We start from the raw sequence: 257,261 nt of genomic DNA, 5'->3' as shown, positions 1-257,261 counted from the left end.
AGGCAATAACAACTGGTGTGTTGAGAATAAATAAATACTTAATGTCTCTTATGTTGTACATTTTTCTCTTGACAGGAATGCTGTGAAATGCATGTTGCACAGGAAAATATATAGATTTATGTTTTTAAAAAAAACGTTACATATGTGTGTTTTCAACAGCTATTTTTGAAGAACTAAATTTGGTTGGTTGAATTATTTAAAAAAAAAAAAAAACAAGTGAATTGAGATTTAATGACCATGGCAAAATGTGGGTCCCAGGGAGAGACCAATTGACCAGATTTGGCCCCCCAAGCCTTGAGTTTTTCACTTATGCATTAACAGGACATTATTTCTGTCACTATTAATTTCTATACTGAACTGCATGATGACAAAACACTAGAGTTTGTGGTTTGGAATTCCGAGCACGAGCCCAAGAGTCTCTGATCTGTGGTGAATTATTTGATTAATGAAGTGTAATTAAGTGTAATTAATTAAAGTTTTTTACACCTTTTAATTTTTCTCAACAATAACCCAGTGATGACAAGCTTGTAATTAGTGAAAGAAATCAAATCAAATGGAGCAAAATGAATGAAATGATAATTACTGTAACAATAATCAGTGATGGATCGATAACTTCACTGCCACACAAACATGTATGATGTGTTTATGGTCACAAAAGTGGATTTTTCTAGATGTTTAAAATTGTCACCTGTCCAGGGTGATGGATGGACGGATGCTTTTATGTCTCCACATTTGTCCACATCTTGGAGCCTTGCTTACTTTTTTTGGGTCACCTGTAAAGATTAGACCCATTTTCAAAAAAAACCCATTGAGAATTTCTCCCATTCCTTTACAGAAAAAAACATCCAAATGAGTTTCGACGGTATACGCCACACTCTTTGTATACACAATAGATAGATGAGGCAATCATGGTAAAAAAAAAACTTTCATTACACCCCCCAACCCACGTTCCCCTCAATGGTGGCCTTCTTCTGTGGCAGCGAAGTTAACAGCTGCTATTTTTACACTCTTTCCTGCCTGCTGGAGGCTTATTTGTATTCAGCTCATCGTTATTGCAGTCGCTTACATCCACTTTACCATATATAGAGTTCAAGGTCACCAGCTTAATAACATTTGTCACAATGAAGAATTGTCTGGCGTTTCACTTCATTAGAATCCCATTCCCTATATTCTAAACAGGAACTGTTTCAGATTAACCTAAACAGCAGCTAGTTAATAAGATATTCCCCTTAATAATTCTTATTTATAGTGGGATTCCCATTCATGCAACAAAACTATTTTAGTTTTAATATTATAACACATAAAACTGTTCAGATTCACTTTTTTTTCATTTTTAATTCCAAAACCTTGACATTTACTTTTCAATATCTGCTACTTTGCCTTTATTTTTTTCTACTTGTGTGGAGGTCACTGCTTGCATTAGTTTTCACATCCTGTCAAATTTCCACCTTTTTGTCTTTCTGAACCCAGCTTTGAAGTGTGTGCACCTACTGAGGAATGCAAATCTTCCTTAGCATTTATTCTATTCCGGATGTGGTTACCTTCATCATTAGAATAAATTAAATCCCATTGCTGCTCCATAAACCTGTCATGTTCTCCTCCCTCCTGGTCCATCCCATGTCCACCCCCCACAGCACAGTCTGACAGTGTATTACACCCCCTCACCTTCAAAATGCCTTCCTCCATCACTGCATGGAGGCAGCAGAGACCCATCCGTACCTGATCTTTATTCTCTCAGCAGCTTGAATGCTGGGGCTGTCAGCTCTAAACTCCACTTATCCTGAGGAATGGGAATTACGGGACTTTAACGCACAATTCTAACTGTTGTTAGTCAGTGAGGCTGACAGTTGTAATATCTGCAAGTATTGCCGTATTTTATTGCTCTTAAATAAAACCTGTTATGATGTCAGAGACGGTACTGCTGTGTATTTGTGTCATGATTACTTCTTTATTTCTTCTATTATTATATACAGTATGTCATCACTTTTTAAAAGACTTTGTGGAGAAATTGGCTTTTTCAACACCATTTGACATGGAACAATAACAAAACTAACCAAGCCTTTTAACCTTGTATTGATGTATTGTGGTGATTAACTCCCTTGTTAAACACGCAATGTCAAATCCTGATGGGAGGAACTGGTTTAGGTAGTAGAGTGGTTAGTCGTTCTTGTCTAATCAGAAGGTCGGGGGATCAATCTTTGGCTGTGTATCCATGTGTTCTCAAAGTTCCTCGAGATGGAAACTTGCCTGTAAACACTGCTAATGTAAACTACACCAGTGATAGTCTCTTTACCATTATAAATGATGGAATGTAACAAACATCAAGCTGAGAGACAGTATTGGTAAACTGCTTTCCACTGCCAAATTCAGATAATTAAAAAAAAAAGATGAGAACAGATGGACTGATTTTTATCATCAGTTCAAGTAAAATCTCAATTTTGTTTTCCTGAATGAAAAAACAAAAGTGCATGGTTCTTTGCAAAACCATATTAGTAATTTAATCCACTGGTGTTTGACTCAGCTAAACCGTTATCTCTTTTCTCACAGTGTTAAATATATTCATTTATTTGATGTTCGTTCTTCTGTTTAATTAGTGACATGTAGATGACAAAACTTAACTTATCACAGCAATCAAAATTCATGTCCTGTTCAAACGTCATTTCAAGTGTATTTTGTTATTTACTGTGGGCTTTATTTTAACCCTGAATAAAAGTTTTGTTTTATTTTCAGACAGTATCATAATGTATTTTCTATGTCCGGGTGAGTCTGTTTTGTGAGGAAATGTCATTTCTAAAGACACTGAAGAACGTTTGTTGGTGGACTTTCTTTACTCCCCAGTTGCGTAGATTCCTTCCACAGTTCAAACACGTGTGTGTGTGTGTGTGTGTGTTAGGTAACAGGAGGCTTTAATTAGGTCATTGGGGGTTGGAACTGTGCCCTGTTCAAGGTGAACTCTGCACTTTTCCCAATATTAAGTGGGTTGGACTCCACGTCTACACCCTAGATTGGATTAAGTGGGCATTGTGTGTTGTGATGGAGAGACTGTAAAAGAACCCAATAATCACATTCGAAAGAAGAAAAATGAAGCCATGGTCTTCTTTGGATACATTTATTTTCCATTTTAAACAACAAAGGGATACAAAAAAATGAGTTTTCAAAAATATCCTCTTTTTTCCATTTAAGACGCATCAGTCATCCCCATAAACAGGTGTCAGATTTCTTGCCTCATGATTATTCATCCTGTACTCTAGTCCATATCCTATCGCTGTGTTGACTTATCTGCGAGGATCGAGAAAACAGCTTCTGACGGCAGTATTTCCTCATCTAATCAAATCACAGACAAGTCTTTATTTGCTCGTTGTTCATCCTCAGAGCTCAGCAGAGAGAGATAGAGATACTCCTCACAGCTCCCCTCCCATTGGTCCCTCTTTGGTTGATCAGTCCGACTCCCGTCCTCCAGCCTCCATCACCCGCCTCTTCAGCAGCTCCAGCTGATCAGAGGCCAAAGCTGCTCTCAGGGCCTTGAAGAAGCCCAGGTAGTGAGATGTGTTATGGATCATCAGTAGGACTCCGGCTAGCAGCTCATTGGTCACTAGCAGGTGGTGTAGATACGCCCTCTGGTGGTTTTGACAGCTGTAGCAGCCACACCCCTTCACCAGGGGCCCAAAGTCATCCTCGTACCTGGAGGCCAGTCCCAACACAGCTTATAAAACACACGTTTCATGAACACTGATGGAGAAACGTCTTAGTGAGTCCACTGAGACACAAACCTTTTGTCTTTGAGGTTGATCTCGAAGGGTGTCATCTGTGTTTGATCGTCACGATTAACATTTCCATTTCGCACAACCTCCTCCTCTTTGTTCAGCTCCAGCACTGCCAAATCATACACGAATCTCATTAATCCGACATTAAACTGCATCCCAATCCCCCACACATAAACACAAACAAAAGACAAACAACGACACACGAGGCTTGTGGAGCATGACCTCTGATAAACACAGCAGCGGTCTGCAATTCTTCCTGCTGTTATAATATAATTACTGAGTTGCAATATCTGTGATTACCCAGGCCGGTCTTACACAGATGGCTGCACGTTGTAAAGGTGACATTATGAGTACAGAATATTAATCCAAAGGCAGAGCCGCTGTTTGAGGAGCAGAAGCTGTTTGATGAGCAACAAATACAACAAATGTGAAGAAAATCTCAAGAGGGATGAGGGAATATGTGCATGTGTTCAACAGCAGTGGGTGAGATGACAGACAATGATTAAAAGGCTTAGTGGCTGCTTAAAAGGACCAACAACATGCAGAAATAATGAAAGGGACTGTGTGACGCGTAAACGTAGGGGAGAGTGGCTGATGAGCTTGAGGCTTGACCAAGCTAATAAATGTAAAGCAGGAAGACGTGACTGAAACGCCGAGGACACACTTTGCATCACAAAAGTCGAGCAGCAATGACCCAAAGTAAAGCCCGGACACACTGGGTCCTAAAGGCTGTAGAGATTTAAATAAATTTAAAAACAGATTTATGCATACACAAGAAGAGCATCTCAAAAAACCATTTACAAGTTCTTCCCTCTTTAAAATCCAAGGATCCTAATTAATTTTCTCAACATGCTTCACAATGACTGAGCAAAATATCAACATTATCAGGCAATAATTGCATGCTCGGTTATCAGCATTAATGATGGAGCATGTGGTATCGTATAATTTATCACTATTAGCCACAATATATGTATTTGGATTCAGTTCTTGCTTGCAGTGCCACAGCAAACACACGTTCATCTCTGGTATGGGAAAAAAAAAGAACCGGATCCATTGGGTAGATTAATTATGATTTATTTTACCTATTTATCTACAAAACAGTTGGTTTCTTGGCATTGAATAAAAATAAAAAATAAAAAAAAACTCCTGCCCCTGTGATTCGCACACATCTGTATATTCCTCCACTATTCACAGCTCACTGTTGCACATTCCCACTTCAAGGAATAAAGGTTCTATGAGCTAATATGTTGTGTTCACATTTCACTTTCCATTTGCTAAAATGGAAGTTACATTTTTCTCTAGAAATTGTGTTATTGCCGGTATGCTGTGACTGGTGCTCATGCACTAGATTAGTGTAAAATGAGTAAAATATTTCCTAAAGTCATGCTGTAACAAAGTACTTCTCAACCTTTTTAGCCCGTGACCACCAAAATAAAGGTGTCAGAGAGCGGGGACCCCCACTGTACCTGAAGGTGGTTGAACACAGACATGAACATTGAAGAACAGTCATGTGGAGACGGGGTCATCTATAAGGGGGAATAAAGGGGAGAGCTTTTTTTGGGCCCGTCCATAAAATCAGCAAAATGATGGTCCATTGTTCTATGAATCTGTGATAACCACATTTATTTATTGATCTGAAAAATTTCCACTGTCATCCAGGAAGTTTATTATTATATAGTATATAGTCATCTTAAATATGTAAATCCTTGTTTTAATCATGAATAAAATGAGTTAAAAATGACCAAAAATTGGTGGAAAAGGTGGTGAAATGGGATTTTAAAAACCACAAAAATTAGTTAAAAGTTGTCAAAAACGAACAGAAAAAGTGGCAAAAAAAGATTCAAAGTGTCAATTTTGGCGTAAAAGTGGCAGAAATGGGGGGGGGGTAATGTAATTTAAAAAGTAGAAACAATTATTGGGCATGACAAATCATTAATGAGGTTAAATTGGCAAAAATAAGCATGAAATATGGTGAAAAGAAATTAAAAGAGACAATAATGGGTCAACATATGAGGAAAGGGTACCGAAAATGTCTTGAAGGTGGAAAAAATGTTCAGCAAAGGCATTGAAATTTGATAGCGAAGTGGCATAGATGGGAGTAATGTAGCAAAAATGCATGAAAAGGAGCAAAAATATGGCAAGAAAAAGTGATGGAAATAGGTTAAAATATGCCAAGTTTGGTGTAGTTGCAGAAAAAGGGTAAAAATAAGCAAAAATGAGCTGAAATTGTTCAAAAATTAGAAGAAATGAAGGCATCAGGTGACCCCTTTCCAGTGTCTCGCGACCCCAAATGGGGTCCTAATCCCAAAGTTGAGAACCTCTGTTGTAACAGACAATAAATAAAAGATTTTAGTTCAGAGCTGAACACATATCAAAAGGGAAAAATGGGAAAAATGGAGAAAATTGAGAAAAGGGAGAATGTGCAACAGAGGAAAACTTGAAGAGTGTGAGAAACAAAGATGAAAGAGCGTTATTTAGCCATTCTGCCGAGCCAGAGGAAACCCTAAGTGGGTTTCCTCTTAGGGTGGAGCGCTGAACATCATGTGCTCTGTAATTAGATGAGAAAAGGGAGTTTGAAAACCTGAGTCTTCTCACCTGCATTGAAGTCAATCACCTTTTTCTGTCACTGGGTTCCTACCAAACTTCACTTCATCTGAGGAGTTAAAGCAACTTTTTTAACAAGGAGTAAAGTCCAGCGAGCTCAGTTTTTAAACTTCTTTAGTTTTACAAAGGGGACATCAGTCAGGATGATGGGCTCTGCTGTAATTGTGAAATACACCATTGATTTTCTATCACTGGCTGGGTTTTGGTTCTTAGTTACCTGGATTCAGCAACAGAAAATACACACACACACGTTACTAGACGCATGCACAACCTCATGCATAAATTCATCACATTTATTGCTGAATACAAACTCCTCCTCCTCAATTACAACGTAGATGCACTGTTTGTTTGCTGACACTCTGCACAGTTCAATTACCCAACCATTAAAGTCTGTTTAGACACAGCTGCTGTTACTATAATATAAATCTCCCTTCACACAGGATAAAAAAAGACTAATTATGTCTGTATGCATTTCAAATTCAATCTCATTGGCTCCTTGTATAGAAATCTATACATACAGCTTGGGTCATATGTAGGTAATTCATAGAATCAGCACAATTCAATCAGTCCCCGCTGAATTTAAATCAATAACACCATGAATAGAGTTTATGTTCATGCTCCTGAAACCTTATCATTTTTTTTAAAATGCACTTTTCACTTTACTTTGACATCAGATTATTGCTTAACCCTGTTTCATACTCAGATTTCCCATCAAAAGCTCTTTAATATCTGAGAAATCCAATCCCATTTCTTTTAAGGTTCTTTCTACTAGTGAGAAAAGCTCCCCTGACATCGATTTCTACCTCTAAATCACACACTGATGTCCGTTTTCTTCAGGCACATACTCAATAGCCCTTTAAGTGATATCTGATTGCTTCCAATTATTATGGCCTCAAATGTTATTTTGTGGCTTTAAGCTGACTAAAAGAATAAGTGAAAGGATCAATTGGCTTTACAAAAGAAAAACAGGGAGAATACATTTAGAAATGTCACGCCTTCTTTGATTTTTTTTTTTTTTTTCCAGCTTTCAGTTTTTAACTTTAATCTCGACCATAAAATACGATCACAGCTACAGGGAAAATCAACTTAAGTATTCAGAAAAAAAAAGTTTGCTGTTAATTAAATAAGAACGTCAATGTGGCTGAGAATGAATTATTTAGTTTCAGTGGTCAACTTTTTTGACTCAAATACCCCCTTTGTCCAACTATAACATTTTGCTTAGAAAACTATTTAAAAACAACTATAGAGCATAATGATGGAATGAACGAGTGACGATACATTTTAAAGAATCTCATTTTGTAAATAAGTGGAATGAAACAGTATCTAGTGCAGTGGTTCCCAACCTTTTTTGGATCATGATCCCATTTTGATATCAAGAATTTCTGGCGACCCCAAATACATTTTTTTGATCATGTTTGAGATCAGATTTTTTTTTTTTCAACTGCATTTTAGTTGAACTAGAAATTATAGAAATACTTTTAAAAAAAAAAAAAAAAAAAAAAAAAAAAAAGGAACAATAATTAAACAAATTCAAAAATCTTTTTGAATTTTTCAGAAATTGCAGGCAACCCCACATAGGGTCTCGACCTCAAGGTTGAAAAAAAAAACTGATTTAATGGTTTCTGAATAGATTTATTTCTATAGTTTATATAATTTCCGGTCATCTCATGCCTGGGGTGGGACCAAGACTGACACTTGGATTGTTAATTTTCCACTCTCTCATTCTCAAGTACCCCCTGTAATGCCATCGTGTACCTCTAGGGGTACACGTACCCTCATTGGAGAAAAACTGCTTTAGATAATAATTAAAGTTAAGGTGACTCTTGTCTACCACACCTGCGGGGGGCGCTCTACCTGCACTCTCTGGATCAGGGGTGACGTCGAACCTGAAGCAGAGAGCACATCCTCTCTCTGTCACCTGGAATGGGAAGAAGCCTTCAAACACGTCCACGCCTGCTTCCACACACGCTAGAACCTCGTCAGGTCGTCCCACCCCCGGCAGCAACCTGAGGAGTCACACACACACACACACACACCATGGAATTATGAAAAAAACTCTGAAATCATCAACAACGAAAAGAGATTGTTAAAAACGTCAATCAGAAAAGCAGCAGTAACCCAGTCAGACAAGCATGGTGCACTAACACCAACAGCTTTCATTTCCCCTCTAACATGTGCCTCCTCCAGTATTTACTCTGCTCCCAGTCAAACTCAACCCCTTTGACTCCGCCAGCAGGCACCAAGGTCATGCCCAATTTAGCATCAGATAATGACTCCTCTCCACATCCCCGTAGCAAGCAGCTTCCTCCAACTGCCACAACAACTGGAGGCCAGGGACAGCGCTGGCCCGCAGTGCTCACAGGCAAACCCAGGGTCCGGTTAATGACTGAGTGCTCATCACTTTTAGAGATGCATGGCTAATGCTAGTCCTAGAAAGACGAGTTGGTTAAAAAAACAAAGCAAAAAAAAATAAATAAACATGGTTGTGTGTAATTTTCTGAATGCTAAATAAAACAATACAAGTAATGGTTCGTTTTCTGATAATGTGAAAAAGGACCACGTTAGAATTAGAAACAAAGTAACATCAGAATTTATTCACTGCATCTAATATTTGTTATACTTTTAATAAATGAAATGAAAAATACACATACATGTACGACTGAATGAAAAAGTATTTTCCTCTGCAGGTGTGTTTCTAGTAGCTTTTGTTCTGCCAATGGTGATTTTTGTGTTTTCATTAAAGGTGCAGTCTGCAACAATTATAAAAGTGACTTTCTGTCATATTTGCTAAAGCTGTCACTATGTAAGGGCAGTTTTACATGAAACTAGTAGTTTGTGTAAAATAACAGGCTCATTGAGTCCCGCCCCCTGCTGCTCATGCAGCCTTTGGCAGATTGCCAGAGTGAACCGCGACCAAACAAAAAGAACCAATCTGAGCCAGGATTGTGTTTGATGGGCTGTCTGACAGCTGTTGCTCACAGGCCCCGCCCCTTTCCCGGAGTGCCATCTTTTTTACAGTGTATGGTCTGGAGGAGTAGAAGATGGATTTAGCAACTTTTCTGCTTGAAAAGTAATTAATGCTGCTTGATTTACATTATGCTTGATTTGTAATTGTTACACTAGAACTCTGTAGTGCATGTGTTGTTTGTGTGCCCGCAGCAGCCTCTGTGTGGGCTGCTGTAAGTGACACTGTGTTATTGCTGCTGCTGCTGAGGTGTGTGCACATAAAGAGAGAGAAGCGCTACAGTAACATACTTTTAACAGTGCTAGTTATATTACTGTGATGTTGCTGTCAGACTAACGTTAGCTTGTTAGCTCCTCTGTGGGAGGGACTTTGAAATGTTTGGAGGCAGGGCAAGAGAGCAGCAGGGAGGGAGGGGGAGAGAGGGATCTGAGAGTTGAGTACTGCACCTTTAATGAATCCTGCAATTCATTTGCAAAAGCAATAAAAAAAAAAAAATGCTTTAGATTAAATGTGTCCAACTCTAGGCCTGTGGATCAAATCTGGACCATAAGAACTTGTGATTCGACCTGCATTATGAAAAACATAATGCAGCTTAGTTTCAGACATGTGATAAATGCTTTACACCTTAGGAAGTGTAAGAAATCTTTATTGAAGTAAGTTCAAGTGAATTTTTGCACAATTCTGTCCTGCTAAGTTATTCATTCCATTAGGTTTTAGACTTATTGAACAATTCCAATGAAAAGGTATTCATTTTTCCATCCATCTTCAATTATATTTCTATATCTAGTTTTAAACATTGGTTTATCTTCCTCTTGAGTTCACTGTTGATTGTTTCTTTTTATTTCACTTGTTTAGGGCTCCTCTGCTAAAGCACTGAGTCTCCAATAAAGTCATTATTATTTATTGTTCCCTCATTTCCTGCAGGCAAACCTTGGTTTGTCCTCGGGCAGCTCCTCGGTTACTGCAGCGATAAGCTGAGCCCTCACAGACGGCTCCATGAAGCCCGTCTGGAAACCGTCCAGACAGAAACCCACCACGGGCCGCTTGGCCGTCTCTCTGGCAGAGCGGAGCCTCTCATCCACGATATCTCCTCCTTCCACCACGCCAAAAACCGAGACTTCTTCCAGCTCCTGCAAATCACACAAAGTTATTTACTGACAAAGTTCTTTTATTTTTTGTTTATTGGAGAAAGAAAACCTTTTTGGACAATCAGCTTTCTCATTCACAGCTTTAACAGGCTAGAGAAAGCTCATCACTGAACTGAAGGCCGTATCCTTTTTCTTTTGTGCTGTTCCCCTTTGTAATTCTTCTTTGTCTGCTAAATCAACTTCAGATGGAAATCTGCAAAACTACCATAATGTTTTGTTTAATGGTTTCTGTTAATGTCCCACAGCCAAACAAACTAAACTAATAATTAAGAGTTTAAAAAATGTATCAGAAATAGGACAATAGGAGTCAGAAGAAAACAGAAGAAAACAATATTTTTTTCAATTGCCAAATGAAACGTGACAGGCTTTGGGTTTTATTTGGTACATTTGGACAGGCTTTGCATAGCATTATGTGCAATTGTTTGTGGAATTTATGAGTCAATTAAACATAGCATATGTGTGAGCATGCATTTTTGTTTACATAGCTGCCCTGTAAGTAGAGCACATGCAGAGCAGTTTAGTTTGGTGAAAATAAAGAGGAAATAAATTATTCGCATAAAAATTACGACACTGGGTTATATTTTTCTGCAAGAATAAAAAACAAAAAAACTTAACCATGCAGGAGAGTTTTGATGGAACTGAAACTGTGTGATAGCATTTACTGCCATAAATCATATTTGTTATATCCAGTGTGACAGTTTCTTCTTGATAAACTAGTTTGGATAAAATCAATACACATTTGCATAATTAGGAGGAGGAGGAGGAAGAGGAAGAGGAAGAATCCATGCAGCTTTGAACTAGAGCTAGATGTTAAATGTAACAAGCACCATTTGTCGCTTTACATAAACTGTGAAAAAAGAACATTTGATTTGAGGCGAGACAATAAAACAGCACTTACTCGCTGCTCTCAGTGACAACACGCAAACAGGAAACACATTTAGTTTCACAAATTAAGGAAATAAGTGGACAAAAAAATGCATATATGTCAGATGAAACACAAAGAGCATCTCATAACTCAAACTGCCGTCATTCTAAGGTTCGCAACAAACAGAATGTGCAAACATAAGGACTTTGTAGTATAGCGCGACGTAGACGTCAAAGCCATCATTCAAGACAGCTCTGTCACAAGCCTGCACATGAATCATTTATTGGGTTTTCATTATCACATTCCATGGAGAATAAAAAGACAAAAAGACTTCTTTCTTTTCCCCAGAGCAGGGGATAATTGTACAATCCTTGTGTTTGCAACAAATCAGTGAGAGAGAGAGAGTGTGTGTGTGTGTGTGCGCGCGCTTACAGGCAGTTTGTGGTGCAGCAGCAGACACTCGTCCAGGTGAGCCAGTGTTCGATCCACAGACTTTCGAACTCTTTTGCGAGTGGTGTTGACCTGCCACGTCTCCCCATCGGCCATGCTCGTGTACCAGTCGGGCTGCGTGCACTTCTGGAGAGACATGAACTTGGTCACCGTCAGCTCCATCCGACCGCCGCTGCCCCAAACCGACACCGTCTTAGGAGAGGAGAGGTGAACTTTTTTCATTTTAGGGTAAAAACTTAATATTAGACACAAAATCTGGACAGAGCTAAAATAAAGATGCTCAAACGATGATCAAAATGGTCTAAAAAAAAAAAAAAGGTGCTACTTCTCGCTACTACCCGATGCTAATAGTTATCATTTCTCTAATCTTGAATAACAAGGCCATCTCTCTGTATCTCCATCTGGTTAACAGACGGACAATCAGCAATAAGTACAGTAATTAATTAGCTATAGATTTTCAAACTGGGGTCTAGTAAACTCTGTTTTTAAAACTATGAAAGGACTGGCAGCTCAGTACCTCACAGACCTCAACCAAATGTACACTCGACAGGTCTGAGGGCCGGTTCGTGGTTCCTAAAACAAACTGTAAGACCAGGGGGGACACAGCTTAGGGCCGACAACGGAGAACGATCTGTCCCTCCACGGTGGACTGTTTTAAGTCTCGTCTTAAGAACCACTTTTATTCTCTGTGTCTTTTATTTTGTTTTATTGTTTTTAGAATTATATGCATATATATTTTAACGTCTAAATGTTTTTATTGTCTCTTATTTAATACTGTCAGAATCAGAATCAGTAATGTTTTTAATGGCCATGTACAGTTTTAAGGACAGTACAAGGAATTTGTCTTGGTAGTTGGTGCACAAAACAAACAACAAAAAAAATAAAAAAAAACAAAGAACAAACCAGCAACAATAATAATAATAATAATAATAATGATCAATATAAAGGATGAGGGATAAATAAAGGATAGATAGAGAATAAAGGATATATATATATATATATACAGTGCAGCAGATAATGTCATCATGGAGGTGGTGATCGGGTGGGGGGGGGGGGGGGGGGGGTTCAGTGGGTGACTTGGGGTGTGTTCATGTGGATGGTGGCAGAGGGAAAGAAGCTATTTTTGTGTCTGGAGGTTCTGGTTCTGATGGACCGAAACCTCCTTCCAGAAGGGAGAGATTGACAATTACTGTATCTTATGTGTAGCACTTTGGAAATGCTTGTTAATAAAATGTGCTGTATAAATGAAGTGGAGTGGACTGAAACTCACGGGATCCCTGAGTGATTAAAAACAATCCCTAATTAATTAAAAATACTCAAACAAACTGGAGCTCGGGGCTGATAGAAACTCCTTAGAAAATTCTGACACACTATCATTTAATCCTGTCCGTCACTACCAAACTGTGCAGCTCCTGCTGATAATCCAGCTATCATAAGGAATGCATAATTACCTTCTTGTAGTCACTGAAAGTTGAGACTTACTTCTGGAAGAAAGGTGCAGCTGATCTAAGCTTTTATTTAGGCAATTTTATTTATGCAAATTGTAAAAATACTTGTACATTAAGTTTTTATTTGTTTAGCATGAATAAATGTGACCTTTTGTCTTAAGTTTGCCTTTGTATGTTACATCATTGGAAACAGTTTATTTCAAATTATCTTATACAAACTACATTGTTTTGATGCCATAATTTCCCTTATCACACAATGCATTGTATCAGTTTTTGAATTGAGAATCATTTGAATCGAGAATCGATATTGAACCGTGACTCTAAGACTTGGAATCGAAACGAATCGGGAGACACCCAAAGATTCACATCCCTAATCGTCAGGATTATGAAAGGATTCTTGGGTCAGAAGTCATGGTTTAAACTTTAGAGGTTTGAGAAAACATCACTAACATCATTAGATTACAATAAATTTCATCAGTCATTGCAACCCTGGCTAAATGACTTAACGCCCCCCCCCCCTCCAAAACAGAAAATAAAATTTCGGAAAATCAACAAAAATACGACCAAATATCAAGTGATTGTAAAGAGAGCCAGACTTTAATTATGAAATGTCAACTTTAGTAAAGGGAACTAATAATGTCATGTTTTCAAATTTATTTTAAACTCTTGTTTGTTAATATTCTTAACACCAACTAACAAAATATACAGTCTGACTGCAGGAAGAAAAAAAAAGCCACAGGAGAGGAGAGAAAAATACATGTTTATCTGTTGTTGTTTTCCTGTCTTAATGTGGGAGCACAGCCTCACCTTGTTGGTGGTGTAACCTGCAGGGCAGAGGGCTGCAGGGTCGTGTAGCGAGCAGTACAACACGGTGTCGTGAAGACCTGACAAACACAAGTCATGGCATCACTCCGGGAAACCAAAAGCAGCAAAAGCACAAACATAATAGTAAAGTAAGGCACTTTTCTGCATGTAAATGTAATGACGGCATCTAAAGAGAGAGAAACGTGGCCTCATCAGCTACTCCAGTGTGCGCTAAAGACCAAAAGGTGAGAAAAACAAAAAGGTTCATTAATTCAAATTTTTCAATCGCTGGTTCGGCCTTCTGGGCTTTTGCAGACCGCCCAGCAGTAATCAACTAAACATTTACAACAGGCAACACAACTGTGATTACAATCCTCATTTCAAATCTAGTGGCTTAAGGGGACATCGTACTAAAGCAACGCAACATGAGGTCACTCTTCTGGGGTTACGGTAACTTATGGAAATATACAGGTTCGCTGGGCAAATCCGTTTTTATTAATAAGGAACTCAGCTTACAGCAAATTTATAAGCACCACAGTTTGTCTGTGTGACTTTCAATTTAGCCGGAAGGATTAATAACGCAGCGATAAAGTCATCTCTGGGTAAAAGATGTTGGCGTATGAGCAGCAACCTTTGCGAGAGCCAAATCCAGCGTGAATTCTTCTGCAGGGGTTCTAACAGACTTTCAACAGTGAAAGTGAATATTACAAAAAGTGTGTTGAAGGTGACTGTGAGGGAATATTGTGTTTTAAGATGTTTTTTTTTTTTTTTACTAAGAAGCATCAACTCAACCGTTATTGATTGCAAACTTCCAAAAAAAAAAAAAATTAACAATTAACCATATAAGCCATGAGAATGAGACCTAAAATATCTTTCTCTAATGTTGCCAGCTAAGCTATGTATCTCATTCCTGTTCAAAAACAACAACTTAAACAGACCAGTTTCCTGAAGCAACATTTTTAAAGAAACACATTGCATAAAAACTTCCTATTTTTTCTAATCACCAAACCTGAAAAATATTAAAATACAATCAATATTTAAGAAAATAAAAAGTTGTATTGTATTTTTACTTTAAAACAAAGCAAACATCCTTTTTCCATATTTTAGTTAGATTAAAAAAAAAATAAATTTTTTTTAACCCTTTTCAATAAAAATAAATAAATAATAAAGTAAAATTTGGTCAGATCTGCACCAGGCTGCACCTAGGTGTGTTAATTTTAAAGGTTTTTGTAAAAAGACAACATTTCATATTTTTCGGATAAACAAATTTGGAGAAAACAAAAAAACTTCCATTCTGGTTAAATAACAATTTTCCTGGTAAGTTTTTTAGAGTTTAAAATTAGGTTGATTTTAGGTCTGTCTAATTATTAGTAAAAAAAAAAAAAGTTTATTTTTTTAAACCACTATTTAAAGTATTTTATCCTCACCTTTCACAAGGCCACTTTGGAATAACCCTGTCCTGAAGGCGTCTTTAATCCTGAACTGATCCAGAAATATTATACGATATGAATCACTTATTTTTAATTCAAATAGTCAGACCAGCAACAACAATAATAATTCAAAGTTACATTTTCTGATTCAAAATGGCACACAGGTATATTTATGAACAAACAGCTGCACAATATGTGCCACTTTTGGCTTTTTGTCCTACTAGGGACATCATGTGTGAGTGAGTTTTGTAGTGTGGCTTGTTTAGATGAAGGTCTGTGTTAGGATGAACTTGACAATCAACTTAACTGTGCTTTTCATGCTGTTCTGGGAAGTAGCAAAAGCTGCGACTCGTAAAATGAGCATTTTAATACAAAATAAACTAAGATGTGGACGATATTGGAATTTTCTATATCGGCAAATTAGAAAACTCGATATATCTTGGAATATCGATATATTGCCCAGCTCTAGTACCAACTATATATGGTCCCTGATTGAGAAACAGAGAAGTGCGTGATATGCTTTACAAATGTACCTGCAAACTTCCTGAAACCTTCCTTGAAACTCTCCAACACCTCCTGATGCTCTGCTCTAGATGGAGGAGATACAGAGATGAAACACAGCTCAGTGTGTGTGTGTGTGTGTGTGTGTGTGGCCTACATGTCGGACAGGGTGACCTGGGTGACTGAGGGCAGGTCCTTCAGGGTGTGCAGTGTGTCCTGAGTGAGGTGGGGCACTGATCCGAGGTGGGTGTAGAGCAGACATCCAGGGGTCTCCAGGGAGTGATGGGGTCTAGTCCGGCTGAGTCCTCTGAGGACCCCTAGTCGACCACTGCCCTGGACCACCCGGGTCAACTCCAGATGCATCCTACCGCCAACCAGAGGACTGAGAAGCTCTGATCCAGAACAAGAGGACTCCGAACACCGAAAATAAATAATCTAATCCTGTCAAACTCTCCCTGCGAGAGAATACTTTCTAACAACGTGGAAATTAGCTGCGATGCTAAACACTACTCACATGTGTTAAATGTTATGTCTATTTTACGATTATCATCATATTCTTCACATTCATCAACCGCGTTTAAATAAGCCACATTAATGGCCTTTTCTAAGTTTTCATTACATACTGTATACGGTAGTTTATATGCAGTTTCCTCCTGCCTTTACAGATAGCGACTGACAGGAACTACAGGTCGCGCCAGAGAGTCGTCATCAACTGCGACGTTTTCCTTTTCAAAATAAAAGCACAGTAGCTCGCCAAAGCACAAACCCAACACAGGTTGGATGGAAAATAAAAAGCATGACAATGATCAGAAACAGTCAAAACGCTAATATTCTCTTTTTTTTTTTTTTTTTTTTTTTTTTTGCACAATAATTATTGCTATTTAGTTCTGTTTAGGAATTGCTAACCTAAAGCATGACTAATGCTTCAAATGAATAACTCAGTACCACATCAAATATATCTAATAAATATGACAGACTCGTTTGGATAACATTCAAATGCCAACATTTCATAAAAAGTAAAAAGAGTAAATTGAATCAAAAAGTTTCTCATAATATAACTCAATCACAAACGTTACAAAATTGATTAAATTATATGTATATATATATATATATATATATATATATATATATATATATATATATATATACTGTACTAAATCAATCATTAAAATTTCATTAAAAAGATGCCATTTCACACATCATAGGTCTGAGCTAATGAAGCTAATATAGCTATCTGATTGTAAACAAATTTTAAGAAAATTGAATCTATCTGTCTCTCTGTGTCTGTTTTTAATACTTTTTTCAACTTAATTGATCCTTTTTTTCCCAGTTTTTTTTATAAACAAAATTTTTTTTGTGAAACTACGTCAGATCGGTTTATGGAATCTAGGTTGTCACGGTAACCACGCTCTGGGTAACCATAGGAACGCAATAAAAACAGGTGGTGTTTTTCTGGGACATGTAGTCCTATTTGTTTTAGTTTTTGGTTAATTTAACTGATTATTACAAGTTAACAACCTACATTACCCATAATGCTTCACGACCCAAGTCACTGGCGGTGTTCTCTACCCTCGTGAAGTTTATCGGTTTTTAATGGCGACTTTAAAATATATTTGCCTTGCCTTGCTTTGATATTCAAACAAATAGCAGTACCCTGTTGTAGTTCAATGATGTGTTAGTGCGCTCTGGTAAACATGGTGGCGACATTGTAGTGGTTAGTGGTCGTTTGGGAAGTAAAAATGTCGTTTTCAGGTCACAACCCTCACCTGTTTCAGTGGAAGAAGCAGCGGCACAAAGACAAGGTCGGTAATGGTCTCTGTCCTGTTTATTTCTATAGTCTGAGTGTAAAGCTGGTTTTCATTGGGCACTTTTAAACAAGTCCAGGTGAACCTTTCCAAAACAAGTCAGATATATTATATGTCCCATAAAAACGGTTAAAGTACATTGTAATAAATGTATTATATAAAGTATTGATAAGGATTGACCAAAATATGTAAATCAATAGTCATTACTGAAATCTGTCCATGACACAATTTTTTATCCATTTATTTAATCCTGTATAATATCAGGTTTGCATTATTAATGACAAAATATCCTGCAGTTTTTTCTGTACTAGTGATATTTATTGTGAATAGTACTAAAACATTCATATATTGTTTATTGAAAACTTTTTTGTGCGGCTCATTACCGTTACTTGTGTTTCATCATAAATTGGTAAAATCGATGAAATCACCCATGAGAAAATATGTCTGGTCCAGGTAGTAACCTTAACACTGTATCTTCATTAATTTTACCCAGAAACCATAACTACAAACCAGTGTGAAGTGACTTGCATTTATACAATTTATGAACAAAAACTCTGTGGTGGGACTGGAGCTGGACATCCTGAAGATGGTGGTGGCTTAATGCTTAACAGTCCTCAGCAACATCTACGCCTTGTATATTTAGGTGTGTGTATGTACATGTGTATAATATATATATAAGTGTGGCAGGATGGTAGCCAAGAGAGGCAAGATTTGAGAGAGTGGAACATTGCAGACTTCTACGACAATTACAAGAACCTTGAGATTTCACAGGCTAATGTAAATGAAGAGGTTACTTAGGGATGTCAACATGTGCACACTGCCGGTCATCAAATACCCAGCTGGGAGGGATGATAAGATGGACAAAGAATGAGATTATCGAACTACTGAGATCAAGAAGCGAAAGCTCCTCACCATGCAGGGAGGGAGGGTTCCACCCCAAGTCCAGCACTCTGAGGCTATAGACTAAGTTTAAAGAGGGAGGCCGAGGACTAGTGAGTATCAGAGCCACTATCCAGGAGTACATCAAGAAGATGCTCCAAAGGTTAGTTGCTTAGTGAATGTCTCAGACAAGGGAAACGTGGTAGTGGAGCAAGCAACATGGAGGTACAAGCCCCCACATGGAGCATAATACCACCATTAGATAAAGTAAGTGACTAGAGCTGGGTATCATGGCTTATTTCCTGAATCAATTTGATTTTGTTTAATAAGCTTTTGAATCGATTAATTTTGATTCAGTATTGATCTGTCAAATATATCTGGATATTTATAAGATAGTTCCAACCTTCTGACTTAATTTTGGGCCGGTTACCCAATGGAGTTTCGTCTGCTCATGTTTGCACTGAGTTGAATGCACTCTCACATGGAGCAGGCGCAGTACTCGACTAAAGCGTGAGACTACTGGGGTTAGAGTAAAATTAAAAAAAATGGATTTCAGCACCTATGAATCGATTTTAGAAAATTTAAATGAAATCAATTCAAGATAGATTAAATTGATTTTTTTTTACTCAACTCTATAAGTGACTGATATCAAGAGGTGTCTGGAAATGTCTGCACTACCTGGCAGAAGCACCCATCATGGCAGCACAAGAACAAGCACTGAGCACAATAGACCAGAGTCCACCACAGCAGATCAGACCCAATGAGCCTCTGATCCAGCACATAGTGGCAGGGTGGAAGATGTAGCCAGGATCAGCCTACATGCAGAGGTACAACCAAGTGGTCGGGATAGTGTACAAGGACATCTGTACCCAGCATGGACTGGAAGCTCCAAAGTCTTGATGGGACACACCACTAAAGGTGGTTGAGAACAACAGGTCCTCAGCCTTGGTAACCAACCGAACATAGTTGTTGTTGATACCAAGGGCTTAAAGAACAACTGGAGCTGATGTGGAAGATCAATGCCCACGTGGGAGCAGAAGCACTCAGGTCAGTGACCCCCAAATTGGGAGAGTGGCTCCATCATCCAGGAACAACATCTGAAGCCTCGGTCCAGCAGTGTGCAGTGCTAGGAAAAGCTCAGATACTGAAGAACCCTCAAACTTCCAGGCCTCTGGTAGAGGAGCTGAGGCTGAGGATGACACACATTCATACTACCACCCACCAAGGGATGAACATACTGTAAGATCTTTTGTAATGCCTGAATTCTCCCTCGGGGATCAATAAAGTATTTCTTATCTTAAATGGAAAGAAATCTCTTGTTAATACTATGTATGAACATACTGAGGCACATGTAGAAATGAGATTTTGTGCTTGCAGCTGTGCATGCCTATGCCTAGAACTTGACAGGTAAAGCTTATACTTGCTGCAAGTCAAGCAGACCATCTAACGTTTGAGAATTGATTAAATATCAAATCTGCTGATTTAAAGCATAGTCAAGCCTTCCTATTAAATATTCTGCAGGCATCAGCCTCCCAGCACACATCGCAATTGGCACAGTCTAGCTGCAGATGTTTTTAAGCTTGTCTTAGCATTTGTTTACACAGAGAAAGGTGACCATGGTATATGAACTACACAACAACCACTACTTTCTGTCCTCAACAGACATTTGTGAAAAATGACGATATTGACCATTGGAGGAAGGTGAGAAAAGCTTGTTGTGATGATGTATTTATTTGTGTATCATCATTTTTGTCCTTGTCCTTGTAAACACCTGTGTCGGTTTATTCACAGCGAGTGGAAATGGCCTCTGAGTTTGCAGTGTCTGAAGTTTTCTCCCATAAAAAACCTGGTTCAGGACTCCATAGCAGAGCCATATCACAGCATAGCTCTGACCAGTTAAGAGATCATGATGATGCATACAGTGAAGGTAGGTGAGTCTTTGAATAAAACATAACCGTTCCCACAGATAATGCTACTTTACAGTACAGACACATTGAGCCCGTCCAAAAGCAGGCATGATGATGACGTATCAGTGATTACTTGTTCCAGCTCAGGCTCTTTTAGGGGATTGGTTGGGCAGTAAGTTACGGCTGGAGATGGAGATGGAAGACGATAATGACCTGATGTGTGCTGCAGAGAGGACAAGCTCTGCTGCTGTAGCTCGTGCTCATTCTCCTCAACTGAACGACAGGAATTTTAATGGTAATTATATAGCCACTTAACTAACCTCAATATTAACTTTTCTACACACCAGGAGTAGTTGAAATTGGGTTTGAATTTGGCATTGAGCCTGTCATTATTCAGCTTTATAACTGTACCACATTAGCTTTCATAGAGATCATAAAGAACATCTTAAGAAACAACTAAACTGGAAGGGAGATTTTTTCAGAATATGTTGTAATTATTAAATTATGGTACTATATCAAACTAACATGGTTAAACTGTGTCAAACTTTAACATTTACTTAAAAGCAGTGGATTAACGTTAGACGAGATCTAGATTACTTTAACTAAAAATACATTATTTCTAACTCAATAGTAAACCCAACTGAACCAGAAGTGAATTCATCTAATTAATGAGGATTTATAACATTAATCTTTCTTTGTGCTTTATTATTATTATTATTATTATTATTATTATTATTATTATTATTCTGTAGATTTTTCAGAGGTTACTCTACCTAAAAACTTAGTTCGATTGTACCTACAAGATTACCCCGGGGTCCTGAATACTCTGGACAATTGAGCTATTATTTGGTGTTTTCATAAGTTTAATGATTAGTGATTGGCAAAAATAAATCAAAGCAGTGACATCATACTGATTTTGAGAGATATACTGGGGATAATACTGACTTCAAGGGGTTATAATTACTCTGAGGGGCTCATCTTATGCATCCTCAGTTGTGTTTTTTTTTGGAAAATGCAGTTTAGCCCCTTCAAAATAACAGCTGAGCACATCATAAGTTGTGCTCAGAAACCAAGAAGTTAATCTTTTCAAAATAAAAGCGGATTCTGAGAAGTTTAAAGACAGTCCCTTCAAAATAAAAGCCGATGCTGAGATGGTTGAAGATGACCACTTCAAAATAACAGCTGATCACATGATAGGTTGTGCTCAGAAGTCAAATAGATAAACCTTTCAGAATAAAAGATGATTATGTGAAGGTTGTAGATGGCCCCCTCAAAATAAAAACTGATTTTGTGAAGGTTTCCTGTGTCATCTGCATCCTCACTTATTTTAGTTAGTTAATCATATGATTTTATATCTATGACACACGGGTAACAGTGACATAATACAGGTGTATAGAATTGCTGCTTTTTCCCTGTCCCCTTCACCTCCATGTTCTATATGTAGAACTCTATAACCACCTGGCTGCAGAAGAAGAGCACTCTGCTGTTAATGGTGTGTTACAAGACTTAATGGAGCACCAGGTGTTGGACTCTGTGATGGTCAAAGAATTGGCACTCGACGCTCAGCAGACAAGAAAAAAGTACAGAAACCCGATGGTCACCATGGAAGCACGACACCAGCAGGTGCGTGTTCCTTAGGTTGCATTTCAAGATATGAAATCTATTGGCTGAGAAGTTGCTGTAATGAGCATCACTGAGCGGAGCAGCTGAAATCACGGCCACTTAGCTCTCGTTTTCAATCCTGCTAATTTCTTGAAAGGTTCGGGTCAATAAGGCCCAGCGGGAGGCCGTGAGACTGAGGCAGCAGAGGGAGAAGGAGGCTCAGCAGGAAGCTAGAGAGGAGGCAAGAAGACAGGAGAGAGAGGAGGTGATGAAGAAGAATCAAGAGGAACGCAGGCAGGAGGAGCTGCTGCAGCAGGAAATGGTGAGGCTGAGACGCCAAATGAAGGAGAAGAGAGGGCTGGAACAGCTGGCTCGTCAAAGGTAGGCTATGCAAAGCCACTAATGGCTCAATTAGCTACATCAGTCCCCAGTATAGAAACCATCCAGCAAACCCAGTTCTATTAACAATGTTTGCATTGTGGCCTGCTTCACCTTGCCTTAGTGGATTAACTGCATAAATTACCAACAATCGGCAGGAAAGATGTATATTCTCTAACATAAACAATCATTAGCTGCTTTTCCATTACCCTTAGAAATGTGCAAAATCTTAAAAGCACAATAAAAACTGGAAATGGAAACACCTGAATTTTGAAAAATACTCAAATATCGGTAAAAAGTTTTTATGCTTTAATCACGAGGTATTTCAGATGTTTCGATATTGAAATGCGTCATTAAAGAGCCATAGAAACACTTTTTCTGCATATACATGTCACAGGACGTGACGTACCTGGTTTTATGACGTGACGTAAGGGTCAAACGCAATAAAAACCCTCTAAAGACAGGAAAAGAAGAGATGGCGCAATATACGTAGCCAGAAGATGAGACCGAGTCTTTACTCAATATTATAATTACCACTATATTACCACTATATTAGACAGTAAACAACGGAGGACCTCTGAGGGAAATGAGGGAGAAAGGATTCGACAAGCTGTGGCAAACTCTCCGCAGCAAGTAAAAAACTCAAATGTTAAACAACCTAGGGAAGGAAATAATTGTCCAGCACAAAGAGAGTGAGAGACATCATTATAAAGACATGTGTCTGTTACAATCCAAGTCTCCATTTCAGGCATTATTCCAACCATCCTACTTTTTTTACCTGCTTAGTCTGGATCACCCTGTTCCGGGTGACGGATCATATCCCAGCACATCAACATGTTTACGCCGACTCAAAGAGAACACCAAACTCTAAACTCTGATGAAAATAAAATGCACATTCTCCAACTATCTTCCCTATTCCTGGAGATATTTTTATAGGCACAACTTTGTGTGTGATTTAAAGAACAGCCTGAGGTTTGATGGTCTATGAATGAATAATGGTTTCTGTAAAGTGCTTGAGTGTCAAGAAAAGAAGGAAAATCTAACCATTATTATTATTATCATCAAAATACTTTAAACTAATGATAGTGATAAAGTGTCTGCTGAAAAAAACAATGTATGTTTTCTCATTTGTTGTTTGGAAGTATGTGCCTCAGAATTGAGCAGTTTCACTGTAAACTTTGACTAAATAGCATTTTGGGTAGATTTAGTTGATGAAGTATTGTTTTTCATTATTGTGCAGAGAAAAAGAACAGGCAGCCTCACAGAGAGCAGCCAAAACAATCCACTCAGCCCTCACACCTCTCAAACAGGAACAGCCAAACCAGCAGCTCCTTCTGGAACAAAAGGTCCAATCAATGATTCACATGAACAACCTCAGGGTTCGTACTTGGCACACACGTCACACACTGTGTGGATTTCTGTTTGATGCAACGTTAAATATGTCTGTGTATTTGATGGTGGACAGTGTCTGCAGAGACATTTCTCTAGCTGGTACTTGAGTGTGTTGGACCTGAGGCTACGCATGGGTAAGGCCAAGGCTCTTTATGACTGGAGAAGAATGCTGAGAGCGTGGCGAACTTGGCGAGCTTCGGTGTGGATGGGACAAACGCAGCGAGAGTTAGCCAGGACAGAAGAGGAGCTGCGTAGTGAAAACAGGCAAGAAATTAGCCGCGTTTGTAGCGTTGTATTATTTGTGCAGCATGTCCTCTTAGTAAATGTAATTCTTTTTTTAGACAATGCCAGCTTGCCGTGGAGAGCGATCGGAGGCGATTGCTACGGCGATGCCTGAGCCAGTGGCATCTGTGGTGCCGCACAGAAAAGGAACAACGGGAGCTTCTAGCTCAGCAACAGGAAACCAAACGCAAGATGGCTGCCTTAATCAGTGCCGCGTCATCAGGAAAACTTGCTGCCACAGAAAGTCCCGCCAATCAACTAATAATGGTTCAATCAGAGGCGATAAGGAAACCTGATAGCACCGAGAAGGTGAGAACTACAGCCACTGATTCTCACTTCATCAGTGGTAACACTATTAAATAATGGGCACCCTTCATACACTATGTAACAAATCACACATTTTTTATGGTAAAAAAAGAAAGCAAACTTATGTCAGAATAAAGGAGAGGCCACAGTTTACAGAAGAAACTAATTGCATTGCAGTATATTATTATTGTTATAGATATTTATTATTTATTTATTAAATTTATATTTGAGAAAGTGAAAATATAGAATACAGTTGTTTAAAATTTAGTTTTCATCTTAATTTTTACTTTTTTTAAATCAATTACTAGGCACTTCAGGTGCCCACATTTAAATGCTAGGTGACCCCACATTGAGTCACGACTCCAAGGGTGCGTAACAATGAACCACAGGTTTAAGGAACTTAATGAAATCCAAAAAGTCTTCTTCTTTCTATCTGTTCTACTTCCAACGCTCCTGAATTCAAGGACCGCGCTACACAAAGCCTGGTAACAAGTTCCCCTTGACAACTAGAGCAGAGTAGTATCTAAAACATGCAGGATAGGGCCTCTCCAGGACTGGCCTTTGGCACCTTTCCTCATAGAAGTGTATTTATATATTCTGCCTGAATGACAGTGGTGAACCATGGAGAAGTAGAAGAGAGCATTATGAAGGGGGTGGAAGTCTTGGGCTGAGCTCAAGGGAGAAGAAACCTGAACCAGTGCTGAAGATGAAGAAGGTCGTGGTATATAGTAGAGGGGTCACTGCGAAGAAAACTTTTTATTGCTTACATCATAGATGTGCATATCCAGGGAATAAAATAGCCTAGTGATAATCAGACTTTAGTTGCCCTTTAAGCACTTTTCATATTGAAGACTTATAATCCAATTTTCTCTTTATCCTGTAGAAAGACCTTCACTTGCAAATAGATTCAGCCCCCACTACCTCTACAGTACATCCTAATAGACCCAGACCCCTCCAACCGTGGCAGGTGACCCGACGTGACGTAGCCCCCACTGCTGCCGAGCTCCACTCGGCGTGGCACAAAGTGAAGGCGGAGGGCCTGCCCTATCCAAAGATCTCAGACCTGTCAGGCGAGGGGTTTAAAAACAGACACGCCATTCAGCAGCAGATCATCACGCAGCAGAGGAAGCTGCTGAAGGACCAGCAGGAGCAGATCGCTCGTCTGAAGGAAGAGCGCAGCGTGGCGGGTTGGGAGGTGGAGATGAAGAAAACTGCTCCAAGTGTTAAACAGGTGCTGAAACAACGAAGCTGCAGTTTGGACTCAATGAAGCGGCAAAGGTAGACACACTGCACACATAGCAACTACCATTAGCAAATAGAATAATAGAACATAATTGTATTGTCATTACACAGTTTGGGTGCTCAGGTCCAAAATGTGCAAAAAATACATTTATAGAAAAATAAAGAGGTGCATATTAATTTTTATCCAAGGTATGCATCAGCTTTAGGCTTGACTCAGGGAAGACGACACGCCCCCTGCTTTGCATAGTCCTGTGGGCTGCGCCAATAAAACAACCAAGCTTCTCATGATTGGGCATGGGACAGGTATGCACCAGTGGCTGGAAGAAATAACATCACTTAAAGGGCTGAAAATCCACCAAGGAAAAGAAGGATGTTTGAGAAAGCAGAGGCAAGGGAATCACATTGACCAGCACTTGTTATCAAGCAACCAGTCAAATCAATATTGAAGCAAAGCGATGGGTAGAAAACCACAGTTCGCAGTGCATTAGCACCCATGTCAAGAGGTTGGTACAACTGCAGAAATGCCTGGTTCAGACTTGATCACCCTGTAGCTGGCCACCTTTGATGAGGGTGTCTAGTGTTTAAAAGGCCAAAACACCCCATGATTGAAAGGAATACTACTGATGATGCCTCTCAAATTACCATCCTTCCCATATTTGTGCATAGCTCCCACACCACTCTCAAATGGTAAACCTCATGTGACGACCATCTTTTGGCACAACGGACGGTTAAACATCACGTCCCGTGTTTAATGATTATTCAAATAGATGCATGTTTATTTTTTAACTTTTTAGGAATTAAAACCAGCTGGTATCAATATTAATTTCTCATTAATAAAGAGAACAACTATCAATTATCAATAGTTTTACATCTAAAGGTTGCATATAAAGTATTGATATCAAATATTATCGAGCTGCTGAAATGAAGTCATTTGCATTCATGAATTTTAATGTGTCATTATTAAAGGTCGGTGTGATAAATGAGAGCCCTGCCACAATGCAATACTTTGCCCTCAAGATCAGAGGTTAAATGCTTCATTAGGCAGAGCCAACAAGATGGGGAAAGATAAACCTCAGGCTGAGAGATCTGTCACATTAGGTCAGATAGATGTTTAGGGGTGAAGAGCTTTTTAATAGGATTTATTAAGGAGCACCATAATCACTAACAACATGTCATTAAATATCCAACTGAAATAAAATGACTACCCAAGTATCTAGCTCCAATCTAACAAAGTGACTACTGGTTAATGTTGAGGTATACACTTACTAATATATATTTTCAATTAAAATAATTACATATAAATAATGTTTTCAGTAGAAAAAAAAAAAAAAAAGTGGTTTGATCCTTTTTCACAAAGTCATCCATGTCAAGGTTTTTCAAACTTTGGTCTGCAAACCCCCCGGGGGTCCAAAAGCCATAAGTTTGTGGTCAGCAAATAATGCTCAAACTTAAAGTTTTTCATGATTATTAGTCTTACTTATTAATGAAAACCTATCACTCAAAATTATGAGCAATTTGCTAAACATTTGATTTCCCGCTTTGTCACTGCTTTTGAGTCGCCAGTGAGTTCCAGTCATCTCAGGGATACGTGGTCAAAAGAATTGGGTGTTCCACTTTCAGAGGAACTATGGGAGGAGAGTCTGTCCAACATACAGAAGTGTTCTATAAATTCAAGATATCGGTTAATTCAATTTAAAGTCGTACATAGACTGCATTACTCCAAAATTAAACTTAACAGAATATTTGAATCCGTGTCTCCCATGTGTGATAGATGTAACACAGCCGAAGGTTCACTCTCACATTTATTTTGGTATTGCCCAGTACTGGACAGCTTTAGGAGCGACATATTCAGTTGGTTCTCTAAGCAATATAAAATAAATATTCAACCAGACTGTAAACTGGCGATTTTTGGTTCCTCTGAAAGGACATTGACCCTCCCTTCCCACTGTAAGCAGGCCCTTAAAACAGGCATGGTAGCAGCCAAAAAATTAATCTTACTGAACTGGAAATCTCCATCATCCCCTTGCTTTAAGAGGTGGCTTAATGAAATGGTTTTTGTTTCGAGGATGGAACAGATTCGCCTAAGTAGAGGGAATGCACCTAAGTTCTATGAGAAAACATGGAAACCATTTTTAGATTTGCTGGATGAGACTTGAACGACAAATAATAAGAATCAGACTGCTATGTGGTATTAGCAATTCAATTATTTTTCCTGTACTGTTGATGTACTGATCAAGGCTCTGATCTTCCTCTCAGGGTTTTTTTTTTTTTTTTTTTTGTGTTTGTGTTTTGTTTTGTTTTGTACTCATACCCCTGATGGTATTTTAAGACGGAAGGCACTGGACGACTTTGCTTATAGTATATATCCTCATAGCCTTTGTCTTTACTTCTCTTATTTCATTTAACACTGTCAGGTGGTGTATGCCTATTTTGTATGTAGGTCTTTGTGTTGTTCTTTCTTCCTTTTATTTTGTTAAAGAAATGTAAAAAAGTGAAAATAAAATATTCAAAAAAAAAAAAAAAATTATGAGCAATTTGGTTACCAACCATTGATCCTGCTGCAGGTAAATTAATTACTAAATAAATACATCCTTTTATCTCTTATCAAGTAGTGCATTGATTAGATCAGGGTTTAGGAATGTGGGTGTCTTAATTATTTTTCATACACTTTAGGAGCTTGTTTTCTTATCTTTTTAATTAATTTTAAAACAATAAACCAACCCTTTGTTGGTTACTATCTAGTTTGGTTTTGGTCCATTTATACCCCTCACGAGAAATTACTTACTTTTTACTTTTTAATAATAGTTAATCCCAAAGTCATAGACGAGTACAGATCCAAGTAAACATTTTGTGATTGGCATGAGGATTATGAGGCTATGCTCTGCCAATGTTTGCAAAGAGTCCTTGGCCCCAAATTGAGTTTCAAGAGTTCAGTGCATCACTTAATAGCACCCAAGGAAAAATTAGTTACTGAAGCCAAGTCACAGCACAAGTAGAAATGTGCGCCATCAAAAGTGGTTTTTAGATCCTCAAGGACAGTTTGATGCATTTCAGTTGACTTTGGCACTAGTTGATAGCTTTTCTAAATGAAATTCTGGGCTTCAATGTCAGAATAAAGTGTTGCATCATGACTTCTGACAGACCTCTATATTTCTACTTGTTTAAGGGCATCGGGAGTTACAGGAGAGTTTGACAGTCAGCGCGCACATTCAAGCAAAGCTGCCACACAGCATCCAATCATCACAGGTCTGTACAAACTCTCCTCAATCTCTGAAGTTAATTTTGTAGATTGTTTAAATATACATGTTCCAAGCAGACATCCAAAAGTGTAAAAATGGTGACAAAGTGCAGCAGTGCTTTTTTCTTAAATAACTTGAGTCCCTTAAACAGAGAGATTAGTTTGGTGGACATAAATGGCTTTAATAAGATTATTTTTGTCTTCTTTTTGAATAATATGTTAATGTTTAATATATTCAGACAACTGTTCATTAGCCTACGTTCACACTGCAAGCCTTAATGCTCAATTCCGATTTTTGCTCAGATACGATTTTTTTGTTTGTCCGCTCACATTAAAATGTGACCTGTATCAGACTCTAGTGTGAATGGTTTGCGGCTCCAATCTGACCCGCATTCGCATTGACGCATTTGTCTCAAGTTTTTGTGCAGTGGAGCCGATGAATGAATGAGCAGGTGCAGAAGAGGATGAGGAGAAAGAAAAAGAGACAAATATTTAGTTTTGGGTTTTTGTGGTGCCGATTTGCTCTTAAACACAGACCATTTATGATATGAACCTTCAAGCTCTGACCCCAATCCAACAGAGCAAAAATGAAACAGACATTAGGTCTTTATATCGACCTGAAACTGACAGTTAAAACCTATTATTTTCCTCTTATAAATGACATTTACGCTTGTTTTAGAGGTAAGCCTTGCTTTTATTAATAAACAACTGTTGTCACAAAACAGATCAGCGCACATTAAACACACAGGTGTGCAGTGCGTGCAGGTGAGACAGTGGATCTATTTACATAATCCATGTATCAAATAAAAGGATAATCCATGTTCTTGTGCAGAAAAAAGTTTTATTCAACAGTGGATGCTTCAAGCCTGTCCCAATTCTGTCCCTGTCCCTCTCTGGTTTATGGTGAACAGGGGACAGTGCAGAGGACAGCACTTTTTTTTGCAGCGCAGCTCTAAGCTGTTAATGACGCTAACGTATCAAATGACTATTCACACTGTGGTCGGATTGAAAAAGATCACATCTGTACCTGATTCAGAACCACATATGAAAGTGGCCTAAATCAGACTTGGGCCAGATTTGAGTGTTCACACTGCTTTTAAAAAATCAAATCTGGTCAGTTGACTCCCAAAAAATCTGATTTAGGATACATTTGCCTGCAGTGTGAACGCAGCCCTAGAATACTCACTTTGATTGAAACTTCAAAGTGGATTTCCTAAGGAACAGTTGTCTCAATAAATGAAACGTTAATGTAGACTTACGACATGGAAGTCAAGAAAACATCAAAGCAATCGGCAGACACCTCTGACGAAGACTGGCAGTTGTCAGTTGACATGTCTGGAGATCAAAGAAGATTTCCTAAGGAACAGTTGTCTGAATAAATGAAACCTTACCATACTATTAAAAAGAATACAAAAAAAATCTTGGTGGAATTACTACACGGAAGTCAAAAAACTTCAAAGGAAACATCAAAGCGATCAGCAGACACCTCTGACGAAGACTAGCAGTTGTCAGTCGAAACATGTCAGGAGATCAAAGATTTCTTAAGGAACAATTGTCTGAATAAATGAAACCTTAAAGCATAACTAAGTAACTTGCGCTTAGCGTAACATGCTTAGCGCTCCCCCTAAAGGTCCCTTTTGGTTATGTCACTGTCGTAAAAACTCCGCACACCCCGCCCCACCCCACAGCTACACGCGCACCTTTGCTCTCCCAAGACAGTAGCAACCGATCACTAAAAAATCCTAATACAACAGTGACACTAAGGGTGCTTTCACACATATAGTCCCATGTGACCATGTGAACATTATGAGGAAGAGAGACAAGTAAAATAAATGAATAATGTTAGAGTAATACGGGAGTGTGGATATGTGTGTAGTGTTTGTGTGCTGACAAAGCGGCTCTGAAAATGGATGATGGATAGACAGACGGATGGATATTTGTGTGTGTACTGCCTGATGGAGTGCTGGGTTGCGATTGTGTGTGTGCATGCCTGTTGCCGCAACGACATTACGTGTGTTGCTGCTGAGCTGTCACTGCATGGAGTTGCTCCATAACTCGGACAAAGGTCTTCTCTGGCTTTTTTTTTTTTTGCTGGCTCCGCCATGATTTAAGTTTGAGAAAAGTGAATTTGAAGACAAAACTGTGTGCTGCCACAGGGCTGGTCATAATCTAGCATTAGTTTGTATTGGGCTGCCGTAAAGCAGTACGTCTTGTTACCGGTTCGGAGGCAGGAAAGTTGCAAGTGATGCTTTCTGGCCGGAGACAGCAGAGAGAGATGAAAGACCCCCCAATCACCCCATAAACACTTGTATTACCATCACAGGGACTATGAGAAGGATTTATAAAGGTGAAAATGTTACATAGTTCTGCTTTAACATTATAAATGGCTTTAGGCGCAAAGACTTCTTGGAGAAGTATCTTTTCATTCAATTCAATTTGATACTCGTATTCTAGATAAAAAGTTTCAAACCTATATAAGAATTTATATATGTACTTTGGAGACTAAAGGGAATGCTGACTCGCCCCTCCTCTCTTTGAAGCCATGGAGGCCCGTGCACGCCAGCGTGCAGAGCGGAGAAAAGAAATTGAAGAACTCAAGAGAAAGAAAGAGGAGGAAAGGCTGGTGAGTTTTTGAAGCCATTTTACTTGAATATCAATGCTCTGAGTGATCTATTAAAAACTATTTCAATGATAAATGCATGTTCCAGGTGGAGATGAAAGCTGCCGAGGAGCGACGGCTGAAGCAGGAGGAGGAGGAGAAGCTCAGAGCAGCTGAAAAGCGACGGGAGGAGAAGCGGCTGGAGCGGGAGGTAAGACGAGACGCTCATCGTGTTTAATGGATGCTGATGACGCGCGTCAGAGCAGCAGAAACTATCCTTCACCTGTGATGCTATCCAGAGCATTAACAAAAGGTCGCCGTGTGTGTCTGAGCAGCGCGAGGAGCGGATGCAGAGGCGACTGAATAGGCAGCGGGAACTCACGAAAGTTGCCCATCAACACTATCATAAAACCCTGTTGCAACAGCGAGGCCTGGTGCCATGGAAACGACTCCTTCAATTGAAATGTGCCAGTTTTGAGGTAAATCACCTGCCCTCAGTCCACCAACATATTAAAAACTCAGGAGGCTCTCAGCTCTGCTGAATTGTTGAGGGTACAATACATGAGGATAAGAGCAGATGAAAAATGTATCATCCCTGCTCTAGTGATGGATTAGAGTGATAAAAGACCTGTGACTGTGTAAATGCCGGCTCTCTCTGCTACAAGGGCGACTTAACTTAACTTTGGAACACTATTTTATGACTCAAGACTTAAAGCAGAAGTTTCTTAGCTGACTTTGTGTATAGGTGCAGTAAATCCTGGACACGATGCAAGACTATTGCAAAGCTATTCACTACAACAATCAATTCAGAATCCAAACAACATAACTTACATCTATTAGAACAGACATGGGCGGCTGGAGGCTTAATGCAGTCCTCGGGCTAATTTTGTGCTTCCCCCGATGTAAACCTATAAAATGACAGAGAAATACACAAAACAACTACAATATGCAAAATTACTCAAAAGAAAATTGAAAATAAATGCACAAAAGGACAGTAAAAATAAAGAAAATTACTCCCAAACACAGACTATCACAAATATTTGCAAAAACAGAAAAAGATGCAAAAAAAACTGAAATGACCACAAAAATATATGAAATCACCCATGACTCACAAAAACACAAAATGAAAAGGAAAAATAACAAAAACGTAGAAACCCTTTGTTTTGTGTTAATGCTCAGATTGGTTATTATTCTAAAATGCTGTCATGATTGTGTGATCCGAGGGCCACATTAACATATTTTTGTGGCCCCTGTCATGATCACAGTTTGCCATTCTTGTTTTAGAACATTAAAGAAATCCCATCCAAATAGAGAGAACATACAAACCTAACACAAGGTTTGTATGTTAGGTATGTATGTAAAATACTCAGGAGGAGCTTTATGGTTTAAAATAAATCAACTGCTATGACTGAAGAAGAAATGGGGGTGGGGGGAATATTATATTTTCACTTTGTACACCTTATTTTAAGGTACTAGATTCAGCATTAACATCTTTTTTTCCCACTTATCTTTAAAACTGAGTGTGTTTTAAAGGTATTCCAATAACTACTTATTCACGTATACGAAGCAAAGGAATATTTGTCATGACTGTGAGAGGCACAAACCATGGGATGCGAATTCAATATTTAGCAAACTGTTCCTGTGAAAATAACTCACCCAGAGGCTAAATCAAACACTTCAGGCACAGTTATAAATGACTCGCATTGGGATGCTTTAGTGGATAAATGTGGAAACACACAGAGGTAAACAAACTACAGCACAAAGGCTTTGTAGACACACTGATTTCATCTTCCTGCTTCCGTGTTCATCTTCTACTCAGACATGACATCGCCAACATGTGAGAGGCAGACATAAAAAGAATCTGAGCTCCATGCAGTCATTTGATAAATTGATCAACACGCATTGATGCTTTTCTTGTTTTTGTTTTTTTCCATGCCTGGCAGCTGGCAGAGAATCACCACCGTCTTTCACTTCTGAGACGATGCACACGAGGCTGGCAAGAATCTGTACAAGAGTCTGTGTCTGAGAAAGAAGCCAGTGCTGACCAACTGTACCAACACTTTTTACTGCAGAGGAGTCTAAAGTGCTGGAAAAGAGTGCGTACACAAGCATTTTATAGCCTCAGTATTCATCAGCTATCAAGATGTCTCCTCTAACTGTGGAATAATTAAGCAGCCTTATCTCTGAAGGACTTCTGTGTGTTTTAGCTGAAGGACCTACGGCTGATCCAGGAGGAGAGAGCCAAGCGCTTCAGCCGCACACACACCCTGAGGAGGTTTATGCTGGCGCTGCTGGATCACGTGACCCAGGAGAGGCTGCTGGAGTGGGACCGTCAGGAGAGGGCTAATGGGCACAATAACAGGTCTGCTGCACCACACTGGTGCCAAATGCTCTCCACATGCTGCAATGATATTCCCCATGAGCATTGGTATAAGGAGTACTGATATATCCTACTCAAGTACTGTTACTTGATTGAAATTGTACTCAAGTACAAGTAAGTCATACAAATGGGCTGCTTTAGCTCAGTGTGATCAGAACAAGCTTCTACTTTCCTTTGAACAAATAATTCATACATAAAATACTCACATACAAGTGAAAAGTAGCTGAATAAATGGTACTCAGAGTAAAAGTTACATGTTACTTTCACCCCACCACGGTTCCCTTGCATACAGTAAACATATGTATAAACATAAAAGGGAAGAGACCAAATATTTCACAATAGGAACTTAATTTATTTTCCACCAAGGCATCTGTATAAAATACAAGGTTTGTCAAGAAGTTGTACAATCTTTTTTTAAATAAAATAGCACCAATAAATTCAAAGGTTTTAAGTATTGCTAAAGTTATTAACATTTAGTAACCTCTATTCAATGCTGTTTCAGCACAGTGTATAATGTATGATCTGGTTGGTCGGCTATGATGTGATGCATTTGATTGTTGTCTGGTTAATTCATTTGATATAGTTTCACAATTTTAAAATGAAAAATAATAATTTACTCAGTAACGGTTGGGTGTAGAAATGTAACGGATGACTTTACTTCTTTTAAAACGTACTTAAGTACAAGTAAAATGACTGATTTAGAAATATACTCAAAAAAGTACAAGTACCCATAAAAGCAACTCAGTTACAGTAATGAGTACTTGTAATCTGTTACTTTCACCTCTGCCAATGAGTTCCATGATGAACTAAAGAGACTAGACTGTGTAGCTTTTAATTACAATTGTAAAATGCAGATTTTTATGTAGAAATCTGTAGAAAAACGTGTAGATTGTACCAAATGGATGTTTTTTTTTCTGGGTTTCAGAGCTGTCAGAACATTAGTTTTTAAAGCAGTCTGATGAATTAGACTGTTGATCTCTCAAAAACACTAATGAACTAAATAAAAATTACTCTTTCTTTTCTTTTTTGTATGAACTTCAATAACTTTAGTTGACAGTCCTAAATGACTGGCACACTCTAAAATCAATTTATTTAACTCAAATGAACAAAGTTTTTGATTTGCATTAAAAGAGACAAACAGGTTTATCAATGTTGTAATTTATCAGTCTGATAAACTTCAGTCTGGAGCGTTAAAAGTAATAATTGGAGTGACTCCTTTATACTTTAGCTCGACATTGCTTTGGTGAATAATGATCAGCTGAGCAACGTCCTTTTAAAATTAATTACCAGAAAAAACAGAAAATAGTCTCAGGATTCTTTTGAATTTAATCTGGTTTAAATGTTCCATATTTTGCTTTGTCATCCCTGAATACACAAAAGTCAATATCTAAACACCATCAGCTGCCCACCAGCCACCAACCAACCTCATTTAATGTGAAATCCTCTACTTCAGTGGTATCAACCATGCTATCCTTACAAATCCACTCGAGTTTTCTCCACACGCTTCATGTTCCTCATCTGCCTTTATTTCAGACGAGTGCTGCAGCGCTGTTTCCTGGCTTGGAGGCAACTTCCCTCCCAGCTGCGCATCGAAAGACAGAGGAACAAGCGGCGTGAGAAACTGAGCCGGAAAGTGGCTGAAGTTCTTCCTGATTTCTGCTCAAACAACCCATCATAAAAAAGGTGCAAAATAATGTATGCAAACATCTCAGCAAAGGAGGCGGGGACTAATTAAGATTAGTAACTCTGAGAAATGGAACATAGAAACAGTTAAAAGCTGTAAATTTGGTCATTTATTTGTCCATCTTTTGACCAAGTATTGTAATGTGGCAGTTACTCATTTATTATTTTATATTTTAATGATTATATTAGATTTATGACCATGCCAGTGATTTATATTGAACTTAATTGTCAAAATGTATTTTATGGTGAAATTAATTAAGTTGTGATTAATGGCATTAAGCTGCATCTTTAAACAAGTGCATTAAGTGGCGTTTTATTTTTGCCGTGCTAAAAGTAAATCTTCCTACTTGTGTATTACACCAGGCACTAGAATTGATGTCGTCTAGATGTAAGGTTGGTGTTCCAAGTGTGAAGAGTGGATCCAATGTGAAGTCTGCTGTCCGCTGATTAGAAGCAAAGCTGGTGCAGCTGCACAGTGAGCAGCAGCCAGCTGTCAGTCACAGTAATAGCTGTAATCGTAGCTCAGTGGAATCTATGGCAGTTATCGCTAAGTGTTGGAACATGTGCAGCTCGTGTTTAAGATGAACACACGAGTTATCAGCAGGGGAAGTTTCACCTCATCATTATAGAGTCACGCTGCCCTCCAGTGGACAAAACCAGAACAATCTGTAAATAGTTCATCCTGATGATGGAGTCTTTACACAAGGTGTGAGGTAGAGTGTTTACTTTCCTTCCCTGCCATGGTCATAAACTCGGACCAGTTACCACGGAAACCTTGGTTGTAGACTCCGGTGTCCACGATGAGTCCCCAGCAGGATCTCCGGGCTGTGTTTTCTCGTAGGGCGACGCGTACCTCACGTTCAGTCACATTGGAGCTGATGTTGACGAGCTGAACGAGCAGCAGGTGCAGCAGACCCCCAGTAATTATACTGCTGTACCACGCACAGGTGAAACACAGCGCAGAGCTAGAAACACAGATCACAGGAAGTGGAAGTGATGTCATTGTCACACCTTAACACTTACTCTAGAACATCCTTACCCTGCAGGCTGAATGAAACACTTCTGAATTGGTTGTTTTACAAAAATGAATAAAACAATAAATGTTTAAATGAAATAAAAGATTTAGTAAGAGGTTTGAGTTTTTAATATTTGTGAAATAATCAAAGCTCTGAAAAGTAATGTGTGAGGTTAGGACAGAATAGAGGGCTGCTGTGGTAAAGAACACGTCAGAGCAGGGTCAACTTCCTCCCTTACTTCCTCCCTCTCTGTGTCTGCCAAAGGCGTTAAACACATTTTAAAACTATTAGGAGGAAAAAACACCACATCAATGACATAGGGTGAGGGTACATATTTTCTAGTGTATAGTGCAGACGTGCAAAGTGGTGCCCCCCAAAGTAAACACAAAAATAAACAAAATGACAGTAAAATACACAAAAAACCAGACAAAAATAATCAAAATCACTCCGAAAACACACATGATGACAACAATAACGAGATATCTATAAAACAGAAATACAAAAAATTTAAATGATTAAGAAAAATCTTTTCCCCACGTTATTGAAAGTTGCTAAAAGCATGACGATGTTTTGTAGCTGGTTCCGCTGTCGTGATTGCGTAATGTTACAGTAAACGTTACATTATCATTTATTTTGAAATGTGAGACTAATTACAATCGTAAAATTGGAACATTTTTAAGACATTTTAATGACAATTAGGGCCTTTATTTAAAGTCATGAATTGAACACCTTTTAAGAATTTTTAAGGATCTGCGAGAACCCTGGGTAAAAATTTGAGATGTGTGCAACAAGCCGGTTGGTTTCTTATCTGGTGTCAATTCATCAATACACACTTACTTTAGTCAGTGTCACTGGGCAGTGAAGTTTACCCCCATTATATTTACCAGTCTGTTTCTGTGCTGAAGGACATAAAACTGCTCAACGTAGAGACTCTGTTAACTCATCTTAAATAGCTGCATCATGTAGCTTTGTTAAAAATCTTAAAATAAATGAAAGTTAGATTTGTATCATGTGCTCAAGCTGTTTTACTTTCTGTATTTGTTATCCATTTAGCACACAGGAAGTTGCACTCAAACAGGAAGTTATGGCACATAGGCCGTGTTCGAAATGGAATCATTTTTTTCTTCTTTTTTTGCGATATCGCATACTAACATACTACTCGTACTAAGCTCGACGTCAAAATGAGTATGGAGTATGTTCACATTAGATAATATGAAAAAATTGAGTATGCAAGAAATGCTCAGATGTATACTATATCGGGACATTTATGCAGAATGCACAGTGACGGTGGACACACTAGTCATACTCAACCACCCCATGATGCATTGCGAGCTGAACGTGAAATCATCCTGGCACTGGCTTCAAGCTAAAAATCAAACATCCCCTTTTCAAAACAAAAGCATCTCTTTTTGCCTTCCGTCATTTTAACGCTTTTGTAAATCGGGCTCTTGTTTTGAAGTTCAAGGGCGGCGAATCAACAGAGATATTTAGCCTCAGTGTGCTAACGGTTTTTGTCGTTGGTTCAAAATGGATCTTGGGAAGCTTGGAAGTATACTTCAGTATGATACATTTACTAGTGGCTTCAAGAATACGTAAAAAAAAAAAAAAGATGTTTTACAATACATGGTAAACACTGCTTTCAGCTCATTAAAGAAAAGAGCAATACATTTGGAGTGTTACAAATACACAAAAAACCAGACAAAAATAATCAAAATCACTCCGAAAACACACATGATGACAACAATAACGAGATATCTATAAAACAGAAATACAAAAAATTTAAATGATTAAGAAAAATCTTTTCCCCACGTTATTGAAAGTTGCTAAAAGCATGACGATGTTTTGTAGCTGGTTCCGCTGTCGTGATTGCGTAATGTTACAGTAAACGTTACATTATCATTTATTTTGAAATGTGAGACTAATTACAATCGTAAAATTGGAACATTTTTAAGACATTTTAATGACAATTAGGGCCTTTATTTAAAGTCATGAATTGAACACCTTTTAAGAATTTTTAAGGATCTGCGAGAACCCTGGGTAAAAATTTGAGATGTGTGCAACAAGCCGGTTGGTTTCTTATCTGGTGTCAATTCATCAATACACACTTACTTTAGTCAGTGTCACTGGGCAGTGAAGTTTACCCCCATTATATTTACCAGTCTGTTTCTGTGCTGAAGGACATAAAACTGCTCAACGTAGAGACTCTGTTAACTCATCTTAAATAGCTGCATCATGTAGCTTTGTTAAAAATCTTAAAATAAATGAAAGTTAGATTTGTATCATGTGCTCAAGCTGTTTTACTTTCTGTATTTGTTATCCATTTAGCACACAGGAAGTTGCACTCAAACAGGAAGTTATGGCACATAGGCCGTGTTCGAAATGGAATCATTTTTTTCTTCTTTTTTTGCGATATCGCATACTAACATACTACTCGTACTAAGCTCGACGTCAAAATGAGTATGGAGTATGTTCACATTAGATAATATGAAAAAATTGAGTATGCAAGAAATGCTCAGATGTATACTATATCGGGACATTTATGCAGAATGCACAGTGACGGTGGACACACTAGTCATACTCAACCACCCCATGATGCATTGCGAGCTGAACGTGAAATCATCCTGGCACTGGCTTCAAGCTAAAAATCAAACATCCCCTTTTCAAAACAAAAGCATCTCTTTTTGCCTTCCGTCATTTTAACGCTTTTGTAAATCGGGCTCTTGTTTTGAAGTTCAAGGGCGGCGAATCAACAGAGATATTTAGCCTCAGTGTGCTAACGGTTTTTGTCGTTGGTTCAAAATGGATCTTGGGAAGCTTGGAAGTATACTTCAGTATGATACATTTACTAGTGGCTTCAAGAATACGTAAAAAAAAAAAAAGATGTTTTACAATACATGGTAAACACTGCTTTCAGCTCATTAAAGAAAAGAGCAATACATTTGGAGTGTTACAAATACACAAAAAACCAGACAAAAATAATCAAAATCACTCCGAAAACACACATGATGACAACAATAACGAGATATCTATAAAACAGAAATACAAAAAATTTAAATGATTAAGAAAAATCTTTTCCCCACGTTATATAAAGTTGCTAAAAGCATGACGATGTTTTGTAGCTGGTTCCGCTGTCGTGATTGCGTAATGTTACAGTAAACGTTACATTATCATTTATTTTGAAATGTGAGACTAATTACAATCGTAAAATTGGAAAATTTTTAAGACATTTTAATGACAATTAGGGCCTTTATTTAAAGTCATGAATTTAACGCCTTTTAAGAATTTTTAAGGATCCGCGAGAACCCTGGGTAAAAATTTGAGATGTGTGCAACAGGCCGGTTGGTTTCTTATCTGGTGTCAATTCATCAATACACACTTACTTTAGTCAGTGTCACTGGGCAGTGAAGTTTACCCCCATTATATTTACCAGTCTGTTTCTGTGCTGAAGGACATAAAACTGCTCTGTTAACTCATCTTAAATAGCTGCATCATGTAGAAAAACAATCTAAAAATATAGTTTTGTGCAGCACAGTGGTGTAGTGATTAGATACCATGTGGTTCCTTGTTAAGTAGGTCACAATGTGTAGCTCCAGTGACAGACTGAGGCCCCTGTACGGAAGATCTGTTAGAGTTTCTAAAAAGCCATTTTATTTCATGTTGTGACATGACTGCGTCCTCGGGGTGCGCTGCAGGCTTAATGTGAGTGTAAAGGATCGAGCTCAGGCAGCAGAACCTGTAACTACCTTCCATCTGTTCTCGCTAACCTCAGGCCATCAAGCAGCGCTGCAAATTACACCTTTTAGCAAACGACATGTATCAGGCAGTAACAGGAACATTTCTAGTTCAAAGGTGGGGATGAATTAGTGATAGCCCGATCGAGGTGGAAGCATTTGTAAAATTTACAGAGAATATGGTACATTATTATATTAAAAAAAAACACTTCATCTCCTACAGTTTGTGACAGAATGCTTTGCAGATAGATTATCAGCGTACATTACAAATAATAAATTCAACACAAATATGGCTCAGAAGATGTTTGAGAAGTTTTAGGATCTCCCATTTTTTACTCCTTTTCTGCACATTTTTTTCCACTTTCAAGACATTTTTGGCACTTATAGACCCTTTCCACCTAATGTTGCATATGTTGACCCATTATTGTCACTTTTAACCTCTTTTCACCATATTTCATGCTTAGTTTTGCCAATTTAACCACATCAATGATTTGCCATGCCCATTGTTTGCCAGTTTAAACTATTTGTTACTAAATGTTCCAATATTGACACTTAGAATCCTTTCTTCTGTCCGTTTTTGACCACTATAGTTTGCAACTTTTAACCATTTTCTTTGTTTTTTAAAATCCCATTTCACCACATTTTCCACCATATTTTGTCACTTTTAACTCATTTCATTTCTGATTAAAACAAGGATTTACATCTTTAAGATGACATATGCTAGGGCACAAATAATAATAAACTTCCTGGATAACAGTGGATATTATTCAGATAAATAAATAAATGTGGTTATCACAGATTCATAGAACAATGGACCATCATTTTGCTAACGTTGAACATCAAAAAGCTCTGCCCTTTAATCCCCTTATAGATGGCCCTGTCTCCACATGACTGTTCATATCTGTGTTCAACCACTTTCAGCTACAGTGAAGGTCCCTGGTCTCTGGGGTCTTTATTTTAGGGGTTGTGGTCTGAAAAGGTTGAGAACCACTGTGTTAGTGTACCTGTACTGGTTGTAGACCCCTGGGCAGTAGAACAAGGCTGTGAGCAGCATTTGTTGTGGACACACACTGTGCAGCACCAGGCTAATGCCGTACAGCGACGTCACCACGAAGATGAGCAGCGTTAGCAGGAAGCTGCGATGGTTGTCCCGCCCCACGCAGCTGTTGATCCTTCAAGTAAACACAGTCACACGGAACATTGGACTGAGACCCCAGGGTTGCATAAAATGAACAGTCATGCAGGAACTCACAACAGTGTATGTAACAATGGAACATGACTTAGAAAACAGAGATATAACATTCTTGTAAATGTCATTACCTGAGAAGACAGACAGCAACTATTGTGTAGAAAAGACAACAAACAAAACCACCTCCGTGTTTGAGACGAACCACAATCAGCGAGTGACGTGATGCATCTTTAACTAAACTCACCAGACACAGTGGTGGTCCAGACGCAGGACGCAGGCACTGCAGATCCGACAGTGTCCGGCCCTCAGCGGCTGCTCCAGCCTGCACACCGAGCACCAGTTCTTCCTGCTCGTCTCCTTCAGCTCTGACTCGCTCTGCTCAAACGACACCTTCCTGGGAGCCAAAGTCATCGTCACACCCTGCTTCCCTTCATTTAAGGAGGGGTCTCTGTCTGCTGGTGGACTGTGATACGTCACTGTGCTGTGGACGGCATCACTGTCCGGCCGTACAAACCCAGGTCCTCTCTTTGTGTGAGCGAGAAAAAGCAGCGTTAGCAGAACTCCTACGCTTACTACGCAGAGCTGGAACTGGTCCACATCCCCACGTGGAAACACCTGAGTGAAGAACAGGTAGTACATGTAGCCCAGGGAGAAGAGTCCCAAGCTGAGGAAGAAGAGCGTCCGTCCCTTCTTACGGTGAGTGATGTAGTAGTACCACAGCACCAGGACTGGCAGAGCAGTCAGAACCACTAGGCCCATCAACACATGGAGAGCAGCCATGTGCAGCAGGGCAGGAAGGAGAACCAGTGGAGGGATGATGGACAGATCCAATTTTCGAGCTCCACCCCAGAGCCAGGGAACCCGAACCCGATCTGCAATAACGTCAGCCACCTTGGACAGAGACTCTGGTTTCTGAGGCTCTCGCTTTAGAAACCTGAGAACAAGAATGTTGAATATTTAAAGTCACCAAAGAGCAATATAAGCATCTCCTAATGTCAACTTCACTGTTCCTCCTAAAACGCTTCAAGTCTCCGACATGGCCAAGAACAGAAACCAAAAATATATTTTGGACTTCAGTTACAACATATGTTGGAAACCAGCAAAGTGTTTAAGTACACAGAATGTGTAACCGTACTCTCACTTCAGAACATAACTTTAATTTAACATACAGTCCAAAAGAATTTTCAATTAAATAAAAATTGAAAATAGATATTTGGCGCCAGTGAATCAATAAAGTATCGTTGGCACAACTCTAATAGCTTGGAAAAATGTGTTTGATTTTCATAATATTTAGTTTTCACATAAAGGTGGTACTTTTCATCACGAGGTTGGATAATCCAAAGAGAAAAACATAATAAAACTTGATGTAAACCCTCACCGGTCACAGGCTTCATCCAGGTCATTGCAGTCACAGCAGCAGGCCCCCATGTGGCTGCGTTCTCCACGACTGTTCACATATTCACAGCAGCACAGCGTCGCCTCCTCAGGCTGACTCGTCTTAGCTCGTTTCTTCATGGCAGGAAGCCCTGCAGCGTATTGGAATCATCATTAGCCTCATTAGCATGTGTGTGTGCTCGTGTAAAGGATAACGGACATTTTTCATCAATAAGAAAGAGAAAGAAATGCGTGGAGGGAAGGAATTTTCTCAGCAGTCCTTGTTTAGGTTCCTACTGTTTCCAGCAAGAGTAAAGTTCAAGCACTACAATCAGAGTCTACTCATTTAATAAATGTTGAATTTAAAACAGAAGGACAGAGGCTTCCAATACATTTACCAGATTTGCTCTTTACATCCACTTTCCTTATAGATGTGATATATGACTGTCTTGAGTAAATAAAGTTATTTCTAAATACATTTATGCTTGCTTTTTATTGAAACCAAGCTATTTAGCTTTGTTAAAAATCTTAAAATAAATGAAAGTTAGATTTGTATCATGTGCTCAAGCTGTTTTACTTTCTGTATTTGTTATCCATTTAGCACACAGGAAGTTGCACTCATAAACAGGAAGTTATGGCACATAGGCCGTGTTCGAAATGGAATCGTTTTTTTTTCTTCTTTTTTTGCGATATCGCATACTAACATACTACTCGTACTAAGCTCGACGTCAAAATGAGTATGGAGTATGTTCACATTAGATAATATGAAAAAATTGAGTATGCAAGAAATGCTCAGATGTATACTATATCGGGACATTTATGAAGAATGCACAGTGACGGTGGACACACTAGTCATACTCAACCACCCCATGATGCATTGCGAGCTGAACGTGAAATCATCCTGGCACTGGCTTCAAGCTAAAAATCAAACATCCCCTTTTCAAAACAAAAGCATCTCTTTTTGCCTTCCGTCATTTTAACGCTTTTGTAAATCGGGCTCTTGTTTTGAAGTTCAAGGGCGGCGAGTCAACAGAGATATTTAGCCTCAGTGTGCTAACGGTTTTTGTTGTTGGTTCAAAATGGATCTTGGGAAGCTTGGAAGTATACTTCAGTATGATACATTTACTAGTGGCTTCAAGAATACGTAAAAAAAAAAAAAAGATGTTTTACAATACATGGTAAACACTGCTTTCAGCTCATTAAAGATAAGAGCAATACATTTGGAGTGTTACAAGACAAACTAAGAAATACTGCACAAAAGTAAGTCTATGACGAGCGCAAGGAAAAACTTATAAGAAACAAACCTCAGTGCGCGTGCGCAATCGGAGCACGACATATATTTGTCCCGAAAACCCAGTCGGCGTGACGTCACTACCGGGTGGTGTCGGTGAAAACAAACTTTCAGAAAATTGATACATTGTTGCTGATTTACGATGACGTAAGGTCAACAGTAAAGTCCTGTAGGTTTGAGAAACTCGCTGACTGAAAGCATCAGACGACTTTTGACGAATGACAGACGCACGTGTGTTTGTTTTCACCGAGCTGCGCCTTAAACTGCGTGTAGCCTCACTTCCGGTTTACATCTCGAACAGACCCATGCTTGAAAACGGCAGTCTACTAAATAGCAACACACTGTATACGCGTTTCCGGGAGATTTCTGCCTTTTTTAAGCCAATAAATACACTTTCCCCATCGCTGCCGACATAAACAAACCATGTTGTAGCTCACGTGCATTGTACGTACCTGAGCTGGTTTCCGGTAACATCCACTTCAGAAGGTGCCCTCCACTGTAGCAGACTATCCGCCGTTTCCCCTGGCTGCATGTCGCTCAGTGAGCCGTAACAAACTGTGTTTAAGAAGGTGTTTTTCTTCCAAGCCCAGGTTTGGTGCTGTGTGTACGGTGTCTGCTGATGACGTCACAGTAAGATGCAGCTTCCGCCCAGGCGCGTGAACACTCGCAGCGCGTCCATGCAGTAGAGTGACCCATAGATGTCTATGGACGGACTACTTTTACACACAGCTGAGTTTGTCCCTTCCCTCACAACTGTCTTTTCAAGCCACGCCCCGAGACAGAAGCAATTTTACAGAGTAAAGTGTAAGTTTTTACTAAACTTGGGTCGTATTTTGTGAATAATCATTAATTATGAATTGTAGCTGATAAAACCCTGGGATATATATATATATTTGCCAATAGTGACTTTCATAATTCAATCAAATATTTGAACCTTTTAGAAATGGATGGTTTACATATTAGTGTATAAATCTATCTCATCTGATACTCTGGGATCACTGATTGTAATAAAAGCTTTGTATAAATTAAGTCCATTTACCATTAAAGTAATTATTCTGACTTGACATGGTCATTCATACATTATTCATTGTAAATAGAAGATAAATGTATAAATATGGGTTTTTTTTTTTTTTTTTTAAACCAATAAAGTCAAATAATCTACTGTAAATATTTCAAAAGAATGCCCCGTTAAGGATTTATTCAGTTTTGGCTTGTTTGTACAATCGTAAAAATGTCATTTAAAATATTTTAATTACTTAAGTCCATAATTAATAAAATTGTGGGGACGCTTCCAAATTTGGCTTACCCACAGGAAGCTTTAAGAGCAGGTGAACTGTTTACAAATCTTTGCCTAAGAATTTAAATGTATTCAAATAAAAGGTAAATATAGTTGTGTTTTATATATTTATATAGTTTCCAATTCATTGACTTGCTATATTTTGGTATAAAAGTAATTGTGAGTTTTTGTAATAGTTAAGGTTTTCTGTGGTTAAAATAATTTTATTCAGCCATTAAGTTACAAGTCATTTATTAAAATTTTATCCAATGTACAAAAACTGAAACAATGCCTGACTAGCAGAACTGGTTTAGTATTTACATAAATTAAGGAAAAACAAACATGTGCATTTGGTCTTCACAAGTCAAACACATAGTAAACATCAAGTCACCAAGAACAGATGAATTTGAAAGTTTGTATCAAGTGTTGAGTGCACAGCACCGGTCATAGGGCTACACTGAAATAACTACCGTCATCCTCAAAATGTCAATTTCACTTGATCACATTTGTTAACTTGGCTCAGTGCAAACAGAGGATACAGACAAAGTGATTATATACTCATCATGAAGATGCATTCCATTACTTGAAACACTTCAATTATAGCCCAGAGAACAAAAAGATCAACCCTGAGTCATAGTGTAAAGAGGCCTTCATAAGGCGTGTGCTGCTCACAACAATTCATCCAAACACCACTACACGAGCCAAAGGTAGTGAAGCATCAACATTTCAAAGTTAAAAAAACTAAAAGTATTAACAATTCCTTGTGCCATTGGGATTATTAAAATGCAGAGAAACATCAGGAAGGGTTTTTAGGCACAATCCGTCATTAGAAGAGGGAGGTAGCAGCAGGAAGAGCCGACCACAGAAACCTAAACCTGTGTGTGTCTGATGCAACTCTTTCCTCACAGCAGCAGCAGCAGCGACAACATCCGACACCTCGCTGAAGGCTTTGGGACTGTAACCCGTGGCGACAATGCTTCAGTAATCTGGGACGACTACAGGGCCCCATGAGTGGATACTAAAATTCCTCTGAGAACGTTTGTTGCCGTTGGTCCTCAATGATGGAGTGAGGTGCTCTGTGCCTGTGTCACTGTGGGGCTGACGTCTGATTGGCTACAGCAAAATGGTGCTGTAGCACCATCAGAGAGGCCCGAAGCTGTGAAAAGAGAGACTCGGTCAGCAGCTCCAACACTTGTTTAAGAGTGATTTAAAAACTATTTCAAAAAGTAATTGAGAGAAAACCAACTGCTTTTTACAAGGTTCAGTGTAAACTCAATGGTCTCCATGTTTCTGTAACCACAGGTGTGGAGAGTACTCATTGGGAACCTGAGGGTCGCCGGTTCAAGTCCCAGTGTGGACCAAATATAAAAAAAAAAAAAATGGATGTTGTACCAGTAGCTGGGGAGGTGCCAGGGCACTTCTCGAGCACTGCTGAGGTGCCCTTAAGCAAGGCACTGAACTGAAACAATGCTCCCTCATTGTAAAGCGACTTTGAGTACCCAGAAAAGCGTTATATAAAATTATTGTTTAGTAATATTCTACTGAAGTAGAAGTACGTCATACATAAAATACTCAAGTAAAAACTAGTTCAATAGTTATTTTTGCTAATAAATCTAGCTACGGTTCCCTTGCATACAGTAAACATGTCATGTATAAACGTAGAGGAAGATACCATATCTGGCACAATTAACTGTTCATTTATTTACCACAAAGGCATCTGTATGAAATAAGAGGTTTGTCAAAATGTACAATTCTTTCTTAAAACACCATAAAAAATAATCAGGTTTTAAGTATAGCTATATTTATGAACTCTAAAACAGAGAAAATGCTGTTTTGTTGCCATGCATTACAATTAATCTGGTCGGTCGGCGACGATGTGGTGCATTTGATTGTCGTCTGGTCATTTCATTTTTTATAGTTTCACAATGTCTATTGATCATTTATAACAAAATAATTATTTACTCAGTAGCGTTTGGTTGAGAAATGTAATGAATTAGTTTCTTTCTTTTAAATTTAAGTAAAATTACTGATAAAAGCAAATCAATTACAATAACGCAAGTACTTGTAATTCTGTTACTTTCACCTCTAAATATAGCATAGTAATGGTATGCTGACAAAACAATTGTATTTAGAGAATGTGTCCAAAACTTCTCTGCAACTCTCACAAATGATCAACACATTCATAATTTATGTACCGTAATCAATGACTTTAAAATCCAAAAACAAGCTAAACTGGTGAGAAAGCCGCTACAAGACAAGTCAAATTTATTTTAGTTTGAATGAAGCTCACTATACTGCTGCTCAGCAAAAAACATATGCGAAACTACTCAAATGGCAGAATATTTGCACCGATGACCATAATTTCCCTTATTTGACCGACCTGTTCTAGGAGGTTAATGGAGTCCTGCAGCACTGTTCGTAGCAGGTGAATCTCTTCTCCTGTTTTAAGCCCATGTAGTTGTTTTGGAATAAATTCGGGCTGCAAGCTGTAAAAAAAATGAGTATGCCACTAAAATGTATGTTTCTACAAACCAATACCAAATGTAACATTGATTTCTGTTAAACTTTACACAACACAGGTTACAGACTGTCTCACAGTGAGTCAATAAAACTGAAGAAAGCAGACAAACACCTGAATAATACACCAGCTCAATTGTTCAAAAACCAACCTGGACTCAGTCCTCTCTCTCAGTCGATGCTTGCTGTTCATGTACATGCGGTGGGCGATGTCCTCCATGGCCCACAGTTTCATAAACAAGCCCAGATTGAGAATTGCCAGAATAAGTAGGCTGCAGGTGAAACAGTTGAGAACCATGTTCAAATCAAAAGACAATACACAGAGCCTTATTTTGCACTTCAGGAAAAAAAAAAATTAGAGAAAAAGAATGTACATTTATTGCTTCTTTACAATCTGAATAAATACTTACATGACACTCATCACAGCCACAATGGTACTGATGTTCCACCTGTGAGGGCCTCCCATTTCCATGTCACCTTAGGAGAAGCATGGTTGAATTTGTATTTTAGAATGCAAAACGTATGCGAACAAAAGCAGGGTTGTACTCTACCATAAATGTTTAGCAACAGTTTGATGGCAGGGTGCCACTGGTTTTCAAGGACATTTGGGCATTATGTGTTAAATTGAACATTTCAAACCGTCATTACCCATGTCGCCATCGGCCATTTGTTCTGCATCTTGGCCGTACTGCTTGTTGGGCTTTATGTGCTCTGGTAGGCTCCGGCTGAAGGTCCGTCTCCTCCTCCTGAGCACAGCCATCTTCCCCGAATCTGCTCCTCTCTCGTTCATCTCAGCTTCCTCCTCCATCAGTTCTGCCTCTGTAATACCACCCCCCAAATAATAATACATTAAATTGGATGCATAGAAGAATCAGAAAAAGTCTTACAAACACATCAAACCTCTAAAACTAATCATTTACGATGGGGTCTGACTACTCACCAAGCTGTTTAAAATTATCTTCTATGCCACTCCAGGAGTTTTTGGTGATGAAGGACTTGACCAGACCCCATGGCTGTTTTTTGTACTTGACATCAGTGTACACTCTGTTGGTACATTGAGAGCTTTAAATGCCACTCAATGATCAAAACAAAAATATACCCATTGACCTTACTTCAGTCTACACTTCCGCTTTGAGTTACTGATGATGTAGTAGCGGTTCTGAGTGTAGAAGTAATCATGATAAGGAACGTCATGAGTGTATACCTCCGATTCAACCACATAATACTGATTCTCCTTTGATTCTTTGTACAAAGTCTGAAAGAGGGAAAGAAAAAAAGAAAAAAAAAAACAGGTTCATGGGTCCATGTGCTCATGCGTGAACATCCCATTCACACGGCTGTAAACACACCTGGTACTCTGTGGCAGTTGAGAACTTCCCGACCAGTGGGTTGCTGATGGTTATTGTGTAGCTGAGGCTGCGCTTCATGTTTCCGGAGGCGTCCTTCTGCCACGCGTCAAACCCGACATCTGAACGAAAGCAAATATTATCACCCAAACGCTTTTAGAGACTGAAATGATGAATACTGTTGTTTCGGGGTTGACAGGGCTTACTAGTCATCTTACGGACGTTCATAAACCTGCGAATGAAGCTCGAGTCTGTGAAAAGCAGTTCAAACATTTTGCTTGCGCTCATGCGGAAAACCTTGTTCAGATACAGCCGACCGGACGTTTCCTGGGACTGACCGACTTTTTCCTCTGTCAAGAAAGAAAAAAAATGCACTTCTGATAAGAAAAGTCATACAAGACCATGTGTGCTAGTGTTAGAGTTAAGCACCTTCATCATCACTTTCTGAGCCACTGTGGTCAGAAGCATCGTTCTCATTGGCGTTGAAGTCTAGGGAGTTTGAGGATTGCTTTGAAGTTCTCTCTGTGGAGAACCGCTCCATTAAAGGAACTGGACTACTTCGCCGCTGGAATGCAATGTTGCGAGAATCATCCTGAAGAAATTGAAATTATAAGTACATGTCCAACAAGTTTGAATAATTTAGAAAAATCCTACCAAGATAGGTGAGCCACGCAGGTAAGGCAAGTCCTCCCCTTGAGGTGTGGAAGTTTCCATGGGAGCATTCTCCATCCCAGGGAGGCGAAGGGTTGGGGGGCGCTCCAGTCTCACAAGATTATCATCGCTACCAGTCCTCGCCGTTTGACTGCAAACACAAACACAAGTCAGTGTTAAAAAATGAAAAAGGTAAACACGTTTCATGACACGACAAAAATAACTGCATGCATGTCTCACCTGGTCTGCATGTTTGCCTCTAATATCTGTAAACTCTCCATCTCCTCATGGCTCAGACCCAGATCATACCCATAATGCTGTCTAACCATATGGCACACTTCAAGGCTGGTCAAAGGCTGGAAGGGCAAACAATGTAAGAGCAGATGTCAGAACAAGGGTTATAATCAAACCTGTATCTCATTCAAATTCAGCCCCGGGACGAGGACGCAATTCATGTTGCACAAGAGTTTCAACAGGAACTGCAGCATTCACACAGTCAACATCAGCATGCAACCTGGAGACATGCGGCATACACGGTACAATGACAGCTTTATCTCCACTGGTGACAAACCCACTACAAACGTGCACAGGCAGGTTACTAGGCAATCGTTTGGAGTTTAGCAAAAGTTTATTTTGTTTCATACTGCTCTATGAAAACATTACAGACATGATTAAAACAAAAACAGTTTCTACAATATCATGAGGTAATGTTTTTCAATAAAGTATTTGTGTGTAAACTTGTTGGAATAAACCACAAATATTGCAGACATATTCACCTTAAAGCGGACAGAATTTTAATGCACTTCAGCCTCGGCTCTACTTACATGTCCCAACAGCTGTCAGCTCACTGCGACCTGCTTTCATAATCCGCACACGTTCAGGAAGTCGTGAATTGAACAACAAGTGGCGTAAAAGTGACGCGTCGAAGCAGGTGGATACCGATTAAAGAGGGTGTATAGTGTCCGTTAAAGGCCGGAGCTCGGAGGGTTCGGTCGGAGGGAAAAGGCTTCAGCCACGGCTCTGTTGACAGTGAAGCAGCAGCGGAGCGTCAAGCGCGTTCAGGGGCGGCTCCTCCATGCAAATCAGACTGATTGGCCACACCTGTAGAGGTCAATGAACCCTAGTGACGTCACACAGGTGTTTGTGTGCCCGATCCCCGCGGGCACGAGCCTCTGCGCTTTGCCTGACTATAAAAATAGCGCAGTGCATGCAGACTGTGATCAGGTCCAAACTACAGTGTGGTCACAATCCGGTAAAGAAACACACCCAGTGATGTCGTTTTAACCCTTAACTGGAAACTTTAGTCATTTATTTATTTACAAAATAAAAAAGCCTACTCTGCCCACTAGATCAGAGGTTCTCAAAATGTGGGTCGGGGCCCAAAAATATGTCATCAGTGGATTGCAAGATTCAGTGCCTACATCGCTCCCTTTACGACAGAGCTCCTGGGACGTGATATATGGATGTACCACGACCATACAACATTTGTTGAACATTTCATTAGTAAGCATGTAAAAATGTGACTGTTTTTGTTGTTTTTAATTGTTAATTTAAAAAAAAAAAAAAAAAAAAGGCAAAGGAAAAACCCCCACAAGATATACAATATATATAAAAAACTAAACTAAATACATCAGAATATACATTTCCAGTCATTTTGAAATTTTGGTTTAGAATGCACAAACTGTTTTTAAATATTACACAAAGTACCGTAAAATAGTCCGACCAGATGTAGATGCGTTTCGCGCATGCATTGAAAGGATCTGGCCCGTGAAAGGATCGGGTACCGACAGCAAGCATGTGCTTATACAGGAAAATAAATACAATATATTGTGCTTTTATTTTGAAGAGAAGTTATTTATGAGGGCTGGGACATATTGTGTACAGAATCGATTTTTACCCGATACTTGGTTGCCGGTTCGATACATATTGACATTCTGTTACATTAGGATTTAATATGATTACTGTGATTTTGAAACAAAAGTTGAATCATATACTTCTTGAAACAAAATATGTCATAGTTCACAAAAAAAAGTGTACATCACAAGTCACTCAGTCGCTTTGACATTTATTTGTACATGAAAGTGCACTACACTACATTTACTATTAACCTATGACAACATATGGACAAAAAAAAAAAAACATATATTTTTGGATTCTAGGAGAAATACCTGTATTGATAGCTACATTTTGTCACCAAAAAAATTGCGATATATCGTAAGTGAATATTCTTTTCCCATCAGTATTATTTATGATGCAGAGCGCTGACTATGCACACGTCAAAATAAGTATTTAATTGTGCCAAAGCACATTTTTTTTGCATCATATTCCATTTGATTGAGTAGTCTTTAAATGGAAAAATAATTAACTAGTCTTTTACTATGGTCTACTGCCGGTGGTCATTTATATACATTAATGTAGATAAGTCCCTCCTTCGTCCTATAGACCCCTATACAAATGGGAATGACTGCCGACTGTTCCCAGCCAATAGGCTTCGACTTCGTGTTTTTAAGACTGTCAATCAAAGTGAATGCGGTGCCGTGCAACAAGGCCGAGCGTTACAACAGCAAATGGGTAAAAATGGTTTTAGCTCTTACCTGATCCATAGACTTATATCAATGCGACCTGATGCAACCTTGTTTGGTTCCGCAATGCGCGTGCAGAAAAATAGAGGCGTGGCTTCTGTTAGATTGCAGAGGCGGCGAGAGGGAGGGGGGCGTTGTGTGGCTGTTGAGGGCGGGACATCGAGACATCCTCTCAGAAACTCTGGATATCAGCTTTAATAAACATGATCAAAAACGAATTCTAGAAAAAAAAAAAAAAAAAGTCCCTGGGGTCGCCAGAAATTTGCGATATCAAAATGAAGTCATGACCCGAAAAAGGTTTGGAACTACTGTTCTCAGGAGAAAAAAATGTAGTACATCAACTGCCCAGTATAGGGTTCATATTTAACAGTGCACTAATATGCCATTTATTGTATATAAGTATTTTTAGAATGTATAGTACAACAAATCTGCATCAATTTTAACAGCAAACACTGAAAATGTCCAGCATCTGACACAAACACAAATCAACAGGTATAGTAGATTGTTGTTGTTGACACCGATCACCTTTAGAAAAGTGTTAGAATAAACAAGCAGACCAGTGATAGTGAAAGACTTGTAACACCTGAACCATCGCCTCCTTAATAACACTGTGATTCCAGACCCTAAAATCATTAAAAAAAAACGCATTCATGTTTTACCAACAACCCTTTTTCAACTCATCATTATTATATTATGGTACCATAATCATATTTCATTATTTGCCTTCATGCACCAGATTGCATGCATGTACAGCTTTGTGTGTTTATATGTAGGTGAAAGGTTCCCAGCATGGTGCCTCAGTGTGTAGATCAGCAAACAGTAGCTTGTGTCTGTCGGACTCGTGAGCAAACCTGGAGCCGTGCACGGCGCACAGATGTTTGCCTCATGCAACAGCAGGTCAGTGCGGGTAACATGAACGCAGTGTGTGTCTGTGTCTGGTTAGAGCGGTTCATTGTGTACTCTGAACCTGTTCTGTATGTGCTCCGACAGTGTAAAGTCACAGACCTGTGGGTGGTCTGACAGGATTTAGAGATAATATTTGGTACAAAACAGTCACTGATATGAAACAGGAAGTATTGTTGAACCATGAGAAGGAATTCCTCACGCATATTATGACTGTTGTACAATGATTATCTTATTAAACAGTGTTGGGCGTACCTTGTTTAACAGAGTGTTCTGCCACAAGCGGAAAACTCCCTGGTAACTTTTCTCTCTTGCTGAGAATGATGTGAAAAAGTACTGTGGGAGAAAATAGAAAAATTAACATCACATACAGGTTTGAGTATTTATCAGGGGTAAATTAAACTGCACAGTTACCCTCTCTGTACTTGTACAGATCTGGATTGCGTTAGGAATGAGTCGAGCCGTTTTCTCTCTGGTCATTGATCTGATGTCCTTAAGAATCAGCATGATCTACACAAGTAAAGGTTTGATCATCATTAGTAAACAATGTTCCTTAACTCTATATAGTTCATTTTTATTTTATAGTAGTTTAAACAATTTTTAATGAAGACGACAAATTGTAAAAAAACGCTATAAAGTTAAAATTATGTCGGATAATGTTTTGTAAAAAATGCTTTTTTTAGACAATGTATTTTAAGGGCTGCAAAAAAATAACTTGAAATTGATAACACGTCAATCAACACATGCTAATTGCTATTTTCTTACAACACATCACGCATTGCATATTTAGCCAGCATGTTGGCAGTTAAATTAATCTGTCCCCACACATTTGAAATGTATATTTACTTCCAGAATAGCGTTTAGTTGATTTAGTTATCTTACCAGGGATTTAAAACGTAAGGTTAACCACAGGTGCAGGAGAAGTTAATGCTCTGTAGATGTTTCAGGAGGTGAAGTAGGAAGGTGGCAGAGTTACTGCACAATGTGATTTAATTTTAGGTTGACAAATCGTTATATCATGATTTTATTTAGTGTCAAAATCATTCATCATTTTCATCATTTTGCAAATACATAATTATTTTCTTACAAAGAGCCACATGAGGCTCCAGAGCCACAGGTTGCAGACCCCTGACTAACCAAAAAAATGCCAACATAGCTGCAAAGGTGTCATAATTTAGCCAACGACACTTTATGATAACCTTAATCATGCTAATGACAGATAATGACTGCGTAATGTCAGCCTTAAGTATAAAATTTCATGTAAAGGGTTACAGCATGTTCTTCTTAAATATAGAAACAAATAACTTCACTTTGAATAATAAGGTGAATAATTTATCCCACATTGTTGTATTAAATATATTTAAATAATTGAACTTATTCAAATAACTTACAATGAAATGAACAAAAATGTGCAGTATCAAATTTATAGAAATCTCTTTTTAATAGGTTTACTAAAATTTGCACCTTTACTAAACAGAGCAGGCTTTATTTTTTGACTTTGCCTGCTAGTGTTTCGTGTTCCCATAGATCAGTAATGACCTACAAACTGAAGAATGTGAGCAGGCATGGAGCACATAACCTTCAGCCACACTGTTTCATTACCTTTGTACCCCGAAACACATTGCTGTAGAAGCAGATCCAGTTCTCTGAGAGGTAGAGGCGACCCTGCAGGAGTATGTCTCGCTGGAGGGCACACGGATAGTCTGAGTACAAACACACACACACACAGAGCAGGAGACGCAGGTAAACCTTCCAAACAAATAACACATGATCTAAGATCCGATCACATGATATAACAGGAGAGAATGACAGGTCCATTTCACATGTACAATCATATAAAGATGCTGCCTAGCTGGTTTAATAGGATAGGTTTCCTGCTTTTGCAAGTTCAAATAATTATTTAAAAAAAACTGTTGAATTACGGATTTTCCTAAACACTCATTTCATTTTGGACTACATCCACATAACCTGGAGAACTTTCTCTAATTTTACATCAAGCAATAAAGCTGTTAAGTGAGAAGTATATTTAAATAATGAGCCCATTCAATAAATAAGCCATTAAACATATACATATATATATAATACTGAATGTCTGTTTAAGGTTACAGTTTTGGCACAATGGCTAGAAAGAGATTATCAATTAACAGGAAAATCCCATTGAGATTCAAAACCTTTTTTTTGAGGGAGAACAAGCCAATTATCACTAATTATTACTCACCCACTAATAGCCTTTCAGATACAGAAACCTCTTTGAACAACTTCCTAAACTCCTCCAGCCTCATTTTGTAGCTCGGCAGAGGAGCCTGAGGCGATGCCATACATTGTGCCTGGAAATCTGAGTTCTGGCAGAGAAAAAGACACATTAATGAGGCAGTATGGATAAATAAAATGTGCTAAATAGGACAACGGAACAATGTGTTTTCTGTAAAAAATTATATGAAGTGATTTAAAGCACACCTTTGCTTGGACCCTTCCGTGCAACACCATTTGTCACACTTGTGCAGAGCTGCACATGGTGACATGAACTAAAATGTACGATTAACTTTGTTCATTTCTGCATTCAAACAGTCTTAATTCATAGTTTCACTAGTGGTGGCCCATGAGGGCCCGCAAACACTTTTCTGCTGACCTAAACACACCAATAAACACAGACCTGTTTTTTAATTTAATTATCTAGTATTAAATCCTGCAAAATAGTGCACTAATCTCCACTTTATATGGTAACATACTGTATATTGTAAACGTTTTCCTCCAATCAGCTTCTGGCGTCATCGCTCATCAAATATCTACCCTAGGCCTGCAGAAGAAGAAGTTCTGGCCTTTATAGCTGAAATCAACAGCAATGAACCTGTCGAATCAGCAACTAGAGATGGACGATATAACCAGCCCATTGATACCATTAGCCGATTCTAGCCATAAAACGTGACATCTGTTGACATTGGCGTTGATTTTTCCACTAATATTGAAAAACCTATATGTGATGTCTGAGACATGTTTAAAAAGTTGAATAAGTGTTCTTATTTCACACCCATAGTTTTTAGTTGAGGAATACGTCCTGTGAGGCATTACAAACAAGTAAAAATGTAGCCTTAACCTGGTATTTCTATGGAAATGTATATATATATACACACACACACAGTATATATATGTAGGTAAATATCTGAAATAGAAAGGTTAGTGTTGGACAATATATTGTTAATGAATCAAAAATTTTTGAAGCCACAAAGTTGTTGAGTATATTCCTCTTAATGTTGTACATTATTTAATAAAGTTGGCCAATAGATAGATTATATGGATTTCATTGCTGGTTTTGCAATCAAAAGCAAGACGGTAAACACTGAGAACTTACTTAAATAAGAGGCTTTCAAAATGTGCATATTTTCCAAATTATTGATGTTGTTGCCAAATTACACTGTGTTTGTATTATATTTTAGTCATTGTATAGTATTTCATTGTTAAAGCTTTTAGAAGGTTTTTGAATTTCTTCATTTTTTATTGTTTAAAGAAACCAGCTTTATGTTTCTGTTTTTCTACCAAGGTAAAAATGTTGTTGTTGTTGGTGTTTACACATATGCAATTGCTGTCTCCCTAGCAAAAACAATACATGACTTAACTAAATGAAATGTTGATTATATTTATTTATCATTTTAAACTCTTTCTAAAAGTTGAACATAAGGTGTGTTGCAAATAACACATTCATCTTAATACAGTGGATGATGAGTGCAACATTTAGTCCATTGAGGTGGTTTTATGTGTCATACTGATGTTCTAAAGAACATTTACACAAGCATGTTGACCACTAAATAGGCTGTTTCTGTTACACCCCAGTGTAAGCAATAGCTCAAGTGTGGCCACACCCAAAACATTGGCAGGTTTCTGCTCATCACTTGAGATGTAAACAAATCATGCACCTCTAATGGAAGGTAAAAAAGACAAATCTCATTCTAATGTGTTAGAAAATAAATCTAATATTGTAGACTGATACAAATGTAGGCTATTTATGTGTTAAACGTTCCACTGTAATTGGAGTCAATGGTGAATCTAAAAAATGTTTGCAGTCAATTGATCTCAGGCCATTTTGTGATCTGACTTTTCCCTCAGAAAACTCAATTTAATCTTAAATAACGTTCATTTGAGTGGTTCTAATCTATCCCTGTATTTTACTCTCATTGACAAATGTTTTCTTATATGGTCGCTAGCAAACGCGCACCACATTTTTTTTGGTTTCTGGTTGGCATGGGGTCTTTTAGTAGAAACCTAAAAAGCGGTTTGGCACTGACACTGGTTAAGGAACTGAAATCAGCTCAGTTTCAGAGTTCATCTTTAAAAAAAAGGTCAATTTAGGGGTTCATTTCAGGACCATGCATATGCAGGGTTTAACTAACGAACAGTAAGCAATGGCAACAGCCAGCAACAGATATTAGGGTATAAAAATGTGAAAAATGAAAAAGAAAAGTTTACATTTTAATCACAACTGTCCCCTGGAAGGAACCGAGTGTTGTGTCTTTGTAGCCAAATTGTCAACGCACTCATTAAAGCTGCAGTATGTAGAATTGAGAGACTTATTCTATTATGCTTGGACATAAACTACCTCTTTCTCAAAGTAACAGAAACTCTGAAAACTATCAACAACAATAAGAATAAATGAATGTTTGAGGCTTTAATTTAGTTTTAAACTTGTGCCAAACGAGCTTGGAAGCTCTCACTGACATTCTCTTCTTATATCAAAGGTCATAATGTTATGGGAGATCTGTTATTCGGTTAGATGGTTCAGTTGCAAATATTTCTATTCTTCTAAATTCACAAATTAAATGATTTTATCTGACTTATATGGAAGCCTGCAAGATTTATATGCTTATTTAAGGATTTAATCAGAAATTGTTTAGTACAAGTACATTTTTTGTCAAAACTAGGGATGTCCTGATACAACTTTTTCATTTCCAATATGATACCGATATTGCAGCCTTGCGTATCGGCCGATACCGATCCGATAGCAGCACGAATCATCCATAGTCTTTTTTTCCCTCTTATAAAATTATAATAATTACTTATTTTGTAGCGTGGAATAGTCAGCAACAGTTGGTATGAGAAAAACTGACCAATAGGTTACATACATTTTAACATAATATCTACAGTATTCTACAATTGAATGAAAAAAAATGAATTGAGGAGGTGAAAAATAAATTAAAAAAAAAAAAAAAAAAAAAATCGGACAATCCAGAAATTTGAATCCGATATTCGTTTTCAGGCTAATATCGGATCGGGACACCACTACTCAAAACTACATTTTTCCTCAAAATTTAAGGAATTTTCAGAAATCACTACAATTATTATTATTATTATTTTAAATGATGCAAATTCAACAACCGTTAAAGGCACTTTTTTTCTCTACTGCATATGATTGAGAGAGAGACTTTTTGTCATGTTGTTGATGTAATGATGATTTTACTGATGATTTTAATTGATTTTACTGATGATTTTAAATGTTCTTATTGATTTTAAACAATTGAATGTTTTATCATGTAAAGCACATTGGGTTGCCTTGAGTATGAAATGCGCTATACAAATGAATTTGCCTTGCCTTGCCTTTAGGTCAAATACTAGACATTAATAGTATTGCATTATGCTTAAGGATGTTATAAGAAGTTAATCACATATATTGCTCAAAGAGACTTAGGGCACAATAATGATCTGATTGCACTTTTTTCCTCAAAAAAAAAAATCTGTACTTTTCTGGTTTGACCCACTTAGAACCAAACTGGTCTGTAAATGGCTCCTGATTGGAAGTGACTTTCACACCCCTGGTTGTAATGTTTGTTTGATAACAAGGAATTTTTCCTTACATCATCTTCATCAGTGCTTGACCTTAAATCCAGGGATGCAGTCTCATCTGTGACGTCCTCACTGCCCACTCCTGACCAGTAAGAAACCTGGTCCATCTCCTCAGAGGGGCTGTGGATCATGATCAGCAGGTTGGGTCACTTCACAACACATGGACACGTTTTATTATACTAAATGAATAATGGGAGATCTTTGTCTTCTGAGAGCTGATCTTTAGGAGCTGTTACATGTTGCAAATGTCACCAGACTTAGATATTCAGCAGCAAACACCACAGGGAAGTCATTATCACTGCAACAGAACTGGTTTGACTGGAGAACACATACGGTAGACGTGTAACCATTCAAGTGAAAAGGGAACCTTTTACCTTAAACACACTTTAAGTAAGTAAATGAAACAAGTTCAATACAATCCCATTAAATAAGTTCTTTTTTTTTTTTTTTTTTAATTCAAATGTAGCCATAAATAACTTTTAATGAGGTTTCTGTGCAGACTTTGTCAGGTTATAGATAGTTATTAAATGTACTTTAACTGTGTTTAGCATCAGGGGGTGTTTGTTTTATATCAAACAGACGCTAAAAGCATGTTTTTGGCACAGAGCGCAAATGAAAAAAGACGAAGGCGAAAATAAAAAGAAGCGCACTTACTTGACTCGATAGGGACCCAGGGTGTCTGTTGGTTCCGAGCTGCCCAGTTTGAAAAAAAAAAAAAAAAACCAAAGAAAAGAATAAAAGTAAACTAAAAAATAAATACTAAAAACAGTGAGAGGGCTGTGAAGTGTCCCGCACTGCTGTGAAGCTCCGCTGCTGAGGCTGCAACAGCTTTGCGTCCTGAGCCGCTGAGCTTCAGGTGCATCTCATTAGGCCATCAGATCAGCTGTAGGGAGTTAACATCTCTATCTGTGACACTCATAACTACTGCTCTATGGAGGCTGTCAGTGACCTCTCCCCACGTGGCTCATCCCACACTGCCAAACACACCACTTTTACCACTTATGGAGCTATAATTTGCATTTTAAAACACTGAGCTCTGAACTCAGCTACTTTTTAAGAGTGCACAATTAACATTTAATTAAAAATAATAATAATAAAAATCGGATTCTAAACCCAGGTAAGACAGACATTGTAACAAGTGGCCAAAAAAAAAAAATGGTCCAAAAGTGACAAAAACATTGACTAAAATGGGCAAATAAAGAGGAACCAGGTGGTATGTAATGGCAAAGGGTAGCTTAAATAGGCAAAATGTGGCGAACAATAGTGAAAAAGGGGCAAAAATGTAGAGAAAAGGGAAAACAAGTGGTATTTATTAAGCAAAAGTTTGCTTATTTGGATGAAAAGTGGGCAAATTATTTTTAAGAAAGGACAAAAATTGGACAAGTGTCAAAAAGAACTCGCAAAAATATGAAAAAAGGATATTTATTAGAGAAAGGTAGCTAAAATTTGAAGGGAAAAAAAGTGTCAAAAGGGGCAAAAATAGGACTAATGAAGTTGCAAAATGGCCAAAGGAAATAGGGAAAAAGTTTTCTCCTTTTAAGGTTTTCTGAGAGAATTATAATTCAAATTGAGACAAAGAGCCACATGTTGAGCATCACTGAGTTAATAATGGCTTTTACATGGTGTCATATAGTGGTTGGTCTGGACAGAAAATGCCAGGACTGATTTTTTGTCCCAGTCCACCCCTGACAAACATTATTTGAATAAATACATTGAATTGGTGTAATAAAATCTATATAGATAGATAAAAAGGTCTAACAGTCCATTTTTAAAAGGCATATGCTGAAGAGCCTTTATTTTTGTACTCATTTTGTTAAAAAAAGGAGCATGTTTACCTGCACATCCACCAACCTGTCGTGCCCCAAGTCCTCACCAAAAAGTCTTATGACAAACCTATAGCAACAAGATGTACATTAACTGATAGAAAACCCAGGATCCTACCAAGTATGTGGATGCTACTTATAGTAAAACCACATGTGGTTGATCTTACACACTATAATGTCCTCTGTGCTTCAAAATTTATAGAAATGAATCTAAACATGCAATAATTAATTTCATTATTCCAAATACTACAGCACACCTTCACAGGTCCATGCCTGAATGGCTCTACAGGTCTTTGCAGTTTTGTTCTAAAATCTAATTCCTAGACAAATGTAAACAGAACACAAGACATTTACCATTAGTCATGTTTGAGTCACGCAATAATACACCATTAATGTTCTTTTCCAACTTGAAATCTTGTCCCTGTTTTAAGCTATGTTTAGCTCTGTGTGCTATGAGTAATGTGTGAAATGCAGTGGGACCAGTTCAACAACACAAGGAGCATCTGACACAAAGAAAGGAAGCTGACAGACAAACAATAACACAGATTATGTTTTCACCCATAATTTAATTCTTTAGGAGTGATATGATGAATGACGTGGACAGCACAGCGTCAACAACCATACTGTCAAGTACACAACACGGACAGCGTTTCAAACACAATTCTTCATAACAAAAAACAACAAAGCTTTTACAACAAAACGCTTGCAATAAATAGATTAATACTCTTCTGTACAGATGGTGCCAGAAAACAATGCATAATCCAGCAATCCTCTTCAGAGGAGCAACACGTATTCACACTGAAATCATGTAAACAGAGCAAAGGAAGAATTTTTTTTCCTGAACAAACTAGGAGCTCACGCACAACCAGCGACCATGGCGACGATCCAGAGAGATCTGATATGAGGCCACGAATAACTAGGAATACAGGTCTGTTGAATCTCCACATGGAACTTCACACTCACTCATGCAGGAGCACAGGGGAACACACACAGGTTCAGGGCGTAGAGGGAGAGTGAATGACGAGGTTGGAGAGGAAAAACTGGAAATGTGAGAGAAGGAGAGTCTATTCCTCCAATGTGCGGAAGCCGTTCTGCATGTCCTCCAACAGCTGAGCGTAGTCGGCCTTTATCTTGGCCTCACCGTCCTTCACCGGGTCCTGAAACGCAGCATTATCAGAACAGATATTTGTTTATGAAAGGAGTAAAAGTAAAAAGTCACCAAAAAAATACATTCTCAAGTAAAGTACGGATACCAGAAAAAACTACTTAAGTACAGTAACAAAGTATTTGTCATCTCTGGGTGAAAGTAACAGATTACAAGTTACTGTAATTGAGTACCTTTTATGGGTACTTGTACTTTTTTGAGTATATTTCTAAATCAATAATTTTACTGGTATTGAAGTACGTTTTAAAAGAAGTAAAGTAATTTGTCACATTTCTACACCCAACCGTTACTGAGTAAATTATTATTTTTTGTTTTAAAATGATCAACGGACATTGTGAAACTACAAAAAATGAAATGACCAGACAACAAAATAAAATAAAACAAAATAAAATAATAATTTAACATGTTTTGCATTCTATTTACTTTTAAAACGCTTTATCTAAATAGTTTTAAATGACTTATTTGATGGGTAAAAAAATTATAAAACCTCTGAGAAATATTCCAATAAGTTTTGTCTTTAATAAAAAGCGCAGATTGAACTTTTGACCCAAACATACTTTGAATTTCATGGAGCTGATCTTGTAGAGGATCTCTCCCATGTTCTCCCTGATTATGGCCCAGGTGATCTTGTTGTCGCTCTGAGCCGTGGTCTCCACTGCGTGTCGTGCCATGTCGTAGAAAGAGATCATGTTGGACAGTATTCCCACTGTCTTGTAGAAAGGACAGAATCTGATGAAGAAGAAAAGGTAGTGAGAGCTAAGAAAACTACGTAGTATAGGACACGTGTCAAACTCCAGGCCCGGGGGCCAAATACGGCCCGCAGGAGACAGAAAAAATGACAGAAAAACATGACTTATTGTGTAAATTACCAAATAATCCAGTTGTAGATATCTCAAAATCCAGCAGGGAGTGATATTAAAAACTAGGGTACAATTCATTTTAAATTAGCTCTTTTTCCTTCTTGCAATCTGTGGCCCACTTGAGATCAAACTGGTCCATATTTGGCCCCTGAACTCAAATGAGTTTGACATCTCTGCAGTAAAGGATCACTTGTTCATCATAAGTCCAAAGATTAGTTAAATAATATAAAAAACCAAACATGTTACCTGTCATAGGGGGTGTATCCATTCTGCTGTAGGAAGTCATCTTTGATCAGTTTGGCCACTTCCAGGGTGATCTTATCCGTTTCCGCAAGTGATGCCTTCACAGGTTACATCATATTTTTTAAAACAATGCAGGACTTCCAATGAGCAGTATGAGATAATTAGAGAGCGAGAGGACAAATTCACCTTTCCAACCAGCTGTACGATCTCTGCCAGGTCCTCCTCCTCCTGCAGGATCTCCTTCGCTTTGGTGCGCAGCGGCACAAACTCAGGGAAGTGCTTGTCATAGTATTCGTCCAGAGCGCGAGTGTATTTGCTGTAGCTGATGAGCCAGTTGACAGAGGGGAAGTGCTTCCTCTGAGCCAGCTTCTTGTCCAGACCCCAGAACACCTGTGAGACCAGGAACCAGTTACACTGTAGCACACGAAGCTGATCTCCTTCATTAAACAACAACATCCTGAAGTGATCTTTTACCTGTACGATTCCAAGAGTGGCTGAAGTCACAGGGTCGGAGAAGTCACCACCAGGAGGCGACACACTAGTGAAGCAGAGTTTTTTCTTTTTCATTTTCACTAAAATAATAATATTCTGCTTTTGAACCATAAAGAGTAATGTCTCCCTCTAGTGACGTAAAGCTGTACTCACGCTCCTACAATACTGACGCTGCCTTCCCTCTCTGGGTTTCCCAAACACTTCACTCTTCCAGCGCGCTCGTAGAAGGAGGCGAGTCTGGCTCCCAGATAGGCAGGATAACCACTGTCTGTGAGCACACGCACAACACACCATTACCATCTTATTCCATTATTTCATTAACGTGACAGAGCCAATCACTGCCCTCCATATTGCATGCTCATTAGCTTCATATAATTACTGGTATATATTATAGTATTGTATATATTGTTTATTAATTCAATTGGTTAATAATAATGTACTGTGTATATATATAATATGTAGTGAACTGTCATAATATATTTATAGTGCTAATATACACTTCAATAGCAATTGGCATTATATTTATTCTATAAAAGTTGATGATGTATATGGTATAAGAATTGTATAATGTTTATTGGTGCAGTTGATTGATTTTTATATCAATGCATATTGCATTTTAAATCAAGTAATTATGTATTAATGGTAATATTGTAATGGATCATAGGTTTCTTTTTGGTTTGAAATAAAATGCCAAATGAAAATAATAAATTGGGATTTTAGAACAAGCTTGGTGGTGAAACAACCTGCATGTCCAGATAAGCATTGAATCATAACAATAGAAAAGCCCAATATTTCTATGAAAAGAAAAAGAAGGCTAAAGGGCTGTGGTAAGGTTTGATGACAGGAAGTAATAAAGTTTGCATTAATAATTCATCTCAAATAAGTAATAAATAAGAATGAATTAAAATAAATGTAAACAAAAGTAGAGTTATTACCAATATGTATGGTGTTTATTAAAACTCATGCAGCGGCAACAACAATAAATGTAGTTCACATTGCTTGACATTCACAGATTTTATATGATAAAGTGAGGACAACGTTCTGGAACTAAAAGAATGTGTAAAGGTACATTTTATAAATGTACTGAAACACAACTTACCAGCAGGCATCTCAGCGAGACGACCAGAAATCTCCCTGAGAGCCTCAGCCCAACGGGAGGTGGAGTCAGCCATCATGCTTACGTTGTATCCCATGTCCCTGAAGTACTCAGACAGAGTGATCCCTGTCAGAGGAGGGCGTTAAAAAGGCGTGATCATCAGTGGATGCAGGTACACAGGTGGATAGTTGTGGTCAGTAACCTACCAGTGTAGATGGAGGCTTCTCTGGCAGCCACAGGCATGTTGGAGGTGTTCGCCACCAAAGCTGTTCTCTTCATGATGCTCTCCGTCTTTCCATCCACCTCCATGGTGAGCTGTGGGCCGTGTTCTACCATTAGTTCATGTGACTTCTACTTTTAGTCATTTAACACATAGGGGCAGTGCTTCAATCATAAAGAAAAAGATTTATATTTTTTTATGCCATCTTCATCACATTTGGACATTTAAACCATGATGTTCTCAGTTGATTGCACGTTTGGTTCCTCTTAAACTGCTGCGAGTTTGAGCTGGTTCACCAAAAAGCACGAATGTTTGTTCTAGAATGTTGGCGTTACAAACTGCTATAGAGCCACTAGCTTTTCTTCTTTGACCCCTTTCAGAGAAATATGAACCATTTTGTTCTAGATGTGGTCTTATATGGTCAGTGGTTTATTTACTGGTTTCTGGTTGGCAGTGGTGTCTTGTGGTAGATACAGCGGTTTCGCACTGAAACTGAAACTAATCTGATGACAAACATTAAGGAACCACTAGTTGGTTACACTTTTGGTTCCTCTTAAACTGGTGTGAGTTTGAGCTGGTTCAACAAAAAGCATGAATGTTTGTTATAAAATCTTGTCGTTCAGAAAGCACCATTGGACTGCTATATAGTAAAGACCTTTTCTTCTTTGACCCCTTTCAGAGAAACATGAACTATTTTCTTCTAAATGTGCAAAAACCACAGCTTCAGATACCTCAGGAAAGTCTCGCAGTACTTCAGACATCTCGTTTCCACGCTCCCCACAGCCTACGTAGATGATGACGTCACTGTTGGAGTATTTGGACAGGGACTGAGAGATGACAGTCTTTCCACAACCAAAGGCTCCAGGGATGGCAGTAGTCCCTCCCTGCACACATCTAAACACACACACCAGACACACAAATTTTAGAAAGGCTTTTTTTGATAAATGTCTCTGGGAGAAGGTGAAACGGTTGGTTTCACTGACGGGAAAAGGGCGTCCAGCACTCTCTGTCCAGTGAGCAGTGGGTGATTGGCAGGCAGCTTCTCTGTAACTGGTCGCACTTGTCTGACGGGCCACTCCTGCACCATGGTGAACTTCTCCTTCACGCCTTCAAACTCCAGCTCCATTACTACATCCTGACACAGACACAGCATCAGCAGGGTTGGGGTCAATTATAATTGTAATTACGTAATTAATAATACATTACAATTATATATATATAAATATAATTTTATTTGAAAAAATCTGTTGTAATCATAATCAAGTTAAAATAATTGACGTAATTATAATTGGCATGAAAATTCTAGAAAAACTGTCAGTGCCAAGACATATATAAGGAAAAATTTGAGAACTTAAATTTTCTGAGATAAGGCTATCATAAGACTAAAAAAGCTAGCTCAAATATGATGAGCACACTTTTAAACTGAGGTTAAAATGCAGTAAGGCATGAAAAATAACAAAAATGTGGAAAAACACCCACATTTCAGAGTTATTGCTACAGTAAAACATAAAAAAATTAAACATTTTGGAATTTTTTTTCTGAGAAAAAAAGCCTAACAAGGTAACCAAGAGATGAGAAACAAATTAGATAGATTATATGTTTTAGTGTATTTTACAGCTGATTTAAGACACCCCTTAATCAAAACGGATAAGAGGAAGGTTACTGTATGTTTTATTAGGTTATTTATTACAGGCTCAGTAATTATGATTAATTGAATTTGAAGTTTATTATTATATTGACTTTCAAGGAAAAAATAATCATTGTTGTATAATTAATTGTAGTTGGAAAAACTGATGGTTATCGTAATCGAGTTGTAATTGAACATGGAAGTCAGAATTATAATTGAAAAATGTACCAGTAATTGAATCCAACCCTGAGCATAAGCACAAACTGACAGCTAAGAATCAAAGCTCAGGTGTGAGGGCGTGGGATCAAACTCACAGAGACGTCGTAGTTTCCTGGAGGGGCCACGTAGGTGACGGTGCCTCTGTTTTTAGGAGGGAGCATGATCTTGTGCTTAATAAGTGAGTTCTCAAACACTAAACCATAAATGTCTCCACCTGTGATGTGACTGCCAACCTGAGAGAAACAATAAAAACCAACATTAGTTCCTCTTTTTCATCCTGGTAAAGGTGCAGTATTAATATTATTATTAGGCTCAGCACCCGTAGGCTCTTGCTGGGAGAAAACTCCCACTTCAAGTCTCGGTTTAGGGCTCCGATGTTGACTCCTCTGGGGATGTAGATGCTTTGTGTGAGGTCATTGATGTCCTTGAGTGGTCGCTGGATGCCGTCAAAGATGGACCCCATGATTCCTGGGCCCAGCTCAACAGAAAGAGGTTTTCCTGTCCGGAGCACTGGATCTCCCACTGACACACCAGCTGAATGAAAACTCAGGAAAACCTACCAAAATGGGAGAGCATCTACAGCAGGTATGGTGCAAATGGCGGGCCGGGGGCCCACGTGGAGCCTTGATATAACTTTGTTCGGCCTACAAATTTAAAGCACTACAAAAAACACCCCAAATGATAGAAAAACACATAAAAGACAACAAAATACACAGAATTATCGAAGAAATGCAGAAAACAAATATACAATATACAAAACAACAATAAAAAAATACACAGAATGACAAAAAAAAACTACTGAAACAATAACAAAAATATACAAAATTGCTCCAAAGACATACAACACAACAAAATTGACAGGAAAATATACAAAATGACCATAAAAAATACACAGAATGACAGAAAAACAATCGAAACAACAAAAATGACAGCAAAACATACATGTCAACAAAATCACACAAAACCCTTTGTTTATTCCTATATTAATGCTCAAATTGGTCTTTATTTTAAATGCTGACATGAATATTGATAATGTTGAACTCAGATCAGACAATCTAATTTTTTTGGTGACCCACACTGTAATAGAAGGTGCCCATCTGTAGTCTACAGCATGTGATGAGAAGGTTAAATATTAGGAAAGTATTCTACAATAATTAAAAAGAGGATTTTCTGCCTCTTTACAGTAAAACTGCTTCTCTTCAGATGAATAATCTTACAAGCAGCAGATTTTTGTTTAGTCACGGACTTGAAAAACAGGAAATAGTTCCTAAATTGAGCATCTTTCAGCGTGAGTGTGATTCAAACATCAGGATACACGTCTCCTCATAGACCTGAATGGTGGCCATGTCTCCCTCCAGCCTGATGATCTCCCCCACCAGCTCACTGTGGCCGACTCGAACCAGCTCGTACATGGCCGCGCCTGCCATGGATGTAGCCGTCACCACTAGAAACACAAGGAGGACATGATCGTAGATGCATCAGAGGGAAGGGGGGTTTGTTTAGTTTTAGTTCTGCTTCTACTGTGTTTACAGAAAAATTCAGCTCTCTAAATACATAACTCATGAGGTTCTGTATCATTCTGGATAAAACAAGTAAACACACAAGTCTGAGGATAACAGGAAGAGAACCATTGCTCGTCATGTTTAGAGGAAAGAAACCAAAACTACCTCCAAACGAACTGAAACCTTGATTCATGTGAAAAAGAATGGCTTAAAAGTGGTTTTTTAACATGTAAAAAGGTCTATAAACTATAGCTGAAGATGCACATATTATTAGTATTAACCTATGCTTTAAAGGCCATCTGAAATCTGCAGCGTTTCAGCATTGGAGGAAAGAAGCAGAGATGCATTAAAGGTTATTTGTGTGAGCAAAAATTTCCAACCTGGACCAGAGACTCCATGGACGAATCCAAACTGGCTCTCCCTCTCAGCATCCCTGATCTTGGGCAGCTTGGACAGGTCCATCTTCACTGAGTTATTTTACCCACTGAGAATAAGAAGCAGAGCATCACCTCAGATCAATGACAACAACATGCTATCACATGGTAGCAGGTATCAATGCTACCCTGGTCAGTTGATTTTCTCAGCTCTCTGTTTCATGGCGATCTGTGAGCATCTCAGAGATTGCGCCTCCTGTGGTAACCATGGCAACATCTCTGCTCACGACTCACCGCTTTTTATTTCTTTTATTTTTCAAAGCCAAACTCGGCACTGTTACAGACCTCAGGACCAGTGGTACAATGTCTGGCTCTCACGAGAGGAGAATCCTTTTCATGTCGTCACACAGATAAGAAACTGACTGACTACAGACATCCAATCATCTGAACTATTGACATGCTTTGATGGCGACATCTTTTGAAGGCAATCAATAATGTTCAGTCTGAATTTCAGACTCTAGCCCTAGTTTGTATTTCCACATGTAAATAAATTGTGAAAGGCAGCAACAAAATCCACTTAAATACCATGATTTTGTGACCATTTTTTGTTTACTTTTGGGAAGATTGCATGGAAAAATTTGAGGAAATGTGCCAGATATTGGAAAAATTGAGAGTTATTTTAACATTGTGTGGTTAGAAATGACAGCATGGGAAACTGTGAGTGCCGCAAATAATGTGGAGTGAGATTAAATTTGTGCATTTATAGGGACTGATATATATACCATATATTATATTCCTGTTTCATCTCACAGTCAGACTCTCCTCAATGTCCTTTATTTTGCCCTTCCTACTGATGCACCATGCACAGATCTTCCTGTTCATACAAAGCTGACTCAACCATCTGTGCAGGGATTACAGTAGCTCCCCCTGCTGGCCAACACTTTGAATGCAAAAGTGACCAAAGTACAAATTCTCTCTGCTATTATAAATTGGTAAAAATAATCCATAACAGCCAAATTAATAATAAAAAAAAATAAGGCGTCTGCTTTGAACCAAGTTTGTTCTCAGATTTGATCAGACAGGGATATGTGTGTGTAACATTCTGCACAAACAAGTAAAATATTAATTTCCGTGGTGTGCCACAATTATGAGAGACTCCACTAATTTCTTGAATAAAAACGTGCAGAGAAACAAATGGGACAAAAATGCTGGTCTCATTTATAGTATTCAAACCTACAATAATTGAACATTTTCCCACAGCTTTGCACACATGGAGTCATATTCCACCAGACATGACATTTGATCATATGATCGTGGCACATGACTGGGACTTTGTCTCTCAAAAGGAAAGGGGAACAATAAAACAGGGCTTTAAAGGAAGTACTGTTTTGATAGTGTGAGGAAACTCTGGATTTACGCTCACACAGAACTTGTATTAAGAAGGAAAATTACATTTGTCTACTGCTTTATTACACAACTGAGTTTTCTTTTTTCAGATTGAAATAAATAGGGGAACACCATCTCTTGCTCAACACATACAGACAGATGAGTATAAGTCATGTATTTTAGGAAAATGTGATTGTAAATTTAAATTAAATACACTATTAAGAGTAGTTATACATAATGATTTGTGTTCTCTGAGTTGGAAATGCCTCAGCAATGTTACATGTAAGTGAGACAATCACAGGTAACATCTTGGCACACTGATGTGAATTGAAAACCCATTTAGAGAAAATGTGACTGAGTTTAAAAGCAACCTATAGAGTATTAGGATCATTTTTATGTTAATCAGTATTTTGTAATACAATAATAGAGTCTGATGTTTCAAACTAACATGTCAGGCATTCTGTGGTTTACGATTCAATAGCAGGCATCTGTTAACTGTCTTCCATAATCTTCATTTTTGACATTTTCTAATCAAACAATGTTATCCAGCTGGATACAACAGGAACCCAAAACGCATTTCCTTTAAATGTCGAGCTTAAACATTACGGAATGTAACGATAATCAGAAACATGAGTAAATCAGTGTCACAAAAAAATAAAAATAAAAGCGAAACCTTCTACCTTGGCCTGGTTAAAAACATGACATCTTTGTTGTCACCTGAATGCACCACAAACGTTAAATCCACACAGAAAACACCCACAAACACAAAAACGTAGAAAATAGAAACCTTTTACCGTGTGATGGAGGAATGTCAGCTTGCTGTGTGCTTGCTTGTAGAGAGAAACGTTGGTCGCTACGAAGCGTGACAGCAGTGAGAGATCAGCTGACTTCATTCAGTCGTTGCTCACATTCACTGCGGAATCCCTGCAACTGCCGCCATTTTGGATCCGCCTCCGGACAACACAAGCAGCAAAGCTCCACAAACAGGAAAAGAACTACATTTGTGTACTTCCTACTTTCATTTTAGACATACAATATTAAAATAAAAATAAAAAAGTCTCATAATACTTATCACGAACAACAGAATTATAAGACTAGTAAAGCCAAGAAGTTAAAAAAAAAAAAAAAAAAGAAAAGAAAAAGTTTCCTTGTACTCAATGTTCGCCTTGGGGATTAGTCAAATATGTGTTTATGTATATGAAGTGTAGTAGTAATAGTAGCTGTGTTTTTTCTTTCTTTTTAGGGGGAAATTGGAGCAATAGCAGCAACAGAAGGTAGATGCCTTTGTGATTTTACTAGGATAAAAGTAATGCAGTTCACTTTCAAATACATTTTAATTCCGGTTGCTGTCCGTGAAAACCCTGACAACGGCTCTTCTTACATCTTTATAGTTGCAAATGTCATAATTGTTTTTTATGATTTTTTTAATGATTGATTTGATTTGTACATTGTACAAGCGACATCTCACTGCGCATGCGTACTAGAGCTGACAGCCCGTTTTCACACTGGTGGAAGGAGTGTGGCGGCTAAGCTAACTGCTACCTCAGCAGCTAGCTACATGCGGAGTGTTAAACGGGAGGCATCCCCGAGCCTAACTCTGTTAAAATTCCTCTGTTACGCCCAGAACAACACCTTATTCCAGCCTCTTCGAACATAAGGGATATTGCCTGTGTAAAATGAAAGGGTGAGTGTAAGATTTTGGGTTATTAATTCGTAGCTTAACCCGAGTAAAGTTCTCTTGGTCTGCTTTTCAGGAGCAGGGACTAGCTAGCATGCTAGGCTGCTCCCAGGAAAGGCAGAGGGGGAATTCAAAGGGTACACCCGGATCGTCCTCCTCTTAACAGTGGTTGCTGTTGTTACTTTTAATTGCCTGTCTGTTGGTTTGAGTTGAGAGCAGATTGAGCTAACGAGCTAGCTGTGAAGCTGACTCAGTATATATGTTAGCTAAGCGAGGAGACCAAGATCACTTTTGGCTTCAGCTTCCCTCCCACAGTGGTTCAACCTAACATTTTGCTATTATAACTATGAACCATAATTGGTTATGCCAACTATCCCGTCTCTTTTTTAAAAAAAATGTAACTTCAGTTTCTGTGATCCCTGGTACTTTTGTATTCCGAGCTGTCAAAAGCAACCCCACGCCTCACGTTTTTCACCGGCGTTTTTTGGGACTCCCTTTTCAAATGACACTTTGAAGCGATCCGCTCCGAGCCGTGATAAATGGCTCTACAAACAATCACAGTGGATACTGTGCATCCTGATGATCCACACACGTACCACAGCTAATTTTGGATATGCCTCCGTCCTATAAATAATACCGTGAGCTAGTTAACATGGCTATACGGTGTTGTGTTTAAATCAGGCTTGAATCCAGGTTTGGGACTGTTAAATTAGCATTAGTATGTAGCACTTTTTTTCCCCTATTGCCCCAAACAGAAGGTTGGCACAATGAAATCCAATACATGCTGTAAGTTAAGTCTTTTTCTGCTGTGATTTGCTTTCCCCTTGTGATTTGCTTTTTATGTGTCATCTGATCATGTACTCAAAACACCAGTAATGTGTGACAGTAGCACTGGTGTAATAAGGTTCCCAATTAATTCAGGATGAACAAAGAAATAAGCACAAAGTACTGTAGGTCATCTCCTCTTGTGTAAAAATGGGATGTTTGGAAAAGCCACTCAGTGGGAGGATAGGATAGTAACATGCTGCTTCACATCAAAGACAATGTAGATCATACTCCAATGATCCTGGTTTCTCTCTCTGTGCAGACTTTAAGCTCTGTAACATCAGTTTCATTTTATGTTTTATGGTTGAGAGGAGGAGGTAACATTGCTTGTAATGTGTAACCATTAACTGGTAAAACCTAGAGCTTTTTTAGTTATGCCTAAAAACACTAAACTGGCATCACAATTGGAATTAATGGAGCTAAATAGACTTAATATCTGATGTTTTATTTAAGTACTAAGGCTGAAATAATTCCTGAAATTATTTGAATACAAAATGTCCTCTAGGTAAATCATCTACATTAAGTCCTCTTTGCTTTGTAATACATTCTCATTATTTTAACCGGCTCGACTGCCTTGAATATTTCAGGGAGTTTGTGTCTTTTCATTCATTAATTCCTAAATGTGACTATTATATTTGATGTTATATGAATAAAATGAAATTCACTAATAGAAAAATGTTTGCCTTTAGATAACTGTCACCTGCGTCCAGCTGTTTTTGTTTGTTTTTGGTAGAGAATAAAACAGATTTTCAATCCTTAACATTCTCATAAAATTTTTAAGACATTTTTACTCCTGTACAACTGAAGATTATTAGTATTGATTTGTATTATTCTTCATTTATAAGTCTTCAGTATTTTAGTTTGCTGGCACCTATTTGACCAATTTGCTTTTGTTTCAGTAGCCGGATCGAGTTGGGGGACGTTACGCCCCACAACATTAAACAGCTGAAGCGCCTGAACCAGGTCATCTTTCCCGTCAGCTACAATGACAAGTTTTACAAAGACGTACTGGAAGTTGGAGAGCTTGCAAAGCTAGGTAATGGATTTCTCACATGCTCATCACACCACGATAAACTTTACTGATTTACTTAAAAGATAAAGTGCTGTTTTGCCACTTTGTGACAATGCAGAAATGTTATTCAAGGATTAATGGCTACAAATATTTCAATTTCTTTTCTGAAAATGCTTTTGTAAATTATCTCATTGCTATTTTTTTTAATTAACTTGTCTTTCAGCATACTTCAATGATATTGCAGTGGGAGCCGTGTGTTGTCGAGTAGACCATTCTCAGAACCAGAAGAGGCTTTACATCATGACGCTCGGCTGTCTAGCACCCTACCGTAGACTTGGAATTGGTGAGAACATTTCACAAGTTTCACTTTGATTGCATCCCCTAAATTTCTCCTCTTGTCCATTTTGTTTTCTAAGGTACAAAAATGCTAAATCACGTGCTAAACATCTGTGAGAAGGATGGCACTTTTGACAACATTTACCTGTAAGTATTTCCTTAAACTTCAGTTGCTATTAATATTTTGTTTTTCTTATATCTTCATCCTTTACACTCAGTAATTTTTCTTTCATGACTATATTTGTTCTGCTTTGTACAGCTATTATAAACTTGTGCAATGCTAACTTGTGTTTTCTGACCCTACAGTCATGTGCAGATCAGCAACGAGTCAGCCATTGACTTTTACCAGAAGTTCGGCTTTGAGATCATCGAGACAAAAAAGAATTACTACAAGAGGATAGAGCCTGCAGATGCCCACGTGTTGCAAAAGAGCCTGCGCAGCCCATGTGCACCCCCCAGCGGAGAGCTTCAGAAGTCTGAGTAGGGCCACAGCGTTTTTTGGAAGTGCCCGGCCTCCACAGAAACAGAACTGTGACAAAATGCCCCAGGGTCAACCAGTCGACACTTTCTTCAAAGGACGCTTAAAAGAGAAAACAAGTTTAAAAATGGTTGCATCTATTTTGCGATTTTCATGATCTTTGAATTGACGAATGAGAAAAAGGCTGAGCATCCCAACATGCTCCTAATGAACACAATGCCAACTTGAGTTGGATTTACACTTGGGGGAGGGCGGTGTGGTGTTAGCAAATCATACTGTTTGTGTTTTGAGTTTTAAATGCCATTATCAAATTTTTGGGTGGATATTTCCTTACTGTTGAGCAAAATATAAAAAAATTAACTTGAAGTGAATGTTTTGATTACCAGTACATGACGAGTCCCAACCAGACATTTTGGATTAAGCCTGGGATTCATGGAAAACGGTTTTGATGATGCCCAGATGCACAAAGCAGAAAAGTTTCTTTTTGGACAACCTGTGATGGTGGAAAGACACGGATGCCACTTTTCATTTACTTTCCCCATAAATACTCAGTTATTGTTACTTTTTTACATTGACATAGCTTTTGATTCAGTGGTTTGCTTTGGTTTACCAGCAAAAGTAAAACAATTTAGATAACGAGGGAACTGAAATGTCATTGTCTTGAATGTCAAGGGTTTGCCTGAATAGCGGGTCCTACTGTTTGTAAATGGATCTGGGCATTAAATTCAATCGTACATTGAGGGTGTGTGAGCCTAAGTGTCTCCAAACAATCCAAAGTGCTTTGAGAGACGATACCTCAAATATCCTTGCCACACAATGTAGCCAGCTTCCATTCATGGTTTTCTCAAACATCCCGCCTCAGTTGAGCTTCTGTTACACACACACACACGATTTGTTTTTGAAGCTCTGCTTTGAATGTTTTCATGTGTTACTGGTGTTATTACCTGGAGGAAGCTCTGACCCCTCTGCATGCAGGAGAGCTGAGTCCTCTCAACTGTAGTATACGCATGTTTTCCTTTCTTTGAAGAATTTTATCTTTTCTGGAGCTCTATATTGTAAGACTTTTTAATGTCTAAATAAAGTAATTACTATTTGCAGTAAAAATGTGTTTGCTTTTTGAATTTTTGTTTGCAAGCTTTGGAAATTATTTTAAATATATAGTATTTAAAATCATCACTGAATGGGGCTTTTTAGCAGGTGCTCCATATTATTAACACAAGTAAACAAACTGACTGCAGAACTTGTATATTTTCACCAAACGATTTCACTTTAATTTAGACCAATGTTTTTAAAATGTTTATCAGCAAATAGCCTTGTCAGCCATAAAGAGAGACAAGCAGAAATACATTATGTAGAGACTTGTATTGACTGTAAACATGATGGCAGTGCATCGCGTGTTGTGATTGGTCCAAAACCACCACACTAGTTTACAATTGGCTGTCGCTCCCTGCAGAGCCCTCCCTTCACCGCTTCGTGTTTGGTTGTGTTCAGATTGTTTTGAGAGATGAGCAGAGTTGGATGCTATGCTAGCTCGCAGTTAGCTTGCTGTTTTAAACTTTTGACGTGAGCCAACAGTCTCTAAGATGTTGAGACTGCAGGTTAGTGAGAGGTGTGGACGTGGTCCGAGCCTCTGAGCTCCGACGAGAGTGAATGAGGCGTTTAATGTGCTTAATATTCATGTCGTTGGCGGTAGGCTAACACAGCCTTAGGCTAACAAATTGTTCAGGTTGTCAGTCTCCTTCTGGCACAAACATCGACACGTAGCTTGTTTAGAACAATCTGGCTTTAATCCTGAACGAATTTTTGCTTTTTTAAAATAACTAAACAGCTAATAATCACACTGTTGAATGTCGAGTGTTTGGTTGATCGATAATCCAGTTGAATCTGCATTAGCACATCAGCATTAGCATTCTATGCAATAATAACTGTTAAAACTAAATAGAAGCGTAGATGGTGTTTTGACTCGCTTGCAGCTTTATTAGATTTTCTGACTATGAATCCAATCAGTTTTTTTTTACATCCAGAATTTGCTGCTGCACTGTCTGCTGTTGTCACTACAGCTACTGTAAGTACATTTGCATATTTGGATGTCCGATGTTTTCTTTGCAGGATGGCCACATAAGGAGTGCAGGATGCAGCTGTTAAATGTGTTGACAGGCAGCAGCTTGGACAGGATGCCAGAGATGACCGAAACTCAGACACCTGGTCGGAAACCCAAGTAATGTTGCAGGACTGCACTCACTGGGATTTGTATTGATACACCTATAGCATCTACATGAATGTGTGCCTTTAGAACTCACTCCTTCATGGCTTATAGATTCATCAGTGTGGTTAATGCTTTTAGACATGTTGGGTTTATTGACATGATAGTGTTGACATGGTGTTAGACAGTTTGAGATCTATAAATTGCACATTTGTGATGGGAATTTTCCAGAGGTCCCCTATATAGTGATCTGGTGACATTTGAAGCTTGTTTGAACAAAGTGAACTCATTGTCATGTCATTTTGACTTGGTTTAGGGCCTTGTGACATGGTCCAATAGTACTTATCAGATGGTTAGTTTGTGGTCAGAAAGGGAAGAACCTGTTTAATCAACATATTTAGTTAGCCTGTGGTTTTTAAAACATGCTCATTATAAACCAATTTCCCAGAGCGAATTAAGTAACTACATTTCAATTTCAATTTATCTGCAGAAAAAAGAAAGACAAAGAATCTCACAATGCAGGTAATGTATTGAATGTTATGCCCATGTTAAAAGTGGTAGTAAATCTGTTTTTTAAAGATTGTGAAATTTAACATTTGTCTTTTTTTGTAGTTGAGAGACACAGAAAGAAGAAAATCAATTCTGGGATTAATCGCATTGGAAATCTCTTGCCGTGTTCCCAGGCACTCAAACAGGTAAAGCTGATGCATGTTTAATTACACAAACTGCAACTATTGACTTTAATCCACCTTAATGTTTAATTATTTAGAAATGGTTTCCCAGCTAAGAGGCTGCATTGCTCCCCTTTTCACTAGGACTAATTTCCTAAATCTCAACTCAGTTAAACTGTGTTGCACCCTTACAATTATTATTATTTTTTTAAACAACTTTGGGATCGATGGAAAGTCATCTTGAGTCTTGTTTCCCATTTCCATCACTCAAACTTCTTTTACATTACACTTGAAGATATTTGTGTCATTGTCTTTCCTCATTAACACTCATCACAACAAATGCTATTGTTTAACTGTACATTTTACCATCAAAACACTTTCATTCTTTTGACAGAGTAAGAACATGATTTTGGACCAGGCTTTTCGCTACATCACTGAATTGAAGAAACAAAATGATTCAATGCTTCTGGAAGGAGGGGATAAAGTTCAAGGTAAAAGTAGAAATTATATTAAAGACTTAAACTGTTTGTTACTAGAGATGTAACGATTAATCGTAAGGCAGTTAAAAATCGATTCATAGGTCTCAAGGTTCACATCGATGCGGTGAAAATTGAATCGCAGTACTTTTTTTTTCTATCCAGAAGTCATGGCGGCGGGCGAAATCTACTAATACTTTCTTTCTGGCCGCCTTCTACTCTTAAACATATTCATAAATGATTCCTTACCCCTTTAGCACCAAAAGAATGTCTGTAATATTAAGTGAATATCTGTAAAAGTCACGTTTTTCTATTAAATCTGTCAGCTAGCGTAGCATCTCTTCTTCACTGCACTTAGCTGCATCCCAACCGACCACTGGGTTACCAGCGCCCTCTGCTGGTTCAAACAAATATCTGACGCAAATACAGTGCAGACTGTTTTTTTTTTTTTTTTTAAGGTCCAATTGTTAAGTCACAAAATACATTTTCAGTTGCACTTTAAAAAAAAAAAAAAAACTGTTATGCAGTTTTGTATTGTTTACTATGGAACCAGAATTTAAATGAATAGGCTTCTTCATTTGTATTATTCCTTTATTTATTTCATTCAAGATTTATTTTTAGTTAAATTGCATTGTTTGAATAGTTCATCAAGGGATTCTTTTGACAATGAAAAATAAAAGGAAAATAGTACAGTATTTTCTAGTTTTTTTTCCCCCCAAAAAATAAAGGAATATTTTTCAGTCATTTAAGTACAGTCCCATTTTGTAAAATGAATCGTGAGAGAATCGTATCGTGAACCCAGTATCGTGAATCGAATCGTATCGGGAGTTGAGTGAATCGTTACATCCCTATTTGTTACGAGTAAGAATGAAAATCGATTGAAGTGTATTTCTGTCTTTGCACAGCTGAGGAGATCTGTCGGTTGAGACGTCAGCTGAATGAGCTCAGGAAGGAGAACGATCACTACATAGAGCTCCTCAAAGCCCATGATATCAACCATAAAGAAGACCCAACAACTCATTGGAAAGGCAAGAAACGCTGCGCTAAGGTGGCAAAAGTGACTCCTACTCATCAGCTTCCAAAAGGAACCGTCGTCCATTGCAATGGTAGTATTTCATCGACGGCAGGAAAAGACGCAAGTCCGGGGAAACAACCAGTGTCGGATGCCAGTGTTGGATTGAGAGTGAACGGACCCCTGCTGCACGTTAGCACTACTTTGTCTACCCCTGTCCTTCTTCCTGCATCAGCTGCTGCACCCACTCAGTCTACGTCAGGCCTGACAGTGATCGAACAATGTGTGATAGAGACAGCGACTACAGAACCTACTCCATCATCTTCTGTGTCCTACATCACTCTGCAGATCCCTGCGGCCACCACAGCTCAGCTGCAACAATCTCAATGTGCTACACCGGCACCTGCACAGACCCTCAGCATCATTACGTCAGCCTCACATCCAACCAATAAAAGCCCTGCTTCGACAGTCTCAACAAACACTATGTCTACCCAAGCACTCACCAGAGCAATAAGACAGGAAACAACCTCCAGGAATATAAGTTATGCTGCCTTGCCAAACAGCCAAGCTGTTCTACGGGCCGGGGCAGCAGGCAGCACACAGACCACCTGGACTACTCTGCCCATGGCAGGAAACACACTCCAGCCAGTGTGCCAGAGTGTCCCCACTGCAAAGATTACAAACACCCCCCAAACTGTTCAGCAGGTGACTGTGTGTCCAATAGGCCCCAAGCCATCTGTCTGCCCGATCCAAATTCAAATGAAGCCCCCTGTGCCCACGCAACAAGCACCTGTAGGAGGTCACGTTCAAACACAGCCTTTTCAGAGACAATGTCAGCTCCATCCAACGGTATCCAACCAGGGACAGCCTCAACCACAGTGCACTGTTCTCCCTCAATCAGCTGTTGTGCCTCAGCCAGCAGTGGTAGCCCACCCTGCTGTTGTGACACAACCACAAGCCGCAGCATCACTGGTCCAGCATCCTCCAACAGCGCTCATCCTACAGCCTCAACCACAGGCCACGGTGCTGCCCCTCCTTCAGACCATGCAGGTACTGCAGGTCAATCCGGCTGCAACTAAAACAGCTGCTGTGACGCCTCCACAGAGCACAAACAACCCTAACGTAGTAATCCTTCCCTGTGCATGCCCCACCCAGCCTGTTGTAAGGGAGGAAATAACCAATCAGAATCCTTGTCCACAAATTGTAATTATTCAGGCTCCAAATCAGGCTGCAACTGCCACTCAGAACTCCCAAGTTGGCATCGCTCCACTAGCTGTTCCAGCTGTGTCCACTCAACTACCCACGGCCAGTCCAGTTACGACAGCCTCACTGCAAACTGTAGGAGGGAAGCAACTAGTGCACATTCTCCCTCGTCCTGCTGTGCAGCCCCCAGTGAGCCACCCACAGCCAGTCACCACAACATCTGCTACAGCAGCCCCCACCCCCCCACAGATGATCACTCTGAATGGACAAGTGTTCGCCCTGCACCCCATGAAGGTGTCTGAAAAAGGCAGCACCCACACTGGCCAGAGCACGCTTCAGCTGATCCAACCCACCACCACAGAGGAACCCAGCACCAATGTGGCCCTCAACACTTTAGGCGCCCTCAGCAGTCTGAATCAGAGCATCTCTCAGGGCTCTCCTATTAACATTACCAGCCATAGCCCTAGTCAGCCTCAACCTGCTTCATCAGTTGCTGTGCAGCAGAAGCATTCTCCAACTTCCTCCTCCATCTCTGCAGCCACGCCTACACCACCTTCCCAGCAGTTACAGGTCCAGTGTGCAACCCTGGCCCCTCCAGTGTCACTGAGTGATTCTTCAAAACCTCCAGGAAAGAGGATTAATGCAACTTCAAGTACTAAGAAAGCAACAGCTAAAAGGACTAATCATGGCAAGAAAAAAGAGACAAGTCAAATACAGAACATAGCAGGAGTTTCTTTAAAACCAAGAGAGGCAGAGACTTTACAGGTCACTGCATCTCAAACCGAACAGGCTTTGAATATCAAAACCAATAACATTAAAGCTCCTTTAACTTCCTCCACTGAAACAAACACAAGAACAAGGGATTCAACAGGAAATGTGGATTCATCAGAAAGTCCTCAGAAGAAGACTACTCCATCGCCTGCACATATGTCATCTCTTTCCCTGCCTAAGAGCTCTCCCAGCACACCACAGAGTGAATCACCAGTCACTCCTGTTATCACCACTACTGTTACAGCTGTGTCTGCCACGTCGGTCAAACCACAAGTCGGTGCATCCAAACCCACCACCGCAATGTCTGGCAACAGTTCAACTGTAGCAAAAGCTTCAGTCCAAGAGGAGAGAGAGATACAAGCAACTACAAATAGTGTAAACAGCACAACACAAAGCAAGTTGGCTTCTACATCTGCTGCTTTGACCCACATCAAACCTGTAGTCAGTTCTGCTGTTGCTACAGAGACATTGACCACTTCCAACATCGTTAGTGTAGCATCTACAACTGCAGCATGCATCAAAACAACCCCCCCAGCATCTTTATGCCAGGCTGCTAAACCAGCATCACCATGTCTACTTAATGGATCTCGCACCCGTAATACACCCCCTAACAAAAAAACGGAGGCTTTGCCCACCATTTCATCTGTATCTACGGTAGTTGCAACGCCCACACTGATGCCTTCTGCTGTAGCAGCTTCTGTAACGAGTTCAGCCTTAAGGAAGAGGCACGCTGCACAAATAGATGATGCTAATACAGCCAACCCCACATCATGCCACCATACTGTTGAAATCAAACCACAGCAGCCCCCCAGAACAGACAGGGCAGTGCAGGAGGCGCGGCATTCCACAGCCGCCGCTGCACCCGGGAAAGATCAATTGCTGGCTTCAGAAGCTCCTGCTAGAAAGGAGTTTGCCTTGCCTCAACAGGTTTTTACTAACTTGGACGATCATAGTATTGAGCATTCCATATCATCCAGCAGGCAAACGGATTCTCCCATGGCGGGGGGTGGCAGAGGATTCTCCGTAGCATCCATGCTGCCTCAGGGCCACAGTATTGGAGCTTCATCCGGGTCCTTTGGAGCGTTTACATTTACATCAGAGCAGGCAGACATGCTGGCCTTAGCAATGCTGGAGCAGGACAATCCTGGGAGAAGGAGTGGGGGGTGCTCAGTGAACAACACTTCAAATCATTCAACTACAACTTGGGAGCCACTGAAAACCACGACTGTGTCTTCAAGTAAAGAAAGAACCTCAGATGGGCAACAAGCTAAAGCAGAGAAGCTGATGGATTCAGGAGCGGGTAAAGCAGCTGTTGAAGTGTCTGTGAGGAGACAGGTTGGGGACAGACATCCACAAAGCATCTCATACTCCCAGTCGCAGCCTCTCCCACAGGCTCAGTCTCAGAGCGGGACCGGAGCGAGTCTAAGTGTGAACAACCTGATCCGGCCCAGCTCCAACCACCAGCCCTACCCCAGCTCCCCGGGTCTGGCTCCCCAGCAGGGCTCAGCACCTTCTCCTGCAGTGACCTCAGCTCACACTGTCCAGTCCAACAATGCTTTGTCACCATGTTCTCGAACCGCACAGGCGGAGTACACGCCTTTAAAGAGCGCGCTGATGAGAGCTCAGGCTGAGAGACAGGGAAAGATCATCTCTAAGAGACAAGCTCAGGAGGAAGTGATGTTGACTTCTGGGAAACGTCCCAAACCCTGCCCTCCATCAAGTACCACAGTCGCACATCTGGATGTGAAAACCCAAGACCACAGCCAAGGAATGGTGGCACAGCAAAGCTCCTCATCCATTATGACCAGGATTAACCCAGAAGGTGGAGGCCCTCTGTTTTCCACAAACACTTTTATCAACCCAATAGCTCGGCCCCTCGATACCCACTGCCCTCCTCAAGGAGCCCATGAGCAGAACCAGCCAGGAGTGCTACATTTTCCCCAAGGACATCCACAGCATCCTATAATCCAGCCTGGGCAGCATCTGGGAGGAAATATTTACATGAAACAACAGCAACAACATCAGCAGCAGCAGCACGAGCAACAACCGCACCATCTATATCATCTGCAGCAGCACCTGATGCAGCCTGACTCTGCACAGCGCCTCTCCCTACACCAGAGGGCACTGCAGCAACAACAACAACAGCAGCAGCAGCGAGAGCAGCAACAGCATGTTCAGAAGAAGAGGGGCCTCATAAGGGGAGGACAGACTGGCTCTGCTGCCAGTCTGCAGCAAAAGCAGCATCACCTGGAAAAGTCTGGAGTTCAACAACAACACTCGCACCAACAACAACAAACGCAGCATCAACAGCATCTGCAGCAGCAGCATCAACAGCCAGCCCAGCACCAACAGTCCCACCCCCAGCAGCACCAACAACAGGCTCATCAACAGCCTCCACAGGCTCAACATCAACAGCACCACCAGCAGCAGCTTCAACAGCAACAACAGCAGCAGCAAAGCTCGCACTCCAGACACCAGCAGCATCTGCAGCAGCAGATCCAACAACAGCAGCAGCAGCACTTTAGACACCAGGAGAAGAGCTGTGAGGCCCAAGCTGCAGGATCCAGGTCTCATCACAGTGGTCATCTGACCCAGCAGGATCACCTCAAGGTCAGTTTGATCCTTTAACTGGACTCTTACTCTCTTTGTCTTGACAATTTATCGTTAGCTTGTGGCCTTTTTGTTTAGCTAACAAACTTCCAGTAACTTATCACAGATAGTTACTTTCATAATCAATAGACCTTGTTTGTTTTACGGGGTGTTTTTTTTTTTTTTTTAGGATTTTAGACCCACTTGAGTCATTTTTAAAAGCCCTTTGTGCAGTTTCTCCTGTAGATTCTATGCAGCTTTTCAACCTATCCTGAGTTACCATGATGATTTAAAGGACCTGATTTGGCCTCAGGGCCTTGAATTTGACACATGGTTTATTGTAAACATTTCCTACAACACAAACTGTAACATGGATGACTTGTATTAATTAGATGTGTTTGTGTAAGAAAAGTTATCCTTTGTTTTGATACATAATACAGAGATGAGGTTCCTGATGATTGTTCTCTGTCCTCTCTTAGCCTCCTCAGGACCATAATGCATTGCAGAGGATGATGAGCTCCAGGAGTCTGGAACAGCAGCTCATCTCTCCCAGTAATCCAGTGTCTCGGCCCTCTGACACGTCCTGTGCTTCGTCTCGTCAGGAACGCCATCGTGTCTCCAGCTATTCTGCAGAAGCTCTCATCGGAAAAAGTTCGTCCAGTAGTGATCAGCAGCAGCGCATGGGTCTCCATCTGCAGTCTGTCCGGGGGGGCTCCCTGGAGCAGCCAGACCCCCGGGGTTACATGGAAGCCTCCCGGGGAAAAGCCAACATCGCTCAGAGTCACAACCCTCAAACACGGCTGCCCGCGGATCACCAGGGATCCACAGACATACAGCGGGTCACAGAGTGCCCCCCCTTCAAAGGAATGTCTGGAGGAGGAGAGGCAGCACAGCAGCTCAGCGGCTTTGAGCTGCAGGTATCTCGTGGTAGTGATATGGCTCCTAAGTCGGTACCCCCATCCCAGAGGGGCTCTCAGGGGCAGCAGGGTGGATTCAGGATGGGCCCTGCAGCTGATGCTAGGAACCGTGGAGGATACAGTGGAGCTCATCCTTCATCACAGGCCATGCAGGTGGGACCGGTTCTGAACAGGGACCAGGAAGGGTGTCACCAGAGCTTCATGCAGAGCCTGCTCTCACCTCACCTCCCAGAGCCGAGCAACCACCAGAGATCGGTGCAGTGCTGCCCCCCTGTCAGCATAGACTACAGCTGTGTGTCTGCAACAGGAGACATTCAGGCCAAGGTGTCCAGTCCCAGCGTGCCCCCTACCCAGAAAACCCCCACCATGCGACTTGGCGACGGCAACAAGGGCCACATTTCTCAGGTTGGTGCTAACATGCATGCAGGCCCAGGTGTGCGAGCCGGTCCCCCACAACCACCTCCCCCCCACAGCAGCTCTGAGCCGGGCCGATCCTCCGCCCCATCCAGAGCGCCCGCCCCTGTCAGCCAGCACTCTCGGCCAATCAACAGAGACTCCCAGCCAACCAAACTCAGACCTGGGGACCGGCAGCGATCAGGAACCATTAGAACCAGTAACCCTTTCGAGCCTGAGGGCCACCTGCCTCTGTTGACCCGCCCACAGTCTGGAGGAGAAGCTCGACGCAGCACCATTGTACGCTTCATGGCAGAAACTCAGCCTCCCACTGATAACAACCTGGTTCCTGATCAGCACCTGCCACAGAACTTTGGGTTTCCATTCATCCCTGATGGAGGAATGAATCCCCCCATCAATGCAAACTCTACATTCATCCCTCCCGTCAGCCAGTCCAGCTCCACCCGCACCCCGTCCCTCCTCCCTGTGGAGCCTCAGAACACCCTACCCTCCTTCTATCCTTCTTACTCTCCCGCTGCCCACCCCAGTCTACCCAGTGACGTCACCCTCCAGTACTTTCCCAACCAAATGTTTACCAGTCCCAGCGCTGACAAGGCCAGTGCTCCTCCGCTCAACAACCGCTTCGGCTCCATCCTCTCCCCTCCCCGGCCCGTGGGCTTCGGACAGGCCAGTTTCCCTTTGCTTCCAGAAATGCCTCCGATGCCCATCACCAACTCGTCTGGGATCACGCCTCACATTTCCAACTTCAGCCTCACGTCACTTTTCCCTGAGATCGCCACTGGGATGCCTGGGGACGGCTCGGCCATGCCCATGTCTCCTCTGCTCTCTCTGTCAAACACTTCGTCTTCTGACTCCAGTAAACAGCCGAACCGTCCCGCTCACAACATCAGCCACATTCTGGGCCATGATGGCAGCTCAGCGGTGTGAGGCCCAATTCACCATCAACAAAGACTTTCAAAAAGAGGTGTTGGTGCTTCTGATGACTGATGGATGTTTACATTTTCCCACAGTTCTTATATTTATTTATTTTTCCCCACACAATTTATGATTATTAAAAGCAACAACTTTCCAAGACTCAAACTGACTGATGGAAAACAAATTGATTGAAAGTTTAAAACTTTTTATTTCTGGGTCATTGGGAAATTTCTGCACACTGACTTTCTATTGTAATTTACTAACTTATCTGCTCATAATGTACAGTATCCCTTTTTTTTTTTTTTTTTCCCAAGAACTGTTTTGTAAATATCAGTGTTTCATAAAAAAAAAAAATGCTAGATTATCTATTTGTAAATACAAGATTGATTAAAAACGTTTATAAGGAAGCCTGTGTGCATTTTACTCCTTAAAGCCTGTTGCAAAAGGAAAACCTTGTGAGGTGGTCAGGTAAACACACATGGTCTCAAATATAAAATAAATCCAAGAAAATAATTTACATTTTTTTTAAAAAAAAGATGTAATTTAAATGTATTTAGTTTTTTTACACCAATGATGAGTATCATTGGACTATTCCATTGATGGAAAACATCTTGCTGCTCCTGTAAAATGATTAAAACAGTCTGATAATATATATTCACATGTTTATTTTTCAGCATTTGGATTGTAAACCACTCAATTGAAGATGTCTGTAAATAGTTTCAGTTCAATGAATAGAGTTGGAATTTTTGGATGTAGGATGGAACTTAATCTGCAACACTACATTCTATAGGGTTGTACAATATTGGATTTTTGGCATTTTACAACACATTTTTGTTGTGGAATTAACTAACAGAATTATTCTGCATACTCATGTTGGCCACAAATGCAGACATTAAACAAAGCTGAAAATGACATCAGTAATCATTCCTTGTGCAAAATAAAAAATGTTTTTTCAAAAAAACAAGGACCATTAGCTTATCCTATACTTAAAACTGTCAGCCTACAACATTTTATATTTATGTGATAAAACGTCATTTTTCCAATATCCAGGTATTCGGTGTCATAGTGATGTATGCTGAAATAATCAAACCGTTTGTAAATCGGTAAATTTAGTGAATAATTCTACTTTGAGATAGTTGAGTGCCTCTTACCTGCGTTGATTCAAAAGCACTCCTGCAGTCTGCTTCCCACACACAAGATGGCGGCACTTAGTCACGCCTCTCCACAGGCTGAGGCGACTACGCACATGATGTCAATGGGTTGATCAAGGAAGCAAAGGCTGTTATTTTATTGGTTAATTATATTGGCGGAATAGCCAATGTGTGATACTTAATTTTAAAGCCGATATCAGTCGCTACTGATAATATCGTGCATCACATCCTTAAAGTTATCAGTTATTACACAACAATTAGTTCCAACCAAGTAATTTGATTGGACCAACAGGCATTCCGAGAGTGCTGATATCACATATCACTCCGCTGTACAGCTGATCTAAATACCGCTAATTGCTCTCCACTTGTGGGACTATTTTTGTTGGCGTAGCTAAATAAATAAACAATCTCCTGGCACTTGTTACTGTTAACAAAATGCGCTGGTAGAACTGTTTTATAAAAGCAATATTACACTCGAGGTCGTGCTGTTGTGCTGTAATATCAACAATGATGTGATTATCTACTACCGTCCGAATCACACCTGTGCTTTCAGCACAACACTCTCTCTCGTGTGATATTGCTTTAATTATTTATAAATACGACATATCTACTCCCTTTAATGGCTTACTATGTGCAATATTACTCAGTACTCATTGTAAACCCCACATTGTTATCTCAACCAATCTACAGGTTTTTTTTTTTATTTATTTATTTTTTTAAATGGTACTTTATTTTTGCCTTAGTTTTACTGTTCTTGTTTACTTGTACTTTGTGTCTTTGGCTGCTGTAGCGTGTGAATTTCCCCACTGTGAGATATAATAAATGATAATCTAATCTAATCCAATATTTATGCCTGTATAGTGGAGTTACATAGGCTAATGGTACACCAAGAAACTGTAAAATGCACAAAATTTTTTGCTATTTACATAACAAACTCATACAAATTATAAAGTCAATATAATACATTTTAAATAGCAAAATTTGTGAAAATTCGTCACTCATTTTGAGAAAAATAATGAAAGACTCAGAGGATCGGTTTGATCAGCTTTTATTTACATGCTATAGTGCTCCAGCAGGTGCAGCCAGTCATCAGCTGCATTTATGATCAGGGAGTTTAGATTCAGGATCTCCTTCATTTCCATCATGGACGTTTATGTCCAAGACTTAATACTTATATGCACTGACCAGTGAGGGAGGAATAATACTGAAGCACCTGTTACAGCGCCCCCATCTGGCCGTCATTTTGGTAACCAGCACATGAGTAAAACACAGAAGAGGTTCGCGGGTATGGAGTTCAGCTTATCAACGACTGAGTTAAAGACATTTTCCAGAATCTCTCCCGTTCAGTGACTTAGAAAAATAGCATCACATCCAAAAATAAATAACTATACAATATATCATCTCCTGTACACGAGTGAACAAAAGCTTTATGTTGCATACATGTTGTTAATAAATTGTAAATGATGAGTGATGCATAATACTTTAGTGTTACTGCTATACAAGAGTGGGACGGAGAGGAAGCACCTGACAGGAAAAGCATTCCACTGGTTTTATATGTCCTTTTGCCGTACATAAAGCAAAGTACTGAAGGTCCCACACACTGGGAAGAGAAAACATTCTACAGGGAACGACCTGAGGAGCGCAGAGCGTGAAAATGTGAAGTGCTAAGTTAAAAAAAAGTCCTTAAAATCTTCTATTTATTAGAAATGTCCAGCATCACACCAGTGCTTCTTAACTCATTGTGACGGTGTGTAGGAGTGTTGATATGAAAATAACCCTATATACAGCATTATCTGACACATATGTACAAAATCATAAATATATAAATATCTGTCATACAAAAATAAATATCGTCTCTGTTTTTTTTTTTAAACAGTCTCATGCGTCCGTTGTGATTCTTCTCATCCCATTTTCCACAGGGAACGCTTCATTGGGTAAGCTGGTGGCTTCCTGTATTGTATCTAGGGATTGCGGTGTTGTGGCTGACGAGGACGATGTGGTGAAAATCCCTTCGTCCTCTAAAGAAAGAAGAGAGAAAGACTCTGGCTCTGTAGAAAAAAGCAAAACAACACAATGAGGCACAAAACAAGACAAAAAATATCCATAAACCTCACATTTTTTTAGCTTAAATGAAAAAACTGAGCATACGACATATGCACATACTTGAGGTGACATGTTCCACTGTGCCCCCTCCACAGAGAGCGCCGTCTCCTCCTCTGTCCTGGGAGCTGGTGAGCTGCCGGGACAGTTGGCGGAGCTGATGGGTGGAGTCGTTGGCAGAGCAGCCAGTCTGTTCATGACAATAAGGGCCTCTGAAATATAAAGAAATGTGGATTCAATCACAATTCGCTTCAGTTATTCTGTAAAGCAGGGGTTTCAAAAGCAAAGAGCAATTTCAACATGAATGTGCCCTAGTTTGTGCATCCACGTATAAATAATATCTAAAGTATGTAAGACACGGACAATACCCAAGCATTAAATAATAGACAACAGTCCCTACAGGATTTTTACTTCCAATTCTATGACCTATTTCTATTTCATTTAGAAAAAATGTGTGAAACAGTTTGAGGAAAATTGCTGAATTTTGGAAAATTTGAGCGTTCTTTCAGCAAATTGAGATTGAAAATCATGTGATATAATGATGGGAAACTGTGAACCCTGACAAATATTGGCGAGTTTAATTTACTAAGATACCTACAACTAAATTAGTAGGCAATTTACACAATGATTCATGTTTTTTTCTGTGCCAGATTTTTGACATATGTGGTTTAAAATATCAACTAATGAATATCTCCAGTCCTGAGGGTATAATTTTGTGCACACAAGATTAAATTCAATGCTTCCCAATGTGAGGGAAACTGCCCAATCTGGCAACACAGGTCATGGTAAACAGAGTTGCTGGTTTCTTTCATTAGCAAGTGTCAAGTGTGCAATTTTAACTTTTTGTGTGAACTGAGTAAAAATCGTATGTCTTCCTGTACTTTGGAAGTGTTGCTCCATCCTAAGATGTGTGAAGATGTACCTGTTGCAGCAGTGATAGACTGAAGGCAGATGTCCATTAGACGTCTGTGGAAGTAGAGTGTCACACTCCATGTCACAATCCACCACATCCTGTAAAACACAGAAGCTTTTAGACCACATGCTGAGGAGGATCAGGAGATTATGGTGATGGGAACACTGGGTACCTGCTGTAGTCCAGGCAGACACTGTTTCTGGTGCTGAGCTTTGCCGTTCTGAGTGTAGTCCCCGTTGCCTTGGTAGACACCGTGTGGGGAACTCATGTGGGCGTCCAGTGGGCAGTGACCCACCAGTGCGAGTCCCTGTAGGGGAACCATGGTGTACTGGCACGAAGACACGGGTGCAGCTACGGCAGGAAAACACAAGTCTGACGTTTGCTCTGAAAGACACAAAAAATGGAATGAGACAGAGGTGAAGATGGTGAAGCCTCGAGGGCACGTGTCAAACTCAAGGCCAGGGGGCCAAATCTCGCCCTTTAGATTAACCGGTTTGGCCCGCAGGAAAAAGTTAAAACGACAAAAAAATGTAAATTATGGTCAAAATGACCAAATATGTAGTTTGTAGATACAGTAGCTCTTCTAAATACACAAATTCAATGAAATTCTGCAATATTTGAAGGATTGCAATTTTCATATGCTTTTATCACCTGACTACAGTAATTTTACATTTTTAAATTGTTCAAAGAACTTAATTTTCCCAAAATTATTTCACATAATTTCCCCAAATTAAATGACGATTGGTCACAAAATCAATGAAATTGAAAAATCCTGCAGGGACTGATATCTGTCACTTATTGTCTGGAAATTGTCTGGGCCTTATATTGTTCAAGTATCATTTATATGTTGTGTAAAGTGCAAATTTAGGAACATTAATCTTAAAATAACTAGTTTTCACGCCTAAAATCTGTGGCCCACTTAAGATCAAACTGCTTTGTATTTGGCCCCTAAACTAAAATGAGTTTGACACCCCTGTTCTAGAGGAAGAAGGAGGAGCATGGAGCACTCACTCTGTTTGGCCCAAGATCTCCACAGGCAGAAAGGAATGAAGGCGACAATGATGAAGACGAAGGATCCTAGGACGACTCCGACTATGAGGTAAGGAAGGTCACCAGGACGTGGCACCTGCCCACTGGGGTGGACCAGGCCCAGGTCGGGCATCTCCGAGGGAACAGGGCGGTGGTGGTTTGGACGAGCTAAGGAAAACAGAGAAGATGAATCAAACTTTGGGAACAAAACTCAGAGTTTCCTCCGCGTGAATTTAGATCAGGCTGTGGTTTCATTACCTTTTGTTTCAAGGATCACCACGTTGCCAAATTCACTCTCTCCTTTCTCGTTGAAGCTCTGCATCTTGATGTCGTACGCGGTCTCCGGTTGCAGGTCAGTGATTGAATGCCAGTACCTGTCTCCCTCCACCACGTCCTTCTTATAGTCGCTGTCGTTATCGCTGTCCGTCGGCCGGTAGTAGATGTAGAAACCATAGATGGGCGTGTTGTTCACAGGAGTGTACTGTTGGCATGGAAACGCATCAGCTCACACAAGTCCAGAGGTTTTAAACCAGGGGTGTCAAACACATTTCAGTTCAAGGGCCAAATACGGACCAGTTTAATTCCAAGTGGGCCGCAGACTATAGCTGGTAAAACATCCAACTCTATCATTCACATGTCCTCGTGTGCACTTCCACGTATATTAGTATTTAAAGTATGTAAGGTACTGACAATATCTAAGCAATAAGTGACTAATTTCAGTACCTCCAGTATCATCACTTAAATTTCCTTGATTTTGTGACCAGTTTTTATTAAATTTGGGGAAATTTTATAAAAAATTGTAGGATTTTGAAAAATGTACTGTACTTACAACAATTTCACATTAAAAAAAAAAGACTTCCATCAAGTGATATAGGCATGGGAAAACATAGCCCTGTTAGAGGAATTGTGCATTTTCCTAAAATTTGTGTATTTGGAGGGACTGAGAAAACTACTGCTGGCTTAGTTGGTGATTTACCCAATGAGTCATGTTTTCGCCATCATTCTTACTTTCTCCTGCGAGCCGAATTGCCAGTTTTAAAGGGCCTGATTTGGCCCCCGGGCCTCGAGTTTGACACATCAGATGCGTGTTTTCCTCTGATCACTCACCGTCCATTTGAGGATGATGGTGGTCTCGTTGATGGCCTCGTTGTAGGTGATGTATGGCCCATCGACGGGCCGCTCGTGCGTTCTCCCGCCGACCACAGTGTATGCCTTGGAAGGAGCACTGGGGGGACTGGAGCCAATAACGTTCACCGCAACCACACGGAACTTATAGGACGTACCTGCAGAAAGAGGAAAAAAGATCACCAACAATCCTGGGAGCGCTCTCATTTATAATAATTTGTTTTCCTTTCTAAATAAGTGCTGTGTTGATCACAATCAGGGAATATTTTGAATAATTGCAGTAATTACTGAAACAATCAGCTTAATGTGTGTTGTTGCAGCTGTTTTGTGGATCGTGGGAATGTAATTATACAAAAGCTATCAGTCTGTAATCAAACGCTGCAGCTTCTTAGGAAAGAAAAAGGCTCGTTCTAAAGTGATGCATAAAGAAAGATGGCCGACCTTTCTCCAAGCCCATGATCTCCACAGACAGCCGTGATGGTGGGATGTTCTCCACCGCTGTCACCCAGTCCTCCCCGGCTTTCTTCACCTTCTTGTACTCCACCCGGAACGACTGGATGGGGAAACCACGATTCCCACGAGGAATCCATGTCACGTAGGCTGACGTTTCGGTTGCCGTGGAGACCGTGGGCTTGTCCGGGGCTTCTGGAGCTGCAGCGTGGGGAGAAAGAAGAGTCAGATGGAACACAACAGAAACATGGCATGGGTGTGACCTAAAGGAACACATTTTAGGAAGCAAAGACGAATATGCAAAGCAAGCAGGACTTACTGTACGCTCATCCTTCAGTGACAGATAGGCAGCAGAGAGTGAGAAGTGTTAGAGAAGGTGAGAGTTGGAGGTGTGACTTAATCACATTAGTGTTGTTAATTAGACAGAGTCATTGAGGTGGTCATTAGTGTTTGAGTGCTTACGTGAGAGGCTGGGCGAGGGGACGGCCGGAGTCTTTGGTGGATCATTGTGTCCTCCCAGACCTTTACGACCTAAAGAATGTCAACAATCATATTAGGAAGACTATAACTCCCTTATAATTACATATGTTGTATTGTTAAGAGGACATTGCCCTTTTAAATTACAATTACGTCTTCAATTTTCATGCCAATTACAATTAAAAAGTTAATTATCTGAACTCAACTACAATTCAATTACAACAGCAACATATTTATTACAGTTACGATTTCATTTCTGATTACATCATAATTGTAATGAATTACCAATTACAATTATGATTGACCCTAACCCTGGTCCTCATTGTCTCCTGGACAAATGCCTACTACTGGAGCTGTGGTGGTTTCGTACCTCTCCCAGTCCTAAAGGTCATCATGGCAGGTTGTCCTAAACCAGCACAGTTCTTTGCAGTCATCTCCACCTCATACAGGCTGTCTGACTGCAGTTTGTTTAGAGTCAGCTTGTGCCAGGAGCCTGAGATACTGCTGCTGGTCCACTCTGCAAGAGGGTCTCCCACCTGAGGAAATGTCCATGGTTCAGTGCCGACACATCACACACACACACACCTTTAGGATCAAGTTTAAATGAGTGACGGTGCTACCTTTCTGTATTTGATCATATACTCGAGGACAGGAGCCCCTCTCTCGTGCCGGGGCCTCCAGGTGAGCTCGTAGTAGTCGGCCTTGCCTGTGCGTGGCTGACTGAGGATGATGGGAGCCTCAGCAGGAAGAATCTGCCCCGGCAGCTCCGAGCAGTCCAGAGGGAGCATTGCACCAGCAGCTCCAGGCCTTATGGGAGGCTGCTCTCTCAGCACCTTGTCGGGACTGAGTGGACGGTACATGGAGGGCAGCTTGCCTCGCATTGGGAACCCTTCAGAAACAGAAACAGTTACACATTCAGAGCCTGTGAAGAAGAAGCAAAGTCAAACCAATGGCAGCCACTCACCAGTAGACACTGTGATGAGGCGAGTAGAAGCCTGAGAGCTCCCCACTCCGTTCTCAGCCATGCACTGGTACAGCCCCTCATCCTGGGGACCCACGTTGGAGACACGCAGCACCCGGGATGTGAGGCGATGGCGTGGAGATGGGCTGAGGGGCTGAGCGTTGAGCAGCCACATCACAGATGGAGCGGGTTTGCCACGAGCCTGACAAGTGATACGAACCGTCTCTCCATAAACGACTTCCTGCTGCTGCAGCTCCACCATCACCTGAGGAGGCTCTGCAGGAGAAAACCAGAGACCAGATTTATAACCCCATGGTGTATGTCACTTTCTTCTAATACTAAATGACAGTGTTTGTTATGCAATTCTATTACAATCTATAGAGTTAGATTTGTATTAGGATTAAATTCAGAAGCTATTTTTAATTAACACATATTAAATCACAATCCTACAATATCTGCGATTGTTTCGTTTCAAGCTCTCGTTCGACTTGATTTATTTCCTGAGCTAGAGCCAAAATCTTGACTTATCAGTGTAAATGAGTGCTTATTTTACAATTCAATCAAAAATAATTTCTAAAGGATCTGAAGAAACTTTCTTCAGAGAAGCCATTTTAACCCAGTGACAATGCAGAACTAATGTTTTTTCATAGTTTTTGCTCCTAGCTTCTCATCTAAGTGTTTGTTTTTCATTTATCATTTTGTTAGACTAATTTGTGTATTTAGGCTAAGAACAATGAACATTTAACTGCTTTATACTGTATATATTGTCTAATAAACTCAAACTAATGGCAGTACCTTGTATTTAATTCTAAACAATACAGAATATGCATAGTTAAGGTTACTGGGGGTTTCCACTGGATACGTCTCAGCTGCGCCACAGCACTGATCAGGTCTTGCCCTGCTGTCCGCCGTCCGGTAATCCCCACCGGTTGTGTTTTGAGTGCGCCACGGTGCACTCCGGTTGGACGACTGTGACGTCACGAAACAGAGCAGTTCTCACGATATTTATATAATCGCGCGAGAACGCAGTCAAAGGTATGTGTTATAAATGCAACAATAAACAGATAAACAGGTCAGTGTTCCTAACGAAGGAGTACAAGAAGGTTGGACTCTCTGGATTTGTCATAGACACATTTTTTAGCAACAGCCAACAGAGAAGAAATAAAACTGCACCAGTAAAACATGAACTAAATCAAAGCAGTGTACAGTGCAGTTACAGTATGAGAGAAAACAATATCGTGAATGTGATTTTGTTTTTATACATTTGGTGATGTAGTTCCTTGAAATATAATCTTAAGTGTTTTATTTTGAAAAGTAACCCGATATTTTATTGTGGAATATGTGCTTAATTTCCTGTTTAGCTTAATTTGCTCTGTGCTGATTGATGCATCGTGCTCCAGTGTCCGCCAGAAATGGAAGCCTTGCGTATATCTGGCGGAGGGCACTGGACTACCGCAACTGGGAAGGAGCTGACACGCAGCGGACCCGGTGAAAATGAATACATAGACTAAAGTGGAAACCTACCAGCTCCGGTGGCGCAGCGGTGACGTAACGCAGCGGAGCCGCCTCCAGTGGAAATTGGGGGTTAGAGTGACAAAAAAATGTGTAAATGTCTCCTGATCTGACATTCCTGATTGCAAGGAGAGGTTTGTGCTTCCAGGTTTTTTGAGAAGCTGCATGATGACATGTTTACAGGATTCAGGTGTGTTGGAGCAGGAAGATATAAAAAAAAAAACCTGCAGGGTTGCAGTACACAGGATCAAATATGGAAACCCCTGAAATAAACTGTCTATCAGCTTTAGAAAATTATCTATCTTAATAAGAGCAGTGTGTCCTAGAAGAGACACAGTACTGTGTGTGTAGGAGAGCAAGTTTGAGTGAGTGTGTGAAGAGACAACATGACAAGGGGGCGTGTGCAGCAGTGCAGTCCAGCAAGTTGATGGTTGGCTGCTCGTGAAAAGAAGGAAAGACGGAGCTCATTACAGCTACAGCAGCACTCTGGCTTTAATTAGAGCCAGCTGCGCGCACACACGCAGACGCACATGCACACACACAAAAACAGCCATCCATTACCTAGACACACTCAATCAAGTGCTGGTACAGAATAGAGAGCTCTGTCTCCACCCATGCTCTGTGACAAAACACCACTCAGACTTATATGTCTCTCTCTCACACACACACACACACACAGACACACACACACACCCTGACCCCACAGTCCACCAAACAGGAGTCAGTCTACTCGCTAAATCCATCACAAACATGACAAGGGACTCCTTGTTGAAGCAAAAGAAAAAGAAATCCCTTCAGTTTGTCACGTCTCCACTTCACTCACCAAACACTTGGACGTCATAGAGCGCCGTGGCAGCAGCTGCCGACATGATGCCGTTGTTCGCCTGACAGATGTACGTTCCCGAATCGCCCTCGCCCACTGCGTCGATCAGCAGATTACTGAGCAGGAAGTGGGTGTTGTTATGGAAACGCAGGTCCTGCCCATCCTTTGCCCACGTGACCTGCGGTGTGGGAATACCGCTGGCCACGCACTCCAGCACCAGTCGCTGGCCTTTGGTCACTATGATGGAGCGAGCTGTGGGCGGGTAAATGATGCGAGCTGCCTCAGACGTGGAACCTGGAACAATAAAGATTATTATTACTATTATTATTATTTCGGACAGCCAAAAAAAGTAGTGCGTTCAAGCACAAATAAAGTTACAGTAATATATGTAAGGCCCTATAAAATCTATTTTATTTTTTCTCAAATTCTGTGTTTTCCACATACATTTTTTTCAAATTCCAATTTTTTAGAAATATTTGATTTGTTTTTTCATAAAATATTGGTTTTCAACTCCTGTGAGGAAATGAAATAAAACTATATGTAAGCTACAATTAAAAGGTAAATATAAGTTGTACTGACTTGGATTATTGTGACTTTTCCTTTTTAATTATTTATAATATGTCATATAAAGATGTATGAGAGTCACCCAATTTCCCCTCAGGGATCAATGGTTTAATGAATCTGAGCAGGTTTATTGATAAAAGTTTTGACCAACTTAATTTAAATGATCCTGATGACATTATTCCAAACCGTAATGATTAGACAAAAATAAATGGATGATATCGGTCGATTCCGTTAACGTGGAAATTAAAGGACAAGTTGTTGTGATGGTTTAATGTAGCAAAGCTGGTGGAACTCACGGCGGATGCGCAGACGGTCAGTAGAGGTGGAGGTTTTGACCTCCTGCGTCACAGGGTTGTAGGCTGCACACTTGTACGAGCCTTCGTCATCCTGCGTGGCGTTGGCTATTTGCAGGTTTCCTGATGGCATGATGAGGTAGTTTCCTGCAGCGACAAATAGACAAGTGAGAAAAAGGTTGAGCGAGCCTTTGACTAAGATGAAGAAAATCAAGCCTGTGGCCTTGTACAGTATGCACAATAACGTTTTGCATGAGTTTTTAAAAGAAAGCGTCTATTTGTTTGGTTGCCGTACAGACATCTCCTGGTGTTATTGTATGGTTACCGAAGTACACGTACGTAGCGTCTTAGGGTTAGGATTCGGTTTTGGGTTAGGTTATAACTCAATTAACAATTTTTAGGGTTAGGGTAAGATTTAGTCTTAGTCACGTGACCTTAACTGGCCAAATAGGGGGGCTGCGTACGGATAGAATGTTGGTATATTGATATGGCGATCGTACGGATAGCCACTGCCTTTTTATGAAGTTCCATTTTTAGGCACCAAAACGCTGTCGCTGTTTTTTTTTTTTTTATCTCCGGACCTGATGTATTTGCTTTTCTGCAGTGTTGGGAGAATCCACAGTGTGGGCTGCTCGCCACTTTAATCCTGCTTGTCAATGTGGAATTCACTCCCTCACTGATAAGCGGCTGATATCAGTACCGACAGCTTCAAGGCATTATCTGCATACCAGCTGCAAACCACTGGAGCCTTTCTTCTCTGCCAGTAAATAGTTTGAAAAATAAACAAATGCCTTCCTACGTTTCCACATTCTGTAGATAATGCTGTTATCAGTGCTTTTATGATGAGTCAGATAGCTGGATTGGGCTTTGCTGTAAAGTAGGGAGATATTAAGGGAATTGGGAGGAAAGCACAGTGATCGTTAGAGAGGAATGCCGTACCTTTGGATGTTTCCAGCCATTCCTGTTTGACGCTGTAGCGGACCTGAGCCTTGGGCTGGCTCTCCGGGAGGTGACATTCAATAACAGCTGTGTTACCCTCGTCGACCTCGATCTCCTGCTGGTCGTCGGGCTCGAAGTCCCGCAGCTCTAAAAAACACAGAGGAAAAGACATCACAATGCTGCTATAAAATTCACTCTCCTTTCATCACTGCAGTACACAGTTAAATTCCCTCTCAATGCTGATGGGCACAGTCTGTCTTCAGCTTTAGAGGTGGTCGAAAACAACTAAATCTGGAGCAAAATACAACTGAGATGTTTCCATATTGGGTGTCTCTTACATTAGCCTGTCCCCACTGGGCTGTAACCAGTAACCACATTCCCACAGCTTCTCTCCACCTCTGTTTGGGAGTTTCTTCTTTGCTGCTGTCTGAACAAAGTCAAACTAATTCTTCTTTAATATCTCACATCCAAAGCCTAAAACTGTGGGGGTAACATTAGAGGTGGAGAAATTAATCCTCTGTCAAACATAAAACAGTGACCTGCTGAGGATCTGTTGAGGATCCTGTGGGAAGCGATGAAGTGGGATTACTGAGGCCATGTGCTGCGACTGTGTCCCGCAGACACAGAGTCTGCATGGAACAGACACTCTGACCTCTGACATCCTAAACCCCTGCCTGAGAGGCTTGAGGCCTGGCCCACAAGGTCAAAGGTCAGAGCTGTCCATCCTATTGGGTTTCACAGGAGAGGATTGAGAGGAAGCTGCTCAACTGGCCAAGAAAAGAAAAAGAGGGCCCATAAAGATCTCAGCAGGGGGAGATTGCTGCCATTTGAACATTTTAAAGCCAAAAAATTAAATGGGGAAAAAAAGGAAAAGGGAGGGAGGGGGGAAGCACAGGAGGGGTAATGGAAAGTAACAACTGGAGAAATTTGTCATGAAGGAGTCCAGCAGTGAAATGAAAGATAAATAAAACTTCTCCAGGAACGCAATTAAATGTCTACCAGCCTTTGTTGATTTATTCTTCATAAACACAGCCTCTCCGTTCCTTAGGGTTGCTGTGACGGCTCTATTTTTTTTGGACCAACTACACTTTGGCAAAAAAAAAAGAAAAAGAGCAAGCTGATGACATGAAGAATCAACTGATGAGCCTTTGGTATACAACTCTAATTCAATAAGCAAAGTTGAGACAAGGCCACGATGACTTCTGATAGTGACACCACACTCAGAGTGCTGAACAAACACATGGACAGCAGGCAGATGAAATATTCACCGCTCATGCTGGGAAGCTTTAATAGGAGAAATGGAGGCGAACATGGTACACACACGCACGCACACACGCAGAACTCCATCCCAGACTCTGTGTCACCTCCTTTTCTTCTGAAGGATGGGAATCTCAGCCAGGACATGTCAGACATGCTGGTGTGTTGGAAGGGAAAAAAAAAAAACTCTTAAGAGTCGTTGGTGAGGCGCTCCATTTGCTAAATCAATCAGGTGCTGTTTTTACAGACCCTCACCTCCCCTACTCATCCACTCATCCTCTGTTTCTCCTTAAATTCCTCCATTTACACCTTTTAACCCTCCGTCTACTACAACTCAACTGCCCCGCATTCTTTACAGCAACAAGCCCACTTGGGTGCCCCCAGGTGTGCAGTGCACGTGTGTGTATGTCTGGGGGCATTCTGCACAAATGGAGGATTGATGGGATTCATAAAGTTGAACACACCACCCGCACCAGGGCTGCTTGGCAGGGGTGACTCAAACATTTCTAACGAGAGAGAGACCATGTATTCATCATCTTTATGCGGAGCAGCAAGAGGCCCGTGTCTCTGAATTATACGTGCATGTTTGTGCAACGTGTCGAGTGTTCACGTTGTGCAGATACATGTCTCTAAAGGGAACAAGGGAGGGAGGGATGTCAGCACAAGAGCCTGAGCTTTTATGGAGCTTTTAACTGATGCCAAAAAAGTGCAGATTCTTCGGGGCCAGTCGGAGCAGAGGGTCTGGAATCAACTTCCCCTGATCACAAAAGACATGTGCTCATAAGAGCACTCGCAAAGGAAAATCAGGCACGTACACACTCACGCTGGAGCAACTCCTTAGGCGGTTTGGGGGTGGCCGAGACAAAGCTGTAGTTAAATTAGAAACCGTTTTTTGCGAGCAATCATTCTGGCTCCATATGTGGTTATCCCAGCACGATTCATCATCCATCAATATTCTAATGCCTTTGTGCTTGGAAGAAAAAAAAAGAAAAAAAAGGCAGGCTGGAAAAGGTGACAAAAATGGCGAGAAAGTGAAAGATAATGAAAGGATAGGAGTGGAGGGAATGTGATGGGTTGAAAGGGGTGAAAAATGTGGGTGAGGAAAGTTATGAAGGTCTTTAAGGAGAGAGAACGTGACAAATCATGATGTGTCAGGTTCACGTCTGAACTGGCCTGAAACACCTTTACCTTCCCCAGTCATACATCATTTACCTTCACGTCAAACAATACTGGTTACCAGTCCCTTTTCTTCAGTCTGCTATATACCCGTATCCCCCTGTATCCCCTCGTCCTACCCCACACGCCAGCCCTACACTCTTATCTCTCCTCGGCCTTATACACAATTATGGGGCCGTAATTTCTGGCAAGTCCTGCTGTCGAGCCCTGTGGAGAGGAATGTGGTGTTGTGGGGAGCAAAGGGGCCAGTGGAGGCAGGGGGCTCACAGGTCGAGTCCTGGTCCCCTCTTCTCCCCCGCTTAAACAGGCCCACGGCCCCAAGGTCCCCTCCATTCCTCCAGCTCGAGTTTCACAGCTTTAGGCTTCCTCAGTCCCATGATGCATATCAAATGTTACTCTGCACACTCGCCACTGCTGCAGAGCACTAAAAATGTCAGCATTGGGAGTCAGTTATACGATCTCTATTAGATCAATCTGACGTTGCACAAAAGCAGCTGCTTTCTGAGGCTGCACAGAATAATTGCCGTTGCTCAATTACCAATCATGGATGCACCAACAACTAAGCTCGTCACAAACAGTTGAATAATAGGGTTGTATTGGGCAAGATTTTGAGGTAAACAAATACCACTGGATTTTTTTGGCCAAAATCAAGCTTGCCTGTGTTTGTGTGTGTTTATCTGCTTCGCGTGGGTGGCTACTCACTGGCAGCGGTGACGTTAGCAGGCACGCTAGCCAGGGCTCCAGCACCAGTGCTGGCAACACACTGGTACCTGCCCAGGGTCAAGTTGGAGAGGGTTGGAATGAAGAGGCTGTTGGGTCCAAGAACAACGCTGAAATCGCCGTCCGCCAGCTCCTGACCATTGAGGCGCCATGTGATGTTGGTGTTTGCAGGCTGGGCACTGCAGTGCAACATAACGCTACCTCCCAACTTCTGCACCGTGGTCACAGGCTGCTCAGTGAACACTGGTACCTCATCTGTATAAAAGATGAAGAGGAGGATAAAAAATGTGAGAAAAATTTAATTTTTTGACATCTAGATGCAAAATGCCAAATGTAATGGTTTAGCAGCTAAACAAACACAGAAAATTAACAGTAAATCCCCATTTTCATTATTTTTTCACCTCTTAATATATTGCTCAATAATTGGACTGGAAACTCTTTTGGATCACCAATGTCCATTAATTTACCAATTAAGTAAATTTTATCAGTGCAACTCATAAAATCCTACTTTTCTGTTCCAGGACAAACCAATTCTAATTTTAAAATAAAGCTGCTGCAGATTCTACTAATCAAAATATATTTTCCAATGAGAGAATTAATGGAAACAGAATATCATTAAAAAGTATGCATTTCTAAATTTGGAGGTGCCAATGCTGCCAATGTTTAGGGGTTTCAAAATAAAATAAACAATAAACTTACCAGAAAGTGAAGCTCCACCCTGCAGGCAGCACAGCAGTACTGCACCCAGAGTGCACAACAGTAGAGCTCTTCTCTTTTTAATCCAGGGAGTCCAGTCTTGCTTTCCAGACATTTTCCATACACTTCTCCCTGAAACACACAGCAAAAGCAGGTTAGAGAAATTCGTTTAAAAACACACGGTTTCAAAAATACCACCATGATGAAGCAACACAAATAAAATAATTGCGCAAAACCACCAAACTTCAACCCATTGCTTAATGTGTATTAGTGTTCATACACATAGTCAACTCTCTGCCTGGATTTTACTTGTTATATACAGGCACACAACCAGGAGGTCATTGATGAAACACAACCCGGGAAGCGGTGCACGCTGCAGAACTCAGCCAAACTGCAGACACAAATACAACCTTTCTTTTCTCTTCACCCCCATTTCACCACCTCCCCCACTACACCCGCACCCATCCAGCCTGTGCTCATCAAAGGGGAGCCCTCATTCTGCGGGCCGTAACCAAACCCCTCTACCTTCCCGCCCAGGTGTAACCGATACAGGTAGAAGGACTGAAAGGAGAGATGGAAGGGGGAAGGAAGAGAAGGAAAAATGGAAAACACACAGGGAGCATTCAAGAGTGGGGACAAAGAACTACTAATGAGAGGCAGGAAAGGAGGAAACAAATCCCAGCAGTGAGGAGGAGTGTGGCCAAGATGGAGGAAAGGAGAGCTTCTAAACTACAGTAGTAAGTATGGCGAAGGAAATGAAAAAGCCAGTGGTAATGGACAGTATATTAACAGTTAAAGGGTATTTGGAGGAGATTTTCAGACACCCATAGTGACGTCACGTTGCGCTGGAGCGTTTGGCTATCTTGCGGACTTTCCTCCTCTAAAAAACTTTAATGTCCTCAAAGACTCCGTCCGCAGTAAATCCACTACCTGTCCTACAAACCGCTGTTGTGCAGTGCAGTCTCCGTCATGTCTCGTATGTACACAGCGCAGCTCACAGCAACAGCTTCATACTAGAGGCCTTCGGTCTTAATCGATTTTAGCCATCACCGATTAATCAACATTAGTCAATAGCCGGCCAATTAATCAGTCAGAATGTATATTCCAGAAATACATTTTGCACAAGTTTTCATTTTTTATTCGTCTAATGAATTGCTAATTCAAGTTCCTTATTTTAATTTAGTAATGTTTTGCTTCTTTGTCTTGAATCCTATTTTGGGTTTTATAAGAATTTGCATTCGTGTACAGCAGCAGTTCCCAAACTTTTTCTCTTGCGCCCCCTTTGAAGAACAGAAAATGTACATTGGAAATACATTAAACACATTTTGCATGATATATACATTTCCCCTACAGCTTTAATGCAGAGTGGAGTGACTTTGTCTCCAACTTATCGTGTTACTGCCAAGTTTCCCAAATTCTTTCCTGTCAGGTTAAACTAACAACTTCCCGTCAGGATGAAGAGGGTGGTCCTGCTAAACAGGACCCCAAAACAGTGAAAGTGGAGGCGGCCGAGAGCTTTCACAAACATATTTGTCTTAGTCTTAAAATGGCTAGAGGGATGATTAATGGTCACAGTCTATCACAACCACACAGAAACACACTGGGGACCAAAGCCGGACCCTTTGAGAATGGAAACTCTTACAGTCTACCTTCATCATCTACATGGCAGCAGTGAAAATGTTTGGCTACTTGGTTGGTTTATTGAAAATGAGCAAAGCAGTAGGCTAATGGAAAAACAGCCAGGAGCTGCTACACTCGGAACACACATCGCTCCACTGCATTTTAAATTGCAAATTATGAGTGAGTTTTAAATGATGGATGTTCTCTGTAGAAAACAACAAATCAGCTCTGTAGAGAAAAACATATTTTTACAGTGAATGTGTGAGACAGTTAAAAAAACAACTAATTATTCATAATGAATTCAAATAGCTTGTGCAAATAGTAGATAGATAGCAAAACACTTTTTTTTTTCAAGGTCCTTCAAAGGAGGAGAGAAAAACCCTCAATAACACGGTCACTCTTTTTGGTAAAACCCTATTTAAACCTTTTATTAACATATCTTTGTGTTTTTGATTTGATCACTAATAAATGTTCCATCATTATGCAGTCTACCTATTGTTTTTTATTTATCTTTTTTAAAAGTTTGTTCTCGCTTTAAAGCAATGACCTCTAGTCCCCGATGTAATCAGATAATGAAATGCACAACGCAAAAGTTTTTATGCTTAAAATGCATGTTTTCACACTGCAAAATACAAGTTATATATCTAAGAGAGACTTATGCACAATCAGGTACTTTCCCAATAATTTAAAAACTGTTGAATTAAAACCAGCAGTGGGTTGTTCTGTTTTGTTTAGAGATATTATGCATCAAGGGATAAATACTGGCACTCGGGAGTTTCAGCATGATGAGTCACATTAAATTATCACTGGCTAAAGAAATGTTTATTTCAGAAGACGTTCTTTCTTTTCAGTTTTAAGATAGTGTGTATTTATCTTTGCTCTCAGTTCATGTATTTGTGTTAATTCACGGTTTATTCTGTTGTATAATAATGGTCCAGGATTGAACTATTCTGATCAAAAAACACTGTTCTAATACTGTGAGAAAATAGATGCTGCACCACCACATCTACACGTTTGAGATTTACTCACTCTTCCTCATGGAGTGACGCATCAGCTGAGGGTTCAGTCTGTAAACAAACAGCAGCCAGCAGAGCTGAAAGCTGTGGCTTGTGTGGTTGGTGGTGGCTGTATGGACACAACCCATTATATACTTTAAATTAGTATCAGACACCTGTAGTCATCATCATACCTGCTCATTTGGGAATACATGATGCAAACCTCTCACCTAGTGTCTGTTTTAAAAATAAGAGCACTATGAATTTACAACGGACAGAGACAGATGGAGCTTTGTCGAACTGATGGTATGTGAAGGACTCCATCAGACATCATCACTCCTCAGAGCAAAGCCTGTCCATCTGTCTGATACATTAGTCAGCTGAGTCCTGTGTTTGCTTAGCGGATACCCTGCTGCAAGATGAAAAGTGGGCCTGACGTCTATGTCCAACATTTTCCATGCATCCACCCAGGATTCCTCACTGACAGAGAAGAGAGAATATCCTCCTACGCAAAAGCGAGACTGATAAGAAACAGAGCCTTCACTCACACAGCTCCCATTGATTAACAACCACGTACGTATGTTCCTCTTTATCTGTGAATGTGCTGAGGTGAGTTTATGAAGCAGTCTCACCATGAAGAACAAATGATGCATGATGAATACTTTGTAGTGCAGCTTTGTGCTGTTGAAACTTATTTCACTGTAGCTATGTTAAACTTTTTAAACCATTTCTGTAACAAAATCTTTTTCTTCAAGAGAAAAACAACATCAATAGTAATGATAATTAGATAAATGCAAATTAGATGTCAGGATGAAAAACCTAATTGAAATGGTTCAACATTTTATACAGGCAGAAACGGCTCATCTGGCAAAAGGTCAGTGTGAACACAGCTCTTGTATTCAAAGGTTACATCACTGAAACACTCCTTGTGGAGTGACCTGAAAGCCTCCGACTTTTATTTTGCCTGTGAAAACCAGTGATTTGACCTGGATGGGACTCAAAAACAACTAAAAGCAGCTGGATGTGCCGATCCTGGTGCAGTGGCTGAAGGGTGTGTGTATCAAGCACTAGGCTTTACACAGTCAGGATTTTTGGGCCAATCACCGATCATCGAGTTTAAAAAAACAATAACCGACCCGATCATATGAATTCAGGTTGACTTTTTTAGGTAACGACCGAATTCCTTTGGTACTACCTGATACAGCTTCATGGAAAATCAAATGGTACTATTTTTCGGGACCTAAACGCAGCCTTGTGACTGTGAGGTAGTGAAAGAGTTGAAGAATTTCCATAACATTTGTTGTCAGTGTGTGTGCGTGTGGCCCTTTAACTGCGAATGAATGCCCTAGTCGCTCGACCATGTGCGGAGTGAGGCAGCATGTGAGAACGCGACAGATCGATTATAAGCTGTACGCTGTTTTTATTGATTGGCAAAATAAACGTTGCAGCTGTTGAATTAAAGTCCAATGTCAAATCCAATGACTGCTGTGAAGAAATGACAAGAGAGTTGGAGATGAAACTGCAGAGGCAGACCACACTGGAACTACGTAAAGCCTCCACGAGCATGAACGTTAGGAGCAAATACATATTTACTGACTGTGGCATCGCAAAACCTGCCGTTGCTTACAGTTCATATTCACAGGTGCACAGCGGAGGTAGCGCACACACACACGCGCTTCTGTTTCCACCACTGCCCTGAAACAAACAGAAATGTCCACTATGAAAGCCAAAGTAAATGGGAAGCATCACTCTGCTTTAGGACTCTCTTTTCACAAATGCTCGGGCTGAATAAACAAACCAAACGGGCCCGCACATACAAACACAGAAACACTAACAGCAGACGCTGTCCCCGCTTTCAGAGCCGGTAGACTGGGGAAGAAGTCCAGTGGTCAGCCGCTCCACTCCAACCAGTGACTCTTTCGCTGTTCACTCATAGGTTTTCACCTTTGTGCACAAATGTGAGTGAAATAAAGTCATGTCACGTAAAGCAAACAACTCTTTGGTGTAAAGGAGACAAAAAAAAAAACAATGCAATGGGAGCATCAACAGAAAGTTTCATCACAAGAATGACGTCATTAATCGGATGGGCAATTTAAAACATTACAGACGATCACATTAATTCCATAAAATGCTAAATATCGACCGTTCCGGTATAGCCCATCAGATCGGTGCAAAGCCTATCAAGCACAAGGTGCAGGTGGTTGTGGTGTGTGCAGGCATTCATTATGAGTGTAGGTATTTGAGTGCCATATATATTGTTGAGGGAGAGAGTCACTTGACAGAAGTTCATTGTGAGCGTGCTAAGTAAAGACACCGCGGCCCCAGTTCTCCCGCACTACTGCCAGTCCCATTGTGCCACTGACTCCGAGGATAAATTCATTTTGACAACCCTGCTAATTGGATAAAACCAGGCTGAAGCCTCCTCCCTGAGCTCTCACATTCCATCTGCTTTCTGGCATGGAGAAGACCCACAGGAGGGAGGAGGTGGTGGAGGACGAGTGGGATACTAACTCCTGAGGAGCCGAGCTGCTGAATATTTATTACCCCCCTAAATTCCCTCCTCCTCCTCTTCTCTTCACCCAGTTTTATGTGGTTTTACACCCATTGGAACCCCCCTTTCCACACATACAAACACCCCCCTCCCTCAAGGTTCTCCAAACACCACAAAGCCCCCCCTTTAGATAAACACATGCGGTGTCAAGTGTGAGGAGTGCTGGGGGTTCAACTGCCCCGTTCAGGCCCGCGGCCCACAATGCCATGCAGCATAGCTGCCATGCGGGAGGCCGGTTGCCCCTGGCGACGCTAACAGGCAGAACCCACCTTAATAGAGTGGAGAGTCATTGTAAAGCAGTGAGCCGGCGCACGGACAAAGACACCACAGACCCCTGGAGAAAGGGGAGACGCTACTCTGAAGGGCAGAGGAAAGAGCTGATGGACGCTGCTCAATGACCACAGAGTGAGGGGGGAGGGGGGTGGTGGGGGCTCAATGACCAAGGGGTTTGTAAGTACTGAGTGGAGAATTTGTGGATGCTGGAAAAGGGGTATGGTGCATTTAGGGATTCATGTGAGATTGGTTAAGGGGGTTTGTGGAGGCAATAGGGAAGAAGGGCGGGGGGTGTTGACTGAGAAAGCTGAACGACGACTTAAATTAATGGAGAGTCAACTGGCAGGCGAGCAGGAGGAGAGAGCAGAGGCTCGTCAATGAGAGGGTGTGTTTGAGAGAGCGTGTGAGAGTGTCATTGAATGTCCCAACATATTTTCCCCTCACTCCCTCAATCTGTTTGTTGGCCTCTCGGTCTTGCTCAGGATTTGTGCAAAGTGGAAGAAGATGAGGAGGGTGTTTAACAAACTAAGTTCACGCCCGGTTTACCATCACACGAGGAGGGAAAAAGCAGTACCGCATTTCAAGTCACTTTGCTGCTTCACCCCCTTAAGTTCTTTTGACGCTTTATTTATATTCTATCCTTACTATTTTATTTTGCTACTGGTTGCACCAATATCCTTGTCCTTGTCTTCTTTTTCTCTATATTTATTGTTTGCACCAACCCACCAAAACAAATTCCTCAGATTGTGTAAACAATACCTGTAAATATAACAATAAACTGCTTTTGATTCTGACAACTATTAATTTAAAGGTTTGGACCTTCAAAGTAATAAATATGTTATTGGTTACCATTTGGTCTGTAAAATTGTGATGAATGTACATCCCAATTGTATATACCGGTAATATTGAACAAATAACAGGTATATACAGGCATGTTTCGTAAACATGCCTAAGGTTTACGAAACACAACAATGAAAACACTTAATGTAGATTGTGAAACTTTCAGAATATCACAAAAAATATTTGTATTAATGTAATCCCCTGTTTTCCTACAACATTAAAATTGTTTGGCCTCAACAGACTCGTGTAGCAGAAATAATGCAAAGTGGAGTGGACATACTTTTTGGGATCCAGAGACTCATTCCCATCAATCCCTCCACTTCTCACAGAAACGCTTTCAGTGAGAGGAAAGAAACCGTATGGAGTCTTTTTGGCATTAAAATCCATCTAAACAGGTGGAAAGGGGGCCAGTATAAATCCCTCACTCAAAACATCACCAGTTCTCATGCCATAAAATTACACATCAAAAGCCTCTAAGCACCCCTAACGAGGTTGAGAATGTACCCCCATCCCCATATTACACTTAACAAGCTTAATGCACAAGGAAATCCCCCCCAATGACACAAGCAACAAGCAACAGAGCGTCCGAGGATTAACCAGAGGAATCTGGATGTAGGCCTAAGATGTAGAGGAGGGAGGGAGGGGCATTCTAATCAATTACGCTCAGTCGTATTTGCATAATTTAGATAACGAAGGGGAATTAACCACAGAGAGCTAATTACTCATCCACTCACATTCCTGGTGTTGGATGCCAACAGGCCAACCATGGGAACAAGATGGGATGATTAGACAGGATGGATGGAAGGAAGGAAGGAAGGCTTAATAAAAAAAAAAAGAAAAATAAGAACAGTAAAAAAAGAAAAGTGGTAAGTAGCTATTAGCATGTAAAGAAAGCAAAATAAAAGTGATTAATGAATAAATACTGATAGCCCACCCAATTCTAGTACGACAAACATGCATCATTACACATCTCATTTACCCACAACCATTCTCACTTCAAACACACACATACACTCTCTTGGTGGCACATAAACAAGCAATCCCAAACTATTATTACAGGGTGAAAGTATACTCACAGAAGCTCATAAATATGCAGACCTCAGGAAGTTTTTCCAACACCAAATGTCAACACGTAAAAACACGCGCCACCAAGTATCCCCGGACTGACAGATAACATACATGCACACAGGAACAGTCACGCATGCCAATATAGACTTTCATTTCTGCACATATATGCTGATCTGTTCCTCGTGTGTTCCTCCATCGAAGGAGGGGAGAGAGAGAGAGAGAAAGAGAGAGAGAGGGAAAGGGAGGAGGGGATAGGGTGGGTTAAAGGGGCCCCCAACTCTTTTGGCAGCTCATGCATCAGAGTGAATGGAACCAATTATAAATCAAGAGCAATTTCTCCCCATTATTCAGCAAGAACCAGACGGGGGGAAAGGAGAGCAAGCTTGGCCCAGCGATTCTCAGTGGGAGATGAAGGAAGGAAGAGAAAAGCACGGCGAGTGAAATATTATATGAAAAACAGATATGAGGACACATTAAGAGACTGAGATAAGGTGCAGAGAGAGAGAGAGAGAGGGGATGGAAAGAGAGATGAGGGAATGGAGAAGTTTATAAGGAAAACAGATCAGGGAGATTGGAAAATAGAGAAGAGGCAGGAAATTGGAGAGAAAGCAAGGGCGTCAACTGAACTGCCTTCATGGTGCAGCCAAGTTGGACTGCTCTCTCTTAGCTTTTGGGGATTTACAGCAGAAACTGCTGGGTGACACATTTCTAAGCTAACTTACAAAAGCTGTGCGTGAAGATGCAGCAGTACACAGAGAACGTGGCTGTGTACTATCCTGATCTGAAATACTATAAAATAAAACACCCACGCACAGAAATGCTGCTGATGGAAAATTCCGGCAACGATAACCTCAGGGGCCCAACAACGAACTAATGTGGTGCCCAGTGATTTATTCTGTTGAATCATGTCTACTCCTGCCAGTGTGACATTCTTTAATGATGACTTCTCTTTCTCTTTCAAGCAACACATAAAATCTGATTATTGGGTGATTGTCTGAAACACATCCCAGATTGTTTGATGTTTCTTTCCTGTTGCTTCACACATTCTTAAGAAATAAGGAGTATATGTATCATATATTAGCCTAGAAGTGGGAAATCACACAAGATTTATACCCTAAAAGTAACTAAAAACTAAGAAAAACTCTGTTTATTTGGAGGGAAAGAGATGGAGATGCCTGGACTGAACAGTCAAAGTCAGAGTACAATCTTGAGCCTGTGTGTGAATGATCTATTAGAGCGTCTGCGTTGTAATAACACCCCTTAATCGTTGTGCAAATATATGCTTTGCACACACGGGACTATTTGTCTACACACACACACGCACACTCTACTCTGGAGTGGATCAATAATCCAATAACGCTCACAACACATGCTTAATGTGTGTTTCAAGGAGAGTGTAACTTCATTACTCCATCAAGCACTACTTAATATTTACTCTGAGGGGTGAAACTAATTAACTTATGACTTTTAACAGCTTGTCAACTTATCCCTGACAATTGTGTTAAGTATTACTACAACATGAGAATTCTGATTTGATTTACACTTTTTAACTGAGGACTTAAGTGAGTTTAAGTTGTCCTTATGTCCAGTTAATGCTCGTCTTTAATTATCCTCTCCAGCCATGTAGGAACTTTCTCTCTCACAGTTCCATCTTTTCCCCTCACATTCCTATCTCTCTCTCCCTCTCCGTGGTCCTGGCTGACAGGGAGGATCAGGAGCATAGAGGTATGCCGCCCCAGGGGAGGGGGTTTGGACCCAGGCCACCTGCCGGTCCAGGTGTCCCTCTTAGGTTATCTGATGCCGGGCTGGACACTGAAACCCCTCCTGGGGGCACAGGGCCCGAGTAAACCTTCAATCTGTCAGCGCAGCAGGACTAATGCACCATATGTCAACAGGCCAATAATGTCCGCCAGTTGGATGGAGGTAGCCTTATATGGCTGCGAGTGTTCCACTCTAGTTTATGAAAAATAGATCAATCATTTGTAACCTCTGGCGGAGCTAGAAATGTAAACTACCCTTTCATCTCCATAATACGCTGCGTTTAGAGCTCCTCTTCCGAACTGTTAATCTCAAAACAACCACACAGGTGAGGCTGGATCACCACCATAATAACAAGTGACACATTCCTGTGCAAAAAGATGGACCTGATTGTACAGGAACTGCCACTCATAGTGATGAAAACACACATACACACATTAGCAGCAAAGGAAGGCCCACAGCTTCTGTCTGCAGGCTGTTATGGCTGCATGAGTGTACCTGCTGTCAGAGATGAAAGCATGCCCTCAGGAAGGATTTTTTCTCTCGCCTTCTTTGTAAATTAATGCTAATGCTACACCCAGTACAATAACAGTGATACCTTCCAGCACCGCATTCTGAACATTTCCCTTGCCAGCATGGGACTCAATCCCAAATCAATCATAAGCCTGCATTCTTGACATGCATCTTCAAATACAGATGTATGAGATTGATTAACGCCAAAAAGTTACAAACAACACATCAGGATGTCCAAAGCAATGGAAAACAAGCTCATTCCCATCCCTCCCAAATATACCTTACATTATACTTCAATATTTGAAAGTGCTATTGAAAACAATACAAACACTGAGGGGAAAAAAATTGTATTTCTATTGGATGCAGACCTAAATCCACACAGTAACTTTTCCTTACATGTCATAATACTACAGGTCCTTTAGTATGCAGGAAAATGATCTACCAGCCCCAGGCAAAAACAGAGGAAAACTGGCAGCTTTAGTCTACAATACAAATCTGTTTGGCAGGCCACCAAAATCAGTGAAATTTAATTTCAAGTCCAGGCTTTATTCTGAATGTCCTGCCAGTAACACTCACAACGAGCCTTGGAAACAAAAGACAATAAAAGTAGGCTTCCTGTGCAGACTTGCACTTCTTTAGTTCATTGATTTTTTTCTTCCTGAGTTTGTCAAAATTTGCCTAAGACCAAGAAGCAGGAATATGAACCAACATTCTATATGTATCTGATCATATATGTTCTATTTACTAATTCAGTCTGTTATGTTTGTCACTTAAATGATCTAAAATGGGAGAAAATCATCAATGCACAAAATATGAACTGCAAAAACTGTTCCACAGTGCTGTAAAGCATCCAAAGGAAAGCTGTGGCCAGTATTTATTTTTGACATTTTTTGGGGAGGAAAAAGAACTGGAAGCACTTATCAAAATAGTTGGACTTTCCAAACTACTTTCTAAACATGTTCGCATTTTCTGACAGTACCTGCTGCTTTGAACAGTTACACTAATGCATTCATAAAGATGCGTCACAGGTAGTCCTTCACTCAAATTCTAAAATTTGCACCAGAAGTTGTGTGATATCTGCAGAGCGTTCAGCAAAATGACTCATTAATGCATGTAATTGGGTTTTACTCCCCCTCAAATCACCCCTGAAAGCAGTGTGTGAGAAACAGGCAGATAATCAGACTGCAATCATTTAGTTCAACTTTGATCCAACCGCCTGCCAGAGACAATCAACAAAAACAACGAACCCTGCAATCAGACAAGAGGCTCCTTTATACTGGGACCAATTAATTTACTTATAAGCAGTGCGCCTAAATGGAGCAGGCCGGGCCATTCGTTTCGACTTTTAATCCAAGTGACATTGATTCAGCTCGAACAATCAGGCCCTTTTGTTTGATGCAATGTCTGACATTGAATCACAGACGTTTCTTCATGGAGACTAAATTCAATCCAGATAAGAACTAAACATCACCTGGAGGTTAGAAATATGAGCTCTTGCGGCTGTTTCTGCTCCTTCACAGCCTCCTTTGTGACCGTGACAACACTCATTATCAGGATTAAGTTAGACATCCTCCCATTAGAGCAAACTTTAGTGATAGGATGATATCAAAGGAAAACTCTACTGACAGCCAAGGAAGATGCTGCATTCCTAAATGGCAGCTTCAGCAGATGTCAGTTTACTGGAGACTTAAATGACAGAAGGGGTTTGTGGTTAAGGAGGTGTTTGTACATTGGGTTAATATTTTGGTAATTCTACTTTTGCAGCTGCTAAAAAGTAATTTTTGCTTCTATTTGTCTCATTTTCTCCTCTGTGTAAGGAGCAAATACAATCATCCTTGCCCTGTTAATATTATTATGTTAGGTATGGTATGTATCCCTAATATTATTAGTATTTTGCATCCTTTTTTATTTTCTATCCTTTTTGGGACATACACATTAAGGATACTTTAACATGTTAATGTTTTTCATTCATTGTCCTGCATTCAGATTCAAAAAAAAGAACTGATCACACACAAAACTTATTCTCGAGGTGTACTACTGGTTAGAGCTGGGTATCCACTTAAATTTCCCAATTATTTATATATATTAACAAGAAGTTAAGCCCATTTGAAACAAATATAAACATCAACATGTAGTAGCACTGGGTTAAAAACTTGCTATTCATCAATTTTGCTCATAAAATCGACCATTTATTATGTATTTTCTACTGTTTGTAATACAGTGCTGTGACCTCAATTCTTCATGTAAACATGGATATTTCAATACTGCACCAACTTAGAATTATTTTCCACTATTTCCAGCATTCGTTCTCTGAGAATCTTTTTTACACAATAATGACTGGACTATCTGTAACTGAATAGAAAATCTGATGTAATCAAATTGATTAGGGAGCCAATATTGTGTCCAAATTTTACTTGAATATGGAAAAGATTCCCAGAGAACTAATGCTGGAAATAATGGAAAGTAATTCTAAGTTGGTGCAGTATTAAAACATCCATGTTTACATTGAAAATTGAGGTCACAGCACTGTATTACAAACTGTAGAAAATACGTAATAAATGGTCGATTTATAGATTTTATGAGCAAAATCGATAAATAAAAAGTTGTTAACCCAGTCCTACTACATGTTGATGTTCATATTTGTTACAAATGGGCTTGATTTCTTGTTAATATCCCGTTGTTGTTGTTGCAGTAGTGCTCCTCTCTACTTACAGTATGCATTCCACAATCAAGTAATGATAATAGCATCATCATATCCTAGACAGTTAAAATAAGTCATAGAACATTTAAGGATCACTGATATAAATGTGTGTATCTTTCTATCTGATGCATTCCTGCTGGTCAGCTTTGACATTCAGCAGCTGCATTGTTGCTGTTCTTGGGGTGAATCTGGCTCGTCTCTTCCCTGTCTGTTTTCTGTTACCCTATGGGAGCCACTACAAGGCTGCGGCCTGCTAAACGCACACACATTTTCGTAAGAAAAACCCACAAAAGGCAAAAAACACATATATGAATCTGTGCAGCACGTCGCACTACACCGACCCCTGTTTAAATACACACAATATACACAGATAGTGTTAGTGTAACTTTGGAAAAGTTTGGAAAATGTGGATACAGTTCATCCAATTACGACAAGCTAAGTCCGAAAGAAGAGTTTAACCCTTTTGTAAATGAAAAGCATAATTTAAAACCACGAGCCAAACCGTTTAGTTACGTATTAATTAAGTGCAGCTGTGATTTTGTAAGATGCTAACCTAGATTTTAGCGATAAATACGTGGACAAAACTAAACAAATGTGGCTAAAACGGGGGGACAGAAGCATTAACTGCTCATGTTACATCGAAATTCCACTTTAGCTTTTTAAATAACGCATCACAATAGATTCTTAAAGAGTTTCCACAAGTTGCAAACTAGCATAAACCAGGAAACGTGCATCCATAACTCCGTAATTGACGTTCATAACTAGCGTAACAAACCGCACGTAGAAGGTAAACGTACCCAAACTGCTCTGTTTGGTGCTCAAACCTCGGTTCCACCAAACTCTTCTGTTCTCTTTCGGAGTTTTAGTCCGCAACGAAACGTCTTCACCCACTGCAGCTCGGCTCGCTTTTGGTAATTTACTGCGATAGCTCCAACATTTTCTGCGGATCCCCGAGTTCTCTCACTGAAAGGCCGTTTTTGGATGACTGAGCCCTCAAACAATTCGCCCTTTTGCGACGCCTTTTCGGGTCCTCCCATTTCCCAAGCAGGGGGAGGAAGCTGAACAATAGGGACTGGAGCCCAAAATCCCCTAGCGGGACAGTGTACCGCCGTTTTTCTCTCTCTCTCTCTCTCTCTCTTCCACACACAGGGCAGCTTGCCTGTGCCAGTGCGTAAAAGGGACACATAGTGTGGATTTTGATGCATAATATTAGTATTTAAAAGAAAGTTTACATCTTTTGATTTGATATTACCGAGTAGAAGAAGTGCGCCCCCTCCCCCTCCTTTACTCAAACTGATTTGGTATGCGCCGGTCCCCACATAAATTGTATGAACCTCGTCCATTGAAGCCCTGCAGCACCATCAGCACAGCTGTGTACTGTTGTGTTGTGTTTTTAACAGCTAATGCTTGTTTATAGTCCTGTCTTTTTAATACATGTGTGTATTATTGTTTTAATTCTGTTGACATGTTTATTGTATATATTATCATTATATATTTATTTAGTATATATATTATTATCAAGAACGTATCATTACATGCCTTATTTTAATTTTATATTATTTTATTTAATGTATTCTAATGTTTGCTATTGCACCTTTTTAAGCACCTGTAAGCCAAAGCAAATTGCTAGTTGTGAATTATGTTCATCAAAACATGGTGTCAAATGCAAAGTGCATTACAAATAAAATGTATTATTATTATTATTATTATTATTATTATTATTATTATTATTATTATTATTATTATTATTGTTGTTGTTGTTGTCAGTGTTGGGAGTAACTATGTTTTTGTAATATATTACAGTAATATATTCCTTTTTGAAGTAACTCAGTAGTGTAACTCATTACAAAAGTGAAAAGTGGTAATATATTACTTGTTACAATTAAAGTAACTCAAGTTACATGCATATTTAATTTAAGTGTATATTTCCTTTGTTTCCTGAAACAGCAGAAACAAAACTTAGACCGATGTTATTTGAACACTATCAGTGTGATATACTTAGTGTTCTGGACCAAAACTAACTCAAAGTAGTGTAACTCATACAAGTACAAGTAAGTCATACATAAAATACTCCAGTACAAGTAAAAAGTAGCTCAATTAAATAGTACTCAAAGTAAAAGTTACTAGTGTAAATATGGATTATTATTCATTGTTTAACATAATCTAATTAAATGTCCAATATCTCCTATTTACCCATAATGAAATATATTCAGGTCAAGTTTCTCAAAGCCTAATTTTTGGAACAAACAGTTTCAGAACATCTGATTTCAACTTAATCTAAATCTAACAATAACACAAGCAAGAATGTAAGCGATGAGACAAATCAGATAGAAATAACTAGGACACTCAGATTACCACTAAAAAAGACAGTTTGAGAGCAAAATGCACAAAATCTAAATCATTAACAAAAAGAATAATTCTATTTTAAACACTAAACTTAATACACATTAAACAACTCATATATACATATACCTAATACATCAATTAAAGCAGACACAAACTACAATAACTGATAGTCTAATTAAAAGAATACTGTTAGATATAAACTTTTTAAATCTATGCTTTGACCTAAATAATTTGTGTATGTCTTTATGATTAACTCATGTCTTTGATCCTAATAATCACAAGTGTTTTATAAAAGAAGACATGTCCCAGCCATGTGCCAGCCAAAAGGAGAAGAAAGACACTAGATAACGACATGGAATCAAAAGCTCATAGCTGTGTATTAAAGTGTCTGTTTTCCTATTGACTTGATATTGTTGTTGATTCATTTCTGTTCATCTGTAATAAATTGATTTATTGATTCAGCAAAGCAAAATCTCTGACTATGTCTCTGTATACAATCTCAGGTTCTCAAGACGAGAGTATCTCAAAACTCTAACAACAGTTACTTTCACCCCCTCCCCCCCTTGTCTATTTTTGGTAATAAATCTTGCCACGTTTCCCTTGCATACAGTAATTATCTCATGTATAAACTTAAAAATGAGGAGACCAAATTTTGCACAATTGATTTTCCACAAATGCATCTGTATGAAATAAAAGGTACAATTATTTTTAAAAATAAACTAACATCAATTATTTCAATTCAAAATCATAAAGTTCTCAGGCTCTAAGTATAGCTACATTTATGAACTCTAAGACTGATGCTGTTTTTGCACGGTGCATTACGTATAATCTGATTGGTCGGCTATGATGTGATGCATTTGATTGTTGTCTGGTCATTTAATTTTTTTGTAGTTTCACAATGTCCATTGATCATTTTAACACAGAAAATAATTATTTACTCAGTAACGGTTGGGAGTAGAAATATAATGAATTATTTTACTTCTTTTAAAACGTACTTAAGATCAAGTAAAATTACTGATCAAGAAATATACTCAAAAAAGTACAAGTACCCACTGGACCTGTCAGACCATGTTAAATGTGAATTTATTTATTTATTTATTTTACAATTATTAGACATTTTTATTTGCTATTTTATGTGGTAAGTATTACGGGAGTTATTTGTTTCACATTTATAATTTTAGAAATTGGCATTTGGTTTCAAACTGTGTTTATTAGTAATAAACTGAGTGATCGTGAGGTTTGAATATCTGACTTGTCTCGTTGCTTACGTACTTTTTTTGTTGTTGTCTAGATTTGGTCAAAATGAGATGTTTTTGATTTTCTTGTCCTTGTCCCCAAAATTGGAGGACAATTAGAGTGGAAATTACCTCCACCAATCCAGGTCTGAACTATTTATTATAAGGATATTTCATATGCGAATATTGATTATGTCTGAAAGAAACAATAACTAGGGACACTTCACAACAATGCTTAAGCATGTCCCAAATAATTACCCTCTTAGAATAATGGCAGAACTGCACGAACCATAAAGGCCCACCCTGAACGGGCTGCCAGTTAAACATAGAGCTAACACGCACATAGACCAACAATTACAGGTGCAAAGATAAGGACTGGAGTCATTAAACCTAACAAACGCTTGGACTGTAGGTTAAAAACTGAAGTAGCGGCAGAAAAAAAAACTTTAAGTAAAACTTGAAGCCTGAAAGTTTGACCAGGGTTTTAACTAGTGAAGTACTAGTACGGTAAACAGGACACTACACAAACATACTGAAAAGACCTGTGATTGAAATGCACACTAACGTACTATCCACTGAAAACTCAATGAGTATGTACTGTCTACTATATACTATTAGTATGATGACTGATAATGACCGTTCCCACTGAAGTACCGGTATAATTCCAAGATGTATTTTGATAACCTGGCAAGAGCCAGATTGATTTGTAGCCCCTTCCTCTAACTCGAGTTCTCCACATCGATCTGGGTCTGTGTCTGGTGCATCCTTTCGTAACCAGGGACATGAACAGAATGCTTGAAGCTGATTGGGCAAAGCGCCTGTCCACCATGATTTGTTTTAACGAATCACACTGTAACAAATGATGATGTCGTCATCATAGGTGCCACAGAGACGCTGCTACAACGACAACAAGGCTCCACTGGTGAAAACTTTCTTTTGGGATAGTAATGCTGTGGTCATTATGTCGTTGAGTGACTTTTGCCGTTTTTTGCAACGTGAGTATGCGAGTTAAGGGCACGTTAACCATCCTCCTGCATCAACATCTTTCTATTTTGATTCGGAGCGTTGCTAATAGCGTTAGCCCAGCTAGTTCCTCTCTCCGCAACTGCGCAGTTTTGCTTCAGCGCTTCTGCCTTCGTCACACCCGCATATCCCGCCCTAAACCACAACATTCCTTCATGATTGGTTCAAATTGGTTTGGTGTGGTTTCAAAAGGCAAAGGCGGGAACAGCACAAGATGGATTCTGGTGTTTTTGAACACCAGGAGAATCTATTTAGCAGGCAAGGTTAGCATTTTGAACCTTTAGCGACAAAAATCTAAAGCCAGTCTGAGGACAATTTTATGTTCCCTGAATGTCCGCTAACAATGCATCATGGGGTGGTTGAGTATGACTAGTGTGCCCACCGTGCATACTTAAAAAATGTCCTGATATGGTATACATCTGAGTATCTCTCGCGTACTCAATCTTTTCATACTATGAATACACTACATACTAGGAGTGAAAAGACAGGAACTTACAGACGGAAACAGAGAAAACTGACCTTAACCTAACATGAACTTAACTGGAAAACAAACAGAAAAAATAACTAATCAACACCCAGACTTTATTTCTTGTAGAACAGAATGTATTTTTATTATTGAGGCTGATGTTTTTCCTTTCCCAAACAATTAAAAGACATTAAAAAAGCCACAAATTTCACGTATATAGCATTTTTGCTATCCAAGTAGAACAGAAGTTTTTCGCCTTGCTCATAGAATGAAGTTCAAAACCACCCAAAACGCCGGAAACGTTCCTGTCTGGCATTTGTGTCATTGGATTGAGCTCAGTCAAACTTCTTGTTTGCTCTTGAAGAAATGTGGCTCTAATATGGTGGGTTCCACTGTTTCTGTCCAGACTTTGTCTTTTGACATCTGAAAATCTGGCTCTGTGCTAAGGAAATTAGATGAGCACAACTCCAAGCACAAATGTAGTTGCATAGTGACATGGCTGTGGGTGCAGAACTAACAAAGCCAATCTCATGAGTCATCAGCATCTCACATTAGAAATGGTGACATCAGAACTTTTTGTATAAGTCAGGAACAAAAAGTGGATTTCAGATTCCAGGTCATGAGCAAAGAAGAGAAAAGTTGTTTCAGAGAATTCATACATAGTGATTATTTGTGACCTAACTTTTTCAAAACACAATGTTCTCACTATTGACCTACATACAGTAAAAGGTAATCAATATTTTTACCTCTGCCAAGGAGGTATTGTTTTCACAGGCTTTTTTGTTTTGTTTTTGTTCATTAGTTTATCTGTTTGCAGTATTACATTAAATGTACTGAGCAGATTTTGACAAACTTTTAACCAAAAATAGATCTCATGCCATGGACGATTCCATTACATTTTACATGGAACCTGGGTCAATAGACTGATTCTGGATTTGTTTAATTAGTCAAAAAAAATCTCATCTCTGGCAAAATTTAATTGACCAATCTTTATGAAATTTGACTCACCTACAGGATGTTAGGTTGGTTTCTCAATCACACCACCAAGTTCTATCCAGATTACACAAATCAATGTTTTTTTTTTTTTTTTTAGAAAATGGGGATATCCATACATTTGGACCTTACATTATGAATGTGGAGAGATATTTCTTATAAGCCTGATCATGGTTCCATGATCAAAATCACTGATCCAGATAACTGCAGATATCTGGCAAAAATCAGGTGCTTGGCGAAGGTGCTTTTTAAAATCTTTATTTCATCTTCAAACTGAACATTTTCCTCCATTTTGGGTTATTGTACTTATAGTTCTTGAAGCCAGAAGTAGTAATTCATACTACCTGTGATGAACTGACCCTCAACTTTCACACTGGCCACGGTTACATTATGTTTTTTTAAATTTGGAATTAGTTATTCAGAATTAAATCATTCAGAATTACAGTGTTCTGCTTCGTGTTTACATAGAAATAGTAATTCCCAAACTGAGGTTTATATGGAAAACCAGTTTATTCAGCTTTAGGTCTGGAGGTTGGGAAGGCTCTGATTGGACATGATGTATCACGTCTATCGGGAAAAACACACAACAAACCTTTACTGACACCTTGTTTGGACACTTTTAAAGGTACCTCACATCTCCAGTCTTGCCATTGAGGGGTGGGGTGTGGTGGTGTGGTGTGGTGTGGGGTGGGGTGTCCTGAACCCCAAATATACCCAGGACCAGCACCCCTCCCCCACCTCTCCATGCTGGGCAGGATGAATTAGCAAAGGGACAAAAGGCTTTGTGGGCTAGCCATGAAAGGCCTATTAACCATACTGCAATCCCCCAGAGGCCCAGCCCGCAGGACACTGCCTCCCAGAATGCCCCTCTCTCAGCAGGCTGCAATCCCAGCATGCATTGCTTCCCTTCAGCGCTAACCTCTGCCACCCAGTGCTGCGCTATGTGATGTAGACGATTATAAATGTTGTTATAAAAGTAGCAGAGATGTGTATCAGCAGTGTGTGAGCATGTGGTGTGATTTGTGCATCGCCAAAAAGACTCAGAGTTGTACCAAAGAGGGTGAGTTTTAGGGTGCCGGCTGTCGGGTGTGAATACATCCAGTGTGTATTCAAAAGGTGAGCATAATACAGTGAGTGTGTGTGTGAGAACATTTTTCCTCTGGGCTTTTTTTTTTTTTTACTGCACAGTGTCGTCTTCTGCACAACCTCCTCACCCCATTGTGTTTGGCTGGTTGCCATGACAACGACCTGCTCTCCTGCTCCTCTGTATCCTGCTGACCTCAGCAGCTGTGTCACTTCCTCGGTGTGATAAAATCATAAAGAATCACACAAACACACACTTAACACACAATAATAATAGATTTTTTTTCTACTAAAACCTACTAACATTAGTTCAGGTGTGCTATCAAAACAGAAGGATAGGTCTTAAAATATAGATTTTTCAGTGATATTTTGTTTTATCTCAGCTATAATCTGCTCCATTTTTTGCTTTATTGGTATTCAAGTTGATTTTTTTTTTCTCAGTTTGGCTTGTGTGATTGTGGCTCAGTATTTAAAGGCGATATTAGTTGAAAATATCTATTATTGTAAGGTATATTTCAGTGAATTTCACTAATTTGCAAAATATACTGAGGTTGGCAAACACAGTTTTGGAGAGTTGGCAACCCTACAGAGGGCTCATTAATTATTTAATAACAAAACAGTACATTAACTATTTAATAAGTTTGTAAATTATCAACTTCTGTTTTTGTCCATCTACTGCTTACTTACGTTTCTCATTCATAAATGTGTTTGTGTTTGTGTTTCTGCTCTGCATTGCCAGGGAAGAGCTTGTATTTATACCCAATAACTGTCAAAACTCCACCCAAGTGTAGCCTACATTTGATTCGGAATCTCTAAACCCAACCTGGCAACACAGCTTCTGCAGCTGTTCACTCTCCTCTGTTTTAGGTACTTTTCTCACTTACAGATGTCTCATTTTCTCAATAAAAGACACGAAGAAGCGTCAATTTATTGTGTACTTTTTTTTTAATTTTATTGACGCCGATTTATGTATTTATTCTAAAATAGAAAAGAGGGATTGACTCTAAAGGAGGACAAATTAGGATCTATTCTGCATCTATTCTTTATTCTGTACCATTGGACGGAATAAAGCAGAGAAAGAGGAGTAGAAAGCATTAATGAGTTTAAAATTTAAAGCACTTATCACTGTCAGCCCTTCAAAGTTAAAAGTGAACATGCAAGCAGTTCATCACTTCATACCAGATCAAAGTCGGGTTTGCTCTCGCTCATCGTTGTGCTACTCCCACTTCTACAACACCTCCTATCACAAGTGAATATTTTTTATTCACCTTAATAATACAAAGAAAGCATTAACTGACGTATGATGAAATGTAAAGTCAGTACTTCAGCGACAGGACTTATTAGAATGCACACATGCACTGTATATGCTGCATAGCCTGCATGTCAACGCTGTCAGGGAGAGAGAGACTCAAAGCAAGAACCGGAGTCATCTGTTTTTTTTCCACTGATTCATCTCTGTCTAACTTTCCACTCTCTGGTCCCAAAATTGAAAAAAAAAGGGGGGGTTATCGCAGGAGCTCATGGGAAAATGTCTTCATGGAAAAGTGAGTGATTGTGTTAATGGCCTCTGATCTCAAGTGTTGCTATGTCATGTACTAAAAGTAAAAAATGAAACGAAACAACAGTGTTTCAGTGACGGATTTCAGATTATTTTAGGTTAAGGTCATTTTAAACCTTTCTGTAGATTGTTCTTTTGAACAAACATTCATTTACTATCTATAACTACTTTTCTATCTAAGTCCTTCAGAGTATTAGGTAACGCACTTGTATGAGGCTTTGCTCCTTGACTCTAAACAGAACAGAAAGCATATAAAATAACTGCGTTCATGGACAATTGTGTATTTCTATGATTGTGATACTTTAAAAAAAATCCATCCATCCATCCATTATTCCCGCTGATTCCCTTCAATTGTGGTTTTAAGCATTTATTTGGGATTTTTACATTACTTTAATACCTCTGATTATTATATATCAATATCACACACCACAGTTTATTGTTTGTTTTGAAGAAACATGGCTCCATTGTGCGCTTTTATGCAGTCGTAACTCAAGCTGTCAAATAAATGAAAAGCCCCTTCAAACTATACAGCATTCTAATAGCATAATAGCATCGCTGTATTGATGGAATAAATACATTCCTTGCTTGCTTCAGTTTTATAGACACATGTTACACTCTGCCTCTGGCTGCGTTTCCAGACACAGAGTCGATCTTCTCATCACTGGCGATGAGAAGAGATTTATGACATCTTTCTTTTTAATCTAAAAGTACAGACTCACACACAGAGGGAGGATCTCAATAGTGTGTGTTGTGGCCTCAGGAGCTGTTTTTCTTTTCATATCCAAAGATTTTATTGTTCTTTTCCATTCTTACCAAAGTGAAGCTTAAGCTGTGTGTGTGAGTGTGTGCGTGATAAGGGCTATGCAGGATAATAGGCTGTTATTGGCTCTCATTCCTCTGTGATTTCGCTGTTGAGACAGAGATCCGGACCCAGGTGGGGTCAGACCTCAGGCTGAGTTTCTGTGTGTGTCATGATGTGGAATGTGCTGTGCGACTGCCCTGATTAGATGATGTTTCTTTTCTCAGATGTAACCATGATGGAAGTGGAGTTGTTTTTTAGTGTATGCTAGGACACCAATGTTAGACTATTATGGCTCAGTTTAATCTTATTTGCAGCACAATTTACAGTGGGTTGCTGCTATGGGTTCTCTTGGAGATCATGTTGTCTAATTCTACTTGTAGGGTCCAAAAATCATTACTTCCTTTAAGATTGAAACTTAGTGTACCTTGATGCAAGACTAGTCTGCGTCAATAGCAGCAGGTAGTAAAAAAACAAGATAAATGTAATATAAATGGATTCATTAGACAACATTTAATGCATTAGCTGTGTTTCAGTTTACAGCTCAAGTGTGTTAAGCACCATTATCAGATTGGTCTTTTCAGCCCCAGTGCCTCATTTATATTGTCTTGCTCCGAAAAACGTTACATTCTATGTTCTACCATAAATGGTCAATGCAAAGTAACTCATTAATGTTTTTGCATCTAAACGATTCGTTGACCAATGACATTTTAAGTTCGATCATGCCAAAAAAGACAAGGAATTGGAATTCGGAGGATAAGTAGAGGTGCTTGTGGTTGATGTAGGCCTGAAGATATTTATTTTTTTTAAAATTTGGTGGTCACATGTAGGGGCATCACTGATAAATGAAATGCAAGTTAGTGACAGCACATTGTCAGAGTGAAAGAAAAATAATTCTGAATACAGGTGCTGTCATTTATCCACGTCTCTAAAACGTTTGTGTGCAAAGTTCAAAGTTAACCTGCCGGTGCGCACAAACTTTGCGAGAAAAGGATTGTGCGCATTTTTTAGGACCCGTTTTGTACGTGCGTAATTGTTATTAAATGAGGCTCCTGTTCTTTAAGTATATAATGAGATGAGAGCATCTTAACTGAGCACATTGTCACAAAGAACTAACTGTTTCTTGTTCTATATCATGACTGTTCAGAGGAGCGACAGTCATTCTAAGGCGGTGCCTCGTCACATTGGCACATTTGGTAATGCTAATTAACAGATGATTATCTGTTTAATGCATGATATTAATGTGATTTGTTGTATCTTATTCCTGTAATTGTTTACCACGCTGAGGACACTAGGATAGTGAATACGCGAGAAATACCCGGATGTATACTGTATCGGGACATTTTTGAAGTATGCACGGTGGGCATGGACGAGTCATACTCAACCACCCCATGATGCATTGCAAGCTGAACGTAAAATTGTCCTGGGACCAGTTTCAAGCTAAAAATCAAACATCAACTTTTCAAAACAAAAGCATCTCTTCTTGCCGTACACTAGTTTTTGACCATTTTGTAAATTTTGTCAGTAGCACAATGGCGGGTTTCCGAAAATCTCTGAAACGTCGGCATTAAAGGTGTATCATACAAATGACTTTTATAGATCATAGGAGCAGATGTTGATATTCTACTTGGTCACTTTCTCACTTAAAATGCTTTAACAACTTTCAAAGGTGGAGAATCAATGGAGATATTTAAGCCTGAGCGTGGTTCCGGTTTTTGTCGTTCGCATAATGCATCTTGGAAAACTTTGAAATATACTTCAGTGGGAAACGGTCATCATCCAAAACATACTATAGTAAACAGTATATACTCGATGAGATTGTAGTGTACAGTACGGAGTAGAGTATAGTACACAAAGTTGCTACTTTCCAAATATCTAAAAGATTTTTTAAATTGCAAATGAGAGGGAAAAAGCGCATTTATTTTCCTGTTTGTAGATTGAAAGGTTTTCATTTATATTGTAAGTTGGATATGAATTGTCCTTCTGACAGCTGCTCACTGGTCTCTCTGGAAGTACAACGGTGACCTGCCTCTAACAGGCTGGTGCAGAGCAGTAAATATGGCCCTGCTCTTTGAGGTATTAAAACTTAAGTGCCCTGCAGACTTAAAGTTGTGACTTTATATTCCTGCTGGAGTGAAGTGTGAGTTTTGACTCCAACTCCTAACCGTGTCCAGATGCAGCAGACAGTCCTAATTGGACCTGGAGCCAGTAAAATCCGAGCCCCTCTCTGCTCAGCTTAGCTCATTTAACTGCCTGGCCCAAGGGTTGGCCTGGTCTGCCCTTACAGTGCAACTCTTTCTCAACAAACATTAATGTCACAATTAACAATGTGGTGCTGTTCACCACATCCACCTCTGCTTGTTTTCACTATCTTGCTCTCAAAGAGTTGCTGAAGAATGTCTGGATGGCACATATGACCGGATAGTAAAGTTAAGTTATAGGCAGAAGCTGGTGCCGATGAAAAGGTCAAAAGGTTGAATGAAAGCCGAGGTCAGAGAGTGTACGCCGTAGATCAGCAGTGAAGACGGGGAGGAGAAAGCATCCAAGAATCTGACATGGCCCTGCAGAGTCTGACATTCCACCTTTTATCAGGCACCTGGTTTCATCATCCAAACCCTTCCTGCATATGGTTTTATTTGGATACGTCTCTCTATCACTCCCATCATTTCACTGGAACGCCCTCACATCTCCTGTCATCCATCTTGGAGTTTTTTTCCCATTCACCTCCCTTATTATGACTCACTTTCTCACCCCTATCCCTCCAGCTTCTCCCTCCTATCATCTATCTACCACCCCTCCCTCTTTCCATCCCTCCCTCTCACTGACTTCCTGCTTTCCAGTCTGCCAGACGGTCATAATTAACGAGGAAAAACGATAGTCCCCTACTGGCCCTTGGGAGCCCTTTCCACTCAAGAGGGAGCGTGTGCGTGCATGTATGTGTGCATTACCCCCGTACCTCCAGACTTGGCCCTATAGTCCCTCTCCAGTCAAAGCGTCTTTATATTCAGCGTCAGCAGTGAAGCATGATCTCACCCACTCCAAAACACACACTAAAGGACTTACTGTGGCTCCCAAACACTGGCCACAAACATGGAACAACTTACTATACAAGACCAAAGGGAGAATTTTGCTACTCCAACTGAAATTAGATTTTTCTTTCACATAAAGTTGTGTGATTTCACATCTGGCTTTCAAAAATGGAATAATTATATAGTTTGGATAGCGTATGATAATTGAGGAAATGTCAAATATGATAAAAACAAGACAAAACACACATATGGTTTTATACTGCTACACCCTTTTAGCTCCAAATTTTTAAAAGTTGTCAAATGATGAATAATCTAGAGGCGAACAGGCACCGGGAAGACACAATGATACAAGTGTGATCATATACTCATCCATAATATTCATTACTTGGTTTGTTTGTGTGTCCCGGGTGCCCCCCCCCCCCCACTCCTCCCTCCACCCCGTAGCCAACCCCCAGCCGTTACAGATCAGAGGCAGGGGGCAGATAAGGAGCAGAGGAGATGCTATCGTTAAAGTCAGAGTCAGTGGGCGGAGCTAAGAGTCAAAGGGTCATGGCTCTCCAGTCCCTCCGCTCACCCTTCTTTCCTTATCAAAACAAACAAAACGCTTATCACATACCGGCACTGTACGTGCACAGCACAACCAGAACATCTGAGATAGTGGTATGACAAGCTTAATATAAATGGGGGGCGGGGGGGGGGATTGTTTTTTTTTGAATCAGTAAATGCAGATGTTGGTCTAATGTGAATATTACAGTGATTTAGTAAGCTCACTTCTTCCATCTAAACCATGTATTCTGATCAGACCAGAAAGGATCGGGTACAACAGGTGACTCGGCACATGCACACCCAGGAACCGTTACAATCCAAGACAGGGTCACCACTCAGAAAATTAGGATTATTAGCACAACGACGGTCAATTTAGAGACAGCCATTGGTGGATCTCTGGCCCAATAAGTAGCAGAAATTCCTTCCTGCATCTGTAGTTAAAGTAAGGCGTGTATTCAATTAGCCACAGTGTTGAGTAAAAGATAGACAGACTCTTTTTTTGTGCCTCTGCAGTCATTTAATAGTTTATAATCAGAATTAATTCATATTCATGTCAGAATTTAGAAGAATGACTTGTCTAAGCATTGATACAAGCAAGAACAAAGGTTTTTGTATATATTTGTATACTTTTCTCTCATTTTGTGTGTGTTTGTGGTCATTCTGTGTTCTTGAAATCATTTCTGTTGTCGTTTTGTTTACATCTCTATTTTTGGGGTCAATTTTGGCATTTTTGCTGTTTTGTGGGATTCTGGGGGCCGCCAGTTGTCCATGTTTGATTCAATAAGAAATTTGGCCGTGTAAACATGTAGGTCATGACCTAAAAATGAGGAATGGTCAGGTGTTGTTTTAGTATCGAAGTTTGATTCTAAATCAGCATAAATGTCAGAAATCCACCAATGCTCATACACCTAAAATAAGACTGAAGGCTCACTGGTAACTCATAATACAGAAAATCAATTTCCCTGAAACATAAGGGAACGTTTATCCTATGATTGAAATATGTCAACCTTTGTATTGTTAGATATTTGTATGGATTCTATTTTTTTGGAAGAAACTATTACAATTCCAATCTTTACTTGTGAGGCAGAACTAATGTTTTTTTTTTGTGCTACTTTTGCATTCCTGCATGTGTATTCCCTTTGTACATGTGTATTTGTATGTGTCAGTGTTTGTGTATGTGTACACATCTGTGTTTGTTTGGCCCAGAATGTGTCCAGGTAGGCCTCTGTATGCTTGCCAGACTGATTGTGATTATATAGACGTGTGTTAGTCCTACGGTGTAAACATTGTGTTGTGCTCCAGTAGCTGACTCTGCAGTAGCAGCATGGCCGACTGTTTATTTTCCTTCCTGACGGACGACTTCTTATCAAATAAGCAGACACAGGCCTTGAGCCTGCTGTCCAACCACGCGCTCCCAGAGGATGCCCTTCCCACTTTCCTCTGTATCGCAAAGCCTCCCTGAGTGACGGCAACACTTGCCACTCACACCAGTGTGACACACACAGGTTGACATGTTTCCACAGCCTTTTATGTGATAGGTGTTTGAGCAAATCAAAACATCCTGAAGGATTTCAATGGTGTCGTTGCACCAGAAACAGATGTGACCAATGACCCAGGGCTTTCTCTCCGTTGCCATGGCAGCTACCTCTGATATATGTGACAGAGAGGTGTATTAAACATTTCAAAGAAGGATTTTGAGCACTTTGCACTTGTTTCTCAGCTAGATTGCTTCTTGATTGGCTACATTCAGTTCCACGCCACAAATCTCGGGGTCATGAGTTGGGAGTCATTGGCTTTCCTCTCACACGTGAACATTTTTAGTCAATGTTTACAATCATCGGCTCTGACCCGTTTTGGAGCCAATAAATGGGACAAATTCACTCTTACACCTCAGACCACACCATAATCTTAATAAACATAAAATAACCTAATGTTTGCCGTTAATGGCTTAAAAAAGGGAAAATCTGCCTTTAAACAGTCTTTATGTGTGTATCCTTGGAGCTAATAATAACACAGGTATCTGCTATTTATCAGCTCAGAGGGTACCAGGTAAAGAAAGAATAAGTGTTGAATTCTAGCCATTTTTACAGTCAATTCAGGCATCTTTTGAGATTTCTGTAACATTTTTTGTTTAGGCGGATTTTGTTGCAAGAACTTGTTTAAAAAAATGCTTAGATTACTCTTCCTGTCATCCTCAAAATTATAAGAAAAAATTCTGAATTGCCACTTGTAGGGATAGACCGCTATGAGTTTTTTTCCATCAGCCTTAGCCGATGACCAATGTAGACTGCCGTTTTTCTTGAGCTAATATTATAAAATATTATAATATTATATATATTATAAAAATTACAGAATGGTGATAATAAATGGTACGAGTGTCAATTTTTTTTTTTAAAAGGAACATTTATTGAAATTAACAAAGGTGATGTAGAAAGACAACAAGTAAAAATATTTAACAAATATTACAAACAGGTGATGTAGAACAACAAGAAGTATAAAAAATTTCTGCTGTCTGTAAATAATGTGAATTGGTGAACGCAGTAGCCGATTTTTGCCTTTTTTACGTGTATCAACATTAGCCGATAATATCGTCCGGCCAATGTAACGGTCAATCATTAGCCTCTTGCCTTGTGTAGCAGCCGTGGGGGCGTGTCTCGCTAGTATTTTGACACAGGTAATAAAAAAACCGTATGTAAAATGGTTTGGAAAAAAAAAAAAAACTTTGACAACGTATGATTTTTTTTGTGTGAATTTTCATTGATTTGTTTCATTGATTGCTTGGTATTTTACTTCTTTTCTGTCATAGACCAACTTTATGGTATTAAGTATCATTTGAAAGACTGTAAAGACTAAGAATAATACATTTTATATTAATTTCAAATAAGTTGTTTTTAAAAAAATCATGACTATCGTTATGTAATATCCAATTCATCACAGATTATGGAATAGGAGGCTGTAAATCCTCTGACCAGTAATGATGGCCCTGCTGACTTTTGTTTATTACTCACTGCATGGACGGCTGTGGACAAACAAAACCATTAATTACTGTCAAACTGGGTTCCCATTGATCATTAGTGGGTGAAGATTGAACTGCCTAATGAACTGTTCTGCATAGAAAAGCCGACATTGAAGAATCAAAAAGCTGTGACGCTATTAACACTTACAACCCAGATATACCAATGTTGCCCTTACAGACACTTCAAGGTTAAAAGTGTGTATCTATACTCACAACTACCATGACCTGCTTCATCCCACAAGTTCAAGAACTAGGAGGATTTTTTGCTGATGTGGTGCCAGATACCACACCACATTTTTCAGAGCTATTGCATAGTTCAGGCCCTAAAAGGTCAGAGTTGTTTTTGAATCTTTGAAATGATTCAAGAGAGGAATTACAGCTCGTGTGAAGCAAAATGATAACATATATATAACATATAAGTGGTTTCTGCTTTGATGTTTTATTAAACTGGGACTCAGGTTATATTACTCATCAGACTACGTAAGACGTAAATATCTTTAATTCATACTTTGATGCTAACTTCCACAAGATCAATGAACAACATTGTTGTAAGAAAAAAGCCACAATAGCTTGAAATGAAAATGACTCGTGCAAATCTTACAGAGAAGTGAATTGACTCAGACAGAATCTACACCACTAACTCTAACTTTAACCGCCCTAATACATACAAACATAACCAAAATTGGTTTAATTACTTGAAAATAATCAAGTTGTCACCTCTGCCAAGGAGGTCATATTTTCCCTGGTGAATATGTGTTTGTCTGTTAGCAATACAGAATTATCAAATAAACAAAGACAGATCTTACACAATGGACAATTCCATTAACTTTTGGAGGGGTTTTGGATCAATATACTGATTCTGGATCAGATTTAAAAGTAGAATTTTTATAATCATTGGTGAAATTTCAATCTCGGTTCAGCATTTCCTGTTGATTTGTTGAAAAAATGTGGGTGCCCATATATTTGGACCTATTTAATCGCTATAATGAACTGTGGGGTCGCCTTCTGTTCTACCTGGTTGGACATTGATGATATAGGTCTTGAATAACTCCATGAAGTCTTTGTGGTGTACTTGGTGATCTGTTGAAACTCGCAGTCTTAAAGATGATGATATAATAGTGTAAATGTCTCTCCTGATACAATGAAGCTATCCATGGATTCACACTCCATTATCTAGAACCAGCCCTGTTTGTCATATAATTATCATATTACTCGTACTTCCTTTTCTTCATCACTATTTGCACTTTATTGTCCTGAAAAAAGAGGAGGAGAGCAAAATGACTCCAACACAACAAGCCAAAACTCTTTTTCAGAAGTGCATGAAATGTTAACTTCACTTTTTCCTTTCACCCTCAAAGGTGAAATTCATCCAACGATCTTTTCTGCACATTAATATTTTTTATTTGACCATATTTACATAAGAGAACCACACACATTGAATATTACGGAATTTATGCAGCCAAGAGAACTAATTCTCTCATTTTTCCATGTGCTGCCAGGTATATCAGGTGCATCATGTGACACCCCCCACTTCTACAAAATGGCTCAGAAGCAACAGGCGTAAGTGGATCGTGCAAGGCTGTGATTACATGATTACGTGTGTACTTATGAGTCAGCTGGACAGGCCCGGTGCTGACAGCACAGTGTGTGTGTGCGTGCGTGTGTGTGTGTGTGTGAGTGAAAGTGTGTACACTGTGAGTTGTGAGAGTAAATAAACGCAGTCCAGCGGGGGCTCACACGGCCTTATTATCAGAGCTCGGAGACAAGACAGACTGTTTTTTTATTCTGCTCTGATTCATACCACCTCTCTGCTGCCACCACCCCCACACACACACACATACACACCAGTAGATACTGGGCCCCACTGGCCCAAACTCAACACATGGCTCCAATCAGCGGATTATTTTTAGCTCTTTTGAGTTTTTCATGCAGGAATTCTAATCACTTGTGATTGTTTTCAGTTTGTACCATGTGTAGCCTGAGGATATGAGAATAAAGCTCTTAGATCCAGCAGCATAAGCCGACCCAGATACGCTCACCCAACAAATGCTGGTACCACTTGGGTCCCTTTGGCTTTTTTTTTTCTAAAGATGCCAGTAGCTTAATTGCAATCCCATCCCACCCACTTGGTGATTGGGAAAAAGTCCAGTTGAAAATAGAAAACCAGATGATGTTCCGTCTGAAAACCACAGATCAAATACACACACACTTACAAAGCTTGTACAGTATGCAAACTCACACCCACACATACACACACACACACGCAACATTTGTGGTACAGAGAGGCATTCTTTCTCCCTCCTTCTCTGTGACACACACACGCACGCACACACACACACACACACACACACACACACACACACACACACACACACACACACACACACACACACACACACACAAGCTTGCACTCATTAATAGGCAGACTCAGGAAACTGTTCCAGTGAGCTGCCTGGAGGCCCCTGGGAGGGGTGCAGCGGTGCTGCAGTTTTTTTTTTTTTCTTTTTTGGGGGGGGGGGGATCAAAGCAAGGAGGAGAGCAGCAGACTCAGAGGCTGAATAGAAACAGCAGAGGAGGGAGGAAAGGAGAAAAGAAAGTTTAGAGAGGGAAGAAAAGAGAGAGAAAAGTTCCTCTCCAAGAATAGGGGATCCGAAACCCCTCAATTTAAATGAATCGGCTCTACCGTGCGTGTGTGTGTATGCGTGTGCACATAATCGTACTGTACACCAAGGGGGACACTGGGGGCCAAAAAATGTGGTTGTCTGATCCGAGGGTCACATTATCACCATTCATGTCAGCATTTGGAATAATTATCAATCTGAGGATAAATACAGGAGAGAACAAAGGGTTTTGTGTATTACTGTTGTCTTTTTAATGTTGTTTTGCATATTATTGTTGTCATTTGGTTAGTTTTTGTCGTCAATCTGTGGTTGTTTTGGTGTCATTTTTATCTAATTTTGTGTATTTTTGTTGTTGTTTGGTGTTTTTAAACTCATTTTGTGTCATTTGTTGTGAATTTGTGATTTTAGAGTCATTTTTGTGTATATTTATGGTCATTTAGGCATTTTGGTTGTTGTTGCTGTAAATGTCTCTGTCATTTTGTATGTATTTTGATGTCATTTTGTGTTTGTGTTTTACACAAAATTCAAACGAGGGCCGCATGTGGCCCCAGGGCCACCAGTTGCTACCGTCTGCTGTACACACAGGCTCAGTCACAAACACAATCGAGCACATTTCTTCTCCAAAAGACTCCACAGGAAAGGGTTGACGTTCCCTAAGAAAATATTCCCTAAAGCACTAATTAGAGAATCGGCGATGCTCATTAATAGAAACCCTCTGCCCCCAAACGTCTCATATTCCTCAACGTCCCTCACCCCGACTCACCCCCCCAAACTCTGGCAGAAGACTGAAAAAAAACATGCACACAAAAACAAAACAAAAAAGATTCTGGCAGTGAGAGAAGCCAGCGTTCCACTGGCAGGCCTGGGTCAGAGCCCAATTTACCTTCTGCACACTGCTGCTCTCTCCCTACAGCACCAAGCACCTCCCTCTACACAGAAATATGACCTTCTGTGTCCTTTTAACACACAAAAACACACGCACTTACACAAAAATCCAGTCTAGAAGGCACATGAATTTGGTTGGAAATGTTAGATTTATCAATTACCGGCTCAGCTCATGTGTAACATTTGCAACATTTGTGAAAACGATTTAAAGTTTGGCATTTTTTGTATTTTCATCCTCTTCATTAACAGTCTCAATCAGATGAGGCTCAATCAATTTGCTTCCTTTACGCTCTCTTTGCTCCCGGTCTGTTGCTGACATTTCCTCCGTGTACCAAGTAGAACCCAACCGCCCATTACCACACTGCACAGGCCCTTATTAAATGTATATATAGTCACGCTTTCGACCAAGAAACACGTTCGCACACAAAGGCCAAAAGTGCTTTCATAAAGGAATAGGCTACAGGGAAAGTCATAAGCTTGACCATGATCCAAGATGGCCTCAGCCTGTGCGGGGGCGGATTAATTCAGTCAGGATTCAACGAGCCTGCATCATGTTTCATGGCGTCGCCTCTCGCTCCAACACATGCTCCTCCACTTCTTCTTCTCCTCTTCAGCGCTCATTAGACAGATCTCACTTTGGGCGATGTTGTTATTTCAGTGTTTGTAGCTCGTTACGGGACTGTTTTCCTGCGGCGTGGCCCTCGTCATGATGGTCGGTGTGTTTGTGAAAGAGGGGAAGGAAAGGGGTGAGGTGAGGAGGAGGGGGGCTGCTTCTTAAACTCTGTGCGTAGAAGCATAGAGTGTGATTCCAGATGTGTTTTTTACTGCTCTGGCAGGGATGACAGGGCTGTAAAGTACCTCTGTGGAGTAGCCTGGAGGAGAAGGAGGGAGGGGTGGGGGGGCACTAATGCTCTCTGACTTAAGGTCCTGGTTTCAGGATGAAGCTGGAGAGGAAAGGGGGAACAGGAGATGGCTGGAAGGGGCGGAGGGATGGTAGCGTTCTGGGCTTTGGGAGAAGTTAAGTGTAGGCCAGTCTTTAGGGCCTCTGGGACTGAAATGAAGGAGGGTTCGGAGCGAATGAAACAGGTTTTCATTGCTCAAATATTTCACTTTATTGGCTTATAGGTGTCTGCAAATGAGGACAGCGAGGCTGTGCAATGCATGCTGCAGAAATAAAGCAGAGAACAGTTACTATAATGTCCTATAGGTAAATCAAAGATTAAAAGTTATAGTTCAAATTATTTGAACAGATGCTGAAGTAAATTTAGGCAGTGGTTATTCGTACGGTTGTGGTACACAGCGCCCGTATTTGGCCAGTTTAGGTCACGTGACTAAGACTAAACCTTACCTTTACCTTTACCTTACCCTAATCCTAACCCTAACCCTAACCCCAAACCTAATCCTAACCCTAACCTTAACCCTAAGACGCTACGTACTTTGGTAACCGTACCAATAGCACTGGGGGTTGTCTGTATGGCAACCGTACAAATAGACACTTAATTAATTAATTTATGCAATTAGTCCTGTTCTTTCTTTTATTTCGAGTAAGGATTTCATGACGATTAGTCATCAACCATCATTATGAGTCTAAGCACACGTGTTCATTTTGTTGACTAAGAATTTTTGTCATGGTTTTTGCCGCCGACGTTTTTAAGTGACAGTAATGAGACTATGAGCAATTCAATAAAAATACACCAAATTGTCTGTTTACAAACATTGATGCCATCCCATATCAGGTTTGTAAATGCTAATTGAATCTTTAAAAATAAATAAACTCTTACGCTTTATATTTTTTTCAATTATATCTGTAACAGATTTAGTCGACTAATATTTAGCTGGCTAAAACTGGAACTGAAATAGACTCAATTTGGAGCAAAAAATACCGGTAAGATGCATTTTAGTCAAAAGACTGGCTAAAACTAAATCAAAATTAACACTGTACTAGGACAGTGTCCGTCGGAAGTATGCATTCATATAGTAGGGGCTTAAGTAGTTGTCGATCATGGCCAAATAAGTATGTGTTTGAAGATTAGATGTACAAAGAGGTGCACATACTCTGTACTCTGTAGTGTTATAAAGGGGTATAATTGCGGGTGAAAAGTAAAATACCGTGTGCGATTTCCCTGGTTTAATTCTATAGGACATGAGCATGAAAAATGTGTTTTTTTTGTTTGTTTGGTGTATTTTTCTGTAATGTATGTTCTTTGGAATCATGTGTATTTTTGTATCTTTCTGTTGTCTTTTTGTGCATTTTTTGTATAATTATTGTTTTTTTGTTGCTTTTGTAGTGTCATTCTGGAGTCATTTTGTGTATTTTTGTATCTTTTGGAGATATTCGCTCCACAAACACACAAACACACACATACATACAGAACTTTCTTGCTTTTATAGGTAGATGTAGCTACAGAAAAACGTAGCTTACAATGTCCCTGGCAAAAAAAAAAAAAAAACAATAAATAATAATAATAATGATAAAAATTTGAAAAAATTGCACACTAACAATTCTGTCTAATAAGAAAAAAAAACAAACCTGTTTGTACCTGATTTACATTGGTTTTGCCATTTAAATTCACCATTTTAGTTAAAGCTCCCATTCAGGGTATAGGGCTTTTTAAATAACTGGTTTTGGTGGATCCCCATTAACCTTGCCTGCAAGAGGGATTCTCCTGGTGTTCACAAACACCAGAATCGATGTTAGATGGAAGGCTACACATCAATCTGGCTCTTGCCAGGTTAGATCCCCATGTTTCCTACAGACTTTGTTGTTGACAATATGGAATGTCAGATTCCATCCACTGCTTGGGTGAATTATTTCAAATGTGTGTGAAACTTGCAGAAAAACTCCAGAGAAAATGAGAAACAGGTTGCAAAAAAAAAAAAAAAAAAAAAATGGCAATAAATAAAAAAGAATTAAGAACAAAACTAGAAAAATGAGTTAAAAAACATTTAAAAACCTCTCTAGTTTGTATCCTGCATGAAATGTGAGGTAAAATTTTTTTGCTGGGACAAGGAAATTGAAAGAAAAACTGACAGGAAAATGGGAAAACGTTAGTAATGTAGGCGTATGTGTGTGTGTGTGTGTGTGTGTGTGTGTGTGTATGTGTGTGTGATTCCTGTAGCTTGTTAGTGGTGCTCATTAATACAGCTCTGTTTTATAGGTACTGTTCAAAGTCTGATGTGGTGTTTCATCTCCAGTTTACCTTCTCCATGGGCCAGATGATTAGGAGGGGAGGTGTTGGAAGTTTTAAGCGACGCTGGAAATAATGTTATTATTATTATCATTATTATTATTATTACAGATGTTCTTCCATCACATCAGGAACCACAGTATATTGGAGCGACTGAAAAAACCCACCGAAAACATGGTTAAACAACAATCAGACATGCACCCACTAATAGGGACTGTACAAGTCTAAAGCTATTCATTCCTGCACTTTACATTAGATGTTAATGCATTGTATTGTTGTAAGTGTTTTACATTGTTTGTCGTAATATTTTCACCACTGTTTATTTTGTTTTGTTTGTTTGTCTGTTAGCAGGACTACGTCAAAAGTACGACACAGATTTTGTCAAACTCTTAACCCAAGATAGACCTTATGCCATGGAAGATTCCATTACGTTTTGGAGGTGATCCGGATCAATGTAAAGATTCTGGATCACTTTCAAAAATGAAAAAAATTCCAATCTCGCATCATTGGCAAAATTCAAAAGAATTCATATCACGGTTTGTAATTGACAGTCCATATGTTTGGATGTAAATTTGCTGAAGTGCTAAATCTGTGTATTTATGAACTTGTACGTTCATTATACACTGTCTCTTTCAAATAAACAAATAAACTAAAGTAGTGATTGTACGTGAAAATGTGGATCTTCTGTTGCTATAGGAAATGTTCATCTGACAGATCCAGTGGATCTGAAAGGGGAGAACATGCAAACTCCAAAGCACTTTGGTCTAAAACAGCCAGTCTGTAATTTTCCGGTCTAAAATCATCCAAAAAATCACCGTGCTCAACAGTGACAGAATGTAAACTAAAACAAGAAAGGCAGTGGTTTAGTTGGTTTCTGATTAGAAAGTTGGCGGTTCAATCCCAGGCTACACCTGACCATGTTCCTAAGTGTCTTTAAGCAGAAGTTGCTCCTACTTACAGATCAAAATGTCCTGAAATGAAGGTTCCAGGAACCAAACCATGTGTGGCGTCACATTACTGAAGAGAAAACCATCGAGCCCACTCTCCTCTTTAAAAAAGATTGTTTTGCACATTTTAACCGACCGACGTGCTGCGTTTCGCTTTTTCTCTGAGCATTTTGTTTTGCATTTGGCCATCTTTCAACCAAACAATATAATCTACATTTTTAGGACTTTTTAGGACATTTTTGTGGTGCAGTGGATGGTTTTGGTCCTACGAGCATCTCGACAATGTAAATGTGAAGCAGCAGGAGCGAAGGAAAGTGAGCGAGGAGGCGGTAAAAAAAAAAAAAAAACACGCCACATTTGTGTGTGATACATACTGTGCGTGTGACCCCCCCCACAAACCCCCCCACCTCCTTGTTCCTCCACAGGCACATCCAGCACCTCCAGGTCCAGAGAGCAAAGCTTTCTGTGGGATCAGAAACAGATGTGCCTTCTGCCTCTACTCTTAACTCCCACAAAAACACACACGCTTGTCCTGTACACACACACACACACACACACACATGCTGGCGGCAATTTAGAACCGGCACCAGGACTCAGTCAGAGCGACGGGCCAGCGTGACCCTGAGCTTGACCCCGGCCTCAGACAGGAAAGGGACACAATTGGCTTCAGCTGTGACCCCTCCACCCGCTCTCTCCTACACCCCCCCCCCAAAAACCCCCCTCTCACTCATTAGGGCAAACTGTTTTTAAAGGCAAAGCCGCTTTCACTGCCACTAAAGCCAACACCCTGCAGCACGGAGCAGGAGCAGCCGGGGTGGGGACGGAAAGATGGAGGGAGCTGGAAGAAGGACATGAAACACCAGTTATTTAAAAAAAAAAAAAAAAGGAGAGAGAAAACACAACATCAAGGTGACGGAGAAATTTATAGACAAAAGGGGGCAGAGTGTAAGAAAATGCAGACAGAAGGGAGGAGGGAAAAAATTGGGCATATCACTTGCAGCTGTTGCAGGCTCATGTTCCCAGAGTGCATTGCACCTTGGCAATGGTTATACCAATAAGAAGAGAAAGGCTGAAGTCATGGTGACATTTACTCCCCCACCAAAAAAAAAAAAAAAAAAGCAACACATCTGTGTTGGAAGAAAAGATGCAGCGAGGAAAAAGAAACAGAAAGAAAGGGCGATGAAGTCAACTGCTAATAATGACAATAAAAAAAAAAAATCCCTGTAATTAAAAACAGCCGTGAGACGCGTTTGTGTCAGAGACAGACCGCTGGGTGAACAAACAGTGTATTTGTTTGTTTGGAGACCAACGGCAACAACATACGGAAAGTGTTGGACGTCTCACCCTCATAAAAAAAGAAAAATCCAATTTATACTTTGCCAGCCGTGATTTTTGAAAGCCGTCATTCTTGGCAAACTGTGAGGAGCAGTTCAGGCTCACTCCATCAGTGTTTATGCACGTGTGTGTGTGTGTGTGTGTGTGTCAGGTTGTATTTGCTTGAAAACTGTTGAATATTTCATGTTTGCTGACCTGTAAGAAAACTATAGCCACACATTTGTGTGAGTCACCGTGTGTGTGTGCATGTGTGTGTGTGTGTGTGTGTGTGTGAGTGGCAGGGCATGCTGAGGTAGATTAATACCAACTCACAGAGGGGAGTTCATCCTTTCAGGGCTGACTGATGTGCGTTCCAAATTGATTTATGAAAACGGCCTTTAATCAATTATGTGTGGAGAAAGAGATGGAGAGAAAGAAAAGAAAAGAAAGAGAGGGGGGGATGGGTGAGTGAAAAGGGTTAGAAAAGAAGAGGACAGAGGATAAGGAAGGGAAAGTGTGTGAGTGATGCTTCTGGGAGGATGAATGTGTCCTATGGGTGTCACTTTACTTCATGCCACAGGTGTCCCACTCTGTGGTGGTGACACATGCTTCATCTATAACCATCACAGTCATCTACAACAGTGGTTCTCAAACTTTTTTTTGCTCAAGTATCCAATTCTATTACTTTTGAATGTAAGTACCCCCTTTGTATTGGTATTTAGTGCTTCCAGATTTATTTCTATAGTTTTTATCATTTACAGTCATCTCCCTCCTCCCTGATGTAGGACCAAGACTGATCGTTGTATTCTCACTTTATGTTCTGTTCGAGATCATTTCTATCATAATTTTGTCTTTTTTGTGTGTTTTGGTGTCATTTTGTGCATTTTGTTGTTGTTTGTCTGTTCTTATTTATTAATCAATATATTTTGTATGTTTCTGTTGTCGTTTTTGTGTGTTGTTGGTATTATCTAAAATATTCTCTTTCAGTGTTTGGCTGTTTCTTATGTCGTTTTGTATGTTTCTCTGTTATTTTTGTGAATTTTGCAGTGATCTTGTGTATTTTTCTCTCATTTATTGTGTCTATTGTTGTTTTGAGTGTTTTGCTGCTGTTTCTCTATATTTTTTATTATTCAGTATATTTTTTATCTTATTGTGTGTGTGTTTGTAGTCGTTTTGTGAGTTGCTGGGTAATATTTAGTATGATGATCATTTGTAACTAAAAATGAACATTATAAAACCCCATATTTGTATTATGATTATTGTTAATAATAATAATAATAATAATAATAATAATTTTATTTAAACCCAAGGACACTTAAACAGAATAATAAAAACAGCGCAATACATTATAAAACAGAAAAATACAAAAAAGAAAAAGAAAAGGAAAAAGAACAATGTAGAATAAATGATGGGCAGTGGCTATCCGTATCAATATACAGATATTCTATCCGTACTTAGCGCCCCTCATTGGCCAGTTTAGGTGACGTGATAGGTCACGTGATTAAGACGTTACGTACTTGTACTTCTGTTTGCTATTATCACGTAGATTCCTAAACTACGTTACGGACTAACTAACCCTAACCGTAACCCTAAACCTAAACTAAGTTACGGACTAACTAATCCTAACTACGTTACGGACTAACTAATCCTAACCGTAACCGTAACCGTAACCCTAAACCTCAACTATGTTACGGACTAACTAATCTTAACCGTAACCCTAAACTTAAACTACGTTACGGACTAACTAACCCTAACCCTAAACCTAGACTACGTTACGGACTAACTAATCCTAACTACGTTACGGACTAACTAATCCTAACCGTAACCGTAACCCGAACCCTAAACTATGTTACGGACTAACTAACCCTAACCCTAAACCTAGACTACGTTACGGACTAACTAATCCTAACTACGTTACGGACTAACTAATCCTAACCGTACCCTTCTGAAGTGGATTTGGATTTCATGCTACTCTGAATTTGTGTATCTCTTGTTCAGCCATTCAGTCTGTACGGCTACGTATGGACAGCCAGTCTGTAAATTATGGAATGAGATGAAACATTGAATTACAGACAATATGCTTTCATTTGTTTATTTTCATCTCTTTCTCTCTCTTTCTCAAGTACCCCTGTAGTGCCATCGCGTACCCCTAGGGGTGCACGTACCCCCATTTGAGAAACACTGATTTAGAGCATCCTTGAAATGTATAAACGATTACTACAAAAAAAAAAAGCAGGAAAAGTTGTGAGAGTGCTCGTACTTAGCAGAGGCAATAAAAGCCTGTGTTTGTGCAGCAGTGTAAAATAGTGTTTTTTTGTTGTAATAATGGTCCTGATTTTGGACAGAGTGGGGGGGTTGAGTTGTGTGTGTGTGTGTGTGTGTGTGTGGGGGGGGGATATAGGGTGAAGCTACAGTTGTTTAAAAAGCCTTTCCCCATCCCTCGGCCTTTGTGCCTGAAACAGGGGTGCACGGGGGGACGTTGGGTGGGGGGGGTCACGCTGAGAGCTCGTTTCTCCTGCCTGTCAGGACTCTATCTGGGATCCAGCCGGAACTAATCAAACTCCAAAAGGCCTCCCATTACCCAGAGTGCACCTGGGGCCGGCCGATGGGAAACAGAAAGGAGGAGGAAACCCCTCGTCCCTTCATCCTCCACACATGCTGCACTCCACCAACTCGTGCAGCGCACACACACAACACTCCCACTGTTTCACACTGAAGCAATAATAAACACTTGCAATAATATTTTCACAGCAAGCAACAGCCTGCTTCAGATCAGACCCTGCTCAGACAGCTGTGCATTGCATCACACGCACACACACACACACACACACACACACACACACACACACACACACACACACACACACACACACACTCTGCAGGTGCAAAAAAACTTGAGACATCTTTGAAGAGGCTCACTGAGAATACATCAGAATACATAAAACATGTTACAACAACACAACCCTGAACCCCAGGAGGTCAAAGGTCAAACATGATGAAGAAATCTGATATTTCTACTTGTCCTTTCAGTTTATATTGACACACTTTGGCTTCATTCATATTTAAAAGCCCTATTTCTTCAACTTGTGTTTTTTTAATAAGTTAAAAAGATGAAGAAACTGCAATAAAAACTGTTGACTGCCCTCTAGCGGCTTAAACACTACACTGCATACATGCAAAGTTATTATTTATTTATTTATTTTTCACTTTTTACTGTATATTATGCAGTAACAATATATACATACATTTTAAATCAGGGTACATAGGCACAATAACACAATCTGGCATTTGCCAAAGAAGTGAACATGAACAATAAAGAAAATAAATAAACATATATATGCTAAATACAGACAGAACAGAAAAAGGCACACACAAGGCAGTAACAACTTAAAAAAGCAATGACATTTGAATTTCTTTATAAATGTTGGTGGCGTTTTTGTTATTTTGTTTGATCAATTTAAAAGACTTGAAGTAGTAAATGAACAAGTATGAATAAAATGTTCAGCCATTAAAATAGCCAGATTTGTGACCTCAGAGATACTTGAGTCCAGATTGTCCATGAAATAAATAAATGCAAAGTTAAATCAAAAAGGGATGAAGAAATGCTCATCTTTTGAGTTTTATAGAATGTAAAAATGATTATAAATTATCAAATTAGGCTGTGTTTTGTGAAAAACATAATTTTCCCACCAAAGCCTGACGCGTGTCCCATTTTTTTCCTCTTTAAAAGCATATTTCTGTAAGTGCTGCTTCAAGCGCTTTGCCAGAAATAAACACTTTGCATCTCGGTAGATTTGGAAAAAGTAAAGATGTGCAACAGATGTTAAAGATATGACGTTATGCCTGAGCATTTGAAACTTTAGAGCACCTTTTCTCTGCACATTTTGTACAAAATGACATTGTTTGCCACTTTGAAGAAAAAATTATTAAAAGACAAAAAAAGAAAAACAAACATTAGTTAGAAATGGAATAAAGGCACTGATACTCGACTCCTGGATGTATTTCCTTCAGATCTCATTCACTTTTTAAAGACAGTGTGTGCACAAGCTTAATTGTGTGTGTTTTTCTAAGTGACTTCAGAGTCCTTCACTGAGGTGAAGTGGGGGCAGATTTAAAAGAGAGTACCCCTTTATCCCCCCCCAGTCTCTCACGCACACCTCACTACTGCCTTGTGTGCACATCCACACCCTGCTTGAACTCCCATCATGTCTAAGATGTCACGAGTTGTCCATGACGCTACGACTTGTACCTCGTAATTGTGAATGTGTGTTTGCGTGTGTGTATAAAAAGTCGGTATAAATTCACATTAGAACTTTCTCCAGGCCCAGTGGGAGAGGAGGGGCTCTAAGGGACACTGGAAAGGGGTTAATCCTCCTTCACCCTGACCATCCGGGCACAAAAAGACCCCCCTTGTCTCCACCGTGACCTATGACCCCACATTCACGGCTGCTATCGCTGGCGCATTGATACCTTAGCCGTGTTATTATCTGAAAAATATACTGCATTAGGGTTCCCTGCTGTCGTCCACATTGACCTAAAATCCCAAGTGTTCTCAATCCTTCTCAGTCGTCACTTTTGAAACCTTAAAACCAACAGCGGAAAAACCAAAGGAGGAAGTGAGTCAAGTTAAAAACTTTAGATTTCTAATACTTTAATGCTGCCCCTTTGAGGCGTTTCAGGTATGTAGTGGTCAGTGTCAACAATGTCTGTAAGTGTGAGCTTCACTCACATGGAGACAGTACAGGAAAGCAGGGAATGCTTTGTGCAGAGAATCTTTGGCCCATGCATCTGTGGGAGTGCTTAACAAACAAATCTGATTTATGTCGACCTTTATCTAGAAGTTTTTAAGTGCTGCTTTCTCCAAGGACATCTGAGATAAGCTACTGAACATAGAATCCTAACTTTTCTTCAGCAAAAAAAAAAAAAAAAGACAGTAGGTGGAATAGGATTCTGGAAGTTTGCCAATGGAAAATAATGATAAATATCAAGCAATTTAAAAGAAAAAATCTTTACGTAGTATGACAATTTTGAAAGTGTGTTACCTCATTTGTGTGTATTATAATCATAATCATATAAACAGGTGACAAAATTAATTTATTAACACCGACTTAGAAAACAGGACGCTGTAACGTAGAAAAAGGGGTGGGACTAATAAGTATATACTTCCACCCACTCCCTTTCGAACACAAAAAGTAAGTGTATGCACTAATATATGTAATTATTGTTTTGTTTTTTCTTTTTTCTGGAGGGAAGCCATCTGCATCGAATCTTTTGTTTATTGTAATATTGTTTCTTGTATTATTGCGTTTGTAATTTGTTGGAAATAAAACAGTATAATCAAATTAACACAAGCTGTATCATCACTAAATGATCATGACATTAAGATTGATTTTGACTATTAAGATGTACCTACAGGTAATAACATCATGTGTACAGAAGACAAAAGAAAAAAAGCCAAACCTCATTGACTTCAATTTAAAATTTTATTTCAGATAAAAAAAACTTTAAAAATAAAAAAGCAGCTTTCGATGTCTTTAGGTGTTATTTATTATTTTTCCTTCCTGTCATCTCACGTGAGCCGACAAAGCAAACCATCCTTCACGCTGCCTCCGTCCGTCCACCTGTTTTAAACACATAAATGAGTATTTGCTGCTGGTTGTAAAAAAACAAAACACATTTAACAGGATTTACCTGTGAGTTGGTTTCCTCCGTTTCTCTTCCAGAACCACGAGAAGACGCATCAGAACCTCGTGACCTATTAGAGAAGTGTGTAAATGTAAATTCTGACACATAAAAAATCTATAAAAAAGCAAGGATGTTGTGTGTTGTGTAAAACTGACCGTCTCTCGCTGTGTGGCCATCGCCCTGGTTCAGGCTGATCTAAAAAGACAACAACAAAGTCTATGATTTCTATTTTAGTCAGAATCAGGTGTGCATTTATTATCCAGCATACCTGCTGTGTTAGGGCTGAACTCTGATGGACGGCTGGGGGAGGCTGAGGGAGACACTTTTTGTTTCTGGTGCTCGATGAGCTCCATGAGGCGACTCCTGGCTGCTGCACTCTGCCTGTTCAACTCTAGGAGGCGCTGTTCCACACTGTGGACACTCAGGGTGTTTGGCGACGTCTGAAGGAGAAGAGACACATCTATAAGGCGAGTACACAAATCAATGACTGCGTCCGAATATTCCCTCCTATCTCCTTTCCTATCCACTTTTCCTTAACCCCATGGATGACGGCACACGGTTAAAGAAAGGTGTTAAGAGACTTCCTAAAGGAGATAGGAAAAGGCCATCACGTTGTTTTGACAATTAGGCTGCGTCCGAATAGTCCCCTCTATCTCCTTTCCTACCCACTGAATCTTCAACCCCGGAAGTGTTTAAGTGGTGGCCATGATAAAGAGCGTCTGAGTTCTCTTTAAGCTCAGGAAAATAAGCTCTTTTTACCTCCTTTAGCTTAGGAAACACTGATCCATCCTTTACCAAAGGAGATGAGATAATGCTGACCCACAATTCCTTGCGGCGGCAACAACATTTAAAGGGACCCACACCCGAGCGCTGACAAGTAACGGAGATCATGCAAGTTCAATGCAATAATATGTCTTGAACAATTTTAAATAATCTAAAATCCATATCTTATTATATGTAAGACATATCAGATTATAACTGACATAAAACAGACACTCTGTGGTTCAAGCATAAGAAATCAGACATTTTAGCCACATTATGTTTTATTCAACATAATTCATATTTGTGAACAACCATTCAACGTTCTTGTCACCTAGAGGAAATGCATCTAATTGTCAAAACAGACGTGATCGCCTTTTCCCAACTCCTCTCCTAACACCTTTCCTTAACCCCGTGGATGACATCACGGGGTTAAGGAACAGTGGATAAGAAAGGAGATAGGAGGGACTATTCGGACGCAGCCTCAGACACACTTCCACTAGGTGACGTAATAATCCGATGGCGGCGAAGGTTAGTGACGTCTGCCGTGGTGAAAAACTAAAAAGTTTTGAAAATGGACGACTAAAAGCACATTTAAAACACATTCCCCTGTGCCTCTAACACTGATATTATCTCAAATATCACAAGGCTTGAATGTAAATCAAAGGAAAAGAGGCTACCAGGCTACGAGGAACAATAGTGAAACTAAAAAAACGTTACATTGAGAATGGTTGCACACACTCACCTTCCACTCAGAATTATGAATTATGTTGAATAAAACATGTGATAAAAATGTCTCTGATCCCTTTTTCTTGAACGAACAAGTGTCTATTTTATGTCAGTTATAATCTGATAATACAGTATATCTTACATATGGGTTTTAGATTATTTAAAGTTGTTCAAGGCATATTATTGCATTGGCAACTTACATGATCTTCGTCCCTTGTCGGTTATCGTGAGTTTCCTTAAGCGTTCAGGTGTGCGTGTCCCTTTAAATGTTGTCGCCGCAAGGAATTGTGGGTCAGCATTATCTGGTCTCCTTAGGTAAAGGATGCATCAGTGTTAAGGCTAAAGAAGTTGATAAAGGAAGGATTGAATCTCCTTTCCTTAGCTTTTAGAGAATTGGAACGCTCCTCATCATGGCCACTTTTTAAACATTAGTAGGGGTTGAGGAAAAGTGGATAGGAAAGGAGATAGGAGGGACTATTCAGATGCAGCCTTCCATCATTCATCATTGATTCTCACCTGTTGGGACTGTGCGTTGGCGCCCTCTACAGGAGACTTGCAGTTTTGGACACGCCTACTCGACGTTCTCCTCTCCCCAGCACTCTGAGTCAGAGCTGAGGCTCTCTCAGCTTTATCTGAGCTCCTGCTGGGTGGAGCTCCAATCCCTGACCCCGTGCCGTTGGCCTGGTTCAGCTGAGCCCTGATCAGCTCGTTCTGTGTGTTCAGCTGTGCGATCTCTGCTGCCAGCGTTGCATCTAGAGAAAGGTGTGAAGACAACGATGGAGAGGTGGAGGAGGGTCCAGTGAGTGGAACGCTGCTGAGGCTAAAGACTGAGCTGTGAGAGTTTCCAGGAGGCTGCAGGTGCAGGAGCACAGGATGCTTCCCTGTGGAGGAAAGGAGACAACATTTATAACAAAGATGTATGTGTATATATGCCTATGGGGTGTATATGAACTCATAGCATAATAATCATCAAACGTAACATCTATCTTACATATTAGAATGGTGTGTGGGGGATTATCAACTACTTCTGTTTAGCTGTCAATTCATAACATCAAAATATCACAAACTTAAACTTCTACTAGTTAGGCGTTCTACACAACACAAACTGACACTTTTACTACCTCTGCATTACCACTCAGTTACTGGCAGCTGGCCTGCCACAGACCTAAAAAATAAAATCTAATCTGTTCACATGTGTATATAAATTCATATTTATTTCGTGATTTTTTTTTAACTTATTCATAAGCATTTGACAGTGTCATGGTCATCATTGCATCATATCATTACATCTTTGTGTAGTCTTGCTCTTGTTTTATGTGTGTGTGTATTATTGCATATTCTTTCATATTCCACTCTTTCCTTTTTTAATTACTCTGGGATTAATTTAAAAAAAAAATAATTCTGATTCTGATTTCATAAAGCTGATTTTAACATTGATATTTAGTTTATTTTGTGTTTTCATAGAAATACAATTCCAAAACCAACAAAATAGATAAGTATAAAAAGTCAAAGTGGATACAGTTAACAGACACTGTATGAGACGTCACCAGAATTCTGTTGGGCATTGTTCGTTAGTGGAGGAGATGAGAACAGAACAGCAGGGGAACCATTAACACGCGTTGCCTCAGAGACTGGTGCAGCCACATGCATAGGGGGAGAAACTGGGAATAAAACAAAAGAGACAAATCACACTTTTGTAAACTGGTTTAATATCCATTCACATGACAGACCAACACACAGTCAGTACACACCTGCAGCGCTGACCTCAGAGCCTTGGGGTGTGTCATTACGATCACCCAGTAATCCAAGTGCTCCCATCACCAGCACCACAGCATCCAGCTTCTCCTCCAGCTCCGCTGTGTGCTGCTGGAACCCAGCCTGAGGGGCAGCAAACAGGAAAGGCATCAAATACTGATATGATATGATATGAATTACAGTCAGTCTCACCCTCAGCACAGCGGCCTCGTCTCTGAGCTCCATCGTCTCAGCCGTGAGAGCGTCGATCAGCCCTCGCTGCTCCGTCACTGCTGCTTCCAGCTTCTTCCTCTCCTCCACCTCTTTTTGTGCAACATCTTCTTTCTGACAAAACATGAGTCATTTTAATTTTATTACAAAAAATGAAAAGTAACCAATAGATTATTCCAAAGATGTAAAATAAATGTCTGAATTTAAAGCAAGTTTAGTGTTTAGCGTTAGAGGGAAAAAATTATAAATAGGTGTGAATATACTTGAATGTATAGTGGATTTCATGAATTATATAGATATATATCAATGTATTATGTTTACTTTTATAGTGAAAACAGGAGTATAATATAAGAAGAATTTAGAATAATGATCAATGTGGACATCGATACAAGATTATTTTTGTAATAATCTTATAGATAGATAGATAGATAGATAGATAGATAGATAGATACTTTATTCATCTCCAAGAGAAATTCACAGTTCCAGCAGCTTACAGGTATGGGAACACAGGGGCATGCAGGGAAAGTACAATGTAGAAATTTAAAAATTTAAAAATTAAGAAAAAAATTTAAAACAGTGCAAAGAAAGTACTAAGGTAAAATATAATGGTATAATATCGAAATACAGTATAGTGTGTGCCAGTCCAGTTGAAGTGCAGTTGTGCAGATGACAGTGTGCAAGATACAGTAGATGTGTGTGTGTGATAAAGTGCGTGTGTGACAGAGTGTGCATGGTGTGATTAGCATTAAGTCCAGTGTTCTATGGTTGATTTTATCGCCCCCCCCCAGAGTTGTTAAAGAGCCGCATGGCGTGGGGGAGGAACGATTTCCTCAGTCTGTCAGTGGAGCAGGACAATGACAGCAGTCTGTCACTGAAGCTGCTCCTCTGCCTGGAGATGGCGCTGTGCAGTGGATGGTGTGGATTGTCTATGATGGACAGTAGCCTGTTCAGAGTCCGTTTCTCTGCCACAGATGTAAGGCTGTCCAGCTCTGTGCCAACAACAGAACTTGCCTTCCTCACCAGTTTGTCCAGGCGTCCAGCGTCCTTCTTCTTGAGGCTGCCCCCCCAACACACCACTGCATACATGAGGGCGCTCGCTACTACAGACTGGTAGAAGATCTGTAGCAGCTTCTTGCAGATGTTGAAGGACGCCAGCCTTCTGAGGAAGTACAGACGGCTCTGTCCTTTCCTGCACAGGGCCTCTGTGTTGGCAGTCCAGTCCAGTTTGTCATCCAGCTGCACTCCCAGGTATTTGTAAGTGTGAACCACCTCCACACAGTCGCCTTTGATGTTGACAGGCTCAAGGTGCGGCCTGGTTCTCCTAAAGTCCACCACCATCTCCTTGGTCTTGGTGGCGTTGAGGAGCAGGTGGTTAGAGTCGCACCACGTGACGAAATCCTGGATCAGTTCCCTGTATTCCTCCTCCTGTCCACTCTTGATACAGCCAACGATGGCTGTGTCGTCCGCGAACTTCTGCACGTGGCAGAGCTCCGAGTTGTACTGGAAGTCGGACGTGTACAGGGTGAACAGGACCGGAGAGAGCACAGTTCCCTGCGGTGCTCCAGTGTTGCTGGTAACAGTGTCGGACCTGCAGTCCCCCAGTCGGACGTACTGAGGTCTGCCAGTCAGATAGTCTGTAATCCATGCCACCAGGTCTGATCCTACTCCCATCTCTGACAGTTTGTGCCTGAGGAGCAGAGGCTGGATGGTGTTAAAGGCGCTGGAGAAGTCCAAAAATGTAATCCTCACAGCACCACTGCCTCTGTCCAGGTGAGAAAGAGAACGGTGAAGCAAGAAGATGATGGCATCCTCTACTCCAACCTTCTCCCTGTAAGCAAACTGCAGAGGGTCGAGAGCGTGGTGGGTCTGTGGCCTCAGGTGATGGAGCAGCAGCCGTTCCATGGTCTTCATCACGTGGGACGTCAGGGCGACCGGCCTGAAGTCGTTCGGCTCCCCAGGATGTGGTTTCTTGGGGACTGGAATGATGCAGGATGTCTTCCACAGCTGGGGCACCCTCCCCTGTCCCAGGCTCAGGTTGAAGATACGCTGCAGGGGGTGTCCCAGTTCCTGCGCACAGGTCTTCAGTAGTCTGGGGGAGACTCCATCTGGACCTGTAGCTTTGCCAGGGCGTAGCCTCCTCAGCTCTCCACATACCTGAGCTGCTGTGATGGTGGGTGATGTGAGCGGGGGGGGGGGAGGTGTCCTCTTCTGTGCTGGAGATGGCTTGTGGGGTTAGGTGGGTGGGGGTTGCTGTGCTCGTAGGTGCAGGGAGATCAAACCTATTAAAAAACTGGTTTAACTGGTTTGCCCTTTCCACATCAGCCTCAATGGGGGCTCCTTTCTTTGAGCTGCAGCCAGTGATGGTCTTCATCCCCTCCCATACCTCCCTCATGCTGTTGTTCTGCATCCTCTGTTCTATTTTCCTTCTGTATTGCTCCTTCCCCTCTCTGAGCTGGACTCTTAGTTCCTTCTGTATCCGCTTGAGCTCCTGTGTGTCACCATCTCTGAAGGCCTCCTTCTTCTGGTTCAGGAGGCCTTTGATGTCACTGGTTATCCAGGGCTTGTTGTTAGCGAAGCAGCGCACAGATCTTACTGGAACAACAACATCCATACAGAAGTTTATATAGTCCGTAGTGCAGTCAACCATCTCCTCCATGTTGTCATTGTGAGACTCCTGCAATACATCCCAGTCAGTGGTCTCAAAGCAGTCTTTCAGAGCCTGCTCAGCTTCAGGAGACCACTTCCTGAATGAGCGTGTGGTTATTTGTGACCTCCTCACTTTTGGTGTGTAGTGAGGTTTGATCAGGACGAGATTGTGGTCTGCTTTCCCCAGTGCAGGCAGGGGGATGGCACTGTATGCATCCTTAACGTTTGCATACATTAGATCTAGAGTCCTATTTCCCCTGGTGTTACAGTCCACATACTGGTGGAAAGCAGTCAGTGTTTTGTCCAGTGTAGCATGGTTGAAGTCCCCAGAGATAAGCATTAAAGCCTCAGGATGCTGTGTTTGTAGTTTAGCTACAGCGCTATGGATGACGTCACACGCCGCCTCCGCGTCGGCACGCGGAGGAATGTAAACAGTGACAACAATGGCGTGGCTGAACTCCCGCGGCACGTAGTAGGGACGTAAACTTACAGCCAAAAGTTCAATGTCCCTGCAACAGTGGGAGATTTTAACGCTCACATGCCCAGGATTACACCACCGTTTGTTTACATACAGTGCGAGTCCTCCTCCTTTGCGCTTCCCGCAGGCTCTAGTGTCTGTGTTTTTGGAGTAATTTTGTGTATTTTTGATATTGTTTTACATGTTTTTTTCTGTTATTTTTGTTATCTTGTATGTTTTTGGACTCTTTTTGTGTATTTTTGTTGTCATTTTGTATTTCTTTGTTATTTGGTTTTTCTGTAATTTTGTGTGGTTTTTTAAAAGTCATTTTGTGCATTAACTCCTGGAGAACGCACAAAATTAGACCTGAGGGCCGTATGTGGCCCCCGGGCCAGCAGTTGCTAATGTTTGATGTTGAGGCTTCAAGTGCAGGACTTTGTAACCATTTATTCTCTCTTTGCTTTGTTTGATTTTTTAATTATTATTATTATTATTAGGGCACCTTGTTTTTATTATAGAGGAAATAATTGCATTTTTGAGGGCCTAAACACGTTAAAAACTCAACAGTCACTGATTGTCATAGCGCCACCTATTGGTAAAAGGAAAACATAGGCATTATATTTGCACAGACCATTGCATGAAAGTTCTTGATATAATCCTTGAAAATGGTCTGCTACTTCTCCACACTTCCAAATTTCTGCCACACCCCTCAACGTGCACCACGTCTCAACATGTGTGTGGTTGCGAGGGCCCGTTCATCACTGCTTGCAGCTTTATTATTGTTATTATTATTTTCTCATTGTGGTAAATACACTGCTGTATGTGTTCATGTTAAAAATAAAAATTTAATCAAATGAATTTTTAATGAAACCTATTTGGATGTTTAAATAATGGAAAGTTCTTTTAATTCACTCCACACCTGTTTGACGAGGTGAACCAGGCGACCCAGTGTGGAGATCAAAGCTACGGAGAACCCGGTGAGGCCTTGTTGTTTATGTTTACTGTGCTGGTTTGGACTTTGTGATGATGCAGGTGCTGTGTCAGCACTCAGTGCATCTAAGTCTGCCTCCACCTGACCCAGCATGGCCTGTAGCACACCTAGACTGGACTGGTCCCCAGTGACAGTACTGGAGCCATTGAGCTCTGAACTCTGAGAGGCAAATCTCTGGCTCCTCTTGATGTGATGAATATTCTTTGCTCCTGAAAACACATCAAAGCAGTTCTGAATATCAATGACTGTTTAGAAAATGATCTATTTATTTGTATTTCTACCTTTCTGGTTGATAGATAGTTCAGGGTTCAACACTTGAGTGACTGGGGGTGGAGTTTCATTGCGTTCATTTTCTGGCAAATTCAGTTTGGATCGAACCCGACGTACAGCTCCTGTGGCGTTAAGAGCTAAAACACACACACACACACAAAAAGCTAAAACACAGGAGGAGGAACACAATGCTGACAAACTGTGTAGACAATTGTGAAACACAATGTATGTGTGCTCACAGAATCACTTCATATTACAGTGTAATCATCATAAACCTGCTTGATGTGGTGCTCCTCTTGATGTGGATGGGGTCACATTAATACTGTTTCTGAGTCTTTGGTTAGAGTTAGAATGGGACGACTGTGCCTTCACTTTAGAATTATTGGACCTTCAAAATAAAACATCATGATTTATTGGTAGCAGCTTCTGGTTTGACATCATTGTTAATGTCTTTTATACTGAAAGGAGTTCAGTACCTTCGAACTACATGATAGCCTGAACTCTGTGAAGGATGAGAATCTTCATGGTCATCATCTGAACCTTCCAGTTCATTCAGAGCCTGAAATAAATCAGAAAGCATAGTTGATATTAGGGCTGGGACGATGTGCTTTTATCCCGATTCGATTTCATCATGATACTTGTGTGCTTATTTGATGTATATTGCGATTAAATTGTAATGATTATTGCAATTCAGTCAATCGCTCTGACAGTTATTTCAACCACTACATGTAGTGTTAACCTATGTAAACATATGCAGACATGCCAAAAAATAAATAAATACAATTAATTCATCCTTTTAATTGATTCTGGGGAGAGATATCAATTCTTTATATAGTCACAATAAAAAAAATGTTGCGAATTGATATTTTTTCCTACCCTGAGTTCAGTGCTTTTCAAAGTGTGTGGTGGCCCCCTGGTGGGGAATAGAGACATGACAGGTGGGGCGCAACTACAGTACATGCCAATTCTTCTTAAAAACCTTTTTTCATTGATAATAAAGATCATTAACACTAAACAAAGTGCCTACACACAAAGAAAGTAATAATGAGAAGCCTAAAAATTTAGTAGAAATTAAAAAAACTATTAGACTGCATTAAATATGCAACTGGGAACAAAATGAAACGTGGAACTGAAGTGCAAGAATAATTATTTACGCCGGCATGTGAAGTGGAGAAGAACAAAAATCAATAGCTGACTTAAAAATGTAGTTCATTTTTTGATTTCTTGAGCTTTTTGGCACATATTGCAGAAAATGTTTGGTTATTCCCTGTATTTTTGACTACTGCACTTTTACATTTGTTTTTTTATGCAGGAAACAAGTTTAATTTAGTTTTTAATTTATTATGAAATATGATGACTTGATCCCTGTTAGTTTAATACATTTCAAAATGTGTTATTTTGTCAGGATTATTTGGGGGGCAATGGGCGCAGGTGGGGCTTTAAAGTTCACCTTTGTTCAAAGTGGGGAACACTGCCTTAGTTGATGAAAAAAATGTGAACATTAAGTAGGTTACGCGAGAACTGATAATGGTACACAAACCTCTTGGTCCATCAGGGATTGGCTAAGAAGAGACAGCTGAGTTGGGGGATCTGGTCTCTGCAGGACCGGCAGATCAGAGTCAGAGTCAAAGTTTGGAGCAATAGTCACACTCGGGTGTCCTGGAAAAATACACAACGATAAAATAAGATACTCAACAACAAATAGGCAGCAGGTAAAAAAATAAATAATTCAAAAGCATCCTTTTTATCAAAACAAATGAGATTTGTTTAAATAAATATCTTTTTCTGAAAAATACAGAACGCATCGAACCATTTTAATTTCAACGACATCGTTGGCCCACCGTCCACACTCCACGCCCGCAAGCTATAGGAGAGGCAGATGAAGCGCCCCCCAGCGGCTGGCAACCCATTCCTTTCCGCACACTACCCCAAACCCCGCCCCCTTTCCCCCACTGCCCACGTGCTATGTTCTCAAGTTGCTGTTGTGACTGTTTTTTTGTTGATGCATGTACGCTGAGGAGGTTTTTTCCTAGTTTTACACTGTCCTCCCCAATAGGGAACTCAGTTTAGAACCTGCCTTTCCCCCCACCTCTCCTCCTGTTGTTCTCCCACTTTTCATCGAAATACAGGGTGCTCCACTCCTGTCCTCCCATGTTATATGTGTTATACTGTATGTGATTGTCTTTTCTTGTTTCTTGGACGGGATAAAACTGGAACTGCAAATTTCCCCTTGTGGGACGAATAAAAGATATCTCATCTCATTCATTGGATTATTTTTAGACAAAACAAGTACTTTGGTACCAGTTTGTCTGCGTGGAGCATCTCCAAACAAGTCCTTCACCACAGCCATGGCTCTGTCTGACCGAGCCAGAACATCCTGCAGCAGCAGCTGATCTGAGAAAACCTTCAATAGGTCAAAACACACAGAGTCAAACTCAAATACTTCAAGACTGAGTCAGAAAAGAAGTGCGGCTAAATGACGCTGACCTCTCTGATAATGCTGATGCTGGCCTTGTCAAATGGAGCCGGACTAACAACGTGTCTGAGCTGCTGTTTCAGGGCTTTCTCTCTCAGCTCCCACTGAGCTGCAGCCTTGTTGTGCGACTTGTGCATTTCATGGCGATGACTCTACAGGAGAAATGTTCAGAGCAGCTCAAGTAGACTGGAAGTAACATTTCATTTGCTATAGAAAGCTTGTAATGTGTTTGTTAATGCAAAAGAACAATAGACTTTTAGAATGACTATAAGGGTATTTATTAAGGAGTTCTTACCAGCTCAGCAGGTGTTGGCTTGTACACAGATAGGTCATTGACTGTGCTCTGAAAAATAAAATAAACTCAACCAGCAGTGGGTGAAGCTTAACAGTGGTGTCATCACCCCAAAAACAGATAAACCACTTTTTCCAGTTCCACATAAACCAGGCTGAATTTGATGCTCAAAAGGGCCGGATTCGGTCCCCAGACCTTGAGTTTGACACATTGCTGTATTGGGTCAATGTTGTGATGCTGAAACATTCTGTCCAATTGCATTTATTTTGGTTAAAAAAGGTTTAAATGCATAAAAAGTAGTCACTTAGGCGCTCACTTAGAATTTTTTTTTAACTGTTACTTACTAAATTACTGTCCGGCCATGACTGCTGTTTTGAAAAATTTTTAAAAATAGGGCATAAAATAAATTTCATTTGAGTGCCCTGCGACCCTGAAATAGGACAAAGCGGGTCTGAAAATAGATGGATTGATGATTTAGAGTACATTTAGTTATATTATAGTCCTGTATAAGACTTCAAAGCATTTCTAATTTTTATATCCATCATAATATTCATGTAAACCTCACCCGATGATGCCCATTTTAAGCAAAACCTATAAGTCATTGACCAAATTCAAAGTAGCCAGGATTAGTCACAAGTTGTGCCAGTTTAGATATTTTTTAAACTGCATATTATTATTATTATTATTAACTGTATTTAAATTTTAAAAAGTGAAAGTATAGAATACTGTTGTTTAAGACTGAGTTATTTTAATTTCAAATAGAATAATAATCTTTAAAACAAAATCTAATGTATTTGTTTTCTCAAATACTAGATATTTCAGGCGACCCAACATGGGGTCCCGATCCCAGGGTTGAAAAACACTGAGGTAAATCCTTTGCACCCCAAATGTAAGACAAAGAATATCATAGGAAGTTCTCCTCCATTAGTTTCTGTCCATCAGGTTCTACAGCTACCATCACTCACCACCCAGTCTCTTTTAGTCGCTGATTTCTTTGGACGAACAGTCTTTTTCCCTTTATTGTGCTGCTGTGATTTCAAAACTCTCACAGACGACATCCCTCCACAGACACGTCAGTCCACAGGCTTCACAGACAGTAGATGTTGGCTTGGCTGGTCCTTCGACGTTCATTCACGGAGCAAAATGACACTGAGCTAGCAAAAAGAAAAAAAAAGAAGTTTAGACAAACAAACCTTCCATTTAAATAAGCAAACATTAGGCAAACGGGTTGAGAAACAGATATTTTACTTACGGTGTTCAATACAAAGCCTCTGAAAGTGTTTGAAGCAATTTACACACGTAAACATTTGAGAAAACTCACCCTGCTCATTTAGCTCTGTTTTTCAACAGTTGCGCGCCACTTCCTGTGCCGTTACCACGGAAACTGTTCATACTGAAGCACGACGGGAAATGAAGTCCTGAAATTTACAAAACCCCAAATAGAAAATGTGTGGCTTAAATACTATATAAGATTACTACAAAATAAAAGCAACAAACTATAATTTCAAATGTTTTATAAAATAAAGTAAATTCATTACAAATTATGGGTCAAATTAAAAACGTGCCTTTAATTCATATTTTATTTTAGAATGTACATTTTTGAAGTCGGGAATTTTATTTTACGAACAACCAACTTCTTCCAACACAATGATTGGAAAACAATGGTCTGAACGAACATACAGTGGAGTAAATAAGAAAATGACCCATTTTTTTTTGGTACCAGTTTAAATTACAAATAAATAAATAAAATAAACTAAAAAAAATTGCTTTTCATTATCTACTAGTGCATTTACTAATACTGGGGTATTAGTAATGGCTGGCTAAATGTGCTGACACTGTCCCATCCCGTGTGGACCAATTCGAAAATTAAACTAATAAAATCTTTAAATGGTTCCACATACCCTTGGCAGTAGTTTAGATCACCAGGTTAAAAAGATAAATTGATTGATTAAATTTTTGTTCTACTTCATATATAATACAAATCGTACCTACATATACTTACTTCAGGAGTGGTGTATTTAATATATATATATAGGCAAATAAATCATTTCTAGAAGGCCCAAGCAGGGGAACTGTTCTTGGAACCTTTTAAGGTGAAGTTTGCATATTTTCATTCTGTGTGGCCTTGATTTTCACCAAATACTTCAGCTACCTTCAACAATCAAAAAACTAGTATGTTAGGTTAATGTCTGTCATGTGCTGTGCCTGCAAACATGAACTGTGCAGCTTTAGAAGGTGGAAAATAATTCATGGGACTGCTGACTGCTCATTTTTCTGTTGACATGAGGCTTAAACCTGCTTTCTGTTCAAAAACACTTCCATCTCATCCTCAATCGTTCACCGAGTTGGATCCCTGGGTTTCACACTGATATGTGAAGGATGTCCCCTGGTTCCAACCTGACTGACTAAATAATTCTCCCACCCTAAATCAGCATGGCTAGAACGGCATATTGTGTGTGATAAGTTGTTTTAGTGACACTTTGTCAATAAATCTCACATCTCAAAGCAAAAATAAAAGCTAAATGTTAGAATCCAGAAAGTGCTTGTCATTTTTATTGAAGCTGATAACCAGTTGCACTTAAAAGTTGGAATGGTGGAAGCTTTTCTTCCACTGACAACATCCTTTATTACAGTCTTCCTCTTAAAACATATCAGCATAGTCATACAGAGATGAGATGCTGCTCATGAGTGCAGAAACAGTCCTGTTAAAGCCTCGCAGGACTGTGGACAGTTCAGCGATTGTAGTGATGTATAACAGGAAGGACTCTGCACTCCACTGTGGCTGGTTACAAGTTTCCCCCTGGTGTCAAATGTGTAAGAAGTCTGTAAATTGGGTGTGATTTCCTGCTGAGTGGAGCTTGCTTTACTCTTCGGTTGTGTCCTTCTTGCTGGTTTCCTGTCCCTCAAAGATGGGGTACTGGGTCTCCACCTCCGTCCATGTCAGCGTGCCATTGGCCAAGTCACGAACAATCACCGGCAACTCACTCACCTGTGTATTTAGACACATATGAAAACTGTCAGATTTCAATATTAGCAGTTTGTTCTTGACTGGCTGTGTTCACTGAGGTCGAGTAAATGCAATAAAATTACTTTAAACTCTGAGCATTTACGCTGTGATTTCACAGAAGAAATAGAATAGAAATGACTGAAGTTGTCCAATTTAGTCACCAACACTAAATAAATTCTTTTTACATAGAGTTTTAAAATAAACACATTTAGGAATTTTTACTCCTAAAATTTGCACACGTGTATTTTTTGGAAATGTTAAAGTTGACAGTTAAATAATTTTTTTTAGACCTGAACCAAAATTTAGGCTCAAACAATTAGATTTTTCCTTTTAAATGTAATAATTTATGGAGATTTAAATTTCAAATACTAGACAAGAGATGTCAAAAAAAAGAAAAAGATAGGAAGAAAAATACACCAGTCGTACCTCGGCCCTGATTTGCCTCATTGAGTCGCGGTCTCTCAGAGTGGCCGTATGTGGCGTCTTGTTCACTGTGTCAAAATCAATAGTGATGCCAAAAGCCACTCCAATCTCATCTGTTCTGGCGTAGCGTCTCCCGATGGACCCCGAAGAGTCGTCCACTTTGTGGGACACTCCGTTTTTGGTCATGGCCTCAGCTAATACACAGCAATTTTAAGAAATGGTAAATAAAACATGTTTCTGAAAAAGTCTTTGAAAAAAATTAGAATGCTTACATAATTCCTTGACAAAAGGTATGAATTCTTGGTTTTGGCTCAAAGGCAGCACGGAGCATTTGTAGGGAGCTACTGTTGCTGGGAAGCTGAAATACTGCAGCATAGAAAGAAAAATAAAAACAGAACAAAAGCAAACAGTTAAAAACACTTCTTTGAATCTAAAAATCTCTCCATTAGGGAGCAGCTTTCAGCTCACAAAAAGTATAAACCCATTCCTTTGGGAGTAGCAGTCTTACCGTTCTTTGTTCATCACCTTCTCTGACATGGAATGTGTGCTCAAAGATGGTGTACATGATCCTACCAATGCCAAAAGAGGGCTCGATTACGTTGGGAACGATTTCCTCCACTGAAAATAGAACAATTAAAACGCTGTCACACCAAAAAGAAACTTCCTCTCGTCATTTCAGAGCAAAACTCACCGTGCAGCGTCTTCTGGAATCGCTTCACGCTGACCATGTCTTTTGTGAGTTTAAATGTCTTTCCTTCTGTCTCGATGGTGAATTCTCTGCAAAGATGAATTAATGTTACCAACTTCTGCTGCCATTTTTGTCTTAAGGTGATTCTTCACTGTTTTTACAAATGTGTCCTAAAACCTTTGAAATGTTCTTAGTAGATCCATGCCTAACAAAACACATTACAGTACTTTGCACCATATTTGTTTTATTAACTTTTAAAAAATGAGACTACTTGTGTTCTGCCATCTTGAAATCACATGATTGATGACATCACATGCCCTTATTTGCCTATTGTTTCCTATTAGAGTGAAGCATTCAGCCTGCTTTTTTAAACCATTTAGCAGCTTTTATGGTCAAAATGCCAATTTGTGCTGCTTTTGGTTTCAAGATGGTGGAAAACAGGTTCTAACAGTAAACTAATCCCATTTTTTTTATTCATTAATTAATCAAACTAATTTTGTTCAAAATAATGCATTATATTAAGCATGGATCTTCTAATAATAGCATTTCATAGATTTTAGGCCACATTTGTATCAACAGTGGAAGATCCCTTTAAAACCAGATGACCCAGTTAAACTGCACCACCCACCCAGTGTCATTGAGGAGCTGCTCCTGCTCAGTGATGAAACACTCGTCACAGATGGACAGATACTCCATGGCGATCTTAGCATCCTTCTTATACGCCTTCCCAATGGCTCCTTTGTTTGCCTCAAATTGGATGACGTTTACAATTTTGTGTGAAAAAGTCAAGGAGTAATGTCAAAAAACAAACATCAAGGAACTCATGTTTTAGCCATGTTTAAACATCTTTAAAGGATATCGGTTCTTTAAGAGGCTTCTCTGCAACTAGAGGGACTTTAGTGGCTCGTGCGTGACATTGAAGATCAAAACAGGACCGGTCAGCACAGCCCACGATCTCAATCCAGCCCTGCAAGACAAGATAAACTTTAGCTTTGGTCCACAAGCGAGAGAAAGAGCTCCACGTGATGCTTTTAAAACATACGTAGGAAGTTTTGGTTTCAGCATCCCAGCAGTCACAGGCGTAGTGAGCCATCTCGTTGTCCATGTGCTGTCGGAAACGCAGCTTGTCTTTGGCGATACCGACTTTAGAGAGGTAGAGGTAGATTCTCCCAATGAAATATCCAAGAACGGAATTGTTGATCACTCCCTACATGAGCAAAGATTCATATTTTCTCAAATGAATTGATAATTGCAATTAAACGCAATCCAAACTCAGTTCCAGACATGTTTACCTGCTCCACTGCGTCCCCGAGCCTCATCATCTGTGCAGACTGACCGCTGGTTTGGGCCTTAGAGGAGTATAACATGACATCTAAGTCAGCTACATTTGGAAACTTAGGGTGGATTTTCTCATTAGGGTCGACAAAGTGCTCAATCTCAGCCATCGTGAACTCTCTGCAAAACCACAAAAGAAGGGAGATGCTGTCATTTCAATGTAAAGATAAGACGGGTGCAATAAGCTGAAAAAGCAATGGATAACTCACCTAACACGGATGAGTCCAGATCGTGGGGAGATTTCATTCCTAAAGGAGTTTCCTATTTGAGCAGCAGCAAAGGGCAGCTTTCCTTGGTTGAACTCGAGAAGACGTTTAAAGTTTAAGAAGATTCCCTGAGCTGTTTCAGGCCTCAGATATCTGCACGTTCAGAGACACAGATCACTGTCAGACAGCATGACAAGGGAAAAACCCAACGGTATTTATGTGGGGTTTTTTTTTTTACCCTGGCATGTTCCCTCCTGGGCCGATGGACGTCTGGAACATCAGATTGAAGGAGATGGGAGGAGTGAGATCGTTTCCTGTGGTGGGCGATTTCACACTGTACTTCACAAAGAGATCGCTCAGCTCTTGTTGTGTGAAGTTGTCCAACTGAGTGATGACTTCTTCCATTTCGGCCTTCTTCTCTGCAGCACATTTCTTATCCGACATCAGCTTCTGGAGATGAGCTGGAGGAAAATGGCAACAGACATTACCTCTGGACATTGAAATAATCACCATGCAGTCCAACATTAGAATAATGACATTTATCAATGAAACTGTACACAAAAATAAGCTTTTCTAAACTTGAGGATGTATCTGCAACCGGGCTATGGAAGGCTGCTACAGTGACAGCTTCCATGCATAAATCGCAGAAAATATTAATATGTGCCTGTTTGTAAAAACCTTAAGGTCAGCACTTTGGAGCTGACTTCAGGAACCACCAGGCAACTTCACCATCAAACACATTCAAACTATTAATTAACTATTGGTGAACTATTGTCTCAATGACAAGATAAAATGTGAAACTTTGATTTTCTGAAAAGGAAACAGAAAGTAGAAAATGACTTGGTGAAAACAGCACACACAAATTACAATTCACAGCAACAACCAGTTTCACTTCCTTTGTTTTCACAATGCAGGGATAAAAAAAAAAAAAAAAAAAAACTTTAATTATAAATAGGTGTGAGATATGTTGCCAAGTGACCTTCTCTGCGGTCTGTGTCTCTACTCAGGTATTGTAATCAGTTTAGTGCCTATTATTTGGATTGTGAATATAGAAACACACTCACACTGCAGCTCCTTTTTCAACCATGGTGCCAGGAAACCAGACTGGTTCAACCTGCATAATACGTTTTCCATTCCGAGTGTTTAATGGAGGCAAACATTTAATTCAGTCAAATACTAGAGCTTAGAGCAGGAAGGGAATAAGAGCTCAGCCTGTTTGATTTAAAGTTGCAATATTAAGTGAAAACACCTTCAGGGACAGGTTGTCAAATCAGTAATTCATCAAAGAGCCAATGTTGAAACATAGAACCAGTAAAACCTTTTGAATCTCAGCAGTGGCTTAGAGAAACCCAAAGTAGCTTAGTTTCATATCCTCAGAAGCCCATGGCACGAGGACTTGTTATAAGTTAAGAAAACCAAAAGCTCCTCCTTCTTTAATAATCATTGATTATCAGAGTCATTCTGTAATCTATAATCAATACTTTACCAACCTGTACAAAAGACATTTGTTAACTAAATCTTACCTTTGAGGAGGTGGTCGGCCCTGAAGCATTCGCCGTTTTTCACATCTTTAACCATGTAGTCAGCAAATTTCTCCACATGGCCTGAAGTCCTGTGAGAATTGAAGTGCAACAGATTAGGACAATTACATAGAAATTAAAATATGATGTGCAACTTCTTTTAAACTTGAGGATGTATCTGCAACCGGGCTACGGAAGGCTGCTACAGTGACAGCTTCCATGCATTAATCGCAGAGATTATTAATATGTGCCTGTTTGTAAAAACCCAAAGTTCAGCACTTTGGAGCTGACTTCAGGAACCACCAGGCACCTTCACTAAATCACATCTTTAAAATGTCAGTTAACCATAAAGAAGAAATGTATCTCAACGATGCAAGACAGTGTGAAACCAGTTACAGATGTTCTCTCTCCCTAATAAAATCCAATCATCCAAATACCGCCCACAGTTCTTACTTGAGGACGGGCTCGGGGGTCAGCATGGTGCAGTCAATCTCCAGGATCTGCTCCTCCTGGATGAAGTGCTGCCTCCAGGCCTGCAGGATGTTGTTCTTCAGGGCACAGCCCACTGGGCCAAAGTCGTACAGGCCGCTCACACCTGAGGAGCAACACTACATGGTAACAGAACGCTGAAAACATGTGTGAGCATCAGACTTAACCTGATTCTGAATTAACACGCAAGTCTTACCTCCGTAGATGGCAAAAGCCTGATCATAGAAAAAACGCCTTTTGAGGGTGTCCTCCATCTTTGTTCTGTCAACGATGTCATCTTTGGGTTGCAATGACAGTTCCTGCAACATTGACAGAAGATACAGAATATCACACCACAGACAAGCAAAATGACTGGTTTATGAGTGACTCTGTTGTATTTTAGTTTAAACTGGTCTCTATGAGTTTAAGTTGTTTGATCATGTTCAGTGTCATTTTTTTTTTTTTTATAATTTAAAAAAAATAATCATCAAAACACACATTTTAAAATAAAATGTATGCTTTTAAAATTGCACATAATCATTAATTGAATAGTTAGGTCCTTTGGTGTTTACTAAAGTTCTTTTATTGGAAATTCAAACTGTTGAATACCATAGATTGATCGTATTGGGAAAGGTAGATCAGGGTTGGGTGTGTGACCACCACAAGGCTTGATTCAGGTTTTTTTCCTCTTCTGCACATGCTGTCGAAGGTTAACACTATATGTATAGCAACCTTTTCACGACAGCAATGCACGTTTCATTATTGCAATTAAATAAATGAATTTACTTTATTGCATAATTGTGACCATCACCAGCCCTCCCTATGGAAGGGTAAGAAAAACTTTATAAAGTGAGAATATAAAAAGAGAGGGCAGTGTTACAGCTATAGGTGAGGGGGAAGGGAACAGGGAAGAGGGAGTCAGGGTAAGACAACAATGGAAAGGGTGGGGAAGAGTCGCATGTTTTAAGGTGAGTGCGCAATGTGATGTTACAGTTGTGCATATTGTGTTGTGTAATCAGTAAACCAGTATGGTGACAAGTGTGGAGAAACTGAAGCGGGTGACAGCATTTAGCTGGCCCTGGGCCGTGAACAGAGTAAAGGAGTGAGTGGTTACACCTAAAACTGATCTTAATGTTTACCTTGGCCTCCAGAGTTCTCTTTCTCGCCTTCAGCTCAGCCACGGCTTTAGTTACATCCACATCTGGAACTCCATCCTGTTTCATCTGGCGCACCAGGTCTCCCTAAAACACAGATCTAGTTAGTCAACACAACCTTTCATTTTCAAACATCTGTCTTTCAAAGGGTTAATAGTTCTGTCACATTCAGCACGGTAACATCTGTAATCTGCACCACCTGAGAGTAGTGAAATCACTCATTGTGGTGTAGTGATTAGAAAGCAGTCTGCAGCTAATTGATGGACTTCATATTTAGCTTTCTGGCTCAGCCCCACCCTGCTCCACAGCAGCAGCAGCAGCAGCTGAAACGTGGCAGACACTGCGTTAGCATAAAGCTAACCTCATTCATAGACAGCTTCACAGTGTAGGGACAAAAAGTGACCTTATGCTAATCACAGACTGCAAGGAGGATGCAGTCTATTTAATAACATTGACCTAGAGAAGATACAAAAACCACAGCCCAAGATATAAATGGCCGACATCTCAAATAAATGCTACACGACAATCACTTAAGACATTCAAAGCCTGGCGATTCCAAAGACTAATCATGTTTTAGCTGGTAATCACTTTTCAGCACAACACTGGTGAGGTTAGCCAGCTAGCTATCAAGCTAACAGTGGCAGCGAATCTGTGCCACAGACCCCGTACATTATTCACTATGTGTTTCAATGCAAACGAAACTATCAGGAAACACTACCTGTTCCTTGACAGCGAGCCTGAGCGGAGCGAGGACCTCCTCAATGTTTCCGTCCATGTTTTGTTCTTCCGCCAGTTGCAGCCACAGGCTTTTCTTCTTCCTTTCTTTCTTCCTCCACAGGCAGACAGAGGTGGAAAACGGCCTGTTTCTGGGCGGGGAGCAAACACAGCCCAATACAAAGACCGAGCACAGAGAATGGGGAGTGATCCTCAGCAGAGCCGTGGCAGCGCTGCGGAGAAGAAGCATGGAGGAGGAGGATGATGAAACCGGCCGAAACAAGTAAACCCAGCTGGAGTTCCGCATCAGTATTTTCACAAGAAGCCACATAGACGGACCACTCATATCGGTAGATTCGACAATTGACGCAATAAAATAAAGTAAAATACATAGTTGCATGCATTAAATAAATTGTTAATCAAGAACTGCTTGATGAATTTCAATAACTCCAATATTTATTTATTTTTTCAAATTACTGTTTGTAAAATAAATACATTTTTATAATTCTCAATGTAAACAACACCAAATGAGGTTCAACAGCAAAAACAAGCTAATCAAAATCTACAAATATTGAAAAAATGTATTGATTTAAAAAAAAAAAAAAAACTGTTTCAGGGCTGAAACATATTATCACAAACCAATTTTTTTTCCAACTTAATTTCTAGGTTTCAGCTGTCTAAATGTCCTTACACGTGAATACATGTTTCACATACAATAAAAAGGTCAGGAATATGGATCAGTGATGAAGAAATAGAAGTGCACAAATAGAAGAAAATGAAAATAAAACAAGCTCTAAAAGATATATAAATATATATAAGAAAAATAGATTATTACCGTTTGGGGGATTAAAAAACAACCATAAGAGCAGTTCACTTCTATTCCTTTAGGGGGCAATACAGGTGAACCAATGTTTTTGATAATATTTTTTTTAATTATGGACATATTTTTCGAGGACACATTCATATCATTAATTTTATCCAGTTAATAACATACAATGAAATGAAATTCATTCATTATTGTAAAAAAAAATATGTAAAAGCACTACTTGTGTCTAATAATTGTTTGAATGTTTATAGTATATAAAAAAAAATACTCTAATATCTAACTTTTTGTAAATCTTTTCTCCTATGCACTGAACACACATGGTTGAGCATAAAATTATAATTTACGTCTATATTTAATTCTTTTGTATTATTAATATTCGGTAATATTCATTTATTAATATCCATGGGGAATTGCAGTAAGCAGTGGGAGTGTGAACTACATACAACCTGTTTACAGAAGCATTTAAATAGTTTTTTCTCATCAGGCAAATAGAATTTCCATAGAACGTGAATAAAGGAAATGTGGGTGTAACCTTTTGTTTGTGCTCTGTATTCAACCACAATGCTTTAACCAGTCTAACATTCCTCTTGCAGTTATGAAAACCTTCACTTTCTGTCTCTTAAGTGGAAGCACCTCGACACAAATTACTACAATACCCTTTGCACAGTAAGTAAGTGATGTCTTCAAAGTGAAAATGGTCGCAGGTACCTAAAGTTTCCAATTATCCAATAAAAGCAAGTGAATGTTAATGTATAGGTTGGAAGGCGTCCAAAGCTGTTTTCATTTTATTAATCGACTCAAATAAAGCTCATATGTCAACCCAATACACACAGTGATTGAATTTCTTTGCATAAGTTACTGATATCGTGAAACCATTTGATCTTTTTTGCCTTTGATGATCTATTAATATTACATACACTACTGAAGTATATTTACTCAAGCTTTGGTGTCATTGCACCTCGAGTGTCCAATGAGTCTTGACAGATGCTGTAATTTGAGACTCATAAACCTCTACTGGGATGAGACTCAGATTGTGTGGAATAACTGCAAGACCTGTGTCACAGTGTCACGTGTAAATCACTGCAAACATCACAACAAAGGCACTGCATAACCCTCGTTGAAATCGTCATGTCAGCAGGAAGATTACACTTTAATTACGAGCAGCCTCAGCAGATGACAGCCTGTGCTCTGTTGTTTGGAACACCCCATGTCCTGTCCACGTGCGATCACACTGTGGTCTCCAAGGTGGGGTCGCTTAAGGCTGTGTGCATGGGCCTTGGCGCCATTAAAGTGACAGCTAAGGTGAAGAGGGACGAACATTCACAGGCGTCAGCGCTGGCAGTGGACCAGACCACCATTTCATCTTCTATGCTCTTATTTTATGGTCCACTGGGACCCAGACATGATGGAGTTTGTTTGTTTATCTGTGCATGTGAAAGGGTGGACTTTATGTCGCTGGAAATCAGACTCGAGTTCAGTTTGTTATCCAAATTAGTTTGGGAAAGAAAGACAGACATTCTGTAATATAAATGGGATTTCAAAAGCATGCATATGTTGGAAAAATACATGTATACATAAGCTAAAATGCTAATGTAAAATAAAAACCACTTGTTAGCCTCGGCTCCTTGGCTCTCCTTTGTTAAAACCATCATAAAAGAGGCTATGGCACATTCTGATTTAATCTGTCTCTTCATGGAAGCCCACACAGGCTGCACAATGTTATGATCAGGCCCCTTTGGGGGCTGCACCATCTGTTCCAGGACTCACTGATATTGGGGTCACTGTCCTGCTGCTACTCCCTGATGGCGGTATACGAGCCAAAAGATTCACAACATGGCACAACAGGGGATGGCCTATTTCACAGTTGTGAATAGATACCACATAATGGTTCCATGACATGACTAATTCATTCATATCACACTAATATTAAATGAATGTACTGATGAATTTGGGGGTGTTTAGTATAAAGGTGAAGAGAGACATGTCCTGCAAGAATTTGGACAATTTAGGAAAACCAAAGTGCCTGCACAGATACTGGAGAATACTGGAAAACAGTTGTAAAGGGAAAACAAATCTGTATGTGCTTTGAAAATTGTATTGCCTATGTACTGTATTTACTTAAAATTCTAATAACACAAAATCTCAAATAAGAGCTGGAAAAAGTAGAGCGGCACAAGGACGTCTGCAGGTCAAAGAGGATATGAAGACGGATAGAAACACAATTATTCTGTACTGTAAAAGGTATTTCACTAAGACAAAATAAATTCTTAAAATATATATATATGATACATTTTAGGTTGAAGCATGTCAACTACTGCATCAAGTTATTGTTGAAAATGATACATATAAATAGTAATCATTATAAATCAAAATACACAGTATAACAATTTACATATTTTTACAGAAACACAATAAATCTGAGGCCAACGGTGCAATTTACAGCCAGATCTTTGGTGGCGTCCTGTCTAAAGTCTAAAGTGAGACACAGAAACAGTATGCAGATATATGTGATGGGACGATACACTTAGTTCACAATACGATACGTTAAACGATAATAGGCTCACATTAAAGGGAAAAAAGACAAAAAAGTTACAGTTGGGAAATTAGACATGCTTTTATTTCACTAACTCTGGACATACTGTACTACATACAGTATTTACTCTATGACCTTTTCAACTAAAAGTGGACCACAGGGGCTAAATACAAATAAAACTAAACAGACCTGACATTGACAATACGTCTTGTGCTGTTTAAATATGACGATATCTTCGATATATATTCCCACCTTTAACATACATATATACATACTGTACATATACCTTGAAATTGTTCATATTTTCCCACAATTTTGCTTCTTAAGTCCTCTTCATTCTCTTCTCCATGCTTGGTGTGACACGCCAAACACAAAGATTGAGTCCATTTTTAAACATTGTGACTGGCTTCAGCTATGATTTCTATATTATTCCAATTTTGTCCAGTCCATTTTTAAAAATTAGTTTGTAAAATTATGTACATTTTTGTGTTTTTTGCAATGCACATGAAGGAAATAAACATATGTATGACAAACACATTTGTGATTGCAACTATTTCTGGGAGAAATGGTGCGCCAATACTTTCATCCGCCCTGTGCATATACGGGGCAACCATGGCTCAGAGGATCATCCAATAACGGAAGGGTTGCGGGTTTAAATCGTGTGTTTTGGCAAGGCACTTCACCCACATTGCCCAGTATGAATGTGGTGGTCGGAGGGACCGATGATGCACTACTGTCAGTCTGCCCCAGGGCATTGGTGGCTACAGTAGTAGCTTACCACCACCACCATGTATGGAGTGAATAATGCACATCAACGTAAAAGTGCTTTGAGTGTCTATGAAAAATCCAATCTAATAATTAAGCATCAGAGTTGGGTCAATTATAATCGTAATTGCGTAATTGATAATTAATTACAATTATGGTGTAATTATAATTGTTATTTTTAAAATCTGCTGCTGTTGTAATCGTAATTAACATATAATTGACTGTAATTGAAATTGCCATGAAAATTCTAAAAAAAAATTGTCATTTATAATTAAAACGCAAAACTGGGGAACCATGTTACAGTTATGTATACAGGTCTACACATGTTACCTTTAAAAAAATTGAAATCTAGGCGTATACTTAGACAAAAAAAGGCTCAGACACCCACACCAAAAATATTAAAACCTATTGTTTCATTGATTAAGGAGCCTAACAAGGTAACCAATAGATGAAAAAGAAATTAGATTATAGATATTTGTTTTTAGTGTATGTTACACCTGATTTAGGACCAGTTATCATAAGAGATGCTAACAGAAAGCTAACACAAGAGGAATGTTAACTTTTATTAGGCTATTTATTTCAGGTTCAGTAATGGTGGTTAATTGTAATTGAACTTTAGTCATTGAGAACATAATTGTAATTGACTTTCTGAGGATAAAACATATTTGTAATTAGAAAACATGCTGGTCACTGTAATTGTAATTGAACCGTAATTAAAAACTTCATTGTAACTGAAAAATGTGATTGACCCAACCCGGTTACACCTATACATAGAATGGCAAAGTACAAATTAAATGATATAGCCATATAGCTTTAACTCAATTCTATTTAGACATATATATCACCTTCACAAAAAAATAAAAAATAAAAAATTATGAGAAGAAGGTTGTTAAATTTGATTGTTTCATGAAAAAACATAAATGTTTGGTGTTTTTAAACAACAAAGCAGACAATAAATATAGCTGTGAATGTTGTTCTGGGAGAAATGGAGCAGAAATATTCCACATAAAATGTAGGGGATGATTTGGGTCAGTGTTGGATGGATGTTGTTGTGACCGCAGCAGCAGCAGCCGCAGCCGCAGCAGCAGCAGGACAGTCGCCATCACTGGATGAACGCAGTCAGTGGATGTTGATGAGTTTGCAGTGAAGCCGGAGCGTTTTACAGCAGCAGAAGGCGGGGGCTGTGCTGCCTGCCTGCTACGGACGACCACGGACTCCGTGCGCGGGACTATGACGCGTCGCTGTTCGTCTCCTATGCCTCGGACCGTCCCCTCAGAGCCCCGGACACTGACAGGCCGTGTTGGGGGGAATGGGAGCGCGCACTCGGACTGAGAGCTGCTTGTTTTAATTGTGGCCGACAGCGGACAGTGTAGCCTGCGCGCAGCTTGGGGACTCTGTAGTAACACTACAAGACTCTGTAATGAATGCCAAGGAATAATAAAACGGTGCAGCCCAAGGCGCGTAACATCTAGTTTCCATGGACAACACGTCCATAATAACACAGGTCTCAAACCCCAAAGAAGAGGAGAGCATTTCTTCATGCCAGGATAAAGGTAAGGCGCACAGAAACGGCTCGTTTTTTTACGCGCGGTCATTTTTTGCTTGTTGTTGGTTTCCTCTGCTATGTATTTTGGTGCAGCCGGTGGTTGTTTGTGATTATTCTGCAGCAAGACGGATAACCCTCCATTGTTCATGTAAAGACCATAAAAAACCCTATATGGCCTGTAATTTATAGAATACTGCTTGACCAGGACGTAAATATATATTTTTATTCTATCCCTTTGAATAAAAACATGCGGTTTTTCATAATTATGAACAGGGTAGGGGGGCAGGTACTCTCCTTTCTCCTTGAATTACTGTCACCCCTTCACATAATGCTGATAACTATTCCTGAGCCCATCATTAAGTACATTTGATTTGATCTAGTCTATTTTCTAGTTATTTTCTGTTAGATTAGTTGGAAATGAAACATCCTAAACGACAATAAATGTATTGCACATGAGTATGAGTACAATAGGGCATTCTTTAAGACCACACACACACACTCACACACACACACACACACACACACACACACACACACACGCACACACACACACACACACACACACACACACACACACACACACACACACTGTGAGAAATTCCCACTTTCATCTGTGCAAAGAAGTCCCTGAAAACAACAGCTGCTCTCCAGATTACAGAGGCTGAAGAAAAACACATTCTCTCTCTGCTGTTTTGATCAAGAGCTGCCACTTTACAATGTGCTGATGACATAATCTGACAAATTCCCCTTCATGAGTCAAGAGTTTCAAAGCATTTTTCACTTGCTGTTGAGTTGTTTTGTATGCCAATAACTCTGAAACTCCTTGAAGTCACTCACAGTCGACTCCACCGTGTACTGTTTGCTGAGCAGCGAGAGAAGAAAGTGGAGAAAACATGGAGGCGACTGGATATCTCCAAACCAGTGGCTGCACGCTTTTTTCGTCAACAGGGAACATTTTCCCGCGTCTTTGTTGGAGAAAAGGTCACCCTGTCAGTTCACCCTCTGCTGAGCCACAGTGGCATACATGAACGTGTGTGACTCAGTGGCCTCTCAGCCAGAGCTTCAACAATCCAGCAACTATAAAGGGGACAGGGACTTGTTCTGATTAGAAATCTACAAGTAAATGTTTATACCGAGGGCAGGGTTTGGTTTCATAATTGAATATCAGAAAAAACACATATGTTGGGATTATGTTTGAACAATTTAACATCAAGAATAGGGGTGTGCATTGCCTTGAATCTGACGATACGATTCACGATTTCCATGTCACAATACAATAAATCGTGACATATCCCTATATTAAACCATATGATACACATCGCGAAATCAGTAATTACAGATTTAAATTTCACAAGTACAAAATGGTATGAAATACAACTTATTTCCTGTTTTTCTAACTTGCAGGAACACGTCAATTAGGAGTGTGACGATATCTCAATACGGCGATATATTGCTATATTTTTGTGCTATCGATCTTTTTTTTTTTTTTTCAAAACTTTTTTCTGCTTTTTCACTAAAATGTGCAGGTAGGTCTTCACAGAAATGTTGTCACTGTTTGTTGAAGGAACCAATATATTATTTACTGGGATATTGCACTATAATGGTGTGACTGGTAAGAAAGACCCTATTTTTTGTTTACAGAAAGCACTATTGCAGATACTTATTCGTTTGTTGTTATTTACAGACATGTTGCACTAAAATAGTGTCACTGTTCATAGGACACTTTTTCAATTTATTGTCTTTCAGAGACATTAAATAAAAATTAAATTTTTTGACTTAATCTTTTTTCTTCTTGTTATGTCATTGATTATCGTAGATTGATTTCTGACCAATATATTGATAATCGCAGTATCGTCATATCACGAGATAATCGTATTGCGAGCTATGTATCTCGTATCGTATTGTATCGTGAGGTACCCAGAGGTTACCACCCCTAACGTCAATGGTAACTAACTGTAATTCAAGTACTAATAGAGGGTTTTCACGGCGCGTCATCCATCGCGTCATCAATCCGGAAGTCGCCATTTTGGAGATAAAACAGAAAATCCTGAATTTCGAGACAAAATGGTGAACTATTGCCGTGTTTTTGGCTGTACCAATGGGTCAAACAGTGGGACACATTTGGAGTTTTATAGATTGCCAAAAATAATAACAAATCAGGGAGAACAATCTCACAAGTTATCAGAGGAAAGGAGGCACTTGTTGCTAGCAAAGCTAAACCAGGAACTACGAGGCAACATCCAAATTTGTTGGGCCCATTTCTTTGTCAGGTAAGTAAATTGTTGTTTGCAGCAGCTCTTAACTAATTTTCTAGTGTGATGATAATGATATAATTCATATCAGCGCCAAAACAACCCGTCATAAGAACAGTTTCTTCCCACAGGCTGTCACTCTAATGAACGCTAAACAGTCAAAGACTGTCAGACCCGTGGCTGTGAAATAACCCTGGAACTAAATTGTAACTGTGAATGTACATACACGTATATCATTTAATTTAAACGTACATCTACGCACACTCATTAATGTAAATACTGGAAAAGATAATCACGTTTACTTCATCTTCCTTTTGCACTACTCACCACTGCAGGTTAGTTTTTAACCTACTGATGATGTGTTGTTGCAATATTCCGATGTTTGTCCAGATTTTTGCCTCGTAGATCCTGGTTTAGCTTTGCTAGCCACAAGCGCCTCCTTTCCTCTGATAACTTGTGAGATTGTTCTCCTTGATTTGTTATATTTTTTGGCAATCCATAAAACTACAAATGTGTCTCACTGTTTGACCCATTGGTACAGCCAAAAACACGGCAATAGTTCACCATTTTGTCTGTTTGTAGAGCTGCTGCTTTATCTCCAAAATGGCGACTTCTGGGTTGATGACGCGCTGTGAAAACCCTCTATAAAAAAAAACAAAAAAACAAGTGGTATGTTTATTAAACTGTCAAATTACATTTTTCTAAAAAGTTTAACCTTTGCTTCTACAACAGATTCTGATTCTAAGTTCTCAAATTATTTAAAAAAAAAAAAAGTGGCCAGTATTATTTTTATGAAAATAAAGTGCAGTCAACATCCAAGCTAAAATGCATGGAGGGGTGAGGTTGTGTAACATTGTCAAATGTGGTTAACTGACACCTAGTGACCGGGCGTTTATGTGTTATATTTATGTTAGCGCAATTAAATGTTACAAAACATGATTAAAAAAATCGATATGGATGTTTTCTGGATCGATAGAATAATTGTGCGGTGAAATATTGCAATATAACGCTGAATCGATTTTTTTTCTCACACCCTTAATAAAGACCTTTTCAAATACTGCACAATTCCCAAATAGTCATGTTTGAAACATCCAGCTTGCCTTGAACTGTAAATCTCTGTCATGTGGAATGATGACAATTAATCTGCCAGAATAAATCCCAGGGTCAGTCACCGACCACATGCATGCACGCATACACACCACACACACATCACACACACACGTTAATCAAATGGCTGCTGACACACAAAGTACACTCAGGAAGCGTCCATGCCCTGGACTCCCCCGGCTCTGTCAGAACGGACAACAGACAGCACTTGTTGTCCACTGGAGATGCTCCGTGACCTGCTTGGGCTGTGCTGCTGAAGCCATGAACCATTGCACACACACACACACACACACACTGGGTCACACACTGACATGCTGAATATTTCAGAGCACAGGCGTTCTATTTTCAGAGTCCTATCGGTTTCATTCCATCCGGCAAAGGCGAAGCGACTTGTTAGAGCCAATTTCTTTTAAGTCATGTGGTCAGGTACGGATTGTAGCTTCATGCATTATGGAGTTGGTTAAAGGAGGTGATTTTTAGGGATCACTTCCTTTTTCACATTGAGCTTGTATCAAAGCTAGATTTGTACTCGTTGTTGTGTTGCTTCCATTCTAATGTCACATTTTTGATGTATTAGATTGAATTTTTTATTTCGTAGAGCAGCATTAAACCCAATCTTGGATATCAGTTTGAATTCAGCCTGAAAACGAATGTTGGATATCGGACTCAAATTTCCGATTTTTCTTTTTTTCCAATTCATTTTTTCATTTATTTTATACAATTGTAGAGTACTGTAGATATTGTGTTGAAGGTTAACATTGCTGTAACCAATTGGTTAATAATAAATGGATCAGTTTTTCTCATCCCTATACTGTTGCTGACTATTGTTCTCTGTTTGAGTAACATCACTTGATCAAGCCTTTTCTAACATTCCACACTACAAAATAAGTCATTTTTTTTTTTATATTAAAGAAAAAAAATAAAATGAAAATATCTATGATTCATGCTAATATCGGATGAATATCGGTATCGGCCGATACGCAAGGTTGCAATATCGGTATCATATCGGAAATGAAAAAGTTGTATCGGGACATCCCTAATTTATTTATCTTTTTCTAGTTCTGATGCAACAAATGGTAAATATTATACAATGATGTAACTGGACAGCTCCCATGTTGATCTGTTTAGCACTTTACCAGTGGGACAGGTGTCAATAAACAAGCTGTTTAACTTAAAACAGATCAGGTCTAATCTCACTTTAGCCATTCCCTGGAGGTACAGCATGGGTTCAGACCCTCCTGTAGAAAAACTTTTCGAAGCAAGAAGAAAAAAATGTGCTAAATGCCAATCTTTTGTCACGTGGGGATGAAGAAATTCATATTTCTGATACTTTGCACTTTTTTACACCAAATTATCCTACAAACGTGATTTCTTGTGGTTTTTCGTTAGACAAGGAAGGAGGACAGTGATTCGCTTGAGACTTTCCGTGTAAACCCGTTAAACAAACATTCACCATTGTTTTAACACAACTTACAGTTTGTTGGAAACACCAGAAATTAGTTGGGAAATCACTTTGGCAGAATCTTTTGGGGAAAACACAAGTAATCACAGAACACATCTATGCGTCTCCATATCCTACAATGCAATGCGCGAAATATTTCAGACAATTTCAACCTTTTTCGAGCAAATCATCTTTGATTTATGGATTTAGGAGCCCTACACTAAGGATTATTCTAATAATAATAAAAAAAAAAGTCTCCAGCAGCTTTAAATGTTAACTATCCATCCATCCATCATCCATAGTCTTTATTAACGGCTCAGATTTGACGTTTGAGATCTACGTACTGTGATTTCTGTCCACTTGAGTTGTGTTTTTTGAGCTTTACTCAGTTAGAAATGTTTTTCATTGCCTGAGAGAAACAAAATACCATACTCTAATTATACACTGCAGCCTTAGATGTCATGTACACATGGCTTTTGAGGTTTTTCCTGGAACAGTGTGTTATGTTGTGTGGACCACACCTGCAGTGGAATGTGAGTTATAAGCTACAGTAGGTGCTGGCTGTCATGCAGCCCTTGGCTCACCCTGCCACTTCCCTCTATACAGCACTTTGTCCTCATGACTGAACTGAAGGCTTGCATAAAGAAGGACAATCTTCTACTGAGTTATACGCGTCTCACCCTCTGGGGAATTACACTGGACTGACATGTTGGTATCATGAAGTCAATAATCTGTCAGTTTTGACCCAGAGGAGGAAGAAGAGAAAAGCTGCTCCTTATTACTGCTCCTATTTCAGCCATGGCTGCTTATTACTGTCGTCTGATGCTGAACTGGGGCCTTTATTGTCAAGAGTTGAACGTTTTCCTTTTAAGCCTAAGCTCCCGAACTGATAAGCCACTGTATGCTTGAGATCAGCTCATTTCTCCATATGTGGACGAACATGCCGGAAATAGAAGTCAGAAGACTTTTGATTTATGGTGTTGACATTTTTCAATCCATCAGCAGTTACTCATCAACCCGAGTTTCTGTAGGTGTTTGTTGCTGCGTTGCTCTCTTTTTGTTTTTTCTCATTCCATCCATCCATTTCTCACAGCCGCTTATCGTGATCAAGGTCCGCTGGAGCACAGAGACGGTTACGCTGTCTACGTTAGAAGAAAGAACAAGAACACGGTTACATTCAGCCATGACACCATATACTCTTGAGAACTCGAGCACAGAGAAGCACAGACACACTGACGAGCCCATGGCCTGAGCTTTGTACCCTCGGTTGTAAAAAAAAAATTATTGAAACCGTTAAATATGACTAATATATATATTTGTTATTAATGGTGATGCGTCATGGCGAAAACTACCAGCAGACTTTATTGCTGTCACACGTAATCTTTACATGAATCAAAATAACTTCAATTTCTTTCTTTAAAACATTACCACAGCATTACTTTTGGCAGCAAATTTAAATTTTTGACTAAATGGCAAGATAGTTTTAGTTTCATTTCAGTTTTAGTCTACTTTTAGTGAACTAAATCGGTTACAGATAAAGTCATGAGTTTATGCATCTTTGAAAGATTTAATTGCCTTTTATCAACCCGATATGGGATGGTATTGTTTGTAAACACACAGACAGGTTTGATATGATCAATACGTAAAATCGTATTAACTGTCATACGTCATCAAACACAATCATCTTACCTCCTATTGGATCACTTACCGACTAGTCCCGCCTTCCACGCAACAAAGCAAATTTTATACAGGATACCTTCCAAAATCTAACTTAGTTCTGATTGGATTTCATCCCATGTGGACATTATTTGTTTCGTTTTTATTAGTTAATGAAAATAGAAATATTTTTTGGTATAGTTTTTGTTCACGTGTATTTAAGAAAAAATTGTCATAGTCCTATACGGATTTTTTTTAGGGCCAATGCCGATACCGATTTTTTTTTTCAAATAGCCTTAGCCGATTATTGAACCGATGTTTGGAGCCGATGCTACTTTTGCTCCCTCAGTTTACATCGTTAAAATTACACAAAGATGATAACAAATGGTACGAGTCTCAATTAATAAAAAAAGGAACATTCATTGAAATGAACAAAGGTGAGGTAGAACAAGAACAAGTAAAAAAAATATTTAACAAATATTAAAAACAGGTGATGTAGAACAAGAACAAGTAAAAAATATTTCTTCTTTCTGTAAATAATACGGATCGGCAAACGCAGCAGACCGCATCGGCCGATGCCGATACACATAAAAAAACACAAAAATTGGCCGATAATAATGGCCAGCCGATGTATCGGTCTATTACTAGACGACATAAACTACAAAATTAACCGCTGACATTCTTTAGACTAACATTAATTACATAAGCATGACATTTTCCTAAACTTTGGTCATGGTAATACTCTGATCAGTGCATATCAGGTTGTGATGTTTCTGGTTTTTTCTCCCTTAGGCTCAAATGAGGTTGGGCTGAGATGTCTATGGCACCCTGTTCTGAGGCATGCTGTAATGCTTTAGTTTAGCATTCTCGTGTTATGGGGTTACGTCATCCTGTACGCTGGCCGCAAACAACAGAAACCCAGTGCAAAAAGTCAAAGTTCTTGTGCAAACAAACCACCTGGTAAACAGGGAATTTAGAGAATATGACGCAGATTTAACAGTTAAGGCTTAGGATTGAAGGCGAGTATTTGTTGGCTAAAGTCCTGAGAAGAGAACGACCTTTTCCTCATAGTTTTGCCCTCTCCTGGCTGGCATTCATCAAAAGTAATTGGCTATTTAAAAGTGAGATCATGTTTAGTTTCTAATGATTTTCTGCCACCATCTATGAATAATGGCTACCATCCAGTTTGTGAATGCGGAGCATCGCGGGTTTATACATTTTTCAATACAGATGAGTAGAAAAAGCAATCACGGGGATTCTAAAAGGCACACAGAGGCCTCATTGTCATCCTCTAGGGGTAATGGTGAATACTGTTTAACCTGTAAATCTCAGGGGCCTCTAAGTAGGACAGGCTGTGTGTGGAAATGTCAGGATGAATGGCTTTCACAGAGCAGAGGCTTGGGAAAGCAAGTGAGTCTCACACATGTACAATTAATTTAGTAAATAACAGCAACGATTCCCTTTTCAATTCACAATAAGCAGCAAGTGAATGTGTATTAATGTGAATTGCTGAGGATAGAAACGTAGTGATTCAGTGATTGCTCGTTTCAAGGTTGTTTTGCACTTTAAAGCAAATGACAGCATTTTGCACATTTCCTAGCCAGCGAGGGACATTTGTAAACTGTTACTCATTAGTGGGAAAAAATAGCATTGAGAAAACACTAGAAAAACAAAACAGCATGCAAAACATTCCGGTAAACCCTTTCTTTCTTTTTTAAAAGAAGGAAATCTATGTTTCAATGGTCTACTCATCTTTAGTTTTGGTCTTTTATCCCCTCCATCTGTCTCTTTTTATTTCTTTAGGGGATCATTACCGTTGGAGAGTTTTCACTCTTTTTATTTGATCCACTTTCGGGATCAATTTTACAGCATCATTAACGCCATCTCTTACTTTTAGGCTCCATGTTTAGTTGAAGACATGCGTTTAATTGCGTATGCATCGTGCGTTAAATAACAAACAGGCCTTTTCAGGATTTTCCATCAGCTCATTTGCTTTTTTCCGTGCTCGGGTTGATAAAAATAAGGGGAGGATATAATTAGATATATAAATAATAAAATGCTGCAGCCCCAAACAACGTAGGCTGTGTTGCTGCCGGTTGCGTAACTCTGGCAGAACAGTCAGATCTCCCTCATTATTTCTCCCCAAGCTCTCAGTGGGTTAATTCCCCTGCTCTTGACATCTCCTTTATTTGGCAGAGTGCGGGAGAAGCACTAGAGCTGGTTCTCGAGGGTCTTCAGGCTTCACACCCACGTCTCTGTGTCAGAGTTCACAGCAGCAGCGAGAACCCTTGCACAACATAGTGTATAAAGCACTGCAGCCTTGGCTAATGCAGTGGTTCTGAACCCTTTCAGCCCGCGACCCCCAAAAAATAATGGTGCCAGAAACTGGGGACCCCCACTGTACCTGAAGGTGGTTGAACACAGTTATGAACATTGAAGAACAGTCATCTGGAGACGGGGTCATCTATGAGGGGGGATAAAGGGGAGAGCTGTTTGGGGCCCATCCATAAAGTCAACAAAATTATGATTTATAATTGTTCTATGAATCTGTGATAACCACATTTATTTATTGATCTGAATACGATCCACTGTGATCCAGGAAACGTTTATTATTATGTGCATCATAGTATAAATAGTCATCTTAAAGATGTAAATCCTTGTGTTAATCAGAAATAAAATGGGTTGAAAGAGACCAAACATGTTGGAACAGGTGGTGAAATGGGATTTTAAAAACCTGCAGAAATTAGTTAAAAGTTGCAGATTAGAGTGAGCAAAAAAATGGACAGAAAAAGTGGTAAAAAGGGTTCTAAGTGTCAATAAAAGTGGGAACAATTAGTTCAAACTGGCAAAAAATGGGCATGACACATGGTGAATGTGGTTAAATTGGCAAAAAAAAAAAAAGCATGAAATATGATGAAAAAAGGTTGAAAGTGACAATAATGGGCCAACATATGCGACATTTAGGTGGGAAAAGTGGTGAAAAAAATAAGGTTTAAAAGTGCCAAAAATGTCTTGATAATTGACATTAGATGGTGAAGTTGCAGAAATAGGAGTAATGTAGCAAAAGTAGATTAAAGTTTGGTGTAGTTGCAGAAAAAGGGTAAATAGAAATAAGCAAAAATGGGCTAAAACTGTTCAAAATATATTCTTAGTTTCTTGAAGGCATCTGGTGACCCCAAAGTTGAGAACCCCTGGTCTAATGTACTTATTATTGAATGAACTATCTATATAATTTAATGTAGGGTGTATTTATATGAATTGCATGGGTATGTGTAAACAGATACGTAGGGAAATATAAAGCTGGGCAGCTGGGGGTCACTTAAGGCATCTGGTTGAGACTACATCCACAAGCTGGTGAATTTCAGCCTGGCACCGACTGTCTGTGTGGGGGAGTACAAAGGTTTAATGGGAGTTTATGTTCTCACACTGGGCTATTATTGTCTACTTGGCCTCACACACCAAGGACCCAGGTACAGGGCAAACTCAACACACAGATTGACACGCACAACTGTCAGCTCACCCAGTCTGCTGCTCTGATCAGCTCTGTATAGAGTATAGACTCACATGTTTGTCTCTCAGTGTGTGAACATATGCTTAAGTGAGTTTAGTGGCAGATGCTCTTTGGTGTGAATATTGTTTTGGAGGCAGTTCTGATGTACTGCAAGTGTAAATAATTTACTGATTTAAGCAATAAAACCTAATGATTAGTTTACACATAAAATGTGTTGCTCTGTTTGTGTAATGTGGTTATTTAATATAGTTTATCTTCTGTTTATGTATTTACTGAGGATGTATTGTTTTACATGTACTTTATTATTATTATTATTATTTTTTTTTTATCCAATAATCGATAACCAAATTTAGTCTGATTTTACCAATCAAGGTCCTCCATTGTACAGACTACAAAGGACTCGCCTGCTTTGCTGCCATTTTCATACGTTTATCGGTTATTGATTAATTGGCAAAATCTAAATTATTACTTTTTCCATTCAAACCTATAGGAACAATTATATCATTATTAATACAGTTTATATCAGCACCACACTGCCTTCACTGTTAGTCATAGTTATACTGACTGCGAGGGGTAATTCTGACTCAAAGGGGTTATACTGACTCCGTGGGGATAATTTTGACTCTGAGGGGTTATATTGACTCAGAGGGGTAATTGTGACTCCTAGGGGTTATACTGACTCAGAGGGGTAATTCTGATTCAGAGGGGTTATAGTGACTCAGAGGGGTAATTTGAATCCAAGGAGTTATACTTTCTCCCTTCTCCAAGGGGTAATTCTGACTCTGAGGGATATACTGACGCTGATGGTTCTGAGATGGTCTTAAATATACATAACCTCAGTGTGTTATCTAAGTTTTAAAAACAAAGATATTTTTAGCTTTAGACGGAGCGCGTCACAGCAGGGATTCCTCTCAGAGTTTCATTTATGCTGACACAATGCACAACACAGAGGCTTTGCAGTTTGCACACTGTTGCATGTCCCTATTGCATCCAGAGATGAGAAAAGAACAGTTTCTACTTCAAACACCATTCTGGATTTATTTTTTTAGCCTAAGAGATTAAAATACGGAATCAGAAGTATCACCTGTGTAAGTGTATGTGTGAGAGCACTGCAGGAAAGTAAGTACCTCTAACATGGGGACCTGGGAGAGGCTTCACTGGATAAAGTGGATATAGGAGATGATTGAATGAAATTAGTTACATAACCCCTTAAACAGCTGGTCCCATTGCAAAAATCTCAACCACAAGTGAAGTGAATTCATTCGCCTGCGCCCGAGGGGATGACAGGAGGTTAGGGTGTCATTATTTATATTATTTATGGCAGGTGTTGTCATGAAGCTGCACCACAGTGATGGTACGGAAGTCCCCCTGGTTGCTGGTAGCTTTGAGTTGGTGTGTGCTTGGTACTTGGCCTTGCCAGTTTAAAACTGACCTGTTTTCCATCTGAATTATTAAAAGCTTCACATTCACACAGGGCTGCTCTCACGGTTAACTTCCTGCCCCCCGGACACGGTCTGCTTTTGCTGCTTCTCTCACTGCATTTCAAGGTCTGGTCAAACCACTGCCTGAAATGGTATTATTCACTTTAATTACATCCAATATGCATGTTACTTGTAATGGATTGGATGATAACAAATAAAATGTTATTTATTCTGGGGGGTTTTTGTGCTAAGTTTACAGTGCAGATTTCCACTGCAGATTATAAACCTTTTTACTTCCTGCTACTATAAATACGGGATGTCTCACATTTAGATTGAGGAAGGGGCTGCTAGGCTTTTAATGGCAGCAAGTCAGAGAGGAATACTGTATGTGTTGGTGTGCTGGTTGGTAACAAAAACAAGATAGTAACTTGTGTTTCTTTAAATGTTAGTACCGTACATTAATTCAGTGGTTTCCAAACTTTTTCTGTTGTACCCCTGTTTGAAGAATGAAACATTTTCAGGGCCCAATATCACAAAAAAAAATTAAAAAGAAATGGGTAAATAAAAAAATAAAAATAAAAAGTGTTACCTTTTATGAAAAAAATAAAGATTTTGAGAATTCTTCTAGAAATCTCATTAAAAAAATACCATAAAAATTGCAATTACATAATTTAGAACAGTAAAAATTAAGCTTTTTTATTGATACAGTGCAAATAAAAACTTAATTTAGTAATATATAGTAGATATTTATTTTTAAATAAATGAAATAAAAATATTTTCACTCACATCCTTCATTATAAAAAAAAACAACTATGTCACAGAACAAAAGTAAAATGTGCTGCTGTGGTCCTGAATAGGAGCCGTTTTTTTGGAGTTTGCATGTTCTCCCTGAACATTTTAATTTTGTATCTCTTCTTACAATGCAAAACGTGTCTTTGCAATACCAGTCTCCAGTACAAAAGTAAGTTTAGTACACCTTAGATGGACTGGCAACCTTTGCAAGGTGTAACATGATTTTGAAAGACGTGAATGTAAAAACCATAGTAAGCCTGACTGTAATGGCTTTATGTTTTAGCTGTAAATCCTTGACTTATAGGAGTAAATGATCTAAAACAAACCATCCCTAAAGGTGAACCAAGCCACAACAACAACTCGATATAGATTTGTCGTATTTTCTTTTTTTTTTTGTGGTGCTTGTAAAGCTACTGTAAAGGAGTCCACCTCAGGAGTCTTAAACTGGGCAGCAGATCATATTCCCTTTTAGAGCCTGGCATTATTCCACGCTGTGGGTCACGGGGTGATTATCTCTTCCTGTCAGGAATGCTGAGAATTTCCTGCGTTTCCTCCCTCTTCCGGCCTTGTCAGAAGCTGTGCCTGAACATGTGACAGAGCACGGCTCAGTTGTTTCTGATTGACGATGGGAGGCTTTTCTATAGATGTTAGCTATGGCTATGGGTCACCATCACACAGGCACTGGCTTATCAAGCTGCTTTAATATTATATTTAAATAGATGGTGTTGAATCAGGCCAAGTAGGCAAATAATGTGCACCTGTCTTTAAAAAGCTGAATAAAATCTTATTTTTTGAAGTATTTGTTCTATAAATCCTCAGTCCTGACTCAAAATGTTGCATTTCTACAGTTTGTTATATGTTTTTTTGCTTAAAACAGCCAAAGTGACACTTTAATTTTCACTCTTATTCTCAGGGCTGATGAAACAGTTAAACCAGTTCCAGGAGCTGCATTCTTAAACAGAAAAAAAAAGAAATGTGTGCAGCTCTGAAAATAGAACACAAGTAAAAGTTTACTCAAGTGTGTTTGCAGCACCTAACGTCCAGCCATGTTGTTTATGAGGAAAGGAGAAAGCAAAGCTCTGTTTGTGTCCCTCCCCCTCCAGCTCTCTCTGCATCCTGTTTTTATGAGTAATGGTGGAAAATGAACACAAACTTTAAATGAATGAACGCTATGAATTAAAGCTATATTTAGACTAGACGGCTACGTTCAGGGCCTTAAACTAAAACCTATAAGTTCCAAAATCTTGTTTTTTATTTTTATTATTATTTAATTTGCTGCTTCGATAGTAAAAATGTAAAACCCTTTGGAAAAGAATATTATTGTGTCATATATAATACATTTATGTGTAAATCTAAGGATGCTTTCACACACCAACCTTGTTCAATCCATGTTATAGCTGCTGGACGTGATAATTCTTTTTATCAGATAAATCCGTATTGTCGGTCTCATTTATCAATAAATGTAAGATCATATGCTCTAAAAAAAAAAAGGATGCAAAAGTTTGAAATTTCTGCTTGAAAGTTTGTTTTCCTCTCCACTGTAAAGACGCACATTTTGTTGATATTTTTGCACATTGCATTGTGGGATGTGGAGTCCCGTAAACGAGTGTATGGTATTGTTTATACTTCATTCTGATATTACAGGTAATACTGGGAGCAAATTACAACAAAAATGGTGTTAAGCCAATCACTATCTTTTTTGTCTGGCAAAAAACACAAAATTAAATATGGTAAAAATTAAATAAACTCTTTTCTGTAAGTTTTCTGACAATGTCAATAACAGTGTTTACAGTAGAGCATCATATTGGCCTTATTCCTCCTTTTGGAGTAAATTATATTTTATTCATTTGATCAAAGATGCCTACGCTATGATTTTATCTATTTAAAAATGATCATGGGTAGCAGCTTTAAATAGATTAAGGGTTATTCAGTTTTACGATTTATACTATAATTTATTTCCATTATGTGGGCTAAACAAGAGAAGCATGTGATTAAGGATAATCATCATTTATAAATCTAATCATTTTTAAGACATTTTTTTTCTTCCAATAAACAGTAAAAACCATAAACATTCATTACCTCATTTAAATCTACACTATGGTGTCCCTTGCTTGACAATTGAATCACATTTACACACACATAAGAGTTAAAGTGTGTATGTGATTCTGATCTACTAATCTGTCAAAGTAAGCATTACACAGATCTATTTATGTGGCATTAAGAAACAAGTGCTAAAGAAAGCCTGAAAACGACAACAGAAATACAATAGGACAGAGCGATGGTGTTCATTTAATTGGTAAACTAAGGGTTTTTCTTCCTTGCGCATTGGGTATTTTATTTTTCAAACAGCCCGAATAATGTATATGTCAATGAGAGTGAATGTACTTTTATGTTAACCTCGCCTGCAAGATGGATTCTCCTGGTGTTCACAAACACCAGGAGAATCCATCTTGTGCTGTTCCCGCCTTTGCCCTTTGAATCCAAACCGAAACGGCTCGAACCAATCATGAGGCAGCGTTGTGGTTTAGGGCGGGATATCCGGGTGTGACGAAGGCAGAAGCGCCAAAGCGCCGAAGCAAAACTGGCGCGGGCACAGTTGCGTGTAGAGGAACTAGAAAGATGTCGATGCAGGAGGATGAACGTGTGGAAGCTGCTATAAACTCAGTTTTAGAAGAAGAAACAGCGAGAGGCACTTTGTAAAGATGACAAAGCAGAGCCTTGATGTTGTAGCAGTGTCTTTGGCAATGACGACAACATCATTTGTTCTCGTTTGATTGGCTAAAACAAATCGTGGTGGACAGGCGCTTTGCCCAATCACCTGCAAGCATTCTGTTCATGTCCCTCCCCGGTTCTGAAAGGATTCACTAGACACAGACACAGATCGATGTGGAGAACTTAAGTTAAAGGGAGGGTTACACATCGATCTGGCTCTTGCCAGGTTACTTTTACGCCTGCGGTGGCCAAACAGAGCAGGCAATATGCATCATGAAATGGAGATCATAGTGTATCCTATCCTATGGCTGTGTTAGTGTAGTTAACTGAGGTGTTGCTTCCTGGGAACGAGGAAGAGCTGCAGCAAGCTACAAAGACACCAAGCAGCCTACGGCTTATCACATATCATCAGAAAATCCCACGGACACTACCAGACGTCTGAAAGCGCAGGCTGCAAAGTACGACCACTTTTATTTAACTCAGATGCAGAAGCCAACTGAAAGTCTGGAGCTGGTTTTAGATTCCTGTCACAAAAAATGACCACTGAACTAAAAAATGTTCAGTTATACTGTATGGGGTGCCGAATGTAAAAACGTGGTCACTTTTTCATAGCATTTAGCTCACGTTCCTCACATTTAGCTACTGTTTTCTTGTGTACACATGAAAAATAAATCTAAATGTAAATGTTAAATGTAAATGTAAATGTTAAATGTAAATGTAAATGTTAAATGTAAATGTAAATGTTAAATGTAAATAGGTCACCAAGTGTAAAGCTAAATGTTTAGAAATTATGCAAAGTTGGCAGCTCAGCGACTGTCAATCACGCGGCCTCGCCCACACCACCGACTGCCGCTCAGTTAGTGAAGAGAGGGGAAGAGCGAGACATTGTGGGATCGCTCCAAACTGACTAACTCAATAGACCAGTAATGTCTGGTGTACAGGCTGCACATCTGAACATTTAGATTTAACATTTGTATTTAGATTTAATATTTAGATTGTCACGATTTGAGGATGTGGACCCAAATGCAGGGACAGAGGGAGGCAACAGGCAGGGAGAATGTTGATAAGTCCAGTCTATTTTTTTGTGACAAAACCAAAAATCCAAAAAGGCATGAAGAAACCAGGGAACGAAACGCAACAGGACACGAGGAGGGTAACATTGACAATGAACCAGCAATCGTTCTGTGTCCAAGCACTCAGCTAAATAGTGCAGGAGGCCTGATTGGGAATGGGACACACCTGGGTACAAAACACGAGGCAGCTAATCACTCACAACCCCAACACATTGACATCACTGGGAGGTGGAATACCTAAAACACAAAGACTAGAGTTAACACAGGAGACCAGACTCGAAAACAGAATAAACAAAGACTCTCAGTAAAACTAAAAGAGAACTGCTAGGGCTACACACAAACCAATCACAGATCCTAACATAGATTTAACATTTACATTTATTTTTGATGTTTATACATTACACTTGGTGACCGATTGATTTACATTTAACTTTTACATTTAGATTTAACATTTACATTTATTTTCACATTTACACTGTACACTTGGCAACCGATTTAACATTTATATTTAGATTTAACATGTTTATTTACATTTAACATTTAGATTTAACATGTTTATTTACATTTAACATTTAGATTTAACATGTTTATTTACATTTAACATTTAGATTTAACATGTTTATTTACATTTAACATTTAGATTTAACATGTTTATTTACATTTAACATTTAGATTTAACATGTTTATTTACATTTAAAATTTAGATTTAACATGTTTATTTACATTTAACATTTAGATTTAACATGTTTATTTACATTTAACATTTAGATTTAACATGTTTATTTACATTTAACATTTAGATTTAACATGTTTATTTACATTTAACATTTAGATTTAACATGTTTATTTACATTTAACATTTAGATTTAACATGTTTATTTACATTTAACATTTATTTAACATGTTTATTTACATTTAACATTTAGATTTAACATGTTTATTTACATTTAACATTACATTTAGAATATTTGATATAGAACAGGCTGTTTTACATGAATTTGTCTTAAATGAAATAAAAATGAGCTGAATGTGAGGAAAGTGAGCTAAATGTTGAAAATATGAAACAGTGACCCGAGTTTTTACATTCAGCAACCTTACACCACTGTTTTTACTTCATCTGCTTGGCTTTACCCTAAAAAAAAAGCCTGAAAACCAAAATCCCTCATACTCAATGTGCTGAAGACCATTGGTTCCTAATAGTTTCTTCTCTTTCACTGTGAAAGTAGGCCATGTGCTTCAGAAACAGTGAGGAGGGAATGATGTAACCAGGGACGTACCGTATATGTGTTTGTTGTTTTCTCCCTGGAGCTTTGCAACACTCAGCCACAGATCAGCAGCTCTCGTCAAGCTTTTCAATCTTGTGTCTTTACGTCATTTCATTGTCATTCATTTTCATGGTAATCTCTACCTTACTCTTCATATAAAAGTAATTAACTGGACATTGTTCCCAGTGGGGAATTGATAACAGTGGCTATATTTTTTTTTTATTCCTGTGCCCTAATGCATCATTATTAGGCACGACATACATTAAGCTTCTGTTGTCACAATATTGCAATGATGTATTTAATTTAACTAAAAAACCCAGTGATTTTTTAAAATATACTTTCCGTTATTGTCAACCTTGTTTCTTTCTTTTATTCTAATGAGACATGTGCCAGGGGAGGGATATGGGTGGGGGTTTAATCTTATTTTTTTGTTGTTAAAAAAAAAAAGAAAAGTTTCTAGATTGCTATTGCACAATATTTGATAAGAAAGTAATTTATATATATTTTTTATTTATACAAATCTTTTTGGAAACTGTACTTTATGCTCAAAATCTTTGTAATTATAGAAAGAAAAACCGTTTCTAACTTGAAGTGTGCTGTGCAAACCGGATGATATCAATAGTAATCATGATATATCGTAAACACACGTGCAATAATAAAAAAAAGTGTAAAATAATATACATTTTCTTTTGCAGTTTAATGACTTTGTATGGTTTGAACACAAGTTGAATTGATTACGTCAGTACTGATGCACAATGTGCAATACATGTGCATTGCACATTCAGAATAAAAGTATTTTTGTGATGGCTTTGTGTTGTTCCTTTGTAAATACAAACAGGAAATCCAGCAGAGAGGGATAAATACAGTGGCATACCGTGGGAGTCAAACGAGGGACTTCACTAAGCTATTTTAAGCCACATACACAAAACCTACATATCTTACAGCCAAATCGTGCTCAAATCGTGCTTGTGTTAGCAAACACACCGCCTCAACAATTGCTTGAATTAGAAAGGAGTAAATGCATGAATTAGATCATCTAATAAAGTTGTGTAAAAGTCTAAAGTTCAGGCATTGTTCATTAACTCGACGACTGCGGTTTGCTTCAGTTCTTTGGACGATTTCATAATGGAAAACACCACCAAAGCCAGTTATTGGAGTTTGAATGCGTTTAAAAAAGGCCAACAGCGAAGCAACACTTCATTCTGCAGTTGCAGGAACAGCTGAAAATAGTCTGCACATGTTTCAGATCACGGCCTACAGATAGAGGAAGAAGAGGAGGGTAAAAACAAACAAGTAAAACAGATAATAAACAGAAATGGCAGCATGATTGTGTGTGTGAGGCAAGTTTGAATTGACACTTATGTAAGACTGCAAGGCAAATTCACACTTGTTGAACTTGCTTTTTGCAAATATTGATCTAACAGATGAACAAAGCTTATAAATTAAAATGCACTTCATATTCTCTGCCTTTATAAGTCCACCTTTGTTATTCCAACACTTAAACTCTAATAACCACTTCTGTATTGTAACCTAATGCTTATTTTATGTTCTCTCCTCCAGTCGCCCAATCCAACAACAGCCTAAAGAAGCACCGTAGTCGGAGCATTTTCAGCCCTTTCTTTTGCTGCTTCAGGAACTACAATGACTACCATGTGGAGCCACCAACCGCCAACAACAAGAATCTTTCTCTTCCCCAACAGCCAGAGGAGAATGGCAGCCCTCCCAAGGTGAACATTGTTTTTCTCTCATGTCACAGTTGGCCAGAGTCCCAGAAACATACTTTTACTCTCACAAGACCGTCATTTAGCAACAAACCACGTTTAAATAACGAATGTGAATTTTCTTATGTTACTTTTAAACAGATTTACAGCAATTGAAAGCAGTGAAAATTGTGATAATTTTTTTTCTCATAAAAATATGTCAATGTTAAATGTAAATGTTAAATCTAAAAGTTAAATAATAAATCGAGACATAAATGTTAAATCTAAATGCTAAATAACATTTAAAATTTAGATTGAATATTTAGCATTTAGATTTAACATTTACATTTAGATTTAACATCCATCCATTCATTTTCTGACCCACTTGTTCTTGTTCTTCAGGGTCGCGGGGGGTCTGCCGGTGCCTATCTTTGGCTCACACTGGGTTAGGCAGGGGTTCACCCTGGACAGGGCGCCAGTCCATCGCAGGGCAACACACAAACAGACAACCACTCACACACACACACACACACACACACATACACACACATTCTCTCCTACGGGAAATTTAGAGACTCCAATCAACCTAAAAGTCATGTTTTTGGATTGTGGGAGGAGGACCACGCAACACAGAGAGAACATGCAAACTCCTATAATTAACATTTATGTTTAATATTTAACATTTAGATTTAGATTTAACATTGACATTATATTTTTACGAGAGAAAAAAATCACAAATTTCACAAATATTGTTGTGAATCTGGTCAAAAGTAACAAATATTCACACGTTTGTTAAACGTTGTTTGTTGCTCAATGTTGCAAAGAGTTGCTGTTTATGTTAGCATGTGCAACACTTGAATTTTTCAGTCACGTTTTACAAACAACATTTTTTAGGGAGCTTGTTAGGGTTTTCCTTTCCCTGCAGAGAGAGCTCAGACAGCGAAACCTTGCTCAAGCACCCACCACAAATTGTTCCAGCTGTTTCAAACCAGTTGATCCCAGAGGTTGTTTACCATTTGCTGCTTCGAAAATACAGGCTCACTTCCCAACGTGCATTCTTAGATATCTGCCCACGCACACGAAAGCTCACCAAATAACACATCACAGCGCAGAATGAGCATGAAAACAGATGAGTTTTCATTCTTGTAAAAACACAACAACAGAGCTTTGTAGAAAATGAAGCTAAACCAGAAAGATTTTTTGTTTTTTTAAACAAAGATACGTGTTTTTGCTTCTAAACTTGGTTTCTATGGCTTAAAAAAACAAGCCAATTTCTTTTCTGATTACTCCACACCAGGTCTTAAAGCTCTTTGGAGCATCCTATAGTGCAGTGAATCGCAACCTTTTCAGCTCACAACCCCCAAAATAAAGATGCCAGAGCCCTGGGACCCCCACTGTATCTAAAGGTGGTTGAACACAGACATGAACATTGACGAACAGTCATGTGGAGACAGGAGAGAGATTTTTAGGGCCCGTCCATAAAGTCAGCAAAATTATAGCCCATTGTTCTATGAATCTGTGATAACCACATTTATTTATTGATCTGAATAATGTCCACTATTATCCTGGAAGTTTATTATTTACACCATTGTATATATTCATCTTAAAGATGAAAATCCTCGTTTTATTCAGAAATAAAATGGTTTAAAAGTGACCAAAAAAGGTGGAAAAGGTGGTGAAATGGGATTTTAAAAACCACAGAAATTGGTAAAAAGTTGCAAATGAGAGTGGCCAAAGATAACACAGAAAAAGTGGTAAAAAAGGGTTTGAAGTCTCAATATTGGCTTAAAAGTAAAAGAAATATGCGACAATAGGTGGGAAAAGTGGTGGCAAGGGCTTATAAGTGCAACAAATGTGCAGAAAAAGCATTGATGTTTGATGGAGAAGTGGCAGAAATGAGAGTAATGTAGCAAAAAAATCCATTGAAAGGAGCAAAAATATGGCAAGAAAATAGTGATGAAAATAGGTTAAAATGTGGCCAGTTAAGTGGAGTTGCAGAAAAAAGGTAAAAATGGGCTCAAATTGTTAAAAAAAAGATTTCTACATTCTTGAAGGCATCTGGCGACCCCCTCACAGTGTCTCGCGACCCCAAATGGGGTCCTGACCCCAAGGTTGAGAAACCCTGCTATAGTGTGACATATCTAGATTTTTGCCCCTCTGTTTATGTTTGTCAATTTGTCACTTTTCCTCTTCTCTGTGTTCTCCAACCTATCACCACTCAATCCTTTTCCTTCTCTCTCTGTTTATGATCTCCAGTGTGACCAGGTCCAGGTCATCCCCATACCCAGTGTATGTATTACTTTATTTTACTTCATGTCTCTCTCTCTCTCTCTCTCTCAATCCTCATATCCACCTTCCTCTCATTGCTGCTCTTCATCATTCTTGCTGCATGCAGCTGTTGGCACCGAGGGGATGTTTCTTGGCTGTCAGATGACATTTTGCACCTCTGCTTGGTGTAATCACAGGGTTTAACAGCTTTCTTTTTAATGGCTACGATAACTCAGAGTTTTTCTGCTACACTTCAACCATATCAGTCAAATTACTCTTTGGGACCCTTGATGGCATTTGTCTTTATAGAATTGAAAATTGGTTGATTCAAAGGTGCGGCTTTAATAAAAATGGTGTCTGGTTTCAATGCTTCATCAGATTTGGAGAGAGAAGTGCAAACTAGGGCACAAATAACGTTGAAATTACTCGTTTTCCCGCATGAAATCTGTGGCCCACTTGAGATCAAACTGCTTTGTGTTTAACCCCTGAACTAAAATGAGTTTGACACCCCTGGGTTAGATAGAGGAAAAGCATTGCATATGTAAGAAATCAAGTATTTTCATGATGATGGGCACCCACTGTAGCAGCTCTGTTTGTATCAATTGGTAAATGTGTTACTACTTATTATTTATTATTTACGGTAATCGAAATGAAAAACATCTAATTATCTTTGATTTATTGATGAATGAGGCCTACACTATATCACTATATATATATAAGTTTTTGTCTCCATCTTCTTTAAGTGAACGTATCTGAAAAACATTGGCCACAAATGAGAACGACCAACAGCGTTAAACTAGTAAACGAAAGCAAGCGTATGAATTGTTAATTAAATTATGGGCATTGTGAGGAAAGATTAGGTGTTGAAATATCTTTTTTCTACCTCGTAAAAGGGCTTAATTTGGGAAACATTGTGCCAAACAAGGAGCTGTAATTTTACTGGATCGGGAATTCACGGCAACGTAAAAAGTTCAGTGTAAATGAATTGTAAACCAAACCCAAAACTTGTTCTCCCTTCTTAATTAGACAATACTGGTCTGAATATATGTATATATTTTCTTTTATCCTTTATATTTATCTTTATTATTATTATTATTATTATTATTATTATTATATATTCCTGGTTTGTACCGCGCAGTGCAAAGCAGGACGTGATCTACCATTTGCTTCTGATAGTGCTCCTTTTCTTCAGCCTTCTCTTTTTGTTGCCGTACGTTACGGGCCGATAAGGCTGTGCAGGCCTGGGGTCCAAAAAGGTTTTCTAAACTCCAGTCTTCGCCAAAAGTAAATAAACATGCGTCCCGGTGTCACGGTCAAAGATGACCTCATACTGAGATGGATTATGAGCATAGCATGCGCATATATGCTCATAATTGATCTCAGTACGAGGTAATCTCAGACCGTGGCACCTGAAACAAAACAAACATTTGTGTCCAAATCACAGCGATGCTTATTCACATTGGATTAGTATTATCACAGCAAAATATAGTAGGTATTTCACGGGGGAATTTTTACTTTGAAAATTAGTGACATGGCCGATTTGCACGGGATTATCACAGACATTCGCCGCAATTATTACAAAATGCATGTGGTCCCTAGGTCAAACTAGTCCTGCGTGAATAGGGCTTAAGTTTACTTCCAGTTTTTATTTAGTTTTTACTCAGGTAAAGGTGGTGACTGGTTGCCTAAAGGGTTTGCTTCACTGTATTTAATGAGTGGACGTCTGAGACCAGCGCTAATCAAACTTAATGTTGCTGCTTGGTGGAAATGACAAGGTCACAGTCTCTCTCTCTCGTGCTCAACCTGCATGTGTAAATCAAATTCATCGCTGCTTGACAAAATGTCATCCAGTGTCCTTGCTGCAAGTGGAGAACACCCAAGATCCATCAGCATTTGTTCCTGTGATACGGCATGATAAATCCAGTCGACCTGGCCATAACACACTAAAATACAGCATACTTGAAGATGACGTATCGCACACTCAGCTCCTTTGTCGCTGGCTGTCAAAGTGACAGAGAAGTGTCACTATAAGTGAACACACGGTTGTGCAGTAAAACAAGGATACTGTATTTGTGTGGCCATAACCCTTGACCATTTGCCCTTTTGGGGACGGTATGAAATGTGTCATTTTGAGTAAAGTCCTTTTAAATCAAGCTGGTGTATGTTTGTCACTGCAGCATCCAGAAAAGTTCCTGCTGCCTGAAGTCAGTATTACAGACTATGGCAAGAACTGTGTGGTGATCGACCTGGACGAAACGCTCGTACACAGCTCCTTCAAGGTACACACACACACACACACACACACACACACACACACACACACACACACACTGTGCACCTTTGGATTCCCTTTATGAAAATAACTGCTGATAATATAGGAACTACTGTAGGTCTATAACAGGTACATTGAATATCCTTCTTTGGGGATATTGTAGCTTGTCCACCATGTGATTGAAGTGTAGTAGAGGCCTATGTGTTTTCCACCATGGTTGGGGTTGATTATATTTTCAATTACCCATGTTCAGTTACAATTACAGTGACCAGCATTTTTCCAATTACAATTCAACTACAATTATTATTTTTCCCCTGATAGTCAATTACAATTACAATTTCATCCTCAATTGCTAAAGTTCAATTACAATTAATCACAATTACTGAGCCTGAAATAAATGACCTAATAAAAGTTAACCTTCCTGTTAGCATCTCTTATGATAACGGGTCATAAATCAGCTGTAAAATGCACTTACATTCAATATCTATCATCTAATTTCTTTCTTATCTATTGGTTACGTTGTTAGGTTTCCTAATTAATGAAAAGTTTTAATATTTTTAATGTGGGCGTCTGAGCCTTTTTTGTGTCCTTATACCCCTTAATTAAAATTTTTCTGACGGTAAAATGACGGAAAGTTTGATATACTAAATTTTAATAATTGTCAACTGCATATGTGTAGAACTGTAACATGGTATCCCATTTTTGCTTTAAATTATAATTGACAATTTATACCGAATTTTCAAGGCAATTACGATTACGTCAGTTATTCAAACTAAATTAACAATTTAATTATGATTACGACAGCAATGGATTTTAAAAACTACAATTACAATTGTAACACGCCATAATTGTAATTAATGATCAATTACACAAATCAAAGGAAGAAGCTGAGTTTTAGTTTAACGTCTGTGGGATGTGCTGGAAAAACCAATGTGATGCTTTCACCACATCACCAACTGCTACCACCACCGTCTTTTTTTCACCCTGTCGTTATTTCAGCGACTCGCACAGTACAAGACATCCAGTCATAATGTTGTGGTTTCCCAGAGGTGAAAGAAGCACTTACGATGCTGTAACTGAGTTGCTTTTATGTGTACATGTACTTTTTTGAGTAATTTTTATTTCTACTCAAGTACGTTTTAAAAGAAGTAAAGTCATTTGTTACATTTCATCACCCAACTGTTACTAAGTAAATTATTATTATTTGTTTTAGAATGATCAACGGACATTGTGAAACAACAAAAAAAAAACGAAATGACCTGACAACCATCAAATGCATCACATCATCAAAACGGACACAAATTCAGCATTTAGCAATTATAAATTTACTTTACTTAGAGCCTGATGAATGAATGATGAATTCATTGGTGTTATTTTATTTAAAATTATACATTTTGACAAACCTTTTATTTTTTTACAGATGCCTTTGTGGAAAATAAATTAAGTTCCAATAGTGCAAGATTTGGTCTCTTCGTTTTTAAGTTTATACATGAGATGTTTACTGTATGCAAGGGAACTGTGGCGAGATTTATTACCAACAATAAACATGGGGGCGGTGAAAGTAACTTGTAAATTTTACTTTGAGTACTATTTAATTGAGTTACTTTTTACTTGTACTTGAGTAGGATTTATCAGTTATGTTTCCACCTCTGTGGTTTACATTGTAAATCTAAAGTCTAAATCTAAAGCTGCAGAGATGAAAACTATTTGTCTTTAAGCTGGAATTCCTCGTTTGCTCTGGAAAGTCTCTGTAAAAGCAAAAATGTACACAAACTGTGACGGACACACCCATTAGCAACACATGCCAGTTGTGCAAAAAACCACACACACACACACACACACACAGGGGTGTGTCTGCTACAGAGCACTGTTACCTTGGATGACCGCTGCAGAACATTTCCCAGAAATCTGCGTTTGTGTGTAATTTTTGTTTCATTTCTTTTTTTTTGTCTTCAAAGTAAACGAGTCACTGAAACAGAAGTCCATCATTTCTCCTCTGAATAAAGTCACCTATGCCAGAAGCAATCCATCCAAATGAATTCAGTTTAAAGATCAAAACGTGGGATAAAATTGATTTTTTTTTTTTTGTTCTAATGCAGTGCCTGAAAAGTGGTTGGAAGAGTACGAGTGGGAGAGTGTCAGACACATGCGTGCACGTGGAGCACTTTAAGTTCTGTTCAACGGGATTTCCTGCCAATTTCTCCCATTTGGAGGATGTTTCAATTCAATATATTAAGCTCTTTATTTCCAAAAAGTCACATGCTCACACAGGCGTTGGGAAATTAGTGCAGGAAAACAAGTCCATCTGACAGGGGGACTGACAATGCACAGATGGACTCTGACTGAAAAAGAAAAACGTTATGTAACATGCCACATACTCTCTGCTTCATCCGGCATGTTATGGATGGCAAGATCATTCCCGAGCCTGCTTATATCCAGTTTGTGGTGTGTGTGTGTGTGTGTGTGTGTGTACTACAGTGGCTAAAAGGAAGACCAAAGAAAGGGTTTGATTTTCACCGTGTTTGAATTTACTGAAATTCAAACACGGTGACACCCATATCCTGTCCTGGCACAAATACAGAATAGTCAGAAAAATACTCACTGAACTTAACTTATGTTCCTCAAATCTAGTTTTTCTCTTCATTTTCTCACATTCATCTTGATATTTCTCATTATTCTGAAGCTATAAATAATGAGAAGCTCTTGAATGTGAAGTCTTAAAATGACACAGCTAAGCAGCGCAGGCTGTTTTGGTGTTTTTCTTCCATCTGTTTGTTGTTTCATCCTCTGTGATGTTCCGTTTTATGCCTGTCACTCCTGGTTTTCCATTCGTTATAAAAATGCTTCGGTGTTTGTTTGCAAAAAGTGAAGCCATTTTAGAGCTTTCACCAATTAAATAAATATTCAACGTGGGGTCGATGCGTCTCAGTAAAACCTTGGTTTTCACTGGGTGATAATGACAGCACTGCTCTACACCACACAATTGTATTCAGAGGCAGTGACATGTGAAAGGTGGAAGTGCAGTGCTTAGGATTTCTATTGCAAACACCCCATCTGCTGGATGGCTGTGAATTGTTCCTCCTGAAGTGAGTTTTATGACATGCATATATGAGACGCGTTTAGACGTCTTTCTGCTTTATCAAAAAAATCACCAGGCTGTCTGCAAAAGAGAAAAATGAGAGATGAACGATATTATCAGCCCGCCGATATGATCAGATGTTGGTTGATATCAGTTTTCCACCGATATAAAAAAAAAATGTGTTGCTGTATGAGACAACATGTGAAAAATAAACATGGCAGGCTTTCAATAACTGAAGTTGAATCACACTTTTAAGTGGAATACATACAGTGGGGCATCTCTGTGTTAATTACATGATTATACATATACATAAACTACAATGGGGTATTAGGGCCACATTGAAATAATAATAAAAAATCTGTGCACTACGAGATTAAAACCATAATACTTGGAGAATAAACTTGTAGTTTTATGAGAATAAAGTTTATTTATTTAGTCGTATTATTTCAAGATTAAAATTGGAATATTTCAAGATTAAAGTCGTAATATTTCGACGAAAGAACCAGACAAATTTGGAGTAAATAGCCTTTTTTGTGGAGGAGGAACTGACAACTGAAGGTGGTGGACTTCCGGGCTATCGGTGTTAGTTATGTTCACTTCAACAGGGAGTGCTATACCATTACGAGTTTATATAAATAAGGCTTTATTCTCATGAAATTATAACTCTATTCTCAGAATATTACAATTTTAATATGCTAAAACTATGACTTTATTCTCGCAGTGCTCGGATTTCTTTTTATTTTAATGTGGTCCTAATACGCCATCGTAGTATACATATATATAATGAAAACAAGGCGTCTTTGTATGTTTCGGTCAAAATTGGTCGTAATCGACACATCAACAAAAAGCGAATATTAAACATCTCTTGGTAAGAAAAAACTCCTCCATTTGCAGAACTGATGTTATTTTAGCAGAGCAACAACCTCAGTGTAATGGATTTTGGCCTTTCTGGAAATGAGATCAAACACTGGTGTAGGCTAACAGCTAGCTACTGCTAACTATTCTGACTTTTGTGTTTTACTGTAAATAATAAATGATCTTTGATATTGTTTTATAAGTATAGGTAAATGAGGTATGCTACAATATGAGTGCAGCAATTAATTATTAATTTTTCATATTGGGAATAACCAAAAATACACGAACGATAAAGACCGGCTAATTAGCTTAGCTTAGCTCAGTGCTAGTGTGGAATTGAAAAAAGTGCACCGTATAAATGCCTTTTTAAGGTGTGATCTGATGAGATAAAGTATTATAACATAGCTTCACCTCAATTTTTCTAAACTGACTTTTTCCATTTAAAATCCAAGAGTCATATTAGAAAATGTAGGAAATATAAATGCTATAATTCAGCATTTATTCATGTTCTATCCAAAAAGGTGATTGCTTGGCTTTGCTAAAAAGAAGCTTCCCTGGGAATTTACACCAGAATCAATTTTCTTCCCTCACCTATTTCACTCTCCTCCTTTTCCAAAATGACATCCTACATCCTCCTTTAATCCTCGTCTTTACTGCCTCTGCTCGTCTTCCTCCCACTCCTCTCTGGCGTCTTTCTTCCTCATCTTCCTTCATGTTTCCTCTCCCCATTCCGTCTTTTTCAGATTGACACGCAGCTTTGGTGAAAAAATGACAACCATTGCCCTGATTGTGGATGTCATTTTGCTCCCGCTCGAGTTCCACCCGAGAGATTCACTCACTACTAGTTTTTATTTAAACGGGAGATACAAAAACGCCGGTGCAGAGGGAGGCACGTTTATGCTGAAGTGTGCAGTATTTTACCTTCTGAATTTTACATCACTGAGGTGCTTTATCACAGGATTGCGTTATATCGACCTAAAACAGCCTATTTATTTCACATTTACTTGTTTATTGTTTTTCAGCCCATCAACAATGCAGACTTCATTGTTCCTGTGGAGATCGATGGCACTGTTCATCAGGTAAAAACCACGCGAGCATGAAGAACTAGATAGAAAAACAATTCTTATCATGAAGAAGGCGTGAATATATCTGAAGTTCAGTCTTGAGAGTTGGAAGTGAAAACTATGAAAACTGACGCAGCAGGTTTCACGTTGCGGCTGATTGAAGGTGTTTTTTCAGGTGGAGCAACGCTTTAGCTTCAACCAGGTTCAAGTAATCCAGGATAGGCTTTCTGACTCTGCACAGGCCTATGCTTGGTTACTTGCACTTGGGGGTTGCAACGAACCTCAGTAAAGAAGAGGACGATCAGCAAATAGGAGCACAATGTTGATGTACACACACAGACTGTGTTTGAAATCCCACACCAACGAACTACACACTCAATGAGTATATACTGTCTACCATATACTATCAGTATGATTAGTGCTGTCAATAGATTAAAAAATGGTTCTATTAATTAATTATGCTCTGTAATGAATTAATCTAATGAATCTATTTTTTTAATTGCACCTAAAACCTGCTGAGAAACGCCCTCAACTTGAGGTATTTTCATTTAAATCACATTATTGTGACAGATCAAAAGATTGGTGTATAACAAAGTGTCTTTATAAAGTAATTTATTGTTTTTAACATACCACTGTATGTGAGTCAGAAGGGCTGCTGCCACCTTTAGTTTAGACCATCAGGGGGGGAATATTGCTGTGTACTCATGTCAATCTCAAAATCATAGAAAACACAAATGAAATAAAACATCAGCACTTATTCATTTTGATACCGAACCCTGTCATCTTCTTCAGTTTTCACAACATGGTGTGCTCGGAGCATAATGCAGTTAGCACCCGAGTGTCCGTGCTAGCCGTCTGTGCTAGTTGTCCATGCTTCACGGGCCTGATAGTTTTGTATCCGTCCAACGTGGGCGCCGGTCGGCCTATTTTACGGCAGTTCGTGTACTATGAAAATTCAAAATGTATGTTTTGAGTGAATTCCTATTTATTTTGGTTTGGTTTTTGATTGTCAATGTTGTGTATTGTGTTTTTATCCGTTTTTTTATTTATTTTTTTAATTAACAATTAAAAACACCACAAAACAGTCACATAGTTAAATGTTTACTATTAAAAAATAATTATATATATATATATATATATATATATATATATAGAGAGAGAGAGAGATAAGCCCAGTTGCACACAACTGGGCTTGTGTAGCTCTGTAGTCTCAGGGTAGTCTCCCGTCTTGTGTTGTAGCCTGTGCATCAGTATTATGGGTATACCAGGAACACATTAAAGTGACAGCCCTAAGTATGATTAGTATGGTGACCATTCCCAATGAAGTATATTTCAAAGCTTCCCAAGATGCATTTCGAACCTACAGCTACAAAAAGCGGACCCACACTGAGGCTAAATATCTCTGTTAGTTCTGAAAGCATTTTAAGTGAGAAAGTGACCAAGTAGAATATCAATATCTGGTCATCTGACCCATAAAACTCACGAAAACACATTTCATGCCGACATTTTGGAGATTTTCAGAGACCCGCCATTGTGCTACCGACGAAACTTTCGGTTAACTTCAAAACAAGAGCCCTATTTACATTAATAAAAACAAATGGAAGACAAGAAGAGATGCTTTTATTTTGAAAAGGGAATGTTTGATTTTAAGCTTGAAGCCAGTCCCAGGATGATTTTACATTCCACTCGCAATGCATCATGGGATTTTTGGGTATGACTAGTGTGCCCATCGTGCATACTTAAAAATGTCCCGATATACGTAGTATACATCCGGGTATTTCTCGCTTGCTACATCTTTTCATATGATCTAATGTGAACGCACTACATACTCATTTTGACACTAGAATGCAATTTCGAAGATAGCCCAAGCCTTTTGTTAGTTTTTATAAACGTCTAACGATGACCAACGTAACAAAAGTCTGTAGGCAGTGTTTAAGTGTTGGATTTATGCTGAATTTAGTATAACATGGAATTTATTTCTTAATGCTACTATAGGTCTACGTACTAAAGAGGCCTCATGTGGACGAGTTCCTTCAGAAGATGGGGGAGCTGTTTGAATGTGTCCTCTTCACAGCGAGCTTAGCCAAGGTTGGTTATCATTGGACTTTAAACAGTATAAAGCCTCTGAGTCTACTCTGTAATAGTTCAATTCTTTTTTGTTTTGTTTTGTTTTTTTAGTATGCTGACCCTGTTGCTGACTTGCTAGACCAGTGGGGGGTGTTTCGTGCTCGGCTATTCAGGGAATCCTGCGTTTTCCACCGAGGAAACTACGTCAAAGACCTCAGCCGACTGGGCCGGGAACTCAGTAAAGTCATTATTGTAGACAACTCGCCTGCTTCCTATATCTTCCACCCTGAGAATGCAGTAAGTCATTCATTCATTTATATTTCAGGATAGATGTGTGGATAGATGCCCTTTACACTGAAATCTACGTGTGTTATATGTTCTGTAAGGATTAGTACTTTCAAAGTAAAAGAAGTGTAAAGAAAGACTACATTTTACCGCATTTAATATATGTTTTAGAATGATCTATAATGGTATTTTTCATAGATTATTTGTACGTTGTCATACATTTTTTTTTTGCTTTTTTAGTCAAAGCATAATGTTAAATCACTTCCTCGATCAATTATGATGCAAATGATTATGCCTCGATATACAAGCAAATCTTTTTGCTTTTGTGAATGACTACTTTCATATAATTATTATCTAATTTTCTACCTCAGACTCACTGCCATTCTTCACAGAAAAGGCCACACCTTTTCTTTGGCTATTAAATCTGCAGCTGTTCTAGGGTACATGATGTATCCATGGCCCTTAGCCAGGAGCTACTCAAGTAAAACTGTCATTATTTTGGCAATAGGTTAGCTAGTAATTTTATTAATGATGACACGACCTTGTCGTGTTCCCATAAAAGAAAAAGAAAAACAGTTTTTGGCATTATGTCTTACAGTTTACATCACTTTTACAGAATAAACTTCAATAGAACAGAATAGAGACAGACGTGCAGCCAAACCAAAGATACCACGAGATCTCTATTATTCCAACATTGCGTGATTCATATCAACCACTAATTTGAATGGGACAGTATTTTCAGGGTCAGCTGTGTAAAAGCCAACGCACGGATCCTTTGTAGTGATGTTTGTTCTTTAATCCTAATGATGTTCATGGCAGTATGTACCAGCCTTCCCATCTGGGATATGACTCAAGTAGACATATAACCATTTTATCCCATATCCAGTTAGACTATATAACACTGCTTATATTGTATTGTGTTATATTTTCAAGGATGTGTGAGTTGTTGCAGGCATGAGTATGGTTAACTGACTGACAAAAGAAGCAGTGTCACGCTGCGTTCACACCAGATGCGTCACAAAATATTTGTGCGTCCAGATAACATACAAAGTCAATAGATAGATGCGTCCCAGAGGCATACCTGTCAAGTTTTGGATTTGAAAATAAGGGAAATTTTCTGGCGCCCCACCTGCCCAACTAAGCTCCAGTATCCCTTATATTTAAAGACCTTTATTTACATTGAAATGCTGTGAACATTCCTACTATCAAATAAAGTCTGACCAGAAAGACAATTCTGGGTTAATTATGCTGATGCAAAATGCTACAGAGGGACATTTATTAACAAACTGAGCTTTACATGCATTTTGATACATAAGATATTTATATATATATTGATATATTAAATATTGTAGTTTTCTATATTGCCAAAATAGAAAACTTGATTTATCTTGAATCTCGATATATTGCCCAGCCCAAATTCCTAAATCATAAAACAGCATAAATTAAAACATAAATGTGTATATGAAGCACATGTTTATTTAATATACTTACAGTTTCTATATAGAAGTCAACACGTTGCATATTTACTGTTAATTTCACATTGTTTGCCAAAACGGGATACTTGACAGGTATGCCCAGAGGTGAAATCTTTCCTGTGCGGCGGTGCGGTCCGATTCACGCGTCAAGAGCGTTGGCCGTGCGATACTCGCACATTCGCAAGAGTTGAAATTATTGAACTCCTGCGACTGTTTCGCATGACGAAAGCCAATCAGAGTCTTTGTTGACAATGACGTCAGGCCGTCATGACGGACACGGGTCTGTTCACCCATTCAATCATGGAGTAGAAGCTGTCACACTTCCATTAACTATTTATTTTTGTTTTTATTTATTTCAAACAAAAGAAAAATGCATAAAAAATAAGGGAGGAAAAATGCACAAATCACTTCCAATGCTTTAGCTTGGTTTTGGGGGCAAACACAAGATATCATGATCATTTCATACATTTATTTATTTGACAGGGACAATGCAGTTCAACATAGATCCAAAATACGTATATACAGTAGCTCGTGCTAGTTTATAACTTCTGTTCCTGGTTGGACCTTTCTACACTACAGTGAAATACAGTCAAAACAATAAAACTTAACCACCCACAATATAAAGATTATAAAACATTCTTGTGCACACCCAGGAACAATGACGTAAAAGCACATCCGTCTATGGGACTGTGCAAAACATTTCCGACAATACCAATAATAATAAGAGAGTTTTACAGTGAAAATCAAAATGATCGAGCAAATTATCCTTGATTTATTGATCGATAAGGTGCACACTATGTTTTTTCCAGGTTCCAGTTCAGTCCTGGTTTGACGACATGACGGACAAAGAGCTGTTAGACCTGATTCCTCTGTTTGAGGGTCTCAGTAAAGAAGAGGACATTTACAACATGTTACAGAGCCTGAGGAACAGGTAGCAAACAGCTGCTCCAGCTGCATTTTTCCTGCTTTGGCCCTCAGGAACAGAGGCCGTCCCCTCGCTGCCATGGCACACCAGCTCGGCTCCCGTCCTCCAATCAGCTCTCGGAGCCCCAGCTCGGCTCCCAGCAGGAGGTGTTCAGACTGATATCATGTATCATCCGATGAAGAGAAAACAACAACGAGGATTCTCTCCATCTCTGGACTTAGTACAAGATCAATTTACTGTATGAACATAGTACATGTTTCTAAAAGTGAGACAAACCTAATTTTCTATCAGATAGGACGTTTTGCTATCCTAAGTAATATTTTAGTTACAAAAAAAACAAACAATCGACACATTAATGTGTTTATTTCTTCACTAGGTTTGTTTTCTTTGTGTTGAGCAGTGCTATGCAGGCGGCGGATTCCTGCCTGAGTTTGTGTTCAAACTGTGATTTTTTTTATCTCCTCCTACAGAATGAAGTGCCTTCATTACTGTGCAGATTTTCTTGTGTCGGATGCAGTACAGATTTTAATGCTGCATATTTATTTCAATACCCTTGAGTTCTTAGTAACTGTTGTTCAGTCTTAGATGAAATTATGAACCCAGAATCAATTGAATTTTGGATTGTTCGACATCAGGTTTGTACTATTTGATGTAATTTGTGACTAAAAAACATAAACCCCACTTTATTGTTGAAAAGCTACTACTATACCCCAATAAATGTTCAAGCCAGAAGAAAAATATATAGATTAGTTAGAGAATATGAAACTTTATTTTTTGGGGGAAAGGGTGATGGATACATTGTATAAATGCTGGTAAAATCGTACTGTATGACATGAATAAAGTTGCAAGTTTGCACAATTTTTGTTGTGATGAATTTTTTTTTTTTTTCTTGCAAAAAACGTTAAATTATACATTTATTATAATGCATAACGGTGACGGTCATCAGTTCTCCCTAAGGAAGGGAAAATATTCTTTATTGAGGGAAAGACTTAAAGTGAGGGCAGTGTTAGACCTGGGTGAGGGGGCAAAAATACAAGGGTAAGGGAGTTAGGGACACAGTAGAAGAAGAAAGAGAGCAAGGCCATTTTTGGTTGAGCTGTTGGTGCAATGCATTGTTACAACTGTGCAGAGGGAATAATTACAATAATAGAGAGAATATTAGGAGAATAACATCCCACTGCTCAGATACTATAAACAAAAGAGTAGGGTTACTAAGGGGCGAAAAATACCTTTTTAAATAATTGCTGCTGGTATTTTTAGATAATACTAAAACATACTTTCCCAACTACGGTATATTTAACGTCCTTGTCAAGGGTCTTCAAATTTGTTTTGTTTTCAATAATTCCCGGAAAATTCCCTTGGAAGGTTTTCAACTTTGAAAATTCCTGGAATTTTGCAACCCGATTGAGGTTTTATGTCATTTGAATGAATGATAATATATATGTTTTGATAAGAAAAATGCATTTTAAATTACTCCCAATTTCTAGTCAATTCTAGTTAAAAGTTCCAATCAAATGTTAATATTTTTGAATATTCCCAACATTTCTGAGCCTAAGTTCCCATAGAAATTTACTGGAAATGTTCCGTCCCTTTGCAACTCTAAAAATGGAGCAGAAGTGTGCCTCCAGGTGATCCAGAGCTATTTGTCTGAAGCATACATTTCTAAGTTATGTCCCAGTGAGAGCTATACCTGAAGCTCCAGGCATGCCTGTTCATCCAGAACAGATGTGTGTGTAAGAGCTGCTATTGGAAGCCATCGTGCTGCTCCGGACCTACAAAACGGCCACCACCCCCAGCGCACCTGAACAAACCCATGGGACATGAGGGTACAACCGCTGCCACGCCATCAACGCTTTATTAATAAAGTTGATTTGAATTGACGCAGGGGACTGGTGCAGTGTGTACCTTGCCTTCTGCCTTGCAAAGACCACTACACTACATGCTGCTTGTTTTATTTAGCTGTACCATTGCATCTTCTATACACATGTTGGCCTTTTATCTATCAAAACTTATTTTAACATTTAGTAACAGGTTCTGACCATCATTTTGATTTCAATTAAAACCCTAAATCTCAACAAAAGCCTCTCCTTGACTTGCTTTTCTGTAGACCTGTGGTCATGCCCCTCATGGACATAAAAGCAGTTAATGTACAACTAAGAAGCGCTTCAAGGGACATCTTGATGTGAACTTTTAGTTTCTGCTTATGCTGCAGCCACTTTAACCGTGGCAGTGGATTAGGCATTACAGAGCCCATTGTTCAGGCCTAAAGAATTCTTGCATTCCTTCTTTTCCCCCCTCCTAACCTTACACTCGTCCCCTCGGAAATGTGGGGAATCAAGCTCACTTTGGTGATTAAATGATCTTTTTCTCACATGGAGTCCAGGATTGGGTCAACAAATGAAAAGCGGTGGTCTAAGGTAAGGGGACTTTCAGCCTGTTAACGTCAAGCTGTCGAATGACCAGAGAAGTGGGTTAGTTATGAAACAGCCATTTTTATACATTCCTTGGCAGCAAGTGTGTGAGCTACATTAGAAAAGACAGGAGACTTAGACAATCTCTGCACAGGAAATGGTCAGAGGGAGGCTGAGCCATGAATAATGCACACTGCAGAAAATAAATTTAAAAAATCAACAGATTGCTCTCATTCTTTGATCAGGTTGGGAAACCTTTGATAGCTGGGTATGGTAGAGAAACAAAGAAGCATTGATACAGGGCTTTTTAAATTATTTTCATGAGACATTAATCCTTTACTAGCCATAATGTGGACGATCTAAGTCACATGTGTCAAACTCAAGACCTGGGGGCCAAAATCCTGCAATTTTTACTTATTATTCCACGAAATTTAAAAAAATCAAATCACATTTAAGTATATGTCAATTATTGCTAAGATTTGGTTGATGTCTGCCATACTTTATGTCTAATTATATATATATATATATATATATATATATATATATATATATATATAGTGCAAACTTGTGCAAACTTGGGCACATTGTTTTCCAGCCTAAAATCTGTGGCCCACTTGAGTTCGAACTGGTCCGTATTTGGTCCTCAAACTAAAAGTTTGACACCCCAACCACCAATTTGGCCAGCAGTAAAAATGAAAGATAAAATGAATTATTGTGTAAATTATTAAATATTCCAGTTGTAGAAAAAAAAAAAAAAATTCACAAACGTAATGAAACGCTGCAATATTTTCAGGGGATTTGTACTTTCCCTAAATGCAAATTGTGGAAAGTACTGTAAATTCTTTTCTTTTCTCCCAAACCTTGCAATTTCTTGCAAACAATTCCACAAAACTCCTCTAAAATCACACAAAAATTTAATAATTTTTAACTAACGATCAGGCAGGGACTAATATTAAAAACTAGAGTACAATTGATGTCAACATTGTTCTTTTCCCCCGAACTAAAATCTGCATCCCACTTGAGATCAAACTGGTCCATATTTGGCTCCTGAACTAAATGAGTTCGACACCCCTGATCTAAGTCATTGCATTAAGATCAAAGTTTTTCTTGCTGACTTTGATTGAAAGGATCCACATAACCAGCAACAATAGAGTTGTAGTTACCAAATGCCTTGAATTACATTTTAACCTTTAAACATTTATTCTACAATAAAGATATTGAAGTGGAAAGGGAAAGGTGATCATGGTAACATTAGAGTTTCTGGCTATAGGCAGACTATAGAAGAAGAAACGTTCCCATGTCTTCATTCCCAATATGCTTCCAAATAAATGTGGGCTAAAATAATAAAATAAACTACTAAAATAAGCTGTGGGTAGTGTTTTTGAGGCAGAATGTGGGAATGATTGACGGGCACTCTCCGCTCCGCTGGTAATGGAAAATCTATTAGATGACAATGTCTCCATGTTGTTTCCCAAACAGGGGCCATGAAAGAGCATCTAGCATCAGGCCCCCACAGAGCTAGAAACAAACTTGTCTTTTGGTGAATAGTCTTTACCCCTGGGTCCTAGAAATGTCAACACAATCCTTTCCCTCGAGGATATACCAATGCAATAGTGCCAATCTGCCTTTGCCATTGAGCGTTTGTGTGTGTGAGCACAGATTGACGGACTGAGCCTTGGATCGCTCTCCAACACACTCAGAGCTCCTTGAGTGCATTTGCGAAGCTGCTGGTCGTAACAGTTGTGAAATGAATAATCGGTGTAGAGTGCAGGCCTCTGTTCCGAGTCCTCACTCAAACACAAGCAGCATCTTGTGTGACTATTTAGACGATCTCATTTGAGGATTAAACACTCGTTTTCCTCTGCTGCATCCTTGATGTTTGGATGCTTTGGTTCAGCCAATGTGAAAACTGGGAGGTTGGTGAGTGGGACGTGCTTCCCACTGCGCTATTGTAAATATTGAAACAGGAAATTACAGGTGTGTTCAAATCTGGGCGTGGAAACAAATACATCCAACCCTCCATACTGCACACACACACACACACACACACTCCAGCTTGCACATATAGTATAGGAGCAAAGGGAACTCTGCTTAATACAAACTTGTATTCACTACTTCATTGTAGGAAACCACCCGGCCTTCTTTACGTCAGACACATCACAAGGTAAGGCTTTTATTTTGGTTACAACCTTCATTTTAAACCCCTTGAATTTGTTCTCAAATCCCTTTTTGTTAACCAAAGTTACAAACCAACAGAAATGGAGAATCATTTTAAAAATTTAGTGAAAATTTACATTTAAAACTATTGTGGTGTTTTTAGTGGCCATCTTTCATAGGACACAGGTGGAGACGCTCCACTGGAGAGAGTCATACAGAGGATGTATTGTATTGTATTGTTTATGATTACCAAAGCTGATTGTGCAGCTTTGAGTCAAAGGACAGCAAAATCTAATGGACTGGAACCAGTCACTCCTCTCTCAGAAAACAGCTACACGCTGTATGGAAATATATCTTTTCACCAGTTATTTGCACAAGTCTTTCCAATGATTTGAACCATGATCAGATTGCAGAGAGCAATGTTTACTTTCTGTTGGCAATAGGAGAAGAAAGATCAAAGACAACTTTGTTAGATAGATCATGAAACAAACACAAATGACAAACATTTGTGGCTATAATCTGAAAAGGTGGCTTACTTGTATTTAAAGCTATACATACAGTAAAATACTATGTGCAACACCAACTTTTGCTTTTAACCTTTCAAAACCAGTCTCCTAAATACTGGAAATAATAAATGAATGAAAATGTTCACAAAATTGATTCAAACATAGAAAATCTGACACTGTTGTCAAGTTGATTGGCAGAGTGAATGAATAGATGCGACAGTTTTAGACCATAATGTACTTTAAAATCATATTATCTGTGCTTATTCACCGTCGACCCCTTTTAAAGCTCTTGAAAACTTGTAACTTACTACAACTATAGTATACACAAATCTTAAAAATGTTCAAAAGCAAAAATGAAACTTTCTTGCTCCTCCAGGAAAAAATGTGGAAAGAAATTCATATACCTTGAAAATAAAATTTAAAAACAGATTTTCCTGAAGTAAAGACCACTGTAGAAATGACTGTAAGGTCTGTAAATTGTTAGTCTAAGTAGTTAGACTATACTTCAAAGTTTTGTTTTTTTTTCTTGTTCTTCTTTACTTATTTGCGAAACATTTAGAAATAAAGTACTCCATGTTCTGCCTGGTGTGAAACATTTATGAAACCACATTTCAGTTTTTTCTTTATAAGCCCAAATAGAGTTAAGCCAAGTTAAAAATTATTCAAGGTGTGGTCAGAAGGTGTGTTCTCGGAGGAGAGAGGCAGGGTACCTTTGCACTCAGGATTGCTCCCAGAGGATCAAACTTCCTCATTTTTCAGGGTCGTTGTTCAGTAAGATAAACGTGCCTAAAAGGAGAGTTGGAAAAGGAGACCTTTCTCAGCTGAGCCACACACTATTACGAGTCCTTTGTGTGGTTCACATGCAGCTATTTAAAAACCTGTTTCTGCAGGTGAACACTGGCATTGTGTCTGCAATCTGCACCGGACCTGCCTGTGATGGAGCAAAGTTTGTTTTCTAACCCCATATTGTCGCCCATGTTGTGCCGTGCTGTCCAGTTAAGGCAGACATACACGATTTTTGGCCCATTTTGAGACAACTTTTCACTCGTGCAACTATTTTTAGGATCGGGCCGAGTCTCGGCTAAGTCGTGTGTCATGCGTCGTGTCGTATACATGGGGTCACGAGAAGCGATTAACACTTCACGACCAGCTCCCGATCAGCAATCGTATGGTCACAAGAAAATCAAACATGTTTGAAATCCTGGTCGCCACTCGCGAGGGTATCGCACTGTTGAAGCAGTGCCACGGACCAGCTTACCGCAAACTCCCACACTCTGCATGCACGAACACTGTAGGACCGCTGTAGAATTGACGGACCGTACTGCCCACGCTCCTGGTCCATCGCATCGCTGCGTAAGTTGCGATGGACCAACTTACGTAAATAAGTTGTAAGTTGCATTTCCGGATACAAGACTTTGACGTGTCGTGTATGGACGTACAGCGTAAGCAGTCAGGTCCCCTCAAAGTGTCGGTTCGTATAGTGTGAGAACATAAGCTGCAAATATTTGAACTCTGCAATCGAGTGGCACAATTTGAGCTGAAGCTGAGTACGACTGAAAAAAAATCGCACAGTGTATGCTTGCCTTAAAAGAGCATAGGGCAGGATTTGAGAAAAAAATTGAATTTCCCGCGAACTGCGGACATTTACCTTACAAATGACGCTGATGTGCGTTCTCGATGGCTTGGAGAGGCGGCCCAACACTGGAAATAAAAAAGAATGAAAAGAAGAAGACGGCTTTGAGACTGAAAGAAGACAAGCATAGTGGAGTAAACTACTGTTTGGTTCCACAGATGTACGCAGAGGCAGGTGCACAGGTTTTGCAGTAAACAGTCACATGAACGGCGAGTAAATAAATAACCGTGTCACAGTCTCATCCAAGGCCGACCTGACAGTAAAACCCTCATTTTTTTTTCCAAAGAAATGACATATTTACATTTGTTTTAGTGGTAATCACCGATTTATTAACAAACACTTGTTAATGGCAACATCAGATCAGCGCACGGGGTAACAAGCGAAAGTGAAACAAAAGGGAGGAGTGCACGCAAGAGACCCATCGGATCCATTTACATAATCCATGTATCAAAGATGAGGCTAATCCATGTTACTGTGCAGAAAAAGGAATGTTTCAACAGTGCATTAACCCTGCACCATGGATCACAGCTCTCATTGTTAAAGATAAAGCTGCATTCTTCAGGGCTACAGCTGCTGCAGCAGGAAAGGAAGAACGCTGCGCGCAAACGACACTATGTGACCAAAGCCAACCACCAGTTCTAAAAATCTGTCCGAACCTGACCCGTCCGGAGCCGTCGGGTCCCGTCAGGGTTCGGTCAGGTATCCATCCTCTAGTATCAGCTGTAAACAGTTGATGCGCCCCCCCGCGGCTGCTTGGCTGATGACTGCAGTTACACTAGCCACTGTAATGTCGATATGAGTTTGACTTCTAGATCTTGCTTGATGCTCCTTTAACTGGACTGTGCTGCTGAATCTCCACACCAGGTCTTGTTTTTAGGGACACGCCTACAACATCTTAAACAGAGTAAACAGGTCACCGAAACACTGGACTCAAACAGCGCTGCCACAGTACTCCAATACTGAACCTTATTCAAAGGATTGGCTGAAACACTGTGTTCCATACCTTTGTGTGTTTATCTAAACGTCTGAGCATTGATAATAATATTAATAAAGGTGTGGCAGCTGCTGGTACACCACAGCTGAATTGACCTACCTTATATTTCAGATTTGTTGCTCCGTCAATCACCTCCGTGTGTGGTGTTTTATTCCCCCGGAGCAAAGAGTACAGGCAGGCAGTGTGAATTATATAAGTCATCAATTATATAGCTGAGCTCTTTCACTGAAGAATGACTGTATGGATCCAGTTCCGCCAATCATATATTCACTATTTGTATTCACCATGTAGCTCAGGCCGTGGAGCCTGTTTGCATTCAGAGCTGAGTCTGTATTCTTGGCTCAGCTGGTGACACAGTGTTTGCTTATCAGTGCAGTTGTTACCGACATAGGAGCGAAGAGGCAGTTCAAGCACCGCTGATTGCAGAGCTTGCTCGTCGCATCGGTGCCAAGCTGACACTAATGAAGGGGATCAGAGGTGCTTTCCCACTGAAAAGGCTAATGTCATATTAAAGACATCTGCATCCTGTCAAATAATCCTCAGAACGAGTAAGAATGTAGCCTACTCTGAGTTTAGAAAGCTTTTGAACTCAAACACACAAAAATATAAATGTATATGTATATATTATATTAACAACTAATAATAATTGTAAACTGAACCTATAATATACAACAGAAGAGGAGCAGAAGTCTAGACAAATGTAGCTGTTTTCCCACTAAAAAAGGGTTAAAAGGTTCATTTCTGTGTAAAATTAGTATTTATTAATTATTAGTTATTACAAACACATAGTTTATCATAATGCGAGCTGGGGTTCTGTTTGTGCTTGAAAGTGCGTACAGTGATAAAGACATTTGACCTGTTTGACTTCATGAATCCTTGGATTTTACTTTCTTTTACAGTTACAATTTATAAATGTACCAAATCTTTTGCACACAGATCAATCAGGAAGTAGGAGGCTTGGGGTGGACCATGTGTTATTGGCTGAAGATTAGTTAATCATTTTTTACATTTAGTAATCCATTCATTTCATGTTAACTGACTTTTTATACATTTGAACTAAAACAAACCAAAAAACAAAACAGAAGGAAATTTTGATCAAATTCTCTGTCAATATACTCTAGCTAAGGACTACATGTAGGTTTAAGTTATTGATACATTTCCACTAATATTGTACCTTGGGACCATTTTCCTGTGTCATTTCCATTCAATTGGACTATTCCTTGTCCATTTTACCTGCCTTAAATCTCAGTCTCTATTTGTTTGTAAAGCAGGCTTTCACAGGAGAGTGTTTTCTGCTTATCTTGATATATTTTTTTTCAGTTCAGCAGAAACATGAGCGATGACACTCAAGATTCCTTTAGAAATGTCAACAAAAAGCCAGGCCTGCAGATATGGACCATCAACGTGAGTCATTCATCATACAAACGTCAAACATCCTATTTTATGTGCTTATTATCACTAGTGGCTTCATTGCTTGTATTTACCTAAAGTGTGTCATGCTGCAGCTTTTTTTTTTTAATTTTTTTTTTTATGTAATTGCACTTTTGGTTTCTTTACTCAGAAAATGCAAATGGTTCCTGTCCAAGCTCAATGCTTCGGGAACTTCTTTGAGGGAGACTGTTATATTGTTATGTGTGTGAGTACAACGCCGAACACTGAAGCATTAGTCCTGCTTTTTCCCCACAATCGAGCATCTTTACGTGTTTTTTGGTGTCATTTTCACCAGATAGGTGAGAAGAAAGGCACGAGGCAGTCTGCTGATATCCACTACTGGATAGGAAAGCACTCCTCTCAGGATGAGCAGGGATCTGCTGCTATCTACGTCACCCAGCTGGATGAGTATTTGGGTGGGACTCCAGTCCAGCACAGGGAGGTGCAGGGCAATGAGTCACCTCGGTTCAGGAGCTACTTCAAAAATGGCCTGATGTAAGACAAAAAAAAAAAAAAAATGGAGTGAATGTGTGATTGCAACAGAGATGTAAAGAGTGAAAGAATAAAACGCTCACGTACAAGTAAAAAGTAGCTCAGTTAAATAGAACTCAAAGTAAAAGTTCCAAAATCTTGCACATTTATTTATTTTCCACAAAAAAATAAAAAGGTTTGTCAACATGTACAATTCCTTTTTAAATACCATAACGCAAAGTAATTCAATTCAAAATAAAAAGATTCTCAGGCTGAGAACATAACCTCCATTCAATGCTGTTTTTGTCTAATCATTTCAATTTTTTGGAGTTTCACAATGTCCGTTTATCATTTAAAAACCAAAAATGGGTTTAGAAATGTAACAAATTACTTTAATTATTTTAAAATGTACTTAATTCCAAGTAAAATAATTTATTTTGAAATATACTCAAAAAAGTACCCATTAAAGTAACTAAATTACAGTACTTGTAATCCGTCACGTTCAGCTCTGGATTGCATAAAACACGCACATGCACGCATTTACGCTGTAATCTCACTGATACATGGCTTACCACGCTAATCCACCAGCGTCAAATGATTATGACACAAACAGGCTAGTTTCACTTAACACTTAATCTTACTTCTTTAATGTTACACAGTTTAAAAAGCCCACGATGCAGTGACTCCTTGCCTGTTTTGTTTTTTTTCCCCTACTTTGTGCCTCTCTTTGTGTTTTATTACACTTGAACTTTGGTACTGTACACCACTCTGTCCGCAGTTACAAAAAGGGTGGAGTGGCGTCAGGTTTCCAACACGTTGACACAAATGTCTACAACATTCTGCGATTGCTTCACGTTAAAGGGAGGAAGTGTGTCACAGCAACAGAGGTATGAGGGATAAAATATAAGCCGTTAACCCTGCCCACGACTGCTCTCACAACCATGCCATGATGGACGCTATGGCAAGTCGTTTGAACATTTAATCAGTAGAAGTAATAACAACTATAGATATCAACAATTTCTTTTTGACTTGTTAGAATCCCAGGCCAACATATTCATAATGTCATTTTGATTAGTTGCAATTGGAATGAATGATATCTACTATCTCTAGTCACAATGTTAATTGTTGATATGAACAATTCAGTGGAAAGAGTCATCATATATTGACTTCCATTCACATTTAATTTACAGATATCTAGAATTCAAATTTGAATAATATAATATATGATAATAGAATAAAATAGAATATATATTTGTTATAATTCTAAGTCAAAATATCCTTCATGTAATTTCCATTCAACTAGTTTCAAACGTAACTAATGATATTTGCAGTTCTAGTTTTACTCATCACAGTTATTTTATTAATATCAACAATTCAATTCTCACTCACAGAAAATACCATTGTTGATATCTGGAGCTAGAATGGGAAAATACATTTCTACTAGTCAAAATTATTTTTTGACATGTGGACATTTAATTGTAGACAGCTATAATTGTTGTTCATATATGTGAAAAAAAATCTATAAATTAATTAAAGATGTCAGTCAACACGTTTTGACTTGTTAAAAAATGTAATCACGACATATAACATGTCAAAATTGTTTTACTGATATCTTAAATGAACATTTTAGCATGTCAAAAAAGGCCCATTTCCACTAGTGAAAACTAAATTGCAACTTGTGAGCCTGACTGATTAAACGTTAAAGCGGTTTGCCATAGGATGGTGTGTTTGCTCTCCCTCGAACAAATTGTGTCATGTTTGTTGTCACAGCTGTCTGAGAGCGTGATCACCAGTAGTGCAAAATGTAAAATAAACCCAGCAGTTCGTGACGTCCATCAAAATAAAGAGACACATTAGCACTGTGTTAATGTGTTTGAATGCAGGTGGAGGTCTCATGGAATAGTTTTAACAAAGGAGATATATTTCTTCTGGATATGGGGAAGGCCATTGTGCAGTGGAACGGCCCTCAGAGTAACAGACGGGAGAAGCTAAAGGTAAACCTCCACTCTGATTGATTGTTGTTTTGGTGACATGTTAGCTCATGTTCAGTGTTTTAGGTTTCACAAAAGTAAACTATTAACTTCGGTTGACTTTTTTTTAGGTTTTGTTTTAAAGAGTTACTAAGCCTCAAGTTTTTTTTGCAGATGTGCATCTAGGCTGGAAATATTTTTAAAAAATGCCTTGAGTATGGGCGTGGACACTGGAGCAGTTAAGACACACCCAAAGGCGGAGTTTAAGATTCTTATCAGTGGGGGGCATAAGAAAAAATATAAATAAATACATAGACCGTCTTGACATTTACGCCAACCACAATGTGTGTAACACATACAATGATGCAAAAATGATAAGTAGCATAATTGATCATGTTGACTACAAAGATTTGCGTCGACACGTTGTTTAATGTTGTAAATTCATGATAAAATCAGGGTGGCGGCTGCTCGCCGCTTTATTTTTGCTGCAGTGCCATACATGAACTGCTGGGTGCAGTGTCGCTTCACCATTTCTATTGTGAAGATGAACTGTACAACAGAAGAAGAACCAACCTAAAGTCTCAAAAGTTTGGGACCATTTCATCGAAAACGTATACTACACACCTGAAGTAGATATATGTCTTGTCACTGTGTTTTATGGCACTTAAAATATTTGTACATTATGTAAATTATATTAAGTATTGTATTTTTTTTTTATTAATTTGCAAAAGCTATAATGAAAACTTTTGAAATAAATAAATAAATAAAAATATTTGCTTATGGACATGGCAAGTTTAAACTATAAAATCTCCAAAGAACAATCTATATTATAAATACTTACACAATGAATACTCACTAAAGCTCTCTATTCACAAATGTCTCACTTCAACGTACTCGCCACAGATTGCAGAGTTGACAGGTGCTAGTTTTTAATAAAAGGGGCGGGGCCAGCAGCACTGGTTTATGACGTAAGAAGCCACCAAAAACACTATTCACAGCCAATAGCAAAATTTACTGTAATAGCCTGATTTCAACCATACTTGTGGTTTCATTACAGTTTTGAAACCATGTTGAAATGTTATTGAGATTGTTTTGTTTTTTTTTGCTTTGATTCTAACATATTACAGTTAGTTTGATGTCACAGATGTTAGTTCTACCTCAGGTGTGTAGTATAAGTTTTCAGTGAAATGGTCTCAAACTTTTGAGACTTTAGGTTGGTTCTTCTTCGGTTGTGCAATTCTTCTTCACAATGTAAATGGTGAAGCAACACTACGCCCAGCAGTTCATGTAGGGTAGTGCAGCAAAAATGAAACAGAAAGCGTTCGCTGGCCTGATTTTATCATGAATTTCATACATTAAACCACGCGTCCACTCAAATTTTTTTTAGTCAACATTATTAATTATATTACTAATAATTCTTGCATTATTGTATATTGCACACATAGTGGTTGGTTGAAAACTCAAGACGGTTTATATATTTATTTCTATTTTTTATTTGGCCCTGCCTGGCAAGAATTTCAAACTTTGTCTATGGTTTCAACCCATAGAGGGCAGTCACTCTTACATTCTTACAACAAAATATGCCAAATTGAAACACTGTGTCTAAACAACTATACAACACTACTACCTAATACATTTGTTTTCATCAGAAACAGTGGTGGTTTAGTTACTCCTTAAGATTTAACCCTATAAAAAACTATTTTCATTTATTTATTTTCATCTTTAATTGTCATCGAATGTTTCTGAATACAATCAAAATGAGAGCAAATAGAAATTTAAATTTCAAATCTCTGGACACAGGCGGTCATGTTAGCCCAGGACATCCGGGACAGAGAGAGAGGAGGTCGTGCTAAGATTGGTGTTGTGGAGGGAAATAATGAGAGAGACTCTCCTGAGCTGATGAAGGTCATGACGAAGGTTCTCGGCCCAAAGCCCGGGCAGCTGCGGGAGGCCACTTCTGATGAGGAATCTGACCTTGTGCAGAAAAATAATGTCCGACTCTACCAGTAAGGACAGTCCTTTTGGTTCCTACTGTAACAATCTGAACACATTTTGTTTGTTTATGTCACACAATCTTTTCTCACATTTGTCTCCACAGTGTGTTTCAAAACAGCGGAAATCTTGTCGTTCAAGAAGTTGCCACTCAGCCTCTCACACAGGACCTACTTCTGTCCTCTGTAATTAACTAGTGCCTTCACTGGGTTCTGTGGACACTGCTGGTGAAAAGACAAGGTTCCATCTTGTTAGGCTTATTGTGTATTTTCTTTTGTGTGTCAGGACTGCTACATTGTGGACAAGAATGGCTCCAGCGTGATGGTGTGGAAAGGCAAACAGTCCTCCAAAGAGGAGCGACGAGAGGCAATGAATAGAGCAGTGGTGAGCGGCACCGTTAGAAATAGTCGTTATAATTGCTCTATATATTTTATTAGCAATATTAGCAACTTTTTAAACATTTCAACAAATCACTTGTTATTTTACCTTTCACTAAAGGGTTACATTAAAGCCAAGAACTATCCAACCAGCACTCGTGTGGAGGTGATGACTGAAGGCGGAGAGTCAGCAATGTTCAAACACTTGTTCAAATCCTGGAAAGACAAAGACCAAACCCACGGTTTGGGCACCACCTACAGTGTGGGAAAAATAGGTACGTGAACCGTACAAAAACATCAAGCAAGATAGGATGCTGCATTTGATTTTTCATTGTGTATTTGGTTAGGTTCAGCTATTTTTTAGTTATTATATTGATAATTTAGCTATTTTTTTTAGTGGCCAGAATTTTTCTCCAATTATAATTATAATTATAATTATTTTTAATCCTCCTGAAATAAATAACCTAATGAAAGTTCTGTTAAATCTAAATAAGCTGTAAAATACACTAAAAACAAATATCTATACTAAAATTTTTTTTTTCTTCTACTGGTTACCTTGTATGGCTTTCTAATCAATGAAAATATAGTTTTTTTATATTTTTGGTGTGGACATCGGAGCCTTTTTTGTGTCAGTATACCCCTTGATTTCAATTTTTTTTTTAAATAGTAAAATATGGGAAAGCTTGATATGAAAGACATTTTAATAATTTAATAATAACTACATATGTGTAGAACTGCATCATGGTTCCACAGTTTTGCGTTCAATTATAATTGACATTTTTTATAGAATTGCATGGCATGATTATGACAGCAACATATTTTTAAAATTACACTTAAAATGATATATGTGCCATAACTGAGCCCAACCCTGGTTAACACTGAATGGAATGGCTTCCACAGCTAAAGTTGACCAAGTAAAGTTTGATGTGATGGAGCTCCATGCTCACCCTCAACTGGCAGCACAGAAACGTATGGTGGATGATGCTTCAGGAGACGTCAAAGTGAGGAAAATGCATTTATTTCCATTATAAGTTCAGCTGTTTTTGGACTGTGAGAGGAACCAGTTTCTCACAGATCCATATAAGAGATTATTATATTGTCTTTTTATTTTTTTAGGTGTGGCGCATTGAACATGTGGAGCTGGTTGAGGTGAATCCAGCCACATACGGACAGTTTTATGGGGGAGACTGCTACTTAGTGCTGTATACATATCAGAGAGCCGGCCAGCAGCGGTACATACTCTACATGTGGCAGGTCAGTGTCATCCACACTCTGTCTCAGGTCTGCTTCTCTACTTTGACAATAACACCATTTTACAACTCTTTGACATCAGGGACGTCACTCTACTGCGAATGAGATCACAGCATGTGCTTATCAAGCAGTCAATATTGATAACCAGTTCAATGGAGCCCCGGTGCAGGTCAGAGTGGTCATGGGAAAGGAGCCTCTGCATTTCCTGGCCATTTTTAAAGGGAAACTCATCATTTTTGAGGTGCGATTCACAAAATATACATGATCTCATTTATTCTACAACTTAAGAAGACTTCACTATAGTCATACTATTAAGCAGGATGTCAAAACCATTTGAGTTGGCCTAGTTCAGTCTTAAATGGTCGGAACCATAAAGATATGGTATTATTGTGCTCTATTTCTAACACTTCCATATGTAGACAACTGTATATATATATATTTTTAGGTGTAATCCATACAGTTATAGATATTTGGAACTGAGCTGTGTGTTAATTTAATAAATGACTAATGTGCCCCTGTCCAATTCAAGGCCTGCAGTAAATTCTTTTAACCAATCACAGAATCTAAGTTTGTCAATTTTAAAGACAAAATTACAGGGAAAACAGGAATCTTATTGTTGTGTAAGTAGTCATTTAAACTTAAATGTAAAATTCTTAAGTTTTTTCTGAGCACTACGAGATGACTATTGTTGTAATTTGTGCTATAGAAATAAAGTAGAATTGAATTGAATTTACATTAATTACAGTCAACACAGGCATGATTGTGGTAAAATTCTCATTATTACCGTCATAAAGATGCTCATCAGGTTTGGTCAATTTGATATCAAACGGGAATGAATGTTGTCCCTAACATAGAATAAGGATTAATGTGTTCAATGTAATTTTCACTTTGAGCAAAATAGACCTGAATATGATGCTCTGGTGGGCCGGATTGGGCCCGCAGGCCTTGACTTTGACACCTACTGTATACTCCAAAGTAATCCACTTGATATAGACACAAAGTGAACTTGTTAACATTTCAGGTAGAATCAGCAGAACAATGAGACAATCTAATCAGCCAATGAACAATAAAAGTGGTTGCCATGGCGATGATCAGCATCAAACAGTGAAGCACGAGCAGAGAAACTGTGCGCAGAATACTGAGCAGTGCAGTGAAGTGTGAATCATGTTGAGGACAACAGAAAAGACATTTTAATACAGTTGATTGTTCTTTAAAAACATCCTGGTACATAAATAAAAGCTGGTCTCTGTTCAAAGGGAGGAACGGGTCGACCTAGTGTGGTCAACCCGGACCCCGGTGCCAGGCTTTTCCAGGTGAGGGGGACGTCTGAGCTGAACACGAAGGCCACTGAAGTCATAGCCAGAGCTTCATCGCTCAACACCAACGACGTGTTTCTGCTGAAGACTGACCACATGTGCTTCCTGTGGTATGGGAAGGTACCGTGTGTGCACAAAGCAAACCAAAGAGTTATGGGTTTGTGTAACTATTTTCACACAAATCTATGGGTTTTTGATGTTTCCACAGGGTTGCAGTGGGGATGAGAGGGAGATGGGGAAAGCCATTTCTGAAGTGCTGTCCAAGCAGGACAAGCGGGTTGTGATGGAGGGACAGGAGCCAGCTGAATTCTGGGTAGCTTTGGGAGGAAAAGCACCCTACGCCAGCGACAAAAGGTAAATACAGACGTCAAAATGACACTTTAAAAGTAGTTACAGTATGTCTCTGCACCACCAAACCACACCAACACCCTTCATCTGATTGAAACGCATTTTAAAGCCTCAAAGAAAATGACAAGCTATTCAGCAAGGATTGTTTTTCAGCACTTTGGATTGAGAGGTCGGTTTCATTACAGACTGGAGAGAGAGGAGCCGCCTCACAGCCCTCGGCTTTTTGAATGCTCCAATCAGACGGGGCGCTTCAGGATGACTGAAGTGGATGACTTTGCTCAGATTGACCTGGACGAGGAGGACGTGATGATGTTGGACACCTGGGAGGAGGTAAGAGGTCCAGACAGTGGAATTCACTTCATTTTATACCAGTGAAGCAACCTAAGGAGCTGGGAATGAAATGAATACACGACAGACAGAAAGTGGCCAATGTTGTTGCCACACAAAAAATGCACATTTGTATGTAAATGTGAAAATATTTAAATAACATTGAATCGTACTGTTTTTGATAACATTTCTAAAGTGTCTTTAAATGGGAATTTTTCTGTGGTAAAATAAATAATTAAAAGACTTAAGTATTTACGAACCAGTGTGGATTTGTAAATTAACCTCTTCTTTGAGGATTGTTACAAATGTTCTCATCATTTTTGTTTGCTGTGGATTTCCTGTTCAAAGTCTGTTGGCCAAAGAAAAACATTAAACATAAATAATAGCTCTTTAAACATTTCAAACTTCATTAATCTACTTTTGCTGTATACTTAGTTGGATAAGTGTTGTAATTAAGTTTTAATATAGTGATTTTTGTAGAAAGAATATTAGCAGAAAACCTCCCACTAATCAGATATTAATTATGAAATAAAAGTGTATAGAAGGTGTGACACAGAGAGTCAGCGATTTCTATACATCCCTGGCATTTTCTGTCAAACCAGCCCACTTATGAACCCATTTTTTTTTAATCTATTTACATTTTGCAACTGCCTTTGTCCCATTTTTGCCCTTTTTCCAAAAAGTTTCAACACTTTTTTTCAGACTTTAGCTATACCTTTTGTCAATAAATACCCCTTTTCCCCTATTTTTTGTCAAATTTTGCACGTTTGTTTTGAAACTTGTCCAATTTTTTGTCCTTTCTTTAATCTTTTTTGGCCACTTTTCATCCAAATAAGATAACTTTTGTCCAATAAATACCACTTGTTTTCTTTTACCACTTAATTTGGCCAATTTTTGTTCCACATTTAAGTCCTTTTTTACTATTGTTTACCACATTTTGCTAATTTAAGCTACCCTTTGCCATTACATACCACCTCGTTCCTCTTTATTTGCTTGACCTGCTTTTAGCTGATTTTAGTCATTTTACACTCTTTTCTTGCCACATTTTTGCCACTTTTGAACTATTTTTGGCCACCTGTTACCATGTCTGCCTCTACTTGCCCGTCAAAACCCCCCAAAACTTTAGCGGACTGGACCGGCCCACTTTGGGTCGACGGCCCACCGGGACAGTGCCATGGCCAGTCCACCATTAACAAATTGGTGTCATTTCTTCTCTTCATCATCATAGATCTTCTTGTGGATTGGAAACATGGCCAATCAAAATGAGACTAAAGAGGCGTTGAGCAGTTCACAAGAGTACCTGAAGACCCACCCGGCAAGTCGGGACCCCGACACACCCATCATCTTTGTCAAACAGGGACACGAGCCGCCCAACTTCACCGGCTGGTTCAATGCATGGGATCCTCATAAGTGGAGCGTGAGTAAAAGAGTGTTTCTTTAATCATCTATGTTAGACCTGCAGTGCATCACCAAGCCTCTCTGCTGATTAAGGAAACCAGTTGCATCACACGAGCACAACGAGTGATCTTATGTGACTCAATCATGTCAGACGTTTGAAGAAAAGTGCAGATGATTTAACACAGAGCGGCATTCTCACTAATGATCCAACCCCGGTTCACTTGATCTTCTCAACAGGGAGGAAACTCCTATGAGGAGATGAAAAAAAAGATGGGTGATGCAGCATCTTTCTCACAGATCTCTGTTGTAAGTGATTGACACTAATCCTAACATCAATTAATCAATAACACGAATTACAAATTATCTACTAATGTCTTTATTGTGACGTAAGTCTTGACAGTTTGGCCGTTTGAAACCAATGTATAAAAGCATGACCGCTAACTGCATTTTGTCATCTTTCAGGATCTGAACGACACTCATTTGGACAGTGGTCCTGTGGGGAAGGGCTGGGGAGGTTATGGGGCTCCAGGGGGGCCTATCAGTGCTTTTCTTGCCTACAGAGCCCAGGGAGGTGATTTGTCCCCCACATCGTCCACTCCCACCAGTCCGCCCATGCAAAGACCCGAGTTCTCCTCTTCCTCTAGCTTCTCTCCGACGCCTGCTGCTGGAAACTCTGGGATGAACGTGGAGCCAAAGGGGTTTATTATCAAGTCGACCAGTGAACTGCCAGAAGGAGTGGACCCGAGCCAGAGAGAGGTGGGTGGACCAACTGGATCAGAGTCAGATGAGTACAAGTAGTCAGTGACACTATGTGCCACTAACATCCAAATCAAATCTTATTGACAGAATACTAAAGCAATGGCAATAATAGACCATTTCAATGCATATTTCAACTACATGTCAAAGGTCACAACCACATACAGCCCTAAGATTTACATTTTAGTCTTTAAAACATGGTAAATGTTCACCGTCATACATGGTGAACATTGTGAGATTAAGGATTGCACTTACATTATTTCAGTTCTCGGACAGTGGAAACAAGAGGAATTCATGGTTCCCGGCTCTAATTATGGTACTTTAATATGTATTGGTAATCCACTGTATCTGTTCCTGACCTAAAGACCAGGCCTTGAGGAATGCAATATGTGGACAAAAATGTTAAAAAAAAAATGAATGATAATATGTTATTATGAATAACTCTGACTTGAGAACTTTTCACAGGGTGAGTTTCCAATGTATATGAGTGATCTAACATAATTTATATATCAATATTAACATGACTCAAGTTAAACGTGCACCTTTTTTTATAGTTGTCCTTAAATCTTTGCATGAGAATTATTAATGTATGTACACGGGGGCCACAAGAAGGAAGGGTCACTTTTCTTCCACTATTCCGTGAAAAATATTTGAATAGGGATTGGGTTTAAGGTTGTCTAAAACCAGCAGGTTGTTGTTTTCATCTTTAGCAGTAGATATTTGCTCTTTCTTCGAAGTTATAATCGGGCAATTCTGGTGAGAGGCTGCCTTTGTTTTTCTTGCAATATTCTTTAAACTTCTGCACTTACCAGTGCTTAAAATCATATTTTTTCCACGTCTCTAGTATGTGTCATTGTAAAAAGACGTGACATATTTGGATGGTTGACACACCTTGAACCCCCTCCTACAATGCAGTACAAGGGTGAGATGTTGTATCAGTCTATTTTAGGCCTTAATCCTATCTGACCAACAGATATACATTAATAATCATTTTATTGATGTAGGCCTGCTTTTAATAGTTAATAAAAAAATAAACTGTACCTGATTCCATGCTTTGTTTCAGACACAATGCAGTTCTAACCTTAGACATTTTGGTTAAATCCATCGCAGCCAATTCTAATGCACCCCTATTTAGGAACTAGCGACACCAGGAATAAGGTGAAGGGTAAATATTCACAAAAAATCAGAAGACACTTCTATTTATTTTGTATTTCCTATTGCCTGTTAACTAAAGGATTTCTGTAAGAAGTGTAATACCCCTGTGTTTACAGTAGAGGTCCATCTTGTCACCAGTCCTCAGTGCTCTGTGATACTGTTTACAGGAACACCTTTCTGATCAGGACTTTGAAAACCTCCTGGGAACATCTCGCGCAGATTTCCTACGTCTGCCAAAGTGGCGTCAGAATGACCTGAAGAAGAAAGCTGGGATCTTTTAAACAGCGTGTAGTATAAACATGTGCAGACAGGGGGCGCTCTTTAGAGCATCATTTGTATCCCCCCCCCCCCCCCCCCCACCCCCCTATTATTTTATTATTACTACATACTTATCTCCCTACAACTGAACAACACATCCATATCTAAAATTAAATAAAATGGAATCATTTAAACATTTGTAAATAATTGATTTAAATTTTATTTCAAAATATTGTGTCATTGCTTTCTTTTAAAACCGCTATTTTCCCCTTGCCAAATTTTATCTTTAATTTTGTCAAAATGTAGTTTTTTTTAATATAGATCTTACTATATAAATACATAGTCCATCTAATTTATTGTTGCTCGAAAGACCTTTGGAATTGTTTGTGCATACGTTTGAAAGTGTGCCAGCTCCATTTTATTTCATTTATACTACTTGTGCTTTATATTTATCCTTGCTTTGTTCTGAAGTTTAAATTTCCAGTAGACATATTCTCAGTACTTGATGCATCCTAATTCTTTTTGTCTGAAATGGAGACGACGAAAACACGTCACAAATCACAAAAACTGGTTTTATTTGTCTGCTAGTGCAAATAAAGACAGGTGATATGATTGTCAAGGAATCACTGCTGTTTCACATCAGCTTGTAGTAATAATACGACAAAATATTAAATCTATTTGAGAGCTTAAGCTTGGTGGTGATTTGTTTTTCTTGGGTCATAAGCGTTCACAGTTAATGACATAGTCATACACACACACATGCACACACGTACACACACACACACACACACACACAGTTTGACTGCATCCTTTCAGTAGACTCAGGTGCTAATAGTTATTAAATTAAAAAAAACAATTAAAATAACTCTTGTTCTTGTCTGACTTTTGTCTGAATAATAGTTTTGTTCAGTTATTAAAACAACACAACCTCTTAGGATAATAATAATAATACATTTCTTACATGCAATATTCTTTCACACAACCCATGTATCATAAAAGTAAAGTGTCCAATTAATAGATTTCATTATGCCAAATACTTTCTTTTTAAGCTGATTGACCCGTGTTTTCATAAATTCATGTTTTATCACACATTATATTCAAACCAACTGTTTAAAAGGCTAAAAAATAACAAAACAACACAAAGTGACTATGGCAGATGTGAGTCAGTGTCTATTTGGCAAATGACGGATAAGCTTCATCCTTATAATGATTAGAGTTGTGTTATTGAGCTACATCAAAATGCTGTTGCTGGTTTGAGAGTTCGGTGCACGTCGTGAGCCTATTTAGCGTCTATTAGCATGAGATGCACAAACAGTCCAGCAGAGCAGATGACATCTCCTCTCTTGGTGAGCAGTGGGACGTGGCGATACCCTGGAAAAGGAAGGAAGTGCGTGTGAGCTTTGTCAGCAGAAGAAAGCCACATCTGTTTGGCGTGTCACATTTTCATGAAAAGCGGAATGAAATAACAAAGAGCAAGTGTTGGAAACATCTCATCATGTGTACAAACTCCAACAAATCCAACAATATGGACAATTGGCCCAGCACCTTATGTTTTCTCCAGTTCAGGGTTTCTTACCATTCTGCACACTGGTAAGGGGTAGACAGTAGTGCCCGATGAGGTCATTCTGGGATGTTGAGTCATAGTCCTCCACTACAAACCGCACCAAGGCCAGCTCTGGTACATGAATGACAAACTTGAAGCTCTCGTTCCACGTTGGGTTGAATCCTGTAGGCAATAATTTATTGTTTTGATGAACAAACCTGGAATGATTTTAAGCTGAACTGATTAAAAAAAAGATAAATAAGTTAGGATTTGCTAACCATTGTTGTCAATGTAGTGTGTTTCCTTGCTGGCATTGTCAGCGGGGACACCGCAGACCTCCACTCTCACCAGGGGGTCGACGATAGATTTGTGTTTTTCTTTGTTGATTTTAGGTAACTGCTGACCTGAGACCACCTACGGCATCAAAATATATATATATATATATATATATAAACACACACACAGGCTCTCGTCAACTACAGTATGTCATTTCTTTGACCTCCTGCTCTATTGACTTTTATTTAGTCAGGTGAATCATTGAGAACCGATTTTCATTGGCAATTATTAGATATTGATAACGATAATATTGATTAGGATTCTGCAGTTTTACACAGCACAGCTGAAGACCAACAGCGAAATGTGTGCAAATCCATGCAATACACTTTATGTAAGTAAAAATAATTCAATAATAAAAAAAAAACATAAAAACAGAACTTGACATTTTAATCATTTACAAATGTATCTTTAAATCAGAGATACCGGTAGTCTTTTCATTATTACTGATTGTTTTCTAAGGACGACAAATCATGGAGGAGCTCAATTCTTCAATAACTGTTGGAGAAATATACCAAAACCATAATAATGTGAGCACTATGATAATGCTATGAACTCCATAGCAGATTCATTTACAAAACCACTGGAAAAAACCTAAATGAATTTAATTATACAACACAATTTAAAGGATTAAACACCCACCATGACATGGAAGGTTTTCCTCTTTAGCCAGGGCCCTTTGGTGAGTGTGTTGGGATTAAACTGGGAAGAAAGACTTCTCTGAAATTCAGGTTTCAGGATGTAGCCACAAAACCCGTTGGGCAGAAACCGTCCCTGGTTCAGATGCATCTCCTTGGAGGGAGTCTGAAAGTTTAGAGCCACTGTAGCCCGAAGCAGAAACACAGGCATGATAACACAGCACAGGGATAATAGAATAATGCATCATGTCTGGTGTTTTCATGATCGTACCAATCTGGCAGCCTACATTCCACATAGGCACAGGGTTGTAGTTGGAGGAGTTGGTTCTGGAGCCTGCAGGGTAAATCCTACTGAGTTTGTCCATGTTGTGATGGCAGAAGGCTGTGGCTGTGAGAGCACAATAAAACACATGCCTTAAGGAAAACCTTCACATAACTGGAGACCTCCAGCAAGTTCACACAGGCATTGGACTGCAGCGTGTACCAGAGGTGTCGGCCAGATTGAAGGCTTTACTCTCCTTAAAGGAGGACATTTCATAGAAGTCTTGGTTGTCTCTGGCATGCTCGAAACCACTGAAGTGGACACTTTTGCAGTAGATGACAATGTCTGAGAGCTGCTTGGCAAGTTTGATCTTTGATTTCTTGGAGAAAAGGGAAATGACATGAAATATAAGAAAGTCAAAATGACCAAAAAAGGATAAAAAAATATCACTTACCTTTGATTTTGCTTTTTGGCCATTTTGCTTATTTTCCTTAAAATCCGCAGCTTCGTCTTCCTCGGACACGCTGTCGTCTTCTATTGTGTTGTTTTTATTGAAAAAGGCATCCAGTTTGTTCAGGCGTTTTCCTTTGATCAGGAATTTGCCCTTCAGCTCCTGCATAAGAAGATTCTCTTTTAAAAAAATACACTTTAATTTCCAAAATGAATAGGAAACATCATTGGGATTCCATTCACACGGGTCTTCATAGAACACATTATCACTTCTATTACCAGGCATGAAAAGAAAAGTTATAAATGAATCGTTCTGTATTTTCTAAAGTACAGACCTTAGCATCAGATAGGCACTTTCATCAATAATACATCATATTTAGTGACATAAGAAAACTTCTGATGAAAGGCATAAAATATCGTAGCCTAAATAGAAAAATAAAGAGGAATACAAAAGTAGCTTACTTGTCTGAAAGCTCTTAGTTGTTAATTCTGTTTCTATTTGCCGCTGACATTTCTTATCTGCTTTTGCTACACTCTCACTCACTGTACTGTTCAGTTTTTCAATAATATTTATGTTTAAGTGGGAAAAACTAACCTGATGGAAATCCTACAAAATAAAATACAAAAAAAAACAAAGAAAGTCCATAAATAAGTTTGATTCTGTTTAGATGATGCAGGAATATTGTATCTAATCTTTACTCTCTATATGGTCTTGCACTTTACCCTAGTTGTGTCTGTTCCAATAGTCAATAAACAGGAAGAAGAACAATCCCGCAGATTGGTTTAATAATTTAGAGGTGAAGAGGTTAAATTTTAAGGTGTGAGTTTCCTTGTGTGCATGAGTCAACAATATCACTACTGTATCAATCCGAGATCTAAATAACTAATGACACTTACCTCGGGTGAGGGGAAGTTGGTGGGAATGGTGTAACCTAGGGGTTTACTGAGCAAAGCTTCCCCCAGGATGGAGATCAGGTAATGGGCCATGAGCTTCTGTTGTTCCAGAGTGCAGTGGTTCTCCAGGGACAGAATCACTGGGTACTCAGAGGTCTGAAAGGAAAAAAACATACTGGATATGAAATCAGGTGTTTCCTCTTCCGTCACTGAAACCTAGAAGCTAATGTAGATATGATCTCCAGTATTAGTGAATAATAAAACATCCCACATACTTTGAAGGCGTAGTCCTTGATGGCTTGGATGACCTCACGAAAGAGCACTTTTGATGTCATGGTGTACCCATGATAGATGACAGGTTCACCATTGTCCCCATCCCAACAGTCCAGCTCCACACATCGGCAACTCTTCATCAGCGCTCTGGAAAGGAAGAAGTCAGGGTCAAAGTCATAAATTATAAAAACAGCAGAAAAACTCAAAGATTGGAACATATTAGTCACTTTAATTGAATGAACTTTAGAAGTCCATTTATTGTGTAGTTACCTGATGTAGGCTTCTGTGCTGCTTGGCCCTTTGACCTGGTCCTCCATCAGGTAGGTGTTGTGCGATGAGGAGATATAGTAATGGTTCAGGGGCTGACTCATGTCCTGGTACACAGGTTTGTGAGCTGGGTTAAGGATGGAGCCGTCATCGTGGTGCAGGTACATCAAGAAGCCATCTTTTGTCATGCGCTTCTTCTGCTTTGCTGTCAGAATGGAAACATGCACATGATGTTTTCTCAATGAAAAAAGATCAAAAGAAGGAAGGTAAGAGTGTACTATACAATTGAGAGCTCCTACCTATCTCATCCACCTCGTATTTCTCGATCAGCTTGTAGGCGTCCTCTGGAGTTGCCTGTTCTCTTTGCTCATTTAGCAGGAAGTTGAGCAGGTCGCTGGCGCTCATCTGACCCTCTGTTTTAGAGTACTGGCCATATATCACATCTATCTCCTCACGATGGGTCAACATGTCATAGAAATGTTTGATTTCTGAGTCTTCCAAAGAGTCGGAGTTCGATGTATCACATTTCTGCAAGTTATCATAGTATATTAGTTAAAACACATCCCTAAACTTAGAGTAACCTTTGCTTTATCTAGATTTTGACACTAATAATCACCTTAAATATTTCTTCTGCATACGTATCATCAACCTCAACGTTTATCTGTCGCAGGAAATGCTTCAACTCCTTCAGGGTCATCTTGTTGTCTGCATTCTTGTCTGCTTTCCGCATGCAGTTGATGATCCAGCTGGTGTTTTGATGTAAGGGTTTTGTTTAGATAAGAGGAGAAATACAATAGACATGTCCTTTTAAAACACTTGAAGGATACTGTTCACTCTTTTTCTGGTGGCTGAGGTTGCGCATGTTGTTTAAGACCTTGTCCAGGGCTTTGACCCAGCGAGTGGCCTCCACGTCCGATGCTGCCATTAAGTCCAGATTCTTCTTGCTGCCCTTGAAGAAGATGGAGAAGCATAGCTCTTCTACACTTGCATCTGTATGCTTTTTAAGACCTTCGGACTGGCGCCCCTTGCGTACCGATTCGATGTCGTCAAGGGTGACTGAAGAGGAAGACAGAAGGATATTCATTCAACTTCACCTAAATGTAACAATTAAAAGAAGATTATACAAGTGGTTTTTCTTGATGGATAAAAAAGACTTTGATCTTTCCAGATTCAAACCTCCTTCTGTAGTAACGCCACCACCTGCGTGCTGACACTGGGCAGCTAGATTCCAGGGCTGGTTAACTAGCTCAATTTCCTGATTCCTTACAACAAGTAAGGAAGTGGGTGTGGCTTTGCAGGCTAGCTGCTTGGTGGAGCGTGAGATGAACTCTCATGAGACTTTGCGTGAGATTTAGAAAATGGCCACCAAAATAGCATTGCAAAAGTTGCTCAAAGTGTCGAAAACTTCAATCTTTCATGGATTTTAACAATTCTGTGTAAGAGTAGAAGGCGGCCAGAAAGAAAGTAGTAGGCGATTCCGCCAGCTCCCTATGCTTGTGTACATCCCTGGTATACATCTTACACAAAAGAAAACAATGTAAACATTTAATTTCTGTTCCCTGGTAAGTATTGCAGTGGTGTCATTGTTTTAAGTCGGACAAAACAAATGAATATTCAGTCTAATTTTTGAGAACCACAGTGCTGCAAGGATGAGATTTGTAATAAAATGATGGCAATGTGAATGTTAGACTTAGACAGGTATAAAATTATTTCGCTCAGCTGGAGCAAAATATAAAAGCAGTAAAAACAGCAAAAACAGCAAAAAAAAATTCAAACAAACCAGTAAGTCCAAAGTGATGTTAGCACTTCCTTTTGCTAGTCCTTCGAATGAGATATTTATGTTTATAGGTAGTATTTATTTATTTATTTTACTTTTGGGAGATTAGTTAAGGTTATTGACCAAATTCTGGCATTTTCCATGTCCTCCGTATGTGAGTTGCTACTGAAATTTTTATATTGTTGAGAAATGCAACAAACCCTCTTAGAAAAATAAAAAGTGGGAAAAAAATATCCGGGCATTTAGGTCATGTTTCTGTTAATGTTCAGCCTAAAAAAAATGTGTACTGATTTGTGTCTCCAAAATACTACAAAATATGTTTTGTCACCCACACAGGCAACATTTTCTAATATTTCCTGCACACTCAGCTTGTTTCAACCCATACATTGACAGGCAGCTGTATTGTTGAGCAGCTAAATTTACGGAAGAGTAACCAGTACAATGTACCATGTAATCACAGCAAATGGCAACAACAGCCTGCGTAACAAAAACACTAAAGACCACAAGCTTAGCAAAGAGGCCGTATGTCCCAGTCAGGCTACAATCACAATGTTTCTAACCTTTGCATCCAGAGTTTAGTGAGTCCGATGAATTCGGACAATTGTCACAAAGTATTTGAAGCAGAATGAGTCTAAATGTCAGACGTGTCACAAATCACACAGCACAGAGTGGGCAATTGGGCAAAGCACACCCAAGCTGTCAATGCTTGGCCTTGTCAGAATTCCTAACTAGGAGCATGCTTTAAAAGCGTTCTCTATATTGGGAATGACTGTTTAGCCTGTGCTTGGTTATTTTGGACCTGTTTTTGGGAATCCGATAAAAAGAAACCGAACAAGCTGTTCAAATCACATCAACTGTGTCATGCAAGCATTGCATGAATACCAGAGTAAACGTTGCACAAAGAACTTATTGTGTCAAGCTTCACAAAGTTTGGGCTGTTGTTTCTAGAACTCCAAAGGGAAGAGGCAAAAGAGTTTTAGTGTGAGTGGCTTTCAACCATCTCAAAACCATATCCAGATTTATGTTAAAATGTAAGATTATGCTTCAGATATTTTGTCCTCTTTTATGTTCCCACCCCCAATCAATAATAAAACCAACAGCAAAACTTTGCAATCTCAAAGCTATTTCTACCAACAAGCAAACTATGATCAGCCAAGGCCTACAGTACGTCTCAATATGTGAGCTAATGACAAAAACAGACCATCCGTCTGGGAGATAAGAGACATGTGTGTTTGTTTTGAGGCTTAGACTGAGGCAGATGTTACAGGTAGTAGCAGAAGTCAACATCACTAGGATGAGAAGGAAACCAGAGCTCCCTGAGATATTAAAGATGTCAGGACCTTCACTCCTTCAACGTGGATCATTCAACCAGTAACCAAATAGACCTCATGAAAAAAACATTGCCAGGAGTCAGAGTTTCCAGTCTGAGCACGGCCCTGCCACATCAGCCCTACTCTTATACATGGCTGCAAGCTAGGGTTGGCTTTTCTGTGTTTGTCAGAGCTGCAAGGAAAAAAGCTGTTGTTATGATGTTAAAGGGCAACTCTAACCTACGGTAATTTTAACTTGACAGGAAAATAGCCACAGAAAGTGTAGGTAAAAAAAAAAATCCCAGAGTTTCAGGAATGCAGGACTTGCATATGCATATGCAATACTTATGGTAAATGGTAAATTGACTTGATTTTATATAGCACTTTATCACCACACTGAAGCAGTCTCAAAGCGCTTTACATATTAGCTCATTCACCCAGTCACTCACGTTCACACACCAATGGGACAGGACTGCCATGCAAGGCGCTAGTCGACCACTGGGAGCAACTTAGGGTTCAGTGTCTTGCCCAAGGACACTTCGACACATAGTCAGGTACTGGGATCGAACCCCCAACCTCTCGATCAGAAGACGACCCACTACCACCTGAGCCACGATCGCTCGTACTTAGAATCAAGTTATCTAATTTCTACATTATCCGTCATTGAACATCTATGGAAGAACTTTTGTCTACGTTTCTGCTTGCAGAAAGTGGCACTTACAGGTTCGGCTTGGTCTTAATGTTTTCTTGGACTCGTGCCACAGCGTCTTGCAGTCATCCTGCAGTCGGTAGAAGCGAGGCTTCTTCCAAGAACTTGACCGGATCTTAACCAGGTTCCCACCATCCAGCAAAAACTGGAGATCTTCATCTCCCTCCAAACCTGCAGGTGTGAAAACAGAAGACCTGTATGTTAGGTTTCTAACTTTCATTCATTCTCCTCAATCGTCTTCATTTCATGGGTGGGTGCTGGGGCTGGTGCTTAGGTAAGGTACATCCTACTGCTAATTCAGATATTCCCATTTACCAAACACATGTTTTAACCACTGGTTGGTTACCAAAACAGCTTGATTAATCTAATGGATGTGTATGAGTCTGTCTTTTTGTGCTGGTTACATAAATTATCCTGGGTATACTAAACTGATGAATAAAATTCCTGAGAACATTACCTGTAAGGACAAGAGAAACAGATAGATAGGCTAGAAATTTTTATAAATGTAATTACAAACTAGACTGTTAGCCAAGCTTAGTTTTGATATTCAATGGAATGAATGTCTCATACTTGACTATTTTAGAGCTGGGACAATCTCATACTGTTTGTTTCCATGTGGTCACGTTGCTACTTTTATGAGCTTTTTATTGGATCATACTTCCCCTTCAGAGCTAAATTAGAAAAACAAAAAAACACGTAATTTCTTTTATGAACTATGATACATTGTCAGCCACGTTTCTTATAGAAAGCACAATTCATCCTTGCGTATTTGGGGTAAACGTGTCACATTTCAATGACCACTGATGGAACACCTGTGGTTGTCAATGAACTTACTCTGTATTTTGAAGCAAATTGAAGCCTGTGCTTTAGATTTTCTAAGCTATTTCTACGTGCCTTCCATTCTTAAAAATGTTCAACAAAATGCTCCTTTAAGTATCAAATGTAGATATAGTGACAGGGTTAGTCGCTTGATCCCTGTGTAAGAAAAATATTTTATTGTTTAAAGAAAACCCTCAAATCTTATCAAACTTTGTGCATGGTGCGCATAAACCGATCTACAAGGTGCAGCTTTTCAAACAATAATTTAAATGTACAATATCAGTGCCTTATCTCTTTGGTGCAGCGGTTTACTGAGCTCCCTATCAAGGGTGTGTATTATCAGTGGAATGATTCATAAGTCATTTAAGACATATCTGCATGACCCCATAAGCATGGTACTGACAATCTTTATTTGTTTTCCATTGGAAAAGCAATGCACTTTATAGGTGGGACCAGCAGTATGTGCAAAGGAACCTAAAATATTCACCAAACAGGAAACAGAAAGCATCCAGTAATGGGGCATTTAAGGATAACACACTGACTGAAACTGACTTGTTGTGTTGTGGGCTGGATCACCGCATTGCAAACATTTTTCACCCATCACAAGGTCATCAGAAGTGTTTATGAGAGTCTGGCCTTTCTGCAGAATACTGAAGGAGGACGTGCCAACATAGCAGAAGAGCTCTGACACCGCCTCTGCTTTCTAACAGTGACTTAACCCGGCTAAAGCAGAGCAAGCTGCTTCTCATATTCTTTTCTCTTTTTAATGTTGAAAAGAGAAAAGAATCTTTCAGACTACAAATAGATTTTATTTTAAGTTTCAGGTTTGCTGCACAGACATGAACCAGTACAGTATACTTAGTTCATCCTTTGAGGCAAGCTAGGGCAAGAAAAAAACAAGAATCAGTGTGAAATGACTGTGAGGCATGACATGATTGACATTTGAAGTTCAACCTCTCATCATTTAACCGGAATTTTTTTTTAGTGTAGTTGCTTATACCTCTTTGTTTTACCACTCTATTACATATATTTTAAAACTTATCCATAAAGGCAGTATTACACATAAGGCATACAGGTGCAACTTTAAATTCCTTTTATCAGTATACTGCACCTGCAGGACAGATGTGCATTACAATGGTGCTGCAGATGATCTCAAATAAATCAAAGTCCTTTGGGCTACATACTGTACCATGCACAATCAAAGATTATACTGGTCCCACCTTATAATCTGACATCAGAAAAAGCTAATAAACATAAACAAACTGTATCCAAGAGAGGTTTTAGGTGGACTTTTGGTGTGAAACAAGTGTTTCCTGTGTTAAAGGGTTAAAACATTGACAGCAAAACAAAACCACACGGATTTCCTCTGCACTTGCCAGGTTTTTGCATCAAACTGTAACCCCACCCTGTTTACAAAGCTGACTTTAGAGCAGAGCAGAGCAGACCAGTGTCGCCTTGTTTAGGCACCTTTGAAACACCTTAAACCCACTCTTTATGGTGGAAAGAATCCATCGCCTCAGGTAATGGAAGCCTCTTCTTCCGTGCGCAATGACGAACGACACACATACGCCACACATAACACCTTAAAACCAGGTTAAAAGTGTGATCATTGAAGTGTGATGGGAGTTTCTTCAAGCAGTGGTCCCTTCTTTACACAGATGTTATTTAAACACCCTTTTACGCACAGGTTTGCGCCTCTGGAGCCATGACTCACCCAGACGTTTTCCATTCTCCAGCGCAATAATCTTCCGCTGCTCCTGCAGAACTTGCTCCTCGGATTTACTCCTTTTAGGACTTTTATGCAGACAAGACATTTTTAGACTAACTTTTCCTTGCGAAATACGGAAATCCCAACCCTGGTTTAAGCGGTGCAGAACGTGAAGGAGACGAAACCAGTGTCCCCCCTCATGGGGCGGGTCTAAACCCACAATACTCCGTTAGAACCGCTACATCGCCTGCAGCTGACTAAGACTTTCTACTCTATGGTAGGAAATATAAAGTGTAAATTCATTTCACTATTATTTGGGTACTCGTATTGGGTTTATACACTTACTAAGACCTTCGTATAGGTTTGGATACCTTTGAATTTTCCAGTAATTTACACTGGCCATGATAACATTACACTACCAATACTAATAACTGCTTCCAAACAAACAATTTTGATCATTTGAAGGCAGTCGTAAAATCCAGAATTATAACTTATTATTACAGAATCCGAACAAGGAACAGTGGGAACACTGAGGTGTGTGGGGAAATAGCGCCACCCTCTGGACAAATATATATTACTTATCTATCTATCTATCTATCTATCTATCTATCTATCTATCTATCTATCTATCTATCTATCTATCTATCTATCTATCTATCTATCTATCTATCTATCTGAAATAGAAAAAGCTTTTTTGTTATTCCACAACTATAATGCGATTTGAGTAGCAACTCCTTGTAGCGCCAAAAACAATATAAAAAGTATATAAATAGTGTATAAATAACAATATAAAAATAAACACTCATTGGAATTCAATAAAAGTTACATATTGCACAGGTATGAGTTGTCACTGTCACATCTATCTATCTATCTATCTATCTATCTATCTATCTATCTATCTATCTATCTATCTATCTATCTATCTATCTATCTATCTATCTATCAACATAATAATACATTTGTCTCCTGAACATACATATACACATCCATGTGTACATGTGTAACTAAGCATTACACAATGAGAATGAGAAACAATAGGAAATATTGCTGGAACACAACACAAAAAACACACACACACACACACACACACACACACACTCACAAACACACACAATAAAAGCACTAGAACTACAATCCCTATTGTTGATGCCTTAAGGTGGCGACACTAATATTAAAGGTGATTGGACAGTTGAATAAAATGTCTTTCAGCCAGGAAATATTATTGTATGAAAACCTTGAATATTAAGCCACTTGTTGTACCCACTAATCTGGTTTAAGGTTTTGGTTAGCTGGAGTTGATCTATGATTGCTCAATGCAGATTGCAGAATACACCACAGATACTGTATGTCACCAGTTTATCCCAGTAAACATCCTCTTCAATCTGTACAATTTTATTATACTGAGAGAAAAACAAACAGCTGAGGATCAGACAAGGAGCAATCTTACATTATACATAGACTTCACTTTAATGTGTTAGCGTTAAAGTACATGCTTATCTCCATTAGATGGATAATATGTACACACAACCACTACTCACCATGCTTCCCTGCCATGTGATTCTCCTCCATTGAGTTCTTGGTCCTTCTCCTTTCTGATCCACTACCTAGCAGTACCTACCCCAACCATTGAACTAATTCAAGACAGAGAAAGTTCCCCTCTCCGTGCCCACATAGTGCACACTCAACACTATGCATCAAGCTCTTGTACGCACTGTCCACACCCACTCCTGCACCGGTCCAACAAGTCCACCTCTGTCTTCTCTTGTGATTTTCATTCAGATACCTGTCAGTGAACACTCCACCTCTGGAAGGAATTCACCCTACATGACCTATAAATAAACACTGACACACACACACACATGCCACAAAGTAAACCACAATGAGTCTGCACTGTAATGACACTTTGATACACATTCACTTTGTGCCTGTTTTTTGGCATTTGTGTAGAAATATGGTGTGCAGATTATGGATCTGTCTGGTACAGACCTGTAAAGGATTTGTTTTGTCCACACTATCTCTGCTGTCATTATAAATGTATTACCCAAGTTTTGTTGGAGTAGGTGGATCAGTGACAGCCTAGGATATCAGTACTTTAACAGCCCTCAAAACATGGTTATGTTTAGTTTAGTTTTACCCTTGCTGTATTCATTGAAATGATCTTTGTAAGTAGGCTATTGAATGTTAGGGTGGTTTAAGTGTTTGGATCTGTGTTTATTACAAGTTTGTGACTGTCAATAAATGTGTTTTATTGATCCTCCTGGTTATCAGTTTTGACCTACTACTCTGTCTTGTGAACTCTTGTGCTGAGCCAAGTGTGGAAAGAAATGCTTCGTCAAGCACATCAACAGAAAGCTCACAGCACACACAAACAATGGCTTCTTTGAGAGAAACTTGTAGGCACTGCAGTGACTCTCAGGAGGGTTTAGTCCTTGGCCTTCACCAGGTTTTTAAAATAAGAAGCTATTTTGCATACAAATCTAATTACAGAAATGGCAAACTGACGCAACAATATGTTTTGTTTCAGCTCCTTGCGTAAGGAACGCAATTGTGATATTATATGAAAGGTTGGCATATGTGGGTGAAGGTTTAGTAAACATGGTGCTTGGAGTCTCTAAGGTAATGGTAGGCACAGGTTGTTGTGAAAGTCAGGACTGGAATATTACCAGCATCTCAAGACACCAAACCACAAACATGTGGTATGAAGGAAATAATACTAGGTGTTACAGAGGCTTCCAGAACCAGACTTTCAAATTCATTTTACAGTTTTTTTCTCAGTCGCTTTGGTATATTTCTTAAATTCTGCTCAACATTTGCATAACAGTCTCTAAATTATCTCAGAAAACTGTGGTCACTCATGGATCTAAAGCTTCACACATTTCCCCCTTTGTTAAAGGAAATCAAGATTCACCTGGGAGCAATTTACCAACTCAGGACAGATTTAGACCAAATACATGAATTAAAATACAGTTTAGAAATATGTTTGACACAATATGACAATTTGTTCAACCATTTTACATGCAATGAACTAATGTCTAAATGTTTTAAGGTGGTACACAACAGAGACCCATATAATACATTTTGATCAACACGACATAACAATTGATAACGTAGGAAACAGCAGAGAATTGTACAAAATCATGTGCAAAGACAAAAACTTTGCAACTTATAAAAAAATAATTTAGAAATAGCTTTTATTATTATTATTATTATTATTATTATTATTATTATTAGTGATGTGAAGACTGAATACGTAGTTTTGAGAAATGTCACAAAGCGACGGAGAAAAACAGTTGGATTTCAAGTGAAATATATCAATCATTAATTCATTCATTTAATGATTTATTAAGAATTAAAATAAAAAATAAAATGCTAACTTGTCTTTATTTTCTGCTACCTTGTAAATATGAGGCATATACATTCAATAGTTTCTATATTCTTTTTATGTTCTTTCTTATCTTCTATTTGAAAGTAAATCCTGCCTGTCGCCATGACAACCTAAATCTCATTGTACATGTGTGCCATAGTGTGAGTTTTTACTGTCGTACGGTTGTCGAGCATCATTTAGAAGTGTGTTTATATCTTGTGTTGTGCAGTAGTTGATGTTAGCTGGTCTTATAATACACTGATAATCCATGTCTTGAATCAACTGTTTATTACCATGTAAAACATATTTTACTTTTACTTGAAGCCATTATAAATGTGCCAAACACTCACAACGCTTTAAACGGGAGAATGTTGTCTTTATTTTATTAATAATAATAATAATAATAATAATAATAATAATAATAATAATAATAATAATAATAATAATAATAAATAAAAAAAAAGGGTTCTTTTAACATAAGCACCGCTGTTTGGCTTCGTGCAAACACCCAGTTCTATGTTGACAGGTAGTCATGGTAACGCAGGCTAAGCGATGACAGGATCGAATGACTTCACGAAGCTACGACGGTCAGAAACAACTAAAGTAGGTCAAATATATAAACATTCACCATAGGATCCTAAGTACGCAACATTTGTGACCAAAAGTGAGTTTCTTGTTATATTGTAAATTTGAATGATTCGGCTAAAGTCCTGAATTAAGATTAGCTCCTACGCACAGCACGTGCTCCACGTGTTGGGAGGGACTCACTTAATTACGTCCATTAAACTCTGAGCATTTAACTTACATATTATTCCTCTACTTGTTCAACAAGCACACACATAAGTTAACATGCTAACTAGCTTAACTTTAACTCCATTGTCTGAAGTCTGACTGATAAACAGAGACGTTTCTGTGTGCCATCAGTGTGCTGTGGTATCTGGCCTGCTTAGAGTGATCTGACCAGAACCGACAAGGATAGAGTTCTGTAAATTATAACATATCATAGCCAGACCAGAAGCGTATAGAGAGAGAGTTGCGACAACGAAAAGTCCAAAATCCTTCACCGTCACGTGATTCATGTAAGACTTAATTCGTACCCCGGTAGTCACTGGCGGCCTATTCAAATCAATTGACATCACTGGAATTTTTGGTAATTTGGCGTCAATAACTGCATTATTGGGAATATTTTCTACATTGTTGGCCTATTATTACCTTCTGCGTGCTTTCAATCTCACAGGGTTTCTAACTTCCCTTTCCTTCTGCCATGATCATAATTAGCTGAGTTTATACATGATATTTACAGGTAGGAGAAACTCAAAGCTTAAAAAAATTCAATCTATAAGTTACCTTTTTGCTTAAGCTTGCTGTTCAGAAATCTGAAATATGCACCAGCGGTATAAATTCATAGCAATATCACAAAAATAGCTTTCTTCATTGTTGTTGTTGTTGTTGTTTAACGTTAAATTTATCATCCCAGCTCGTAAAAAAATTCCATTTCTCATTTTTCACTCATCACTGTAGAATCATATGTACTAAAGTTATATTGAATTCATTCATTTAATTCACTACAGCAAAAATAAATGACGTTTGAAAGTGTTTTATTTATTTATTTTATTTTATTTTTTCAAACTTATTTTCTCTAATTCCACAACATTGGATGAAATGGCATTAATATAACTGAACCTTAAGGTTAACGCTGTGTGTTACTTTATCCAGTAACGTGAGCATATCCTTACCCGTTATCTGCTTTTTTACCTTAATCTAATAGTTTAGATAATCCACTAACATGCTTTAATGCACACGTTAATGAGTTTATATATGTTGATAATAATAATAATAATAATCATATCCAATATGATTATATAAACGTCTTACTGTTCAAAAATGCATCACAAACTCTCTCTGCTGTGGCTTCAAATTTGTGAAATTTGTGTCAGAATTTTACTTATCTTGTTAAGGAATAATATTTAATAAAAAATAAATGATATGTTAGGACACAATAAAACATCTTATTTACCTGAAACTGTGAAATACAGTGAGAGGATGCACATTACTCTGCAGTGTTTGGCTGAATTTGAGACCATCTAAGTCAGGGTAGTCTACTCTTACAGAGGCCAATGTGTCATTTGTGGCAATGCATGGAGGCTCCTGACTGCTGCTCTATTTATATTCTCCTTTACAATGTTGTCGTGCTGTTTTAAATGGTTTGTTCATGTACCCCCTATGACAATATGCGTACCCCTGGGAGTACCCGTACCTTACTTTGGGAAGCTAGGTTATAGAATGGTCACTCATCAAAACTCAGTTTTTCATACTAGCTTTTAACTTAGAAAGTGTCTATTTGTACGGTTGCTGTACGAACAACCCCCGGTGCTAATGGTACGGTTACCAAAGTACACGTACGTAGCGTCTTAGGGTTAGGGTTAGGTTATAACCCAATATCGCAACAATTTTTAGGGTTAGGGTTAGGTTTAGTCTTAGTCACGTGACCTAAACTGGCCAGATAGAATGTCGGTATCGTGATACAGCAATCGTACAGATTGCCACTGCCTTTAACTTATGATTGTTATGTACAGTATTTTCTGTATTTACCTTTGTTGTCGTTAGCTTCTTTTTCAACTTGTGTAATTGTTTTAACTGTAAACTGTCTGTGTTTTTTTTAAAAAAGTGCGTTTATAAGTAAAATTTATTATTATTATTATTATTTATGAAGTTGGAAAGCCGGAATATACAGTATGGTGGTGTTTTGCTGTATTATTTTCAAAATGTTCCAGTAATAATCATATGGTATGGCAGATGTAAGGAGAATAACAAAACAGAAAAAGAAAAAAATGGGGAGAGTGCGAGTAATTACCGATATGCATCCCCCTTGTTAAAAACAAAACAAATCGCCTACTGGGTATACCGGGAACTTGTGCAAAGGTTCCGCGCTGTTTGTTTTTTTAGTGCGTCATATTACTGTCATTAAATAATCACAATTAATGCGATAAAGTTCCAGCACTAGTTTAAAGTAAACACATGGAGACTGTGATCATCAAATTAAAAGGGCAGTACGCATTAAACACTAAATAATAACAATGATTCTATTGCCACTTGTATCAATTTAAAATCCAAAATAAACATTTACTCTGTTCAATTTCCTTTTAAAATACTGCATTACAGCTGTAGATGGTGAGAAAATGTTGAACTAAAGTATTTTTGACTCGAGTGTTTTAAAGCACCACGAAACTACATCTTTCAAAATGAAGACGTGGTTTCAGTGTGTCTGCAGGTTAAACCAAGCCTGCTGCTTAAACCTGGTCAGAAAGTTTGCACCACAGACTGTGTTTCCTTGGCAACTAAGGTGTTTTCTCTTTGATGAAACAGGAGCAAGCGCTTCGGAAAATGGATGAATCGATCCACTTTGATCTCGGTTCAACTGAGGTTAAACCTGAGGATGAACCTGAGTTGGGTTTAATGAAACACCCCCCAGCTGAGTTAGCAATGCCGGAGGAAACACAGACGAATCAGAGGCACCGTGACCTGATTGTAGACGGCAAAAGACCGGCATCAAGAAAGCACCAGGTTAGTTCCACTCTGCCTTTTTACTCATTTTACTTTATAAGTAACCAATAACACCCTTGTTTTCATTATTTTACAGGACATTTCTCACATATTGGTGAGCATTTTTAACGACATTTACACTGAAGACATCCTGGGGACAAACACTGTGTCAAACCATGGAGGAAGCAGCTTTCATGATGAATATTTCCAAGAACGAGAACAGGTGTTTGCCTAACACACCCACACACACCCATACACACCTTAATGTTAATAAAACTTGTGCTAAATATTCTGTTTCAATCACTCAGGCTCATTTGGAATATGAACGGTGTATAAATGAAACAGACATGCTGGAAAAACTCATCATCCAGGCCAGGGATAGAGCTGGAGCCACAGAAAAACATGCCTATGAGAAGATGAGGGAGGAGATGAAAGTTGGGAGTTATGATAATTTTATCATTCCATCAGGTGATTCATGCATGCCGACACTTATCCGAAATACGAGACATTGATATCTGCAAATTGATGCTATTTACACACGCTACGCACCGATGCTATCTTTTATGTGTTTTTTCAGTTACATCGGCTTTTCCCTGGTGTATTGATCAGGACTTGCTTCAAAAGAATAACCTCATCTCCCCCAGTGACTACATACCTCTGGAAGAACTCAAAAAACACACACCGGATTCTGGTACCAAAACTATGAAATGCAACTTTATTGACCAGTGACCAGTGTGAGTAAATACATTTACATTCTATTCTATTTGTTTCCCGTCAGTGAGCTGTGATCCATCCACGTCAACCATCGCAAAAACTGTTGTGGACACGAATGAAATGGAAAGACGACGGGGAACGAAAACTCTCAGAGAGGTAAGCTGGCTTAACAAGAATCTGTCACTGGTAGAAAGACACTTGAATCATTGTTATTAATGAATTATTATTGGGCATGGTAAACATTTCCTGAGGATTTTAAAGAGACAAGGTTGTTTTTGTTTTTTTTGTGCACTTTTGACAACAATTTTTTTTTTTACTTGCTGCAGAAGTCAAGCCAGATCAAACCCAAACCAAAGTGGAAGGATGAGCCAAGTGTGAAGGATCAAGCAGAAGGTTTAGAGGAACTGCAGAGGCTGAAAGATCGACAGAGCTTCCTCTGCAATCCACGATTCCGTCCTGCCAACGCGCAGCGCGGAGGCACTTCTCTAGTTCGGCCTCGAACACAGTTCAGCGCTGATCGAGAGAAAAAAGGAATAAAGGAGAAAAGGTTGGACAATTATTTAATCATTTTTGAGTTACTAAAGTTTGCCATGGAATTGCTTCTGCTTTTAAACAGTTTTTATTTTAGCGGATGAAAACTAGACTAAGATCAAACAACTCCAATGACAAAAAACAGGAATAAAACTGATTTACATTTATGTTAAATTATAAAACTAGATGAAAATGTGGTTTCATGAGCTGCAGGTCTCTGTTGTTAAGCTACTGATTAGAGTTGCAGACCTGAGTGTCACATTTTAACTTTGGAAATACTGTCAAATCAGTGAGATATTATCTAAAATATCTCCTATTCCAGATATGGGCAACTAGTGGCTGGGGGGTTCACATGCGGCCCTCGGCTCATTTTTGTGCAGCCCCTAAAGTAAATGCCCAAAATGACTCCAAAATACAACCAAAAAATGTACAAAGAACAGAAAAAAAACACAAAAAACAAAACAATTGCTGTTCAAAATTACATGAAAATACAAAAAAATTGACAACTTACTACAAAAACACACAAGATGGCGAGAAATGAATTACTGAAAAATATATAAAACAGTAATAAAATTACACAAAATGAATAAACCAAAATCCCACAAAACAATACACAGAATGACAGAAAAATAACAACAACTAGAATGATGAAAACACAACAAACAACAACAAAAATTCACAAAACAACAACAAGAATGATAGAAAACACACCAAACAACAACAAGAATGATAGAAAACACACCAAACAACAACAAAAATTCACAAAACAACAACTAGAATGATAGAAAACACACCAAACAACAACAAAAATTTACAAAACAACAACAAGAATGATAGAAAATACACAAAACAACAACGAAAATTAATAAAACAACTAGAATGATAGAAAACACACAAAACAACAACGAAAATTAATAAAACAACAACTAGAATGATCTATAATGCAAAGCTTCTTTTTGAAATCACTAAAATATTGCTGACAACCAAATCAAGGTGATCATCCAAATAAAAAACTATGAGTTAGGTAGACTTGCTGTTCCATCTAACACTTTCTCACACTCGGACGTTGTGTTTCTTCCCCTGTTAAAGCCACCCTGAGGATCCTGTCCCAGTATTCTGTGCGGAACCCTCCGTGGTTGTTTTTAAAGACTACAACGTTGGACATGTGTATGAGGTCGGTTTTACTTATTTATCACACTGTGCACACAGACACAGGATTCATGCTAGCATGCTGTGTTTTGTTGTGTCTCCTTTCAGACTACACTGGTACTGAAGAACGTGACTTCCTCAAGTCGCCATGTCCGTGTCCTTCCCCCTACCACGCCTTCCTTTACCATTGGATTAGGTGAGCCTTTTTTTTTTTTTTTACAGGTTTTTTTGAATCTGTAGCCATGAGTAAACAGATTGTATGAGTAAGCTGGGAAACATTTTAGGAATGAATTCAGTGTGGCTTGGCAGCAGCAGCTCTGAACAGTAGCACCATCTGCTGTAATGGATTCAGTCATTCAGTTTTAAAGCTCATTTGTTTTGGCAGGACAATTTCCTGGTGAAGGTGGCGTTGTTGCCCCTGGGATGAGCTGCGTGTACACCGTGCGTTTTACTCCAGACTCACTGGGAGATTACAAAGACTTTCTGGTGGTGGAAAGCCAGGCTGAGCGCCTTCTTGTGGTCCCCATCGAGGCATGGAGACCACCTCCTGTACTTACTCGTAAGAGCCGCTCAGAATGAATAAATTCGCATTGCTGTTATTGATCAACCTCAACAATTTATTTCTAACTTCTGTTCAGTACCAAGACTTCTGGACTGTGGATATTGTCTGGTTGGAGGAGTGAAGTTCGTTGAATTCCCCTGCCAAAATATTGGCCTCAGCACGGGGACTTTCTGCATCATTCCTAAGAGCCAGTGGCCATCTTCTAATCTAAGGGTAATCTGTCTCACTTAGAAGCACTTATAATATCAAAGAGACCCAAAATTGCAGTCAATCATATTCATGGTTTATTGCCTTTTCATCCAAAGAACAGCCATGTACTAATAAGTCTTTCTTCCCACAGTCTTTGGTTAGAAGCCATTTTTCTGAGCAGCCACCCTTTGCTATCAGCCCCTCTCTGTTTAAGCTAAAGCCAGCAGAGTCTACTACTGTGGAAGTAAGCACATTTTTGCCTGTTTAAAAAAACTACCATCATACCATTAGATTTTCTATTTTGGATACCAAAGGTCCACATCTAACCTTTATCTGTTTCCAGGTGGTTTTCATTCCCACCAATACAGAGAAAAGCCATCAGGATTTTACTATCGTGTGCGACAACTGCCAGGTGAAAGACATTTCTATTGAAGGTGAGTAGCTCATTATATACAGTTGTTCCTCTGGTATGAAGTAGTAAAGTAAATCCGTGTGTGTGTGTGTGTTTTTTTAACAAAAGGTACAGGCCAACTTGTCGCCCTTGAACTTCTGTCTGTATCTGGTGAGAATCAGCCGCCTGTGGTTGGAGAGACTCGTGACCTCACCGCGGATCACTTTGTCCGGTTCAGTCCATGCAATCCTCACTCTGTGCAGCAGAAGACGCTCGTCATTCGGAATAATGTGTGAGTTTCACATCTTTATGTGTTGTTTATGTAAAGTATAGATTTTGGCTACATTGATGGTAGTTATAGTTAATGCTTGAATCAAATGTCAAAGTCACTGATCCTGCTCACAAATCCCAGTTATTTTAAAGCAATAATTGATTTCTTGTGTTTGTTTTTCTTCTTCTGGGGATGAAGCCACTTGGAGCTGCCCTTTTCCTGGCAGATTATGAAGCCAAACCTGCACCCATTACACCCAAGCGACATCCTTCAATCCTCCAATATCCAGTTCCATTTAGCTTCCGATGATGTTTTCCACGTTAGTCCCTCAGAGGGCCTTTTAGGGCCCTGTCAGGACCAAGAGTTCATCCTAACATTCTGTCCCAAAGAGGTAGGAAGACTCAGAAAACATCTACAGTATATTTAAAGCATCTATGTCTACGTGGACTGTTGTTATGTGTATCCGTTATCAGATGTAACCTAACACTTGATTTTTCATTGTGTGTTTCTAAAGTTACGAGAATACCACAGTGTGTGTCACTTAGTCCTGATGGATATACCACCGCAGCCACCAGAACTGAATGAGAACAGGTAAAGTTATGCAACAGCTTCATTTGAAGATCTCTGAAACTTACAGGCCTTTACTTTAGCCTTAAAAAGTTACAAATGTGTTTTTTTGTGTACGATTAATGAAACTATAGCCCCCTTCAAACTGTGGAGACCAGCTCCAAGCTCACCAGTGTAATCACAATGGAGATAGAAGTGAAAGGGTCAGCAGAGCTGTACCAGATCCAGCTGGAGCCGTACGCCATCGTGATTCCAGGGGAGACTTACATGGGCTCAGCCATTTGCAGGAATTTTAAGGTTTTTTTTTTTTTTAAATCCTTGCTCGATATTAGATGTGAATCAAATCATTGTTTTTTTCACGTCAAAGTTATTTATCTCTCTGTCATGTGTGCGTCAGATGTGGAACCACAGCAAGACATTCATCTTGTTTGAATGGGAGAGGATGAATAGCTGCCACCTGATGGAGGTGGTGCCATCAACTGGTAGAATCGGTGAGTCAGACACACTCAGAAATATATTATTTGTCACTTACTGTGTTTGTTATTGATATTTATATGTTTTTTTGTTCTCAATTATTTCATGGGGAATCGTACAGAGGAGAACGAATGTTTTGATTTTGATCTGATCGTGACTGGAGGGAAACCTGAGAGATTTGTTACCAATTTAGTTTGTCACATCCAGCACCACCCCGAGCCCGTCACTTTGCCTGTGGAAGTCTCCTTTAAAGTAAAGATTGAACACATAAATTACTCTTTGTTACTGTGGGACTTTTGGTCACTTTTTTTATGTGTTCTGTGAATCGAAAAAGGGTCCAGTGATACATGTGAACGTGCCCAGTGTGGACTTTGGACTTGTAAGGCTAAGCGAGGAAAGTAGGACCACCATCCTGCTCACCAACCCTACACAGCTAGAGGCCTCCTGGACCCTGGGGGAGAGGCTTGTTCACCAACAGGACCTCAAAGACACTCAGGTAGAGAGAAACACCTGTGAAAACAATACACTCAATGCAGGCGTGTGTTTTTAGCTGGTTTGTGTTTCAGCCTTACACGTATCACTCCATGAGCAAACTTTGTTTGTCCTTAGATCTCTGTGGAGCCGTGCAGCGGTGTCCTGCACCTGTTGACCTCGTGCAGTGTGGACGTGGTCTTCAGACCTCGCTACCATCAACAATTCCAAACAATCCTTGAGCTGAATGTGAAGAATGGGACAGGATGGTAAAAATACAATCAATCATGGTTCTTCTTCAGATGCTTTTCTCTGCATGATAAACAAGTGTGACACGACATGGTGGTCGACAACTAGAATATTTGATTTTCCTGAAGAAAATGCAAGTGAGGATGCAGCTGCTGGCCCACGTTGTCAACACTGCATCAGCATTAGCCTCTCATTAGCATTAGCTCAGAATTAGCATTAGCCTAGCATTAGCATTAACATTAGCATTAACCTAGTATAAACATTAGCCCAGAATTAACATTAGCTTAGCATTAGCCTACCATTAACTCAGCATTGACTTAGCATTAGTTTAGCATTAACGTAGCATTAGCCTCGCATTAGCCTAGCATTAACATTAACCCAGCATTAGCTTAGCATTAGCCAAACAGTATCCTTGCATAAGCTTAGCATTAGGCATTAATATTAGATTAGCGTTAGCTAAGCTTTAGCTTAGCATTAGCTTAGCATTAGCTTAGCATTAACCTAGCATAAGCCTAGCCAATGAACCCTCTGTGAAATAATGCAGAGCATAATGAAAGTGTTTGAATAGGTTGAAGGATCTAAAATAATGTAAATAAAATTTTAAAAAAGTGTACTGTCATGGTGGTAGAATTGCATGATAATTACAATTATTAAACTCCCTATGTGCTCATTATTTGGCCAAAGATGATATAAAAGTAGATTAAATAATAATAGATATATAGTATTATACAGCAGGAGCAGTACTGACATTAATAGTAATCATATGATCGTCTTTTTTCCCACAGTCAGCTGTCAGTGCATGCAGTTGTGCAGTCCCCTCAGGTGTGCCTGCTGAGCTGTAAAGTGAACTTCTCTGACTTATTCATGGGAATTCCTACTAAGAGGTCCGTCACACTTTTCAACCAGACTCTGCTGCCCTCACACTTCAGCTGGATGGTGCGCCGCAGTTTGTAAAACGTTTGACCCCGACAATGTTGCATTAAATCAAAGTCAACGTTTCACATAATTTGTTTTTTTTTTCAGGCCCAGCTCAAGGGTCGACAAGCATCTCTCTGCACTGTCAGTTTTGACCCATCGTCTGGTACCCTGGGTCCTAATGCCAGCGCAGAAATCACACTCACTTTAACGTCGCACACAGACGTAAGTACGGGATGTTAAGAGATGATTTTATTCCATGTGTCTGCACTGCTACTATATTTTAACCCTCCCTTCATCCTCCTGTGTTATTTACTACAGCTGGAGCTAAATGAGGTGGCCGCTCTTTGTGAAGTCCAAGGAATGAAACATCCTGTTGTTTTATCCATTTTTGCTTCCAAATCTAAAACGCTCAGCGTGTCCTTCTCACTGCCCGCTGACAGGTAGCAGCTTTTAATTCATGCTTGCAGATGCCTCCGATATATTCTACTCTAGGAACCTAATTCACCTCTGTTTATTTGGTCTTTCTAGCTCCTCAAAAGACGATCAAATCCCTTCGACGATGGAACTTGATTTTGGGAAGGATGTACTTTTGAAAAGTGCTGTTACCAAGCAGTTACAGATCACTAATCAGACGCCTATTGCAGCACCTTTTACTATTGAGGTGGAGTATTTCACCTGCTCTGCCTCTCAGTCTCAGATAAATGACCGAAGAGAAAAAAGGTGACAAACTACCTCACTGGTTTTAATATTTAACAAAAACAACACTGCTGAGAGTGAAGCATAACATGTTCCTTATCCATTTATCACAGGTTCACTTATGTCAGCAAAACTCTTCACTCAGTTCAGGCTAAAAAAGTGGAAGATAAAGCACAACAAGGTATGTTTTAGATCTTACAGACACTCTAAATCTGTATGAAAAAAATTGATGAAAAATGATGAACTTAAAAGTCAACATTTTCAAGAACTTTAAAGGTTTATTTTTAGATAACATAAATAACTTTATAATTCTTAGCATGTAATTACTTAATTCAATTAAGTTGTACTTAAGTTGTGTTTTTAAGTTACGCTTATACTTATACACAAATATAGTTTCATTTACTCAAAAAATATTTGTTTTTGAAGAACATATTACACCAACTTGACATAATTAAGTTAGTAGAACTTTTTCTATAATTCTGAGAATAAACTACTCAATCTTTTCAATTACTTTGAATATTCAGGTATATTTTGTGCATTATTTAAAGCAAATGGAAATACTGTGCTGCCATACTTGGTATAAAGAGGTAAAAATCACTTTATATCTCCTGTGTCTCAGAGTTTATCAGTGACCTACTGGCTCATGGAAAAGGTGCAGCGTTTTTGGTTCAGCCTCCAACAGGGACACTGGGACCGTTCCAGACTCAGATTGTAGATGTGACGGCTTACAACGACCTGTGGGGAGAATACAGAGATCACCTCATCTGCAAAGTATGATTATTATCTATGCATGCACACTCGAGTGGCTCACAAAATGAACTTTCACCAAATTTTGCCAGATTGCTTTTTGCCTTGTTCCAATTGATGCTGTGCGTATCTGTACCAAAAATGGAGCCAATTGCTGCACATTTAGGGGAGACTTAAATCACTATGTGACAAACTATGTGCTGATTTTTCTATTTTCAGGAATAGTGTTTGAACTGTTCTAATGTTCTCTCTCATTTAGTATAACTACAGGGAGATATTATTAATGAGCAAACTTATCTTTATATTGTTCACATTTCTGACAGAGGTGTAAAGAGTATTGATGTATCCTACTCAAGTAGAAGGACTGTTACTTGATTGAAATTGTTCTCAAGTACAGGTACAAGTATGTCATACATAAAATACTCAAGGACAATTAAATAGTACTCACAGTAAAAGTTACTAGTTGCTTTCACCCCCTATGTTTATTTTTGGTAATAAATCTTGACACGATTCCCTTGCGTACAGTAAATATCTAATGTATAAACTTAAAAAGGAAGAGGCCAAATCTTTCACGATTAGAGACTTCATTCATTTTCCATAAAGGCATCTGTATAAAATAAAAGTTGAAATGTAAATTATCTTTAAAAAAAAACTAACACCAATGAATTCAATTGAAAATGAAAAAATTCTCAGGCTGTTTTGGTGCCGACATTTAATCTCTATGATGTGATGCATTTGATAGCTGTCCGGTAACTTCATTTTTTGTAGTTTCACAATGTCCGCTGATCATTTTGAAACCGAAAACAATAATTTACTCAGTAACGGTTGGGTGTAGAATGACTTAACTTCTTTTAAAACGTACTTAAGTACAAGTAAATTTAGTGATTTAGAAATATACTCAAAAAAGTACCAATAAAAAACTCAATTACAGTAACGTGAGTACTTGTAATCCATTACTTTCACCTCTGATTTCTGATATGTGTTAAAGTTGTGCATTCTTTGGTTGAGCGATAAAACTAGTGGAAAAGTGTGCCACCATTCAACATTTTTGGTAACAATGTTCAAAATGTCAATAGGAACAAGGAAAAAATGTGATCTGGCAAAAATGTGAAAACTTTTACTTCCAGTACATATTCTGAACCACCCTAATGCACACAGCCAATCACAGGTGCTCGTGTTGAGTTCTAATTGCATTGTTTGGTTTGCTGTGCTACAGGTGGGAGACTTGGAGGCTACGTTTATTCCCATGCAGATGACAGTCAAAGGATGTCCGCTGTTTTTTCAGATGAAAGGGCCTCGTCACGAGAACCACCATGAAGGACCAATCATACAGTCATTATCAGAGTCTATTTCTTCTCATCTCTTCTGTTTCACGTCCTGTTCCTTGACATTTGATGACGTTTTTTCTGTTTTTTCTATGCCCACTAGGTTTGGTACTCACCTTTCTGGAGGCGACACCGTGTCTCGTGCTCTCTGCATAAACAATCCCGGCGCCACTGGTACTTTACGTACTTTACATGTACTCTGTATTTATGTTCACTATCAATAACTTCTTTTATTTCTGAGTCCGAGAACCCCCTGTGTCTGACTGCATTTTGCTCAGAATTCTATGAAAAAACCACTCTAGAGCAGGGGTTCTCAACTGGGACCCACATTTTGCCACTGTCATTAAATCGCGACCCACTCTTTTTTTAGAATGCAAACAACCAAATTTAGTTTTTCAAAAATATCTGTGGAAAGCACACATATATGATCTTTTTAAAAACATGAATTCATATATTTTCCCGTCCAACATGTGTTTCACAGCATGCGTGTCAAAAGAAAAGTTTCTTTCAAAATAAAAGACAAGTTCAACATGAGAGACATATTCATTTTTGACCAGCTGTCCGCTACCCACTTTTGGGTCCCGACCCACCTGTTGAGAATCACTGCTCTAGAGCATTATGATGGAATTAATGAGCGATAACACACATTTTAAAGAAACCCATTGTAAACAAGTAGAACAGTAGAAACAGTATTTAGTGCCTCCTGAATGGATTTATTTCTATAGTTTTTATCATTTACATTCATCCACCGACCAAGACGGAGCCTTTAATTTCAGTTCATGTTCTAATCAACATAATTTCCATTATCATTATTTAATGATTATCATTTTAACTCTAAATAATTATTATAAACCCCCATTATTTTAATGTGGGCTTTCGTTTGTTAATTTTCCACTGTCTCTCTTTCAAGTACCCCCTGTAGTGCCATTACGTACCCCCACTGCAATAATGCATTTCATTTTGTCTGATCTGATTATGTATGCTCTGTAACAGACATTCGTTTAGACTGGGAGACTTACAACATAGATCAGGACGATCGCAAACTACCGGATGACGACGTAGACGCTTTCCCACTCGAAGATGCTGATGACACCGTGGTGCAGGAAGGAAATCCTAGCAACGGTTCAGATGTTTGGAAAAGGTCTTCGAATTCATCGTCTGAACGAACAAGCACCTCTTCTCAAAGCAAAGCAGTGGGTACTTTAGAAACCAGGACGTAGAATCAGGGGTGTCAAACTCATTTTAGTTCAGGGGCTAAATACGGTTTTAGGCGGCACTTCCAGTTATGAAATAGACTTAAAGCATGGAAGGCATCAGCAATATCTAAGCAGTGAAAGGTCCTTTGAATTAAATTTTTTTTGACCAATTTTTATTTTATTTGGGGAGATTTCGTGGAATATTTCAGAAAAATGGCAGGATTTTTCAAAAGATTTAGACAATTCAATGACAACCTACAACTGAATTATTTGGTAATTTACACAATGATTCATGTTTTCTCTGTCACTTTTACTTTTTCCTGTGGGCCGAATCGGATGCTTAAGGGCCTTATTTGGTCCTCGGACCTTGAGTTTGACACCGGATGTAGATAGACGATGTATATTCTTGCACATTTATCTACAAATCTTAATCTTTTCTAATGATTCCAGGATGCAGAAGAGGAAGAACCTATAATTGAAGATGATAAGGAAGAGGAGGATGGTTCTCATTCTTCTGCTAAAGAGGACAACCTCCCTTCTGTTCCTGTCCGACCTCATAAAGGAACCCTCTCAGATTACCCATACTGCATCACACCACAACAAATAGTAGGCTTGGAACACTTTTAAACAACATTCACTGTAAAAAAAAACAGTTGTCCGAATGGTGTTTTCTCTTTTGTCTTCTAACTCTTAAGGTGATTCCAGCAAAGAGCAGTCGAGTTATTCACGCGTCTTTCACTCCTTTGACTCTCTCCGGGTCTTCTGCTGAGTCCAGATGTGTAGGTTTGGCTCTGGGTTTTATGAGCCTGGACTCTAAGGTAACACGGTCATTGCTACAGTTTGTGTAAATCCTGCTAATCTTGACCCTTTTTACAATCTATTTTCACTTTTTATTTGCTCATGTGTGTTGCAGATGGATGCTTGTGTCCCGGGTAAAGTTAAAAGGCCTCAAGGTTTGGATTTAGAGCCTATCAAGATGGATCTACAAGCAGTCGTTAGGAATGCAATGTGAGCAATTACCTGTGTGTCATTCATACCCCTCCAACTTAATTTACGTTTCCTGGATTAAAAAAGGATGAGATGAGGTGAAATAAGTTTGGAGGTTGTCTGATTAAGCTATAGCTCTCCTCTTTTACGCTGCAGGCTGTTAGTGCATATGGAAGAGGACGATGGGGTGTTGGAGTTTAGAGCCACGGCTGGTGATTTACTGACGACGAAACCAGACAAGGAGGTTAGTGTGAGAAATCTCCCTCCACTAATAAGACGTTCCCTGACTCGAATGAGATATTGATCCTGAGGGTGATTGGTGTTTCAGCTTTGGTCATTTGTTTTTCTTTGTTGTTTTTTTTTTTTTTGCTGCAGTTAATCGTGAGAGAATTTGACACCACACAGAGTTTTCAGTTGAAAAACACTTTAGAAACGTCCGTGCAATTCCGACTGAGGACTCAGCCCCCGTTCTCAGTTGTCAAGTGGAGGCTCGGAACCAGAATCAGAACCAGCTCCTCAAAAGTTCCTTTACCAGTTGATAAACATCCAGTGGTGCTTAAAGCCCACCACAGCATGCAGGTGAAGCTCGTCTTTAATAGTGCAACGTGAAAGGCTAACGTATGAATGGGGATTTGTAAGAGCTTGTTTTTCTGTGAATACCAGGTGAAAGTGGCGTTTAGCTGCTCCCTGGCCCTACTGGACCTCACAGACAAGACTGAGGAGGAAATGCCACCAGGGGTGACGTTGATGCACTGTGCAAATGGACAGAAGAGGCTCAAGTTCCAACAAAATCTCCAGATCTGCTACAGTAACAACAATCAGCAGGTAAAGAGACTGACACACAAACGCTTAGGGTTGGGGTGAAATTACATTTTTCATTTACAATTACAATTACGTCTTCAGTTATCCATGTTCAATTACAACTCACTTATGATTATGGTGACTTTTTAATTTTTTTATTTACAACTAAAATTATAATTATTATTTTTCTCCTGAAAGTAAAAGACAATTATCTTCTCCATTATTAAAGTTAAATTACAATGAATCACAATTACTGATCCTGAAAGAAATAATGCCAAAATACTTAACTTGTGTTAGCTTTCTGTTAGCATCTCTCATGATAAAAGGTCAGTTTTGACCCATGTCTTAAATCAGCTGTTAGATATTATCTATCATCTAATTTGTTTCTCATCTCTTGGTTAACTTGTTAGACTTCCTTATTCATGAAAATATAGATATTAGTGTTTTTGGTGAGGGAATCTGAGCCTTTTTTATCCTCCGCCACGAAGTGAAAAAGGGGCATATACTGTAGGTTTGAGCTCCGTCCGTCCGTCCGTCCGTCTGTCCAAGTTAAAGGGGACAGTTTTTCTCAGAAACCGTTTGAGATAGCATAACCGAATTCGGTGTGTGGCTTCAGGGTATCAATACCTTGATGGAGTTCGAAAACGAGAAGCGCACAATTATTTTTTCTGTTCGAGGTATCTTCAAAGGGCACAGCTTTTCTTTGAAACCGTTTAAGAATATTTTCTTATGGACTTATGTATGTCATATTTGTAATTATTTAACAATTGTGCGACTACAATTATAATTTACCCCAACCTTGGTGTGAAGATTTACCGACAGATAGTGGGAAAACTTAATGTAAACATATTTTAATAATTAGTAACTAGACACGTGTAAGCCATAGAACTGTAACATGGTTCCCTTGTTTTGTGTTAATTTAAATTGTAACTGACATTTATTAAATGTAATTTCCATGCCAATTACAATTACAAAGTCAATTATCTGAACTGTTATAATTCAATAAGGATTACAACAGCAACATGTATATAATTACACCATAATTGTAATTGATTATCAGTGACTGTTTATAATGTTTGACGCTCTGTATAGACGGTTCCTCTCCGTGCATACTTGGATCTTTCTACTCTGAGTCTGTCTGATGAGAGCATCGACTTTGGCTTCTGCTACGTGGGGCAGACGCAAACTAGAGAAGTGAAACTCTGCAACCAGGGAGCTCGCACTTACTGGAAATCACATACAGGTAATGGTACACTTCCTTACTGACAGAAAAAATAATGATTTCTGAGGTCGCAAATACAGAAAAAAGGTCAACTCCATGTCTCTTATATTTGTCTGTTTTCCTCAAATGTAGAACCAGATGAAAAGGCGTCCACTGTGTTTAGTGTGACCCCAGACCTTGGTGAGCTCAGGCCAACAGAGCTGCACACTGCCAGTTGCAAACAGTATCTTCAAATCAGCTTCACTCCAAGGTAAGACAGTAGTAAAGCAACAAGCACGTTGAAACCTCCCACACAGCCTATGTATACGCTCATGTGTCTGATTCATGTGTGTTTCAGTGAGGACATCACATTCAGGGCTGTGGTTGTAATTCACTCTCCAACAGTGAAAACTCCACTCACTCTGCAGCTCCAGGGAACAGGATCCTTAGATGAGAAGTACAGAACAGAACTCTGATTCTGAATCAAAGTCAAGATGTTGGAATGCAAAGAAACACCAATAAAATATTGCACCGATGCTTCTCGTAAAAACCCCTTTCTTGTCATTTTCAGTGTATAAAAGTGAAATCTATACACCTTTGGATCTACTACGGAGATAAAACTAAGCACTTCATCACTAATGTGTGAACTACACAGAGAAAAATCCTTATTTGTCTACAACAGTGGCTTTGTTGAGAGATAATACAATAAACTTTATTGCATCAATGGGAGATTTGTGCAGTGGTGCAGCACAAGTGCATAACCGATCCATTTAAGACACACATAAACGACACACCTTATATAACAGACGCCCCAAGACATCAAAGGTGCACCATACACAATCATGTCAGGGTTACTGCATGTACTCAGTAATATACAGCAACAATAATATGTAGACGCAGGAGTAATGGATTAAATCTGCACAAACTGTTTTGTCAGTTTATTATGACATTATCTGTTGTGTTTTTCTTCAGCCCAAGCAGCAACGACTTTCAATTTAATTCTGGTGCATTCATGAATATCATTAGAACGACTGATGCAGCTGCAGATTTTCTAATGCCCATGTT

The 257,261-nt window shown here is 39.2% G+C and overlaps 14 protein-coding genes and 2 non-coding genes across 35 annotated transcripts; 6 read left to right on the top strand and 10 right to left on the bottom strand.

Annotated features, from left to right (window-relative positions):
* Positions 1–3,093: 3,093 nt before the first annotated feature.
* On the bottom strand, positions 3,094–16,678 carry qtrt2 (queuine tRNA-ribosyltransferase accessory subunit 2). Of its 3 annotated transcripts, none has more exons than XM_028434966.1 (8): positions 16,137–16,678; positions 16,012–16,067; positions 14,052–14,128; positions 11,779–11,988; positions 10,264–10,463; positions 8,205–8,374; positions 3,771–3,873; positions 3,094–3,681 (listed from the first exon to the last, which is right to left on the bottom strand). In XM_028434966.1, exons 1-8 carry the CDS (start codon positions 16,340–16,342, stop codon positions 3,438–3,440), a joined length of 1,266 nt encoding a protein of 421 aa, XP_028290767.1. In that variant the 5' UTR covers positions 16,343–16,678; the 3' UTR covers positions 3,094–3,437. The 3 variants fall into 3 exon arrangements, with proteins under 3 accessions (XP_028290767.1, XP_028290768.1, XP_028290769.1); XM_028434967.1 differs by having other exon boundaries at positions 8,223–8,374; XM_028434968.1 differs by having other exon boundaries at positions 11,779–11,922.
* Positions 16,679–17,528: 850 nt separating this feature from the next.
* ccdc191 (coiled-coil domain containing 191) lies at positions 17,529–36,803 on the top strand. 6 transcript variants are annotated; one of them, XM_028434320.1, is made up of 18 exons: positions 17,529–17,781; positions 18,278–18,427; positions 20,326–20,364; positions 20,455–20,590; positions 20,713–20,865; positions 22,015–22,193; positions 22,330–22,553; positions 23,791–23,929; positions 24,016–24,206; positions 24,284–24,533; positions 25,414–25,808; positions 28,939–29,018; positions 31,551–31,633; positions 31,719–31,820; positions 31,945–32,088; positions 33,553–33,705; positions 33,817–33,971; positions 35,523–36,803. In XM_028434320.1, the coding sequence occupies exons 4-18, from the start codon at positions 20,464–20,466 to the stop codon at positions 35,665–35,667; spliced, it is 2,520 nt and encodes an 839-aa protein (XP_028290121.1). In that variant the 5' UTR covers positions 17,529–17,781; positions 18,278–18,427; positions 20,326–20,364; positions 20,455–20,463; the 3' UTR covers positions 35,668–36,803. The 6 variants fall into 6 exon arrangements, with proteins under 6 accessions (XP_028290121.1, XP_028290123.1, XP_028290119.1 ...); XM_028434322.1 differs by having other exon boundaries at positions 20,455–20,594; XM_028434318.1 differs by lacking the exon at positions 18,278–18,427 and having other exon boundaries at positions 23,791–23,896.
* Positions 34,321–45,355, bottom strand: zdhhc23b (zDHHC palmitoyltransferase 23b). Of its 2 annotated transcripts, XR_003672515.1 has the most exons (6): positions 44,726–45,355; positions 42,987–43,134; positions 41,853–42,542; positions 41,424–41,591; positions 36,020–36,637; positions 34,321–35,571 (listed from the first exon to the last, which is right to left on the bottom strand). XR_003672515.1 is itself a non-coding variant. In XM_028434323.1 (5 exons), exons 1-5 carry the CDS (start codon positions 44,745–44,747, stop codon positions 36,370–36,372), a joined length of 1,296 nt encoding a protein of 431 aa, XP_028290124.1. In that variant the 5' UTR covers positions 44,748–45,355; the 3' UTR covers positions 34,321–36,369. The 2 variants fall into 2 exon arrangements, 1 of the variants encoding a protein (XP_028290124.1); XM_028434323.1 differs by having other exon boundaries at positions 34,321–36,637.
* Positions 45,356–45,784: 429 nt separating this feature from the next.
* Positions 45,785–60,256, bottom strand: gramd1c (GRAM domain containing 1c). 2 transcript variants are annotated; one of them, XM_028434892.1, is made up of 18 exons: positions 60,035–60,256; positions 59,392–59,500; positions 55,767–55,890; positions 55,151–55,251; positions 53,963–54,058; positions 53,804–53,884; positions 50,304–50,419; positions 50,067–50,214; positions 49,842–50,004; positions 49,619–49,762; positions 49,416–49,534; positions 49,179–49,321; positions 49,007–49,110; positions 48,719–48,885; positions 48,477–48,538; positions 48,219–48,338; positions 47,930–48,035; positions 45,785–46,705 (listed from the first exon to the last, which is right to left on the bottom strand). In XM_028434892.1, the coding sequence occupies exons 2-18, from the start codon at positions 59,485–59,487 to the stop codon at positions 46,637–46,639; spliced, it is 1,959 nt and encodes a 652-aa protein (XP_028290693.1). In that variant the 5' UTR covers positions 59,488–59,500; positions 60,035–60,256; the 3' UTR covers positions 45,785–46,636. The 2 variants fall into 2 exon arrangements, with proteins under 2 accessions (XP_028290693.1, XP_028290692.1); XM_028434891.1 differs by having other exon boundaries at positions 48,477–48,543; positions 48,715–48,885; positions 60,035–60,255.
* A 1,493-nt stretch (positions 60,257–61,749) lies between these two features.
* On the bottom strand, positions 61,750–87,159 carry atp6v1ab (ATPase H+ transporting V1 subunit Ab). Its single transcript, XM_028435011.1, has 16 exons — positions 87,039–87,159; positions 71,182–71,362; positions 69,008–69,111; positions 68,441–68,569; positions 67,445–67,659; positions 67,221–67,358; positions 66,263–66,414; positions 66,011–66,173; positions 65,266–65,374; positions 65,063–65,185; positions 64,117–64,231; positions 63,946–64,009; positions 63,658–63,861; positions 63,475–63,569; positions 62,926–63,097; positions 61,750–62,360 (listed from the first exon to the last, which is right to left on the bottom strand). The coding sequence occupies exons 3-16, from the start codon at positions 69,087–69,089 to the stop codon at positions 62,268–62,270; spliced, it is 1,854 nt and encodes a 617-aa protein (XP_028290812.1). The 5' UTR covers positions 69,090–69,111; positions 71,182–71,362; positions 87,039–87,159; the 3' UTR covers positions 61,750–62,267.
* On the top strand, positions 71,880–75,820 carry naa50 (N-alpha-acetyltransferase 50, NatE catalytic subunit). 2 transcript variants are annotated; one of them, XM_028435013.1, is made up of 5 exons: positions 71,880–72,071; positions 73,793–73,926; positions 74,126–74,245; positions 74,319–74,385; positions 74,545–75,820. In XM_028435013.1, the coding sequence occupies exons 1-5, from the start codon at positions 72,064–72,066 to the stop codon at positions 74,720–74,722; spliced, it is 507 nt and encodes a 168-aa protein (XP_028290814.1). In that variant the 5' UTR covers positions 71,880–72,063; the 3' UTR covers positions 74,723–75,820. The 2 variants fall into 2 exon arrangements, with proteins under 2 accessions (XP_028290814.1, XP_028290813.1); XM_028435012.1 differs by having other exon boundaries at positions 71,881–72,071; positions 73,790–73,926.
* usf3 (upstream transcription factor family member 3) lies at positions 76,183–86,298 on the top strand. Of its 2 annotated transcripts, XM_028435010.1 has the most exons (7): positions 76,183–76,314; positions 76,826–76,934; positions 77,410–77,441; positions 77,532–77,614; positions 77,985–78,081; positions 78,972–83,662; positions 84,121–86,298. In XM_028435010.1, exons 2-7 carry the CDS (start codon positions 76,849–76,851, stop codon positions 85,897–85,899), a joined length of 6,768 nt encoding a protein of 2,255 aa, XP_028290811.1. In that variant the 5' UTR covers positions 76,183–76,314; positions 76,826–76,848; the 3' UTR covers positions 85,900–86,298. The 2 variants fall into 2 exon arrangements, with proteins under 2 accessions (XP_028290811.1, XP_028290810.1); XM_028435009.1 differs by having other exon boundaries at positions 76,223–76,934.
* A 924-nt stretch (positions 87,160–88,083) lies between the features above and the next one.
* boc (BOC cell adhesion associated, oncogene regulated) lies at positions 88,084–115,522 on the bottom strand. Of its 3 annotated transcripts, none has more exons than XM_028434728.1 (18): positions 115,190–115,522; positions 102,077–102,205; positions 101,360–101,632; positions 98,225–98,371; positions 97,289–97,432; positions 96,429–96,722; positions 94,097–94,369; positions 93,753–94,021; positions 93,503–93,668; positions 93,118–93,186; positions 92,647–92,856; positions 92,188–92,363; positions 91,339–91,561; positions 91,063–91,248; positions 90,224–90,435; positions 90,061–90,149; positions 89,202–89,350; positions 88,084–89,086 (listed from the first exon to the last, which is right to left on the bottom strand). In XM_028434728.1, the coding sequence occupies exons 2-18, from the start codon at positions 102,186–102,188 to the stop codon at positions 88,917–88,919; spliced, it is 3,162 nt and encodes a 1,053-aa protein (XP_028290529.1). In that variant the 5' UTR covers positions 102,189–102,205; positions 115,190–115,522; the 3' UTR covers positions 88,084–88,916. The 3 variants fall into 3 exon arrangements, with proteins under 3 accessions (XP_028290529.1, XP_028290528.1, XP_028290527.1); XM_028434727.1 differs by lacking the exon at positions 115,190–115,522 and adding an exon at positions 109,429–109,550; XM_028434726.1 differs by lacking the exon at positions 115,190–115,522 and adding an exon at positions 108,633–108,675.
* A 29,383-nt stretch (positions 115,523–144,905) lies between these two features.
* spice1 (spindle and centriole associated protein 1) lies at positions 144,906–157,211 on the bottom strand. 3 transcript variants are annotated; one of them, XM_028434300.1, is made up of 18 exons: positions 157,033–157,210; positions 156,677–156,865; positions 155,715–155,762; positions 155,431–155,571; positions 155,245–155,347; positions 154,484–154,602; positions 153,420–153,502; positions 153,219–153,331; positions 152,955–153,080; positions 152,602–152,882; positions 148,562–148,693; positions 148,366–148,492; positions 148,162–148,275; positions 147,131–147,495; positions 145,395–145,566; positions 145,282–145,321; positions 145,133–145,196; positions 144,906–145,062 (listed from the first exon to the last, which is right to left on the bottom strand). In XM_028434300.1, the coding sequence occupies exons 2-18, from the start codon at positions 156,767–156,769 to the stop codon at positions 145,006–145,008; spliced, it is 2,178 nt and encodes a 725-aa protein (XP_028290101.1). In that variant the 5' UTR covers positions 156,770–156,865; positions 157,033–157,210; the 3' UTR covers positions 144,906–145,005. The 3 variants fall into 3 exon arrangements, with proteins under 3 accessions (XP_028290101.1, XP_028290100.1, XP_028290099.1); XM_028434299.1 differs by having other exon boundaries at positions 148,366–148,693; positions 156,964–157,211; XM_028434298.1 differs by having other exon boundaries at positions 148,366–148,693; positions 157,033–157,211.
* A 1,025-nt stretch (positions 157,212–158,236) lies between these two features.
* Positions 158,237–165,510, bottom strand: gars1 (glycyl-tRNA synthetase 1). The gene is made up of 16 exons (XM_028434297.1): positions 165,231–165,510; positions 164,498–164,599; positions 163,576–163,678; positions 163,344–163,485; positions 162,894–162,982; positions 161,609–161,831; positions 161,374–161,523; positions 161,122–161,284; positions 160,872–161,036; positions 160,689–160,796; positions 160,458–160,603; positions 159,833–159,918; positions 159,650–159,759; positions 159,414–159,507; positions 159,145–159,335; positions 158,237–158,700 (listed from the first exon to the last, which is right to left on the bottom strand). The coding sequence occupies exons 1-16, from the start codon at positions 165,474–165,476 to the stop codon at positions 158,575–158,577; spliced, it is 2,244 nt and encodes a 747-aa protein (XP_028290098.1). The 5' UTR covers positions 165,477–165,510; the 3' UTR covers positions 158,237–158,574.
* Positions 161,954–162,091, bottom strand: LOC114454595 (small nucleolar RNA SNORA84). The gene has a single exon (XR_003672557.1). It is a non-coding gene; the product is annotated as a small nucleolar RNA SNORA84 (small nucleolar RNA).
* On the bottom strand, positions 163,061–163,198 carry LOC114454596 (small nucleolar RNA SNORA84). Its single transcript, XR_003672558.1, has one exon. It is a non-coding gene; the product is annotated as a small nucleolar RNA SNORA84 (small nucleolar RNA).
* A 4,888-nt stretch (positions 165,511–170,398) lies between the features above and the next one.
* Positions 170,399–204,974, top strand: ctdspla (CTD (carboxy-terminal domain, RNA polymerase II, polypeptide A) small phosphatase-like a). Of its 2 annotated transcripts, XM_028434486.1 has the most exons (8): positions 170,399–170,903; positions 189,687–189,853; positions 192,083–192,115; positions 194,272–194,373; positions 199,323–199,379; positions 201,360–201,452; positions 201,543–201,728; positions 204,001–204,974. In XM_028434486.1, exons 1-8 carry the CDS (start codon positions 170,828–170,830, stop codon positions 204,124–204,126), a joined length of 840 nt encoding a protein of 279 aa, XP_028290287.1. In that variant the 5' UTR covers positions 170,399–170,827; the 3' UTR covers positions 204,127–204,974. The 2 variants fall into 2 exon arrangements, with proteins under 2 accessions (XP_028290287.1, XP_028290288.1); XM_028434487.1 differs by lacking the exon at positions 192,083–192,115.
* A 1,337-nt stretch (positions 204,975–206,311) lies between these two features.
* vill (villin-like) lies at positions 206,312–225,048 on the top strand. Of its 2 annotated transcripts, XM_028433956.1 has the most exons (21): positions 206,312–206,533; positions 208,653–208,691; positions 213,138–213,221; positions 213,379–213,453; positions 213,544–213,743; positions 214,498–214,606; positions 215,603–215,713; positions 217,490–217,695; positions 217,788–217,866; positions 217,967–218,065; positions 218,180–218,333; positions 218,959–219,059; positions 219,175–219,312; positions 219,392–219,550; positions 220,566–220,745; positions 220,834–220,979; positions 221,159–221,303; positions 222,529–222,717; positions 222,936–223,004; positions 223,161–223,454; positions 224,777–225,048. In XM_028433956.1, exons 1-21 carry the CDS (start codon positions 206,489–206,491, stop codon positions 224,888–224,890), a joined length of 2,736 nt encoding a protein of 911 aa, XP_028289757.1. In that variant the 5' UTR covers positions 206,312–206,488; the 3' UTR covers positions 224,891–225,048. The 2 variants fall into 2 exon arrangements, with proteins under 2 accessions (XP_028289757.1, XP_028289758.1); XM_028433957.1 differs by lacking the exon at positions 222,936–223,004.
* A 373-nt stretch (positions 225,049–225,421) lies between these two features.
* Positions 225,422–237,602, bottom strand: plcd1a (phospholipase C, delta 1a). Of its 2 annotated transcripts, none has more exons than XM_028433959.1 (15): positions 237,389–237,602; positions 233,336–233,494; positions 230,355–230,583; positions 230,144–230,273; positions 229,827–230,055; positions 229,531–229,732; positions 229,263–229,407; positions 228,991–229,143; positions 228,098–228,256; positions 227,866–228,022; positions 227,653–227,769; positions 227,386–227,564; positions 226,689–226,824; positions 226,444–226,593; positions 225,422–226,238 (listed from the first exon to the last, which is right to left on the bottom strand). In XM_028433959.1, the coding sequence occupies exons 1-15, from the start codon at positions 237,417–237,419 to the stop codon at positions 226,147–226,149; spliced, it is 2,268 nt and encodes a 755-aa protein (XP_028289760.1). In that variant the 5' UTR covers positions 237,420–237,602; the 3' UTR covers positions 225,422–226,146. The 2 variants fall into 2 exon arrangements, with proteins under 2 accessions (XP_028289760.1, XP_028289759.1); XM_028433958.1 differs by lacking the exon at positions 237,389–237,602 and adding an exon at positions 235,857–236,028.
* A 2,128-nt stretch (positions 237,603–239,730) lies between these two features.
* On the top strand, positions 239,731–256,744 carry dlec1 (DLEC1 cilia and flagella associated protein). Of its 2 annotated transcripts, none has more exons than XM_028434453.1 (39): positions 239,731–239,817; positions 242,581–242,778; positions 242,855–242,980; positions 243,066–243,225; positions 243,335–243,448; positions 243,536–243,627; positions 243,798–244,018; positions 245,092–245,176; positions 245,260–245,347; positions 245,537–245,710; positions 245,790–245,926; positions 246,054–246,146; positions 246,246–246,336; positions 246,423–246,585; positions 246,763–246,955; positions 247,079–247,155; positions 247,266–247,428; positions 247,529–247,622; positions 247,727–247,857; positions 247,940–248,101; positions 248,215–248,345; positions 249,111–249,261; positions 249,349–249,465; positions 249,562–249,683; positions 249,772–249,963; positions 250,053–250,120; positions 250,559–250,710; positions 251,903–252,018; positions 252,115–252,185; positions 253,005–253,204; positions 253,658–253,813; positions 253,903–254,025; positions 254,121–254,215; positions 254,351–254,438; positions 254,570–254,773; positions 254,858–255,019; positions 256,088–256,238; positions 256,350–256,467; positions 256,555–256,744. In XM_028434453.1, exons 1-39 carry the CDS (start codon positions 239,767–239,769, stop codon positions 256,670–256,672), a joined length of 5,148 nt encoding a protein of 1,715 aa, XP_028290254.1. In that variant the 5' UTR covers positions 239,731–239,766; the 3' UTR covers positions 256,673–256,744. The 2 variants fall into 2 exon arrangements, with proteins under 2 accessions (XP_028290254.1, XP_028290255.1); XM_028434454.1 differs by having other exon boundaries at positions 239,806–239,878.
* Positions 256,745–257,261: the final 517 nt, after the last annotated feature.

Source organism: Gouania willdenowi, chromosome 20 (genome assembly GCF_900634775.1).
Source record: "Gouania willdenowi chromosome 20, fGouWil2.1, whole genome shotgun sequence".
In the NCBI taxonomy this organism is placed as follows: Eukaryota; Metazoa; Chordata; class Actinopteri; order Blenniiformes; family Gobiesocidae; genus Gouania; species Gouania willdenowi.
The sequence above is the reverse complement of the archived record's forward strand: the minus strand, read 5'-3'. Positions and strand labels throughout refer to the sequence as shown.

Bases quoted from the DNA above. Each gene is read 5' to 3' on its own strand.
- qtrt2 (XM_028434966.1), bottom strand. From the start codon at position 16,342: ATGCATCTGGAGTTGACCCGGGTGGTCCAGGGCAGTGGTCGACTAGGG. The intron at 14,129-16,011 runs GTACATTTGTAA...TGTGTTTGTCAG, and splicing joins AGGTTTCAGGAAGTTTGCAG to GTCTTCACGACACCGTGTTG. The intron at 10,464-11,778 runs GTAAGCGCGCGC...TGTGATTTGCAG, and splicing joins TGCTGCACCACAAACTGCCT to GAGCTGGAAGAAGTCTCGGT.
- ccdc191 (XM_028434317.1), top strand. From the start codon at position 17,719: ATGTCGTTTTCAGGTCACAACCCTCACCTGTTTCAGTGGAAGAAGCAG. The intron at 22,194-22,329 runs GTGCGTGTTCCT...ATTTCTTGAAAG, and splicing joins TGGAAGCACGACACCAGCAG to GTTCGGGTCAATAAGGCCCA. The intron at 33,706-33,816 runs GTGCGTACACAA...TGTGTGTTTTAG, and splicing joins GTCTAAAGTGCTGGAAAAGA to CTGAAGGACCTACGGCTGAT.
- zdhhc23b (XM_028434323.1), bottom strand. From the start codon at position 44,747: ATGTTACCGGAAACCAGCTCAG. The intron at 43,135-44,725 runs GTACGTACAATG...AATACGCTGCAG, and splicing joins GTTACCGGAAACCAGCTCAG to GGCTTCCTGCCATGAAGAAA. The intron at 36,638-41,423 runs GTACACTAACAC...CTGTGTTTCTAG, and splicing joins GGGGTCTACAACCAGTACAG to CTCTGCGCTGTGTTTCACCT.
- gramd1c (XM_028434891.1), bottom strand. From the start codon at position 59,487: ATGGACCAGGTTTCTTACTGGTCAGGAGTGGGCAGTGAGGACGTCACA. The intron at 55,252-55,766 runs GTGAGTAATAAT...GTTTGTACTCAG, and splicing joins ATCTGAAAGGCTATTAGTGG to ACTATCCGTGTGCCCTCCAG. The intron at 49,322-49,415 runs GTGTGTTTACAG...TCCCTCTTTCAG, and splicing joins CAACTGCCACAGAGTACCAG to ACTTTGTACAAAGAATCAAA.
- atp6v1ab (XM_028435011.1), bottom strand. From the start codon at position 69,089: ATGGACCTGTCCAAGCTGCCCAAGATCAGGGATGCTGAGAGGGAGAGC. The intron at 66,174-66,262 runs GTCAGTGAAACC...GTGTGTGTTTAG, and splicing joins GTGCTGGACGCCCTTTTCCC to ATGTGTGCAGGGAGGGACTA. The intron at 63,862-63,945 runs GTAAAAGATCAC...CTGGTCTCACAG, and splicing joins CCACTCTTGGAATCGTACAG to GTGTTCTGGGGTCTGGACAA.
- naa50 (XM_028435012.1), top strand. The intron at 73,927-74,125 runs GTAATGGATTTC...CTTGTCTTTCAG, and splicing joins TGGAGAGCTTGCAAAGCTAG to CATACTTCAATGATATTGCA. The intron at 74,386-74,544 runs GTAAGTATTTCC...CTGACCCTACAG, and splicing joins ACTTTTGACAACATTTACCT to TCATGTGCAGATCAGCAACG.
- usf3 (XM_028435009.1), top strand. From the start codon at position 76,804: ATGTCCGATGTTTTCTTTGCAGGATGGCCACATAAGGAGTGCAGGATG. The intron at 77,442-77,531 runs GTAATGTATTGA...CTTTTTTTGTAG, and splicing joins CAAAGAATCTCACAATGCAG to TTGAGAGACACAGAAAGAAG. The intron at 78,082-78,971 runs GTAAAAGTAGAA...GTCTTTGCACAG, and splicing joins AGGAGGGGATAAAGTTCAAG to CTGAGGAGATCTGTCGGTTG.
- boc (XM_028434726.1), bottom strand. From the start codon at position 108,660: ATGGGAATGAGTCTCTGGATCCCAAAAA. The intron at 102,206-108,632 runs GTATGTCCACTC...TGTGTGTTTCAG, and splicing joins GAGTCTCTGGATCCCAAAAA to GGAGAAGTGTATGGAAAATG. The intron at 93,187-93,502 runs GTACGAAACCAC...GACATTCTTTAG, and splicing joins GACCTTTAGGACTGGGAGAG to GTCGTAAAGGTCTGGGAGGA.
- spice1 (XM_028434299.1), bottom strand. From the start codon at position 156,769: ATGTCGTCTGTGAGAGTTTTGAAATCACAGCAGCACAATAAAGGGAAA. The intron at 148,694-152,601 runs GTGTGGAGTGAA...ATGTTTTGTCAG, and splicing joins TGGTTCACCTCGTCAAACAG to AAAGAAGATGTTGCACAAAA. The intron at 148,276-148,365 runs GTGTGTACTGAC...TTTTATTCCCAG, and splicing joins CTCTGAGGTCAGCGCTGCAG to TTTCTCCCCCTATGCATGTG.
- gars1 (XM_028434297.1), bottom strand. From the start codon at position 165,476: ATGCTTCTTCTCCGCAGCGCTGCCACGGCTCTGCTGAGGATCACTCCC. The intron at 163,679-164,497 runs GTAAACATTAAG...TCAATGTTGCAG, and splicing joins AGAGAACTCTGGAGGCCAAG to GAACTGTCATTGCAACCCAA. The intron at 161,524-161,608 runs GTAAAAAAAAAA...CTGAACGTGCAG, and splicing joins CCAGGAGGGAACATGCCAGG to ATATCTGAGGCCTGAAACAG.
- ctdspla (XM_028434486.1), top strand. From the start codon at position 170,828: ATGGACAACACGTCCATAATAACACAGGTCTCAAACCCCAAAGAAGAG. The intron at 194,374-199,322 runs GTACACACACAC...ATTGTTTTTCAG, and splicing joins TCGTACACAGCTCCTTCAAG to CCCATCAACAATGCAGACTT. The intron at 199,380-201,359 runs GTAAAAACCACG...ATGCTACTATAG, and splicing joins TCGATGGCACTGTTCATCAG to GTCTACGTACTAAAGAGGCC.
- vill (XM_028433956.1), top strand. From the start codon at position 206,489: ATGGAGTCCAGGATTGGGTCAACAAATGAAAAGCGGTGGTCTAAG. The intron at 214,607-215,602 runs GTATGAGGGATA...GTTTGAATGCAG, and splicing joins AGTGTGTCACAGCAACAGAG to GTGGAGGTCTCATGGAATAG. The intron at 215,714-217,489 runs GTAAACCTCCAC...CTCTGGACACAG, and splicing joins ACAGACGGGAGAAGCTAAAG to GCGGTCATGTTAGCCCAGGA.
- plcd1a (XM_028433958.1), bottom strand. From the start codon at position 235,956: ATGTCTTGTCTGCATAAAAGTCCTAAAAGGAGTAAATCCGAGGAGCAA. The intron at 228,023-228,097 runs GTAAGTGATATT...CTTTTCTCCAAG, and splicing joins GCCAAAAAGCAAAATCAAAG to AAATCAAAGATCAAACTTGC. The intron at 227,565-227,652 runs GTACGATCATGA...TTCGGGCTACAG, and splicing joins GAATGTAGGCTGCCAGATTG to TGGCTCTAAACTTTCAGACT.
- dlec1 (XM_028434453.1), top strand. From the start codon at position 239,767: ATGACAGGATCGAATGACTTCACGAAGCTACGACGGTCAGAAACAACT. The intron at 245,711-245,789 runs GTAAGAGCCGCT...ACTTCTGTTCAG, and splicing joins ACCACCTCCTGTACTTACTC to TACCAAGACTTCTGGACTGT. The intron at 253,205-253,657 runs GTGGGTACTTTA...TAATGATTCCAG, and splicing joins CCTCTTCTCAAAGCAAAGCA to GATGCAGAAGAGGAAGAACC.